The 274947-nt window shown below is 40.2% G+C and overlaps 2 protein-coding genes and 4 long non-coding RNA genes across 9 annotated transcripts in view; 4 read left to right on the top strand and 2 right to left on the bottom strand.

The window, feature by feature from the left end:
* Positions 1-14343: 14343 nt before the first annotated feature.
* Positions 14344-23273, top strand: tlcd5a (TLC domain containing 5a). Its single transcript, XM_034169303.1, has 3 exons — positions 14344-14647; positions 17009-17209; positions 22688-23273. Exons 2-3 carry the CDS (start codon positions 17014-17016, stop codon positions 23224-23226), a joined length of 735 nt encoding a protein of 244 aa, XP_034025194.1. The 5' UTR covers positions 14344-14647; positions 17009-17013; the 3' UTR covers positions 23227-23273.
* Positions 23274-35164: 11891 nt separating this feature from the next.
* LOC117509562 lies at positions 35165-52329 on the bottom strand. The gene is made up of 3 exons (XR_004560435.1): positions 52262-52329; positions 50791-50798; positions 35165-35177 (listed from the first exon to the last, which is right to left on the bottom strand). It is a non-coding gene; the product is annotated as an uncharacterized LOC117509562 (long non-coding RNA).
* Positions 37014-231347, top strand: arhgef12a (Rho guanine nucleotide exchange factor (GEF) 12a). 3 transcript variants are annotated; one of them, XM_034169299.1, is made up of 41 exons: positions 37014-38186; positions 151176-151196; positions 154135-154226; positions 164671-164736; positions 170123-170221; positions 172960-173009; positions 173192-173249; positions 175280-175449; positions 177551-177628; positions 179551-179655; positions 182945-183049; positions 185701-185835; positions 186005-186106; positions 186307-186417; positions 186538-186636; positions 187945-187987; positions 188201-188306; positions 188507-188644; positions 188736-188768; positions 192148-192262; positions 192481-192595; positions 192705-192908; positions 192993-193131; positions 193609-193641; positions 197110-197261; positions 197427-197573; positions 200235-200320; positions 200974-201099; positions 205001-205115; positions 208546-208646; positions 208817-208894; positions 209007-209082; positions 209175-209342; positions 222445-222532; positions 222626-222703; positions 222795-222889; positions 222992-223195; positions 223296-223532; positions 228945-229171; positions 230024-230099; positions 230199-231347. In XM_034169299.1, the coding sequence occupies exons 1-41, from the start codon at positions 38155-38157 to the stop codon at positions 230207-230209; spliced, it is 4314 nt and encodes a 1437-aa protein (XP_034025190.1). In that variant the 5' UTR covers positions 37014-38154; the 3' UTR covers positions 230210-231347. The 3 variants fall into 3 exon arrangements, with proteins under 3 accessions (XP_034025190.1, XP_034025189.1, XP_034025191.1); XM_034169298.1 differs by having other exon boundaries at positions 37015-38186; positions 228942-229171; XM_034169300.1 differs by lacking the exon at positions 164671-164736 and having other exon boundaries at positions 37015-38186; positions 228942-229171.
* LOC117509557 lies at positions 44986-58819 on the top strand. Of its 2 annotated transcripts, none has more exons than XR_004560430.1 (2): positions 44986-44996; positions 58741-58819. It is a non-coding gene; the product is annotated as an uncharacterized LOC117509557 (long non-coding RNA). The 2 variants fall into 2 exon arrangements; XR_004560429.1 differs by lacking the exon at positions 44986-44996 and adding an exon at positions 50838-50849.
* LOC117509561 lies at positions 54518-55869 on the top strand. Its single transcript, XR_004560434.1, has 3 exons — positions 54518-54528; positions 55045-55046; positions 55734-55869. It is a non-coding gene; the product is annotated as an uncharacterized LOC117509561 (long non-coding RNA).
* Positions 231348-264525: 33178 nt separating the features above from the next.
* The window catches only part of LOC117509560, a 16894-nt gene continuing 6472 nt past the window's right edge, over positions 264526-274947 (bottom strand). The window contains exon 3 of the long non-coding RNA XR_004560433.1: positions 264526-264536. This is a non-coding gene — a long non-coding RNA (uncharacterized LOC117509560). The remainder of the gene's footprint in view (positions 264537-274947) is intronic.

Genomic DNA, 274947 nt, shown 5'->3' with positions numbered 1-274947 from the left:
ACATGCCCATATCATGATGCTTGCAACACCATGCTTCACTGTCTTCACTGTGAACTGTGGCTTGAATTCAGAGTTTGGGGGTCATCTCACAAACTGTCTGCGGCCCTTGGACCCAACAAGAACAATTTTACTGTCATCAGTCCACAAAATATTCCTCCATTTCTCTTTAGGCCAGTTGATGTGTTCTTTGGCAAATCGTAACCTCTTCTGCACATGTCTTTTATTTAACAGAGGGACTTTGCGGGGGATTCTTGCAAATAAATTAGCTTCACATAGGCGTCTTCTAACTGTCACAGCACTTACAGGTAACTCCAGACTGTCTTTGATCATCCTGGAGCTGATCAATGGGGGAGCCTTTGCCATTCTGGTTCTGCTATCCATTTTGATGGTTGTTTTCCATTTTTTTCCATGCGTCTCTGGTTTTTTGTCCATTTTAAAGAATTGGAGATCATTGTAGATGAACAGCCTATAATTTTTTGCACCTGCGTATAAGTTTTCCCCTCTCCAATCAACTTTTTAATCAAACTACGCTGTTCTTCTGAACAATGTCTTGAACGTCCCATTTTCCTCAGGCTTTCAAAGAGAAAAGCATGTTCAACAGGTGCTGGCTTCATCCTTAAATAGGGGACACCTGATTCACACCTGTTTGTTCCACAAAATTGACGGACTCACTGACTGAATGCCACACTGCTATTATTGTTAACACCCCCTTTTCTACTTTTTTTTTTTTTACTAATAGCCCAATTTCATAGCCTTAAGAGTGCGCATATCATGAATGTTTGGTCTTGTTGGATTTGTGAGAATCTACTGAATCTGCTGGTACCTTGTTTCCCATGTAACAATAAGAAATATACTCAAAACCTAGATTAATCTTTTTAGTCACATAGCACTACTATTATTCTGAACACTACTGTATGAAGCAAAACCTATCTGATGAGGAAAAATAGTCAGAGCCTCAAGGGAAATTGTCAGTATGAAAAACCCAGAATAGGATGATCCTGTGTACAGTTTGTTTGTTTTATAAACATCTTTTCATTTGTGATTTTTTTTTTTTTTTTTCTGCACACATACTCACTCTGCCATCTGTGGAAACCATGTTAATGTGTCAAGTGATCGCTCACGGTGCACTTTTGTGGATCAACTGAATTAACTTAAAAGAATACGTTTATTTTAAGTTCAATGAATTCGCAATTGTGACGTGATCAGATTCAAAATTTTAAGTTGTTCAAACAAAGCATAGCAGTGTGAGGAAACAATTTAATCTAAATTGATGCAACAAAGATTCTAAATTGACATAATTTTAAATGTTTATGCAGCTGGTTGCCTTAAGTTTTTAAGGTTTCTAAACTTTTTATTTTTTAAAGTGTAGATCTGCATTTATAATAGGAGCAAAATAGGAATGTCTTGTTTCCTTTCTGGATCAGGCCTTAAATTCACGTGCCTAAACCAACCATAGGTCTTCAGTAAGTATTAACAAAAGATTTTTGAAAATGAAAGCTACAGTGTGTGGGACATAGTGTCACCTAGTGGTGAGACTTCAGATTGCATTAGAAAGCTACAGTGTGTGGGACATAGTGTCACCTAGTGGTGAGACTTCAGATTGCATTATGCCATCACCAGTCACGATTTTATTTCCCATCACATTTTCGCTTCTTTGGCTACGGAGAGTCACACAACTTTTGCCTTCTATTTTAATAAGTCATATGTATGATGTCAATGTCACAAAAATTAGTGTTCTCAAACTTGTAGCTTCACTGGCACTGTATAGGGAAGCAATCACTGATTCTTTTTTTTTTTTTTTAAGTCTTTCGGCAGCACTGCAAAATGCGAAAGGTGGAGTAAATATGTCCCTTTTGGGCTACTATATGAACATATCTGTGCAACATTACGGCCTCCATAAGGGACGGCCATTCCCAAGTTGATATGAAGGGCTCATTCTAAGCTTGTGAAAAAACACTGATTTGTTCTTGCAATTAATGAACAAATGGTTATTAACTCTATATTCCATTTATGCTAATAAATGCCTCTAAATCCTACACAGTGTAGCTTTTAAAATAATAGTAATCCAGGCTGCATTTTTTCAGGGATGGAAAATTCAAAGTGTTACTGTCAGTATGATGCATATCATATTCTCATTTCCTGTGTAAAAGTGTCAAGCCAAAGTTATTTGTAAATCCAATGCTGTTAAAGTTAGGATTTTATTTTTCATGCTGACAGTATGGTTTCTACAGCTGTTCAGTGTACTTTTAGTAACATATACTGCCATCTGCTGGTCATAAAAGTGTTTCAGGTTTTCTTCCAACAGCAGTCATTTCTGAAGCACTTCTTGAAAGTTTGGAACATATTTCATATTTCACTCGAATTTCTCTGTTTCTTCAAATTGGTGCACGATTCCCCATGATACAGATATTCTTTTTTTTTAACAAAAGAACCAAATGAGAAACATTTTGAACTGTGGCCTTCACTGCTTATCATGTGCCTTAACATTTCCACTGCTACTGTTTTTGTAGTATTTGTAGAATATCCTTTTACACATATTTTTCTATGGGAAATTTTTATGTTAAAAAAAAGTTGCCATAAAGATAAAATGAGGCATTCAGCTCATGCACGGTTTAAAGAATTTACAGGAATTATATCAATAAAGTATTTCTTTGCACTGAAGGCTCATAATAAGAGTGATATTTCTTCTCACATGGCATTCACATTTAGTCACACGTGCGCCACAACAGAATAATAATCGATTAAACATTAAGCAGAATGTGGCAGACTGTCAGAAATACAGCTAAAAACAATATTGTCCATTGATTTATTCTATTTCATCTATAAAGTGCCATAAAATAACTATTAAAAGGCAACTTCCCACAATTTTGGGTCTTACTTTGTTGAAAAAACCGTTTTACCAAACAAAATGTTAGAAGATGCTTAATAAAAAGGGACACTTTGCAAATATTTCTTTGCAATTAATTGATGTGATACATTGTTCTGTGCTCATATATTATTACAATAGAACTGCTGTACACATTGATCCTCTTTTCTGCATTCAACATAATATAAATACACCACTACTTTTTCATGCACCATTTAAATGTTATATGTATTTGTTGAGGTGCTAAATAAGGGCTAGGTTTGCAGATTTGCAGGTAAAATGGACCTTCTGATGACTTTATATATATACAGTAGTGTTCAGAATAATAGTAGTGCTATGTGACTAAAAAGATTAATCCAGGTTTTGAGTATATTTCTTATTGTTACATGGGAAACAAGACCAAGCATTCATGATATGCACACTCTTAAGGCTATGAAATTGGGCTAATAGTAAAAAAAAAGTAGAAAAGGGGGTATTCACAATAATAGCATCTGCTGTTGACGCTACAAACTCAACTATTATGTTCAAACTGCTTTTTTTTTAGCAATTCTGTGAATCACTAAACTAGTATTTAGTTGTATAACCACAGTTTTTCATGATTTCTTCACATCTGCGAGGCATTAATTTTGTTGGTTTGGAACCAAGATTTTGCTCGTTTACTAGTGTGCTTGGGCCATTGTCTTGTTGAAACACCCATTTCAAGGGCATGTCCCCTTCAGCATAAGGCAACATGACCTCTTCAAGTATTTTGACATATCCAAACATCCATGATACCTGGTATGCGATATATAGGCCCAACACCATAGTAGGAGAAACATGCCCATATCATGATGCTTGCACCACCATGCTTCACTGTGAACTGTGGCTTGAATTCAGCCTTTGGGGATCTCTCACAAACCGTCTGCGGCCCTTGGACCCAAAAAGAACAATTTTACTCTCATCAGTCCACAAAATATTCCTCCATTTCTCTTTAGGCCAGTTGATGTGTTCTTTGGCAAATTGTAACCTCTTCTGCATGTCTTTTATTTAACGGAGGGATTTTGCGGGGGATTCTTGCAAATAAATTAGCTTCACACAGGCGTCCTCTAACTGTCACAGCACTTACAGGTAACTCCAGACTAGGGATGGGTATCGAGAACCGGTTCCTTTCGGGTATCGTTAAATGATTCGATCCACCGACATCAATAAGCTTTGTGCTTAATGATTCTGTTATGGGTCCTTCAGAGTGGCCGTTGTTTTGGGGTGTTTGTCAGGAAAATGATCATTTCTCTACATTGATTACAGACCCTGCAGCACGTCCGTGATCAACTTTTTTGCAGCGCGGCTTTGTTCTGAACCTTGAACCAATCGAAGCAGTGGTTCGCAGATTGAAGCAATGCTTCGATCTGTTGCTTCGTTTATATTTTCTTTCTTTCGCTTAATTTTCCCCCGCTAAAACCCTAAAGAGCATACGTCTGTGAGTATTATTTACCTTTTCTATGTTAAACCGACCTGTTATGGTCTTCTGAAACAGTTGATAGATGTATTTTATAACTTAAAAACGGGAGCGATGCTAACGCGTTAGCATGTCTATGGCATTTTCAATGTTAAAAGTTAGCATTACTCAGCTCCAGCTGTCTTCACGTTTGGGTGCATTTGTTTTCAAATTGTAATATTTCTTAAATTTATTTTTGTTTATATATCTAATGATTATTATATACAATTTTAGAGAAAGAGACAAAAAGAACCCGAATAGAAACACAACAGAAAATATATAATAGCAACTAATGAACATAAATAAATAAATAAATACATAGTAAGTAAGTAAACTTTATTTATAAAGTGCCTTTCACAGACCAGGGTCACAAAGCGCTGCACATGGCATACAAAAATAATCTAAAAATAACATAGGAAAACAATAAAATACAATATTAGGCTAAAAAGCTAACTTAAAGAAATGCGTCTTTAGTTGCCTTCTAAAAGTATCTATACAATCCAGAGAACGAAGGGCACAGGGAAGCTCATTCCAGAGGCTAGGCCACCACTTTAAAAGATCTGTCCCCGCGAGTTTTAAAACGGGTCCGTGGAACCATCAACAGGTTCTGATTGGACGACCTGAGGCTCCTGGAGGAAGCATAAGGCTGGATCAGGTCCCTGATGTACTCCGGTGCCTGTCCATACATACATACATACATACAGAAATAAATAAATAAAATAAATAAATACAGCATTACACCAACATTATGCTGTGACTTTCACAAAAATATTGAACGGAGAAGAGGACACACCAGACTGGCTAACGACAGGGAACACAAGCCTAATTCCAAAGACCAAGGATACACAGCTTCCCAACAAGTACAGACCCATCTGCTGCCTAACAACAACGTACAAATGGCTGACAGGAATCATAACTGATGCCATTTATGAACATCTTGACACTGGTGGCTACCTGGAAAATGAACAGAAAGGATGTTCCAAAAGAAGATTAGGAGCTAAAGACCAGTTACTGACAGACAAAGTTATCCTGGAGGACTGCAAAACAAGGCAGAGGAACCTCAGCATGGCTTGGATTGATTACAAAAAGGCATTTGACAGTGTACCACACTCCTGGATCATGAGGTGCTTAGAACTCTACAACATCAATGAGGAAATAAGATCTTTCCTGAGAGCACAAATGAACAAGTGGAACACCACCATCACCCTCAATCACACAGAGGGACAAATAACAATCCCAGATGTACGAGTTCAGAGAGGGATACTTCAGGGAGACGGCCTTTCACCTCTCTTATTCTGCTTAATCATGGACCCGCTCAGCAAGATCCTGAAGGAGCAAGACATTGGATATGACTTAAGTAAAGACAAAGGAAAGGAAAACCAAAAACTTGTGAACCATCTGTTGTTCATGGACGATTTGAAAATCAATGCCAACACAAAAAACGGACTCACTCAGCTCGTGGAAACTGCCCGTAAGTTCTCAAAAGACATTGGCATGGAATTTGGACTGGATAAATGCTCAAAATGCACAATGACAAAAGGAAAAAAGACAAAAACCGAAAACATACAATTGGATGAAGGGAGCTACATTGAAGATCTGGCTGCAGACTCCACATACAAATAATTGGGAATTGAACAAAGTAATTCAATTGAGCACAAGAAAATAAGAACAAGAACAACAAAAGAATACCTAAACCTCTTAAAAAAGATCTGCAAAACACAGCTGACACCAAAAAATAAGATCACAGCCATAAACCAGTTTGCAATACCAGTGGTGACCTATGGGTTTGGCATAGTGAACTGGCCACAATGTGAGCTTAATAAATTGGACACAAAAACCAGGAAAATGCTCACCCTCCACAAAATCACATACAGAAATCAGTGCATGGACAGAATATATCTCCCTCGCAGAGAAGGTGGTATGGGTCTCACTGAAATCAACCAGGCCTACAGAGCATCGATAATAAGTATTGGACAGTACTTAAAGAGCTCTGAAGAAGAAATCGTAAAAACGGTCACACAACACCACGAGGCCATAACTGAACAGACCTCAGTCACTAAACTGGCAAAAAACTTTGGCGGAGAACTTCTACAAGAGAGAAAAAGCAACAGTCTCATGCCTGCAACAAAACTTGCAAGACAAACCAGAGAACAATACAGCAAAAGAGAAGGAAAACATCGAGTGGAAAGATGGAAACAGCACAAAAGAGCCGGACGTTTCCAAGAAGAACTCGAAAAGGAATACATCGACAAAGTTGGATCAATGCAGTGGCTAAAAAATGGAAAACTTGGTTTTGATGGAGAAAGAATTCTGATTGGAGCACAAGATCAGGGACTTCTAACAAATGGCTTCAAAAAAATGGCAGGGATCTCACAGAATGATAAATGCCGATTCTGTCATACAGCTGTTGAGAGTGTAAACCATCTAACTTCAGCATGCCAGATCCTCATGGCAGATGGGCATTATACATCCAGACACAACAAGATCTGTCAATATCTCCACTGGAAGATCTGCAAGGAACTGGAGATGTAAGTCAAAGAACATGTCTGGGAGCACGAGCCAACACCAGTCTCATCCAACGGAAAAGTAACGGTCTTCTACGACAAAGAGATCCCAGCAGGAAGACACATTGAAGGAGGTGCAATCAAACCTGATATTGTCATCTGGAACAAGCAAGAGAAAACAGCCAAAATCATTGATGTGACAGTCCCCAATGATTACGGCCTGAATCGAGCTGAAAGGGGAAAGATCTCGAAATACCAAGACCTGAAAAATGACCTAAGAACAACATGGTCATTGAAAGACATCGATATCATCCCAGTTGTGGTGGGAGCAACAGGCCTAATCAAGAAGAACCTGAAGAAATACCTTGAGGCAATCCCTGGTCACCCAAGTGCACATGAGGTACAGTTGTCTGCGATTAAGAGAATGATCACCATCTTGAAGAGAGCCCTCGGATACAATGCCAGATCTGGTTAGGATAACTATAGAGCCTAGGGTGCAACTTTAGACCCCAGGTTTGGGGCCCATTGCATTCTACTAAAAACTCATCAAAGATAAATGAAAAACCAAAAAATAAATGCTTCCTGTGAACACCGAGTGACTACACCTCCATTTCATCCCTGTCTTATTTAAGTTTAATGACAGTTTGAAGACGACGAAGAAGAGGAGGAAAACGTTGCCACGAACAGCGGGAGAAGAAGAAAACTAGAAGGGTGGAAATGAGAGTGGGGACTTTGAATGTTGGTAGTATGACTGGTAAAGGGAGAGAGCTGGCTGATATGATGGAGAGGAGAAAGGTAGACATATTGTGTGTGCAAGAGACCAAGTGGAAGGAAAGTAAGAGCAGGAGCATCAGCGGTGGGTACAAGTTGTTGTACCATGGTGAGGACAGGAAGAGAAATGGTGTTGGGGTCATTTTAAAGGAAGAGTATGTTAAAAGTGTGTTGGAGGTTAAGCGAGTGTCTGACAGGGTGATGAGTGTGAAGTTGGAAATTGAAGGGGTGATGATGAATATCATCAGTGCATATGCCCCACAGGTAGGTTGTGAGATGAAGGAGAAAGAAGATTTCTGGAGTGTGTTAGATGAGGTGGTGGAGAGTGTGCCCAAGCATGAAAGAGTGGTGATAGGAGCAGACTTCAATGGGCATGTTGGTGAAGGGAACAGAGGTGATGAGGAAGTAATGCGTAGATATGGTATCAAGGATAGGAATGGGGAAGGACAGATGGTAGTTGATTTTGCAAAAAGGATGGAAATGGCTGTGGTGAATACCTACTTTAAGAAAAGGGAGGAGCACAGGGTGACATATAAGAGTGGAGGAAGGTGCACACAGGTGGACTACATTCTTTATAGGAGATGCAAGCTAAAAGAAATCACAGACTGTAAGGTGGTACCAGGAAAGAGTATCACTAAACAGCATAGGATGGTTGTTTGTAGGATGACTTTAGAGGTAAAGAAGAAGAAGAGAGTGAGAGCTCAAAGAGCTCAACAAAGGATCAGATGGTGGAAGCTGAAGGAGGAAGACTGTTGTGTGAAATTTAGCGAGCAGGTGAGAGAAGCACTAGTTGGAGGGGAAGCAATTTTGGACAACTGGAAAAGTACTGCAGATGTGGTGAGGGAGACAGCTAGGGCAGTACTGGGTATGACATCTGGACAGTGGAAGGAAGACAAGGAGACTTGGTGGTGGAATGAAGAGGTCCAGGAAAGCATAAGGAGAAAGAGGTTGGCGAAAAAGTTTTGGGATAGTCGGAGAGATGAAGAAAGTAGACAGGAGTACAAGGAGATGCGGCATAAGGTGAGAAGTGGCAAAAGCAAAGGAAAAGGCATATTGCGAGCTGTACAAGAAGTTGAATAGTAAGGAAGGAGAAAAGGACTCGTACCGATTGGCCAGACAAAGGGACAGAGCTGGAAAGGATGTGCAGCAGGTTAGGGTGGTAAAAGATGCACATGGTAATGTGCTGACAAGTGAGGAGCGTGTGCTGAGAAGGTGGAGGGAATATTTTGAAGAGTTGATGAATAAAGAAAATGAGCGAGAGAAAAGGCTGGATGATGTGGTGAGAGTAAATCAGGAAGTAAAAGATATTAGCAAGGAAGAAGTGAGGGCTGCTATGAAGAGGATGAAGAGTGGAAAGGCAGTTGGTCCAGATGACATTCCAATGGAGGCATGGAAATGTCTAGGAGAGATGGCAGTAGAGTTTCTAACCAGATTGTTTAATAAAATCTTGGAAAGTGAGAGGATGCCTGAGGAGTGGAGACGAAGTGTGCTGGTTCCTATTTTCAAGAACAAGGGTGATGTGCAGAGCTGCAGTAACTACAGAGGCATAAAGCTGCTCAGCCACAGCATGAAGTTATGGGAAAGAGTAGTAGAAGCTAGGCTTAGAAAACAGGTGAAGATCTGTGAGCAGCAATATAGTTTCATGCTGAGAAAGAGCACTACAGATGCAATGTTTGCTCTGAGAATACTGTTGGAAAAGTACAGAGAAGGACAGAAAGAGTTACATTGTGTGTTTGTGGAGAGTAGAGAGCAAGTTGAGTCTAGTCTGGAGAATATGCTTTGGAGAGAAGGGGAATGAAAGTCAGTAGAAGCAAGACTGAGTACATGTGTGTGAATGAGAGGAAGCCCAGTGGAATAGTGCAGTTACGAGGAGTAGAAGTGGTGAAAGTAGATGAGTTTAAATATTTGGGGTCAACTGTTCAAAGTAATGGAGAGTGTGGTAGAGAGGTGAAGAAGAGAGTGCAGGCAGGGTGGAGTGGGTGGAGAAAGATGGCAGGAGTGATTTGTGACCGAATAATATCAGCAAGAGTGAAGGGGAAAGTTTACAAAACAGTAGTGAGACCAGCTATGTTGTATGGTTTAGAGACAGTGGCACTAACAAAAAGACAGGAGACAGAGCTGAAGGTGGCAGAGCTGAAGATGTTGAGATTCTCTTTGGGAGTGACAAGAATGGACAAGACATATCAGAGGGACAGCTCAGGTGGGACGGTTTGGAGACAAAGTCAGAGAGGCGAGATTGAGATGGTTTGGACATGTGCAGAGGAGGGACCCAGGGTATATAGGGAGAAGGATGCTGAGGATGGAGCCACCAGGCAGGAGGAGAAGAGGGAGACCAAAGAGGAGGTTCATGGATGTGCTGAGAGAGGACATGCAGGTGGTTGGTGTGACAGAGGAAGATACAGAGGACAGGGTGAGATGAAACGATTGATCTGCTGTGGTGACCCCTAACGGGAACACCCGAAAGACAAAGAAGAAGAAGACAGTTTGTTTTGGTCAAACCATATTTTCAATGTGTTAATTTCTTCAGTGATTTCCTCCAGAACTATCTGCCAAACTAGAAAACTGCTACATCCTATAAGAAAGCAGAATACTACTGGAATGAATTTGAATAAGGAAAGTTGTTTTTTTTTTTTTCCATTTTCTTCCATGCATCTCTGGGTTTTTTTTGTCCATTTTAAAGCATTGGAGATCATTGTAGATGAACAGCCTATAATTTTTTGCACCTGCGTATAAGTTTTCCCCTCTCCAATCAACTTTTTAATCAAACTACGCTGTTCTTCTGAACAATGTCTTGAAAGTCCCATTTTTCTCAGGCTTTCAAAGAGAAAAGCATGTTCAACAGGTGCTGGCTTCATCCTTAAATAGGGGACACCTGATTCACACCTGTTTGTTCCACAAAATTGACGAACTCACTGACTGAATGCCACATTGCTATTATTGTGAACACCCCCTTTTCTACTTTTTTTTACTAATAGCCCAATTTCATAGCCTTAAGAGTGTGCATATCATGAATGCTTGGTCTTGTTGGATTTGAGAGAATCTACTGAATCTACTGGTACCTTGTTTCCCATGTAACAATAAGAAATATACTCAAAACCTGGATTCATCTTTTTAGTCACATAGCACTACTATTATTCTGAACACTACTGTGTATATATATATATATATATATATATATATATATATATACGAGGGCTGTCAATAAAGTATAGGTCCATTTTATTTTTTTCAAAAACTATATGGATTTCATTCATATGTTTTTATGTCAGACATGCTTGAACCCTCGTGCGCATGCGTGAGTTTTTCCACGCGTTTCGGTGACGTCATCCGCCTGTGAGCACTCCTTGTGGGAGGAGTCGTCCAGCCCCTCGTCGGAATTCCTTTGTCTGAGAAGTTGCTGAGAGACTGGCGCTTTGTTTGATCAAAATTTTTTCTAAACCTGTGAGGCACATAGAAGTGGACATGGATCGAAAATTAAGCTGGTTTTCAGTGAAAATTTTAACGGCTGATGAGAGATTTTGAGGTGATACTGTCGCTTTAAGGACTTCCCATGCAGTGGGACGTCGCACAGCACTCCCAGGCGCCATTGTCAGCCTGTTTCAAGCTGAAAACCTCTACATTTCAGGCTCTATTGATCCAGGACGTCGTGAGAGAACAGAGAAGTTTCAGAAGAAGTCGGTTTCAGCATTTTATCCGGATATTCCACTGTTAAAGGAGATTTTTTTAATGAAAGACGTGCGGACGGGTCCGTGCGTCGGGACGCAGCCGGCGCGGTGCGGCGGCACAGGAAAAACACCTCCGTGTTGATAACCATTTGTATATTCCAGGCGGCTTTTGATGGCTTTCAGTGGAGTGAGTATCTGAGAAATTGTTTAACAGTTGGGCATGTTCCAACTTGTCCTTAAGGCTTCCAACAGAGGTGTCCAAGGACATTATTAAAAGCCCCAAATTACCGTGACATTCATGCCCAGGATGAGTATATGTAAACTTCTGACCACTAGTGTGTGTGTGTAATACAAATCTACTGCAGTAATTGTTTAAGCCAGTAATAAGCTACCACAACTATGACTACCAATAATAATAATAACAAAAATAATCATAAGAGAATTTTGTGCAGTTGTATTCTGCGAAACTCTGGTAGACTGTGAGCAGTGCAGTGTATGAAGGACAGTGATATTACCAATTAGTTTACTTGTTTGTCTGGAACTTGTCATAAATCGAAAAATGCACTATCAGAAAATTTTAGGTAATAATGACATACATATATATATATATATATATATATATATATATATATATATATATATATATATATGTGTGTGTGTGTGAAGCTGCTATGGCCACGGGCGTAGCACCAAATTCTGGGCCCTAGGTACTAGCCATATTGAAGACTCCCACCCACCCACCACTGTTATGTTCTTTTTTATTAACGCAAACACCAAATTTCTAATGCGTAGTCAAACCAGGTCTAAATCATGTATACCTTAGGCCTGGGAGTCAGAACCCTTTTTTAAAGTTGGGGGAGCAATATTGAGTTGGGGGGCCTGGGGGACCAAATTGCACCATTTTTCTAGAAAATGGTGCAATTTGGTGCATTCCCGTCTGTTAAAATGCACAGGAATGCACCAAATTGCACCATTTTTCTAGAAAAATGGTGCAGTTTGGTCCCCCAGACCCCCCAACTCAATATAGCCAGCTTTCAAGCTCACCTCTCTTTTCAAAGAATTTGGTTAGCAGCTGCTTTCCCTCATTTAGTTTTCTTTCCCTGTCCTTTTTTCTCTTTTTTAATTTAATTTAATTTAATTAGCTTATAATGCGCCAAATCACAGCAAAAGACGTCTCAAGGCACCTCACTTAAAACAAGTCAACATAAAATTGAATAAATAATTAAAAATGAATAAAAAAAATTCTAATACATAAATAAAAACAGAAGTAAAAGAATAAAACAAATAAAAATAAAAACTATCCATAAGAAAGAGAATAAAAATAGGTTTTGAGTCTTGACCTAAAAATATCCACGGACTCAGACTGCCTCACAGTCGCAGGAAGACTGTTCCACAGGGTGGGTGCACGATACGAAAAGGCTCTTTGATCTGCTGACTTCTTCTTCACCCTGGGAACACAGAGAAGTCCCGCATCCTGCGACCGCAAAGCCCGAGCCAGCACGTAGAGTTCCACCAGATCAGCCAAATAAGATGGCGCCAGTCCATGAACAACCTTATAAGTCAATAGCAAAACCTTAAAATCTGCTCTCACAGAGACAGGGAGCCAGTGCAAAGATGCCAAAATGGGTGTGATATGTTCAGACCTTCTGCTACGTGTCAGAAGTCTGGCGGCAGCGTTCTGAACCAGCTGAAGACCCCTAATGCTGGACTGTGATAACCCTGAAAATAGAACATTACAATAATCTAGTCTAGAAGAACCAAAAGCATGAATCAGCCTAAACACTAGGGCTGCACCTCATGATTATTTTACTAATCAGTTCATCGGTCGAGTATTTTTTCGATTAATCGTTTTGGTTTTTTTTTTTTAACTTACATGTGCGTTTTGCCATTATTTCTTTAAGTGAGTTATTATTAAAAGGCCTTTGTCACACAACTTCAACGTTTGACCTTGTAACAAAGTTATGTTATATTCTTGTCAAAAACATACCTGGAGTAGTGTTTTGTTTTATTTTGCACATACATACATCACCGACACACCACAAAGAGATTTCCATCAGGTTTAGATGCCTATTTAGTAAGATAGTTTCATGAAAAAAGACACAAATGTGCAGTTTACTGCATTTTATTTTTTTTTCTTGTGTAAAAACACAGCTTAGATGTGGTTTGACCGAAACAAATTGTCCATCCATCCATCCAGTTTCTTCCGCTTATCCGAGGTCGGGTCACGGGAGCAGCAGCTCAAGCAAAGCTGCCCAGACCTCCCGATCCACACACACCTCCCCCAGCTCCGGGGGAACCCCGAGGCGCTCCCAAGCCAAATTGAACTCAGGTACATCCTGTTTTCACTGATCATCCTTGAGATGATGACTACTCGTAAATTAGTTGAAAACTATTTTAATAATCGATTAAATCGATTAGTTGTTTCAGCACTACTAAACACTTCCTCTTTCTGTGAGATCCCGTTTGGAATGTGTGTGTGTGGGGGGGGGGATTGTCGCCTGTGCGCCTGGACTAAACCATTGTACAACTGTGCAGGGGTGGAAGGGCCCTCAGAGATCTTTCAGTATTATTGTTAGAGCAGAATTATGTTTTGCAACATGTATACATTCATTCTAATTATATTATTTTACAACATGAATTGTATGGACATTAATAACATGCAACACAAAAATGTGTTTAATGCCAGTTTTTTGTGGGCCGCCCAGTACCCTTTACCCCCCCCCCCCCAGTCCGACGCCCCTGGCTATGGCTAAAATAATTTAAACATTCTAAAGCAGGTAGATCAGTGGATAAGGAGCTGGCCTGCCAAAGAACCCCCTCTCATGCTACCTGTCTTGTGTCCTTGGACAAAATGTGAAGCATCATTGTAAAGCGTTTTGTGCATCTGCCAGATGGTAAAGCACTGTACAAATGCATTCTTAAATAGTCTACCTTTTCAGTGGTTTTATTGATAATTGTTTAGTTTTCTTTCAAAGAACGAACAGATTATTTGAGTATTTATTTCCGATACTCCTCTGAGGGATGTGTAATTTGTGCTTTTGAACACAAGGGGTCGCCACTGTGTTAAAAAGACCATCCATCGTCGTGGAAGGTGTCTGGAAGGATGGAAACAGTCACGTTTATTAAATATTAAACATTATCTGATCTATGGAGTACAGCGGTGGTACAAACTAGTACTGAGCGGGTACTGGCGTCACTAAAACTGCTAATTTTCGCGCAATGTGTGAAAGCTGGATTAAGGGATGCTGAGGGAGGCGGAGGCGCTCAGAAAAGAGAGAATAAAGAGACGGTCTTCATTTATAAACCTTCACAGGACACGAAAACAGCCAGGATGTGAGCCAAGCAGCACCACATGAGGACTATCGAGGTAATAACCTCTCACTGTTATCTATGCACATACATATTTAAAACGTTTCTTAGCCTTTAGCTTGGCGCTAATGCTAACAAAGCGTCACGTCGTGATGGATACTGTGACGTCACTTAACTTCCTAGTCTGATTTAAACCATTTATTTCATCCACGTTACGTCACGTAATTAATACGTTATTTATTAAATGGGGATGAATGGAGTTTGTCTGGCTTTCTGTGCATCAAGAAACCATTCTTTAAACACTATTTCAATCATATGAGGGAAATTAAAGGAGTCATGTGGGCAAAATTGTATTTTATACACCACGTTTGGATTTTTGTGTTAAACAGCCCCGATTTTTTTTTCTTGTGTGTAACTGCATGTTTGTGAAATATTGTTCGAAACAGTGAAGTTGTGGGCGGAAAATCAACAGATGAATCATTGATGAAATGATATACGTTGGATTGAGTTGAAAATAAATGTATTGTTCTTGTGCGCCCTTGACAGCCATCTAATCTGCTAAATCAATTTAATCAGGAAAAAAATATCTATCTCGTTTAAAAAAAAAAAAAAAAATGTATTCTTTCATCAAGAGGAAAAATGCCAAAACTGCTTTTTTCAGCTCATTACCATTTCCACCCCATTTAATTGTTTGTTTGTTGGTGAACAGCCTGGAGCCCACACAGTAAAATCACCAGTGTAAAACTAACACTGACAGTGTTAAATTAACACTGCCAGTGTACACATGGTGGCCAGCACCATCAAAACCCTAATGTTTTTTCAGTTGCCTTTGATAGAGTAGGGCCTATATTTGTTTATAACATTGAAATCTGGTTGGGGTCTTGATGGCGCAGAGGGTTATGGGCCTTTAAATACAGCCAATTTTGCAAAATGACCAGAATTTGAGTGCCCCCGATATTCAGCGCCATCAATCCCCCAACCTAATATGTATGTAAGATGAAAGAGTTTGCTTCCATAAGTCATTTGATAGTTAAACTGGCTTGGGGACTTAATGGTGCTGAATGTTACACCACTTGAAAGATGGGAATGAAATATCAATTTTTGCTTATTTTTGCCTTGAACTCTGATGACCCTTGGCAAGGTCACCGTTTGGTTTTCGGTTGAAATTTTTTGGGAAAGTTAGTTTCTTGGTAGGTTCCATCTCTGAGCCAAGTTTCGTTGAAATCCGATTCGGCTTGAATCACAGCCTGCCTGATCCTTAAAAAAAATTGGCTCTTAACACTGGTAATTTTCAGTGCACAATTTTTCATATATCCTTATGACATTTTGACTGAATATTCATATCCTGATAGGCAAGAACTGATTCAATTTTCAAGGTCATAGGTCAAAGGCAGGAAAAATCTTGGAAAATGTGAATAATCCCTATTGAATGAATTTTCAGAAATTCATAACTGTCAAAAAAGATCAAATGTCTTTCATATTTGAGATTGGAATGCAGGATGCCATCCTTTATTGACTGACAAAGTTTGATCCGGATCTGATCCAGAGGAAAGATTTGGTGGCCATTTAAATTTACTATTGTACAGCCCATTTAATGTATATTTTACATTATATCTTAATCAAACATGCCCCAATCACCCTCATACTTGAAAGAGCTGTGCAGACTGGCACTCACTATCACCTGGCAAAGTTTGATCCGGATCTCATCTGAAATGTGTATTTTGTGGACTTTTGAATTTAATATTGAAAAGCCCATTTGGCGAATATTTTACATTATATCTCAATCAAAAGTGCCTCAGTCACTCTCCCAATCTTCTGTGAAAATTAACAGAAAAAAAATTCAGAAACCGAAAAAAAAACCTGACAACACCACGAAAAAGCTTTGATTCAACAGCATGAACTAATAATATACTCCTGACATTTGATCACATCTAATTGAGCAAATGAAAAGCCACTTCTAACAGTACTTTGACCTTGAAAATTTTTTCCAAGGTAAAATTTTGTGGAATTGGAGGTCTGTGAGTTTTCAAAGACGGCATCATTTGCGAGCTGCCTCTGTCTGTACGGAGAGCAGTCGGAAGGTCTGGACCCTGCGACCTCTCATCTCGTTCTGAAAAAACATCCAATGTCCTCTTTGCTGCTGAGGGTGGGCGCGTGCATGTGCACATTCTCAACTGAGTAGAAAAGCCGTCCTCCTCACCCCACCAGACCCTCAGCCAGCCAGCTGTTAGACTGTTACAGTCCACGCAAAGGCTTCTTGTTCACTTACAAAGGATTCCACAGTCCGACTCTTCACCCGCCAATTGTTCTCATTTCTCCTGTAACTGACAGCAGAGGGCGAGACCTGCCTCACTGTGTTCTTCAGAGTTGTTGTGAGAGGTTTAATCAGTTGTTTGTTTGTTTGTTTTCTCTTTACAAGACAAAATGGCATTGCTTGTGGTTTATGCCCTCCTGTGGCTGTCCGGTTGGGTCTCTTTCTACTTTATCCTGTGTAACGTGAACGGGTCACAGGGCTACGAGTGGAACTGTCGACTTGTCACCTTGTTCCATGGCATCCTGGCCATCTGTGTCACAGCATACATAGGTTATGTGGACGGACCCTGGCCATTCACTTATCCAGGTACGTGTGCACTCTTGGGATTCCACTTCCTAATACACCATTTAATGTGCACCACTGAATCAATGTGCTGGAGAACACGCATTCAGAAAGAGGGCATGTCCAGCCAGAAGCACTGGAGTCTTACTTGATGTACGTCATTCAGCATAAATAATCACAAGCTTTTTTAATAACAAATCAGGAGTTAATTTATCACCTTCAACTGCCAAACGTGCACTACTTTCAACTTCCGAAAAACCAGAATTTGCTCAGTTTTGTTGCCAGTTGTATTGTTAGTCTGACAAAATACATATATTGCTTTGGACATTTAGTACTTTTAAAATAGTATTTTTGAATCATTTCAAATACAGCAGCCAATTTCAGTCACTCAGTTTCAACTGCTTAGTCCAATTAAGGGTCGCGGACAGCCAAATTAACAATTAAAAAAAAAAAGATATATTAAAAGATTTGTTACTTTACTGCTGTGTATATTGGGATCTGTTCAACTAATTTAATATTCATTATCCAAAGATTTTAAGCAGTTTTTAAAATTGTTCCACTATAAATACAATTTAAAAATGTCCTGGCTCTGATGTTTTTGTTGTGTGGGCCGTCAGAAGAGGAGGTACTGCTGGCCCACCACCAAAGGGCGCCCTGCCTGAAGTGCGGGCTTCAGGCACGAGAGGGCGCTGCCGCCACGGACACAGCCGGGAATGACAGCTGTCACTCATTAATTCCTGACAGCTGTCACACATTCTACATCATCGCACTCCATAAAACCCAGACGTCATCTCCACCTCATCGCCGAGATATCGTACTTCATTAGAGGTAATATCCTCAGCCTTTTTGTGGTATTTTGTAAATCAGTTTATTGTGAGTGTTTGCAGGAGTACCGGTCCTTTTTGTGGAGGCTGTGCAAGACGGCACTCTTTTTCCTCTGAGGGATCGCTGCAACGTATTGAGTGAGAGGTGGAGGTGGCATTCCCACCGTTATTGTTACTGGGTGTACACACACCCACACTTGACTGTCTTTGTTCTCGCCAGCAGTACCAGATCCGACAGTCGGGGACGGTGATCACCTGGGAATTCGGGACTTGGCGGCTCCAGTATTCATCAGGTTCTGTGGCAGCGGAAATCTTGTGGTTCCGGCTCTTCTTAGGACAGACGTCTTCTATCCTCGAGCCTGCCCACACGTCACCTTTGTGGATTGACTGTAATTATATTCTGAGATTGTCTGTATGTTCGTTGTGCACATTTCACAACATTAAATTGTTACTTTTTGGCTCATCTATTGGCCGTTCATTTGCGCCCCCTGTTGTGGGTCCGTGTCACTACACTTTCACAACAGTTTTATTGTGAGTAATTACAAGATGCAAGCCTTTTTTGTTCAAATAAATAAATAAATTAAGCACACCACTGGAATCTGTGCATCAATACGGTGATTTTAGGCTATAAATAAACTCCAGCACTGACAGAGTGCGCTTGTTCAGTCTTTTAAAGTTATGTACAATCATTTTTCCTAAGAATATTAACATATTTATTGAATGTTATGATTTTTTTATTTGTCATATTCTGCGTCTGACTTAGAACAATTAATACCATGATTCCACATACTCCAATACAGTAGGTGGCAGTATGCACCACTAAATCTGACTTGCGATCCACCAATAAATACAATGAGGAAGAAGTTTTTATATACACACACATACACACACATATATATATATATATATATATATATATATATATATATATATATATATATATATATATGAAGAGTTCAGATGCAAAACCCTGTATCTCCAAAACCATAAATTTTTTAGTTGAGGCCAACATGTACTTGACTGTCAAGGGGACCATCAGTGTGCAAAATATGAAAGAATTTGAACAAACTGTTTTCATTTTATTGATGAAAGTCTGCGCATTTATGCATATGGTTTCCTTTAAATCTCAATTTTTAACTGCATTTTTCTCCATTTGAAAAAAAAAGTACTTACTGGGTTTTGCACCTGAACTCTTTATATATATATATATATATATATATATATATATATATATATATATATATATATATATATATATATATATATATGTGTGTGTGTGTGTATAAGTGTAAAAAAGTTTTTGACCTAGTTGATAGGTCTTCTTTGTGGAAAAAGCTAATTAGTAGAGGTGTGAACGGCAAAGTTATTAATGTTGTTGATAATTTGTAGAACATTGCCAAGCTGTGTGTACTTTCTATGTAACATCGGTGTCAGACAGGGTGAAAATCTTTCACCTCTACTATCTGCCCTTTATTTAAATGATTTTGAATGTAGTCTTTGTAAACATTTGGTGGTTTAGAACAATTGTCAAATGATTTTTAAATTTTTTTAAGTGACATGTGGAAATCTTTTTAAAATTCTATGTGCATAACGCAGTTATCATGGCAGAGACTGTCAAAGAGAGTGTTCATAAATTAACTGTTAACACAGGTAAAACAAAGATTACTATATTTTCAGGGGGTAATGTTAAAAACATTCCATCCTTTTATTTTGGGGCTGAGGAAAGTTTAAGTATATAGTGATAATGTACATCTGGGAACAACCTTCAACTGCAGTGGCAGTTTTTCTAAAGCTATTCATAAACAGGTGAACCAAGTCAGACATGCGTTATTTAGTTTTAAATCTCAGGCACTCAAAAGCAAACTTCTTATTGATGTACAATGTGAGATTTTTGACGCTGACCCATTTTCCTATATGGCTATAATGGCTTATAATGAATTAGATCAAATCAACATGTCCCACAAGAAATGTTTCAAAAGATTATTAAAGCTCAATAAAAGTGCTGTTTGGGGGGAACTGGGTTGACATAGTCATGATGGTCTTGTGGAGAGGAGATTGATCATTTTTTTAGGTCACCTTGTCAGTTGCAAAGAAAATAAACTATCCAATATTGTATTCCATCTACTCACACAAACGTATGATCAGGATGTGTTCAAATGGATGGCTAAGATTAACGTGCAATTGACAGCAGTGGATACTCAAATTTATGGTTTGACTTGAAAAATGTTAATTTTAACTTAGTATTGAACTAAGGATAAATATGTATATTCAGAATTACATTGGTAGTGTTTAGAATAATAGCTTATGTTCAACATACTGCTTATTTAAAAAAGAATATTTTATTGAAAAAAATGTATCAGATCTAAATGATGTGGATACATTACCCCAAGCTAAATTCAGAAGAAGTTATCATAAGCTACCAATTAATGCAAATCGTGTTTCTAGCACTGAAAAAAGTGTTGATCGTGAGCTCTGTAATCTTTGTTAAATTCGTGACGAATTTTATTAACTGTTTGTTTGTCTCTTAACTTAGAATGTGAAAATACATTGAAATTTAGTGAACTGTTTAACACAGAAAGTCTGAAAAAAAACTTGACAGGAAAAGAAAAAGGGGAAAAAAAGGGAGGGGAAGGAAGAGAGAGAGAGAGGAAAAAAAAAACAAATCAAAACCACGTCACTCTTGACAGCACACTCGCCTCTACCCCCCTCACAGAGCCCACTGGCATCTGGTCAATATTAATAACTTTTCTCTCATAACCTCACACCAGCTGTATGTGTGTGTGTGTGTATGTGTGTATGTATATGTATATAATTTTTTTTTTTTTAGGCTATTTATATATTCATTATTGATAATAATATAATAATTATTGATATTATTATAATAATTATTTTTATATGATATATGACATGATATATGTGTGTATGTGTATATGTATATATGTTTGGGTGTATGTGTATATATATATATATATATATATATAAAAATCATTTAAAAAAATTTAGGCTATTTATGTATTCATTATTGATGGTAATATAATAATTATTGATATTATTATAATAATTGTTTTCATATGATATATGACATGATATGTGTGTGTATGTGTATATGTATGTATGAGATTTTACCATTACTTATATGATTAACGGCTGCATGAAATACTAATAGTGACAACAACACAAGGACAGGTTGAATTAATATATATATTTAATATATATACATTAAAGATAATTAAAAATAAAACACTGCACATTCAAGGATCTGGTCCATTCTAACCCTACATTTATGTCTGTGTGTTTTTAATGCACTACATTCCACAGTGTTTTTAATGCACCATACAAGATGAGACCCACACACAGACAACAACAACAAAAAAAGAATGGGTCAGATACAACGCAATAACCAATGTCACACTATTTTGAAAGGTTGTTTAATCATTGTTGTTGCTGTGGTATGGATTGATGTTATGATTATTGCTATTAATATACACAGATGTGTTTTGTAGACGTGTGTGCATGTGGGTATGTATGTATGTATATGTAAATGTATACATGTACATATGTGTATATAAATATATGTGTGTGTGTGTGTGGGTATGTATGTATGCTTATGTATATATACCTCCTTGTGTATCATGTCTATATTGTTTTATGTTATATGGTTATTATCCTCATGCATTTATTTCTTTATATTACCGTTGTTGCCAGTGCTCGTTAATGCCTGTTTTGTTTTATGTTGTGATGTTGTCTTTGTCTTTTCATAAAGAAAATAAAAAAAAAGAAAAAAAAACTTGACAGACTCAGTAAATTTGTAAAAATTATCATTGAAAAAAACTTTCTCCAGTCATATCGTTTTAAACTGAACCTTCTCTTTTAAGATTTTTTTTATTATGTTGGTTTTAATTTTGGTGCAATAATTTATGTAAATTGTCTTAATTGTCTTCTTTTTTGGGCATTTTGGTGTTTGTTTCATTCTGATTTGATGTATATTTTGTAAATAATAGCATTAATATTGTAGTTCCATCTTGTTGTTAGTGCCACCTTCTCTAAGCTGTGCAACATAGCTGGTTTCACTACTGTCTTGTAGACTTTCTCCTTCACTCTTGCAGATATCACTCCTACCACCTTTCTCCACCCACTCCACCCTGCCTGCACTCTCTTCTTCACCTCTCTACCACACCCTCCATTACTTTTGACAGTTGACCCCAAGTCTTTTAACTCATCTACTTTCACCACTTCTAATCATTGTAACTGCACTATTCCACTGGGCTCCCTCTCATTCACACACGTGTACTCAGTGTTGCTCCTACTGACTTTCATTCCCCTGCTCTCCAGAGCATACCTCCACCTTTCCAGCTTAGACTCAACCTGATCTCTCACTACAGATCACAGTCATCTGCAAACATTTGTGTGAACCTTAGAGTTAATAAAGAATAAATAAAGTTTATTTTCAGACTGTGACAGATGACATGACAAAAAACAAGACCATAACCTCTGTGTTAACAATCAATGCAATGATTGAAACAAACAATGCTTTAACAATGATGTCTTACTTTTCCATATTCTGCTTCTTGCAGCAACACAAACATGTTTTGTTTCTTGACACATTGATGTTGCTACTGAAATGCATGTTTTCAAAAGTAGTCAAACTAAAATGAAATATTTGTGTCTGTTGATGCAGGTACGAAGAACACGCCTTTGCAGATAAACGCCTTGGTGCTCAGTTTGGGCTACTTTATTTTTGATATGGGCTGGTGTGTGTATTTCCGCACAGAGGGACCCGTTATGCTAGCCCATCACACCATGAGCATCCTGGGAATTGTCTTGACCCTGTGGTTGGGGGAGTCTGGCATTGAGTCATGCGCGGTGCTTTTCGGCAGTGAAATCACCAACCCCCTTTTGCAGGCACGCTGGTTCCTCAGACAGACGGGACGCTACGAGACGCAGCTGGGTGACATTGTGGACATCCTGTTTGTGCTGCTGTTTGTGTTCATGCGAATCTTTGTGGGAGGCGCAATGTTGTACTGTGAGCTGATCTCCCCAAGGCCGAGATTCTTCATCAAGTGCGGAGGAGTGGCCATGTACGCTCTGTCCTGGGTGTTCATGGTGGACATTGCTCGATTTGCTATTCGAAAGAGCAAGAGTTGGCACAGACAGCACAAAGACGGGCACGCGGATCACACAGTAGCAGCCAATGGCCTTGAGGGAAAAACAGACTGATAGGCAGGATTTGTTTTTCACACTTTCCTGTTTCTCAAAAGGAAACAGTGAACATTTATTTGTTTAGTAACTCCATCACCAAGGAAAACTGGTTTTCTATACTCGCTAAAAATAGAGGGATTTAAAAATCATAATATTTTCATGTCGAGGAGCATTGTTTCATCTGTGAGACTCAGCAACATAGAATTTTGAAAACCCATTTCTAAGAATGTAGCTATAACTGCTGAAAAAGTAATATTTTCTAAAATAGAGCAATTAAAATTTGGATGTTGCTTAATAACAAAGCAGTTTCTGTGATCACACCAACAAGTGACACTTTGCGTTACAATGGACTGTACTTCCGTCCTTTGTAGTCACGTGACTCCAAATAACAGAACAACCTGAAGATAATTTTTTCCTCCTTCTGATTTCAGACTTGTGGTTTATTAAATTGCGAACATGAAAAGAAAATGTGTTTCAGTAGCAATAAAGAATAAAAAAAAATTATCAGTAAAAACAGAGGGCCTTGTCTTCATAATCTGTAATGCACTGTGTAAAACACAAGGGCATTTGGGGTGTGTCTAACTCCACTTTGCACAGAGCGGACGTATTTAGGTTGTAGGTCGTGGGTGTGTTGTGAAAGAAACCAGTCAGACTGTCATCTGTCAATACCTTTAACAGCTGAGTGTGCTTGAAAGTCAATCAATTCAATCAATCAATTTTATTTATATAGCGCCAAAACACAACAAACAGTTGCCCCAAGGCGCTTTATATTGTAAGGCAAGGCTATACAATAATTATGTAAAAACCCCAACGGTCAAAACGACCCCATATGAGCAAGCACTTGGCAACAGTGGGAAGGAAAAACTCCCTTTTAACAGGAAGAAACCTCCAGCAGAACCAGGCTCAGGGAGGGGCAGTCTTCTGCTGGGACTGGTTGGGGCTGAGGGAGAGAACCAGGAAAAAGACATGCTGTGGAGGGGAGCAGAGATCAATCACTAATGATTAAATGCAGAGTGGTGCATAGAGAGCAAAAAGAGAAAGAAACACTCAGTGCATCATGGGAACCCTCCAGCAGTCTAAGTCTATAGCAGCATAACTAAGGGATGGTTCAGGGTCACCTGATCCAGCCCTAACTATAAGCTTTAGCAAAAAGGAAAGTTTTAAGCCTAATCTTAAAAGTAGAGAGGGTGTCTGTCTCCCTGATCTGAATTGGGAGCTGGTTCCACAGGAGAGGAGCCTGAAAGCTGAAGGCTCTGCCTCCCATTCTACTCTTAAAAACCCTAGGAACTACAAGTAAGCCTGCAGTCTGAGAGCGAAGCGCTCTATTGGGGTGATATGGTACTATGAGGTCCCTAAGATAAGATGGGACCTGATTATTCAAAACCTTATAAGTAAGAAGAAGAATTTTAAATTCTATTCTAGAATTAACAGGAAGCCAATGAAGAGAGGCCAATATGGGTGAGATATGCTCTCTCCTTCTAGTCCCCGTTAGTACTCTAGCTGCAGCATTTTGAATTAACTGAATGCTTTTCAGGGAACTTTTAGGACAACCTGATAATAATGAATTACAATAGTCCAGCCTAGAGGAAATAAATGCATGAATTAGTTTTTCAGCATCACTCTGAGACAAGACCTTTCTAATTTTAGAGATATTGCGTAAATGCAAAAAAGCAGTCCTACATATTTGTTTAATATGCGCTTTGAATGACATATCCTGATCAAAAATGACTCCAAGATTTCTCACAGTATTACTAGAGGTCAGGGTAATGCCATCCAGAGTAAGGATCTGGTTAGACACCATGTTTCTAAGATTTGTGGGGCCAAGTACAATAACTTCAGTTTTATCTGAATTTAAAAGCAGGAAATTAGAGGTCATCCATGTCTTTATGTCTGTAAGACAATCCTGCAGTTTAGCTAATTGGTGTGTGTCCTCTGGCTTCATGGATAGATAAAGCTGGGTATCATCTGCGTAACAATGAAAATTTAAGCAATGCCGTCTAATAATACTGCCTAAGGGAAGCATGTATAAAGTGAATAAAATTGGTCCTAGCACAGAACCTTGTGGAACTCCATAATTAACCTTAGTCTGTGAAGAAGATTCCTCATTTACATGAACAAATTGTAATCTATTAGATAAATATGATTCAAACCACCGCAGCGCAGTTCCTTTAATACCTATGGCATGCTCTAATCTCTGTAATAAAATTTTATGGTCAACAGTATCAAAAGCAGCACTGAGGTCTAACAGAACAAGTACAGAGATGAGTCCACTGTCTGAGGCCATAAGAAGATCATTTGTAACCTTCACTAATGCTGTTTCTGTACTATGATAAATTCTAAAACCTGACTGAAACTCTTCAAATAGACCATTCCTCTGCAGATGATCAGTTAGCTGTTTTACAACTACCCTTTCAAGAATTTTTGAGAGAAAAGGAAGGTTGGAGATTGGCCTATAATTAGCTAAGATAGCTGGGTCAAGTGATGGCTTTTTAAGTAATGGTTTAATTACTGCCACCTTAAAAGCCTGTGGTACATAGCCAACTAATAAAGATAGATTGATCATATTTAAGATCGAAGCATTAAATAATGGTAGGGCTTCCTTGAGCAGCCTGGTAGGAATGGGGTCTAATAGACATGTTGATGGTTTGGATGAAGTAACCAATGAAAATAACTCAGACAGAACAATCAGAAAGAGTCTAACCAAATACCGGCATCACTGAAAGCAGCCAAAGATAACGATACGTCTTTGGGATGGTTATGAGTAATTTTTTCTCTAATAGTTAAAATTTTATTAGCAAAGAAAGTCATGAAGTCATTACTAGTTAAAGTTAAAGGAATACTCGGCTCAATAGAGCTCTGACTCTTTGTCAGCCTGGCTACAGTGCTGAAAAGAAACCTGGGGTTGTTCTTATTTTCTTCAGTTAGTGATGAGTAGTAAGCTGTCCTAGCTTTACGGAGGGCTTTTTTATAGAGCAAGAGACTCTTTTTCCAGGCTAAGTGAAGATCTTCTAAATTAGTGAGATGCCATTTCCTCTCCAACTTACGGGTTATCTGCTTTAAGCTGCGAGTTTGTGAGTTATACCACGGAGTCAGGCACTTCTGATTTAAAGCTCTCTTTTCAGAGGAGCTACAGCATCCAAGTTGTCTTCAATGAGGATGTAAAACTATTGACGAGATACTCTATCTCACTTACAGAGTTTAGGTAGCTACTCTGCACTGTGTTGGTATATGGCATTAGAGAACATAAAGAAGGAATCATATCCTTAAACCTAGTTACAGCGCTTTCTGAAAGACTTCTAGTGTAATGAAACTTATTCCCCACTGCTGGGTAGTCCATCAGAGTAAATGTAAATGTTATTAAGAAATGATCAGACAGAAGGGAGTTTTCATGGAATACTGTTAAGTCTTTAATTTCCATACCGTAAGTCAGAACAAGATCTAAGATATGATTAAAGTGGTGGGTAGACTCATTTACATTTTGAGCAAAGCCAATTGAGTCTAATAATAGATTAAATGCAGTGTTGAGGCTGTCATTCTCAGCATCTGTGTGGATGTTAAAATCGCCCACTATAATTATCTTATCTGAGCTAAGCACTAAGTCAGACAAAAGGTCTGAAAATTCACAGAGAAACTCACAGTAACGACCAGGTGGACGATAGATAATAACAAATAAAACTGGTTTTTGGGACTTCCGGTTTGGATGGACAAGGCTAAGAGTCAAGCATTCAAATGAATTAAAGCTCTGTCTGGGTTTTTGATTAATTAATAAGATGGAATGGAAGATTGCTGCTAATCCTCCGCCTCGGCCCGTGCTATGAGCATTCTGGCAGTTAGTGTGACTCGGGGGTGTTGACTCATTTAAACTAACATATTCATCCTGCTGTAACCATGTTTCTGTAAGGCAGAATAAATCAATATGTAGATCAATTATTATATCATTTACTAACAGGGACTTAGAAGAGAGAGATCTAATGTTTAATAGACCACATTTAACTGTTTTAGTCTGTGGTGCAGTTGAAGGTGCTATATTATTTTTTCTTTTTGAATTTTTATGCTTAAATAGATTTTTGCTGGTTATTGGTGGTCTGGGAGCAGGCACCGTCTCTACGGGGATGGGGTAATGAGGGGATGGCAGGGGGAGAGAAGCTGCAGAGAGGTGTGTAAGACTACAACTCTGCTTCCTGGTCCCAACCCGGTTTGGAGGATTTAAGAAAATTGGCCAGATTTCTAGAAATGAGAGCTGCTCCATCCAAAGTGGGATGGATGCCGTCTCTCCTAACAAGACCAGGTTTTCCCCAGAAGCTTTGCCAATTATCTATGAAGCCCACCTCATTTCAAAGTGGGACTTTGCTATTTAACCTCTCAAAGTGAGGTTTTCTGGCGAACAGCTGAGTGTGCTTGAAATTCAATCAATCAATTTTATTTATATATCGCCAAATCACAACAAACAGTCGCCCCAAGGCGCTTTATACTGTAAGGCAAAAGCCATACAATAATTACAGAAAAACCCCAATGGTCAAAACGACCCCCTATGAGCAAGCACTTGGCGACAGTGGGAAGGAAAACTCCCTTTTAACAGGAAGAAACCTCCAGCAGAACCAGACTCAGGGAGGGGCAGTCTTCTGCTGGGACTGGTTGGAGCTGAGGGGAGAGAATCAGGAAAAAGACATGCTGTGGAAGAGAGCAGAGATCAATCACTAATGATTTAAAGCAGAGTGGTGCATACAGAGCAAAAAGAGGTGAATAAAAAGAAACACTGGGTGTATCATGGGAAACCCCCCAGCAGTCTAACTCTATAGCAGCATAACTAAGGGATGGTTCAGGGTCACCTGATCCAGCCCTAACTATAAGCTTTTTCAAAAAGGAAAGTTTTAAGCTTAATCTTAAAAGTAGAGAGGGTGTCTGTCTCCCTAATCCGAATTGGCAGCTGGTTCCACAGGAGAGGAGCCTGAAAGCTGAAGGCTCTGCCTCCCTCCCATTCTACTCTTACAAACCCTAGGAACTACAAGTAAGCCTGTAGTCTGAGAGCGAAGCGCAGTTCCTTTAATACCTATGGCATGCTCTAATCTCTGTAATAAAATTTTATGGTCAACAGTATCAAAGCTGCACTGAGGTCTAACAGGACGAGCACAGAGATGAGTCCACTGAGGCCATAAGAAGATCATTTGTAACCTTCACTAATACTGTTTCTGTACTATGATGAATTCTGAAACCTGACTGACACATAAAAAGCATGGCCAGCTCATTTACAAAAGCAGCAACCATCGCAAACCTCCCTGAGGTGAAACACTTCAGCACATCTTTCCTGTGACCAGCCACGTCTTGTTGCCAAACAAGCTAGTGTAAAGACCATTATAGGTTTTGTATACAGCGGGGTAAAAAAGTATGTAGCCAGCCCCTGATTGTGCAAGTTCTCCTACTTAGAAAGATGAGAGAGGTCTGTAATTTTCGTCATAGGTACACTTCAACTATGAGAGACAAAATGAAATCACATTGTCGGATTTTTAAAGAATTTATTCGTAAATTGTGGTGGAAAATAAGTATTTGGTCAGTAACAAAAGTTCAACTCATTACTTTGTAACATAATCGTTGTTGGAATGACAGAGGTCAAACATTTCCTGTAAGTCTTCACCAGGTTTGCACACACTGGTATTTTAGCCCATTTCTCCATGCAGATCTCCTCTGGAGCAGTGATGTTTTGGGGCTGTCGCTGGGCAACACGGATTTTCAACTCCCTCAACAAATTTGCAATGGGGTTGAGGTCTGGAGACTGGCTCGGCCACTCCAGGACCTCAAAATGCTTTTTACAGAGCCACTCCTTCATTGCCCAAGCGGTGTGTTTGGGATCACTGTCATGCTGGAAGACCCAGCCACGTTGCATCTTCAGTGCTCTCATTGATGGAAGGTTTTGGCTTAAAATCTCATGATACATGGCCACGTTCATTCTTCCCTTAACACGGATCAGTCGTCCTGTCCCCTTTGCAGAAAAACAGCCCCAAAGCATGATGTTTCCACCCCCCGTGCTTCACAGTAGGTATGGTGTTCTTGAATGCAGCTCAGCATTCTTCCTCCAAACACAACGAGTTGAGTTTTTACCAAAAAGTTCCATTTTGGTTTCATCTGACCACATGATATTCTCCCAATCCTTTTCTGGATCATCCATGTGCTCTCTGGCAAACTTCAGACAGGCCTGGACATGTACTGGCTTAAGCAGGGGGACACACCTGGCACTGCAGGATTTGAGTCCCTCTCTGAGTAGTGTGTAGCCTTTGTTACTTTGGTCCCAGCTCTCTGCAGGTCATTCATCAGGTCCCTCTGTGTAGTTCTGGGATGTTTGTTCACTTTTCTCATGAAAATTCAGTAAGGTATATCTTAAATATTATATTCCTGTTGGGAAGGTGTCGTAGCACGGACCCACAACAGGGGGCGCAAATGAACGGACAATGAGTAAGCCAAAAGGTAACAATTTAATGTTGTGATAATACACAACCAAATGTACAGAAATTTGCACAGTCAATAAACACCAGGTGACGTGTGGGCAGGCTCGAAGATAGAAGACCCCTGACGAGAGAGAAGCCGCGTCCCACACGGCCTCCACCACCAACGGTCTGAAGAACACCGGAGCCGCCAAGTCCCGAGTCCCCAGGTGGCCTCTGTCTTCGGCTGTCGACCCTGGTACTGCTGGCAGAAAGCAGAGATATCTTGTATGAGTGTGAGTCCGCACACTCAGTAATTCACAGTCCATACACAGTTAGGAGGGAGCTCCTCCACCTCCAATCACACACTCGTACAGCTCCTGGTTTAACCACTTATCTGGGTTGGGGTGTGAGGCGAAGCCGTCGCTGTCACACCAAACGCCAATCCCTCAGATAAGGAAACACTCCAGGAAAACGGCTGTAACAGAAGTTCAGGTTAAACACACAAAGTGTCTGTCAGCAGAGAACTTACCTTTTTAATGGTAGTCGATTTCTCGGCGAGGAGGTGGAGTTGCAGTCCGGCTTTTATGATGGTGATGATGAACGAGTGACAGCTGGTGCAGGGGATGAATGACAGCTGTCACTTCTTCTGGGTCTGGCGCCCTCTCGTGCTTGGAGCCCGCACTCCAAGCAGTGCGCCCTCTGCTGGTGGTGGGCCAGCAGTATCTCCTCTTCAGCGGCCCACATAATTCCATTTCTAAGGTGGAACGATGCTAGTATATAAAGGTATATCTAAATATCTAAAAAGGAAGAGTAAAATAGGAGAGTAGAAAAGAGTAGCGTAGAGCCAGTTAGGTGACTGGTCTTGAGAACCAGGGATGGTAGGTCATGATCATTTTGACCCCACGGGATGACATCTTGCGTGGAGCCCCAGATCGAGGGAGATTATCAGTGGTCTTGTATGTCTTCCATTTTCTTACAGTTGCTCCCACAGTTGATTTAATTACACCAACCTGCTTGACTATTGTAGATTCACTCTTCCCAGCCTGGTGCACATCTACAATTTTCTTCCTAGTGTCCTTCGACAGCTCTTTGGTCTTGCCCATGGTTGAGTTTGGAGTGTGACTGTTTGAGGCTGTGGACAGGTGTCTTTTATACAGATAACAAGTTCCAACAGATAACAGGTGGAGGACAGAAGAGCTTCTTAAAGAAGAAGTTACAGGTCTGTGAGAGCCAGAAATCTTGCTTGTTTGTAGGTGACCAAATATTTATTTTCCACCATAGTTTACAAATAAATTCTTTAAAAATCCTACAATGTGATTTTCTGGATTTTTTTTTTTTTTTTTCTTTTGCTAATTTTGTCTCTCATAGTTGAAGTGTACTTATGTTGAAAATTACAGACCTCTCTCATCTTTCTAAGTAGGAGAACTTGCACAATCAGGGACTGACTAAATACTTGTTGGCCCCACTGTATTTATGTTAGTTTTAGTTTTCAGTTTAATTTCTTTGAAGTTTGATGCCTTGTGGAGTATTGCTGTTTATACAAGCAGAGGATACACGTCATAAACTTGCTTATGTGAATTGAATCTGAATATTATGCCTGTATAAATTGCAGAAAAACTCCACACTCAACTTTGGACCAGGTTTTTTGGGGGGTTATGTGGCACAGCTGCTTTCTGCTGCTTCACACTAGCAATGCAAGGCCACTGTGCTTGACCACATCTCATTTTAAGACCAGCACACCTTCAGGCACACAGGTGAGTGCAGGTGGTCTCACTACTTGAACAAAGTGGACAATGGCATGGGTTGCAAATGAGCAATGATGATTGCGCTGCGCTGTGCTCTGTTTACACCGGGTTGCAAATGGGGCCTGTGACATTTATGTCATATGCCAAGAAATGTGATTTAGTAAGTGCCAGTTGGATTTCAATGCCTTTGAAACTTTATATCAAAATATTAGGTACTTTTTTTTTATTTAAAGATATACTATACAAAGTCAAAATGTTACTTATACAAAGTCAAAATGTTACCAAGCACCAGATTTTCCTGAGTTTAAGTTGCATCTCTTTTCTGTATTATCAGCTCTTTAATTTGAGAATTTGGTCATAGTCTCAATGTATTTTAATATGATTGACATTTGTTATTTTATTATTACTTTTTTAGTGCTTTGATTACCGAGAAAGCAATGCATTATGATGATGATGATGATTATTATTATTATTATGAACGACATGCTCCTCATATCTTAGTGAAATTTTAGTTGAAAGGTGACTGCCTTATTTTGTGTTATGAGATATTTTGACTTGATATTAGACAAATACACCATATTTTTCAGAAGTCACCGGACCCTCTCACACTAGTTAAAAAAAAAGATTTATGCTCTGGAAAATACAGTGTATTTGTCTAATTTCTTGTCCCATGTCTCTGTATGCCCAGAAACCGAACACTTTCAGTGTTCAAGAAGAATTAGACTCTGCCACTATCGGGGATTGAAACTACAGCCTGGAAAAGCTTTGATTGACAACATTAATCATCAGCTCTGATGATGATTCAAAAGTTTCTAATGTTTGGTTTATTAAATAACAGAAAAAAAAAATCTGCCCTCAGAGGAGTTTGTGGGAAATTTCATTTTGGTTATAACAACCTGTTTAAGAAGTTAAAAAGTAATTGGAGACAATGGAGGCATGTGAATTGTTACGTATAGAATATTTTTCAGCCTGTTGTGCATCCAGAAAGTATTCATAGCACTTCACTTTTTCTACATTTTATGTTACACGCAGCCTTGTTCCAAAATGAATGAAATTCATTTTTTCCCTGAAAATTCTACACACAATACCCCATAATGACAATGTGAAAAAAAAGATTTTTTGAGTTTTTTTTTTTTTTTTTTCAAATTTATTTAAAAAAAAAGTAAGACATCGCCTGTACATGAGTATTCACAGCCTTTGCCATGAAGCTCAAAATTGAGCTCAGGTGCATCCTGTTTATACTGATCATCCTTGAGATGTTTCTACAAGTTAATTGGAGTCCACCTGGGGTAAATTGAGTTGATTGGACATGATTTGGAAAGGCACACACCTGTCTACATATAAGGTCCCATAGTTGACAGTGCATGTCAGCACAAACGAAGCTTGAAGTCAAAGGAATTGTCTGTAGACCTTCAAGACAGGATTGTCTCGAGGCACAAATCTGGGAAAGGGTACAGAAACATTCCTGCTGCTTTGAAGGTCCCAATGAGCACAGTGGCCTACATCATCTGTAAATGGAAGAAGTTTGGATCCACCAGGACTTTTCCCAGAGCTGGCCACCCATCTAAACTGAGCGATCGGGGAGAAGGGCCTTAGTCAGGGAGGTGCCAAGAACCTGATGGTCACTTTGTCAGGGCTCCAGCATTCCTCTGTGGAGAGAGGAGAACCTTCCAGAAGGACAACTATCTCTGCAGCAATCCACCAATCAGGCTTGTATGGTAGAGTGGCCAGACGGAAGCCACTCCTTAGTAAACGGCACATGGCAACCCACCTGGAGTTTGCCAAAAGGCACCTGAAGGACTCGCAAACCATGAGAAACAAAATTCTCTGGTCTGGTGAGACAAAGATTGAACTCTTTGATGTGAATGCCAGGTGTTATGTTTGGAGGAAACCAGGCACCATCCCTACAGTGAAGCATGGTGGTGGCAGCATCATGCTGTGGGGACATTTTTCAGCGACAGGAACTGGGAGACTGGTCAGGATTGAGGGAAAGATTAATGCAGCAAAGTACAGTGACATCCTGGATGAAAACCTGCTCCAGAGTGCTCTTGACCTCAGACGGGTGATGTGCTGTGAATATTTTACGGATGTACTGTAACAGGATAGCCAGTTACTTTCATGTCAAACTGTCTTCTTTATGCTGTGATGTCATGCTGGTTTGGTTTATTGTGACCATCATATTCCTCAGCTTTGTAAAAGTGGAGACGTACTCTGTAATATCCCGTGAGTGAACAGATAGGTAAGAGTCCCTCTGTCCCGCTGTCATCTTGTATATGTTGAAATGAAAAGGGCATATAATAAGGATAAATTACTGTAATTAAAATTTGGTGAACTTTGATGCAACTTTGAATAGCATGTGCAGTGGTACCATGCCTGTCTGCTACCAGATAAAAATGATGAAATAGAAATTAAGAACAGGTGTGGCTGAAGTTATACAATGTTTAAAGTTTGTGATTTTCTTTACTTTTGAGTCCTACATCTGGTGATCACCAAGGTCACCACTGATTGTGTATTTTCTCCACAAAACATGTCATTCCTGTGTTTGCCCGTCTGTTCGATATTTGATGCCACCCTCACAAAAGGTCAATATGTACGGGCCACTCTGATGAATCATGTGACCACATTTCTGGAGAATTTCTGACTTCATTTTCTCAGTGCACTTTGCTGGTTAGTATTTGTTTTCTTAACCTCAGAGTAAGTATAGTAAAAATGAAGACCCGGGTGCACATTTTGGTTTCCTGGCGTAAATAAACACTTTTGTCTGTGTGTAAAATGAAATTAAGATTTAGTGAATTGTTTCTATGCCTCTAAATGCATTAAAATATTTGTAAAATTCCAGCTCAAGATAAGCTGCATTGATATTTAAGGTTGATTTCACTGAGACTGAAGTTACCCAATGTGTCCACAGGATGGTGTCACATCGGTGTGTAGCAATCTGCAGAGAAAACAGCAAACTGATACTACAGATACCAACTTATACCAGCAGCTCATAAGCAATGGGATCAGTGTTCCTCTCAAGTGTGATTTTGATGGTTATTTCCAGTTAGCAATGCAGCAATATTAGGTACACTTTATCCAATCAAACATTGATTCATTTTCCCCAATTAACTGATTAGACTGGTTGATTTTACTAATTGCTGTTGTTACTTTGTGTGAACATGCAAAAGATATTTCAACAAGAAGAGGCGCTCAAGTGAATGGATGGATGGATGGATGTTTGGCACCAATTCATGCATATCGATTCCCTGACTCAGTGATACCATAATTTATGTTCCTGTGTTGTCTTGACATTTGACTAATTCTGTCCAAAATTTAACCTGTTTTTCCTTGATTACCAATCAACCCTTGCACCATGTTAATCCATATGAGCGCCAAACTCTTTGAGTTAAGTTGTTATGACATCAAGTTTCACCTTTCAGGGTTAACCAAAGTCAAAGGTCATTTAACCAATACAAAGGTGACTTCATATTAGTGTTTAATAGTAACTATAAAATCCTGATGAAGCTCCAGCTACAGGAACGAAGCTGCGCGAAGGTTAAACGATGCCAACGAAAGTCCAGATTTCTTGTTTCGTCAGGACTTCGTCACCCTTCGTTAAGTGCCGTGTGACTGGGCCTTAACACCAATTCTAAATATTTCCTATAAGCACTGGGCCTCAATTTTATTTCATTTATTGCGTCCACCAGTGACAAAATAAAATCATCGGCATTTATTTATTTATTTGTCTGTCTGTTCGCAGGATTACACAGATACAGTAGATATTAGACCATGGAAGACTACATTGTGTTTTGAAAGTGATCTGGATCTGGGTTCTGGATCAAGATTTCACTTTATATGGGCTTTGAAGGATTACGTCAAAAGTACTTCACAGATTCTCAGCAAATTTGCTCCACAGATAGATGTTAGGCCATGGAAGACTCCACTAAATTTTGGAGGTGATCTGGGTCCAGATTGGATGTCGGAAATCTCTGATTGCTCTTGTTTATTTATTTATTTGACCTTGGCCTTCTGTGACTTCATAAAGGCAGGCAGTTTGCTGAACAATGTTTATGTTTTTTGCACCACAGATCAGGCCCATTTAATTCAGGCCCATATTTAGCATGTCTGCTTCTGATGAACAACGAGAAAGACACACACACAAAAAAAATAGAGCAATAAAACAAGTAATATATAATAAAACTTTACACTGTAACAATGTTACAAAATGTACAGAATGTATGAGCTAAGATAAATAAATGGTGATGATAAATGATGATAAGTGGTGGTGATAGCAACAGCGTAGAGTTCTGAAGGTTCTTGTTGAGGAGGCTAACGGCAGAGGGGAAAAAACTGTTCTTATGGCGGGAGGTTCTGGTCCGAAGGGACTGTAGCCTCCTGCCTGAGGGGAGGAGGTCAAAAAGGCTATATCCAGGGTGAGAAGAATCGGCTCTGATCCAACCTGAACGCCCCAGTGTCCTGGAGATGTACAGGTCCTGAAGAGATGGAAGGTTGCAGCCAATCACCTCAGCAGAGCGTACAATGCGCTGTAGTCTCTGTATGTCCCTGATGGTGGCTCCAGCGTACCATACGGTGATGGAGGTGGTGAGGATGGACTCAATGATGGCAGTGTAAAACTGCACCATGATCCTTGCTGGCAGGTTGAATTTCTTCAGCTGCCGCAGGAAGTACATCCTCTGCTGGGCCTTCTTGACAACAGAAGTAATGGTGGACTCCCACCTGAGGTCCTGGGTTAGAGTGATTCCCAAGAAACAACGTGTCCACTATGGTGATGGGGGTTTCTGCCAGGGTAATGAAGGGGAGAGGGGCTGTGTTCTTCCTAAAGTCCACAATAATCTCCTCTGTCTTCTCGGTGTTCAGCACCAAGTTGTTATAGCTGCACCAGGACACCAGTCGTTGGACCTCCAGCCTATAGGCGGACTCATCCCCATCAGAGATGAGTCCGATAAGGGTGGTGTCATCTGCAAACGTGATGAGCTTGACAGACTGGTGATCAGAGGTGCAGCAATTCTTCCTCCCTCTGCAGAATGAATACATAATGAACAGAGTTATTCAGACTTTTCAGTTCCTCTGAGTTATGGGCAATATTGTCAAACATCTTGTGCAAATGTCTTAAAAAACATTATTCACTGTTTACTGTAACTATTTCGGTACTCTGGCAAAATAGTTATTCTTATAAGTGCCTCTGCCATGATATTATTATATTATCATTATTTATAATGAAGGGAATATTATAAGATCCACTTCATTAGACAAACAATATTATTATCATAATTAATGATAATAATCTGTGGGGTTTTTTGTGACAGAATCTAAGACCCCCTCAATGGGAGTCAAAATCTTAACCACCATCAAAATTAATTCACTTAGTTTTAAGTTATAAGATACATTTTAACAGCCTTTGTCATCCTCATTATTATTGTTATGATAATTTCTTATACTTGTAGTTCTTAGAATTTTCCCCAATTTTGGGGTTTTTAATAAAGAAATAAAACATACAAAGTCTGTGATAAGATCATGTATCAGACAGAATAATCTATTTGTATTATTATTGTTTTTTGTGTGTGTGTACTGTTGTTTTTGTTGACAAACAGGAGTTTTCCTCGCTCCCTGCGGAAGTGGTTGCAGGAGGCACAGCGGCGCTCTCCGACTCTTCCAGCTAGCTGCTAGGGCGTTGCTAGCGGCAGAAAGTGGGATTTTTGGTGCCTTCCCCCAAGTTATATTCTTGTACACGCAACCTCTTGCGCCGGAATAAACTGCCTTCGACAGTATTTGGAACTTGCGAGCGCAGCAGTGGTTTTTTTTTAAAGAAGTATTTCCTGAAGACGGCTCGTTACTTTCTGTCCCGTTAGCTGGCTACACGGCTAGCCTGCTTTTCCATCCACGGGAATTCTGCCGAGAAATTACTGGATTCTGGAAACATGGAGTCAAGGAGCACTGCGCTGCCGTGCTAACTAACCCTCTTCCACTGGATTTTCTTTCCTCAAGGACACGACACGGTGACGATTGTATGCCAGCTTTTCCACACCGATGCGGTGTTTTGCGGGTTTGTTTTCGCTTGTCGGCCGGAGCTCATTGTTGTGTGCGGGAGTTTGCTTAGTTTGCACACGAAGCAAAGTTTTTTGCTGATCTGTTTAGTTAGCTGGTAGCTGGCGAGAGTCAAAACCAGGCAAGCCTGCCGTGAGAACGGATTTGCTCCAAACCGGTGAGGTATTATTTTTTAAAACCGGTGTCGTAGCTTAATTTGGCTGCTGTAACATTAGCTGCAGTTGTTTTTGCTCATTTCTAACACTGCTGTCGAGGCTCATGGTCACGGGAGATTCGTCCCTGCAGCCACAGAGAGGCTTCAGAGAAAACCGAATGGAACTGGAGGAATTTTCAGCATCTTCAAAGATCGTTTAAGCACCGAGGTCATTCATCCAAGCAGAGGCAGACGGACTGCACCACAGGATCAAGACCCTAATCTGGGATGTAAATGCAAAGGTTCCATACAAGGAGTTTATACATGCAAACTGGAGCCATATATCTATAGAATTTTTACTTGGATACTACAGCTAATAGGACCAACATCTGCACTGTTTTTGCAGAGTATTGACTGACAGATTCTATAGCTAGTATCCCCCCCCCCCCCTATCTTTGGAGGAGCCATTACTTTCCTGCAATTAATTTATTCTCCAGATCCTCCTCAAAATCCTTACACACTTCAGACAGACGCTTCAGGAAATCTCCTCTCTGGAAAATGTTAATCGGATATAATTTTCGGCAAATCTAGAATCGGAAGCCCAATGAGTGACACACAGTCAAGTTTCACTGACAGGTAGGTACAGTATGTCTTTGTATCACCTTAATGAATAAAGAAGCACTTTAGCAAGTTTGATTGTGATTGTATTAGACATACACGAATTGAAAATGTGCTTTAACCCATTTCGGGTTGGGACCTCTGAACACAGCAGTAGGTCCGGACCCGGTTGCATCACATACCGACTATTCTTCCAGCACTGCAAGTTGTACACAATCCTGGGTGACCAGGCCTACCTGTGTAATTTTGGTGAGCCCTGTCTGGTTCATGTGAGCACAGTTTAATGATCCTAACAGCACAGACCTGGTTCACTCATAAGCCCAAGGTAGATCTGGCTCACCTGTCAGTGCACAAGCCTGGTTCACTCACAGACCTGGGGCCTGTACTACGAAGCGGGGTTACCGGCTTATCGGGGTAACTTCGGGAGTAAGTTGATGACGTGTGGAGTAACTTCCTGGTTAACCTGTACTACGAAAGTTGGATAGGTTTTGATCGAGGTATGCTGCCATGGCAAGTTATGCTGTGCGCCAAACCTGCTCCGAGCAGGTTATGTTCTAGGTTAGCTTGAGGTTTTCGCTTAACCACTCCCTTTATAAGTACCGTCCATCCACCTTCAATCACTCTGAAGACAATGCCGGCCTACATGGATGATCCGTTTGATATTTGGGCACGAACTGTGAGGGGCTCTCTTCACAGGGCGAGGGTTTTTAAAGACCGCCAGAATCCGCTGACATACCCGGACGATATTCTCTATGAAAGATATAGATTCTCAGCCGAGGGAATTCGTTTTCGTTGTCAGCTGATCGGGCCAGAAGTCTGTAACATCACCCATCGTACACTGTAAAAAAAGACTGTTGTTTTTACAGGAAAACACTGGCAGCTGTGGTTACCAGGGAATTCCTGTAAAAAATACAGCAGTTAAATGTACAAAAAAAGAGAGCTCTTGTTTGTACAACCCCTGGCAAAAATTATGGAATCACCGGCCTCGGAGGATGTTCATTCAGTTGTTTAATTTTGTAGAAAAAAGCAGATCACAGACATGACACAAAACTAAAGTCATTTCAAATGGCAACTTTCTGGCTTTAAGAAACACTATAAGAAATCAGGAAAAAAAATTGTGGCAGTCAGTAACAGTTACTTTTTTAGACCAAGCAGAGGGAAAATATATGGAATCACTCAATTCTGAGGAAAAAATTATGGAATCATGAAAAACAAAAGAACGCTCCAACACATCACTAGTATTTTGTTGCACCACCTCTGGCTTTTATATCAGCTTGCAGTCTCTGAGGCATGGACTTGATGAGTGACAAACAGTACTCTTCATCAATCTGGCTCCAACTTTCTCTGATTGCTGTTGCCAGATCAGCTTTGCAGGTTGGAGCCTTGTCATGGACCATTTTCTTCAACTTCCACCAAAGATTTTCAATTGGATTAAGATCGGGACTATTTGCAGGCCATGACATTGACCCTATGTGTCTTTTTGCAAGGAATGTTTTCACAGTTTTTGCTCTATGGCAAGATGCATTATCATCTTGAAAAATGATTTCATCATCCCCAAACATCTTTTCAATTGATGGGATAAGAAAAGTGTCCAAAATATCAACGTAAACTTGTGCATTTATTGATGATGTAATGACAGCCATCTCCCCAGTGCCTTTACCTGATATGCAGCCCCATATCATCAATGACTGTGGAAATTTACATGTTCTCTTCAGGCAGTCATCTTTATAAATCTCATTGGAACAGCACCAAACAAAAGTTCCAGCATCATCACCTTGCCCAATGCAGATTCGAGATTCATCACTGAATATGACTTTCATCCAGTCATCCACAGTCCACGATTGCTTTTCCTTAGCCCATTGTAACCTTGTTTTTTCTGTTTAGGTGTTAATGATGGCTTTCGTTTAGCTTTTCTGTATGTAAATCCCATTTCCTTTAGGCGGTTTCTTACAGTTCGGTCACAGACGTTGACTCCAGTTTCCTCCCATTCGTTCCTCATTTGTTTTGTTGTACATTTTTCGATTTTTGAGACATATTGCTTTAGGTTTTCTGTCTTGACGCTTTGATGTCTTCCTTGGTCTACCAGTATGTTTGCCTTTAACAACCTTCCCATGTTGTTTGCATTTGGTCCAGAGTTTAGACACAGCTGACTGTGAACAACCAACATCTTTTGCAACATTGCGTGATGATTTACTCTCTTTTAAGAGTTTGATAATCCTCTCCTTTGTTTCAATTGACATCTCTCGTGTTGGAGCCATGATTCATGTCAGTCCACTTGGTGCAACAGCTCTCCAAGGTGTGATCACTCCTTTTTAGATGCAGACTAACGAGCAGATCTGATATGATGCAGGTGTTAGTTTTGGGGATGAAAATTTACAGGGTGATTCCATAATTTTTTCCTCAGAATTGAGTGATTCCATATTTTTTTCCTCTGCTTGGTCTAAAAAAGTAACCGTTACTGACTGCCACAATCTTTTTTTCTTGATTTCTTATAGTGTTTCTTAAAGCCAGAAAGTTGCCATTTGAAATGACTTTAGTTTTGTGTCATGTCTGTGATCTGCTTTTTTTCTACAAAATTAAACAACTGAATGAACATCCTCCGAGGCCGGTGATTCCATAATTTTTGCCAGGGGTTGTAGATTTAACAGTTCCTTTAATGTGAGTCAGCCGTGGTTCATTCACTGTAAATCCATATACATATTATGTTTGTAATGTTATCTACTGTGCTGCTGTATGTTTTACAGGAATTCCCTGGTAACCACATCTGCCAGCGTTTTCCTGTAAAAACAAGTCATTTTTTACAGTGTAACAATGCCCCGACGATCGAGCAGATAATGTGCCTATTTTGCCAGTGGACAATTTTTGTATTCCATCGGTGATGCTGAACATCTGAGCAAGAATACTGTATGTCGTATGATTCGCAAGGTAGTACTTGCTCTATATAAACATGATGCATTTGTCGTTTTCCCTGGCCATTTATCCGCAATGCAAATCAAAGAAGGGTTTTATGCAATCGCGGGTAATTACTAATATCAAAATAGGTCTAATGCATGTCCATTAATTAGGCGAAGTGGGGCTTATCAAGCTATGAATATAAACCTACCGTTCTGAAGGATGTTTTTATATTTCATCTTCACATGCTGCCAGGTGCGTTTGGCACTGCTGTTGCATCTGAAATATTGACAGGATTAGGAATAGCAATCATACAGTCAAGGTAGCCTATTTAGGAAACATTAAATTAACGTAACATTTATTAGTAGGCCTATGCCCACTTCTGAATCGTGTTGCATCTGGGCATAATTAATGAAAGAAGGTCATTCTTAAACACATATTAGACATTCCACAGGTTAATCATCTGTAACAGATTTGGACAACAATTGTATTTACGCATTTACCCGATCAGCAATACGTTGCCAACAAGCCTGTCTTGCTTTATTGGCAGACGATGTGTTCCATTTTCCCCTTAACGTTAATTTAAATTCCTCGTAGCTCCGCATAATAATCGTGCATTCTTCTTCTGTAAAGTAAGGTGACCGCGCCATCATTGAAAAATGGTGACATGTGCTGCAACCCGCCCCTTTTATGTGAACGCGCACAAACTCCACTTAGGTTAACAGAGGTTCAACAAATCAACATCTTATTCAGCGTCGTAGTACCGATTAACACCACTTGAGAAAACCAGGTTTTATCAACCCCGGTTTAAGAGGTTGACCCTGGGTTACATCTGGGTAAGTTAACCCCGCTTCGTAGTACAGGCCCCTGGTCACCCGGTTCCTGTTGTACACACATAGTGGGACCAACATGGATCTGGACTGCTTCCATACACTGATTGTTCCTCCAGCACTTCCAGTAGCAGTACACATTACACAAAGCTATTCCACGTTGACTGACAGAGCTGCTGACATAATCAGGCCTAACCCTCAGCATCACAGCCTATATCACATCCAGAACTGAGACAAGCAGGCAAACAGCTACCCCCACAGACTGACAGTGTGCATGTCAGCCAGAGTGGTACGGATGGGTATGTATGTTAGTTGGTAGGGGGATTCATAGACTCTGTTGCAGATGCTGCCATCTTTGCTGTGCACGATGCATTCTGGGAAGGCAAGGGGGCAAACAACAGTGTTGTCTCTTGACTCTACACTGTGTTCATGGCAGAATAAATTAAAGATTTCTTAAAGTAGTCCAAAATAATCGCCTTTTCAAGACTTTTATCTCATTTGTCAAAGGCTTCTTCTCCTTTGGTTCGGGATGGGTGGAGATGATCACTTTGCCAGAAATAACTCAGGTTTTTACATCTGTCTTTAAGATCACCGATCACCTGGGTTAATTTACACGTTTGCTTCCCTCGCTAGCTCTGTCTTGAAGTTTGTGTTTTTCAGCATAGACTTTCATAACTGAAAGTTAGATCATTTTTATTTAACACTAATCTATTATGGCGGTATGATGACACAAAGACTGTCTGTGTTCCCTTCGCATCAGTGTAATCAGTGATGTTTTTACAAGCAGTTGTGAAAAATTGGGTTAATTAATTGCCGTCATACATTCGTCTCAAATGAATCAATGAACTGAATTTATTTTGCACAAAACATACACACCCATACACAAAAAAGAAAAAGAATGTCAACAAGAAAAAATATGTCAACAAAGAAACAATGCTTTTTTTGGTTCTTGTTTTGAGAGATTCTTGTTGTTTTGTTGCATGCCCTTCTATTCCTACTGTTCATATGCTGCGATGGACACTGAAATTTCCCCATTGAGGGATGAATAAAGGCTTTTCTATTTTAATGCTCAAAAAGGACGAGGAAAGAAGTAAAACAGACACACTTAAAACGAAGAAGACGCACTTAAAACACTTATACCCTCATCTCACTAGTCATATATTAAAATAAATGATAACAATAAAAATTATCTACGTTCAGTTATGAATGCAGTCTCTGCAGAGGAAGGTAAACTTCACAGCAGAGCTGGTACGGGAAGCTAACTTAGTTAAATTAGTTAATCCAGGTGATCAGTGGTATGTGTTTAAAGACAGACATAAAAACTTGAGTTATTTCTGGCACAGTGATCGCCTCTAAACATGCCGAACAAAAGGAAAAGAAAAGCCTCTGACAAAGGAGATAATCGACTTGAAAAGGTGATAATTTGGACTACGTCAAAAATCTTTCAGTTATTCTACCGTGAACATAGTGAAGAGTCAAGAGACGCCGCTGTTGTTTGCTCTCTTGCCTTCCAGGAATGCATCGTGCACAGGAAAGATGGCAGTATCGGTGACCCAGTCGATGGGTCCAAACTTATACCCACAAGACACATGCAAGACATCTGTGCAGAGTCATGACTTGCAGGGTTTGGAATCCATCTTGGTTGGACTCTCATTTCTGTGTAGTATAGTATGGTCAATGCTAGTTCATAGTCAGTTTTTCACTAGAGATGCGAACTTTGAAACTCTAATCAGGTTTGAAACATCTACAGTATAACAATAAGTTTTGTTTATATGTACTCAATATCGGCTTGTGACATGGGCTAGTGCTGAAACCATGTCTTGCAGGTGTTGGAATGAAAGATTCCGTGACTTGAAACACACAGTTGTAAACTCTTTGTGGAACCCTGAGCTCTTGAATGAATTAAAAACAGGTCTGGCTTTAGTGTTGAAATTGCACGTCGTCAGTTAGCAAGAATTTAACACAGCGTGTGCAAAAATGCTTGCTCAGTTGTCATTTTGCAGGTTATGTAGACATCCTGTCTGTTTGTCAGTCCATGAGCTCCGGTTCCAGTGACATGTTCATTTTGTTGCCCTCCCTTTAGTTTTCCAGGTCTTTCTCCTCTTTGAAAGTTGCAAACACAGTTGTATGTGAGCTTACACAAATACTGAGCTTTCTTTGCTTTTTCTTGCAGAAATATTTTATGGTTTGACATCTTTAGCTGCTTACAGCTCATAGATTTATACAACCTGTGACCATGGGTCACAAGAATATACTGTCATTTAGGGGGTCATAAGAAAAAAAAAAATAAATAAATAAAATTGAAAACCACTCTTTTGACAAGGTCCAGCTGAAGCACTTTTTGTGATGATGTGTCCAGTAATAACTGTTTTTGGATCTAATTACTAAGGGCAGTGCATCACATCTTGATGGAACCTCTGCTGATCTCAGCAGAGGTGATAAAATTCTCTGCAGACAGTAAAGTACTACTTGTTCGGTGGGATGAGAAGGCCTCCTTGTGTTTGCATGCCAGGTAATGCCACACTGTGGTTCCTGGACACATTTGGCTATCACTGACACTCCTAATCTTTTAAAAGTAACCTTCTCCAACACCTATTAAAACAATCTCTGGATTTAGACAAAACATGCTAGGTAATCACCTTATCTAAGGCATTCGTCAACACAACCTCAGTAGGTTGACAGTGTTGCTAAATTATCTGTAATTGGTTGAAGGTTACACTAACTTGAAGCGAGACATGTCTGTTGTTGTCATAATGGTAAAAGAAGACTTTGCCACATTTGTTGTTGTCATTGCTTTAGTACCCAGTGTCTTTTCCAAAGTGAATCCCACATAAGGCCCATCTCTACTACAAAAACTGTATGAGAGGTTCAGCGAGGATTTGAATCTTCAAGGATGCAAGAGAATATCTATGTCAGCGGACCTGGGTACCCGCAGAATTAAACACGCTATGAAATAGTGTTGAGGTTTTTTTTTTTTTTTTTGTATGACTGGAAACCTCCAAACTCTCAGTGGAAAAGTGCTGCGAGAAAAGTTAAAGCCGGACTATAAGATTCTGAATGTCCATAACAATAAAGGTACCTCACACTGCAAAACCAGTGGAATAGTGTGCTGCATACCTCTGTGCACTGGGGACGGGACGGGTGGGAGGGGAACCAAAGTCTCACTGTCCCCCATTGAGGTCGAGTTCCTGCAGTGGAAAAGGGCAGATTCATGTGCTGATCACTTTATTAGGTACGCCTGTTCAATTGCTTGTGCAGCAACTCTGCATTTAGGCATCTTGACATGGTGAAGATGACTTGCTGAAGTTCAAACTGAGTGTCAGAAAGGGGATTTAAGTGTCTTTGAAGGTGGCATGGTTGTTGGTGCCAGACGCGCTGATGTACTGGGATTTTCACGCTCAACCATCTCTCGGGTTTACAGAGATGGTGCGAAAAAGAGAAGATATCCAGTGAGCGGCACTTGTGTGGACAAAAATGCCTTGTTGAGGTCAGACAAGCATGGGCCGACTGATTGAGTGGGCGACTGAGTTTATGCTATCATGTCAGTATGGACCAACATCTATGAGGAATTTTGTTGAATCTATGCCAGGAAGAATTAAGGCAATCCTGAAGGCAAAAGAGGGCCCAACCCAGTATTAGCAAGATGTACCTAATAAAGTGACTGGTGAGTGTACATCTGTAAGAATAGGAAACCAGTACCAAGGATGGTAGATGTAGGAAGTTTTTTTTTTTAAACACAGGTTTGGATATAAAATGTCCTCATGGCTCGGGCATAATCTGTAGGCTAAACCCCAACCTCATTTTACATTATATCCCTCCCCCAGTGCCATGATGGCAGCAGAGCCTGCTAGAAACTATTGCTAGCATGCAATATTATTGTTTTTAATGGTATAACCACAGGGGTGTAATATCTTTGACAGAGTAATTGCTGTATGATCAGTAAAAATGAATAAGGCACAAGTAGCCTTCAGTCAACCTGTCATTTATTATACATGTCTGTCAGTACACAAATATGTTATAAAGTGCAAAGTGATTTGTCACTGTGGGTGTAAGTGAAATTTGTCAACAACTACTGTATTGTCATCTCTGGTTTGCTTCAGGTGTCAACCCGGCAGTACTGCATGAAGTTATCTGTTCTTGTCTTTATCTTACCATCATTACTGTCAGTGATTTGTCAGTGTAATGGAGGCCATTATATAAATGCAAAATCAAAACGAATAAAAAGAAGCAAAACAGTGTGACAGTAGCCTGTAGGTACTGCATGTAGCTTGGTTTCACAAACTACACTCAACAAAAATATAAACGCAGCACTTTTGGTTTTGCTCCCATTTTCTATGAGATGAACTCAAAGATCTAAAACTTTTTCCACATACACAATATCACCATTTCCCTCAAATATTGTTCACAAACCAGTCTAAATCTGTGATAGTGAGCACTTCTCCTTTGCTGAGATAATCCATCCCACCTCACAGGTGTGCCATATCAAGATGCTGATTAGACACCATGATTAGTGCACAGGTGTGCCTTAGACTGCCCACAATAAAAGGCCACTCTGAAAGGTGCAGTTTTTTCACACAGCACAATGCCACAGATGTCGCAAGATTAGAGGGAGTGTGCAATTGGCATACTGACAGCAGGAATGTCAACCACATTCGTGTATTGAATGTTCATTTCTCTACCATAAGCCGTCTCCAAAGGTGTTTCAGAGAATTTGGCAGTACATCCAACCAGCCTTACAACCACAGACCACCTGTAACCACACCAGCCCAGGACCTCCACATCCAGCATGTTCACCTCCAAGATCATCTGAGACCAGCCACTCGGACAGCTGCTGAAACAATCGGTTTGCATAACCAAAGAATTTCTGCACAAACTGTCAGAAACCGTCTCAGGGAAGCTCATCTGCATGCTCATCGTCCTCATCGGGGTCTCGACCTGACTCCAGTTCGTCGTCGCAACTTCGCACAGCCATTGAAGAGGTGTGGAACAACATTCCACAGGCCACAATTGACAACCTGATCAACTCTATGCGAAGGAGATGTGTTGCACTGCTATGAAGCAAATGGTGGTCACACCAGATACTGACTGGTACCCCCCCCCCAATAAAACAAAACTGCACCTTTCAGAGTGGCCTTTTATTGTGGGCAGTCTAAGGCACACCTGTGCACTAATCATGGTGTCTAATCAGCATCTTGATATGGCACACCTGTGAGGTGGGATGGATTATCTCAGCAAAGGAGAAGTGCTCACTATCACAGATTTTAGGCTGGTTTGTGAACAATATTTGAGGGAAATGGTGATATTGTGTATATGGAAAAAGTTTTAGATCTTTGAGTTCATCTCATACAAAATGGGAGCAAAACCAAAAGTGTTGCGTTTATATTTTTGTTGAGTATATTTTAACTAAATGAGTGCTGGATCATACCACTGAATTTTTCTAGTATTATGCAAGGGTGCACCCCATCTCATGCCCTATGACTGCTGGGATAGGGTCCCCATGACCCTTGATTGGAGTAAGCGGGTATAGAAAATGAAAGAAAGAATAATGCAAGGTTATACAGGGGTCTAGTATGCTGATACTGATATGGATACTTGGAAAAAGTTTTCTTTCATTCATATGAATGAAAGGTCTTACAGGTCTATTCCACATAGTACTGTTCCTTCCTCTTTAATCCCGAATAGCAAATCGGAGAAAATTTTGAGGCATCACAGTAACTTCTTGATCCATTTTTGTCCATCTTGAACAAACTTAGTATTAGGGATGTGAATCGTACAACAACTCACGATTCAATTCGATTCCGATTCTGGGGGTGACGATTCGATTCAGAATCGATTTTCGATTCAAACAGCTCTGAGAAATAGTTATATTACTTAAAAAATGTTTATGTTTAAGAAAATGCAGCATTACAAGGTTAATCAAGTGATTCTAGATGTAAATTTACTTATCTGCTTTGCTCGTTCAGAGTTGGCTGGCAGTTTAGCGAAGCGCTGGTCAGTCGTCAGCAGATACCGCTCCTCCGCTCCTTTTAGCTCCGGGTCATAGCGTAGCATGTGGGCTTGCGGAGTTGAAGTGTTTCTGAAGTACTTGTCTTTCATTTTGCAGATTTTGCACACTGCATACGTCATGTCAAGCTCCTTCTTACGCAGCAAATAATAAAACTCAAACTCAAACATTTGCCTTCAGCAAAGACGGTGGTGGCTGAATTAGCTCTTTGTCCGCCATGCTAAGCTACAGCTCACGAATGTTTGAAGCACGCCGGACCCTCCCCTCTCGGGGACGCTGTAGTATGGGAGCCGTTGCCTGACAAACAGTACACGCAGTGAGTAAGTAAGAAAATGTTTTTAAAAATGCTTTTTAAAAATCGATTCTTGGACATTTTGGATCGATTCAGAATCGTAATAAATAAGAATTGCGATTCGGATGTGAATCAATTTTTTCCGGCACCCCTACTTGGTATACATAGTAGTCATGGCCATCATCGACACCAGATTTGAAATCGGGATCCAATGTTTGAACTGTTGATTCTCGAAATCACTGACGGTGTGCGGTAACTTCTGGGTATTCATAGTCTTAACAGCTTCAGTCAAACCTTTTTAAACGGGGTATTCATAATTACCATGACTTTAACTGGTTTGATTGTGCTCCATCGGGGTAAAAAAGTATAAAGCTGAAGCAGTGTTTGTTGCGTATTTTGTTCAGAGTTGAACAGCTTGAGCTCCTTTCTTTCCTCTTCAGGTTGGGTGGCCAGGTTTGCACTTTATAAGCCAGCCTGTTAGGACACAAGTCAGATTAAACTGTTTCATCCCATTTTTTTGCACTTTTTTTGGATTGTGGGCAATCATAGTAGAACGACATCCTGTGGAATAGCCCTGTTAGTGTTTCATGCAGCGGGTAAAATAAATATTGAACATGTCAACATTTTTCTCAGTGAATATATTTCTAAAGATGCTGCTGACATGAAATTTTTACCAGATTTTGGCAACAACCCAAATAATCCATAGATGCAAAGAAACTAAAACTAATAAGTAAATAAATTATGTTATGGGTAACAAAATGGAACAACACAGGGAAAAAATATTGAGCACACTGGCTGAAATATATTTAATACTTCATACAGAAGTCTTTGTTGGTAATGACATCTTCAGGATGCCTCCTGTATGGAGAAACTAGTCCCACGCATTGCTCATGTGTGATTTTGGCCCATTCTTCCACGCAAAGAGTCTTCAAATGTTAAAGGTTCCATGGGCCTCTTCTGTGAAGTCTGATCTTTAGTTCTTTCCATAGATTTTCTGTGCGATTCAAGTCAGGTGATTGGTTGGACCTTTCTAGCAGCTTTATTTTCATTCTCTGAAACCAACTGAGAGTTTCCTTGACTGTGTGTTTGGGATCATTATGTTGCTGAAATGTCCACTCTCATTTTCATCATCCTGGTAGACCTTTATCAAGAATGCCTGTACATTTTTCCACTCATCCTTCCTTCAGTTATAAGAAGTTTGCCCGTGCCAGATGCTGAAAAACAGCCTCACACCATGATTTTCCCACCTTCACTGTTGGTATGGTGTTTTTAGGGTGCTTGCAGTGTCATTTATGGTGACTAATATGACAACCAAAGAGTTTAGTTTTGGTCTCATCTGACCAGACTATATTCTCTCAGTATTTCACAGGCTTGTTCAAATGTTGTGCAGCAAACTTTAAATGACCTTCAATATGCTTTTTCTTCAGCAGTGGAGTCTTGCTTGGTGAGCGTGCATACAGACCGTGGTGGCTGAGTGCATTACTTATTTTCTTTAAAACAATTATACTTGCTAATTCCAACAAAATTGAACTGTGAGTTATCTGAAACTGGGAGTTAATGAGGTTGATCAAAAACATACAGTAGTCTTTATGAAGTAGTCTAAATTATCGGGGTCCACAAATCGAGCATGAGTAAAGCCATAACGAGAGTTAGGCATATGCAAGTTAACGGGATTCACCTGTATTTAGTAACAAAGTAAGTATAATGACATGGCATAATATTGCATTGTGTTAAATAGCCTTTATACTGTGGCTGTGTATCATATTGGTGGAGGTGAGTATCGTAATATAATTTTTTTCCCCCCCACAATAGTTTTTTTTTTCATTCTTCGTATCGATACTTGAAAAGGATTTAAAATGTCCAGAAATTTCCCTCAAATCCCTGTGATCACCACGACCTCCACTGCTATGGATGTTGCTGTAAAGCGAGACTCATTGTCTCCCAGTACCTGTCACCTGTCATTTGGTGTTTCCCATGAAGTACCTGAAATATCATCTGCCATATTCAGATTTGTCCTGCCACAGATTAATTTCAAGATGGAAAATAATTCACAATTCTCATAATACAAAACAGGATGTGAATCTCCCACTGATCTGTGGTTTCCCATTTGTGTCTGTAATGCACAAAGCATCCCATAATACACAGTTCTTGAGTACGGGATATGGCAGCAAGCGAAAGGAAGTTGGGAAACTTTTTAAAGAAATGCGTGTTGGATGAAAGGGGAGATGTGAACTTCAAACTTGGTAAGTTTTTCTCAAATGTTGACACCACAGGGGTTGGGATCTGCAACTTTTGCCGCAGTTATACAGTGAGCTATTCACAAAGAGGAAGTGCTGCCCTGAAAAATCATGTTCTCACAGCAAAACACAGGAAAAAGTGTCCAGGCGGCTCGACACACTGAAAATTCATCAGCACTTCACATCAACAAAGCAGCCAAACAGCCCGTAGCCCTGTGACTGCCTGCTTTGATGTCTGACCAAATATCTACTGCTGAGGTTTGTACTTATTAAAAAAATACAAATGAACTACCATATTTCCTTGATCATTAGGCCCAGGTGTTTATTTTATCAGGCGGTTCAAAGACGGGGGACCGATTACCGGCACGTCTGAGACTGGCTTTCTGAGTCGGACTCTCTACACCCAAACCCATCAAAGGGAATAATGTTATTATTAACCATCAGATGACAAAGTAAAACCTCTTAAATCATTTGAAAGTCAGTTTTAAGCCGAAACAAGGTGATAATCTGTTAATATACAAATAATGAATGTTTATGAGTTCAATGGTACGAATATTTTATGAGGTGAAAGCTGTAACATACCATTCAACAAGCTGAAGCCGAGTTGAATGGTTTCTTTCAGCTTTCACCGGGGTAAATATTCGTTCCATTGAAAGAATGTAAAAACATTCATTATTTGTTTTATATAATGGCTAAAATAGATCCTTGTCATTTGATATTTTATTAATTTATAAATAACAGAAAAGGGACTTACATTTTGGTGTTCTACTGCTGCTAAAGTCCGAATTCTAACGTGTAGTTCAGTGATGCTGTGCACTGACTTTGGATTTCCATAAAAAAAAGACTTTGTGTAGTACCTCAGTCCAGCCAAAAATCACGTCAGTGTTTCATGTGAACAGCTCTTCATGCATCCAGACGACTTACAGCAGAGTGGATTTTGTGTGTGCATGTGTGTATGTTACAAGAATTAGCAGCGTCAGTTAGCTCAATCAAATCATCGTCTCATTGTCCCCGTGCGTGCACAGCACAGTGGATTTGTTTTCTGTGTGTGTGTGTGTGTGTCTTACAAGAATTCGCAGCGTCAGTTAGCTCAATCAAATTATGTCTTGGGAGAGTTGTTGTCCCCCGCGCGTGCACACACGCAACCTGGTCAGCAATTGTGCATGCGTGTACTACCAAAAAAACTACATCCTCAGTGCAACAAAAAAAAAATCACATCAGGAATTAGTCATTCATTCCAACTTCCTGCCAACAGCCTCCAGACAGCACAGTGGACTTATTTTGTGTATGCATGCGTTACCACGTGTGAGCGCACGCACAAGGATTTGTGTGCGTGTGTGTTCAGAGTGCAATGGTACTAAACGTATGGAACCAAGATGCACTCTAAATGCAATGGAATGGGAAGAATTAATCCATGTCATGTGACATACAAAGCACCAATCATATGACAAGGATCCACTCAACTGTTTATAATTGCGTCTAACGCTCTGAAATGACGCATGCGCAGTAAAGGCAGGGGGACTGATCAGACCGCAAGTATTAACGAAATGCTGCCTGCTGTGTAATTTATAAGTTTCACACACATTCCTGGGTGTGGCGAACCAAAGACAACTGCTAGTGTCTAGCTAGACCTTCTCAATGTCTTATAATGGGATGGTAAGTAATCAATGCAGTGCTAAATCAAAATGATACCAGTGCGCTATGTACCATTGTTCCTCTGCAACTGACACTGTGGCATGCTTGCAAACTATGTTCATACTTAAAATTTCATTGTGATTTTTATTTCTTACGTGTACAGCATTTTAGGGTATAGTATGAACAATGCAGATTCAAACTACTGAAGAGTAAAATACCACACAAACTAGCTAGAACTGTCAGTGCATGATTTTTTGTTATTCCTTTCAGTCTTGTAGATAGTGTCACCATATTTTACTTTGGATTGAAAATCAACATACCTGTGTTTTTTTTTTTTTTTTTATGGAAAAAAACAAACAAAAAAGCATAATTTGTTGTGTGATCTTGAATGATTTTTACCAGGATTTACATGTACATTGGATTGACTCGACATATCTTAGCTATTTTGGTTTCATTATTGACAAATATTCATTTGGAATGTCTGTCACAATAAAGTTTAATACAGTTTATTATAAATTGTTATTCATGGCCAAGAATTTAAATCATTAAAGGTATAAATGAGAGCATTATTTATCCACATAAGATCATCTTTTCATCTGTTAAAATTCACCAGAATCGCTCCTTGAAAGTGTGAAAAATTCAGAATTCTCCCCTCACACTGTCCCACCATTCTTTTTCCTTCCTGACTGTTCTCATCTCTGACAAAATATCTGTGTTTCCACTAGGGATGTCCCCATCCGATCGCGTGATCGGAAATCGGGCCCGATCACGTGGTTTTAGACTTGATCGAAATTGGACGTTGCATCCCGATCAGGAATCCGATATAGATTTTATCGTCATTATTTTGATCAGCGCTATTTCAAGCTCATTATTGCAGATTAACGGGCCTTTCACGCGTCGGAAGCATCAGAGGCGTGAGATGCGTTGCTTTTTAGAGGCGTCAGAAGCGTCGCTTTAGCTTGGCTTTTGACGCGACACTTCTGACGGCAGCGCGCCTTGCTGCTTGTCGGCAGGCTGACCCGGTCAAATTTCAACCGTCTTTTTTTTTTTTTATTTAACAAAAGATAAAACATAAGTTCAACCGGACATTCTCGCACACGCTTGCGGCTGAAACTGATTCCAGAGGAGAAAAGGCAACAAGTGTTGCCTAGTGAATTTGTAAAGAGATGGAATTGTAACCCGGACAGAGGTGGGGGGAGTTACGTGCGCAAAGTTTCTTTCGTAGAACTGCTGTTTGTGTGTTTATGCGCTCAGCCTGACACCTCGATGGAACGACAAGAGGATGATGGACACTTTCCCACTGAAACTCTTGCTCAGTCATCCTTCTGTGCGCAGCAGGACCCGGTGCTGACCAAGTCCACAGGATGACGATCTGTCATCTGATTAACAAAAAGAAAAAAAACAAATTGTCCTGTGATCGTTTGTCTGCAAAATGGAGCGGGAGATGGTGTGCGCACGAGCGACGTGCGCACTCATCACATTGAGGAGCGCGTCTTAAAGAGCTTCTGTCTTCATTCACGTTCACTGCGCTGCTCTGAACTTGTTGAACACTGATAAAGCATCAGAGGGACACTGAGGACTGTCAAGACTCAAATGTAAATTGTTTTTTTTTTTCCTTTTACTTTTCAAGTTGACTTTTGAACTTTCGACGCTGTGAGCTGTGACGTAGCTTCGCGCTGTCCAATAGGAACGACGCGTCGGGCCAAAACACGGAAGACTAATGGCAGAAACCACTGATCTGTACAAATGGTAAATGGACTGCATTTATATAGCGCTTTTCCATCTGCATCAGACGCTCAATGCGCTTTACAATTATGCCTCACATTTACCCTGATGTCAGGGTGCTGCCATACAAGGCACTCACTATACACCGGGAGCAATAGGGGATTAAAGACCTTGCCCAGGGGCCCTTAGTGATTTCCAGTCAGGTGGGGATTTGAACCACAAATCAGTGCAGAAACCACGTGCCTGAAGAAAAATCCTTGGAAATGTTTTGTTGTTGTTTGTTGTTGTTTGCTACCTCAAAATTTCTGATTACTGTTTAAAAAAGTTTAGAACACTTGTAATTAAAATTGCTAAATCAATAAATGATTCTTTAGAAACCTTTCATCTATAAATCTGTTATTTCAGATTAGACAATTTCTTGTTTAACATAAGGAACCTTGGACAATTATTTTTAGACAAATAAAATAACATGGAAATTTGTACATTTTTAAAGTCTGGTAGATTATTACTTGATTGTTCAAGCCACCTCAAGGAGAAGTGCACTGTTTAAGTGATAAATAATAAAATAAGGTGATTAAAATTAAATTATTATATATTTAGCATTTGTTCATTGTTCATTCAGTTTTTTAAAGTATCGGATCGGGACTCGGTATCGGCAGATACTCAAAATCAGATGACTCGGAATCGGATCGGGGCCAAAAAAAACCTGATCGGGACATCCCTAGTTTCCACAAAGCATCAGTCAGTCAACCCCCTTGAGTGCTTTCTCTTCTCGGTAACTGGAGATGTTCTTAAAACTTGATGACCACCGCGTGACAATTTAACAAATTGTATCCTACATTCCCTTTAAGTTTGCAGTAAATTATGTATCACAATATGTATCATATCACAATATTTGCCATACTGTAGTGCAGTGGTCTCCAAACTATTCCAGAAAGGGCCGAGAGGGTGCAGGTTTTCTTTGCAGCCACTGACTCCAGCAGGTGATTTCACTGATGAACTCATCCCACCTGCTCCAAGTGATGTTAATCAGTGAAATCATCTGCTGAAGTCAGTGGCTGCAAAGAAAACCTGCACCCTCTCGGCCCTTTCTCGAATAGTTTGGAGACCACTGATGTAGTGTATCACAATACACTCGTGTCATGAAGTCCTTGTCAATACCCAGCCCTAGTTTCTACTACTGAGACTGGTCCCTAACTATCACCTTCTCAGGACTTTCATCTGGCAAATGTAACTAACATATGTAAAATATAACATTTAGGAGTTGGGTTACCTGTTCTATGCAGGGGTAATAAAGAAGTATTTTTAGCCACATCGTTGTATATTTCATGTCACTTTTAGTTAAGGTGGAGTAAGCTGCATTGCCTTGTGTGTGTTGTCATAATTAATTTTCATAGCGCAATTAGTGATATTCATGAGACTCAAGTTAATCATGATAAAAAGGTGATAGCATGTCATGTCACTGCAATGCTCTGGCATGCAGTCCACAGCAGGTCCATTTTAATTGAAAAAAACATGCGCCTTAACTGTGAGCGCGGACTGGGCCACCGGGCCACCCGCCCTCGACTGCCACCCAGTCCTCTCTGCACCCGACCCCCATGGCCCCCTCTGCAGGTGGTTATCCCACAGGAGGGCAGGCCCACGTCACTTTTTGGGCCGGGCCCCGTGGGCTAAGGCCCAACCACCATGCACTCGCGCGCGAGCCCCAACCCCAGGCCTGGCTTCAGGGTGGGGCCCCGGATCCGACGTACCGGGCGACGTCTCAGTCCTTGATATTATACTGGTCATGGGAGCTTCTGAACTGCCCTTAGTCTGACCCATCCCCTAGGACCTGTTTGCCATGGGGGACCCTAGCAGGGGCACAAAGCTCCCAACAGCAAAGCTCCTAGGATCATCCGGGTACGCAAACTCCCCCACCACGATAAGGTGGCAGTTTGAGGGGGAGTCGAGCCTGTTCCCAGTGCACGTTGGCTTCCGCCAGGGCTGCCCTTTGTCACCGGTTCTGTTCATTATTTTTATGGACAGAATTTCTAGGCGCAGCCAGGGTGTAGAGGGGGTCTGGTTTGGGAACTACAGAATCTTGTCTCTGCTGTTTGCGGACGATGTGGTTCTGTTGGCTTCGTCAAATCAGGACCTTCAGCGTGCACTGGAGTGGTTTGCAGCTGAGTGTGAAGCGTCCAGGATGAAAATCAGCACCTCCAAATCCGAGGCCATGGTTCTCAACCGGAAAAAAGGTGCTTTGCCCTCTTCAGGTCGGTGGAGTGTCCTTGCCTCAAGTGGAGGAGTTTAAGTATCTCGGGGTCTTGTTCACGAGTGAGGGACGGATGGAGCGTGAGATCGACAGACGGATCGATGCAAGCGTCTGCAGTGATGCGGTTGCTGTATCGGACATCGTGGTGAACAAAGAGCTGAGCAGGGGGGCAAAGCTCTCGATTTACTGATCGATCTATGTTCCGACCCTCACCTATGGTCATGAGATTTGTCTCATGACCGAAAGAACAAGATAGCAAGTACAAGCAGCCGAGATGAGTTTCCTCCACAAGGTGGATGGGTGCTCTCTTAGAGATAGGGTGAGGAGCTCGGTCACTCGGGAGGAGCTCGGAGTCAGCCGCTGCTCCTCCACAGCGAAAGGAGCCAACTGAGGTGGTTCGGGCATCTTTTTCGGATGCCCCCTGGACGCCTCGCTGGAGAGGTGTACCGGGCACATCCCATTGGGAGGAGGCCCCAGGGAAGACCCAGGACACGCTGGAGGGACTATGTCTTGCAGCTGGCTTGGAATGCCTCGGGGTTCCCCCGGAGGAGCTGGGGGAGGTGTGTGTGGATTGGGACGTCTGGGCGGCTTTGCTTGAACTGCTGCCCCCGCGACCCGATCTCGGATGAAGCGGAAGAAAATGGATGGATGGATGGATGGACTGTGAATAGAATTGTGAAAAATCTAAGAAATACATCTGTGTGATCAGACAGCCTGAAAAAGAGTGGAGAGTTCCACGTGCATGGTGCATGAGTGTGGTGTGGACATGGTGTGTGCTGCTTTGTTACAGAACAGACTCACACACTTCAAGACAGATTCAAAGTAAAATAAAAATAAGCCTACCGGCTCCAGTGAGAAGAACAAAATACAAATATTTTTTAAAAACTGAACAGGGCACTCACCCACTTGTAGAATTATTTCCAAGATTAAATATGTAAAGTCCACTCGACCAAAGAAGATGTCACGCACGGATCACGCGCGATCGCCAGCTGGTGTTTTGGAGCTCTCACAAAGTTCTCTCAGGATTCTGGCGCATGAGCTAGAAAGTCCATTATCTTCTGAAAATAACGTATTCTGACATTTTTTTCAATGTAGGATATACATCTGCATGTTCAGACAGCCTGAAAACAGTGTCGTGGAGACACTCCGCATGCGTGTTCATGCTGGTAGTAAAATAGTGTCCTGCGACACAGACAGCCATTTCAGCACCCGTTAGCATCCAAAATCCGACAGACTCTGAAAAAATGAAGTGTTTTGGGGTGAAGTGTGCCATCTCCTCTCTGTACAGCTTCTTTAAATCCATCACTTTCGAATGAAAGCTCAGAAGCTTCATTATCAGACGTAATAGCGTTCATTTCACTCTGTCAGCTATCTGCATGTTTCTGCTTTTCAAAAAATGCACCTGCTGAGCGAGAGGGATAATTAACAACAAAATACTTAAGCGACCACATGTCTTGTTTTTTGTACTTTTTTGTGGCTCATGTTTTAGAGCAAAGGATCATTTTTGGGGTTATTTTTCCATTCTTCTTCCAAGAAGGAAGATATGAGTACTTTTTAGTCTGTGTAGATTGGTTTCAGAATCGAATTTAGTTATTTCTTACGTTGCAAGTTTGTCATTAGCACTTACATTTTTTTTTTTCAGGGGAGAAAAGGTGGACCTTTTGTTTTTCTATTTTTTTTTTTTTTTTTTTTGAGCCAATATAGAGGGGTGTCAAAATCTGAATCACAAGGACAAGGTGAGAATTTCGCAACGTTAATTTCATGACATTAAGTGAATCAGGCACTTTCGTAGTGCCAAGAATGGACAGGATTAGGAATTCAGAGGGACATCTCGTGGGGCGGTTTGGAGACAAAGTCAGAGATGAGATTGAGATGGTTTGCACTTGTGCAGAGGAGGGACCCAGGTCTGCTGTGGCAACCTCTAACGGGAGCAGCTGAAAGAAGTGAATCAGGCGCTATTTTTAAATATTTCAACAGGTAATACACAGCACATCATAGAGACTCAGTTTCCCTGCTTCATGCTCAGCTGTGAATAAAAATGGACTGTCCTTGGTGAAAAAACCATGGACTTGATTAACATTAAAATGATTACACTCACTCACTCATCTTCAAATGCTTTGTCCAATTAAGGGTCGTGGTGGCTTGGAGCCTGTTCCAGCAGTCACAGAGCGTGAGGCGGGGTACACCCTGGACAGGACGCCAGTCTGATGCAGGTTCACATACAGACAAACAAACACAGTCACACCCGCACGCACGCTTACGCACAATTTAAAGTTTCCAGTCCACCTAACCTGTGTGTCTTTGGATGCGGGAGGAAGCCAGAGCACCCGGAGAGAACCCACGCAAACATGGGGAGTACATGCAAACTCCACACTGAAAGGCCACAGGCGGGAATCAAACCCATGACCTGCTCACTGTGAGGCAACAGCGCTAACCACTAAGCCATCGTGCTGCCTTAAAGTGATTATTTTATTATTATTTTGAAATTACATTATTATTATTTAATTTTTTCAAGTTTTATGATTTAACTATTGCATCAATTTTAAATGACATACAAGTGGCAAAAGACTTTTCTTTAGCAATAGTTATCATGTCTTTAAGTGTATTATTTAGGAAAAGCAGAAAGGGTGCAATTATTGATTTGTTTGTAAGACACACTTAGAATTTGATACATGTAGAATGAAAGCAATGAATGCAGAATCAAAGACAGTTAATGCAGACAGTCAGTCTATTTGTGGAAATGTATTACAGACAATACATACAAGATAGTAAATAAATTGTAATGCAGTCAAGACTTAAGCGATATTTTCTTTGAGTTTAAGAGTCAAATACCACTGTGTTTTAAACCAAGAAAAACTGACCAAAATGCTCTCGGAATGCACCAAATTGCACAATTTTTTCAAAATTTTCCAGGGGCATGCCCCAGGACTCCCCCAAGGGGACCATCCACTCACAGAAAATGTTCAGTCAAACAATTTTCAGTTGCTTGCAACTATGATAGAAGTAAAGGTTTTATAAGGATTTTGAACTTTACTCACGTTTTTAAACACTGCTATTATTTTGAACACAGCTGTATGTATCTTGAACGTTAGACTTGGCTGCATGAAAGTGGTAAAAATTGTTTATTAGTTTTGGGGCAAGGTCTGCTCAATTGGTATACCATGATGTGTGACATAGCCCATCACAGAGGGAACTGTTTTTGCTGTGTTGGATTCATATTTTCCATGCTCATAGTGAAAATTGAAAGCTTTTTTTATGTGACCGTGCAGATGACATAGACAGCAGCACGGCGCTCAGCTTGTCCATGTTAACCCATCACACCTTTGGCCCACGAATAGTGGGAACCTCTCAACCTTGAAACGTATAAATAAAGACTCACTCCATCCTTCATTTTTGGATGAGGTTAACAATCCATTGTGCCTGCTACTAAATGAGAGTGGCACTACATTTCCACCTCAGTTTTAATCAGCATCAGAATTTGAATTATATGTATATTAAATATTGCAATATTGTTTTTTGTTTTTTTTTTGTCATCTTTCCCCACCCCATTATCCTTTTAACCCCTACTAAGCATGTATATCCCATCAATGGGAAATATCACTTTTTATTTGTGAGATACTCACAAGCCAAAATGCGGTGGGTGGTAGGGGGTTAACTGACTGTGAACATGTTCTGAGGATTAATACTTGAATATTTTTCATGCCCAGATGGAGCTTTTGCAGTTTTGATCAGAGCTCTGCCTTGTGGATGCTCATTTTAATGCAGAGTACACGGCAGCTGACACAGCTTCTCCTGTATGAGTGCTGACTAGATGGAGCAGAAGCATACTGCATTATCAGGGAGGGATGCCAAATACAGGCTTGCCTTCCAAGTACAGGGCCGAGCTGTCAGAACTACTCTCAGAAACATTTATCAGAGAAACTAATTCTGCTGCAGTGAGGCAAATATTAACTCCAGTGACATGCTATTATTACTCTGCAGTGAAGGGATTTGTCAGTTACTTTATTATATTATGGACCAAAGTTTAATTATGAACGTTTTAATGAACAGCTTGAGCCACAGAGGGCCATTTGCCCCCACTGAATGCTTTTGTTTACGGTTACCAATGTCATAGGCATCATTTCCCAAGGGGGCCTCGTTGGGGGGGGGATGTGGAGATCAGCAGAACTCTCTGACAGAGCATGAACACCACGACACTGACCCACCGGCTGGCAGCCCAGTCCCATACCTGTTAGACTGACAGGACCAAGGGAAGTCTGGGGTCCCCTGCTGGAGCTGTTGCCCCCACTACCCGAACCCGGAGAAGAGGTTGAAGATGAATGAATGAATGAATGAATGAATTAAAAAAAAATATATATATATATATATATATATATATATATATATATATATATATATATATATATATATACAGTTGCATGCAAAGGTTTGGGCACCCCTGATGATTTCCATGATTTTCCTTTATAAATCATTGGTTGTTTGGATCAGAAATTTCAGTTTAATATATCATATAGCAGACAAACACACTGATATTTGAGAAGTGAAATGAAGTTTATAGGACTTACAGAAAGTGTGTAATAATTCTTTAAACAAAATTAGACAGGTGCATAAATTTGGGCACCCCAACAGAAAAAATACATCAATATTTAGTAGATCCTTCTTTTGCAGAAATCACAGCCTCAAAAGGCTTTCTCGATTGTGGTTGAAGGTATTTTGGACCATTCTTCTTTACAAAACATCTCAGATTTGTTGATTTCCGAGCATGGACAGCCCACTGAAAATCACACCACAGATTATAAATAATATTCAGGTCTGGGATTCAACTGGAACGTTGTACTTGTTCCTCTGCATGAATGCCTTAGTAGATTTTGAGCAGTGTTTAGGGTCGTTGTCTTTGAAGAAGATCCAGCCCCGGCGCAACTTCAATTTTGTCACTGATTCATGAACATTGTTCTCAAGAATCTACTGATATTGACTGGAATCCATGTGACCCTCAACTTTAACAAGATTTGCAGTACCTGCACTGGCCACACAGCCACACAGCATGATGAACCACCTCCAAATTTTACTATAGGTAGCAAGTGTTTTTCTTGGAATGCTGTGTTCTTTTTCAGTTACGCATATTGCTCATTGTTATGTCCAAATAACTCAAATTTAGTTTCATCAGTCCACAGCACCTTATTCCAAAATGAAGCTGGCTTGTCCAGATGTGCTTTAGCATACCTCAAGCAACTCTGTTTGTGGTGTGTACGCAGAAAAGGCTTCCTCTGCATTACAGCATCTCCTTGTGCAAATTGCGCTGTATTGTTCAACGATGCACAGAGACACTATCTGCAGCAAGATCATGTTGTAGGTCTTTGCAGCAGGTCTGTGGGTTGACAATGACTGTTCTCACCATCCTTCACTTCAGCTTATCTGAGATTTTTCTTGGTCTGCCACTTCGGGTCTTAACTAGTACTGTGCCTGCAGTCTTCCATTTCCTCACTATGTTCCTCACAGTGGAAACTGACAACTGAAATCTCTGAGATAGCTTTTTGTATCCTTCCCCCAAAACCATGATGTTGAACAATTTTTGTTTTCAGGTCATTTGAGAGTTGTTTAGAGGCTCCCATGTTGCCACTCATTAGAAGAGAGGCAAAGAGGGGAAACATTTGCAATTGGCCACCTTAAATACCCTTTCTCATGATTGGATTCACCTGTGTAAGGAGGTCAAGGGTCAGTGAGCTTACCAAACCAATTTTGTGTTACATTAATTAGTGCTAAATGTATTCAAATCAGTAAAATGACAAGGGTGTCCAAATTTATGTACATGCCTAATTTTGTTTAAATAATTGTTGCACACTTTCTGTAAATACTAGAAACTTCATTTCACTTCTCAATATCAAATATGTTTTCATCTGCTATATGATATATTAAACTGAAATTTCTGATCCAGACAACCAATGATTTATAAAGGAAAATCATGAAAATTATCAGGGGTGCCAAAACTTTTGCATAAAACTGTATGTCAAAGTAGAGTATGCAATTTGGCAGAATTAGAGACTCTTGAAGTCTCTCCTGGTAGAGTCTCCAATCGGAGAATCTACTGGCACAATCCCAGTAGAGTCTTCGAGCGGACCAGTAGAGTTTCTGTTGATTGCAAGTTCTTACTTTCTTACTGTGATCACTTCAGCATGGTGTGGCTCTAATGTGAAGTTGATATGACAGATATTTTTCAAATTTTTACATGCAGTAAGGTATTGCTGCCATTCTACGAGTATGTCTAGATATCAACTTGTCATGATAATGAATGGCTTGGTAGAATCTGAGTCTTTACTCGTAGAGACTCCGATCAGAGACTCTACTAGTAGTTTCCTCTCCAATTCTACCAAATCACAGACTCTACTTTGACAGACAAACACACACACACACACACACATATATATATATATATATATATATATATATATATATATATATATATATATATATATATATATATACAACCCCTGGCAAAAATTATGGAATCACCGGCCTCAGAGGATGTTCATTCAGTTGTTTAATTTTGTAGAAAAAAAAGCAGATCACAGACATGACACAAAACTAAAGTCATTTCAAATGGCAACTTTCTGGCTTTAAGAAACACTATAAGAAATCAAGAAAAAAAGATTGTGGCAGTCAGTAACGGTTACTTTTTTAGACCAAGCAGAGGAAAAAAATATGGATTCACTCAATTCTGAGGAAAAAATTATGGAATCACCCTGTAAATTTTCATCCCCCAAATTAACACCTGCATCAAATCAGATCTGCTCATTGACATTGACCCTATGCCATGACATTGACCCTATGTGTCTTTTTGCAAGGAATGTTTTTGCAGTTTTTGCTCTATGGCAAGATGCATTATCATCTTGAAAAATGATTTCATCATCCCCAAACATCCTTTCAATTGTCCAAAATATCAACATAAACTTGTGCATTTATTGATGATGTAATGACAGCCATCTCCCCAGTGCCTTTACCTGACATGCAGCCCCATATCATGAATGACTGTGGAAATTTACATGTTCTCTTCAGGCAGTCATCTTTATAAATCTCATTGGAAAGGCACCAAACAAAAGTTCCAGCATCATCACCTTGCCCAATGCAGATTCGAGATTCATCACTGAATATGACTTTCATCCAGTCATCCACAGTCCACAATTGCTTTTCCTTAGCCCATTGTAACCTTGTTTTTTTCTGTTTAGGTGTTAATGATGCCTTTCGTTTAGCTTTTCTGTATGTAAATCCCATTTCCTTTAGGCGGTTTCTTACAGTTCGGTCACAGACGTTGACTCCAGTTTCCTCCCATTCGTTCCTCATTTGTTTTGTTGTACATTTTTCGATTTTTGAGACATATTGCTTTAGGTTTTCTGTCTTGACGCTTTGATGTCTTCCTTGGTCTACCAGTATGTTTGCCTTTAACAACCTTCCCATGTTGTTTGCATTTGGTCCAGAGTTTAGACACAGCTGACTGTGAACAACCAACATCTTTTGCAACATTGCGTGATGATTTACTCTCTTTTAAGAGTTTGATAATCCTCTCCTTTGTTTCAATTGACATCTCTCGTGTTGGAGCCATGATTCATGTCAGTCCACTTGGTGCAACAGCTCTCCAAGGTGTGATCACTCCTTTTTAGATGCAGACTAACGAGCAGATCTGATATGATGCAGGTGTTAGTTTTGGGGATGAAAATTTACAGGGTGATTCCATAATTTTTTCCTCAGAATTGAGTGATTCCATATTTTTTTCCTCTGCTTGGTCTAAAAAAGTAACCGTTACTGACTGCCACAATCTTTTTTTCTTGATTTCTTATAGTGTTTCTTAAAGCCAGAAAGTTGCCATTTGAAATGACTTTAGTTTTGTGTCATGTCTGTGATCTGCTTTTTTTCTACAAAATTAAACAACTGAATGAACATCCTCCGAGGCTGGTGAGTCCATAATGTTTGCCAGGGGTTGTATATATATACACACACAGTGAGGAAATTAAGTATTTGAACACCCTATGATTTTGTAAGTTCTCCCACTTAGAAATCATGGAGGGGTCTGAAATTTTCATCTTAGGTGCATGTCCACTGTGAGAAACATAATCTAAAAAAAAAAAAAAAAAAAAATCCGGAAATGACAATGTATGATTTTTTAATAATTTATTTGTATGTTACTGCTGCAAATAAGTATTTGAACACTTACCAACCAGCAAGAATTCTGGCTCACACAGTTACACACTGTTAATTTTTCTTTAAGAAGCCCTCTTATTCTGCACTCTTTACCTGTATTAATTACACCTGTTTAAACTTGTTACCTGTATAAAAGACACCTGTTCACACACTCAATCAATCACACTCCAACCTGTCCACCATAGCCAAGACCAAAGAGCTGTCTAAGGACACCAGGGACAAAACTGTAGACCTGCACAAGGCTGGGATGGACTACAGGACAACAGGCAAGTAGCTTGGTAGAAGACAACAACTGTTATGATTATTTATTAGAAAGTGGAAGAAACACAAGATGACTGTCAATCTCCCTCGGTCTGGGATTCCATGCAAGATCTCACTTTGTGGGGTAAGGATGATTCTGAGAAAGCTCAGAACTAAACAGGAGGACCTGGTTGATGACCTGAAGAGAGCTGTGACCACAGTCACAAAGATTACATTAGTAACACATGATGCTGTCATGGTTTAAAATCCTGCAGGGCAGCAAGGTCCCCCTGCTGAAGCCAGCACATGTCCAGGTTGATTTGAAGTTCACCAGTGACCTCGTGTATATATATATATATATATATATATATATATATATATATATATATATATATACGAGGTCTATTAGAAAAGTATCCGACCTTATTATTTTTTCAAAAACCATATGGATTTGAATCACGTGTGATTACATCAGACATGCTTGAATCCTCATGAGCATGCGAGAGTTTTTTCACGCCTGTCGGTTACGTCATTCGCCTGTGGGCAGTCTTTGACTGAGGAGTCGCCCACCCTCTCATCGATTTTTTTCGTTGTTTAGGAATGGCTCAGACTGCTGCTTTGTTTGATCAAAATTTTTTCAAAACTGTAAGGCACAACTGAGTGGACACCATTCAATAAATTCAGCTGGTTTTCGGTAAAAATTTTAACGGCTGATGAGAGATTTTGATCTGTAACTGTCACTTTAAGGATGGCCCACGGCGCCTGACGGCGATCTGCGCTTCGAGGCAGCAGCGTCTCGCCGTTTCAAGTTGAAAACTTCCACATTTCAGGCTCTGTTGACCCAGGAAGTCGTCAGAGAACTTTCAGAAGAAGTCGGCATGAGGAGTTTATTCGGACATTCCATTGTTAACGGACATTTTGTAATGAAAGAATGTGCGGGCAGAGTCGCATGTCGGGCCGGACCCGACCGCGGGGGGTCGCGACAGGAAAAACATCTCCGTTGGAAACCTTAACGGGCAAGTTGGAACATGCCCAAGCTGTTAAACAATTTCTCAGTTACTCACTTGTTGAAAGCCATCAAAAGCCGCCTGAATTTTACAAATGGTTTTCAACACGGAGGTGTTTTTACTGTCGCGGCGCACACAGATTCGCCGAGTCGTCACGGAAACGACTGCGAATTTGCGCGCACGTCTTTCATTAAAAAATGTCCTTAAACAGTGGAATGTCCGCATAAAGTCCTCATGCCGGCCTCTTCTGAATCTTCTCTGTTCTCTCATGACGTCCTGGGTGAATTAAGCCTTAAATTAGGATGTTTTCAGGTCGAAACAGGCCGACGACGGCGCCTGGAAGCGCTGCAGGACGTCCCGGTCCGTGGGAAGTCCTTACACCGACAGAAACACCCCATAATCTCTCATCAGCCGTTAAACTTTTCACCGAAAACAAGCTTAATTTCTCGAATAGTATCCACTCGGATATTCCTCACAGATCCAGAAAAAATTTTGATAAAGCAACGCGCGCCGTCTGGAGCAGCGTGTGAAACAAAGGAATTCAGCCGAGAGGGCGGGACCACATCTCAATCAAGGCCTGCCTACAGGGAAATGACGTCACCGACACGCGTGAAAAAACTCACGCATGCGCACGAGGGTTCAAGCATGATTAGTGGAATCGCATGTCATTCAAATCCATATAGTTAAAAAAATAAATAAAAGGGTCGGTTTATTGTCTAATAGACCTCGTATATATATATGTATATATATATATGTATGTATATATATATATATGTATATATATATATATATATATATATATATAGGTGTGTGTGTGTGTGCATTACAAAGAGGACATAGACGATAGAGCTGAAACAACTAATCGAGTTAATCGATTAAAATCGATTATTAAAATAGTTGTCAACTAATTTAGTCATCGATTAGTTGTTAAATAACTTTGGTTTACTGCAAATGTTTCGTTTCTTCCATATAATCAACCGAGCTTTGCTTTGAATCTTGAACCAATGAAGGAGTGCTTTGCGCTTCTGCTTCGTTGGTTTCATTTGTTTTATTTCACTTTATCTTGATTTTTCCCCACTAAAACCCTAAAGAGCATATGTCTTTGAGGAATATTTACCTTTTTTATGTTAAACTAACCTGTTATGGTCTTCTGAAACAGTTGATAGATGTATTTTATGCTAACGCCAATGCTAACACGTTAGCATGTCTATGGCGTTTTCAGTGTTAAAGTTAGCATTAATCAATCAATCAATTTTATTTATATAGCGCCAAATCACAACAAACAGTTGCCCCAAGGCGCCTTATATTGTAATGCAAGGCCATACAATAATTACGTAAAAAAAAAACAACGGTCAAAACGACCCCCTGTGAGCAAGCACTTGGCGACAGTGGGAAGGAAAAACTCCCTTTTAACAGGAAGAAACCTCCAGCAGAACCAGGCTCAGGGAGGGGCAGTCTTCTGCTGGGACTGGTTGGGGCTGAGGGAGAGAACCAGGAAAAAGACATGCTGTGGAGGGGAGCAGAGATCAATCACTAATGATTAAATGCAGAGTGGTGCATACAGAGCAAAAAGAGAAAGAAACAGTGCATCATGGGAACCCCCCAGCAGTCTACGTCTATAGCAGCATAACTAAGGGATGGTTCAGGGTCACCTGATCCAGCCCTAACTATAAGCTTTAGCAAAAAGGAAAGTTTTAAGCCTAATCTTAAAAGTAGAGAGGGTGTCTGTCTCCCTGATCTGAATTGGGAGCTGGTTCCACAGGAGAGGAGCCTGAAAGCTGAAGGCTCTGCCTCCCATTCTACTCTTACAAACCCTAGGAACTACAAGTAAGCCTGCAGTCTGAGAGCGAAGCGCTCTATTGGGGTGATGTGGTACTATGAGGTCCCTAAGATAAGATGGGACCTGATTATTCAAAACCTTATAAGTAAGAAGAAGAATTTTAAGCCAATGAAGAGAGGCCAATATGGGTGAGATATGCTCTCTCCTTCTAGTCCCCGTTAGTACTCTAGCTGCAGCATTTTGAATTAACTGAAAGCTTTTCAGGGAACTTTTAGGACAACCTGATAATAATGAATTACAGTAGTCCAGCCTAGAGGAAATAAATGCCTGAATTAGTTTTTCAGCATCACTCTGAGACAAGACCTTTCTAATTTTAGAGATACTGCGTAAATGCAAAAAAGCAGTCCTACATATTTGTTTAATATGTGCTTTGAATGACATATCCTGATCAAAAATGACTCCAAGATTTCTCACAGTATTACTAGAGGTCAGGGTAATGCCATCCAGAATAAGGATCTGGTTAGACACCATGTTTCTAAGATTTGTGGGGCCAAGTACAATAACTTCAGTTTTATCTGAGTTTAAAAGCAGGAAATTAGAGGTCATCCATGTCTTTATGTCTGTAAGACAATCCTGCAGTTTAGCTAATTGGTGTGTGTCCTCTGGCTTCATGGATAGATAAAGCTGGGTATCATCTGCGTAACAATGAAAATTTAAGCAATGCCGTCTAATAATACTGCATAAGGGAAACATGTATAAAGTGAATAAAATTGGTCCTAGCACAGAACCTTATGGAACTCCATAATTAACCTTAGTCTGTGAAGAAGATTCCCCATTTACATGAACAAATTGTAATCTATTAGATAAATATGATTCAAACCACCACAGCGCAGTGCCTTTAATACCTATGGTATGCTCTAATCTCTGTAATAAAATTGTATGGTCAACAGTATCAAAAGCAGCACTGAGGTCTAACAGAACAAGCACAGAGATGAGTCCACTGTCTGAGGCCATAAGAAGATCATTTGTAACCTTCACTAATGCTGTTTCTGTACTATGATGAATTCTAAAACCTGACTGAAACTCTTCAAATAGACCATTCCTCTGCAGATGATCAGTTAGCTGTTTTACAACTACCCTTTCAAGACTTTTTGAGAGAAAAGGAAGGTTGGAGATTGGTCTATAATTAGCTAAGATAGCTGGGTCAAGTGATGGCTTTTTAAGTAATGGTTTAATTACTGCCACCTTAAAAGCCTGTGGTACATAGCCAACTAATAAAGATAGATTGATCATATTTAAGATCAAAGCATTAAATAATGGTAGGGCTTCCTTGAGCAGCCTGGTAGGAATGGGGTCTAATAGACATGTTGATGGTTTGGATGAAGTAACTAATGAAATTAACTCAGACAGAACAATCTGAGAGAAAGAGTCTAACCAAATACCGGCATCACTGAAAGCAGCCAAAGATAACGATACGTCTTTGGGATGGTTATGAGTAATTTTTTCTCTAATAGTTAAACTTTTATTAGCAAAGAAAGTCATGAAGTCATTACTAGTTAAAGTTAAAGGAATACTCGGCTCAATAGAGCTCTGACTCTTTGTCAGCCTGGCTACAGTGCTGAAAAGAAACCTGGGGTTGTTCTTATTTTCTTCAATTAGTGATGAGTAGAAAGATGTCCTAGCTTTACGGAGGGCTTTTTTATAGAGCAACAGACTCTTTTTCCAGGCTAAGTGAAGATCTTCTAAATTAGTGAGACGCCATTTCCTCTCCAACTTACGGGTTATCTGCTTTAAGCTGCGAGTTTGTGAGTTATACCACGGAGTCAGACACTTCTGATTTAAAGCTCTCTTTTTCAGAGGAGCTACAGCATCCAAAGATGTCTTCAATGAGGATGTAAAACTATTGATGAGATACTCTATCTCACTTACAGAGTTTAGGTAGCTACTCTGCACTGTGTTGGTATATGGCATTAGAGAACATAAAGAAGGAATCATATCCTTAAACCTAGTTACAGCGCTTTCTGAAAGATTTCTAGTGTAATGAAACTTATTCCCCACTGCTGGGTAGTCCATCAGAGTAAATGTAAATGTTATTAAGAAATGATCAGACAGAAGGGAGTTTTCAGGGAATACTGTTAAGTCTTCAATTTCCATACCATAAGTCAGAACAAGATCTAAGATATGATTAAAGTGGTGGGTGGACTCATTTACATTTTGAGCAAAGCCAATTGAGTCTAATAATAGATTAAATGCAGTGTTGAGGCTGTCATTCTCAGCATCTGTGTGGATGTTAAAATCGCCCACTGTAATTATCTTATCTGAGCTAAGCACTAAGTCAGACAAAAGGTCTGAAAATTCACAGAGAAACTCACAGTAACGACCAGGTGGACGATAGATAATAACAAATAAAACTGGTTTTTGGGACTTCCAATTTGGATGGACAAGTCTAAGAGTCAAGCTTTCAAATGAATTAAAGCTCTGTCTGAGTTTTTGATTAATTAATAAGCTGGAATGGAAGATTGCTGCTAATCCTCCGCCTCGGCCCGTGCTACGAGCATTCTGGCAATTAGTGTGACTCGGGGGTGTTGACTCATTTAAACTAACATATTCATCCTGCTGTAACCAGGTTTCTGTAAGGCAGAATAAATCAATATGTTGATCAATTATTATATCATTTACTAACAGGGACTTAGAAGAGAAAGACCTAATGTTTAATAGACCACATTTAACTGTTTTAGTCTGTGGTGCAGTTGAAGGTGCTATATTATTTTTTCTTTTTGAATTTTTATGCTTAAATAGATTTTTGCTGGTTATTGGTGGTCTGGGAGCAGGCACCGTCTCTACGGGGATGGGGTAATGAGGGATGGCAGGGGGAGAGAAGCTGCAGAGAGGTGTGTAAGACTACAGCTCTGCTTCCTGGTCCCAACCCTGGATAGTCACGGTTTGGAGGATTTAAGAAAATTGGCCAGATTTCTAGAAATGAGAGCTGCTCCATCCAAAGTGGGATGGATGCCGTCTCTCCTAACAAGACCAGGTTTTCCCCAGAAGCTTTGCCAATTATCTATGAAGCCCACCTCATTTTTTGGACACCACTCAGACAGCCAGCAATTCAAGGAGAACATGCGGCTAAACATGTCACTCCCGGTCCGATTGGGGAGGGGCCCAGAGAAATCTACAGAGTCCGACATTGTTTTTGCAAAGTTACACACCGATTCAATGTTAATTTTAGTGACCTCCGATTGGCGTAACCGGGTGTCATTACTGCCGACGTGAATTACAATCTTACCAAATTTACGCTTAGCCTTAGCCAGCAGTTTCAAATTTCCTTCAGTGTCGCCTGCTCTGGCCCCCGGAAGACAATTGACTATGGTTGCTGGTGTCGCTAACTTCACATTTCTCAAAACATAGTCGGCAATAACCAGAGTTTGATCCTCTGCGGGTGTGTCGTCGAGTGGGGAAAAACGGTTAGAAATGTAAACGGGTTGGCCGTGTACGCGGGGCTTCTGTTTAGGGCTACGCTTCCTCCTCACAGTCACCCAGTCGGCCTGCTTTCCCGGCTGCTCGGGATCTGCCAGAGGGAAACTAACGGCGGCTAAGCTACCTTGGTCCGCACCGACTACAGGGGCCTGGCTAGCTGTAGAATTTTCCACGGTGCGGAGCCGTGTCTCCAATTCGCCCAGCCTGGCCTCCAAAGCTACGAATAAGCTACACTTATTACAAGTACCATTACTGCTAAAGGAGGCCGACGAATAACTAAACATTTCACACCCAGAGCAGAAAAGTGCGGGAGAGACAGGAGAAGCCGCCATGCTAAACCGGCTAAGAGCTAGTAGCTGCGCTAAGCTAGCGGATTCCTACAAACAAAGTGAATAATGTGTAAATAATTTAGAGGTGATTCAGCAGAGGGAGTGCTTTAGTTAAGGCACGTGAAGATTACACTGTGAAACTAATCGTTATCTAGGTAACTACATCAGTCTAACTGCGCAGATTAAACAGCTAAGAGATACAGCAAAACACCGCTGTGCTCCGGAACAGGAAGTGATACAATACCACAGTGAGAGCCAACCACCAGTAGAGGCAAGCAAGAGACCAGCAGCATTAAGCTGCTGGCACTTCAGCATGTTTGTGCATTTGTTTTCTGTATAATAATTAATGGCTCAGTGTTTGTTGTCATAAAAGAGTCAGCTGTATTACAAATTATAATATTTTTTAATTTATTTTTATTTATATATTAATAATAGCAACAGTAATAATAGTAATAATAACTAATAATGCTACAATACAATTTTAGAGAATGAGACATGAGTCACATGTGTCATTGTGAAATGACCACATAGTTTACAAGTTATACAGAGAATGTTGGACAGGCTACAGTTTTTGATTTAGGTTTTATGGTTAACTGGTTATGCTAATTGCTCATTTGCAGCAACAAAAATACCTCTTTTTTTCACCATATATTTTATAACATTTATATGTTTCAATGTTGTTTTTTGGCAACTCAGCAGTTTGATAAAGCAATGTCATTTGAAATAATTATTTTGTTCTTTATTATAAACTGTTTTATTCTTTACTATTTGATATTTCAACATCCAAGGGACATTTGACGATTTGTTGATTTTCAAGTCTTTTAAGTTTACAAATAATGTTCTGTTGTTAAATATCTGATGGAAGGAGAGAAAAATTGTTTCCCTGGCACATTTTTAAAAAAAATTCCCAGCTAATCCGATTAATCGATTAATCGTGTCGAAATCCCATCAGATTCATCGATGATCCAAATAATCGTTTGTCGCAGCCCTAATGGACGATTCTGAGTCGTTCACAATCAATTATTTGAATGCTAATTGAGGGATGGGAACCGCAGTTAACAGGCACTTTTCATGTTGCTCATGTAAACCTGTGTTTCTTCTTTTTCTGGAGTGTTTTTTCATTTTTTCGATCCACGAATGTCCTTTTAATTTACATTTACCATATGTCTTTGTTACAGCACGCTGTTTGATCCGGGAACACCACGGCAAGCAGCTGCAAGTGTGGAGCTCCGTAAAAAAACAGAAAAAAAAAACCCACTTTTTTTTCCACTATTTGCGACACACTACAGAACAAGAAGCACACACTGACAAGTTCTGGCTCCATTTGAACACGGATTTAACTTCAAAGTCTACAAAGCAAACAGAACAGTTATGTGACAGAGCACGTTTGCACTTCTAACGAAAATCTCAGCTTTTATCTTCACTCTCCGTCAGCACGTTTGAGGCTCAGCTGTCTCCTCCAGTGAAAGCAGGATGATTATTGTTTCATAAAGGATTTAAAACAATCTAAATAGTTTATTTGCTGAGTATCATGGCTGTCATTCATAGCTGATTACCTAAAATCTTCACTGCAACTATTTTCACTATGGCGCACTGTGTTTGAGCGTATGTTTGCGCAATTTCTCTCAATGAAAACATAAAGGAAAATACACTTGCACAAGATGAGAACAGATGACGTGTGCCATGAATTATGCAGTTTAAACTGTCAGAAAGTCAGCAGCGCAACAAAGTTTTGCCATTATCACAATTCCCATTCCTGTTTTATTTATTCTGTCACAAGAAAAAAGTGCATCAGTGCAGCACAACCCGTGTCCAGGAACCCATGCATCGTGATGAGGTACTTGTAAATGTTTTACCTTTGTCAGAGTGGTAACAATGCAAACATGAACCCAGCACTTACACAGTTTAAAGGGCATCATTTTAGAAATTTTTATTTAAAAGGCCCAAATTTCTGTTTTATTTTTTGACGTTCTAAAAAAATTCAACCACTGGAAATCGGGTTTGTTCTGCACTCACCTTTTTTTGATTTTCGCTTTGGGTGATGTTCTACAACAGCTCCATACCCGACCACAGATGATATATTTCTGATCCACGTGTCTCTGACCATTATCACAATTATTAAATGAGGAACTGTAGTGTTTCTAGGGCTGAAACAATTACTCGAGTAAGTCGAATAATTTGATTACAAAAAATGTTCAAGCCAAATTTATTGACTTGACGCTTCAGTTAATTCCTGTGGTACATGTGCCAGGCCTGTGGAACTGTAATGCTGCCACAAAAATCAGAGAAGACAACGTGGATCATGTGCATAAGCGGTGTAAGGAGCTAATCTGTAGCAGCAGAAGCTACAACTTTCCAAAGCTGCTTTGCACCTCGCAGATGGGTGAATAAGTGAATCAAATTTAACAATTCAAACAATGCCTTTTTTGGATTCTATCAGAGTTTTGCTGAAAAACTGCACTTCACAGCCCAGTTGTGGAGGCTGGATGTTCATGTTCATACACAGTCTGTCTGCTGACTGAAAATGTCACCAAATGCCTGTGTTTATGGTTTGGGAAAGCTCCAAAATTCATGTTTCTGTGTAGCCTCTCAGTTGTCCAGGTGGTTTCCATAGTAGAGAAGCTTGAATCTTTGACTGGACTCGGTTGCTTGACGTGAGGACGTTTCGCTTCAAATCACAGAAGCTTCCTCAGCTAAAATTCTTGCTCTGGTAGTCTGACTTCTGTCTTGAATCTTGTAGAGAAGAATAAACCAGAAGCCAACAAAAGCTGGAGTTTTTTAACCTAATCAGACCCAACCTACCGAGAGGCTGACTGCTATAGGCTAGTGACTAAACAATAGTTCTAATTAGCACCTATTGTGCTCTAGTTAGCACTCTCCTAATGACAGGACGGAAGCCTCCCCTGATGGCTCCCTTGACGACTCTCTCCTGATGACGTGAATGACTCATTACCATGAACAAAAGACTGAAACTGCTTTGACCTGAGTACCACATTGTAAACAGGGCACAAAGGTGTCTGAGACCCGCTCCACAGTTAAGGCTGGGTTTCAGCTGTTTTACAAAGAATGCTTCCTTGACACCTCTCTCAAACCATTTCTTCTCTCTGGCTAAGATTTTAACTTCCTTGTCCTCAAACGTGTGGTTAGTGTCTTTCAGGTGGAGATGAACTGCAGACTGAGGTCCACTGGCGACCTCTCTGCGGTGCTGGTATAGCCTCTTGTGTAAAAGTTGCTTCGTCTCACCTATGTAGTGTTCATTACAGTTTTCCTGACATCTGATATGATACACTACATTGCTCTGTTTGTAATTAGCGATCCTGTCCTTAAGGTGAACTAATTTCTGTCTCAAGGTGTTGACTGGTTTAAAGTAAATTGGGATTTTGTGCTGTCTGAAGATCCTCTGTAGTTTTTCCCCTACTCCTGCTAAATAAGGGAGAGACACTCCTCTTCTTCTTGTCTCCGTCTCCTGTCTATCTGGTCTCTTTGTTTTCTGGGACTTCTGCACTTTGTCCAGGGACCAACGTGGGTACCCACATACTGTGAGGGCTAAAGAGCAACAACTTGTACGGAAAGCCCTCACAGTATCTCTCCAAAATTCATAATGACTTGAAAAAAATAAATAATTACCCTGGAAAATAGAGGGAGCGCCTTAAATTTGAAAATCTGCATGATGCCACCGCGCCTTTGTGCCATTGCTTAGGCCCTGGCACTATTAATATTGTTTAAAAACGCAAAAGTACTTTTTATCTGATTACTCAATTAATTTACAAAATAACTGATAGATCAGGGCACTCAATTCCATAAATATTCGATAGCTGCAGCCCTGGTTTGGAATCAGTTCTGATTGTACTTTCATTTCCACGTTGTGTAATATGGTCAGTGCCACTTCGTACTCCATTTCACTCAAGATGGGAACTTTGAAACTCAAACTGAAACAACGATAATAAATTTTATTTATTGGCACTTTGAGGGCCTTTGTTTGCAGAAGAACTTTTTTTGTTGTTCAGTTCTATAAAATACATTTTTATTATGAATGTTATTGATATTATTTTATTAAACAGATGACATGGCGATGTTTCCATCGTGATACCCAAAGAAAGATTTTACATTTTGATTCATCATTGATGCATTTCATGGGCTGAACAAGAACCCTGCAGTCTTACTATTTTGACACATTCGTGTTAGAAATATTAATGAATCTGTGTGCAGAATGTGAGTATATTTATACAGCAGTGGCAGAAAAAGAATGGGTGCTGGCATGCCAGAAAATTGCTGAGTCAATCCATGAGTATTAAATCGGGGGGGCTTTATCTTGAGTGTTCCAGTTACAGTTTTAACACATTCTGTCAGTCTTATCGATTTATCATTTAGTGTACACTCAGGAAAAATTGCCAAGTCATGCTCAGATCGAAGCCACTTTGCTTTCACGTTACAGATGATGTGACTGTATCACAGATCGTCTTTACACAGTGTGGAACAACAATTAGCAACAGTAGCTGTACTGTGAGGTATGTTTCAGTTGTAAAGCTAAAGGCTGCTATTTTAGGCCAATCTGCACACGAAGACTATGGAAAGACTTTGTGTTTCCACATTCACCATTTCATAAAGGAGCTTTGATAGGAAAATCATTCCCATCTATTCAGCCATTTGACCTACAAACCCAAAATATATACACGGTCAAGTGCTTCTGTTCACAGTGCTTCTTACTGTGGGATTCATCTTTGTTGTGTGTATGATTTGAGAACACCAAAAACAATGTTCACTCAGTGTTTCAGTGTAAGAGTCACCCTTTTTATTTTAGAAAATAATTTGAACACTGATCAAATGCTGTAACATTGCAGATTTCAATATTATATAAACACACAAATCAAGGGAATCGGAAATAACATCAAATTTTGTGTCCTTTTAGTTACAGATAATGGGTAATATCAAGTAAATGCCGATGCTTTGATGATACATTAAAAGATGATTAATCTAAACTTAGAGTGTGCCAAAACATCATTGAACAGAGAATTAACCCCCCCCCCCCCCCCCATCTTGTGACCCTGGGTGATTTTAATTTAACCTTCCCCAAATTATTAGTTTTTTTTATCCCAGCTATGGAACATCCACAATGTGTCCAATGACCAATATGAGGGCTGAAAATATTATTCAGATCAGTGCTGCAACAATTAATCAATTATTGACTATTACACAAATTGACAACTATGTTGAAAATCAGATATTCTTTTTAGACTTTTTTTAATGTGCAAATTTTCTGATTTCAGTTGCTTAAATATAATTTTTTTTTGACTCACCTCCAGCAGGAAATTAATTATTTTTAAGCTATGGACAAAAAAGACATTTGAAGACCTCATCTGGGGCTTTGAACAACACTGATACACAGTTTTCACCGTTTTCTGACATTTTATGGACCAGTTAATCAATTAATTGATCAATTTTCTCTATTAATTGAGAATGAAAATGATTAGTTGCTTTTTAATGCAAAGCAAAGTGATACGTCTTACTCTCAGATGATCTTTGGATCATCAGGATTAATGCTTATAGCTTCCTACAAACACTTTAACGCAATTTGTGCATAATTAAAATCACCACCTCCACGTTCAATCTTTCACTGTGTAAAATTGTGATTTTTTTTTTATTATTATTTTTTTTAACTGTGAAACAGTTGATTATTCAACACTAGTCAGGACCTTCAAAATAATGTTTGTGTATTTTACTACAGTAATTTGTTTTCTGTCATACTCGTTAGACATTAAGTATTTACTGCACTTAAATGCACAGCAAGGTTTTATTTTCCTTTTATTCATGAGATGTAAATGAAGCGTTTCAGAACAGTGTGTTCACACCTGGTTGTCACTTTAGCAGGCAAATACAAAGTCTTGCTGAACTCCATGTTCATTCTTACCATGTCACATTTCACTCGTTTTCACGTCCTTCTCATTGCGTCCATCACTTATACTTTCCGCTTACTTAACCACATGAATTCACTCTCTTATAGGAATAACTGCTTCAGCCAAATTATGCAAAGTTGAGTTCATTAGTTTGCAGGTGTGTTCATGTGAACAGAAAAAAAAAGAAATATACTAGGAGACAGAATAAGCCAAAGTAAAGGCAGATAAACAGGCGATGCCCTGGGCATCATGATGTTGGAGAGTGGCTGAGGTTTTCTTTGGTTCTGATGTGCTCAGGGATTTAAAGTCTTCCCTCACTTCTGTGATGCTGATGCTTGTGGGCACCTTCTGCAGTCCTCTTGTGTTTGCCTCTGAGCTTCAGGGCCCAAACATTACTTTCACTTTACAAAAGGCAGGAAGGCCACAGTCCAGGAAATGAGGACAAGGGATGAGAATGGTCTTGCCTGCGGAGCATGTCCTCACCTGTCTATTTAAGGGGGCTTAGTCTGGAATGAAGTTAGGGCCTTCAAGTATTTTGAATGTCAATGTGTTTTACACCATGGCACAACCCATATGTTCTTGCTTATTTACTGTGTCTCACATTAAGTGCATCATATATTTCTTAGATTTGGAACTGCTATTTGTTTATTGAATGTGGATGAGCGGCACAGTTATTATTGAGAAAGAAATGCTGTTTTTTGTTTTGTTTTATTTTAAATCTGCTTGCTTGCATTGGGGTTTGTGGGTCTCGCTAATCTTCTGACTCTCACAGTGAGGATGCTCTTAATTGAATGTTGTCTTGGTATGCTGGGTGGGGCTGCAATGTCGAGAGAGCTGCACTGTGATTAATTGGAACTTCAAGCAGTGACTGCTGTGTGGACTGGAAATAGATCTGTATTCATGCCAAAGCTGCAGAAATTGAAGTATGTAAGCCACAAAACCAACTACGGGAATGTATGACACAATCTGACTATAAATAATTATGTGCAACAGTTTGAATTTTAAAGGGCCAAAAGATGATTCTTTAGTGGTTGCAAGAGACAGTAGCAAAGTGACCAGTTACCATTCCTTTTCAGTCAGTGTGAGAGTTTTACAGAAACCAGTGGTCGCAATACCACCAGCTACAGTGCAACAGTGCTTCACTTTGTCCACATTTTATGTTCCAGCCTTATACCAAAATGGAGTAAATAATTTTTTTTCCCCTCAAAATTCTGCTCACAACACCCCATAATGACAACATGAAATTATTTTTTTTTTTGCAAATTTATTAAAAATAAAAAACTAAGAACCGAGCGAGGAGGAATATGTGACCAGCATGCCCCCGCCCTTTCAAAGTTGATTTCTGCACACGCGCTGCAGATTTCTGCTCTCTCGCTCGAAACTTGGCACTGTGGAGGAGGGAACAAGGGTTGGTACTGGTTCTGCTGTGACTGGTCATTTTTGAAGAGCAAGATTTGATTGACAGCCCTACTCTGACATAGAAGTCTGCTAAAACGAAGAAGACGCCATTGTCTTCTTCAGGGAAGTGGTGGCGTAATGGTTTGCACGTGATTTCCGAGGTTTTACTTGAACATCTGATGGTTAATAATCACATTATTTCCTTTGATCCTTTTGGGAGTAGAGTGTCAGACTCAGACTCACCAGGTTTCAGTAATCTCAGGTGATTTTTAGGACTTTCTGTAATTTATTATTAAATAATGCTGAATTTATGTGGAAATGATTGTTGTACAGAAGCTTCGGAAATCTCTCGCTGAGATAGATGATGACTGGAGTGCACTTTTAATCAGAAACGAAGCGATAATTGGTTAACACATGCGCATGTGCAGTTAACGTCTGTGAAATAATACACCCAAATGCATGTGAGAGTGGTTTTCGCGCTGATCTGACGCCTTTCCCCCCCCCCCCCCCAAAAAAAAAATCCATATTGTTCTGGTTCAAGATTAAATGCAGGTGGCACTTCAAAATTTTGTCTCAATAAACTTTATGATAAACATTATAGCCTAGTCATGGCTTGTTTGGTGAAGCGCTGCATCAAAACTTGTGTTGTTTTCCTGAGAATTACGTGACAAATACATGTTGTATGTTGGTCACAAGATGAGGTGTCTTTACTTACGAGAAGAAAATGCAGCCCCTCAACACGTCATCATTCTATCATAACAAAACATAATTTAAGTGACCATTTCCTGTCCACCTAATTACATGTTGTGTGCACACGCACTCCATCCAGGCTGGAATTTATGCGTGCCAGAATTTTTGCCATGCAGATGTTGCTGTTTTATGGTTAAAGTCATCACCACTGTACTTGATACAACAAAAGAAGTGTCTCATATGCTTCATGATGTTTTATCAGCCCATCAATAAAATGTGACTTTAAATGACCGCAACCTGTATGTTAACGTTGAACCACAGTTTCTGTTATTCTGAACAGCTGATGTTTCAACCATGACAGGGCTGCAGGTCCTGTGGTCTGCATAGGAAGGATAACACCAGTTACTTTTAGGCCGTGTATGTGAATACTGTTTGGTAGACTTGTCTCTTGGAGGATTTGAATGAGCTGTGATTGCTCTTGTTTTATTTAAAGAACATTAACATTTTGTTGAGAATTAAACTTTTGAGCTTTCCCGGGCACTTCCAAACACTCTGTCCCAGTTGTGCAAAAACACTGAGTCACTTGAGTGCATGTGAAGACACAAGCTACCACGTTTTATCTTTGTGGTACTAGTCCCAGTTGCAGGGTTTGTTCCTTTTGGCTGTTTTTCAAAAGGCTGGAAAGACGCTGAAGTTTATACAGATTGGAGCAGTTCTGCAGGAACACACTGGCTGCCCGTGGGAGTCTCAGTTTGTCAAGCATTATTTTTTGTTGCATTATTCTTTTAATCATCATTTGTAAGCTGTTCATTGTCATTTATTTGTCCCATTTTCAGTTACTTTGGTATATGACCTACAGAGTAATAAAATAGTGGTTTGACCTTGTATTGTTGTGTTAGAATTTCTAACACTGCAGTACATTAACAACACAAACAATCAGAGATTTCTGACGTCCACCAATCCAGATCTGGATCGCCTCCAAAATTAAGTAGAGTCTTCCATGTCCTAATATCCATCTGTAGTGCAAATTTGGTGAGAATCCGTGAAGTAGTTTTGACGTAATCCTTCAAAGCCTATATAAATTGAAATCTTGATCCAGAATCCAGATCCGGATCACCTCCAAAATTCAGTGGAGTCTTCCATGCCCTAATATCTATCTGTGGTGTAAATTTAGGTGAGAATCCGTGAAGTAGTTTTGACGTAATCCTGCAAAGACTATATAAAGGGATATCTTGATCCAGAATCCACATCCAGATCCAGATCACCTCCAAAATTTAAAGGATTCTTCCATGGCCTAAAATATATCTGTGTTGAAAATTTTGTCGAAATCCATGCAGTAGTTTTGACGCAATCTTGCTAACAGTAATCCTTCAAAGCCTATATAAAGTGAAACTTAATCCATAATCCGGATCCGGATTGCCTCCAAAATGAGTTCTTCTATGACCTAATATCTATCTGTGGTGAAAATTTCATCAAAATCCGTTCAGTAGTTTCGACATAATCAGGCAGACAGGCAGACAAATGAATAAACGCAGATGATTTTATTACGTCTTTGGTAGGGATGGGTATTGATAAGATTTTATTGATATCAATACCATTATCGATTCCACTTATCGATCCAATTTCTTAGCAATTCCCTTATTGATACCTCTTGTGAGTTTTCTGTGTACAAAAAGTAGGCTTTACAGGTTTTTTATGTCAACAACTTTTTATTGAGTCTTAAAGTCAATAAATGTGAATTGGTCACTGGATCCTTAAACTCTGGACATAAAAAACTCTACATGGTGGATCCTTCATCTCTGGACATAAAAAACTCTACATGGTGGATCCTTCATCTCTGGACATAAAAAACTCTACATGGTGGATCCTTCATCTCTGGACATAAATAAAATCTACATGGTGGATCTTTGATCTCTGGACATAAATAGAAATAAACACAATCTGTAGTTTTTGTCAAAAGTATTTCCTTGCAGACATTATTGGCATGAATGTCTTTCCATACGTCTGAGCCTAGCTCTTGCAGCCAGCTGTGCTGCACGTCAGGATGTAATTCATAAAGAATGCAGGACGTCTCATTTTGGGAGGAAAAAAACATTTTCGTCGATTGTAGTTTATTGTCTATATTACAGAGCATGGAAAGAGGTGTCATTGTATTTAAAACGGCAATTCGTTTTGAAGTTATTAATTCTGACTAGACTCTGTCTCTGCAGAGAGCCACGCAGCGTTTGGACTATTGATATCGGTGGATTGAATCATTTCTTAACGATACCCGAAAAGAACTGGTTCTCGATACCCAACCAAGTCCTTGGCAGATGGAAAAATACTCAACTATTTTCAAAACTACAGTGAAAAATTGAGCCAACATCCATCCATCCATCCATCCATTTTCTTCCACTTTATCCGGAGTCGGGTCGCGGGGGCAGCAGCTCAAGCAAAGCCGCCCAGACCTCCCAATCCACACACACCTCCCCCAGCTTCTCCGGGGGAACCCCAAGGAGCTTTGCCCCCCTACTCAGCTCTCTCTTCACCACGACGGTCCGATACAGCGACCGCATCACTGCAGATGCTGCACCGATCCGTCTATCGATCTCACGCTCCATCCGCCCTCACTCGTGAACAAGACCCCGAGATACTTAAACTCCTCCACTTGAGGCAAGGACACTCCACCGACCTGAAGAGGGCAAAGCACCTTTTTCCGGTCGAGAACCATGGCCTCGGATTTGGAGGTGCAGATTTTCATCCCGAACGCTTCACACTCGGCTGCAAAAGACAAATAAAGGGATGTGACTGTTCTTGGGTAGTCACAGAATATCACAGTGACTGTAAGATTCATTAACAACAATTCAAACATTTTTATATAAATGAAAATATGGTTGAGTGCCTCTGAGATTTTCACACATTCAGAAGGCAAAGAAAAGGAGTGCAAGCTCATGCAATTTCAATTAATAAGAGTAAAAACATTTTAAAATTAAATTAAACAGAAAGCTTTTGTTCTTGTTCAAGTCCAGCTGGTATGGTCGGCTGTGTCTTCTTTCTGCTGCGGTTAAACAAATATTACACTTGTTTAGAAATATTACTTCATCTTCAGATGAGACTTTTAAAAATAGCTCAATTATTATTGAATACAGGAAATATCTAATATGTCTTAATTGAGCCCCTTTCACACAGAAGGCATGTGAAGTGGCATTTTTGAGGCCCTTCAAACACTTGCCACAAAACTCAACACTATCTGCCACCAACATGTCACTGCTCGCCACAAATATGTCACACAACATGACACAGTTGCACTAGCCAGGGTGTGGCAAGTGGTTTTTGGTGAGCAACATTAAACACTACTGAATGCACAGCTGACAACCGTCCCTCACTCGGCAGGATTTACCCCCGTGTCCCACGTCTTGCACAAGTGTGTGTGGGACGCCCATTAGTCCCGCAGTTGTGTTCGGTCTGGGCACACCCCCAGACCCCCTATAGACTGGTGCCAAAATTGAAAATGTTGACGCCTACAGGCAAATGTGAGAAAAAGTTGGCAAATGAACTACTTTGTCAATTTGGGTGTGCTGATTCCAAATCTGCCATTTGCCAAACTGTATCTGCCCTCTGGTAACCTTGAGATGTCATCGAACTTTGTAGGTTGACCCCACTAAAAATCCCACTTTGACCATTTATTATCAATCTGAACTCATTCAAAATCCACAAAATGCCTACAAAATTGTCTATTTTTCGAGATTTGAATATTTCAAATTCTAATTCCCATCTTTCCAAGATGTACTTGACCTATGGTGACCTTTAGAGGTCATTGACCTTTCAGATTGCTGCGTTAAACTTTAATATGTTTTTGCAGCAATAAAATATTTTATTATTCTCAAAATGTTGTTTAAATTTCACACAGTTTTAGTATCATGTACACACAATCTATATATCATTTCGTAATTTTGGAACCCTATTTGACCTGTGGTGACCTTGAGAGATCAACCAACTGAAGCTCATGTAGCAGTTGACTACATTACATTTACTCTGCCTTGTTTCTACATACTGATGCATGGCAACGACATGCGGCGGGGCATTGAAGCTTGTTTTTCTTGCATGTACAATTACCAAATTTGCAGTGAGTTGCACATCGACATGCAGCCAAACTGACAAGCCTTTGTGGTACAGAAGGTATTGAGGTCAGTACTGGCACCAGTGCACCACTCTCAATTTTCCATCCCATGGTCTGTGGCAGCAGCAGCACAGGTTGCTGTTGGTCTGCATGGTTCCACACAGATGCTTGGTAATGTGCTCTCTGTATGTGAAAAGACAGGGCATCATGAGTTGGTGGTCAGGTTTCCAGTAAATGTATTTGAGCAAAGAGTGTTACCTGTGCTCTGTCTGACGAAAATGCAGTCAGTCTGAGTGTCTCTGCACCTGCACAGGTGTGGTTACTGAGATTCCCTTTGTCAAGGTTTGACAGTAGGTTGTAACACTCCTTGAATGTCTTAAAGCAGGATTTCTTGCTGTGACCAGCTAGAAATGATGTGGTGTCACAACCTGTGACAGCATGACATGCTGGAAGTACACTGAGTACATCATCTCCAAGACTTGCTGCTAGTGGGTGAATGGGGATGTACTTCAGTCTCTTCACTGTTTCCGTTTTCATCCAAACCTTCTTGCAGATCTTGTTGAAGTGAGTGAGCAAGTGAGTGAGTGATGCAACAACAATTTGAATATGAGATATACAACGCTATATATTATAACCACCAGCTATTCACTGTATAAAGTACATATAAACAAAACCTAACTACCAATATACGTATTTACATATGTACAGTACTGGACCGAATACTGCACACTACTACAGCAGAATGAAAATCACACATCCATTTTGACTAGGCCATTTCTCATTTCTACTATTGTGAAAGACTTATGTATACAATACATATATCATACACACCAGTGTTTACTGCAAAAACTAATAACAAAGCCTTAATACTAGTATACTTATTTACATATGAAGAGTACTGGAGGGAAATGTCCACAGTACTACAGCAGAATGAAAGTCACAGACCCATAATGACAAGGCCATTTCTCATTACTACTATTGTGAAAGACTTTAGTGTCGCTATGAAGTTATAATCAAAAGCCCTTCTGAACTCGGCTATTTCTTAGCTCCTCAGTGAAAGCAGTTACCACACATGACCATGTACATTTTGAAAAATGTTTGGAGCAGTTGATCCCTGTGGTGTGCCTACAATAACAGCAGAGTGCATGGAGATTTTCCAGATGTGAAATTGGGTCACAAATGGGAAGGTCACGATTGACCTTATAGTACACAGGGAGGTAAATGTCTGTGATTATTTTGCAGCTTACTGCAAAGTCTCTGCATTGACAAACAAATATTATCATTTAGGACAGGAAAAAAAGTTTTAATGTTCTGTTTATCAGTTTGATGTTCTAAAGCATTGCAGTCATGAAAGGTCATTGACCTCTTCCTAAAGATCATTTGCAGAATGACATTTCAGTGATTGGTTTGTGAAATACCTAAATAAAATAAAGTTCTAGAAAAGTCCATTGCACAAGGATTCAGATTTAAACATATTGAAAACACATTGAAAACGTGGTCAAGCCTGGATTAACAGTCATACCTGCAGGACTAATTTCATAATCATTCAAGGTCACAAAAGGTCAGGTAAGGTATTTTTCATAGACATGATACTTAAAACAAGATATTATCTAAATTTGAGACACATTTTAAAAATGATTACTCAATTTAAAGTTCAGCAGAGCAATCTGAAAGGTCATTGACCTCTCAAGGTCACCAGAGATCAAGCACATCCTGGAAAGTTGATTAGAATTCAAAATATTCAAATCTAGAAAATTGGACAATTATGTAAGCATTTTGTGGATTTTGAATGAGCTCAGATCGATAATTCATGCTCAAAGTGGGGTTTTTAGTCAGGTCAACGGGTACAAAGTTCAGTGACCTCTCAAGGTCACCAGAGGACAGATACAGTTTGGTAAATGGCAGATTTGGAATCAGCACACCGAAATTGACAAAGACAATTTCCCAACTTTTTCTCACATTTGCCTGTATTTCTTTAAATAAAGCTGTTTCCTCATTTTGGCACCAGTCTACTAGTTACACTTCACAACGTTGGCGCTCGCGGCCATGCGTGGGTGTGCTGCATTGTGATGTCAAATGGTGGCAGGTATGCTGAATGCCACACCAGCACTGTGGCCACATGGCATGCACGTGCAGTCCTCACACGTGCAACAGTCACGTGTCATGCACACGCTGACAGGCCTCAGTATTGGCGGTGAGTGCCTGCATGTGCCCTGCGAGTGTAGCAGGTCAGTGGTTGTCACATGCCACACAAATGCCTTCTGTGTGATAGTAGCTTTCAGAAATAAATGTCTAGTACTGCATGTGTGTTTTAAAAACAACATTCGTTCATTCATTTTCTAGACCCACTTATGTCAGTTGAGCGTCACGGAGGGTGCTGGAGTCTGTCCCAGCAGTCACAGGGTGTGAGGCAGCTTACGCCCTATGGACACCAGTCTTTCGCAGGGCCACATATAGACAGCAGGGTTCTCAGAAGGATTTTTTTCTCAGCGTAATGGGATGGAAAAATCACCTTAAAAAGCCGTTCTGATTAGGGCTGCAGCTATCGAATATTTTTGGAATCGATTATTTTGTCGATTAATCGAGTAATCGGATAAAAGTACCTTTGTGTTTTTAAACAATATCAGTAGTGGTAGGGCTCTCCCTAAGCACTGGCACAATGTTGCTGTTCCATCATGCAGATTTTTAAGTTTAGGGTGTTCCCCCTCTCTGTTTTGCCAGGTTATTGTTTATTTTTTCATATTAAGAGTTTTAGACCTTTGCCAAACCATACGCCCAGGCAGTCTGTCTGCGGACAGTGCATTCTTTTTTCCTTCTTATTGCATATTTCATTTGCACTTTTTATTACTGTGATTTATTCTGTGTTTAGTGTATATTTATACATTTCAGAAAGCGCTGTAACTAGGTTTAAGGATATGATTCCTTCTTTATGTTCTCTAATGCCATATACCAACACAGTGCAGAGTAGCTACCTAAACTCTGTAAGTAAGATAGAGTATCTTGTCAATAGTTTTACATCCTCATTGAAGACAACTTTGGATGCTGTAGCTCCTCTGAAAAAGAGAGCTTTAAATCAGAAGTGCCTGACTCCGTGGTATAACTCACAAACTCGCAGCTTAAAGCAGATAACCCATAAGTTGGAGAGGAAATGGCGTCTCACTAATTTAGAAGATCTTCACTTAGCCTGTAAAAAGAGCCTGTTGCTCTATAAAGAAGCCCTCCGTAAAGCTAGGACATCTTACTACTCATCACTAATTGAAGAAAATAAGAACAACCCCAGGTTTCTTTTCAGCACTGTAGCCAGGCTGACAAAGAGTCAGAGCTCTATTGAGCCGAGTATTCCTTTAACTTTAACTAGTAATGACTTCATGACTTTCTTTGCTAATAAAATTTTAACTATTAGAGAAAAAATTACTCATAACCATCCCAAAGACGTATCGTTATCTTTGGCTGCTTTCAGTGATGCAAGCAGTCAATCTGTTTCTCTCAGATTGTTCTGTCTGAGTTATTTTCATTAGTTACTTCATCCAAACCATCAACATGTCTGTTAGACCCCATTCCTACCAGGCTGCTCAAAGAAGCCCTACCATTATTTAATGCTGCGATCTTAAATATGATCAATCTATCTTTATTAGTTGGCTATGTACCACAGGCTTTTAAGGTGGCAGTAATTAAACCATTACTTAAAAAGCCATCACTTGACCCAGCTATCTTAGCGAATTATAGGCCAATCTCCAACCTTCCTTTTCTCTCAAAAATTCTTGAAAGGGTAGTTGTAAAAGAGCTAACTGATCATCTGCAGAGGAATGGTCTATTTGAAGAGTTTCAGTCAGGTTTTAGAATTCATCATAGTACAGAAACAGCATTAGTGAAGGTTACAAATGATCTTCTTATGGCCTCAGACAGTGGACTCATCTCTGTGCTTGTTCTGTTAGACCTCAGTGCTGCTTTTGATACTGTTGACCATAAAATTTTATTACAGAGATTAGAGCATGCCATAGGTATTAAAGGCACTGCGCTGCGGTGGTTTGAATCATATTTATCTAATAGATTACAATTTGTTCATGTAAATGGGGAATCTTCTTCACAGACTAAGGTTAATTATGGAGTTCCACAAGGTTCTGTGCTAGGACCAATTTTATTCACTTTATACATGCTTCCCTTAGGCAGTATTATTAGACGGCATTGCTTAAATTTTCATTGTTACGCAGATGATACCCAGCTTTATCTATTCATGAAGCCAGAGGACACACACCAATTAGCTAAACTGCAGGATTATCTTACAGACATAAGGACATGGATGACCTCTAATTTCCTGCTTTTAAACTCAGATAAAACTGAAGTTATTGTACTTGGCCCCACAAATCTTAGAAACATGGTGTCTAACCAGATCCTTTCTCTGGATGGCATTACCCTGACCTCTAGTAATACTGTGAGAAATCTTGGAGTCATTTTTTATCAGGATATGTCCATCAATATGCATATTAAGCAAATATGTAGGACTTCTTTTTTGCATTTGCGCAATATCTCTAAAATTAGAAAGGTCTTGTCTCAGAGTGATGCTGAAAAACTAATTCGTGCATTTATTTCCTCTAGGCTGGACTATTGTAATTCATTATTATCAGGTTGTCCTAAAAGTTCCCTGAAAAGCCTTCAGTTAATTCAAAATGCTGCAGCTAGAGTACTGATGGGGACTAGAAGGAGAGAGCATATCTCACCCATATTGGCCTCTTTTCATTGGCTTCCTGTTAATTCTAGAATAGAATTTAAAATTCTTCTTCTTACTTATAAGGTTTTGAATAATCAGGTCCCATCTTATCTTAGGGACCTCATAGTACCATATCACCCCAATAGAGCGCTTCGCTCTCAGACTGCAGGCTTACTTGTAGTTCCTAGGGTTTGTAAGAGTAGAATGGGAGGCAGAGCCTTCAGCTTTCAGGCTCCTCTCCTGTGGAACCAGCTCCCAATTCGGATCAGGGAGACAGACACCCTCTCTACTTTTCTGATTAGGCTTAAAACTTTCCTTTTTGCTAAAGCTTATAGTTAGGGCTGGATCGGGTGACCCTGAACCATCCCTTAGTTATGCTGCTATAGACTTAGACTGCTGGGGGGTTCCCATGATGCACTGAGTGTTTCTTTCTCTTTTTGCTCTGTATGCACCACTCTGCATTTAATCATTAGTGATTGATCTCTGCTCCCCTCCACAGCATGTCTTTTTCCTGGTTCTCTCCCTCAGCCCCAACCAGTACCAGCAGAGGACTGCCCCTCCCTGGGCCTGGTTCTGCTGGGGGTTTCTTCCTGTTGGGGGTGGGTTTTTCCTTCCACTGTCGCCAAGTGCTTGCTCACAGGGGGTCGTTTTGACCATTGGGGTTTTTACGTAATTATTGTATGGCCTTGCCTTACAATATAAAGCACCTTGGGGCAACTGTTTGTTGTGATTTGGCGCTATATAAATAAAATTGATTGAAAATTGATTGATTGATACATGCTGTACAGAGTGTAGCTCAAACCAAATTCAAATTCTTTGTGTTTTGTGGATACTTGGCGAATAACACAGCCTTTGAAAAACGGCTGTGGATTGAAGCGTTTCCACAAAAGCTGCCTGTTGATTAAAAACTCTTACCAAATCTGAATTAAAGCTTTTTTTTTAAATCATTAAACATGAGTCATTTAAAGTGCGCGTCCTTTCGCTTCTTCTGCAGAGGTGGAGAACGGCTAGTGGAGCAAAACACTGTTTGTTTTTTCATATATACAAACACACTGCTTCACTTTAAATGCGCAATAAGTCCCTTTCAGATGATCCGCGCGGACCCTTTCTCTTAAAGGCTTTATTTTACTCAGCTTGTGGCTTTGTAAACTTGTAGCATCACCTGCTACATTGATTAGCGCTATGGTCTTCTTCTGTGTTTTTTGTAGGAGCATTACAGCGCCACATACAGGCCTGGTGTATGTAATACAGCTTTAAACGAAGCCTCGAGGCAAAGAATTTGCCTCAAACATTTTTTGTAATCGAATTATTTGAATTACTTGATGAATCGTTTCAGGCTAGTTCTGATGTTCCTGGTACATGTCTACACTGTTCTGTGTTTTGTCCTGATGCCTTGTTTCCTTTGGCTTTAAAGTAAGGCTGTAACAAAGATAAAAAAAAAAACCTATGGCTTTACTTCACACAATTTGGCACTGAAAATTCAGGCAACAGTGTTTCAGATTGTTATGATTTTAAAAATCTGGCAGGGGAAGCTGGTCCCACTTTCCCCTATCCTGCAGCTCGTGACACTCGGTTCACTGCAAGGAGCACTTTAATGACTGCAGAGAACTTTCCCCCCAGTGCTCGGTGCGATGCACATTTGGACCCACTGCGGGTCCACAGTCAGTAATGATCATCATTTCTGATCATCAGAAATGATCATTTTCCCGTTACATGCCCTTGGAAACAGTGTAAAGGCCCAACTGCAGCGTAATTTTTTTTTTCATGCAGCAGCGTAATGGGCCGTTATGCTGTTCTAATGCTGGTGAGAACCCTGGACAGACAAACACATTCACACCCGCACGCACACCAATGGTCAATTTTAAAGTTATCAATTTACCTAGCCCGCATGTCTTGGAATGTGGGATGAAGCCGGAGCAAACACGGTGAAAACATACTCCACAATCAATCAATCAATCAGTTTTTTTATATAGCGCCAAATCACAACAAACAGTTGCCCCAAGGCGCTTTATATTGTAAGGCAAGGCCATACAATAATTATGTAAAACCCCATGTTATGTGTCGGACGCAGCTCGGAGAACCGACCAGCGTTTGAAGGACCCAGTATGAAATAAGCAGAGCACGGTACAAAGGCTAACTGAATTTAATACATAACAGTGATAAAATAACAAAAAGGTGCGGTCTGGCGTGGTGCGCTCCCAGCAGCGCTAACGGTCCGGAGCCAGAAGCTGTTTCGGACCCAAGGACCCCGCCGACACCCCCCAGGTGGCCGCAACAACCGAGTCTGTGAAAGAAGGAACCATTATGTGAGTCCACACTCTACACACAGAACACTTAAAGGTGTACAAACAGCAAACACTTCCTGGCTTGATTACTGATCAGCTTCCCAACCTGCAGGCATGGAACATCCAGTTCACAAAACTCCACTGCAGTGGAAGCTGATACATGACTAACAAACAGCTCATACAATAAGGTGTGAGGGACACCACATTTACTGACTGTATAACTGTTAGTCACAAAATCTAACGTACCTCAGGAAGTGTGCTGACGAGCGTGAGACCTCACCCCCTCCTCTTTCACAGACTGTGCATCAAACCTGGACGTTCTCAGCATCCGCTGTTGATGAGATGGCTCCCGAGACGACAATCTCACCCGTCTGGTCACAAGGTCGAGTCTCTGGCAAATACACACTGTGCACTCCAGTCTTAAATGCCAACATGTTCCAATCCATCCAGATGCACCACAGCTGTGAGTCCTGACGAGTCGCAGGTGATCAGGGTGAGGTCCTGACAGCCTCAGCAACACAGCCACTCAGTCCCAAACGCAAGCCACCTGGGAGGAAACCAAAAGACAAACAAACCGGCAGCCAGGCCCCCCCAGCCATATAACACCCCAACGGTCAAAACGACCCCCTGTGAGCAAGCACTTGGCTACAGTGGGAAGGAAAAACTCCCTTTTAACAGGAAGGTCTTCTGCTGGGACTGGTTGGGGCTGAGGGAGAGAACCAGGAAAAAGACATGCTGTGGAGGGGAGCAGAGATTGATCACTAATGATTAAATGCAGAGTGGTGCATACAGAGCAAAAAGAGAAAGAAACAGTGCATCATGGGAACCCCCCAGCAGTCTACGTCTATAGCAGCATAACTAAGGGATGGTTCAGGGTCACCTGATCCAGCCCTAACTATAAGCTTTAGCAAAAAGGAAAGTTTTAAGCCTAATCTTAAAAGTAGAGAGGGTGTCTGTCTCCCTGATCTAAATTGGGAGCTGGTTCCACAGGAGAGGAGCCTGAAAGCTGAAGGCTCTGCCTCCCATTCTACTCTTACAAACCCTAGGAACTACAAGTAAGCCTGCAGTCTGAGAGCGAAGCGCTCTATTGGGGTGATATGGTACTATGAGGTCCCTAAGATAAGATGGGACCTGATTATTCAAAACCTTATAAGTAAGAAGAAGAATTTTAAATTCTATTCTAGAATTAACAGGAAGCCAATGAAGAGAGGCCAATATGGGTGAGATATGCTCTCTCCTTCTAGTCCCTGTCAGTACTCTAGCTGCAGCATTTTGAATTAACTGAAGGCTTTTTAGGGAACTTTTAGGACAACCTGATAATAATGAATTACAATAGTCCAGCCTAGAGGAAATAAATGCATGAATTAGTTTTTCAGCATCACTCTGAGACAAGACCTTTCTGATTTTAGAGATATTGCATAAATGCAAAAAAGCAGTCCTACATATTTGTTTAATATGCGCTTTGAATGACATATCCTGATCAAAAATGACTCCAAGATTTCTCACAGTATTACTAGAGGTCAGGGTAATGCCATCCAGAGTAAGGATCTGGTTAGACACCATGTTTCTAAGATTTGTGGGGCCAAGTACAATAACTTCAGTTTTATCTGAGTTTAAAAGCAGGAAATTAGAGGTCATCCATGTCTTTATGTCTGTAGACAATCCTGCAGTTTAGCTAATTGGTGTGTGTCGTCTGGCTTCATGGATAGATAAAGCTGGGTATCATCTGCGTAACAATGAAAATTTAAGCAATACCGTCTAATAATACTGCCTAAGGGAAGCATGTATAAAGTGAATAAAATTGGTCCTAGCACAGAACCTTGTGGAACTCCATAATTAACTTTAGTCTGTGAAGAAGATTCCCCATTTACATGAACAAATTGTAATCTATTAGACAAATATGATTCAAACCACCGCAGCGCAGTGCCTTTAATACCTATGGCATGCTCTAATCTCTGTAATAAAATTTTATGGTCAACAGTATCAAAAGCAGCACTGAGGTCTAACAGAACAAGCACAGAGATGAGTCCACTGTCCGAGGCCATAAGAAGATCATTTGTAACCTTCACTAATGCTGTTTCTGTACTATGATGAATTCTAAAACCTGACTGAAACTCTTCAAATAGACCATTCCTCTGCAGATGATCAGTTAGCTGTTTTACAACTACCCTTTCAAGAATTTTTGAGAGAAAAGGAAGGTTGGAGATTGGCCTATAATTAGCTAAGATAGCTGGGTCAAGTGATGGCTTTTTAAGTAATGGTTTAATTACTGCCACCTTAAAAGCCTGTGGTACATAGCCAACTAACAAAGATAGATTGATCATATTTAAGATCGAAGCATTAAATAATGGTAGGGCTTCCTTGAGCAGCCTGGTAGGAATGGGGTCTAATAAACATGTTGATGGTTTGGATGAAGTAACTAATGAAAATAACTCAGACAGAACAATCGGAGAGAAAGAGTCTAACCAAATACCGGCATCACTGAAAGCAGCCAAAGATAACGATACGTCTTTGGATGGTTATGAGTAATTTTTTCTCTAATAGTTAAAATTTTGTTAGCAAGAAAGTCATGAAGTCATTACTAGTTAAAGTTAATGGAATACTCAGCTCAATAGAGCTCTGACTCTTTGTCAGCCTGGCTACAGTGCTGAAAAGAAACCTGGGGTTGTTCTTATTTTCTTCAATTAGTGATGAGTAGAAAGATGTCCTAGCTTTACGGAGGGCTTTTTTATAGAGCAACAGACTCTTTTTCCAGGCTAAGTGAAGATCTTCTAAATTAGTGAGACGCCATTTCCTCTCCAACTTACGGGTTATCTGCTTTAAGCTACGAGTTTGTGAGTTATACCACGGAGTCAGACACTTCTGATTTAAACCTCTCTTTTTCAGAGGAGCTACAGCATCCAAAGTTGTCTTCAATGAGGATGTAAAACTATTGACGAGATACTCTATCTCCCTTACAGAGTTTAGGTAGCTACTCTGCACTGTGTTGGTATATGGCATTAGAGAACATAAAGAAGGAATCATATCCTTAAACCTAGTTACAGCGCTTTCTGAAGACTTCTAGTGTAATGAAACTTATTCCCCACTGCTGGGTAGTCCATCAGAGTAAATGTAAATGTTATTAAGAAATGATCAGACAGAAGGGAGTTTTCAGGGAATACTGTTAAGTCTTCTATTTCCATACCATAAGTCAGAACAAGATCTAAGATATGATTAAAGTGGTGGGTGGACTCATTTACTTTTTGAGCAAAGCCAATAGAGTCTAATAATAGATTAAATGCAGTGTTGAGGCTGTCATTCTCAGCATCTGTGTGGATGTTAAAATCGCCCACTATAATTATCTTATCTGAGCTAAGCACTAAGTCAGACAAAAGGTCTGAAAATTCACAGAGAAACTCACAGTAACGACCAGGTGGACGATAGATAATAACAAATAAAACTGGTTTTTGGGACTTCCAATTTGGATGGACAAGACTAAGAGACAAGCGTTCAAATGAATTAAAGCTCTGTCTGGGTTTTTGATTAATTAATAAGCTGGAATGGAAGATTGCTGCTAATCCTCCGCCCCGGCCCGTGCTACGAGCATTCTGACAGTTAGTGTGACTCGGGGGTGTTGACTCATTTAAACTAACATATTCATCCTGCTGTAACCAGGTTTCTGTTAGGCAGAATAAATCAATATGTTGATCAATTTATATCATTTACCAACAGGGACTTAGAAGAGAGAGACCTAATGTTTAATAGACCACATTTAACTGTTTTAGTCTGTGGTGCAGTTGAAGGTGCTATATTATTTTTTCTTTTTGAATTTTTATGCTTAAATAGATTTTTGCTGGTTATTGGTAGTCTGGGAGCAGGCACCGTCTCTACGGGGATGGGGTAATGAGGGATGGCAGGGGGAGAGAAGCTGCAGAGAGGTGTGTAAGACTACAACTCTGCTTCCTGGTCCCAACCCTGGATAGTCACGGTTTGGAGGATTTAAGAAAATTGGCCAGATTTCTAGAAATGAGAGCTGCTCCATCCAAAGTGGGATGGATGCCGTCTCTCCTAAAAAGACCAGGTTTTCCCCAGAAGCTTTGCCAATTATCTATGAAGCCCACCTCATTTTTTGGACACCACTCAGACAGCCAGCAATTCAAGGAGAACATGCGGCTAAACATGTCACTCCCGGTCCGATTGGGGAGGGGCCCAGAGAAAACTACAGAGTCCGACACATATGGGCCCCAGGTGGGTAGCGACCCCATGACTTTCTTGCTGTGAGGCAACAGTACTAACCACTAAGCAACCATGCTGCCTAAAACAACAGCAACTAAGTTAATTTATGAATTCCAAGCTCAGTTTTTTCCTTTCAGATGAAACTGCTGTTTGAGAACTAATAGGTCTGAAGAAGTTTAGCTTTGCTTTGACAATTACAGACGCCCAACAACATGACTACACACTTATCAACAACAGTTTACTGGGCCATTTGATTTCACGTTTCGATGATGGTGAAATGGAAGCTGTCACCAACATCTTAAAATTCTTTGTAGAAGTCATTGGGCCGGCTCTCGGCTCAGTGTTAACACTTAGTAGCTTGCCTGTAGCCTGTGTAAACCTGTTCAATAGTGACGCATTTCCAAACAGCACTCTGAGAAACCTGTTGCAGGGACTCTGCACTTGACATCTTTAATGAACTGATGCCACAAAGATATTCAAGATATGCCGCAGTCTTTCTTCATGTTACGTTTATACTCAACTGGGATCATTGAAATGAGAAGCAATGGTTGATTTTAAGAAGAAGGCGGGGTTATGTGTGCACCTCAGTGGCCTGCTGTGGCAGAGAACAGAGGAAGAAAAGAAGCCAAGTGTGACTGGTGCCTGACAACCTGCCTATTGATACTCAAGAAACATAGTACTGAAAGTTTCAAATATTCAGAACTGACATGTGTCCATTGGTGGTGCAAGTATGTTTCCCACCCAATGAGAAGGCCCCTGATTTGAGACCAACTGTGCCCAGTTTGTCTTGCATCAAGTTTCAGGAAGGCATGAAAATTCTGCCCAAACAACATGCAAATCCATTCTGGTTCTGTCTTGGTGGCATCCAGAGAATGTGGGAGAAGCCAAAAGAAATGAATGGTCAGTCATAAAAAAATGATAGTTATGAATCGAGTGACCAAAATCCCCAATTATTCCACTCAAATAATCTAAATTTTATTAGTGTCGAGTTTATGTTCACTGTTCACACAGTAAACACGAGCACATTTCAATATGAAAGACTGAGCTATATGATTTGGCTATATAAACGCAACTAGAAAATCTCTGCCGGCAAGTTAATGCTTTGTGTCAGTTGTCTGTCCCAACAAGTGCTAAGTTGTCCTTACAGTTGTCCAACTTTATGATTAAATGAGAGCACATGGAGATGGGAGCAACAGAATGTTTTTTTTTTTTTCTTCTTGTCTCTTCATCCCAGAGTACTTCTGAGCCTTGCAGGCATCTGCTTTATTTCAGAAGACGACAAGAGACTCATGAGTAACAGTAAGCACTCAGCAGTGCTGCACTTCACTGTCACCCCCCTGTGCTTTCTTCAGTTTGGTTTGAAAGTGGTTTTCTGTCTGTAATTAGGAACAAGCTCGTGTTTTGTTCATGGGGAAAAAAATGTCCCTGCCTCTGTAAGTAAAACACTGCCCTGCTTTCTTACGTACGTACAAGGTCTGTGACATAGTAGAGAAGCTTGAATGTTCGACTGGACTGGGTTGCTTGACGTGAGAACGTTTCGCTTCAAATCACAGAAGCTTCCTCAGGTAAAATTCTTGCTCTGGTGGTCTGACTTCTGTCTTGACTCTTGTAGAGATGAATAAACCAGAAGCCAACAAAAGCTGGAGTCTTTTAACCTTACCAGACCCCACCTACCGAGAGGCTGACTGCTATAGGCTAGTGACTAAACAATAGCTCCAATTAGCATCTATTGTGCTGTAGTTAGCACTCTCCTAATGACAGGACGGAAGCCTCCCCTGATGGCTCCCTTGACGACTCTCTCCTGATGACGTGAATGACTCATTACCATGAACAAAAGACTGAAACTGCTTTGACCTGAGTACCACATTGTAAACAGGGGATAAAGCATGTCTGAGACCCGCTCCACGGTTAAGGCTGGGTTTCAACTGTTTTACAAAGAATGCTTCCTTGACACATCTCTCAAACCATTTCTTCTCTCTGGCTAAGATTTTAACTTCCTTGTCCTCAAAAGTGTGGTTAGTGTCTTTCAGGTGGAGATGAACTGCAGACTGAGGTCCACTGGCGACCTCTCTGCGGTGCTGGTATAGCCTCTTGTGTAAAAGTTGCTTTGTCTCACCTATGTAGTGTTCATTACAGTTTTCCTGACATCTGATATACACTACATTGCTCTGTTTGTAACTAGGGATCCTGTCTTTAAGGTGAACTAATTTCTGTCTCAAGGTGTTGACTCATTTAAAGTAAACTGGGATTTTGTGCTGTCTGAAGATCCTCTGTAGTTTTTCCCCTACTCCTGCTAAATAAGGGAGAGACACTCTTCTTCTTGTCTCTGTCTCCTGTCTATCTGGTCTCTTTGTTTTCTGGGACTTCTGCACTTTGTCCAGGGACCAACGTGGGTACCCACATACTGTGAGGGCTTTCCGTACAAGTTGTTGCTCTTTAGCCCTTCCCTCTGCAGTTGTGGGCACCTGTAGGGCTCTGTGTTGAAGAGTCCTGATCACCCCGAGCTTGTGTTCAAGGGGGTGGTTTGAGCCAAAGAGCAGATATTGGTCAGTGTGAGTGGGTTTTCTGTAAACCTCTGTCTGGAGCTGCCTGTTCTCTCCAATCGTAACATCACAGTCCAAGAAGGCTAAATGGTTGTTTCTGGCATCCTCACGTGTGAACTTAATATTGGAGTCCACCGAATTGATGAGTTCTGTAAAGTCCTCGACCTCCTGTTGCTTGATTTTAACCCATGTGTCATCGACATCGGTCATCGGTCTGTGACACTGACAAAAGGACAGCTGGTTTCATCAATTGTAACATGCTGTACTAATTTCTGAATATTCATCCCTGTAGTGGAAAAGCACCTACTATAGCCAGGTCCATAAGTATTCAGACCATGACACAGTTTTTGTAAGTTTTTCTCTTGTACCACAGTGGTGAAATAAACAATCAATCAAGATGTACTTATGAAGACTTTAAGCTTAAATTCAAGGAGTTTAACAAAAATATCATAGGACAAACCAAAGGTGCTTTCCCACATATCTTGTTTGGTCCGAGACCTTCTGACTTGTTATTTTGGTCTACTTACCTGGCCGATTTGGTGAAACCCTACGTACCGGCCCGGGCTCTGCGTTCACAGGATGCGGGACTACTTTATGTTCCTAGGGTGAAAAAAAAAGTCAGCGGGTCAAAGAGCCTTCTCTTACCGGGCCCCTGCTCTGTGGAACAGTCTCGTGTCACTGAGGCAGTCTGATTCTGTGGACATTTGTAAGTCTAGGCTCAAAACCTATTTGTTTTCCCATACATATGATTAGCTTTTTATGCCATTACAATTTTTATTGTGCTATTTGCCTTTATTTCTTTTATTTAATCATGTATTTAAATTGTGCTTTTTAATCTTTTTTAATCTGTTTTTAAATTTTTTTATGTGAGGCACCTTGAGACAATGTTGTTTTGAGTTGGCGTGGTATAAATTGAATTGAAATTGAGTCCAACCAAAATAACCGGTTTGAAAGCTGCCTCGTTCCATGGGCCGAACCAAAGGACCTAAATTTGGTCCAACCAAAACAGGGGGTGTCAGTCCAGATCAAACTCAACCACAGTCCGGTGCATTTAGAGTGTGAAAAGAGTTTTTGGATAGTTCGGACTTTAAGACAAATTACAGGAAGAAGACAGGATTTGAGTAAAAGAAACAGTACAAGAAATGAAATGAGCGATAACTTTGTGACTACGCTGCTGTCCATCTTTTCTCTTCGTTAAATAAAAAACTTCTGGTTTGTGGGTTGCTGTGGCAGGCAGTAAAAGTTGAACGTTTCACTTTTGATGGCAAATATCATCATGTGATGCTGGTACAAATACCATGCCATCAATGCAAGTTTTAATCTGAACGTGTGAATTCATACAGACCTGGAAGTTCACAGTAAACGTGCGATGTTGATGTTGACTGACGTACCAACCAGGGGGAATCGTACACTCTCACGCTACAGGATAAACACAGGCAGCGATGGGCCTAAGGGCTTATATAGTACTTAATACGACTTCATTTTCATCATTTGTTAAGACATAGTGGTACTTTATCAGCGTTCAATTATATCGCTTGTCTGCTTGTCCAACAAAACTAGAAAACGTCTGCCGGCAAGTTAATGCTTTGTGTCAGTTGTCCGTCCCAACAAGCGCTAAGTTGTCCTTACAGTTGTCCAACTTTATGATCAAATCTTGGGATTTCCTGTCTGAATCTGGTCTAATCTGTTCAAAATCAGCCAGATAAAAGTGAGATTTGATTGATGCGTGTTGGTTAAATTAAGCTCAATTCACTAAATCAGTGTGTGTTTCCTCTGGCTTTGTCACCATGTCAGTGGAAAATCTCCTTTTTTTCTGAAAGGAAGGCGTTGCAGTTAAAAGTGTGTGTATTTATCTCTGGTCAGGTGTTGCTATTGATCAGAGAAGTTCTCAGGAGTCATGTTTAACTGAGTCTTGTTGAACAACCTGCTTTCCTTTCTCAGCTCCGGCAGACAGCAGAGAGCAGAGAGCATTGCGTGAAGAAATGCCTGTCCCCCGGCACTCATGTCAGAAATCCTAATGAGGTTTATTGGGGCAGAAAGGGTACCATTTTCCCCCCTGAGGCTGGAGCTTCAGCTTGAGAGCGATTGCTTTTGTCTCTTTAACACACACACACACCTCTTTCCCTCTCTCTGTTTCTCTCATACATCCACTTATGCTTCTTCTTTGTCTCTGCCTCTGTCAACGCACATGTTTGGTACAAGGCCACAGGTTGTGTGTGTCATCTGAGTGTTCGACATGGCTAAGTGAGAGCTAGATACACAAGGTAGTGTAAATGAGCACTGTCACTGAGTGAGCCTTGACGTCCCCGTTCTGAGTGGCAGGGAATGGAAAACGGTGACATCATTGTGGCGTGTGCGCACACTTACACTCCGACTCGGGTATATAGATTAGATAACAAGCAGTGTGAGTTCGGTAGGCGTTAGGCACAAACTAGGCTGTTGAAGAGCCACTCAGACAGAATCACAGAGCTTTAAAGAAGTGGCAGGAAAGGCTGACTGAATAGGAAACATTTCCAGTTCCGTACGGTACTTGGCAAAGCCTCTGCTGTGACTCAGCGAGCAGGCCAGCTGAGGCGATTTCCATTCCAGTTATGTGAAGCCTAAAATTTGAAGATGTGTTTGAGGCTGTGTGCTAGGTTGTGTCGTCATTCACCTCCTGGAATAGAACACACCTCAGACTGATCTTGGCAGCCGAAAGGCAACTCCTAAGCCCGTCCAGTCCTCCTAGTTTTAGATCTGCCCCACCTCTTAGAACAAAGCTGAAGGTTACTGCAGCAGACGTGGCTCCATTTAGTGCAAATTACAGCAGCAGTACCTCCTGTGAATTTTCTGTGTACTAAAAGTAGGCTTTACAGGTTTTCTATGTCAACAACATTTTATTGAGTCTTAAAGTAAATAAATATGAAATTGGACACTGGATCCTTGATCTCTGACATAAATAGAAATAAACAATCTGTAGTTTTTGTCAAAAGCATTTCCTTTCAGACAGTATTGGCATGAATATCTATCCATACATCTGAGCTGTACTCAGACGTCTGCTGGAGTCTGCAGGTCTGCAGCTATACGGTCTTGGGCTGCTGCACGTCAGTGCAGGATGTCTCATTTTGGGAGGAAAAAACCATTTTGATCGATTGCAGTTTATTGTTTGTATTACAACATTTGGAAAGAGGTATCTTTTGATTTAAATGGCGATTCGCTTTGAAGTTATTAATTTCGAGCAGTGTAGCGTTTGGAGCAATGGAACGTTTCTTTCTCGCAACAAGACAGGAGGCCCAGTTAGTCACTGTAGTCTGCACAAAAGTGACTCACGATTGACATATTTTAATGGCTTTGAGAGGGGATAAGAAGTGGATTTGCTGCTTCTGAAGAGGACTGAAGCAAATATTTAATGAAGCAGTGGATCGGAGCACTTCTTTATTGGTTCAAGGTTCAAAGCAGAGCCGCACTGCAGAAACGGTTGATTACAGGGTCTGTAATCAACGTAGAGAAATTATCATTTTCCCAACAAACACCCTCAAAAACAACGGCCGCTCTGGAGGACTGATAAGGGCATCGTTAAGCATCGTTAATTAATAAATTACCTTTTGAAAAGTAATTAACCATTTTAAGTCACTCTTTTTGTCCAGATTCTCTCTTAAATGTGAATATTTTCAGTTTAATTGCTCCTCTCTGCATTGCGGACAAAAAAAGAAATTTGAGAATTTCATCTTGGGCTTTGAGAAACCCTGAACACTGCTCAGTATTTTTCACAATTTTCTAACATTTTATCAGCCAAACAAGTAGTGGATTAATTCATAAAATAAACCACTTATTAATTGATCATCAAAATAATTGCTAGATGTAGCCCTGTGAAATGCTAGATAGGGATGCACAATAATATTGGGAAAATATCAGTATCGGCCCATAAAGCGCAAAAGGTTAAGTATTGGTATCCGCACGGACAAAAATGTGTGCTGATGTAATTGTGCACCGATAATCATGTCTGATAAAGATGTCTAAGTGGGTCCGACATCACCTTCTTGTCATCGTTTCAAGACACATGGCTGACAATCTGCGTTGTGATTCTCCACAGAAATGCATTATGGAAATGTTGTTTATATGGAGGAGAGGTTTTTTTTTTTACAGATTTTCTTTTCAAACCATGAATGAGGACCTCAGCAACTAAAAGCAGTGATTCATGATGGATTTAATATTTAATGTGTCTTTAAACAATGGGCTAATGTTCGTTTGAGGTTTGTGCTTGTGTAAGTGTGCCAGTGTGTTTGTGTGTGTGTGCTCACAGTGCTGGCTCTTAAAAAAACAAACAAACAAAAAAAAAAACGGGTTAAATTCGGTGTAGGAAAAACCTACATGTGCTTTAAAAAAAAAAACAGTTCAGATCAGCCTCATTTATCTGAAGTTGAAGACAAAAGATTAAGAGCCAATTGTTTTAAGGATCAGGCAGACTGTGATTCAAGCAGACTCAGATTTCAATGAAATATGGCTCCGAGATGGAACCTACCAAGAAACTAATTTTAAAGGGGTTTTAAATCAATATAAGAGGAGTCCCCAAAATTCTGCCAACTGTTATTTAAAGCAGAGATGTTAGTTTGTCCACTTCTGCAGATTTCGTTAAAAAAGGCTTATGGTGCGGGCCACCAGGTGGTGCTAAATGTCCTCAAAATTGTGCAAGTGGAGTACCTAAAACCCATCTGTTTCTCCAGGCATTCAAACCATAGTGAGAGGGCTGTTTTATGACCAGTTTGTGTCTTAGTGTTATTTTATTGTGATGTAAATTGTATTTTTCACTGAATTTTTATGTGTGTGCCTTTTTGTGAAGCACCTTGTGACTTCCTTTGTCTGTGAAAGGTGCTATATAAATAAGCATTACTTACTTACTTACTTTGGTGCCCCCTGGTGGCCAGCGCCATCAAGACCCCAATGTTTTTTCAGTTGCATTTGATAGAGAAGGGCCTATATTTGTCGATAACATTGAAATCTGGTTGAGGTCTTGATGGCGCAGAGGGTTATGGGCCTTTAAATACAGCCAATTTTGCAAAATGACCAGACTTTGAGCGCCCCCTATATTTATCGCCATCGATCCCCCAACCAAATATGTATATAAGATGAAAGACTTTGCCTCCCTATGTCATTTGATAGTTAAACTGGCTTGTGGACTTGATGGCGCTGAATGTTACATCACTTGAAAGATGGGAATTTAATGAAATATTAGTATATTTTAGCTTTTATCCTTGATGACCCTTGGCAAGGTCACCTTTTGGTTTTTGGTCAAGACATTTTGGGAAAGTTAGTTTCTTGATAGGTTCCATCTCTGAGCCAAGTTTCGTTGAAATCGTCCCCCCCCCCCAAAAGAAAACGAAGAAAAAAGAAAATGGGGCCAGTGTTATTGTCTTCCCCAATAATATGCCAACTGGTGATGTCACCATAAATGACCAGCTACTGCTGCTTTTCTTTGGACATATTCATTACTTTCTGTGTTACTGGATGAGGATGTTGCACCTGGACTAATATGAACATAGTCACAGGAAGTTGTAGTCCTGGCTTGTATATATCCACAGCTTTGGATCAAGTCAGTGGAACAAATCGCTGTGCCCTGCTATTGCTTTGTTGCTACATTTTTTTCTTTTCATTGCAAACTGAAATATAACCACTGCCAACTCATAACTCTGTTAATTATAAAGTTCTAACACTGAAAATGCAGTTATCTGTTATGGTTTTATTTTTAGGTCCAGCACTAGATTCTTTGGTAAAAAATTAATTTAAGGTCTTTCTGTGCCCCGGTTCTGTCATCAAGCAAAATGGATTCAGCTGAAATCTTATGAACCACGCGGATTATAATGTTAAGATGTTATCAGCGGCCGGTCCTTTTGTGTTTTTTAAAGTGTACAAGTTGTTTTGATGTTGAAAACTGAGAAGAGTTAAGAAGACTTTTTATTGTCTTTCATTTGTTGTTACTGTTTCCAGTTTTTTTTTTTTTTTTTTTAATCAAGGATACATCTATGTTGAGTCGTCCGTCTTTAGGAGTTTGTCCTTCCCTCCACTATTTTTCTCTCCGTGGAGTAGTCTGGTCCCACTCTCTGCTGCTACCCCTCTTGCTGCAGTTATCCCAGCTCTGCCACAGTTTTCCATCAAAACACCAAACCTCAATGGAGCATTCAAGTCCAGGCCCGCTCCAGACCGGCCCCTCCCTTCCATCCCACCCTGTTCTGATGCAGCCCTCTCCCCCCCTTTTTTTCTCTCCTCCCTTCACATTTAATGGCTTCATCCAAGAAGAAGTCCCAGCTGAGACTGGGAAGACTTTTTTTAATAGTTTGATTTGTAGCATTAAATGAGCTGATGAAAATAGACTGTTAAATACTGTTTTTAGGTTTTCAGAAAGAGCACTGTGTTTTGTTGACTGTTGTTTTGCGTGTTGTCGAGCACTTTACTTTGCATTTGACTACAGCTACATTAGCATGTCTCTTGTTAAAAAACGCACACATCAGAAATCCATACACGTAGAACAGCTGTGATTGTGTTAATTTAGCATTAAGATTTGCGGGCTCAGTTTATATATTTATTCAATGACTGAATTTTAAAAACTGCTTCAAACATAGATTTTCATCATTGATCTTCTTAATTCATGATTATCTGCTTGGTGTTGTGAAACACACAGTCTCAAAATGACCACAGCTTCTTTGTATTACAGCACAGAAATTAATCCACTTTAATTTTGTCTTTAACTGATGCTTGGATGAATCCACACAGTCCAGATAATCAGTAGAGTAAGTGATTAATACATTGATGACATTGATTGATTATGATAATCGGCAGTTGCAGCCCTAAAATACATTGCCTCTGTAATTTGTGGGCAAGGCTTGGTTTATACTTAAAATGGAATTTTTTGTTTCTTTGATGGGTCTTCTGTGTTCTTGGTATTCCTTAACCCATGTTTTCTTTCATGGCAGCTGTGCAGAAAGACTGCACTTTAATGCCAGATCTGTTGGACCTCTAGAGCGTAGTCTTTCTGAAATTCACACAAGAATGAAACAAAAATAAATGCAGGTACTTTATCTGCTGCTGTTTCAGCCACTTATCAAATTGTTTGTCATGTTTTTGCTTTCTGTCTGTATCTCTGAGACAAAGTCACTCTCAAACTGTGAGCAGGAAAATAATGGTATACTTATTTATTTTACCTTACCTTACCATTCCCCAGAGCAAGCACACAGGCGACAGTGGTAAGGAAAAACTCCCTCTGATGATTTGAGGAAGAAACCTCAAGCAGACCAGACTCAAAGAGGTGACCCTCTGCTTGGGTCATACTACTGACACAAATTACAAAACAAATATCCAAAGGATTCAAAAGAATTTTATCTTTAAAATCTTTTAAGAATTTTGTATTTTATTTTAATTTTAACATCCAGGAAATGTTGCCGGTGCACAAGACAGGAGGGGTGGAGAAACGGACAACACATCCATCTCTGGATGGAGCCGCACCTCAAACAGAGGAAAAAAAAAAAAAAAAAAAAAACAGACTCAGGCATCAGAAAGACAACAAATACATTATAATTTGTCAGCATTAAGCAACAAGAAAAACAGAAGAAATACTAAGGTGAATGCCGGCCACTCGCCCTAAGCTTCACTAAAAGATGCAGAATTTAGATAAAGTTGAGGCTGCGGCACGCTCCGTTTCCTAATAAGATGAATTATTTAAAAGAGGTAAAAGCATAGTAACATACTATGTCAGTATGCTAGCCATATGAAAGGGAAGATAAGTGCATCTTAAGTCTGTGCTTGAAAGTCTCTACAGGATCTGACAGAATGGAAGTGTATTTTTGTGGTACTTGACCAGTGGGGCACCTACAGTGTGGTAATATAGTAGGGATGCACCGATCCACAATTGTTCACTTCCAATCCGATCCTGATACCTGAATTTGGATATCTGCCGATACTGATACTTTTCCAATCCAATACCAGAGGTCTGTTTGCTTTACTATTATTATTATCTTTATTGTTGATTTTATATGGGGATTTTCTTTGAAAGAAGGCTTGAAAGTTCAGCTACTATTTGCTAGAAGGTGTATACGAAAGCCTAGATTTGATGTTTTGGTGAAAGAATTAAGTACTTTTATTTTTTTTTGTAGACTCTCTGTCTGTCTGTCTGTCTCCCTCTCTCTCTGTCTCTCCCTCTCTGTCTTGTCACGCACATGTTTGTGTATATGTGTATATTATACACAGACACACACACACGCACACACACTTGAGTTTGGACAGTGCAATCATTGTCTGTGTGGCTCTAGTAAAGACTTTGGGTTTCGATCCTTCATCACTTGTGATTGCTCCCCAGCTGTTTAAAGCATTGTGCTGCCCCAAGTTCCTGTCCATGATCTGAGATGCTTGTTGTAATGGCGTAGTTTTCAAAATATCATCATATAAATTCAACAACAATGCTAATAATAATAATTTTAATAATAATAATAATAATAATAAAGCAAACAGAGCTGTAGCATTGGAAAAGTATCAGTATCGGCAGATATGCAAATTCAGGTATCGGGATGACATTGGAAGTGAAAAATGTGGATCGGTACATCCTTAGTCGTGACAGGCCATCCCTTCGACTGCATTATGTTTGCCACCGAGTTCAAGTGCTTCTTCATGTCACAGTTGGGTTCACTGAATGCACGGTTCAGACATTGTTTGAAGAAGATAAGTAAGTATTCCTGTAAGGGGATGTGTATTTGCTTTGTTGATAACCTGTGCACGTCTGGAGATATTCCACGTCTCAGGACACTATGGATTTGTCAAATCTGTGTCCTTTAATATTAGTTGTTTTTATGTGGGAAGCACCTTGGGGTGATTTGTGTTGTGATTTGACACTATATAAATAAATGGAATTGAATTTTTATAGAGGAGCGGTGTTAAACTGAACCATGTGATGTTCTGTCTGATCACAAAAAACAAAGAACATGTATTGTTTCATGAAGGAAAACCTACCAAGTGAACTGACAAATTAAGAGCCAATTTTTATGAGTCAGGCAGGCTGTGATAGTGACCAACTCAGATTTTGCTCAGACTTTGGTAACTGGATGCACCCTCCACCAAACGAACATACACCAAACATTTTGGCCAAATTCCCTACGGTGACCTTGCCAGGGGTCATCAAAGTTCACACCCAGTATGTCCTAAAACTGGAATTTGGTGAACAGGGAATTTTTACACAGATCTTACATGAAATGCATTCAATCCCCCAAAGTACTTTTGTGATCTAAGTAGGGATGGGTATTGATAAGATTTTTCGATACCGATGCCATTATCGATTCTGCTTATTGATCCGATTCCTTATCGATTCCCTTATCGATACCCCTTGTGAATTTTCTGTGTACTACAAGTAGGCTTTACAGGTCAGGGGTCGAAAATACATTTTTTAACCTACTTGCACTGGTGCTAGTAATAAAAAAAAAAAGTACTTGCACCAAAAAAAAAGTTACTTGCACAACCAAAAGTCAGTCTTATATCAACCTTAAAACTCTCTCCTCTGCATAATGATCATCAGAAGCACAGCCGAGTGACAGGGATCTCTGTCCATTGCAAAGCAGCTATTTGTAACCAGCCACACTAGTAATGTCCAATCAGCACATGTTTTGGTATTTCATACGTTCCAATTCTTCCAGTATATAGACCAATGGTGACCACTATCTGGGCTATTTTGCTAGGCCTAGTCACAAAAGAAAGATTTTTTTGTTGTTTTAAAGAGGGTAAGTCTTGCCCTTTCTAATACAATAAAAATCTTGTTGGGGGATTAAACGCGTATTGAGTAATAGCCTTCACAAATATGAGCATTTCTGAAAATTCAGCAACTTGACGCACCCCCTATAGTCAAGGTGTTCAATCTCCCAACCCAGACAAGCGCTTATTTTAAAGAACTGTCCTCCTATAATACTTAAATCACAAAAGTACTTTGGGGGATTGAACGCATTTCATGTAAGAGCTGTCCAAATCTTTCCTGTTCACCAAATTTCAGTTTAAGGCCATTCTGGGTGTGAACTTTGATGACCCCTGGTGAGGCCACCGTATGGAATTTGGCCAAAATTTGTGGTGTATGTTTGTTTGGTGGCAGGTGCATCCAGTTACCAAAGTCTGAGCTAAATCTGAGTTGGTCACTATCACAGCCCCATGTAAACTGCCTCATTCTTGTATTGGCTCTTAATTTTCATATAGAAAAACCCTAAGGGCTTTTACCTGCTTTCAGGGGAAAAGTAAGTGTATTTTCAGTGTCTCCTGTTAGTACCCTTGACAACCCAGCTATGTTTACATGATACCCTTTTCGCTAAATCTTTAGCTACCTTTCATGCTTTTGTAATGGTTTATTTAAAGAGTTGGGTCTCCACAGTTGCTGTTATTTGTACAAAAGACGCTAACTCCACTTGAGTTAATTTGAATGCATACATATTTGAACAGATTTGTACATAGGTGACAGAGGGGGCAGAGTACTGAAAATCTATACTCAAGTAACTCAATAATGTCCCTGTTGTCTTTGGTTCTCCTCACTGCTGTCAGCTAGTTACTGTCTGTTCTGCCGTCTCCTGTCTGTGTGTGTGTGTGTGGGGGGGGGGGGGGGGGGGGGGGTAGTTTGTCAACCTGCTGTGTGCAGGGGTGGTGGCCAAGTGGTTAATGCGCTTGGTTTCAGTTCAGAAGGCTCCGGGTTCAAATCCCACCCCCGCCACATTTCTCCATGTAATGTGGAGTTGCGTCAGGAAGGGCATCCGGCGTAAAACCTGTGCCAATTCAACATGCAGATCCACCTTGGATTTGCTGTGGCGACCCCGAGTGCAAACAAGGGAGCAGCCGAAGGGATTTACTGTGTGTTTGAGCATAGAGCTGTAAAGACGACTAGAGTAGACGCCAGCCTGCACCCTCCAAAACGTTTGGAACAATAAATGGAATTGGTTAACCTACACCTACCTTACAAACTAGGAACCTAAAAGCCAACACGCCCTGAACCATGTTTGATTTTAATAACTGCGTGTTTAAGAAGACAACTCCACTTATTACATGTACCGTGACTAGTCTAAAAATAAATAAATAATTAACGTGCTCGAGAGTAAATTCATCTGACGCAAATGACAAAAAATTTTATGAAAAAAAGAGTTTACATTTACACTGTGTCTCATGGTGTTTAAGAGTCTGACGCAGCTCTCAGATTAAAGATACTGTCTGTAGATTTTTGAACACAGCCGCAAAAGCTACATCATTCCACTATTGTGTTTTATAACAGTTTAAATGTTATTTATGACTCATATATAACAAGAAATGACATGAAATAGGCTATAAGAAAACAATGAAATATGAAATGTGCATCATGGTTAAGTTAAATTGGCTCAAGTTGTGGCTCTTACAATAGCTAAAAAATTACAAATCTTCATTTTTTTTTTCTACTTCACTTTCACAGATTCTGAATGTGCAAAAAGAACAATTAGACCCAACACCTGTTTCATTTCACAAGACCTGGCCCTACAGTGTTGGGTATTTACTTTTGTTTTGGTTTCCAACATAATCTTAGACACATGTTGCTTTCATGACATCATTTGCCACCTTTCTTTTCACGCTGCAGTACAGTTAAGTAGCTCCTGAATTTAGCACCTCTATGAATTGAATGTGGCATTTGTGCGAGGCCGCTTTCCTGTCTCAAGGTGCCAGGACTCTGTGCTGGGTGTTGGGATTCACATATTCAAAACCTAGTATGTCCCAGGGCTCAGTGGCCAAAATCCCTAATGCAAACCCTGGTAAAACATTTAAGACATCATCATGATACACGTGTGCATATTGTGCTCATCTCAGAATAATTTAATCACAAATGTTCATTGTGTTATCAGCTGAACTTTGTTGCACTGGGGTTATTCCATGTCAATTCAATGAATATTTGAGGGGCCTCATGCACTTTGTCTCAGATTTTCTTTAAATTTTAATCAAATATTCCCAGACTATTCAGAACAACAAATCTGAAGTTTGAGGTTTAGTTTCTGAGATATGGCCAATTTAGTGTGTACGGGGTCTGCCGTTTTTCAGGCAAAAATTATGACCGTCATTTCTGGAGCCATGTTCAAGGTAGAATATCTCAGTAAATAATGGACTTAGAGGCCTGAAATTTTCTGTAGCAGTTGTCATGGACACCCAGACTTGGACTATAGTCAAACAACAGACATTGACACTAAACTGTGAAGTTTATGTATGCTCAAACTATGGAAAATGTTACATTGACTATTGCGAGCATCCATGTTTAAGACACTGAAGCGTACCATTACACTCAAAGAAGCCTTTCCATTTCTTGGCTCCTTAATGTCAGCTATACTGGCTATGAAATATGTACATTTGGCATATCTGTGGTAAACAGTTATTGTGGGAGAAACCTCTGAAATCTGAAAAAACATTTTGTGTTCAAATTTTATAAGAGACACATGGAAACAGCTCATACACTCATGAGTTTATTGGACAGAGGTGTTTGGAGATGCCATTATCTTTGCAGGAAAACAAAGGTCCAAGCCTTCAGTGTCCTGGTGTTTCCTGTCTTAATGTATGGTTGTGAGAATTGGATGCTAACTCATGACTGAATGCGATGTCTCAAGTCTTTGGAGCAAGGGTCCTTTGGATGATACTTTGGTACCAATAGAATGACTGTGTCAAACAAATGGTTACTAGGGAGACTCAGATGAGTAGTATCACTTGTATTGTGAGAGAATGTCATATTCAGCTACAGCGTTTTGGCCACACGGAGCATTTCCCTGGCCATGATCCAGCAGTGTTGATGGCCCCAGCTTCTGAAGAAAGCTAAGGGGGACGCCCAAGCCCAGATGGCTCTGTGGTATGGTGGATGCAGCAACACGCTGCACCAAGCATACTTCTCAACCTGACCTGTAGCGTCTTCAGGACTACTCTCCAGTTCTTTTTGCAATCATCAAACTAGAGACAGTCACTTTGGCAGTCATTGTTTTTATCCCTGCTTTTGAGATATGCCTCAGTTGTCTCGGCACTCATTGATGTGTTTTTGTGTCAAAGGAAAACCAGCCTCAATATTCGCATTACAGCTAAGTGTAATGATACCGGTTGGAACACTGTGCCTTAATTAATTATTGTACCTGGTGGAATACTTAGGAATGAAAATAACCCGCAGTTGTGACCTGAGGACATTTTTGACTTTGTCGATTTGCAAAGTGCAGGCCAAATGTTGACCACAAAAAAAGGTTACATAAGGCTGTACAGACATTTTGAATCACTCACAAACTATATTAATTTATTCATAATCATAGTTTAAACAAACCCATCATCATTGATTTGACTAATTTGGTGGTAATTTGGTCGCCAAGTGCTGGCTCACAGGGGGTTGTTTTGACCATGAAAAAATTTTGATCAAGCAAAGCGGCAGTCTCTGAGCCATTCCTAAACAATGAAAAAAACGACGAGAGGGGTGGACCACTCCTCACTCAAAGCCTGCTCACAGGCGAAAGACGCAACTGACAGGCGTGAAAAAACTCATGCATGCGCACGAAGGTTCAAGCTTGGCTGACGCAATCACACGTGATTCAAATCCATATGGTTTTTGAAAAAATAATAAGGTCGGATACTTTTCTAATAGACCTCGTATATGTGTATATATATGTATATCTCTGTGTGTGTGTGTGTGTATATATATATATATATATATATATATGTATATCTGTGTGTGTGTGTGTGTGTGTGTGTGTGTGTGTGTGTGTGTGTGTGTGTGTGTGTGTGTGTGTGTGTGTGTGTGTGCGCGCACGTCTTTGTTGTGTGGACGTAGCACTACAGTAAATTATTTTTTTATTATTTTGACTAGCAAGTAATACATTGATTCTTTTTAGGTTATTACTACGGTGTGAGTACTAATTTTTGTAAAGATCTAAATATGAATGTTCCATAAAATGAAAAATGAAAACCTTATTCAGAATCCAGTGCTACAAGAGAGCACAGTGGCTTGGCTTGGATGGGCTATTTCCTGTTTCTTCTGACCCCCAAACAGCCGCAAGTGGGGCACCTCATCCAAACACTTCATAATTGTTTATGTATCAACACTGGTTGCCTGGATGCTTCACCACTCACAGCTGAATCGTAGAGTGGCACAGAGAAAGCAGCTGTTGAAAAGTAGACATAAGACCAAGGCTGAACTTTCCCAGATGCTGTCTAGCAAACTCTCACTTAGATTTTGTGTGTGTGCGTGTGCGTGTTATGCAGTCTGTATTTGCCACTCTGTCGTTAAGCAACAGGCAAAAGTTGAAGATGTGGGTCTCTTGGCTTCCCTTACCAGTCTCCTTCATGCAGTCTGTTCTTCTTATCGATTTTAGATGAACTCTGGTGACTTTCAGATTGCATGCCACCATTTGTACTATACAGTCACCTTTATCATTTGCTTGTGTTGTTTTTGTCTTCAAATTGTAGTCTGTGCTGCAATTCTGACTCATCACTAGTTGGACCAGTTACATCACAGTGAGTGTGATAACCCCTTAACTCAACACAGCTTTTCTTTATTTCATGTGACTGTCTGGTAAAGACAGCTAAATTGTGTTTTATTAATGGGGGTATGTTACATATTTGGGCAGAACGTGGCTTGGTGGTTAGCACTGTTCCTCCCACATCCAAAGACACACAAGTTAGTTGGTTTGGAAACTTTAAATTGTCCATAGGTGTGCGTGCTGGTGTGAATATGCTTGTTTGTCTCGGTGTGGCCCTGTGACAGACTAGTATCCTGTCCAGGGTGAACCCCACCTCATGCCCTATGACTGCTGGGATAAGGTCCAGCCCCCCACGGCCCTTAATTGGACTGAGCTTTTGAAAATGAGTGTGTGTGTTCCATATTAGGGCTGCAGTTATTGATTATTTTAGTAATCGAGTATTCTATCGATTATTCTGGCGATTAATTGAGTAACCGGATAAAAAGTACTTTTGCTTTTTTAAACAACATCAGTAGTCCAGGGCTCTCCATAAGCAATGGCACAATGTCACTGTGCCAGAGTGTTGGCATTTTGCTGAAATGGCAATGGGATGTGGCTTTCTATTTTGTTTTCTCCAATTTGCAAAATTTAACCATTTTTATTTTTTATTTTTTTGTTTATTTTTTTGTTTGTTTTTTTATAAAGGTTGATCGACTGGGCCCCTGTGTGATTTTCTTTTATCCCTCTTTCTCTGTAATTCAGCAGATGCACTTCAGTTGGAGGTTGAACATGCAAGCCTCGCAGTCAGGTTTTTTAATTATGATTTTATTTAAGTTACCGTGTTTGTGAAGTGTTGTGTGTTGCCGAAAAACGCAAAAATTAAAAAGTCAAACACTCAGTGTGATTCTGAGGGAAACACAGAAGAAAGAGTGGACTTCTGCTGTTTGTCATTGTGGCCGGGGACAGAGCTGTGACTCGCCCGGTCTGAGAGCCCCTCACACAGGGCAGAGAGAGACAGCAGCCGGCCGCCGGGTCAATAGTCCCTCCCCACGTAGAGCAGACTGTGTGTTTTTTAAAAATAGACAAACACACTGCTTTGCTTTAAATGCACAGTAAGTCTATTTCAGATGATCAGCGTGGACCATCTTTCTCTTAAAAGGCTTTATTTTACTCTGTGTAACGTTGGAAAGCAGTAGCTATCATTGCTAATTTGATTAGCTGTTATGGTCGTCTTCTTCTGTTTTTTCTTTTCTGCGGATGTTGCAGCGCCACACACAGGCCTGGCTTTCAAGGTCTGCATGGTGTCCACTCACAAACTGCTATGATTGCAATGGTCACTGTGAAGTATGAGGCTGCTCCTGATTTCCGCAGAAGAGTTGTCAAGTTCAGAAGATGCACAAATACTACACAGACAACCCGCCCGATGGGTGCGCACAAACATTGCGGCTACAACAGATTGTCCAATGACACATGACAAGAGTGACATGAGTTTAGGATGTGAGCTCAGGAAAAAAAAGAGCAATATCATTTCAATGTCACAGTCAACACACACGCAATGATCAGGGCTGTGTACCTTGATTTTTATGAATACAGTTCATTTTATAAAGCTTTGTTATAAAGCAAAAAATATGTTCCTTTTCAGCTGATGTCGACTGAGTTCATCAGAAAGTTTTGTGTGCATTCAAAACTATGAGCAGAGATCATGTGTGAGAGATTCATCTTATACTTTTCATGCGGCTGATGGTTCATTCTGGGTTTCTTAAAGCTCCTGTGTCAATTTCCTCAGCTGTCACCGAAAGCGCATGTCATGTCAGACAAATTATCTGCGCTCTGATCATTGTTATGATGACAATCTGTGGTCAGTGGTCAGCACAGTTCCGCTAATCCACCAACCACTAATTAGCGAAGCTAACTTTCTTGTTAGCGGATTAGCCTTTCAGCTAACTTCAGAAACCATCAGCGAACCAATTAGCTTCCACTAAATTTAGTTCTGCTAACTTAGTCCGCTAACGTTTTTTGTTGGCATACTTAGTAATGGTCTGAAACATTCATAAGCCCTAAAATCTTACATGTTAGTTCCTGTCTGCTACGTATTTTGCAGCAGTCAGGCAGCTGTGAGGAGCTGAGCTCAACTCTACACCAGCAGAAGGAGCCTAGCTGCCAGACTGCTCCAAAAAAAACCCCCCAAAAAAACAAAAGTCATTTACATTCAACATACAGGTCCAGACGTGAGGCAGAAGTCATGAGAAGCAAAGCAAGTTTGACTTATGGTTTTGATTTATAAGCCAAATTTATCCAGATAGTTTATCTAGATTAATGCCAACTCTGTCACAAAGTGAAAATATCACACACATCTTTTAATTTTAAAATAATGCACTAATTCTGAAGTTTTCAAATCAAATCAAATCAATTTTATTTATATAGCGCCAAATCACAACAAACAGTTGCCCAAAGGTGCTTTATATTGTAAGGCAAAAGCCATACAATAATTACAGAAAAACCCCAATGGTCAAAACGACCCCCTGTGAGCCAGCACTTGGCGACAGTGGGAAGGAAAAACTCCCTTTTAACAGGAAGAAACCTCCAGCAGAACCAGGCTCAGGGAGGGGCAGTCTTCTTCTGGGACTGGTTGGGGCTGAGTGGAGAGAATCAGGAAAAAGACATGCTGTGGAAGAGAGCAGAGATCAATCACTAATGATTAAATGCAGAGTGGTGCATACAGAGCAAAAAGAGAAAGAAACACTCAGTGCATCATGGGAACCCCCCAGCAGTCTAAGTCTATAGCAGCATAACTAAGGGATGGTTCAGGGTCACCTGATCCAGCCCTAACTATAAGCTTTAGCAAAAAGGAAAGTTTTAAGCCTAATCTTAAAAGTAGAGAGGGTGTCTGTCTCCCTGATCCGAATTGGGAGCTGATTCCACAGGAGAGGAGCCTGAAAGCTGAAGGCTCTGCCTCCCATTCTACTCTTAAAAACCCTAGGAACTACAAGTAAGCCTGCAGTCTGAGAGCGAAGCGCTCTATTAGGGTGAGATGGTACTATGAGGTCCCTAAGATAAGATGGGACCTGATTATTCAAAACCTTATAAGTAAGAAGAAGAATTTTAAATTCTATTCTAAAATTAACAGGAAGCCAATGAAGAGAGGCCAATATGGGTGAAATATCCTCTCTCCTTCTAGTCCCTGTCAGTACTCTAGCTGCAGCATTTTGAATTAAATGAAGGCTTTTCAGGGAACTTTTAGGACAACCTGATAATAATGAATTAATAATGAAATTAATAATGAAACAAGACCTTTCTAATTTTAGAGATATTGCGCAAATGCAAAAAAGCAGTCCTACATATTTGCCTAATATGTGCATTGAAGGACATATCCTGATCAAAAATGACTCCAAGATTTCTCACAGTATTACTAGAGGTCAGGGTAATGCCATCCAGAGTAAGGATCTGGTTAGACACCATGTTTCTAAGATTTGTGGGGCCAAGTACAATAACTTCAGTTTTATCTGAATTTAAAAGCAGGAAATTAGAGGTCATCCATGTCTTTATGTCTGTAAGACATTCCTGCAGTTTAACTAATTGGTGTGTGTCCTCTGGCTTCATGGATAGATAAAGCTGGGTATCATCTGAGTAACAATGAAAATTTAAGCAATGCTTTCTAATAATACTGCCTAAGGGAAGCATGTATAAAGTGAATAAAATTGGTCCTAGCATAGAACCTTGTGGAACTCCATAATTAACCTTAGTCTGTGAAGAAGACTCTCCATTTACATGAACAAATTGTAATCTATTAGATAAATATGATTCAAACCACCGCAGCGCAGTGCCTTTAATACCTATGGCATGCTCTAATCTCTGTAATAAAATTTTGTGGTCAACATTATCAAAAGCAGCACTGAGGTCTAACAGGACAAGCACAGAGATGAGTCCACTGTCTGAGGCCATAAGAAGATCATTTGTAACCTTCACTAATGCTGTTTCTGTACTATGATGAATTCTGAAACCTGACTGAAACTCTTCAAATAGACCATTCCTCTGCAGATGATCAGTTAGCTGTTTTACAACTACCGTTTCAAGAATTTTTGAGAGAAAAGGAAGGTTGGAGATTGGCCTATAATTAGCTAAGATAGCTGGGTCGAGTGATGGCTTTTTAAGTAATGGTTTAATTACTGCCACCTTAAAAGCCTGTGGTACATAGCCAACTAATAAAGATATATTGATCATATTTAAGATTGAAGCACTAATTAATGGTAGGACTTCCTTGAGCAGCCTGGTAGGAATGGGGTCTAATAGACATGTTGATGGTTTGGAGGAAGTAACTAATGAAAATATCTCAGACAGAACAATCGGAGAGAAAGAGTCTAACCAAATACCAGCATTACTGAAAGCAGCTAAAGATAACGATATGTTTTTGGGATGGTTATGAGTAATTTTTTCTCTAATAGTTAAAATTTTATTAGCAAAGAAAGTCATGAAGTCATTTCTAGTTAAAATTAAAGGAATACTCGGCTCAATAGAGCTATGACTCTTTGTCAGCCTGGCTACAGTGCTGAAAAGAAGCCTGGGGTTGTTCTTATTTTCTTCAATTAGTGATGAGTAGTAAGATGTCCTAGCTTTATGGAGGGCTTTTTTATAGAGCAACAGACTCTTTTTCCAGGCTAAGTGAAGATCTTCTAAATTAGTGAGATGCCATTTCCTCTCCAACTTACGGGTTATCTGCTTTAAGCTGCGAGTTTGTGAGTTATACCACGGAGTCAGGCACTTCTGATTTAAAGCTCTCTTTTTCAGAGGAGCTACAGCATCCAAAGTTGTGCTCAATGAGGATGTAAAACTATTGACGAGATAATCTCTCACTCACAGAGTTTAGGTAGCTACTCTGCACTGTGTTGGTATATGGCATTGGAGAACAGAACAAAGAAGGAATCATATCCTTAAACCTAGTTCCAGCACTTTCCGAAAGACTTCTACTGTAATGTTCAAAATGAAAGTTTTGAACATTAAAACACACAGATGCCAAAAGGCATTATGGAAAAATGAGCCTCCACTCATCACTGATTGGTTGATTTATTATATGTAAAATCCAACACACAGTTACTGTAACTTGTGTAGGTTTTTACAAATAAATGTGTATTTGTAAAATATGTCATGTTTTTCATTTGTAAAAAAAGAAGACGCCCTCCCAAATATCACACGATCATTGTGCTGAAGAATCACACTCACCAAACAGAATTTTCAGTGTTTCAAATGTCTTTTTTTTTTTTTACAAATGAAAAAAAATGACATTTGTAAAAACCAACACACGTTACAGTAACTTGTGTGTTGGTTTTACATATAATAAATCAACCAATCACTGATGAGTGGAGGCTAATTTTCATTTTCAATAATGCCAAGAATATATACAATGTGGCATTCGTGACATGTCATTGTGTAAACGCAGCATTATCAATAAACAATAACTCACTTGTTGTGATAAGGATCATGGTTATTTAATGTCCTGGTCTAAAGCTATTAATGATGTAATGTCGTTAATGGTTGTCCATTCGGCTGCTCCCGTTTTGTGTTTGGGGTTGCCACAGCGGATACAACCAGATCCGCAATGACATTTGGCACAGGTTTTACTCCGGATGCCCTTCCTGACGCAACTCCAGTGTTACCTGGAGAAACACACACAGCTGCTGGTGTTCCAAAGAGGTCTCCCATTCAAGAACTAACCAGGTCCCGCACTGCTTAGCTTCTGAGATCTGACGGGATCAAGCTTACACAGAGCAGATCGGCTGCATGTAATGTCGTTAATAATAGTCATAATGATTAAAATATAATTGTAATAGCTTATTGTACATTCAAATATAAAATATTACAGCCTTGATTGGTTTTATTTTGTTAAAATTCATAGTGTGAAATTTTTTCATGTTACATCATCACTTTAAGCACATATGTATTAGTATCCAAAATAATTTCCTCTCCCTGTAGCCTTTTGCGGCGTATTATCTCTTATTATCTCTTTATAGCTGGTCATCTTTTTCTTTTAATCGCTCCACTAAATTAACATAATGATGTGGTGGTAAGTTTAGTAAGGAGCACTTCAGTGTCAGGCGTGTTGTTTCCAGACGTGCCCCTGCTCTGTAATTATTTATTATTTGGGTGTGACACATCATCGTGTCTACCAGCAGTATAATTTCTTGACGAAAGACCATTGCAGACAGTGTGATGCATCCTGCGGTTCCTCAGAACTCGGTTTGCAGTGTTTTCATTTATTCCTGTGTGATCAACCAAGAACAACATGTGTCTGCTCAGTTTTGCCATCCTTAGGCTTATGTGTAACCACGTCCCAGTTCAGTGTGTGCTTATGTGCTGACTTTTCCATCTCCGCATTTCAGACATTTCAAGGGAGTAGGCTACTTAAAGCTAGTATATATATTTTTTTTCTGCTGGAGGCTCTGGAACTTATTACAGGCATTTTCATAAACGGGCCATTCAGCCACCTCAGCGTCCCTGTGAATAGAACACACTGTCGCAAGGAGAAAGCAAGTTAATGTGGGCTAGTTAGTTGTGAACCTCATTACAGAACACTGGTGGTCTGATATGTCTGCTTAATATTACTGCTATGTACATTCGGAGTTACTCACTGTTCCATTGAGAGTTTGTGACTAATTTGAGCAACAAGCAACACAAATTACAAGATTACGAGGTCTGTCCGTAAAGTATCGTACCTTTTTATTTTTTTCAAAAACTATATGGATTTCATTCATATGTTTTTACGTCAGACATGCTTGAACCCTCGTGCGCATGCATGAGTTTTTCCACGCCTGTCGGTGACGTCATTCGCCTGTGAGCACGCCTTGTGGAAGGAGTGGTCCCGCCCCCTCGTCGGATTTTCATTGTCTGGAAATGGCGGAATGAAAAGGACTTTTTTTCCATCAGAATTTTTTCAGAAGCTGTTAGAGACTGGCACCTGGAAACCATTCGAAAAATGTATCTGGCTTTCAGTGAAAATTTTACGGGCTTCACAGAGAATAAGGACTTTAACTACAGGTTTAAGGACCCCTTTAAAGGACGGTCGGTGCGCCGCGCTGCGAGCTGCGGTGATGCGGCACAAACCACTGGATCATTTCTAAGCTGATGGCTCTGTGGATACGAGACCGTCGTGTGCTCTTTCTCTGGTTATCACAAGACCTGGGCATCAGCCATTTTCCGGCAGATTTCACTTTTAACAAGAGATTTTGTCATGGAAAGCCGCACGGAGGCTTCGCTCGTCACGACCGATTCGCTGATGAAGCGAGACAAAGGAACACCTCCGTTTCGGAGTGTTAGAGGACAAGTTTGGACATGTCCAGCTCTCCACAAGTTCTTTTATACTCACTCGACTGGTAAGCACTGAAAGCCGAGATAGACATGTCCCAACTTGTCCTCTAACACTCCGAAACGGAGGTGTTCCTTTGTCTCGCTTCATCAGCGAATCGGTCGTGACGCACGAAGCCTCCGCGCGGCTTTCCATGACAAAATCTCTTGTTAAAAGTGAAATCTGCCGGAAAATGGCTGATGCCCAGGTCTTGTGATAACCAGAGAAAGAGCACACAACGGTCTCGTATCCACAGAGCCATCAGCTTAGAAATGATCCAGTGGTTTGTGCCGCATCGCCGCAGCTCGCAGCGCGGCGCACCGACCGTCCTTTAAAGGGGTCCTTAAACCTGTAGTTAAAGTCCTTATTCTCTGTGAAGCCCGTAAAATTTTCACTGAAAGCCAGATAAATTTTTCGAATGGTTTCCAGGTGCCAGTCTCTAACAGCTTCTGAAAAAATTCTGATGGAAAAAAAAGTCCTTTTCATTCCGCCATTTCCAGACAATGAAAATCCGACGAGGGGGGCGGGACCACTCCTTCCACAAGGCGTGCTCACAGGCGAATGACGTCACCGACAGGCGTGGAAAAACTCACGCATGCGCACGAGGGTTCAAGCATGTCTGACGTAAAAACATATGAATGAAATCCATATAGTTTTGAAAAAAATAAAAAGGTACGATACTTACGGACAGACCTCGTATAGTTTAAGATTTCTTGCAAATTGTAAAATACCATTTATTTGACTTAAAACCATAAACCAGTACCTGTATTAGAATAATTAGCTTTACCCTTCTTAATTATGATATTTTAACCCAAGTTGAGTGTTTTTTATCAACCGCTGGCCGAAGGCTCAAAGGGGATTATGTCATGGTGATTTCCATCCATCTGTCCCAAAAAGGGTATAAACATTCAGACATCAACTCCTCTCACACTTTCAGGAGAAATTTCGTGAAACTTGGTGCAAGTCCTTGTTACAGGTTGGTACAGTAAAACCTGCTGAAACTGTCACTGTATAAACAGGACATTTGCACTCACCGAACAAAAGCAAAAGTCCCAGTGCTTTTGTTTGCTTTTCCATATAGCTAATATACAGATTTGTATAACGGATTTTCGCTCACATCTGACAAAACTTCCTGCCCCATCGCAATGTATTCCATTAAAACCCCTTGCATATAATGGACAGAGCAGTCTCAATGTTCCCAGTAACAAAGGTACAAAATGAAATTCAGCACTGACACTCGCTGAGTCAAGGAAAGTGGGTACAGTATTTCCGTGATTAAAAGACTGACCGTTTATTTTTCTTCAAACCGTGCTCAGACACAGGACCTAAACAAGGCATGGTGTAATTCAAGGCCGGACAGACACCACAAAGGGCTGTGATTTCTCACTCTGGTTTCACTCCTTCCTCTCCCATCATATTTTAAAAGTTTTTACGGTGCACCCAACGATTACGTTTTGATCATGGATCAAATACCTTTGGCAGAAAAGTCCGCAAATATGACCAACCAGTCAGAAAAAGATGCTCAAACGACTCGCAATTCTTGGAGAGAAATTGCACGTACCTTACCGTTGGTTTGGAGGTTGATGATTGTATAAAGAAGTGGAGCTCATTGAGGGACAAATTAATCTAGAAAAAGCCACTGTTCCTACGACAAATTCCATTAAGACGCGACAGAGAACTTTAAAAGGGTCACATACACGTCTGTGTCATTGCATGGCCACAGACTTGCAGAAGCATAAATCAGGCTTTAAGATTTTAAGGTACGACTCCGCAGTGGACTCGACCAAATGTAATCTTTTTAATGCACATAGTGCACTTATTTAAGGCAGGCGTTTATTTATTTTTCTGACGTAGTATTGACCCAGCCATTAAATGAGCCAGGTCCCGATTCAAGGTCAGGCTTTTCATAAAAGAAATACATAAGCCTAATTGGAGCTGGAGATTCCCCGTAGATCATTCGGTGCCTCCTGGCTGTAACTAATCCGTTACATACATATCACGGATTTTGTCCGTTTTATACATATAACAGATTTAGATTATCACGGAAAAAATTCGCTGGTCCACTGAATCCATTATATGCAAGTTTTACTGTAATACGCATATTATCATATTGTTCGAGTTGGGCCCATATTACCAGTGTTATGGCCTTTGATGAACAAATTTAGGCTATCAGTTTCATGATTGGGTGCCTGCATTCTGAAATCAGCTCCTCTCACATTTTTAGTAGGAATTTTGGGGAACTTGGTACAAGTCCTTGTTTAGGGGAGGTGATGATCTAGTAGTGTTAAGCATTGGGTTTGAGACCAGAGAATCCTTGGTTCAAATCCCAGCCTGACTGGAAATCACTAAGGGCCCTTGGGCAAGGTCCTTAATCCCCTAGTTGCTTCCGGTGGTGTAGTGAGTACCTTGTATGGCAGCACCCTCACATCAGGGTGAATGTGAGGCATTGTTTGTGAAAAGCTTTGAGCGTCTGATGCAGATGGAAAAGTGCTATATGCAATTCCAGTTCCAATAAGTTGGGACATTATGTAAAATGTAAATGAAAACAATACAATGATTTGCAAATCAAATCAAATCAATTTTATTTATTAGCGCCAAATCACACAAACAGTTCCCCAAGGCGCTTACCTTCAACCTATATTCAGTTGAATACCCCACAAAGACAAGATATTTAACCTTCAAACTGATAAACTTTATTGTTTTTGTGCAAATATTTGCTCATTTTGAAATGGATGCCTGCAACATGTTTCACAAAAGCTGGGACAGTGGTATGTCTACCACTGTGTTACATCACCTTTCCTTCTAACAACACTCAAAAGTGTTTAGGAACTGAGGACACTAATTATTGAAGCTTTGTAGGTGGAATTCTTTCCCATTCTTGCTTGATGTACAATTTCAGTTGTTCAACAGTCCGGGGTCTCTGTTGTCATATTTTGCGCTTCATAATGCGGCCCACATTTCAATGGGCGAGAGGTCTGGACTGCAGGCAGGCCAGTCTAGTACCCGCACTCTTTACTACGAAGCCACGCTGTTGTAACACGTGCAGAATGTGGCTTGACATTGTCTTGCTGAAATAAGCAGGGACGTCCCTGAAAAGACGTCCCATCCAAAACCTGGATGTACCTTTCAGCATTGATGTTGCCATCACAGATGTGTAAGGTGCCCATGCCATGGGCACTAACACACCCCCATACCATCACAGATGCTGGCTTTTGAACTTTGCACTGGTAGCAATGCGAATGGTCTTTTTCCTCTTTTGTCCAGATGACACAACGTTCATGATTTCCAAAAACAATTTGAAATATGGACTCATCAGACCACACTTTTCCACTTTGCATCTGTCCATTTCAAATGAGCTCCGGCCCAGAGAAGTTGGCAGCATTTCTGGATGATGTTGATGTGTGGCTTTTGCTTTGCATGGTAGAGTTTTAACTTGCACTTGTAGATGTAGCGATGAACTGTGTTAACTGACAATGGTTTTCTGAAGTGTTTCCTGAGCCCACACGGTAAGATCCTTTACACAATGATGTTGGTTTTAATGCAGTGCCACTTGAGGGATCAAAGATCACGGGCATTCAAGTTGGTTTTGGATTTCTCTGAATCTTCTGATTATATTATGGACTGTAGATGATGGAATCCCTAATTCCTTGCAATTGAACTTTGAGGAACATTGTTTTTAAACTGTTGGACTATTTTTTTCATGCAGTTGTTCACAAAGTGGTGCTCCTCACACCCATCTTTGCTTGTTAACAGCTGAGCCTTTTGGGGATGCTCCTTTTATACCCAATCATGACACTCACCTGTTTCCAATTAACCTGTTCACCTGTGGAATGTTCCAAACAGGTCTTCTTTGAGCATTCATCAACTTTCTCAGTCTTTTGTTGCCCTTGTCCCAGCTTTTTTGAAACATTTGCAGTTATCCATTTCAAAATGAGCAAATATCTGTACAAAAACAAAAAAGTATATCAGTTTGAACATTAAATATCTTGTCTTTGTGGTGTATTCAATTGAATATATGTTGAAGAGGATTTGCAAATTGTATTCTGTTTATATTTACATTTCACACAACGTCCCAACTTCATTGGAATTGGGGGTTGCAGTTCATTTATAGGTTGGTAATAACATATTGTAATATTGTACAAGAGTGATACATTTTGGCAGAGTTATGGCCCTTGCTTCACAAACCTAAACCCTGCCAATTTCATGAGTTGGTGTCTACATTCTGAAATTAACTATTGCATACCTTGAAATGTTATCACAATGTAGCCAGCACTTGTACCAAAGCTCCATTTGTTCGTGCAAGATATTGTGCTCTCAGAGCATAATGTTCATAATGGTATATGGAATAATGCTTAAACGTGCCTCTCTGAATGTGAAAATGAACCATGTGATTGTGCAGCTTCTGTTGTTAGTACTTGAGAACTGAGGCTTCACACAGCTGATTAGCACAGATTTCATAAGTGTTGACCTTTAAACAGCTTTGGAGAACATGTTAATTTCTTTCTGCATCTCTCACAGAGTCCAGTGACGAATGAGATGACGTACAGTTGCGAACAGAGGTGTATACACACCTTTCTATCGGTACTAAAAACATAGTCTTTGTATCAGTAAATAAATAAAATAAATATGGTGGCCTTTTTACAGGTTCACTCAGTAGGAGCATTAAAACTCAGTTTATTATCAATAACTTTTGCCCAACTACTTTCGAGTCTTGACCATGTAAATCTTCTGAGTTTTGATAATGATTTGCACTATTACTGGTGCTAACCGATAACTGGTTGCTCCTCTCAGAAAATCAATAGCCATCTCCTCAGAGCAAGAGTATCACATAATCTGATCCACTTTTAAGGAAACCTCTTGACCAATGTGAAGCCATTAATCCAAAACCAAGGTTGGTCCTGCTGACCACCTAAAACTTTTGTCAAGCTATTTTTTCTTTTCTTTATGTAAACAGAATTTATAACAGGAAAACTGAGTTTGAAAGTTCCAGAGACATGTAAGTATATGTCAGCAGCTCTGTCTGTTCATGATGTAGCAGACCATAATTGATGTGTGATCTGTATGGACCCCCTCGCAGTTTGGCACCCATCTGAACCACTGATTAATTGCAAAGTATGCATAATAGTGACACTTCCAGATTGTCATGGTGACTTGTTGTTAAGTAATCCTGCATAAATGCAGAATGAGAATAGAGCCTGTTAAACCAGACAGCCTATGCTGCTTTGTGCTTCACTGCCGGCTATGCACGTTGGGGTCCAAACATGGAAACAATCTCTCTGAATATCAGGAGTACAGAACAGAGGGTCATTCCATTTCAATTCAACGAGGGCCTCACGCACTTTGTCTCAGATTTTCTTCAAATTTTAATTAAATATTCCCAGCACTATTCAGAACAACAAATCTGAATTTTGAGGCATGTAGGCCAAGTAGTTTTTGAGATATGGTCACTGCAGTGCTCATCATGCAGGTGGATATAAGCCTAGTAACCGTGGAAACCTTGGGGAATCCCCCTGCAGATCTATGTGCAAGCATTCTGGGGTATGCCATGAATCATATGAATGCAGTGTGTGCACACAATTAAAATGAAATTGTCATTTCAGCACTAGAAATACATTTGCGAGTGCACAAATTAAGCCATAATTGGATGCTTAAATTAACCAGGAAGAGTTTCATAAAGAAGACCATATTTATAACACATAAAGTAGATATCAATACCTTCAAAATGGAATCAGTTTGAAGAGTTTTATTTACTGCCCACATGAGCTTTGTTCTAATAAATTCGACCACCAAAATGCTTTTTTTCAGATTTCAGAGGTTTCTTCCACGATAACAGAATATGCCAATTCACATATTTCATAGCCATATGCTGACATTAAGGAGCCAAGAAACGGAAAGGCTTCTTTGAGTGTAATGTACGCTTCAGTGTCTCAAACATGGCTGCTCTCAATAGTCAATGTAACATTTTCCATAGAGTGAGCATACATAAACTTCACAGTTTAGTGTCAATGTCTGTTGTCGACTATAGTCCAAGTCTGGGTGTCCATGACAACTGCCACAGAAAATTTCAGGCCTCTAAAGTCCATTATTTACTGAGATATTCTACCTTGAACATGGCTCCAGAAATGATGGCCATAATTTGTACCTAAAAACGGCAGACCCCATGCACACTAAATTGGCCATATCAATCAATCAATCAATTTTTTATATAGCGCCAAATCACAACAAACAGTTGCCCCAGGCGCTTTATATTGTAAGGCAAGGCCATACAATAATTATGTAAAACCCCAACGGTCAAAAATCTCAGAAACTATTGGCCTACAGGCCTCAACTTCAGATTTTTTGTTCTGAATAGTCTGGGAATATTGATTAAAATTTGAAGAAAATCTGAGACAAAGTGCGTGAGGCCCCTCAAATATTCTTTGAATTCACATGGAATGACCCCAGAGTGTCTGTTATAGGGATGTGAATCTTACAACAACTCACGATTCAATTTGATTACGATTCTTGGGGGCGATGATTCGATTCAGAATCAATTTTCTAAAGATGTAGTTTACTTATCTGCTTTGCTCGTTCAGAGTTGGCTGGCAGTTTAGCGAAGCGCTGGTCAGTAGTTGGCAGATACCGTTGCTGTGGCTTCTTTTAGCTCCGGTGATGGCGTAGCAATGTGGGCTTGCGGATTTGAAGTGTTTCCGAAGTACTTGACTTTCATTTTGCAGATTTTGCATACTGCATAAGTCATGTCAAGCTCCTCTTACGCAGCAAATAATAAAATCCAAAATGCGCTCAAAACATTTGCCTTCAGCAAAGACGGTGCTGGCTGAATTAGCTCTTTGTCCGCCATGCTAAGCTGCAGCTCACAAATGTTTGAAGCACGCCGGGACCCTCCCTTCGTGGGGACGCTGTAATATGGAGGCCGTTGCCTGACAAACAGTACACGCAACGAGTTAAGCAAGAAAATGTTTAAAAAAAATGCTTTTTAAAAATTGATTCTTGGACTTTTGGGATCGCGATTCGGACGTGAATCAATTTTTTTTTTTTTTTTTTCCGGCACCCCTAGTCTGTTGTCTCTTTTTGTTGTTTTTTTTCCCCCGACTTGCCAATGGTGTGTCTGCTTGGGAGCGCTCATGTATTTTTGCTGAAAGTGCTGTATAAATAAAGTTATTAGTGTTATTATTATCTATTACTATACTGTGTAGACATTTCATCTTTTTGAAAAGTAATATGTTATCAAAGCACATCCATAACATTTAAGGCATATTCTAAAGGATTTTAAACATCTCTAGATCGGATTTGGTTTGCTTTCCTTTTCTTATTTTATTAGTTCTTATGATTGTATTATAAAATATTTTAAACATGATCTCGCTCATGGGCAAATATTCCTTCTTTCCATTGTTCTTAGGTTTCTTTTTAAAAATTGATAGCAAAATGATATTTGCCGCCCTCCACTTTTTTGTGCTGATCTGAAAAGTCATAATTTTGTCAATAAAAACCATCATCCAATCTGCTCTGGGGGTGTGATTCATCGTATCGATACACAACTCAGGGAGAATTTTAGTAGAATTGGAGATTGAGCTCATTCAGTTCATAGCATAATGAAATGTAAGTCACAGAAATTAATAGGAATTTCCCTGTTTTTGTTTGATGGTAGACAAAAATAAATAAATAATAATACAGACATAATTCCATAAATGTACTTCAAAGACGCCAATGGAGCTGAGGCCAGTTTTACTGAGCCTGGTGTGGTTTGCAACATTTTCTAACATCTGTGTTGAAATGCATACGGTTAAAAGTTTTACACTGGGCATCACCATTTATCCAGTCGAGGTTTCTATTCAGGTACGCAAAGTCAACCACCTGCATTTGGTCTTGTTGATTCTGAGTTGTCTGTGAAACATCAACTCATTGTACAAATGTTTGATTTCTTGAAATTCCTCACATCCTGAAATCACTGCACCTCTGTGTCAGTCTGTAATACTATCAGTCTAAAGTCAGGCAGATTGGTGGGGGGGGGCAAAAGATGCAATTAGGAATGATTATTATGCTGTGAAGTCTACGAGGAACTAAACTGAAGCACACATACACAGAGCTGAAATCTGAGGGGCGGAGGACATTTGACCTGGAAAAATGGCCTTAATCTGCAGCAGAAGAAGACTGATGTTAATCAGGATTATTGTGTTTACTGCTGTATGCCCTCAGGAATGGCTGTTCCAGGCTTTCACCCTCCATATAAAGATGAACTGCCCATCTTGATGATATTTTTACGTAGTTATTCATTATCATATTATTGTTGTTACGCAGTAATGATATTTCTGTTTTATTTTACAGGTTTCCCAGAAAGCAACAGGTATGAATTTTATTTTCTGCTTTCATTGGAAAGAGCCGTGGGCACGTATGGTTAGTTTACTGTGCAGCGTCTGACTCACGACCAAACACCAGTGTGTGACATACGCAGCTCTGCAGAGGAGGGAGCTCAGGCTGGTTTTACGGGCCTGGTGTGCTATATACAGACCGTCTTAAAGAGTTTGGACCAAACACACCCCCGCCTCGCTCTCATGTACACACAGCGAGTGAGGGACAAAGGCATCCCTTTTCTAAGGGTGGCCCATCACTGCCTTTCACTGTGTGAACCAAACAGCCTTTCACAGTCGGGGCCCGTATAGATGGACGCAGCCTTACATAGCCTGTTGAGGCTCAGGCTGGAGTCTGGCCTTGTGGCATCCTCTGAGGAGCGTCCTTTATCAGCAGGGCGACTCACATCCTCTTTGGCTGTCACATTATACAGTAGACACACTCGGCATGATTCAGATACCAGAAGCTCTTTTAGTTACATTATTCTCCAGTCTGAAGTTAACTGTTGTTAGTCCATCCCAGCCAGCTAAAAAACAATAAACCTTATTATCTTGTAACTCACCAAATTAAAAAAGAGCATGTTACGAGATGAACTGGTTTGTTGGGTGTGAACTTTGATGCACCATATCAATTAAAAAAGGAAAGAGAAAAAAAAAAACAAGAAGAACTTTGTTTTGTTTGTGTAATATCCTGTAGACATGTCTGCCACCTTCTGGATGGCAAGTAGAAAATTAGAAATGGCGAAAATTTGAAGGGTGACTCCCTTCACATCATCAGCATCAGATAGCAACTGTGGGAGAAATTTGATACCCACTACATGAACAAATACTGAATAAAAAATATGGAAAACAACAGGAAGGAAAAACTGGAATTAATCAGTTGATAAACATTTGGCAGGAGATTATGATAAAATGTTGTCATTACTTCAGATCACTGATAGCAAACTCAAAACACTGTTGGGAACATTTTTGGAACCTTTGCAACACCCATGTTTGAAATACTATTCTGGACTCTGTAGCAAAACGAGGAATATCTTGTGCTGTGCTAAAGGGGATCTCATTGCATCACCAACTGTTTTGAAATGTTAAAAATCCATTTTCCACGTTTGGTTTTGAAACATTAAAACACAACAATGAACTAGACAATGTTTGATTAACAAACAAGACACGTAACAATGACAATATCAGTGGTTTTGACAGCAAAAATGTAGACAAGCAGGTGGGGAGTGAGTGAGTCCATCCCAGCTAGTTTATTAGTCAAGAACTCAAAAGCAAAAATACGTCATCTTCTAAGTCACCACGTAAAAAGAAAAAAGGCACGAGAGTCAACCGAATAGATAGATTTCAGTTGGATTCTTTATTTGTATTTTTTTAATTCACTGTCACATATTACTGTACGTAAAAATTAAATGACATTTTACATACCCCAGGCAAAATAAAACACTGTGTGCAACATCTGAATGATTAATACACATAATAAATATGGGCCATGAGAAATATGAGTCTTAAAAATACAACTAAAAGGCAGCGTGAAAGAAAATGCTATCATTAAAAACAGGACTAAATGGCATCAAAAATAAAACACGATCATTAAAGCAAATTCACATTCTGAAATAAAAGTCACAGTTCACATGTTCTGATTTTTCAGATCAGGGAGACAGACCCTCTCTACTTTTAAGATTAGGCTTAAAACTTTCCTTTTTGCTAAAGCTTATAGTTAGGGCTGGATCAGGTGACCCTGAACCATCCCTTAGTTATGCTGCTATAGACGTAGACTGCTGGGGGGTTCCATGATGCACTGTTTCTTCTCTTTTTGCTCTGTATGCACCACTCTGCATTTAATCATTAGTGATCGATCTCTGTCCCCTCCACAGCATGTCTTTTTCCTGGTTCTCTCCCTCAGCCCCAACCAGTCCCAGCAGAAGACTGCCCCTCCCTGAGCCTGGTTCTGCTGGAGGTTTTCTTCCTGTTAAAAGGGAGTTTTTCCTTCCCACTGTAGCCAAGTGCTTGTCACAGGGGTCGTTTGACCGTTGGGTTTACATAATTATTGTATGGCCTTGCCTTACAATATATAAAGCGCCTTGGGGCAACTGTTTGTTGTGATTTGGCGCTATATAAAAAAAAAAAAAATGATTGATTGATTGATTTAGCAGTCTGCTGGGGAAGAAGCTTTTTGACAGGCTTTGTGGTCCTTCAGCAATGCTCCTGTACATTCTCCCTGACTGCAGCAGAGAGAAGGGGTTGTGAATAGCAGATTAGGTAAAATATGATGCACAAGATCAATCCCAAAAGTATTTCAGTTTGCCTAAGTGATATTCCTTATCCTTACATGTGTAAGCTCTGCCCCTCAACATTGCTCATGAGCAGAGTTTAGCTGGCAACCGTAGGCAGAAACATAATGTTCCACTACATAGGCAAATACGAGCTGAAAAATGAAACAGAACAGTGACGTAATACTAGATTTAAAGATAGTTGGTGTCACTTTTCGTCAGTACATGCAAATTAGTGATAGTTAACTCGAAAAATTACTTAAAATCCTTTGAAACACTCACATTCCAAAACATTTATTGAGGAAATATGAATGCTGGCACCTGCTGGATAGTTCGAATTGGGCATCCACATTAAATATGAATTTCATATTTAAAAATTTACAGTCAGTACAGGGTCTGTATGTGCACTAACGTGAACGTTGATTGTTTATTATAGTGTACCAAAATGCATTATTCTACTGATCTACGCAGAAAATGAAGAAGAAATTAAAAGTTATGTTCATTAAAAAAAACAAACAATGTACTAGTGTGGCTGTTTGGGTGCTTATTCCAAACTGTTCCAGTTGTTTTTAATTATTTGAGGTTTGCTGTTTTGTAAGTGTCTTTCTTTCTCTCTCTCTAGAACCAGCAGCCTTCTCAGTAAAGACCATCCCCCAGACAAGAAATCCAAAAGTGATAAATCCTCACTTCCTTCCAATGAGTTGACCCGACAGGTAACTTGTCCTTTTTAAGTCTCTTTCACTTTGTTTTTCCATCTCTCCATCAATCTTATGTTCATTCAGTGTCACCATATCCTAAAACTGATCTTTCCATTTTGTCCCCCCACCGTGTTTGCAATACTTTTGTCCTGTGAGTCACCTCTTGCTCTCTTGCAAGCACATGTACATGAACACAGTCTAAAAAATAAATAAATAAATATATAAATAAAACCTGTGATGATTGCAATTTGCATAAAACATTCTGGGATGCTGAAAAGTATATTGTGTTCTGTCCTTTGTGCTGTTGTTAAAAACTAAAAACATTTATGTTTGACTTGTGAGGTCTCAATTATTAGGACTGTTTGGGTCTAATTTATGGAGTGGTACAACTGTTGTTTTTCTGGGAACCCACATGATGACGTCAGGTGTCGGTTACATGGTATGTCATCACTGGCGAGAAGCAAGTGAACAATTCAGTATTCTGTCATAACACAGAATTTTAATGAGGATTTACTGTCCACACAGTTCCATGTTTTGTGCATGTGTGCTCAATCCAGGCTGGATTTATGCCTGCTAGAATTTTTTGACATACATCAAATGTCACTTTTTGTGCTTCAAGTCATCAATGCTTTAGTCAATACTATAAGGAGGCTGTCTCATATGTTTCAAGGCTTCAGCTCATCAAAAACAAAAATAAAACACAAACAAAAAAGTGACTCTTAACGATCACTACCATTGCATTATACAGCACTGCTTCTGTTCATCTGTACATCCGATGCTTCAACCACCAGGGACTAGACTGCAAATATGCTTTGGAAACCACACAGGAGCTCACACTAACACGACAGGGCAGGCAGCCAAGAAGAGATGGGTACACAAAAAAAGCGTATGCTCCCCCCACCCCTTTCCTTGGGGGCATCCAGTAGCCATGGTAACTAGCAGGGGGGAAAAAAAGATGGCAAAATTAAAAAGGTTATTGCATTGGTGACCATTTTAGTTTACATTTAGACCCCTGAAAGAATCAGACTATAAGTCAACTTTTTTTTTTTTTACTTGTTTGGCTGGTCCTGTGACTTATATTTACTGTGTATCTCCAGTCACAAGATGGCCCCATCAGCATGAATGACAAGCTGCTCCTATAGCCTGATGTAAGTGAAGTACTGTCTGATAATCACTCTAGAGTAGAAGATGGTTGTAATGCACATTAAGCTGGATGCCAACTGTCATAAAACAAGAAGATGTTGATTTGAATAACGAGGATGTGCTGGTTCTTTGAGAATGATTGAAATGAATAAATCATGCCTCAAACTGAAAGACCACACTTTTGAAAACGAGAGGGAATAACCTTCATATGCTTTTGAATAAATAGGGAGCAACCTTCACATTACTTGGCACTCGCTTGTTTTCACTTTGTTGGGCAGCTGTTGGACAACAAAGAAGACTGCTAGCTAAGGTAAGGATAACTATAATATTTTTAAAATCAATTAAAAGCTTATTTACATTTATTTTGCTAAATGCACACATTTAGCTCCTTGATGTTTTTGTCTGTTCACTGGTGAAACGAAGCAGCTTGCTCTTGAGTTCTTATAGGTTTATTATCTTGTGAGCTTCACCTCACTAATGTGGTGTTTACGTTATAAATAATCATGTGTTGATTAACTTAATATTGCTTCTTGTGGAAGAAGCAGTTGCACCACATTTAAAAATAACTGACTTATACACCGGCTTATTGACCAATGTGAGTTACGTATATACTTTTTCCCTTTTCGTGACTCATTTTTGGACACCTGCGCCAGACCACCAATAACCAGCAAAAATCTATTTAAGCATAAAATTCAAAAGAAAAATAATATAGCACCTTCAACTGCACCACAGACTAAAACAGTTTAAATGTGGTCTATTAAACATTAGGTCTCTCTCTTCTAAGTCCCTGTTAGTAAATGATTTATCTGCCTTACAGAAACCTGGTTACAGCAGGATATGTTAGTTTAAATGAGTCAACACCCCGGAGTCACCTAACTGTCAAATGCTCGAAGCACGGGTCAGGAGGAGGAGTAGCAGCAGTCTTCCACTCCAGCTTATTAATAATCAAAAACGCAGACAGAGCTTTAATTCATTGAATGCTTGACTCTTAGTCTTGTCCATCCAAATTGGAAGTCTCAAAAACCAGTTTTATTTGTTATTATCTATCGTCCACCTGGTCGTTACTGTGAGTTTCTTTGATTTTTCAGACCTTTTGTCTGACTTAGTGCTTAGCTCAGATAAGGTATATAGTGGGTGATTTTAACATCCACATAGATGCTGAGAATGACAGCCTCAGCACTGCATTTAATCTATTATTAGACTCATTTGGCTTTGCTCAAAATGTAATGAGCCCACCCACCACCTTAGCCACCTTTAGATCTTGTTCTGACATATGGCATAGAAATTGAAGACTTAACAGTATTCCCTGAAAACCCTTTTTGTCTGATCATTTCTTAATAACATTTAATTTACTTTAATGGACTACCCAGCAGTGGGGAATAAGTTTCATTACAGTAAAAGTCTTTCTGAAAGCGCTGTAACTAGGTTTAAGGATATGATTCCTTCTTTGTTATGTTCTTCAATGCCATATACCACACAGTGCAGAGTAGCTACCTAACTCTGTGAGTGAGATAGATTATCTTGTCATAGCTTTACATCCTCATTGTGCATAACTTTGGATGCTGTAGCTCCTCTGAAAAAGAAAGCCTTAAATCAGAAGTGCTGACTCCGTGGTATAACCCACACAACTCGCAGCTTAAAGCAGATAACCCGTAAGCTGGAGAGGAAATGGCGTCTCACTATTTAGAAGATCTTTATTTAGCCTGGAAAAAGAGTCTGTTGCTCTATAAAAAAGCCCTCCGTAAAGCTAGGACATCTTACTATTCATCACTAATTGAAGAAAATAAGAACAACCCCAGGTTTCTTTTCAGCAGTGTAGCCAGGCTGACAAAGAGTCAGAGCTCTGTTGAGCCGAGTATTCCTTTAACTTTAACTAGTAATGACTTCATGACTTTCTTTGCAAATAAAATTTTAACTATTACAGAAAAATGATTCATAACCATCCCAAAGACATATCTTTATGTCGACTGCTTTCAGTAATGCTGGTATTTGGTTAACTCTTTCTGTCCGATTGTTCTGTCTGAGTTACTTTCATTAGTCACTTCCTCCAAACCATCAACATGTCTATTAGACCCCATTCCTACCAGCTGCTCAGGAAGCCCTACCATTAATTAATGCTTCTATCTTAAATATGATCATCTATCTTTATTAGTTGGCTATGTACCACAGGCTTTTAAGGTGGCAGTAATTAAACCATTACTTAAAAAGCCATCACTTGACCCAGCTATCTTAGCTAATTATAGGCCAATCTCCAACCTTCCTTTTCTCTCAGAAATTCTTGAAAGGGTAGTTGTAAAACAGCTAACTGATCATCTGCAGAGGAATGGTCTTTGAAGAGTTTCAGTCAGGTTTCAGAATTCATCATAGTACAGAAACAGCATTAGTGAAGGTTACAATGATCTTCTTATGGCCTCAGACAGTGGACTCATCTCTGTGCTCGTCCTGTTAGACCTCAGTGCAGCTTTTGATACTGTTGACCATAAAATTTTATTACAGAGATTAGAGCATGCCATAGTATTAAAGGCACTGAGCTGCGGTGGTTTGAATCATATTTATCTAATAGATTACAATTTGTTCATGTAAATGGGGAGTCTTCTTCACGGACTAAGTTAATTATGGAGTTCCACAAGGTTCTGTGCTCGGACCGATTTTATTCACTTATACATGCTTCCCTTAGGCAGTATTATTAGAAAGCATTGCTTAAATTTTCATTGTTTGCAGATGATACCCAGCACCAGAGGACACACACCAATTAGTTAAACTGCAGGAATGCCTTTCAGACATAAAGACATGGATGACCTCTAATTTCCTGCTTTTAAATTCAGATAAAACTGAAGTTATTGTACTTGGCCCCACAAATCTTAGAAACATGGTGTCTAACCAATCTTACTCTGAATGCCATTACCCTGACTTCCAGTAATACTGTGAGAAATCTTGGAGTCATTTTTGATCGGATATGTCCATCAATGCGCATATTAAGCAAATATGGGACTTCTTTTTTGCATTTGCGCAATATCTCTAAAATTAGAAAGGTCTTGTTTCAGAGTGATGCTGAAAAGCTAATTCATGCATTTATTTCCTGTAGGCTGGACTATTGTAATTCATTATTATCAGGTTGCCCTAAAAGTTCCCTGAAAAGCCTTCAGTTAATTCAGTTAGACTAGAAGGAGAGCATATCTCACCCATATTGCCCCTCTTCATTGGCTTCCTGTTAATTTTAGAATAGAATTTAAAATTCTTCTTCTTACTTATAAGGTTTTGAATAATCAGGTCCCATCTATCTTAGGGACCTCATATACCAATCACCCCAATAGAGCGCTTCGCTCTCAGACTGCAGGTTACTTGTAGTTCCTAGGGTTTTTAAGAGTAGAATGGGAGGCAGAGCATTCAGCTTTCAGGCTCCTCTCCTGTGGAACCAGCTCCCAATTCAGATTAGGGAGACAGACACCCTCTCTACTTTTAAGATTAAGCTTAAAACTTTCCTTTTTGAAAAAGCTTATAGTAAGACTGACTGCTGGGGGGTTTCCCATGATGCACCCAGTGTTTCTTTTTATTCACCTATTTTTGCTCTGTATGCACCACTCTGCTTTTAATCATTGGTGATTGATCTCTGCTCTCTTCCACAGCATTTCTTTTTCCTGATTCCCTCTCCTCAGCCCCAACCAGTCCCAGCAGAAGACTGCCCCTCCCTGAGCCTGGTTCTGCTGGAGGTTTTCTTCCTGTTAAAAGGGAGTTTTCCTTCCCACTGTCGCCAAGTGCTTGTTCATAGGGGGTCGTTTGACCGTTGGGGTTTTTTCTGTAATTATTGTATGGCTTTTGCCTTACAATATAAAGCGCCTTGGGGCGTGTTGTGATTTGGCGCTATAAATAAATTGATTTGATTTGATTTGACAGCTGTGATGGATTCTCCAGTACAACAAATATGGTATATTAGAATAATGATAATGCTCTTTGTTTGGACAGTCATATGAATATTTTTAGCCCGCATTGGCGGGTTAAGTTGCTCATTGTAGGACTTGAAGATCTGAGTCTAATTAATATTTATTACTTATTTAAAGCCAATTTTCAAAAATTGGAACATTGAGCTTTTTGTTGTTTTTACATTTTGTTTCTTGGGCACTTTGAAACACACTCTCTCATCATACAGGAACATTGAGTCACTGGAGTGCACGTGAAGCCACAAGCTAGGAAACTGTCTTTGTGGTGCTGGTCCCAGTTGCAGGGTTTCTTCCTGTTGGCTTTTTTTCAACAGGCTAGAAAGACATCAAATGTATATAAATTGGAGCAGTCCTGCAGGAGTGGAGCAGACATGTTGTGAGAGTACCATTTTTAACTTTTTTCTTCCTCATTATTCTTTACTTATAAGATGTTCAGTGAAGCTGAATTGACAAAAATTAATTTCAACAATTTTGTGTTCTTTTGGGCTACAGCCTAAATTGTACAACCCCTGGCAAAAATTCTGGAATCACTGGCCTTGGAGGATGTTCATTCAGTTGTTTAATTTTGTAGAAAAAAAGCAGATCACAGACATGACACAAAACTAAGTCATTTCAAATGGCAACTTTCTGGCTTTAAGAAACACTATAAGAAATCGGGAAAAAAATTGTGGCAGTCAGTAACGGTTACTTTTTTAGACCAAGCAAGGGAAAAAATATGGAATCACTCAATTCTGAGGAAGAAATTATGGAATCATGAAAAACAAAAGAACGCTCCACACATCACTAGTATTTGTTGCACCACCTCTGGCTTTTATAACAGCTTGCAGTCTCTGAGGCATGGACTTAATGAGTGACAAACAGTACTCTTCATCAATCTGGCTCCAACTTTCTCTGATTGCTGTTGCCAGATCAGCTTTGCAGGTTGGAGCCTTGTCATGGACCATTTTCTTCAACTTCCACCAAAGATTTTCAATTGGATTAAGATCCAGACTATTTGCAGGCCATGACATTGACCCTATGTGTCTTTTTGCAAGGAATGTTTTCACAGTTTTTGCTCTATGGCCAGATGCATTATCATCTTGAAAAATGATTTCATCATCCCCAAACATCCTTTCAATTGATGGGATAAGAAAAGTGTCCAAAATATCAACGTAAACTTGTGCATTTGTGTGATTTTCTTTTATCCCTCTTTCTCTGTAATTCAGCAGATGCACTTCAGTTGGAGGTTGAACATGCAAGCCTCGCAGTCAGGTTTTTTAATTATGATTTATTTAAGTTACCGTGTTTGTGAAGTGTTGTGTTGCCGAAAAACGCAAAAATTAAAAAGTCAAACACTCAGTGTGATTCTGAGGGAAACACAGAAGAAAGAGTGGACTTCTGCTGTTTGTCATTGTGGCCGGGGACAGAGCTGTGACTCGCCCGGTCTGAGAGCCCCTCACAGGGCAGAGAGAGACAGCAGCCGGCCGCCGGGTCAATAGTCCCTCCCCACGTAGAGCAGACTGTGTGTTTTTTAAAAATAGACAAACACACTGCTTTGCTTTAAATGCACAGTAAGTCTATTTCAGATGATCAGCGTGGACCATCTTTCTCTTAAAAGGCTTTATTTTACTCTGTGTAACGTTGGAAAGCAGTAGCTATCATTGCTAATTTGATTAGCTGTTATGGTCGTCTTCTTCTGTTTTTTCTTTTCTGCGGATGTTGCAGCGCCACACACAGGCCTGGCTTTCAAGGTCTGCATGGTGTCCACTCACAAACTGCTATGATTGCAATGGTCACTGTGAAGTATGAGGCTGCTCCTGATTTCCGCAGAAGAGTTGTCAAGTTCAGAAGATGCACAAATACTACACAGACAACCCGCCCGATGGGTGCGCACAAACATTGCGGCTACAACAGATTGTCCAATGACACATGACAAGAGTGACATGAGTTTAGGATGTGAGCTCAGGAAAAAAAGAGCAATATCATTTCAATGTCACAGTCAACACACGCAATGATCAGGGCTGTGTACCTTGATTTTTATGAATACAGTTCATTTTATAAAGCTTTGTTATAAAGCAAAAATATGTTCCTTTTCAGCTGATGTCGACTGAGTTCATCAGAAAGTTTTGTGTGCATTCAAAACTATGAGCAGAGATCATGTGTGAGAGATTCATCTTATACTTTTCATGCGGCTGATGGTTCATTCTGGGTTTCTTAAAGCTCCTGTGTCAATTTCCTCAGCTGTCACCGAAAGCGCATGTCATGTCAGACAAATTATCTGCGCTCTGATCATTGTTATGATGACAATCTGTGGTCAGTGGTCAGCACAGTTCCGCTAATCCACCAACCACTAATTAGCGAAGCTAACTTTCTTGTTAGCGGATTAGCCTTTCAGCTAACTTCAGAAACCATCAGCGAACCAATTAGCTTCCACTAAATTTAGTTCTGCTAACTTAGTCCGCTAACGTTTTTTGTTGGCATACTTAGTAATGGTCTGAAACATTCATAAGCCCTAAAATCTTACATGTTAGTTCCTGTCTGCTACGTATTTTGCAGCAGTCAGGCAGCTGTGAGGAGCTGAGCTCAACTCTACACCAGCAGAAGGAGCCTAGCTGCCAGACTGCTCCAAAAAAACCCCCCAAAAAAACAAAAGTCATTTACATTCAACATACAGGTCCAGACGTGAGGCAGAAGTCATGAGAAGCAAAGCAAGTTTGACTTATGGTTTTGATTTATAAGCCAAATTTATCCAGATAGTTTATCTAGATTAATGCCAACTCTGTCACAAAGTGAAAATATCACACACATCTTTTAATTTTAAAATAATGCACTAATTCTGAAGTTTTCAAATCAAATCAAATCAATTTTATTTATATAGCGCCAAATCACAACAAACAGTTGCCCAAAGGTGCTTTATATTGTAAGGCAAAAGCCATACAATAATTACAGAAAAACCCCAATGGTCAAAACGACCCCCTGTGAGCCAGCACTTGGCGACAGTGGGAAGGAAAAACTCCCTTTTAACAGGAAGAAACCTCCAGCAGAACCAGGCTCAGGGAGGGGCAGTCTTCTTCTGGGACTGGTTGGGGCTGAGTGGAGAGAATCAGGAAAAGACATGCTGTGGAAGAGAGCAGAGATCAATCACTAATGATTAAATGCAGAGTGGTGCATACAGAGCAAAAGAGAAAGAAACACTCAGTGCATCATGGGAACCCCCCAGCAGTCTAAGTCTATAGCAGCATAACTAAGGGATGGTTCAGGGTCACCTGATCCAGCCCTAACTATAAGCTTTAGCAAAAAGGAAAGTTTTAAGCCTAATCTTAAAGTAGAGAGGGTGTCTGTCTCCCTGATCCGAATTGGGAGCTGATTCCACAGGAGAGGAGCCTGAAAGCTGAAGGCTCTGCCTCCCATTCTACTCTTAAAAACCCTAGGAACTACAAGTAAGCCTGCAGTCTGAGAGCGAAGCGCTCTATTAGGGTGAGATGGTACTATGAGGTCCCTAAGATAAGATGGGACCTGATTATTCAAAACCTTATAAGTAAGAAGAAGAATTTTAAATTCTATTCTAAAATTAACAGGAAGCCAATGAAGAGAGGCCAATATGGGTGAAATCCTCTCTCCTTCTAGTCCCTGTCAGTACTCTAGCTGCAGCATTTTGAATTAAATGAAGGCTTTTCAGGGAACTTTTAGGACAACCTGATAATAATGAATTAATAATGAAATTAATAATGAAACAAGACCTTTCTAATTTTAGAGATATTGCGCAAATGCAAAAAAGCAGTCCTACATATTTGCCTAATATGTGCATTGAAGGACATATCCTGATCAAAAATGACTCCAAGATTTCTCACAGTATTACTAGAGGTCAGGGTAATGCCATCCAGAGTAAGGATCTGGTTAGACACCATGTTTCTAAGATTTGTGGGGCCAAGTACAATAACTTCAGTTTTATCTGAATTTAAAAGCAGGAAATTAGAGGTCATCCATGTCTTTATGTCTGTAAGACATTCCTGCAGTTTAACTAATTGGTGTGGTCCTCTGGCTTCATGGATAGATAAAGCTGGGTATCATCTGAGTAACAATGAAAATTTAAGCAATGCTTTCTAATAATACTGCCTAAGGGAAGCATGTATAAAGTGAATAAAATTGGTCCTAGCATAGAACCTTGTGGAACTCCATAATTAACCTTAGTCTGTGAAGAAGACTCTCCATTTACATGAACAAATTGTAATCTATTAGATAAATATGATTCAAACCACCGCAGCGCAGTGCCTTTAATACCTATGGCATGCTCTAATCTCTGTAATAAAATTTTGTGGTCAACATTATCAAAAGCAGCACTGAGGTCTAACAGGACAAGCACAGAGATGAGTCCACTGTCTGAGGCCATAAGAAGATCATTTGTAACCTTCACTAATGCTGTTTCTGTACTATGATGAATTCTGAAACCTGACTGAAACTCTTCAAATAGACCATTCCTCTGCAGATGATCAGTTAGCTGTTTTACAACTACCGTTTCAAGAATTTTTGAGAGAAAAGGAAGGTTGGAGATTGGCCTATAATTAGCTAAGATAGCTGGGTCGAGTGATGGCTTTTTAAGTAATGGTTTAATTACTGCCACCTTAAAACCTGTGGTACATAGCCAACTAATAAAGATATATTGATCATATTTAAGATTGAAGCACTAATTAATGGTAGGACTTCCTTGAGCAGCCTGGTAGGAATGGGGTCTAATAGACATGTTGATGGTTTGGAGGAAGTAACTAATGAAAATATCTCAGACAGAACAATCGGAGAGAAAGAGTCTAACCAAATACCACCATTACTGAAAGCAGCTAAAGATAACGATATGTTTTTGGGATGGTTATGAGTAATTTTTTCTCTAATAGTTAAAATTTTATTAGCAAAGAAATCATGAAGTCATTTCTAGTTAAAATTAAAGGAATACTCGGCAATAGAGCTATGACTCTTTGTCAGCCTGGCTACAGTGCTGAAAAGAAGCCTGGGGTTGTTCTTATTTTCTTCAATTAGTGATGAGTAGTAAGATGTCCTAGCTTTATGGAGGGCTTTTTTAGAGCAACAGACTCTTTTTCCAGGCTAAGTGAAGATCTTCTAAATTAGTGAGATGCCATTTCCTCTCCAACTTACGGGTTATCTGCTTTAAGCTGCGAGTTTGTGAGTTATACCACGGAGTCAGGCACTTCTGATTTAAGGCTCTCTTTTTCAGAGGAGCTACAGCATCCAAAGTTGTGCTCAATGAGGATGTAAAACTATTGACGAGATAATCTCTCACTCACAGAGTTTAGGTAGCTACTCTGCACTGTGTTGGTATATGGCATTGGAGAACAGAACAAAGAAGGAATCATATCCTTAAACCTAGTTCCAGCACTTTCCGAAAGACTTCTACTGTAATGTTCAAAATGAAAGTTTGAACATTAAAACACACAGATGCCAAAAGGCATATGGAAAAATGACGCTCCACTCATCACTGATTGGTTGATTTATTATATGTAAAATCCAACACACAGTTACTGTAACTTGTGTAGGTTTTTACAAATAAATGTGTATTTGTAAAATATGTCATGGTTTTCATTTGTAAAAAAAGAAGACGCCCTCCCAAATATCACACGATCATTGTGCTGAAGAATCACACTCACCAAACAGAATTTTCAGTGTTTCAAATGTCTTTTTTTTTTTTTACAAATGAAAAAAAAATGACATTTGTAAAAACCACACACGTTACAGTAACTTGTGTGTTGGTTTTACATATAATAATCAACCATCACTGATGAGTGGAGGCTAATTTTCATTTTCAATAATGCCAAGAATATATACAATGTGGCATTCGTGGACATGTCATGTGTAAACGCAGCATTATCAATAAACAATAACTCACTTGTTGTGATAAGGATCATGGTTATTTAATGTCCTGGTCATAAAGCATATTAATGATGTATGTCGTTATGGTTGTCCATTCGGCTGCTCCCGTTTTGTGTTTGGGGTTGCCACAGCGGATCACCAGATCCGCAATGACATTTGGCACAGGTTTTACTCCGGATGGCCCTTCCTGACGCAACTCCAGTGTTACCTGGAGAAACACACACAGCTGCTGGGTGTCCAAAGAGGTCTCCCATTCAAGAACTAACCAGGTCCCCGCACTGCTAGCTTCTGAGATCTGACGGGATCAGCTTACACAGAGCAGATCGGCTGCATGTAATGTCGTTAATAATAGTCATAATGATTAAAATATAATTGTAATAGCTTATTGTACATTCAAATATAAAATATTACAGCCTTGATTGGTTTTATTTTGTTTAAAATTCATAGTGTGAAATTTTTTCATGTTACATCATCACTTTAAGCACATATGTATTAGTATCCAAAATAATTTCCTCTCCCCTGTAGCCTTTTGGCGGCGTATTATCTCTTATTATCTCTTATAGCTGGTCATCTTTTTCTTTTTAATCGCTCCACTAAATTAACATAATGATGTGGTGGTAAGTTAGTAAGGAGCACTTCAGTGTCAGGCGTGTTGTTTCCAGACGTGCCCCCCTGCTCTGTAATTATTTATTATTTGGGTGTGACACATCATCGTGTCTACCAGCAGTATAATTTCTTGACGAAAGACCATTGCAGACAGTGTGATGCATCCTGCGGTTCCTCAGAACTCGTTTGCAGTGTTGTCATTTATTCCTGTGTGATCACCAAGACAACTTTGTCTGCTCAGTTTTGCCATCCTTAGGCTGTATGTGTAACCACGTCCCAGTTCAGTGTGTGCTTATGTGCTGACTTTTCCATCTCCGCATTTCAGACATTTCAAGGGAGTAGGCTACTTAAAGCTAGTATATATATTTTTTTTCTGCTGGAAGGCTCTGGAACTTATTACAGGCATTTTCATAAACGGGCCATTCAGCCACCTCAGCGTCCCTGTGAATAGAACACACTGTCGCAAGGAGAAAGCAATTAATTGGGCTAGTTAGTTGTGAACCTCATTACAGAACAACTGGTGGTCTGATATGTCTGCTTAATATTACTGCTGATGTTACATTCGGAGTTACTCACTGTTCCATTGAGAGTTTTGTGACTAATTTGAGCAACAAGCAACACAAATTGACAAGATTACGAGGTCTGTCCGTAAAGTACGTACCTTTTATTTTTTTCAAAAACTATATGGATTTCATTCATATTTTTTAACGTCAGACATGCTTGAACCCTCGTGAGCATGCATGAGTTTTTCCACGCCTGTCGGTGACGTCATTCAGCCTGTGAGCAGCCTTGTGGAAGGAGTGGTCCCGCCCCCTCGTCGGATTTTCATTGTCTGGAATGGCGGAATGAAAAGGACTTTTTTTCCATCAGAATTTTTTCAGAAGCTGTTAGAGACTGGCACCTGGAAAACCATTCGAAAAATGTATCTGGCTTTCAAGTGAAAATTTTTACGGGCTTCACAGAGAATAAGGACTTAACTACAGGTTTAAGGACCCCTTTAAAGGACGGTCGGTGCGCCGGCGCTGCGAGCTGCGGTGATGCGGCACAAACCACTGGATCATTTCTAAGCTGATGGCTCTGTGGATACGAGACCGTCGTGTGCTCTTTCTCTGGTTATCACAAGACCTGGGCATCAGCCATTTTCCCGGCAGATTTCACTTTTAACAAGAGATTTTGTCATGGAAAGCCGCACGGAGGCTTTCGCTCGTCCGACCGATTCGCTGATGAAGCGAGACAAGGAACACCTCCGTTTCGGAAGTGTTAGAGGACAAGTTTGGACATGTCCAGCTCTCCACAAGTTCTTTTTATACTCACTCGACTGGTAAGCACTGAAAGCCGAGATAGACATGTCCCAACTTGTCCTCTAACACTCCGAAACGGAGGTGTTCCTTTGTCTCGCTTCATCAGCGAATCGGTCGTGACGCACGACGCCTCCGCGCGGCTTTCCATGACAAAATCTCTTGTTAAAAGTGAAATCTGCCGGAAAATGGCTGATGCCCAGGTCTTGTGATAACCAGAGAAAGAGCACACAACGGTCTCGTATCCACAGAGCCATCAGCTTAGAAATGATCCAGTGGTTTGTGCCGCATCGCCGCAGCTCGCAGCGCGGCGCACCGACCGTCCTTTAAAGGGGGTCCTTAAACCTGTAGTTAAGTCCTTATTCTCTGTGAAGCCCGTAAAATTTTCACTGAAAGCCAGATAAATTTTTCGAATGGTTTCCAGGTGCCAGTCTCTAACAGCTTCTGAAAAAATTCTGATGGAAAAAAAAGTCCTTTTCATTCCGCCATTTCCAGACAATGAAAATCCGACGAGGGGGCGGGACCACTCCTTCCACAAGGCGTGCTCACAGGCGAATGACGTCACCGACAGGCGTGGAAAAACTCACGCATGCGCACGAGGGTTCAAGCATGTCTGACGTAAAAACATATGAATGAAATCCATATAGTTTTTGAAAAAAATAAAAAGGTACGATACTTTACGGACAGACCTCGTATAGTTTAAGATTTCTTGCAAATTGTAAAATACCATTTATTTGACTTAAAACCATAAACCAGTACCTGTATTAGAATAATTAGCTTTACCCTTCTTAATTATGATATTTTAACCCAAGTTGAGTGTTTTTTATCAACCGCTGGCCGAAGGCTCAAAGGGGGATTATGTCATGGTGATTTCCATCCATCTGTCCCAAAAAGGGTATAAACATTCAGACATCAACTCCTCTCACACTTTCAGGAGAAATTTCGTGAAACTTGGTGCAAGTCCTTGTTACAGGTTGGTACAGTAAAACCTGCTGAAACTGTCACTGTATAAACAGGACATTTGCACTCACCGAACAAAAGCAAAAGTCCCAGTGCTTTTGTTTGCTTTTCCATATAGCTAATATACAGATTTGTATAACGGATTTTCGCTCACATCTGACAAAACTTCCTGCCCCATCGCAATGTATTCCATTAAAAACCCCTTGCATATAATGGACAGAGCAGTCTCAATGTTCCCAGTAACAAAGGTACAAAAATGAAATTCAGCACTGACAACTCGCTGAGTCAAGGAAAGTGGGTACAGTATTTCCGTGATTAAAAGACTGACCGTTTATTTTTCTTCAAACCGTGCTCAGACACAGGACCTAAACAAGGCATGGTGTAATTCAAGGCCGGACAGGACACCACAAAGGGCTGTGATTTCTCACTCTGGTTTCACTCCTTCCTCTCCCATCATATTTTAAAAGTTTTTACGGTGCACCCAACGATTACGTTTTGATCATGGATCAAATACCTTTGGCAGAAAAGTCCGCAAATATGACCAACCAGTCAGAAAAAGATGCTCAAACGACTCGCAATTCTTGGAGAGAAATTGCACGTACCTTACCGTTGGTTTGGAGGTTGATGATTGTATAAAGAAGTGGAGCTCATTGAGGGACAAATTAATCTAGAAAAAGCCACTGTTCCTACGACAAATTCCATTAAGACGCGACAGAGAACTTTAAAAGGGTCACATACACGTCTGTGTCATTGCATGGCCACAGACTTGCAGAAGCATAAATCAGGCTTTAGATTTTAAGGTACGACTCCGCAGTGGACTCGACCAAATGTAATCTTTTAATGCACATAGTGCACATTATTTAAGGCAGGCGTTTATTTATTTTTCTGACGTAGTATTGACCCAGCCATTAAATGAGCCAGGTCCCGATTCAAGGTCAGGCTTTTCATAAAAGAAATACATAAGCCTAATTGGAGCTGGAGATTCCCCGTAGATCATTCGGTGCCTCCTGGCTGTAACTAATCCGTTACATACATATCACGGATTTTGTCCGTTTTATACATATAACAGATTTAGATTATCACGGAAAAAATTCGCTGGTCCACTGAATCCATTATATGCAAGTTTTACTGTAATACGCATATTATCATATTGTTCGAGTTGGGCCCATATTACCAGTGTTATGGCCTTTGATGAACAAATTTAGGCTATCAGTTTCATGATTGGGTGCCTGCATTCTGAAATCAGCTCCTCTCACATTTTTAGTAGGAATTTTGGGGAACTTGGTACAAGTCCTTGTTTAGGGGAGGTGATGATCTAGTAGTGGTTAAGCATTGGGTTTGAGACCAGAGAATCCTTGGTTCAAATCCCAGCCTGACTGGAAAATCACTAAGGGCCCTTGGGCAAGGTCCTTAATCCCCTAGTTGCTTCCGGTGTGTAGTGAGTACCTTGTATGGCAGCACCCTCACATCAGGGTGAATGTGAGGCATTGTTTGTGAAAAGCTTTGAGCGTCTGATGCAGATGGAAAAGTGCTATATGCAATTCCAGTTCCAATAAAGTTGGGACATTATGTAAAATGTAAATGAAAACAATACAATGATTTGCAAATCAAATCAAATCAATTTTATTTATATAGCGCCAAATCACAACAAACAGTTCCCCCAAGGCGCTTACCTTCAACCTATATTCAGTTGAATACACCACAAAGACAAGATATTTAACCTTCAAACTGATAAACTTTATTGTTTTTGTGCAAATATTTGCTCATTTTGAAATGGATGCCTGCAACATGTTTCACAAAAGCTGGGACAGTGGTATGTCTACCACTGTGTTACATCACCTTTCCTTCTAACAACACTCAAAAGTGTTTAGGAACTGAGGACACTAATTATTGAAGCTTTGTAGGTGGAATTCTTTCCCATTCTTGCTTGATGTACAATTTCAGTTGTTCAACAGTCCGGGGTCTCTGTTGTCATATTTTGCGCTTCATAATGCGGCCCACATTTTCAATGGGCGAGAGGTCTGGACTGCAGGCAGGCCAGTCTAGTACCCGCACTCTTTTACTACGAAGCCACGCTGTTGTAACACGTGCAGAATGTGGCTTGACATTGTCTTGCTGAAATAAGCAGGGACGTCCCTGAAAAAGACGTCCATCCAAAACCTGGATGTACCTTTCAGCATTGATGTTGCCATCACAGATGTGTAAGGTGCCCATGCCATGGGCACTAACACACCCCCATACCATCACAGATGCTGGCTTTTGAACTTTGCACTGGTAGCAATGCGAATGGTCCTTTTTCCTCTTTGTCCAGATGACACACAGTTCATGATTTCCAAAAACAATTTGAAATATGGACTCATCAGACCACACTTTTCCACTTTGCATCTGTCCATTTCAAATGAGCTCCGGCCCAGAGAAGTTGGCAGCATTTCTGGATGATGTTGATGTGTGGCTTTTGCTTTGCATGGTAGAGTTTTAACTTGCACTTGTAGATGTAGCGATGAACTGTGTTAACTGACAATGGTTTTCTGAAGTGTTCCTGAGCCCACACGGTAAGATCCTTTACACAATGATGTTGGTTTTTAATGCAGTGCCACTTGAGGGATCAAAGATCACGGGCATTCAATGTTGGTTTTGGATTCTCTGAATCTTCTGATTATATTATGGACTGTAGATGATGGAATCCCTAAATTCCTTGCAATTGAACTTTGAGGAACATTGTTTTTAAACTGTTGGACTATTTTTTTCATGCAGTTGTTCACAAAGTGGTGCTCCTCACCCCATCTTTGCTTGTTAACAGCTGAGCCTTTTGGGGATGCTCCTTTTATACCCAATCATGACACTCACCTGTTTCCAATTAACCTGTTCACCTGTGGAATGTTCCAAACAGGTCTTCTTTGAGCATTCATCAACTTTCTCAGTCTTTTGTTGCCCTTGTCCCAGCTTTTTTGAAACATTTTGCAGTTATCCATTTCAAAATGAGCAAATATCTGTACAAAAACAAAAAAAGTATATCAGTTTGAACATTAAATATCTTGTCTTTGTGGTGTATTCAATTGAATATATGTTGAAGAGGATTTGCAAATTGTATTCTGTTTATATTTACATTTCACACAACGTCCCAACTTCATTGGAATTGGGGTTGCAGTTCATTTATAGGTTGGTAATACACATATTGTAATATTGTACAAGAGTGATACATTTTGGCAGAGTTATGGCCCTTGCTTCACAAACCTAAACCCTGCCAATTTCATGAGTTGGTGTCTACATTCTGAAATTAACTATTGCATACCTTGAAATGTTATCACAATGTAGCCAGCACTTGTACCAAAGCTCCATTTGTTCGTGCAAGATATTGTGCTCTCAGAGCATAATGTTCATAATGGTATAATGGAATAATGCTTAAACGTGCCTCTCTGAATGTGAAAATGAACCATGTTGATTGTGCAGCTTCTGTTGTTAGTACTTGAGAACTGAGGCTTCACACAGCTGATTAGCACAGATTTCATAAGTGTTGACCTTTAAACAGCTTTGGAGAACATGTTAATTTCTTTCTGCATCTCTCACAGAGTCCAGTGACGAATGAGATGACGTACAGTTGCGAACAGAGGTGTATACACACCTTTCTATCGGTACTAAAAACATAGTCTTTGTATCAGTAAATAAATAAAAATAAATATGGTGGCCTTTTTACAGTTTCACTCAGTAGGAGCATTAAAACTCAGTTTATTATCAATAACTTTTGCCCAACTACTTTCGAGTCTTGACCATGTAAATCTTCTGAGTTTTGATAATGATTTGCACTATTACTGGTGCTAACCGATAACTGGTTGCTCCTCTCAGAAAATCAATAGCCATCTCCTCAGAGCAAGAGTATCACATAATCTGAGTCCACTTTTAAGGAAACCTCTTGACCAATGTGAAGCCATTAATCCAAAACCAAGGTTGGTCCTGCTGACCACCTAAAACTTTTGTCAAGCTATTTTTTCTTTTCTTTATGTAAACAGAATTTATAACAGGAAAACTGAGTTTGAAAGTTCCAGAGACATGTAAGTATATGTCAGCAGCTCTGTCTGTTCATGATGTAGCAGACCATAATTGATGTGTGATCTGTATGGACCCCCTCGCAGTTTGGCACCCATCTGAACCACTGATTAATTGCAAAGTATGCATAATAGTGACACTTCCAGATTGTCATGGTGACTTGTGTTTAAAGTAATCCTGCATAAATGCAGAATGAGAATAGAGCCTGTTAAAACCAGACAGCCTATGCTGCTTTGTGCTTCACTGCCGGCTATGCACGTTGGGGTCCAAACATGGAAACAATCTCTCTGAAATATCAGGAGTACAGAACAGAGGGTCATTCCATTTCAATTCAACGAGGGCCTCACGCACTTTGTCTCAGATTTTCTTCAAATTTTAATTAAATATTCCCAGACTATTCAGAACAACAAATCTGAATTTTGAGGCATGTAGGCCAAGTAGTTTTTGAGATATGGTCACTGCATTGCTCATCATGCAGGTGGATATAAGCCTAGTAACCGTGGAAACCTTGGGGAATCCCCCTGCAGATCTATGTGCAAGCATTCTGGGGTATGCCATGAATCATATGAATGCAGTGTGTGCACACAATTAAAATGAAATTGTCATTTCAGCACTAGAAATACATTTGCGAGTGCACAAATTAGCCATAATTGGATGCTTAAATTAACCAGGAAGGAGTTTCATAAAGAAGACCATATTTATAACACATAAAGTAGATATCAATACCTTCAAAATGGAATCAGTTTGAAGAGTTTTATTTACTGCCCACATGAGCTTTTGTTCTAATAAAATTCGACCACAAAATGCTTTTTTTCAGATTTCAGAGGTTTCTTCCACGATAACAGATATGCCAAATTCACATATTTCATAGCCAGTATAGCTGACATTAAGGAGCCAAGAAATGGAAAGGCTTCTTTGAGTGTAATGTACGCTTCAGTGTCTCAAACATGGATGCTCTCAATAGTCAATGTAACATTTTCCATAGAGTGAGCATACATAAACTTCACAGTTTAGTGTCAATGTCTGTTGTTCGACTATAGTCCAAGTCTGGGTGTCCATGACAACTGCCACAGAAAATTTCAGGCCTCTAAAGTCCATTATTTACTGAGATATTCTACCTTGAACATGGCTCCAGAAATGATGGCCATAATTTTTACCTAAAAACGGCAGACCCCATGCACACTAAATTGGCCATATCAATCAATCAATCAATTTTTTATATAGCGCCAAATCACAACAAACAGTTGCCCCAAGGCGCTTTATATTGTAAGGCAAGGCCATACAATAATTATGTAAAACCCCAACGGTCAAAAATCTCAGAAACTATTTGGCCTACAGGCCTCAAACTTCAGATTTTTTGTTCTGAATAGTCTGGGAATATTTGATTAAAATTTGAAGAAAATCTGAGACAAAGTGCGTGAGGCCCCTCAAATATTCTTTGAATTCACATGGAATGACCCCAGAGTGTCTGTTATAGGGATGTGAATCTTACAACAACTCACGATTCAATTTGATTACGATTCTTGGGGCGATGATTCGATTCAGAATCAATTTTCTAAAGATGTAAGTTTACTTATCTGCTTTGCTCGTTCAGAGTTGGCTGGCAGTTTAGCGAAGCGCTGGTCAGTAGTTGGCAGATACCGTTGCTGTGCTTCTTTTAGCTCCGGGTGATGGCGTAGCATGTGGGCTTGCGGATTTGAAGTGTTTCCGAAGTACTTGACTTTCATTTTGCAGATTTTGCATACTGCATAAGTCATGTCAAGCTCCTTCTTACGCAGCAAATAATAAAATCCAAAATGCGCTCAAACATTTGCCTTCAGCAAAGACGGTGCTGGCTGAATTAGCTCTTTGTCCGCCATGCTAAGCTGCAGCTCACAAATGTTTGAAGCACGCCGGACCCTCCCTTCGTGGGGACGCTGTAATATGGAGGCCGTTGCCTGACAAACAGTACACGCAACGAGTAAGCAAGAAAATGTTTAAAAAAAATGCTTTTTAAAAATTGATTCTTGGACATTTTGGATCGCGATTCGGACGTGAATCAATTTTTTTTTTTTTTTTTTTCCGGCACCCCTAGTCTGTTGTCTCTTTTTGTTGTTTTTTTTCCCCCGACTTGCCAAGTGGTGTGTCTGCTTGGGAGCGCTCATGTATTTTTGCTGAAAGTGCTGTATAAATAAAGTTATTAGTGTTATTATTATCTATTTACTATACTGTGTAGACATTCTCATCTTTTTGAAAAGTAATATGTTATCAAAGCACATCCATAACATTTAAGGCATATTCTAAAGGATTTTAAACATCTCTAGATCGGATTTGGTTTGCTTTCCTTCTTTCTTATTTTATTAGTTCTTATGATTGTATTATAAAATATTTTAAACATGATCTCGCTCATGGGCAAATATTCCTTCTTTCCATTGTTCTTAGGTTTCTTTTTAAAAATTGATAGCAAAATGATATTTGCCGCCCTCCACTTTTTTGTGCTGATCTGAAAAGTCATAATTTTTGTCAATAAAAACCATCATCCAATCTGCTCTGGGGGTGTGATTCATCGTATCGATACACAAACTCCAGGGAGAATTTTAGTAGAATTGGAAGATTGAGCTCATTCAGTTCATAGCATAATGAAATGTAAGTCACAGAAATTAATAGGAATTTCCCTGTTTTTGTTTGATGGTAGACAAAAAATAAATAAATAAATAATACAGACATAATTCCATAAATGTACTTCAAAGACGCCAATGGAGCTGAGGCCAGTTTTACTGAGCCTGGTGTGGTTTGCAACATTTTCTAACATCTGTGTTGAAATGCATACGGTTAAAAGTTTTACACTGGGCATCACCATTTATCCAGTCGAGGTATTTCTATTCAGGTACGCAAAGTCAACCACCTGCATTTGGTCTTGTTGATTCTGAGTTGTCTGTGAAACATCAACTCATTGTACAAATGTTTGATTTCTTGAAATTCCTCACATCCTGAAATCACTGCACCTCTGTGTCAGTCTGTAATACTAATCAGTCTAAAGTCAGGCAGATTTGGTGGGGGGGGGCAAAAGATGCAATTAGGATATGATTATTATGCTGTGAAGTCTACGAGGAACTAAACTGAAGCACACATACACAGAGCTGAAATCTGAGGGGCGGAGGACATTTGACCTGGAAAATGGCCTTAATCTGCAGCAGAAGAAGACTGATGTTTAATCAGGATTATTGTGTTTACTGCTGTATGCCCTCAGGAATGGCTGTTCCAGGCTTTCACCCTCCATATAAAGATGAACTGCCCATCTTGATGATATTTTTACTGTAGTTATTCATTATCATATTATTGTTGTTACGCAGTAATGACTATTTCTGTTTTATTTTACAGGTTTCCCAAGAAAGCAAACAGGTATGAATTTTTATTTTCTGCTTTCATTGGAAAGAGCCGTGTGCACGTATGGTTAGTTTACTGTGCAGCGTCTGACTCACGACCAAACACCAGTGTGTGACATACGCAGCTCTGCAGAGGAGGGAGCTCAGGCTGGTTTTACTGGGCCTGGTGTGCTATAATACAGACCGTCTTAAAGAGTTTGGACCAAACACACCCCCGCCTCGCTCTCATGTACACACAGCGAGTGAGGGACAAAGGCATCCCTTTTCTAAGGGTGGCCCATCACTGCCTTTCACTGTGTGAACCAAACAGCCTTTCACAGTCGGGGCCCGTATAGATGGACGCAGCCTTACATAGCCTGTTGAGGCTCAGGCTGGAGTCTGGCCTTGTGGCACCTCCTCTGAGGAGCGTCCTTTATCAGCAGGGCGACTCCACATCCTCTTTGGCTGTCACATTATACAGTAGACACACTCGGCATGATTCATATACCAGAAGCTCTTTTAGTTACATTATTCTCCAGTCTGAAGTTAACTGTTGTTAGTCCATCCCAGCCAGCTAAAAAACAATAAACCTTATTATCTTGTAACTCACCAAATTAAAAAGAGCATGTTACGAGATGAACTGGTTTGTTGGGTGTGAACTTTGATGCACCATATCAATTAAAAAAAGGAAAGAGAAAAAAAAAAACAAGAAGCAACTTTGTTTTGTTTGTGTAATATCCTGTAGACATGTCTGCCACCTTCTGGATGGCAAGTAGAAAATTAGAAATGGCGAAAATTTGAAGCGGTGACTCCCCTTCACATCATCAGCATCAGATAGCAACTGTGGAGAGAAATTTGATACCCACTACATGAACAAATACTGAATAAAAAATATGGAAAACAACAGGAAGGAAAAACTGGAATTAATCAGTTGATAAAACATTTGGCAGGAGATTATGATAAAATGTTGTCATTACTTCAGATCACTGATAGCAAACTCAAAACACTGTTGGGAACATTTTTGGAACCTTTGCAACACCCATGTTTTGAAATACTATTCTGGACTCTGTAGCAAAACGAGGAATATCTTGTGCTGTGCTAAAGGGGATCTCATTGCATCACCAACTGTTTTGAAATGTTAACAAATCCATTTTCCACGTTTGGTTTTGAAACATATTAAAACACAACAATGAACTAGACAATGTTTTGATTAACAAACAAGACACGTAACAATGACAATATCAGTGGTTTTGACAGCAAAAATGTAGACAAGCAGGTGGGTGAGTGAGTGAGTCCATCCCAGCTAGTTTTATTAGTCAAGAACTCAAAAGCAAAAAATACTGTCATCTTCTAAGTCACCACGTAAAAAAGAAAAAGGCACGAGAGTCAACCGAATAGATTAGATTTCAGTTGGATTTCTTTTATTTGTATTTTTTTTAATTCACTGTCACATATTACTGTACGTAAAAATTAAATGACATTTTACATACCCCAGGCAAAATAAAACACTGTGTGCAACATCTGAATGATTAATACACATAATAAATATGGGCCATGAGAAAATATGAGTCTTAAAAATACAACTAAAAGGCAGCGTGAAAGAAAATGCTATCATTAAAAACAGGACTAAATGGCATCAAAAATAAAACACGATCATTAAAAGCAAATTCACATTCTGAAATAAAAGTCACAGTTCACATGTTCTGATTTTTCAGATCAGGGAGACAGACACCCTCTCTACTTTTAAGATTAGGCTTAAAACTTTCCTTTTTGCTAAAGCTTATAGTTAGGGCTGGATCAGGTGACCCTGAACCATCCCTTAGTTATGCTGCTATAGACGTAGACTGCTGGGGGGTTCCCATGATGCACTGTTTCTTTTCTCTTTTGCTCTGTATGCACCACTCTGCATTTAATCATTAGTGATCGATCTCTGCTCCCCTCCACAGCATGTCTTTTTCCTGGTTCTCTCCCTCAGCCCCAACCAGTCCCAGCAGAAGACTGCCCCTCCCTGAGCCTGGTTCTGCTGGAGGTTTCTTCCTATTAAAAGGGAGTTTTTCCTTCCCACTGTAGCCAAGTGCTTGCTCACAGGGGGTCGTTTTGACCATTGGGGTTTTACATAATTATTGTATGGCCTTGCCTTACAATATAAAGCGCCTTGGGGCAACTGTTTGTTGTGATTTGGCGCTATATAAAAAAAAAAAAATTGATTGATTGATTGATTTAGCAGTCTGCTGTGGGGAAGAAGCTTTTTGACAGGCTTTGTGGTCCTTCAGCAAATGCTCCTGTACATTCTCCCTGACTGCAGCAGAGAGAAGGGGTTGTGAATAGCAGATTAGGTAAAATATGATGCACAAGATCAATCCCAAAAGTATTTCAGTTTTGCCTAAGTGATATTCCTTATCCTTACATGTGTAAGCTCTGCCCCTCAACATCTGCTCATGAGCAGAGTTTAGCTGGCAACCGTAGGCAGAAACATAATGTTCCACTACATAGGCAAATACGAGCTGAAAAATGAAACAGACAGTGACGTAATACTAGATTAAAGAATAGTTGGTGTCACTTTTCGTCAGTACTGCAAATTAGTGATAGTTAACTCGAAAAATTACTTAAAATCCTTTGAAACACTCACATTCCAAACATTTATTGAGGAAAATATGAATGCTGGCACCTGCTGGATAGTTCAGAATTGGGCATCCACATTAAATTATGAATTTCATATTTAAAATTTACAGTCAGTACAGGGTCTGTATGTGCACTAACGTGAACGTTGATTGTTTATTATAGTGTACCAAAATGCATTATTCTACCTGATCTACGCAGAAAATGAAGAAAGAAATTAAAAGTTATTGTTCATTAAAAAAACAAAACAAATGTAACTAGTGTGGCTGTTTGGTGCTTATTCCAAACTGTTCCAGTTGTTTTTAATTATTTGAGGTTTGCTGTTTTTGTAAGTGTCTTTCTTTCTCTCTCTCTAGAACCAGCAGCCTTCTCAGTAAAGACCATCCCCCAGACAAGAAATCCAAAAGTGATAAATCCTCACTTCCTTCCAATGAGTTTGACCCGACAGGTAACTTGTCCTTTTTAAGTCTCTTTCACTTTGTTTTTCCATCTCTCCATCAATCTTATGTTCATTCAGTGTCACCATATTCCTAAAACTGATCTTTCCCATTTTGTCCCCCCACCTGTGTTTGCAATACTTTTGTCCTGTGAGTCACCTCTTGCTCTCTTGCAAGCACATGTACATGAACACAGTCTAAAAAATAAATAAATAAATATATAAATAAAAACCTGTGATGATTGCAATTTGCATAAAACATTCTGGGATGCTGAAAAGTATATTGTGTTCTGTCCTTTGTGCTGTTGTTAAAAACTAAAAACATTTATGTTTGACTTGTGAGGTCTCAATTATTAGGACTGTTTGGGTCTAATTTATGGAGTGGTACAACTGTTGTTTTTCTGGGAACCCACATGAATGACGTCAGGTGTCGGTTACATGGTATGTCATCACTGGCGAGAAGCAAGTGAACAATTCAGTATTCTGTCATAACACAGAATTTTAATGAGTGGATTTACTGTCCACACAGTTCCATGTTTTGTGCATGTGTGCTCAATCCAGGCTGGAATTTATGCCTGCTAGAATTTTTTGACATACATCAAATGTCACTATTTTGTGCTTCAAGTCATCAATGCTTTAGTCAATACTATAAGGAGGCTGTCTCATATGTTTCACAAGGCTTCAGCTCATCAAAAAACAAAAAATAAAACACAAACAAAAAAAGTGACTCTTAACGATCACTACCATTGCATTATACAGCACTGCTTCTGTTCATCTGTACATCCGATGCTTCAACCACCAAGGGACTAGACTGCAAATATGCTTTGGAAACCACACAGGAGCTCACACTAACACGACAGGGCAGGCAAGCACAAGAAGAGATGGGTACACAAAAAAAGCGTATGCTCCCCCCACCCCCTTTCCCTTGGGGGCATCCAGTAGCCAGTGGTAACTAGCAGGGGGGAAAAAAAGATGGCAAAATTAAAAAGGTTATTTGCATTGGTGACCATTTTAGTTTACATTTAGACCCCTGAAAGAATCAGACTATAAGTCAACTTTTTTTTTTTTACTTGTTTGGCTGGTCCTGTGACTTATATTTACTGTGTTATCTCCAGTCACAAGATGGCCCCATCAGCATGAATGACAAGCTGCTCCTATAGCCTGATGTAAGTGAAGTACTGTCTGATAATCACTCTAGAGTAGAAGATGGTTGTAATGCACCATTAAGCTGGATGCCAACTGTCATAAAACAAGAAGATGTTGATTTGAATAACGAGGATGTGCTGGTTCTTTGAGAATGATTGAAATGAATAAATCATGCCCTCAAACTGAAAGACCACACTTTTGAAAACGAGAGGGAATAACCTTCATATGCTTTTGAATAAAGATAGGGAGCAACCTTCACATTACTTGGCACTCGACTTGTTTTCACTTTGTTGGGCAGCTGTTGGACAACAAAGAAGACTGCTAGGCTAAGGTAAGGATAACTATAATATTTTTAAAACATATCAATTAAAAAGCTTATTTACATTTATTTTGCTAAATGCACACATTTAGCTCCTTGATGTTTTTGTCTGTTCACTGGTGAAACGAAGCAGCTTGCTCTTGAGTTCTTATAAGGTTTATTATCTTGTGAGCTTCACCTCACTAATGTGGTGTTTACGTTATAAATAAATCATGTGTTGATTAACTTAATATTGCTTCTTGTTGGAAGAAGCAGTTGCACCACATTTAAAAAATAACTGACTTATACACCGGCTTATTGACCAATGTGAGTTACGTATATACTTTTTCCCTTTTCGTGACTCATTTTTGGACACCTGCTGCCAGACCACCAATAACCAGCAAAAATCTATTTAAGCATAAAAATTCAAAAAGAAAAAATAATATAGCACCTTCAACTGCACCACAGACTAAAACAGTTAAATGTGGTCTATTAAACATTAGGTCTCTCTCTTCTAAGTCCCTGTTAGTAAATGATTTATTCTGCCTTACAGAAACCTGGTTACAGCAGGATATGTTAGTTTAAATGAGTCAACACCCCGGAGTCACACTAACTGTCAAAATGCTCGAAGCACGGGTCAAGGAGGAGGAGTAGCAGCAGTCTTCCACTCCAGCTTATTAATTAATCAAAAACGCAGACAGAGCTTTAATTCATTTGAATGCTTGACTCTTAGTCTTGTCCATCCAAATTGGAAGTCTCAAAAACCAGTTTTATTTGTTATTATCTATCGTCCACCTGGTCGTTACTGTGAGTTTCTTTGTGATTTTTCAGACCTTTTGTCTGACTTAGTGCTTAGCTCAGATAAGGTAATTATAGTGGGTGATTTTAACATCCACATAGATGCTGAGAATGACAGCCTCAGCACTGCATTTAATCTATTATTAGACTCAGTTGGCTTTGCTCAAAATGTAAATGAGCCCACCCACCACCTTAGCCACACTTTAGATCTTGTTCTGACATATGGCATAGAAATTGAAGACTTAACAGTATTCCCTGAAAACCCCTTTTTGTCTGATCATTTCTTAATAACATTTACATTTACTTTAATGGACTACCCAGTAGTGGGGAATAAGTTTCATTACAGTAAAAGTCTTTCTGAAAGCGCTGTAACTAGGTTTAAGGATATGATTCCTTCTTTGTTATGTTCTTCAATGCCATATACCAACACAGTGCAGAGTAGCTACCTAAACTCTGTGAGTGAGATAGATTATCTTGTCAATAGCTTTACATCCTCATTGTGCATAACTTTGGATGCTGTAGCTCCTCTGAAAAAGAAAGCCTTAAATCAGAAGTGCCTGACTCCGTGGTATAACCCACAAACTCGCAGCTTAAAGCAGATAACCCGTAAGCTGGAGAGGAAATGGCGTCTCACTAATTTAGAAGATCTTTATTTAGCCTGGAAAAAGAGTCTGTTGCTCTATAAAAAAGCCCTCCGTAAAGCTAGGACATCTTACTATTCATCACTAATTGAAGAAAATAAGAACAACCCCAGGTTTCTTTTCAGCAGTGTAGCCAGGCTGACAAAGAGTCAGAGCTCTGTTGAGCCGAGTATTCCTTTAACTTTAACTAGTAATGACTTCATGACTTTCTTTGCAAATAAAATTTTAACTATTACAGAAAAAATGATTCATAACCATCCCAAAGACATATCTTTATGTTCGACTGCTTTCAGTAATGCTGGTATTTGGTTAGACTCTTTCTGTCCGATTGTTCTGTCTGAGTTACTTTCATTAGTCACTTCCTCCAAACCATCAACATGTCTATTAGACCCCATTCCTACCAGGCTGCTCAAGGAAGCCCTACCATTAATTAATGCTTCTATCTTAAATATGATCAATCTATCTTTATTAGTTGGCTATGTACCACAGGCTTTTAAGGTGGCAGTAATTAAACCATTACTTAAAAAGCCATCACTTGACCCAGCTATCTTAGCTAATTATAGGCCAATCTCCAACCTTCCTTTTCTCTCAGAAATTCTTGAAAGGGTAGTTGTAAAACAGCTAACTGATCATCTGCAGAGGAATGGTCTATTTGAAGAGTTTCAGTCAGGTTTCAGAATTCATCATAGTACAGAAACAGCATTAGTGAAGGTTACAAATGATCTTCTTATGGCCTCAGACAGTGGACTCATCTCTGTGCTCGTCCTGTTAGACCTCAGTGCAGCTTTTGATACTGTTGACCATAAAATTTTATTACAGAGATTAGAGCATGCCATAGGTATTAAAGGCACTGAGCTGCGGTGGTTTGAATCATATTTATCTAATAGATTACAATTTGTTCATGTAAATGGGGAGTCTTCTTCACGGACTAAGGTTAATTATGGAGTTCCACAAGGTTCTGTGCTCGGACCGATTTTATTCACTTTATACATGCTTCCCTTAGGCAGTATTATTAGAAAGCATTGCTTAAATTTTCATTGTTATGCAGATGATACCCAGCACCAGAGGACACACACCAATTAGTTAAACTGCAGGAATGCCTTTCAGACATAAAGACATGGATGACCTCTAATTTCCTGCTTTTAAATTCAGATAAAACTGAAGTTATTGTACTTGGCCCCACAAATCTTAGAAACATGGTGTCTAACCAGAATCTTACTCTGAATGCCATTACCCTGACTTCCAGTAATACTGTGAGAAATCTTGGAGTCATTTTTGATCAGGATATGTCCATCAATGCGCATATTAAGCAAATATGTAGGACTTCTTTTTTGCATTTGCGCAATATCTCTAAAATTAGAAAGGTCTTGTTTCAGAGTGATGCTGAAAAGCTAATTCATGCATTTATTTCCTGTAGGCTGGACTATTGTAATTCATTATTATCAGGTTGCCCTAAAAGTTCCCTGAAAAGCCTTCAGTTAATTCAGTTAAGACTAGAAGGAGAGAGCATATCTCACCCATATTGGCCCCTCTTCATTGGCTTCCTGTTAATTTTAGAATAGAATTTAAAATTCTTCTTCTTACTTATAAGGTTTTGAATAATCAGGTCCCATCTTATCTTAGGGACCTCATAGTACCATATCACCCCAATAGAGCGCTTCGCTCTCAGACTGCAGGCTTACTTGTAGTTCCTAGGGTTTTTAAGAGTAGAATGGGAGGCAGAGCATTCAGCTTTCAGGCTCCTCTCCTGTGGAACCAGCTCCCAATTCAGATTAGGGAGACAGACACCCTCTCTACTTTTAAGATTAAGCTTAAAACTTTCCTTTTTGAAAAAGCTTATAGTATAGACTGCTGGGGGGTTTCCCATGATGCACCCAGTGTTTCTTTTTATTCACCTATTTTTGCTCTGTATGCACCACTCTGCTTTTAATCATTGGTGATTGATCTCTGCTCTCTTCCACAGCATTTCTTTTTCCTGATTCCCTCTCCTCAGCCCCAACCAGTCCCAGCAGAAGACTGCCCCTCCCTGAGCCTGGTTCTGCTGGAGGTTTCTTCCTGTTAAAAGGGAGTTTTCCTTCCCACTGTCGCCAAGTGCTTGTTCATAGGGGGTCGTTTTGACCGTTGGGGTTTTTCTGTAATTATTGTATGGCTTTTGCCTTACAATATAAAGCGCCTTGGGGCGACTGTTGTGATTTGGCGCTATATAAATAAAATTGATTTGATTTGATTTGACAGCTGTGATGGATTCTCCAGTACAACAAATATGGTATATTAGAATAATGATAATGCTCTTTGTTTTGGACAGTCCATATGAATATTTTTTAGCCCGCATTGGCGGTTTAAGTTGCTCATTGTAGGACTTGAATAAGATCTGAGTCTAATTAATATTTATTACTTATTTAAAGCCAATTTTCAAAAATTGGAACATTTGAGCTTTTTGTTGTTTTTACATTTTGTTTCTTGGGCACTTTGAAACACACTCTCTCACTCATACAGGAACATTGAGTCACTGGAGTGCACGTGAAGCCACAAGCTAGGAAACTGTCTTTGTGGTGCTGGTCCCAGTTGCAGGGTTTCTTCCTGTTGGCTTTTTTCAACAGGCTAGAAAGACATCAAAATGTATATAAATTGGAGCAGTCCTGCAGGAGTGGAGCAGACATGTTGTGAGAGTACCAATTTTTTAACTTTTTTCTTCCTCATTATTCTTTACTTATAAGATGTTCAGTGAAGCTGAATTGACAAAATTAATTTCAACAATTTTTGTGTTCTTTGGGCTACAGCCTAAATTGTACAACCCCTGGCAAAAATTCTGGAATCACTGGCCTTGGAGGATGTTCATTCAGTTGTTTAATTTTGTAGAAAAAAAGCAGATCACAGACATGACACAAAACTAAAGTCATTTCAAATGGCAACTTTCTGGCTTTAAGAAACACTATAAGAAATCGGGAAAAAAAATTGTGGCAGTCAGTAACGGTTACTTTTTTAGACCAAGCAGAGGGAAAAAAAATATGGAATCACTCAATTCTGAGGAAGAAATTATGGAATCATGAAAAACAAAAGAACGCTCCAACACATCACTAGTATTTTGTTGCACCACCTCTGGCTTTTATAACAGCTTGCAGTCTCTGAGGCATGGACTTAATGAGTGACAAACAGTACTCTTCATCAATCTGGCTCCAACTTCTCTGATTGCTGTTGCCAGATCAGCTTTGCAGGTTGGAGCCTTGTCATGGACCATTTTCTTCAACTTCCACCAAAGATTTTCAATTGGATTAAGATCCAGACTATTTGCAGGCCATGACATTGACCCTATGTGTCTTTTTGCAAGGAATGTTTTCACAGTTTTTGCTCTATGGCCAGATGCATTATCATCTTGAAAAATGATTTCATCATCCCCAAACATCCTTTCAATTGATGGGATAAGAAAAGTGTCCAAAATATCAACGTAAACTTGTGCATTTATTGATGATGTAATGACAGCCATCTCCCCAGTGCCTTTACCTGACATGCAGCCCCATATCATCAATGACTGGAAATTTACATGTTCTCTTCAGGCAGTCATCTTTATAAATCTCATTGGAACAGCACCAAACAAAAGTTCCAGCATCATCACCTTGCCCAATGCAGAGTCAAGATTCATCACTGAATATGACTTTCATCCAGTCATCCACAGCCCATGATTGCTTTTCCTTAGCCCATTGTAACCTTGTTTTTTTCTGTTTAGGTGTTAATGATGGCTTTCGTTTAGCTTTTCTGTATGTTAATCCCATTTCCTTTAGGTGGTTTCTTACAGTTCAGTCACAGACGTTGACTCCAGTTTCCTCCCATTCATTCCTCATTTGTTTTGTTGTGCATTTTCGATTTTTGAGACATATTGCTTTACGTTTTCTGTCTTGACGCTTGATGTCTTCCTTGGTCTACCAGTATGTTTGCCTTTAACAACCTTCCCATGTTGTTTGTATTTGGTCCAGAGTTTAGACACAGCTGACTGTGAACAACCAACATCTTTTGCAACATTGCGTGATGATTTACCCTCATTTAAGAGTTTGATAATCCTCTCCTTTGTTTCAATTGACATCTCTCGTGTTGGAGCCATGATTCATGTCAGTCCACTTGGTGCAACAGCTCTCCAAGGTGTGATCACTCCTTTTTAGATGCAGACTAACGAGCAGATCTGATTTGATGCAGGTGTTAGTTTTGGGGATGAAAATTTACAGGGTGATTCCATAATTTATTCCTCAGAATTGACTGAGTCCATATTTTTTTCCCTCTGCTTGGTCTAAAAAAGTAACCGTTACTGACTGCCACAATTTTTTTTCCTGATTTCTTATAGTGTTTCTTAAAGCCAGAAAGTTGCCATGTGAAATGACTTTAGTTTTGTGTCATGTCTGTGACCTGCTTTTTTCTACAAAATTAAACAACTGATTGAACAACCTCCGAGGCCGGTGATTCCATAATTTTTGCCAGGGGTTGTATACAATTGTGGTTTGATCAATGGTGGTGCAAGCCGTTTCTTCCCATTAAGAATGTCATACATTCCAGGCCTCCAGTGCACCATTCTTCTTGTACATCTGTAGATGCATTAGGAAGGACATTCGGCATAAAATTTGTGCCCATTTAACTGGATCAACTGTGGTGACCGCCAAAGCAAAAACAGTTGAAGCCAAAAGGAATGGGCTAGACAACAAAAATTGGAAAATATAATGTGCAGGGATGTACATGCCAAATATACTGTCTCTGTGTGGTCCAGTTGTTATATTTTATGATGAGATGGATTTTCCATTCTGAAGTTTAATCTGTTTCTTATCTGTTTTTTCACTTATTTTCTCACTGAAAAAAGTGAAGTGACAGTTTCTATGTCCATTGTTGTGTGTGTCTGATTCCTAACTGCAGTGAGCAGATTCACTCCATCTGAGACGGTTCACAAATACACACAACTAAAAATATAACCTCCCAGCTAATGGAAAGAAAAAAAAAAGTCATCCTTTCTATTTCTTCATTACTGGAAATCCCACTCAGTATGTAAATCATCTAACTGACATTATTTGTTCATGAGACTCCAAATATTTGCAATGCTGTAACTTAGGAGTTAAGCTTTTTTGGGGCGTGCGGGGGGCGGGGGGTGGGGTGGTTGTGTGTGTGTTTGTGTGTCATACTATAATAATAATCAGAAATAATTTATATTCCAGTACATTGTTGCAAAGTGCATTCAATCAATACAACAAACAAAAATTACAAAACACTCAAAAACAATGGACAAGAAAGGACAGAATGGCCCACTTTAGCCAATAAATTTATACATATCCATCAGATGCAAGTGAAAATATGAACCCCTTGTCCAAGATTAGAATATCAGATTAGGAAGTAGATGTTGGTACTAGAGGTGGTTATTTGTAGAAAGGTTACACTGCTTTACAATTAATATAAGCTACTGAACTCACAATGTTTCCCTCAGAGGACCAGTGAAACACTGATTTTCATGTTTCATTCTTCATATAATTTTACATAAAGAAGTGTCATTTATATGCTCATTGTGGTTATGTGGCTTGAAAGACACAGAAAGCCTCCACACATTTTATAGCATGCAACTAAAGTTTGAAGCTTACTGCTGGGGAGAAATTAATACTAAGTTCCAGACGGGTTTGACATGACGACACTCCTTGTGGTATTTACCAGCAATGGGGGCCTGTGCGATCTTAGATACGACTGAAGCTTCTGTCTTCAAAACAAAATACATAATCCTCTGTGGGCTTATCTCTGTGTGATGCAACTCAACACGGACAAGATGTGTTCACTGGGTGGTTGCACAAGACGTGCTTTCTGTTGTGTGCATGAAGCAGCACCATGCTAAAAAGTCTGTTTTATGTCCTTTCCTCTCAAGACTAAACATATGTTTGGATTAATGATTAAAGTGCATAGTAGCAACACAGACGGAATGGGCTGTTAACGTTAATTGAAAGCATGGGATTCAGATTCCACATTTTATTTGTCCCTGTGATTCAGATCTCAATTTCTGTCGCACACCAGCAGTTCGTTACCGTTTGTCGTTTTTTTTTTTTTTTTTTTGGTTATCTGCAACCTGCAGGGAGCCTTTAAAATCTTTATTATCTTTCCTGATATAGCATCTCTGATTTTGTGCTCCAGACACGTAGTATTCACATCCTCTGGAAATTTATTGTTTGTTTGGTATACACTCTAAAATGAGATCTTTATGTGCAATATTTAAAGTAAGTGCTTCCCAGTTAAAAAAAAAAAGTGGAAAAATATTGGTTATCCAAAATAAATAACAAATATGGCCATATTTTAAGCTTTGTCATCCTCCTGTGTCATTATTGGCAATATTTTGTGCAGCCAAAGCTCATTTGTTTACTTTAGCTTAATTTCTGGTGTCAGTGCCTTCAGCACAACCAAGAAACTCCTCCGACCAGTTGGTTCAACAGTGCAAGTAAATATTGAAGTTTTCATCTCAGTATTATTGCACTTTCAGTTGTAGTCTTTATGATTCTTTTAAAAAATTAAACTGAAAATGTGTTTCACATTCTACATGGCATTAAATAAGTCAATATACAGCACAGTTGCAAACTTAATACAATGCACTGCATTTTATAGAGTTAATAATTCTTGAGGTCCTGAGAAAAGTTTTTTTTTGTTCAAGTAACAGTGTTTTCTATAGACAAATCACCCACTTTAGAGCCCAATTTAGTAAAATATGGCTAAACTCAGTTTTCAGAAGTGGTGTCATATTTGCTTTTTGCTGCTGCATAGTTGGAAACTCGCATATGACAATTTGACGGCATTTTAGGGTGTTTCCACACCTGCATATTTTCGTCTGGTTAAACTGGACTCTGACTTTTTTTCTTTTTTTTTACGGGGGTCAGTAGAGTCTACAACTCCAGCAAATTAACCCCACCCCACCCCACCCCCCCCCAAAAGAAAATCCCATCTGCATCATCTCAACATCAGCTAGCTGCATCAAAAATGTCTTGCAAAATTAGAAACTCTTGCAAACACAGAGAATACAAACAAATATAAACTGCAGCTCATGCAACAGTTTAATCTTATAACATGTCTGCTGCAAATTCACACAACACACCAAAACACAAGTACTCATAACAGAAGTACTCGCAACACAAAAAGAGGTTTCTGCCCAGAGGATAGAAAAATACTAAGTCGTGCTGCATTGATAGACTGACACCTACTGAAGTGGAGGTCTTTTAAAATAGTGAAGTTTGCTCTCATGAAAAAAAAGAAGTTGTGATGTGATCCTGAAACTACAACACAACTTGCACGTTTTGTGTCCTGCACTTTCGGATGTGTTTGCATCATGCCTGCTTTCAATCCAAGCTTGTTCATTTTCAGTCTTCACTCCTGCCTGTATGGAACATTGTTTATTAATCAACCAACCTATTTGTTCATTCAGTTTTTCTTCTTCCATGATTTTCCCTCATGATTTTTCTCTTTCCTCTTTTGTGTTTTCTTTCCTTGTGTTGGTTCTTGTTTTTGTGTATGTGTGCATATTTCTGTGTGTTTGTGCACTGCTGTGGTGTAACTGTGTGGTGGGGGCTGTGAGAAGACGTTCTGGTGGTGGAGAAGAGTAGCAGCAGCACTGTGCTACCAGAGGGGAGGCCTGAGTCCTGTGGTAAGATGCTCCTGCTGGAATGGCCGGTGTGACAGCTGCACTTTTTCTGGTTTTACCTTCTGGTGTGAAGTTGCCACAGTGTTAAAGAAAGCTGGTTTGAGTTGTGATGGCTGAAAGACATCATTGAAGGAAAAAAGAAAGAAAACAAAAGATTTATTGGCATTAGGACTCTATGATTCATTGTAATGCAGTTGTAATGTCAATGTCAGCACTTGTCATTTTATAATTGTAAAAGGGCACAATTTAAATATCCATCTTCACATACTGCATTTTGTCACACTGTGGTCCGCATGCATCCCACCGTTAAAATGCATTAAACTTTATATTTTAGTAGACTTGACATGTTTGCTGAAAAGTTATCAATGTCTGCCTGAAGTTTACAGTAGAGCCCTGCGCGAGACTAATTTGTCTGTCCTGCTGAATTTCGGACCGTTACCGCCCACAGCTGCAGCATGTGTGTTACATTCCCGTCAATTTCCGCAATGTGCCTGTCCAGTTCTGTCCACTCCCACGAAACACTGAGAATTTATGCACATACAATAATAGAGATGCATTCATTTTGTGTCTCCTCCCGTCTCACGGGAGAAAACACGTCATTTAGGCTTTATTAAAGAGATTCATGTGGTTGTTTGTTTCAGTTCCCTAGCATGTATTTATTATGACGCACTGGTCACGAATAGTGCTACTAGCTGCATGTAGTAACTCGCTGTGCTGTGTCTGTGTCTCTCTGTTTGCTCGTGTTATGTCTGCTGTTCCTGTCAAATTATTTAAGATAAAAGTAGCATGTGGACATGTACACGTTACACTATTCTCCTTTGTTGACTGTATCATCCTGTTGCTTCTGTTTCCGCAGTTTGTTTGTTTTTTTTTGCTGCCCGTTACCGCCTGCAGCAAAGTTCTGACCGTTCGTTACCGCCAGATTTGCGTTGGGTCCCGCGGGACTAAATCCCATTGCAGCTCTCTAGTTTACAGTCTTTAACTTGTGAAGGATCACAGGTCTGCTTTTTTTTGTTGTTGTTGTTCCTTTGCCAGTGTGCATGCATCAAACACCTGCTGATCACTTCTGTCATTTATGTACATCAAGTATATTACATGGTACAAGGTCACTGTAAAATAGGTCATATCATGCAAAATCAGTTGTTTATTTCCATTTTACATCTTCATGTGTGTTCAAAGTCCGACGATTTTGTGAGTGCGCTCACAGAAAGGCTCCTGCTGTAAACGTAATTTAGGCCTGACAGGGAACACACACATAATGCTTTCATTTTAGCTCATATTATTAAAAGACATCCTCCCCCTCAATGGACCAGGATTGTCACTTTATTCCAAGCATCTTGGAAAAAAGACAAAAACCTTGTCATGCAAAGTGAAAATTGCTGTTTTATATTTTAACTGAGTTGCAAAATAAATGTTAAAATGCACTTCACAGTGCTTTTGATCATTAAACTTTGATAAGAAAATCATATTGCAAGACTCAAAATATTTCCAATAATAATTGCAGTATGACTTTTTTATCAAATTATGCAATCCTAATCTGCATTTAATTTATTGCAAAAAAGAAGCTATTTTCACTTTGAATGAATAACTGACAATCAAATAAACGTTTTCTCAGTGTTTATTGTTTAAGAAAATCCATACGTTAGACACCCACAAATTAGAAACAAATCGGAGGGTTAAACGTGTTGGTCTGAAAGCAAAATTGTAGGTATGTCATGTAAATTGGATTGAATTAGAGTGGCAGATTGTACAGCATCAACAGCCGTCTGTTTCTTCTGATGACATTGTGGTGTAGAGCCTGACTGATATGTCGGTTGGCCGATATGATCCTTTCATAAACATATTGGTATCAGCGTTATGTGTGCAGACATGAAAACTTTTATTTTACTGAATAAATGGTGCACAAAACACTTTGGCTGTTTGAAATGGGGTCATTAGATAGTTCATCCAGCATTGTTTGCAATGCTGTCAAGCATGGTTGGGAACCCCATCGCTATTTGGTCACATTAGCTACGAGACACAGAGCCAAAGCACCCAGCTGGCATACATTTTCAGTCACAGTGGGCATTTTACAGCAACAAGAGACAAGTGGTTACTGTGACACCAGCTAGAAAAGGCCAGAAAAGAGGAGAAGCGTTTTTTGTTTTTTAGTTTTTTTTGTTTGTTTGTTTTGCTAATGCTGAGCAATGTGATATGTCAACTGCCAATTTGAATGAAGGCAGCATGATGGCAGTGTGACACACAAGTCCAAATTTTGGACAGGTAGTGTACACTGGCTGGTTGTTGGTTATATTTATAGTTATTTTTAATAAAGTTCATGTTTAAAGTGTAAAACGTAGCTTACACTTACATTTCTGTTATTAGGGTTTGATGATGAAGTGTTAAGAATGAAATATATATATATATATATATATATATATATATATATATATATATATATATATATATCTCCACAGTACTCTACAGATATAACAGTATTGTGAATTTTTGTACTCCCTTATATCAGTACCAGTATCGACCCCCAGAAAATCCATAGCGGTCCGGCTGTACTCTAGTGTCCAGTTGAGGATTTTATATTTTATGTGGAATATCTTCTGCTGTCACCCTTTTATTTTAGAACCTAAGAACTTCACAGTTTAAAAGTATCTTTTTGGATGTGCCATTTGACATTTAACAGAACTATGAAAAACTTAGCTAAACATGACATGCATAAAATTATTTTCAAAAAGAACCAAAGCTGTACAGAGACAACACTTTTGTGAATATCAGGCCAAATCAACAAGTCTGTACTGTGTGACAGATTTATAGATTATGTTATGGAGTAATGTAAAAGGTTTTTCTTAAAATTTTCAGTTTATATGGCACATTGTTGTTTTTTGTGTCATGATATGTTGAGCATTTATGTTGATACGCCCTGAATCCTCTGCGGCACATTTCCTTGTGTTTCAGCAAAGGATGCTGATTACAGATGAGTTAAAGCACTGAATAATACATGAGGGTAAATGGATTAACGTGATCAGTGATCATGTCAGCACTGTTACTCTTAAGGTTTAAAGTATTGACCGGAATATCTACATCAACATCTCGAGGCAACTTCACTCCTGTTTCTGTATTAAAATTACTTTATCTGTTTTCTTGACTCTCCTTCCATTTATTCATCCACTTTCTCTCCTCCCTCACTCCCTTAGCTTTACCTCCCTGTATAGCACTCCTCCTCAACCTTGAGCTTTGGAGCTCCTCTAACTTCGCTCCATATTTTTTCGCACGTTCACACTGTCTACCGCTCCACCCTTCCAGTATCAATGGTTTCATCTCTCTGATATAGACTGTGCTGTTCGGGAAATCTCAGACGCAGCAAGAAACCAGTTCAGAGGTCATCTCATGACTCACACTCAGATAGCTCTGTGCCGAAAGGACATTTTAAGATACTTTATGAACACATGAAGATTCAACCTAGCAGTTAACGCTACAGTGAGTCAGATTTAGTGCCATCCAGTGGTTACATTAAAGACTGCATTATAGTTTTGTTTCCCTTCATTTTGATGAGCAAAACACATGATCTAACTTTTTACAAATATTAGGCTTCTCATTCCACTGCTGCTTTTATTCAGTATTCCAGCTGTGCTGGAAAACAAATGAAAAGTCGAGTAAGTAAGGTAATTATGTCCCTTTTGGGCTACTATACTGACGTGGTGAAAGATGGTGTCCTCCATGAGGGGCCCACTCCCATGTAGATATGAAGGGATCAGTTTAAGCTTATGAAAGCACATCTACTCATTCAGGGCTGTCCCTAAACAATTGGACAGTGGTGCTGCACCATGATGCAGATTTTCAAATTTAGGGGGTTCCCTCTCTGTTTCCAGGGTAGTCGTTTATTTTTTCCACATCATTACAAGCTTCTGAGCTTTCCCAGTCTATAAGCACTGGCGATGTGTGAAATCTTCAGTCAGTGAAGTGGCTGTGCATGCACATGAACACAGCCTGTAAAAACTGGCCTGTGGAGTCCAGGTTTTCCTCTAAAGCTACATTTATAAATCCACTGTGCACCCTGTTGACGAAGAGATAAGAACTCTGATCAAATCCGATAATCAGTCTGATAAAAGCATTTTTTTTTTTTTTAATTGAATAGTTAAACTTGATTAACTTAACTTCGTGTCCTTTTGCTTTTCTGTGAGATGGAAAGCAGCCAGGGGATAAAAACACAGCACTGTGTTTTACAAAAACACACAAACACACTGCTTTGCTTTTAATACCCAATAAGTCTATTTCAGTCTATTTCTAACTCACTTTTTCTTAAAAGGCTTTATTTTACTCAGTGTGCCACTTTGTTATGTTCTAGCTGCTGCTGCTACATTAATTCAGTCATTCCATCGGTAATGTGCATGCACCACGTCATCTAATCCCTTTTTTGTGCGAGTGTTACAGCGCCACATACAGGCCTGGAGTACTGTATAATACTACAGCTTTTTCATCAGTGCTGTGTTTATGGACCACTTTTTGAAAACAACAACAAAAAAGATTATATCTTTGTCTGTGTGGACAAGGCCTTGGTTTGTAATTTTAGATAAAATGTAAAGCTGAAGTTACAGGAAATGTCTTTCATATTTATTTGGAAAAGGCAAAATGCTAGAGCTTCTCACCAAGAAAGGAGTGGAGTTACTCCCCTTAAGACTCCACCCCGCGTGTGCCTGACTATTAGCGCCATCATGGTCTAGATTTCTGGGGAGAACCCTGTCATTACTGTCTGTAATTAATTATATGTTAATGAACAGATGGTTATGAATTGTATGTGACGCTAGAGTGTACATCTACACACTCTAGCGTTTAAAGTTTTTGTTTGAGCATTTTAAGTTAATTTTGTGTTTTCTTTCTGAACTGGTGTCAGTCTCTCGTCATTGTTGCCAGACGTGACATAAGCACTAATCTCTTCTTGTCATACTAATTGCACATCACATGACCCAAAAAACAGCGTTCCTCCTTCTGGCCTGTGAAGCAGCGACTCATTTGTCTCGGATTTTAGTTCTGTTTTAAATGCCACTTCAGATGATGGTGAACAAAAGAACACATCGTTAAGCATCTTTACCTCGGCTTGTGAAAATATTATGACAGAATGACATTGTCTCCCGCAAAATTGTTGGTTCTTTGAAATCATTTTGGGACTGACTATTTGTGGGGTGGTTTTATGATGGCGGACTGCTGCCATGTTTAACGTGAACCAATATATACCACACATAGTGGAAATTAAATTTTGCACATGGAGATTTTGTTAAAACGTTCAAGAAATTTCAGTCACACTTTTTTCAGCTAAACAGAGAAAAATTCCACTGAGGAATCCAGGTCTTATTGAAGACACTGTTATGTCTGTGTGTCCTGTCTGTCTCGCTCGTAGGTCTAGTCCAGCGATGTGTAATCATCCAGAAAGATGAAAATGGCTTTGGACTCACTGTCAGCGGTGACAACCCAGTGTTTGTGCAGCTTGTCAAAGAAGGTAACGTGGAGTTTAAGGCTCAAAAGGAATAAGTCTTTACAATCACTGCTTTTGGACTAAAACATCACATTGTGACAGACTTTTTAATTTTCTTTTCAGTGGGTTGACATTTGGCTGTCGCAGTTAGTGTGCTTTATCGTCACTGATATGGTGTTTATTGGGGCCGCAGCAGCTTAAGAGTTGACGTTGTGGCCCGTGATGTTTCCTCTGCATTCGCTGTGACTTTGGTTTTATCTCTTCTCATTTTGAAGAGGGGACTTTGACAAGATACTCATGCAGTCCGCAGCAGGCTTCCTCTGCCTGTAGAGGATGATGGGGGGGTATTATCAGATGAGGGGGAAAGAAAACCCACTCCATCTGAGCTGTAGTCACTGAGAGACAGAAAAGCATTAAAAAGGATGGAGGACTTTGCTTATACTGTCATCTCCTGGTAATGGTATTACGTTACTGTCTGTTTGTATTTTATTACTCAGCAGTTCCTAATTTTAGGTTATAATTGGAAGCAAAACATGTTTTGCACGTTGTATCATTGCTGCCTCACTCATTCATTCTCTCGTATGTTTTATCATGCATCAAAATTACATGTTATATGCTGTAAAAACACAACATCTTATCAAGTATATTTTTCTACTTTCCAGCCACAATATCAAATCACTGAATCAGTAAAATTTCAGTTAGATAGAAGGACTTGTTTTTAGATAATAGATCTTAAAAATCTTAACTGGTCTTGGATGCATCTTGTTTTCAGTGATATCTGATAGAAAATGAAGTTTTTTGTTTTTTGTTTTTTTTTTGGACTCGCCATAAGATTTTCTTTTAATCTGTTGTGTTATTTAAAGATGTAACACTTCCTAATAGAACTTCCACATACAATTTCTTGAAATAAGGTCTTGAAATGAGCTAAGAAAACTTTTAAATTCTAGGTTATTAATATTACAAAGTGTTACATCTTTACAAACAGTACAAGTGCTTAAAAATCTGACAGTGAGTTAAAAATTGTGACGATATTTTGTCCATATGTCTTACCCGTGTTACCTGTGTGCTTGCTCGGGGGGGTTGGTAAGGTTAGACCAGTGATTTTCAACCTTTTTTGAGCCGCGGCACCCTTTTTATATTTACAAAATCCTGCGGCACACCACCAACCAAAATAATATTATAATGCTATTACCTCTGGTTTTGCGCAAAACCCAAATATCATTATTATTATTATTATTAATAGAAAATCGATACAGAGAACACCGCATTTCGAAAATCCTCAAGCATTTTGCGCTCTGATCTCAAGTAGGGCTGTCACGATTAGGAATTTCTGGAGACGATTAATTGTCAGACAAATAATTGCGATTGACGAATATATTGTCTATTTTTTTTTCTTTTTTTCGCTTCTTTATATTCTACTATTGTAGTATAATTACACAACTCTGGAAGAACGTTTGGCTTCTGTGAGTGGAGAAACTGGGAATGGTGCAACATTTTTATTTTTATCTTCATTTTACATACAGTCCCAACTTTTTCTGATTTGTGGTTGTTTCTGTTGCATTTCTGAAATTGTTTCTCCTCATCAGTCACATTTTGTGCTTAAACACTGCATTAAGCTCAAGATTGAACAAATAAATACCTTTGGAAAATAACAGCTGTTAAAGTTCAGAGTTCTCACCTGCTTTTTGTGATCTCTGCGTCTGAACATTGGTTTTTTTTTTGTGGCTCAGTTCATTCATATATTCTCATTTTTTAAATATGTTTTTAAAGATATTTGACCATTTATTTCATCTCATGATCTCATAAATTCAGCATACGACGCGCACGTGGTGTGAACAGGACGGTAACGGCAGAATCACACCTTTAGAGAAAGTTCAGAGAGAAGTAAAGGCAGCTTCATGTTTCCGTTTTGTTAACGTTCACTTGGGTTAAAATCCTCTCTCTGCTCCGCGCTCGCTGCGCACTGAACGTGTCGCGCCTGCATTCAGGAATCTCCCTCACCCATCCCCTCCCTCGCAGTCTGCAGCCTGTTAACTCCGCGCGCGCGCGCACACACAGGCACTGACACACACACCAACAGCTCCGCATTTTAGACGGCTTTTGAAGGAGACGGCACTGTTTTAATCGGCCGTCAGCCTCCTTGTTATTGTCCCGCCTTAAGACGAGAGCGAGGCTGCAGCACGTTTGACATCAGATTCTGAGTCGTTTTATGCTTTATGGATAAAATAAATAATTCACGGTAATCGCGAATATGAAAAATACCCACGGCACCCCTGACCCTAGGGTGCTGCGGCACCCCGGTTGAGAATCACTGGGTTAGACTATACCCTTGTGTAGCGCCTTGGGGTGACGTATGTTGTGATTTGGTACCATATCAATAAATTGAATTGAAAATAGACAAATATACTTGGTAAAATTTTGTGCTTTTTTTAGTGTATGTTCCTGCTGATATAGTTCCTTCACTGTCTCGGATCTCATAATAACCTGTTCCATGCTTAAATCCCTTTGTTTGTGGTGGAGCAGGAAAACTGGTCCTTACTGCTACATAACCACTGTTATGGACTTTTAAAGTGGCACCTACACAGTTACTCTGAAACATCTGGCCTGTCCAGGCTCTGTTCTATATTTACTGTGAAGAAATATCAAAAATCAAGTCTTATACTATTTGTGTTTTTAATTTTTTTTCTGCTTCCTCCATCATCCCTTTTTTCCTTTGGTCTCTAATGATACATAATGTTTTATTTGTCCTCCATGTTTGCCAGATGGAGCTGCTATGCGGGCAGGTGTGCAGACAGGAGACAGGATCATCAAGGTATTGTGTTGGAACACTTCATTGCTAAATACAACTGCAGCCCAAAGCTCCAGACTGCCACCTTGTGGGTAGTCAGCATTTTATCTGTTTCTACAAGATGCTGAGCCTGGAAGATGCTGTCATAAACAGAGTGCAAAGTTCTTTGTGTGATTTTTAGTTTAATAACAGTACCATTGTTTCAGGTTAATGGGACCCTCGTAACACATTCTAATCACATTGAAGTGGTGAAGCTCATCAAATGTAAGTTTCTTTTTTTATGTTTGGTACTGTGCAGTCAGGTCCATAGGTATTTGGGCAGTGGCACGGTATTTATTTATTTGCTTATTTACTGAATAATATTGCTTCAGTACATCACCACAGTGGAGATGAAGTTAAGCAAGCCAGGGGATGAATACATGAACATTTCCAAATTTGTTAAGAATGAAAAACTAAGAAAACATGGACATAAGTATTCATAGCCTTTGCCATGAAGCTCAAAATTGAGCTCAGGTGCATCCTGTTTCCACTGATAATCCTTGGGATGTTTCTCCAGCTAAAGTGGAGTCAACCGGTGGTAAATTCAGTTGAGTGGACATCATGATTTGGAAAGGCACACACCTGTTTACATATAAGGTCCCACGGTTGACATGTCAGAGCACAAACCAAGCATGGTCAAAGAAATTGTCTGTAGACCTCCGAGACAGTATTATGTCGAGGCACAAAACTGGGGAAGGGTACAGAAACATTTCTGCTGCTTTGAAGGTCCCAGTGAGCACAGTGGCCTCCATCATCTTTAAATGGAAGAAGTTTGGATCCACCAGGACTCTTTTTAGAGCTGGCTGGCCATCTAAACTGAGCGATTGGGGGAGAAGGGCCTTAGTCAGGGAGGCGACCAAGAACCCGATGGTCACTCTGTCAGAGCTCCTACATTCCACTGTGGAGAGACAAGAACCTTCCAGATGGACAACCATCTCTGCAGCAATCTACCAGTCAGGCCTGTAGGGTAGAGCGGCCAGACAGAAGTCACTCCTTAGTAAAATGCACATGGCAGCCCACCTGGAGTTTGCCAAAAAGCACCTGAAGGACTCTCAGACCATGAGAAACAAAATTCTCTGGTCTGATGAGACAAAGATTGAACTCTTTGGCGTGAATGCTAGGCATCATGTTTGGAGGAAACCAAGTACCATCCCTACAGTGAAGCATGGTGGTGGCAGCATCATGCTGTGGGGATGTTTTTCAGCAGCAGGAACTGGGAGACTAGTCAGGATTGAGGGAAAGATTAATGCAGCAATGTACAGAGACATCCTGGATGAAAACCTGCTCCAGAGCGCTTTTGACCTCAGACTGGGGGGACGGTTCATCTTTCAGCAGGACAATGACCCTAAGCACACAGCCAAGATATCAAAGGAGTGACTTCAGAACCACTCTGTGAATGTCCTTGAGTGGCCCAGACAGAGACCAAACCTGAATCTGATTGAACATCTCTGGAGACATCTGAAAATGTCTGTGCACCGATGCTCCCCATCCCATCTGATGGAGCTTGAGATGTGCTGCAAAGAGGAATGGACAAAACTGCCCAAAGATAATTGTGCCAACTGTGTGGCATCATATTCAAGAAGACTTGAGGCTGTAATTGCTGCCAAAGGTGCATCAACAAAGTATTCAGCAAAGGGTGTGAATACTGACGTACATGTGATTTCTTAGTTGTTGTTTTTTTAAATATAAATTTGCAAAAATGTCTTTAAAAAACTTTTTTCATGTTGTCATTATGAGATGTTGTAAGCAGAATTTTGTGGGGAAAAATGAATTTTTGCTATTTTTGAATAAGGCTGTAATATAACAAAATGTGGAAAAAGTGAAGCACTGTGAATACTTTCTGGATGCACTGTATGCTGGCTTCATGCTGGAATGGAACACAGAAGGATTTTCATACAAGAAAAGAGATCAGATCTCCACTTGAGTTTCCTTTGTACCATCTAGCAAACTGTAGCTGAAATCATACACATCATTGCTTTAAGAAAATTCCGCCTCTGTGCCACTCCGCTATCAATCTATACAACTGGTGATGCAACAGAGAAGAGTTGCTCTGTGTACAGTTTCTCCAGTTACAGCCACAGAAGCCTTTACCTGAATGAAAGCTTAAATTCTACACAAAGCAATCCTGATTATTTCATTTAAGCTTCATTATAAATCCCCAAAATTGTCACTGTCCAAATACTGGTGGACCTGATTAAAAAATCAAAATGCCAAACAAAATAAACCACATGTATTAATTTATTTTTCTCTTCTAGCGGGCTCTTATGTAGCCCTCACAGTGTTGGGGCGTCCTCCAGGACTTGCCCAGATCCCGCTGTCTGAAGCAGAGTCTGAAATGTTGGGCGTTAGCATTTCCTCTCCAAATTCGCCAGCAGGAGAACACCCCTACAGTTCTCAGGATCGCCTCTCCGCTCAGCCGGCATGGGTACTGAAGATATTGCTTACTTTTTCATTCTTGAGTCTGCTAACCCATCATGGTTCATGCATCATCTTCTTCCTTTTAAATATTCTCTTGTTGTTCATATGGCTTTTTGACCCAGCACAGTCCTACTAGTCCAGTCATTTTATGGTTTGACCCAGAACAAATTGCAACAGAAATGATTTTGGTGGCATTTGAACCCTGAAACTGTTTTATAAAACATACTAAAAGTCTAGAAAGATAAAAAATCGGGAACACTCCCAAAATCCAAGATGGCCACCCGAAAACATGCAAAAATTTGTTTTTTCCCAAATAACTCAAATAATATCAATATTTAAGCACATAAATGTATTGATGTTAACTATAAACTTGGGTATTGTGGACATTTTGACACCAAAATTGTCTATCTGTAGCGATTCTTGAGATACAGTCTATTTGTAATTTTACATACACTCGAGGACAGCAATTTGGTTTGTGTCCTATTACGTTAAAAATATAGCAGTTAAGGCCCAGAAATGTATTGAAGTTGAATATAAACTTGTGTATTGTGGACATTTTAGCACCAAAAGAATACCTGTAGCTCTTACAGTTTTTGAGATACAGCACATAAGCCATCTACACTTGGCTAAAAATTGTGAAATTATGTTGAAACCAAGTAACTGTTCTGAAATGTTCATTTAAAGAATGTAATAATAATATTCTTAGTGCTTGTCAGCTGCACTAACTTTTGTAGTGACACAGATGTAATCACACACTAATTTTACAGTAAAACCAATGAAGCATGATAATAATAAAAGTTCAGTATTGTGTACATCATGACACTTGAAATTTTACTTGTTCAAATTTCAGTCTCATCATCCTGGTTATCAATGAGTTGGCCTGTATTTGTACACCCTGTACCTCTGCAGTTGCCACACGCTGCTGAGCAATCTTAAGTTAAGTTTGCGACGTGTACATCGCAATGTAATACAGTCAGTACTGCAGTTACATCTCACAGCATGCAGAAGAGAATCTGGTGCTGCTTGCAAGTCAGTCATGATTGGGACAACCTGACTATCAGAAACTTTCCATCCCCATTCTTGCAATGGCATGTTGTCACCTTCATCTTCACCTTTCCATTCCTGAACTTGCAAGTAAACTGTCAGACTATGAAACTTGGCAGCTGCCAAAGTGGGTGGCAAACACTGTGGCTGCACATGAGTTGTCTTTGTTGCAACCTTATCACAAAAGCGCCTGTATCTGAGAGAACTGAGGCTTTCTCCAGGTTATCCACACAGCAGTGGTGTTACCAGTGTGCCCTGGTTGTGCATTGACATCCACTCTATTATACATAATATGTGAGTAACTTCTCTATTCATATTCCAGTGAAATATTGACTCAAAAAGATTATTATTACCTTCTTTAGATGAACATTTCAGAAATGGTACTTAGTTTTCAACATAACTGTGCTCAGTTTCATCAATTTTTGTTGAGTGTAGATGTATTTTTATACCATATCTCAAAAACTGTAATAGCTACAGCTATTTTTTGGTGCTAAAATGTCCACAATGCACAAGTTTATATTCAACTTCAATATATTTATGGGCCTTAACTGCAATATTTTTAATGTAATAGGACACAAACCAAATTGCCATCCTTGAGTGTATGTAAACTACATAGAGGCTGTATCTCAAGAACTGTTACAGATAGAGACCTAATTTTGGTGTCAAAATGTCCACAATACCCAAGTTTATATTTAACATCAATACATTTATGTGCTTAAATATTGATATTTTTTGAGTTATTTTGGAAAAACTAAATTTTTGCATGTTTTCGGACAGCCATCTTGGATTTTGGGAGTGTTCCTGATTTTTTTTTTTATCTTTCTAGACTTTTACTATGTTTTATAAAACAGTTTCAGGGTTCAAATGCCACCAAAATCATTTCTGATGCAATTTGTTTCGGGTTGACCCCTTTTTTTCATAAAATGACTGGACTATACCTGCGTCTCATTATTTCTTTCTGTTTGTATGTTTAATGCATATGATCTTTGTCTGAGTGCTTCTTGTTATATCATTCATGTTTTTCTCATATGATTTCACACTCCCTTTTTAATTTCCTCCCACAGGATGAGAACAACAGTGTTTGCAACCAGAAGGTTGATGTTTTCCAGAAGATACTCTCAAAAGAGCAGCACGATTTACAGGTTAGCATAACAATCCATGTCAGTCACTGTTGGAATAATGCTTCCATTGGCAATTGCTGCCTATAGTGAGATGATTTCCAACCTTTGTTCCACACAGTTGTGTGTATCTAAATCCTCTTGGTGAATGTTTTCATCAGCTCTGCACTCATCTTTTTTTTACATAGAACATTGCTGGAGGTAGGAAACAGGTTGTATGTCTCCACTTGATAAGACTGCAGTGCCTTTGTGACAGTATTCCCTTAAACATCCGACTCTTCACAGCACATCAAACTAGAGCCTGACCCATATGGGTTTTTTGTGGGGTCGATGCGGATATTAGGGAGCAAAAAAAATGAATAAATGTAAAACTAAGAGTTGCGCTTTGGCGCTATATAAATGAAAATAAATTGAAAATTGAAATTGAAACTAAATAAAAATTACAATTCAGTAGCTGCCGATCTATACATAAAAATGGCAATATTTCTTACATCTCATTATCAAACCCTTATGACAATGAAATGTCATTGAGACTTGATGTTTTACAGTTTAAACATGAACCAACGTACAGTACCAGTCAAAAGTTTGGACACCGTTTCCCGATAGCTTCACTTGGATTAGCAGTGGCCGTGTCACATCACTCAGCATTTGCATAAAATAGACTTATCATCGTGGTAGTTTTTAGACCTAGCAGTCTCTGTGAGTCGTCTTCTGTTGATTTGGGATATTTTAAACTTTTAATTGTTAATCTTTGTTTTGATGTGAATGGTGATCTAAAAAATGGATAGTGAAATTGCAGCAGTTGTAAAATCTAGATTTTATCATTTGAGACATCTGGCAACAGTGAAGTTTTTTTCAGGCAACATTTTGAGATGGTTATTCATGCTTTTGTTTCATCTTGTCTGGACTACTACAGTTCGCTTTATGTCGGAGTAAATCAGTCGCTTCTCTCCCATTTGCAGTTGGTTCAGAATACTGTGGCGTGGCTTCTCACAGGAGCTTGGGGGAGGGAGCACATGTCTCCCATCCTGGCCGCACTTCACTGGTTGCCGGTATATTTTAGGGTTCATTTTAAAGTTCTTATGTTTGTTTTTACCTCTGTCGTACATCTCTGGGCGCTCAGGGGAGATGGGGCGTTTTCTGTCATTACTCCTAAACTATGGAATAGCTTGTGTGTTAGGGAGGCGCCTTCATTTGTTATTTTTAAAGTTCATTTAAAACTCATCTTTTTTCTCTGGCTTTCATTACCAACAAGACTTAATTTGATAATTTGATTTTATTCTTATTTTATGTTTTTGTATCTTAATCTGTATTATGTTTGTAGTGTACAGCACTGTGTGTCAGTGGTGGCTGTTTTAAGGTGCTTTATAAATAAAGTTAGTATGGTATAGTCTTATTTTGGCCACACCCTGCTGGCGGCATAATGACCACTTGCCTCTTGTCACTGTAAAATGGCCACTGTGAGTGAAAATGAATGGCAACTGGTCACTTTGCTAATGTGATTTAGGGATGAGGGGAGTCCCGGCCATGGTAGAACAGTCAGTAATTCCTTTAGAGTACCCTCCAGCTGGATAAATTATGCAATGACACCATCCAACAACGAAAGTGTTTCATTTTCATTTATTTATATAGCACCAAATCACAACAAGCTGCCTCATGTTTTTTTTTTTGTTTTTTTTTGCGTTATTTATTTGATAAAACAAAACTTCATATCGGTAAAAATAATACAGCTGCCAATATGTTTGTCATCAGCTTGTATCGCCTGATATTATTGTTGCAAACCGATATACCGTTTGAGCTCTACATAAAACATGATACTATTGCCAGTCATTTTGTGTTGCAATTACACATCTGTATTCTAAACATTGTCATTATTGTATTGTCATTATTGATCGTCAGCCTTATTTCTACCATGCATTCTAATTGCCACACCTCTTGTTGTCCAGGCAACGAAGAACTCCTCCCTGAAACTACTGAAAGACATTCATGAAGCTAAAAAACACATTCCTCCACAGCAGGGTCAACGTTTCAAGGCCACTGTGCCAACACAGGTAAAGCACATCAACACTTCCTGTCAGTGCATCTATATCCATGGAATTTGAGCCTGAAGACATAGCACCTACTGACAGCGACCTTCCACAACTTGAATGCATCGTGTGTGACACTGTATTACATTTAGAGATCATTTCACACAAACATTAATCCTAATCTCATCAAAGGATGACAAACACTCTGGAAAACCAAACCTTTGTGTCTGTGTGACACATTATTTTATATCAGCCACTAATTGTGTCCTTTTATGTCTGTTAACATGTTGATCTGCTCTGTGCTTTTCAAGAAATTAGATGTTTTAATGTAGTCACAGTGCTGATACATTCTGTTTATTAGGCATTTCACAGAGCCTGTTAGTTTACGCTTCATTTTTGTTCAAGAGATCATTTTATCCACTTCTTCAGGATGGTGATTTATGTCACTATATCTTAAGGATTGAAATACAGATGTTGCAATTTGTTGCCAGATATACCCTATAAACATTGATGTTGAGTCAAGTCTGGGAATATGCACCATTGTCATGTGTCACTGCATTCACGGCACCATGGAACCGCCTTGGGTCCTACATGACAGACACCTGGTCGGTCTCCTTCTCTCTACAGTAACTGCTGCAGCCAGGTGAAGTGTGGGCATCTCCTTAACCTTCTCCGGCCACTGAGGACCTGAACACAAAAGCATTTATATGGTGGATCATGAACAGAGGAATGTGCCACATGGCCAAAATGTTGAAACTGAAACTGCTCCCTCACAATGCAAGTGATACTCTGCATCTGAGTCTTCCTAAGTTGCCACTCGTTTAACAAAAAGTCATTGAAGCGGTGCCCAAGGATTCTTCAAAGAGTCCTGGTAATAATGATACCAATACAGTTGTTTTCTCATGTCACTTGTTAGTTTCACAAGCATACAGTAAGACAGGACGCACCAAGACTTGGACCTTCGTTCTCCCACAAAGATACCTGTATCACTAACCACCTCTGTCCAGTGATTTCATGGCTCCATCTGTCTGTCTCAAAGACCAAGAACCCAGAGACTTGAATGTCACTGCCAAGATAAGTGAGTGGCTCTACAACTTCAAGACTTTGGCTGTGTACAGACAAATGGTAAATGGACTGAATTTATATAGCGCTTTTCCATCTGCATCAGACACTCAAAGCACTTTACAGATGTGAGGGTGCTGCCATACAAGGTACTCGCTACACACTGGGAGCAACTGGAGGATGAAGGATCTTGCCAAAGGGCCCATAGTGATTTTCCGGTCAGGCTGGGATTTGAACCAAGGATCCTCTGGTCTCAAGTCCAACGCTTGAACCACAAGACCATTACTTCCCCTAGACACATTTCTGATGGCATTAATGGAAGTCATTAAAATTCATTGCCCTGGATGTTAGTCTCAATCCAAGGCAAACACCAACCCAGACACTCCGATTCCTCACTCAGCTTCTCAGGTACTGCAATCGGTGTATATTCGTTGATTCTGCAAAGATCACAGTATCATCCAAAAAGTTAAGGTCAAGAAAGCTTTACTAACTAAGAAAAGTACTTTAGTGGGCAGATATGTGAAAAAGATGTTCACTTCCAACAGAAAGTGTGAGATTTTGCATACAGGGGTATTTTCTAATGCGGAATTAAAATATTGCCGGATCCAAGAGGTTTAACCATTGGGTTTGCTGCCATCTTGAATTCCAATATGGTTGCTATGTTGAAACATTGATAGTTACTAACTTGGGACACAAGTTACTGAATTTTGGTAGACAAAGGTATTTTGATATGCTGAATTAATAATACAGTTATTAATGTATAACAATTTATGCATTAATTGTTAATACATTAGTATTATTTTTAATTCATAATATATATATAATATATATATAATTTATAATATAGTTAATTTAATTCTACTATACATGTCACCCGCAACCAGATACCATCACCATAAGTCCTGAATAATAAATAAATAAAGAACACAAGTTAAGAAATTATTGGAAAGAAGAGTGTCAGGCCTATTGTTATCCAAAGTTCTATTGCCTGCAAAAATATTATTGCATTATCAAGAACCTGAAATAGAATTTTAACAAGTCTTTCACATAGGAACACCCACCTGAAAATGGGAAAAAAAAATGACAGGTTAAGGTATGTCAGCCAGTCTTAAGTGTAAAATATCTGCCAAATTTACCTGTAAATGTACTCAATGATATTCTACGCCATCAGAATACTGCTGCATATGATTTGGATTTCATCAAAACCAACAGATTTATACCTGTTTCACATTGTTAGCATGTTTACCCAGGACTTTTGCTTCAGTTCATTTGAACTGGTCTCCCAGGAGAGCCTGCTTTTTTCCTGGATTAGTGGACCAACATTCTAACCACTGAGCTGTCCTGACTCTGACAAACTGTCCGACTGACATTCGAAGGTGATGAGGTTTCAAAGACTGGAGTATGCAATCTAATGAACCAATAATGCTGGCGGCCATCTGTAATTCTCATTTTTCTTCTGGATCCCTTGGCAAAAGTGCTTGGATCTGGCAAAATCTGAAATCAGCATACTTCAACGATTCTGTATGCAAATTTACATACTTTCTGCCAAATGTGAACGTCTCTGGCAATTTTTGTTACATATCTGCTGCACTACTTAACTTGCTGGTTTCTCCAACTTTACCCAGCACCTAGTCTATACAAATTTGAGCAACGTGGGAGCCAGAACATCCCTGATGAACACGTATTCACTGGGAACAACTCAGCTTCTCTGCCATCGCTCTTCACAGCTCTCACTGTATCTGTGTTCAGGCTTGCTATGATGCCCAGCAGCTTCTTGGGGATCCTGCGAATTCTTAGAATGTCCCACAGAGCAGCCTCATCAGATGAATCAAACACTTTGTGAAAATCAACACGGGCTTCAAAAAAGCACTGTTGATCAGTTCCATTTATTTATATAGCACCAAATCACAACATATAAGTCACCCTAAGGTGCTTTGCAAGGGTATGGTCTAACCTTAGCAACCCCTCGAGCAAGCATTTAGTCAACACTGGTCACTGAGACATTGACATTGAGATGTTACATGCTCATCACAAAGTACTTTCTATGGGCACAAATGTGCAATTGTTGGACGTTGAGCATATTTAGCTTGAAACCACAACTACATAACAGGTAAACATAGATTATTTCCTGTTTTGCACATTTACTATTAGTTTTCATGAAAAACTTTAATTAGAGATCAGAGGGAACACCCTTATTGTAATGACCATGCTTGCAAGTTGTGACAGTTATTATCTTTGTATGACTCTTTAGGAAGCCGTTCCAGTTGAAGATGTTGATGGTAACATGTTTGAGACAGAGCACACGCCTGCCTCAAAAGGAGACAACAGTACAGACTTGTCTTGGATCAGCTCTCCTGTAAGTCCTCACCTGTCAACTTTCCAAATCTTGATTATGATGATATATCTAAGTGATAGCGTCAGGGTAATTCCATATGATAATGAGCAAATACTGTACATAGGAGTCGTCCAGTGAGTGTTCCTAATTATTTGTGGGAGGTCGGGGTGGAATTGAGGGCAAGACAATGATGTAAAAGTAAGTCTGTTAGGCTGCTCCTTTGTTTTCACTCCTGGTTGTCACAGCAGATCCCAGGTGGATCTGCACATTGAAGCAGTGAAATTTTGGCAAAATGGACAAACCTGCCACATCACTTTTTTTACTTAGATTTTTGAGGTGTCTTTGAATTCAGCCCTCTGTAGATTGCCATTTTTCATTACCATCAAGCGATGTGCCATACTTTCATTCCTAACACATTACCCAGTCTATACCAGGAAAGATAACCAGCATGATTTTTTCCCATTGAAGTCTGATATGTTTTCAATGGGTTCCAATAACCCCCACATGATCTATAATGTTGCTAGAAATGTAGGTCATGGCATCTGATCACTTGAATTTCTCTCCTTAAGAGGTAGAAATTCTAAATTGTTTCCAGAAAGTGCAGTTTTTTTATCATATTGGTAATATCATATCATGACTCCCTTATTTAAATGCTAAGGAAGAAAATTATAGTGGTGCCAAAGAAAATGATACTACAACCCTAATTCCAATGAAGTTGGGATGTTGTGTAAAATGTAAATAAAAACAGAATACAATGATTTGCAAATCCTCTTCAACCTATATTCAACTGAATACACCACAAAGACAAGATATTTAATGTTCAAACTGATAATGTTTGTTGTTTTTGCAAATATTTGCTCATTTTGAAATGGATGCCTGCAACACGTTGCAAAGAAGCTGGGACAGTGGTATGTTTACCACTGTGTTACATCACCTTTCCTTCTTACAACACTCAGTAAGCGTTTGGGAACTGAGGACACTAATTGTTGAAGCTGTGTAGGTGCAGTTCTTTCCCATGCTTGCTTGATGTACGACTTCAGTTGTTCAACAGTCCGGGGTCTCCGTTCTCATATTTTGCACTTCATAATGTGCAGGACTGCAGGCAGGCCAGTCTAGTACCCGCAGTCTTTTACTACAAAGCCACACTGTTGTAACACGTGCAGAATGTGGCTTGGCATTGTCTTGCTGAAATAAGCAGGGACGTCCCTGAAAAAGACGTTGCTTGGAAGGCAGCATGTGTTGCTCCAAAACCTGGATGGACCTTTCAGCATTGATGGTGCCATCACAGATGTGTAAGTTGCCCATGCCATGGGCACTAACACACCCCCATACCATTACAGATGCTGGCTTTGAACTTTGCGCTGGTAACAATCTGGATGGTCTTTTTCCTCTTTTGTCTGTAGGACACAACGTCCATGATTTCCAAAAACATTCTGTGTACTCATCAGAGCACAGCACACTTTTCCACTTTGCGTCTGTTCATTTCAATAGAGCTCCGGCCCAGAGAAGCCAGTGGCATTTCTGGATGATGTTGATGTATGGCTTTCGCTTTGCATGGTAGAGTTTTAACTTGCACTTGTAGATGTAGCGACAAACTGTGTTAACTGACAATGGTTTTCTGAAGTGTTCCTGAGCCCACACAGTAAGATCTTTTACACAATGATGTTGGTTTTTAATGCAGTGCCGCCTGAGGGATTAAAAGTCATGGGCATTATGTCTAGAAAGTTCTCCAGATTCTCTGAATCTTCTGATTATATTTTGGACTGTAGATGATGGAATCCCTAAATTCCTTGCAATTGAACATTGAGAAACATTGTTATTAAACTGTTGGACTATTTTTTCACGCAGTTGTTCACAAAGTGGCGATCCTCACCCCATCTTTGCTTGTAAACAGCTGAGCCTTTGGATGGTCTTTTTATACCCAATCATGACACTCACCTGTTTCCAATTAACCTGTTCACCTGTGGAATGTTCCAAAAAGGTGTTCTTTGAGCATTCATCAACTTTCCCAGTCTTTTGTGGCCCCTGTCCCAGCTTTTTTGAAACGTGTTGCAGGCATCCATTTCAAAATGAGCAAATATTTGCACAAACACAAAAATGTCTATCAGTTTGAACATTAAATATCTTGTCTTTGTGGTGTATTCAATTGAATATTAGTTAAAGAGGATTTGCAAATCATTATATTCTGTTTTATTTACATTTCACACAACATCCCAGCGTCATTGGAATTGGGGTTGTATTATTATTTATTTATTTTAAATATTATTTAAACATATCCTTGTTTTCATTCAGGACCATGGGCAAAAGTTCCTTCTTTTCATTGCTCTTTAAGTTATTTTTAAAAATGGAAAGCAAAATTATGTTTGTTTCACATAACATAACAGTTCCAACATCAGTTTTGCTGTTCCAAAAAAATGTTTCGATTTGTGATGGGGGAAAAAAAAAACGTGATCCAGTCTGAACAATGGGTTTTGTGATTTGTTACACCCCCATTAGGAATGATGTCAAGTTTGTTTATAGAACTTACTGTCAAACAGGAAAAAACATTTTCAAACTGATGATATGCAAGAAATCTGATAATTGGGCCGTATCAGTTCCTGAATTTGTTGGTGTTTGTTTTTTTGTTTGTTTTTCCCAATGCACATGATCAAATAATTGTTGCATTCTTTCAGATTTCTCGTGGATTTGGGCCTGGATCTCCAGACAGTTTATGCTCAAAAGAGTCCTCCTGTCCCAGCCCAAAGAGCACTCCCAGGAACAGCTACAACTCCTGCCACTCCCCAGAGGCAGAGGATACTACTGACCTGGTACTTGCACAAATGCGCCTCACAAAACATCTCCCACACTTTACTGTGTTACATGCTGGAATAGTGCATCCTTTTCGACATGTTTCTAAACCTTATATTGTATCATGTCAGCCCAGTGTGAGTTTATGAGAAAGACCTCTGCTTTAAAATACCTCTGTCATGTCCGCAGGACTCTCTGTCCCCTGTCGCAGTCAGCAGCCCTTCCTCATCCCGCATGGTTTCTCATATCATTGGAGCTGAAGATGACTATTTCGATTCAGACCAGGAGCAGGTACTTTGTCACAGAATGCTGTTAACGCCTGCAGTATTTTACTCATAACACCACTTGACACTCTGGTCAGATGTCTTTAGGAGACCTTGTTCTGTTTATTAATGGCACACCTCAGGCCAAAACCAAGATAAGAAATATGATTGAAATTACCTTGTCACATTTGAGGTCATCGCTGATGTCAAGAACACAATCTGTTTCAGACAAATGGCCAGTGTAACAGCTTTAACAGCATCGAGCTGCTCAAATCTCGGCCCGCACACCTCGCAGCCTTTCTGCATTATGTCATCTCTCAGTTCGACCCCGCTCCCGTGGTAAGACACTTTTCTGCCACACCTTGTTATAAATATTTTATGTTTTAATTTCCCATGTGTGCAGCCTGCCACAGTGTGCAGCCTGCAGTTTTATAATTATTCCTGAATGTGTGTGCTCAGCTGTGCTACCTCTATGCTGACCTGTACAAGCAAACCAATTCCAAAGAGACCAGAAGAGTATTCATGGATCTTCATACTTTCTTCATTGACCGTGGAGCAGTAAGTAGAGTTTATGCTCCTCACAGTCAAATTGAGACAAATTTGGATATTTTAGATGTGATTATTGTCATCTTTAAAAAAAAAAAAAATTCTTATCTTAGTCATTTTGTGTAATCGAGCTTTGTAAACCTTTTGTTACACATTTAAAGTGACAAGACTACAGCAGGTGTTTTTTTTCTGTACTCTTATAGTCTTTAGGAGTGGAACAGATACGCACACACACACACACACACACAGTTCATGTTCAGCCTGCTTTCAGTGCGGTGGAAACAACACAAAATTACACTGCTTTGTGGGTGTGTTTTTTTTTTGTATGTTTGTTTTTATTATCACCCTGGGATCACTATAACCCTCTGTATCAAATATAGGGGGTTATAGTGATCAGCATGTCCATCTGTCCATCCATCCGTTTTCGCTTGTGAGCATGATATCTCAAAAACCAGTTGACCAATTTTGTTCATATTTCCATAAGGGCGACCTTAGGTAATCCCATGACACCCGTCGATTACAGTGATTTTGGGGCCAATTTCAAAGTCACAGCGAGATATTCAAGATTATGTCATTGCCACAATTGTTAGCGCAATATCTCAAGATCCAGTTGATTAATTTCATTCATATTTAGCATAAGGGTGTACTTGGGTGATGCTCTGACACTTTGTGTTACTGATTTGTGGGGACCGGGCGGGGGGTTGGGGTATGTCATCTCCTGATGACTCTTGTTAATTAAATGAGAAGGGGGAGAAGTTTGTGTTGGGGCTCTACTTTCAGCATGTGTTTAAAACCCGTGTTCTGAACAACAGATTATATAGGGTTCCAGTGGATACTTAAAAAGTCTTTGAAGTCGTTGAGATTCTGGAGTTGAACCCCAATCTTGCACCAGTGCCATTATTGAGTTGCTCCTATATGTTTGTCATATAAATGGTAAGTGGACTGCATTTATATAGCACTTTTCCATTTGCATCAGTCGCTCAAAGCGCTTTACAATTATCCCTCACATTCACCCCGATGTCAGGTTGCTGCCATACAAGGCGCTTACTACACACCGGGAGCAATAGAGATCACTAAGAGCAAGGGCCCTTAGTGATTTTCCAGTCAGGCGGGGATTTGAACCCAGGAGCTTCTGGTCTCAAGCCCAACACCTTAACCACTACACCATCACCTCCCCCGCCATATGTACTTATTTATAAGAAAAATGTATTCATAAAAATGCAGTAATTGGTAAGTAATTGGTTATTGTCGTATTTTTGTTAACATTCCCTAACCATAACTTTGATATGAAATTATAGATTATTTTTCTTCTAATTTCAGAATTTGAAAGTTGCTGTTCCCGAGTCAATATCTGCTGATCTTGGTGGGTTTTTCAGGCTGTCTGTGTTTAATTTTGTTGTGTGCTTTGTGTAATTTATTATTCACGGTCATGCTGTTGTTGGTCCAATTCCACCATTTGCACAGTCTCATTATGCAGTTCCTGTGAAATTCAACACTTTCTTTTTATTTAGCAAATATTTACTGTATAAATGACACAGTTCTTTGAGAAATGGTGTGTGTCTTGTTGCATTTACAGAGCGGCGGCGGACAGAGCTGATCCCAGAAGAAATAAACAGACAATATGTTCAGACACTGCAGGCCTCATTACTTCCTGACATTCAGAAGAACCTCGAGGATTTCAGGTAAACTGCTAGTCTTAAAGTGATTAAACATTTTTATTTATCTGTAACTAACACGAACTTCAAGCTAATTAACCAACATAAATCAACAAAAGTACACATTCTTATTGCTGAGATTAGACTGGTTTCAGCTGGTTTTTTAGTGCACCGCTTTCTGTTTCTTTATCAACCTCTCTTACAACCTGATTTGTTGGTACATGTAGGCAAAAGCGCAGTATGGGCTTGACCATGGCTGACGTAGAGCTGGCCAGACTGGACCAAGAACGCATCAGAGATCGTGTCACTCTGGAACGCGAGCGGTCATATGCCGAGAACATCATCACCAAGATAGAAGATGTCCTGTCAGTACACGCGTGGACACCAGATACTTAGTCTCTCAGTAGACGATGTCAAACGTCACTAAATTTTTTTCTCCTCTTGTACTGTTTATAGATTAACAACTCAGACCACAGAGGAAGAGAAATGGTAAGCTTACCAATTCTGCTGTGCGTGTGAGTGACAAGTGAACGTATGCCTGTTTTCATTTTCACAGGGTTGCAGTGATGCCGATAGTGGATGCTGAAACATTCATTCATGCTTTGTGTCCTTCAGAATTGACTATTGCAGTGTACTATTTTCTGATTGATGACAAAATCACTGCAAGCCAGTGATGTAAGGTGATGACTTGATGTCTTTGATACTAGGCCTCTTCAGAGAATTCTTGGCTACTGTGGATATACAGTATATCCGCAAAGTATTGACAGTGCTTCTCTTTTTCTACATTTTGTTATGTCACAGCCTTGCTTCAGAATGGATGAAATTTATCTTTTTCCTCAAAATTATCTTAAAAAATTTTTTGTTCAGATTTTTGCAAATTTATTAAAAATGAAAAACCTAAGAAATCACATTCAATTCAATTTAATTCAATTTATATCGTGCCAAATCACAACAAAGCTGCCTCAAGGTGATTCGCACAAGTAAGGTCTAACCTTACCAACTCCAGGAGCAAGCACACAGGTGACAGTGGTAAGGAAAAACTCCCTCTGATGATTTGAGGAAGAAACCTCAAGCAGACCAAACTCAAAGGGGTGACCCTCTGAATGTGCCATGCTACCGACACAGTTGACAATACAAATATACATGAAATTTGTGGGAGTCCATGCTGGTGTACAGGACAGGAGGCTTCTAGAAGAAGGTGCCCACTCCCAATTCTGGATGAAGCCGCATCTAAAACAGAGAGGAAAAAAAAAAACAATCAGGTGGCAGAAAGACAATACATACAGTATAATTTGTCAGCATTAAGCAACAAGAAAAAAAGAAGAAATACTAAGGAGATCGCCTGCCACAAGCCCTAAGCTTCACTAAAAGACCCAGACTTTAGATAAAGTTGAGGCCGCAGCCCGCTCTCTTTACTAATAAAATAAAATGACGTTGAATGTACACAAGTTTTCACAGCCTTTGCCATGAAGCTCAGAATTGAGCTCAGGTGCACCCTGTTTCCACTGATCATCCTTGTGATGTTTCTGCAATTTAGCTGGAGCCCACCTGGGGTAAATTCAGTTGATATGCCAAGATATGAAAGAGGGGCTTCAGGACAACTCTGTGCATGGCCTTGGAAAGAGGTGTCATTTGATTTAAAATGGTGATTTGCTTTGAAGTTATTGATTGCGGAATGAATAAAAACTGTCCGTGTGAAGTTGTGAACAATTCTTGCAGAAAAAGAGTCCCGTATAGAGACTTTAATCAGCAGAAAAGGTGAGTCACGACTGGCATCTTTAATTGTGGACGCGGTGCTTCTAATCAGAACCCGTGAGTCCATAATATCAGTGGGCACAGTGAGAGGATACGTAATGTAGCCTCCAGTACAGTAGAAGAACTGCTGGCACAAACACATGACAGCTGGACTGGATGTTGCATTTCTTCTTGTGTAGTAGATGAAAACGAGGAGGGAGTTATTGTTTATTTCTTGCAAAACATTTTCATCTCGTTTTTATTCACCAACAATAATGCACATTTACACACTTTTAGTTAGTGTTTTTTAAGAACATTGGTGCTGTCTCGTCTTGGTCATGGAAAAAGGGTTGTTGACGAACATATTTCGTCTTGTTTTGTCTGACGAAATTAACACTAATAGGGTAGAAAATGAAGTACCTTAAAATAAGTCATTTATATACCATTTTAAAGGGTATTGTCTGGAGTATTAACCTGTGAAGTTTCAGAGCTTAATATCTGCTCAGTGTGGATACACAGCTGAATCAACATTTAGCGTGCCTCGCTGCAGGCAAAACAACAAAAGAGTATTTTTGAAGATTCTTGGACCATATTTTGACTAGTCTCCTTCCTTAAAACTCACACTCTTCCAACGGCATGCCCGTATTTCTGGTCCAATATGAGATACACACAGATATGATGTAAACAAAAATGTGATGTACAGCAACTGAGAGAGATTTGTTGGAACTGTTAGCTACTGCTTGAAGTGTTCCAACAAAGATGCATTGTGAGTATCAAACAACAGTGCACTCTAACTCATGGCATAGTTCCAAGCTGGTTCTGTAACAATTAGAATGCTAGAGCGTGATGTACACAAATCATGACGTAACATGTCTGTGCATCATTCATGGACTTGGTATAGAATAGATTCAAATAAATAGCTGACTAAATAGTAACTAAATCTTAATTATACCTTAACTAGTGCCATTCCATAAAAGGCTGCCCTGCATCATTGGTATGTCATCTCTGGGGTGCAAGTTTTGTGACGTACAAAAATGTGACATACTCTGTAACAGGTTTCTATGCAACAAGCCTATGTCAAACAAAAGGCTACTTTGAGAGGCTAAGATGCGACATATCATTTACGTTGTGAGGGAACACCAGTTATGCCTTTTTTCTCATGTCATTCTTTTCTCTGTGCATGATTCAGCACACAGGTGCATCAGTAATGAGGACCCCAGTGACTGGAAAGCACCAATGGGGTGTGCATAGTTCATCTGGCTGAGGCAGACAGATGGCTACTTTTGAGTGGGCATTGACCGGTTGTCTGTCTGTTCTGTAGTGTGGTGGATGCGGTGAGGCACTGCATTAACACTTGCTCCCAGGCTAGATCTACCGCTGAAACATGCAGTCCGTCTGCAGATGATCCAAAATATGGCTGCTGAATTTCTGCTGCGTGCCTGACAGTGTGTTCAACTGATGTTTTTAAAGCTCGGCTCAAGCATTTTCTTTTCTCCGCCATCTACAGTTTTTGGTGCTGCGTGATTTTCTTCTTGATGATATTTTATTGTAATTTTTATCCTTGTTTGTCATTTTTAAATGTTTTAAATGTCACTTTTTAAATGTTGTTTTTAATTGTATTTTTCCTGTGTTTTATTAAGTGGAGTACTTTGTATATATGTTTGAACATGCTATAAAATGAAAAACATTTATTTTTATTATTATTATTATTATTAATATTATTATTATTATTGCTCAAAGGAAATCAGGGGCTCCCATCAGTGAATTTCATGCTTTTTTCCCCAAAAGCATTTGACAGTTTTTCATAGATGTGCTAGTTATTTTTAAAGGGCTAATTAAAAAAATAATTTATTTTTCTGAGCAAGGTCAGCTCATTGATGTGGAGACCAAGTTTAAATAACTGAAGCATTTGACCACTCTCAGAAGCAAAAATGTAATTAATGCAGTAAATAATACAAAAGTGTGAGTGACTGAAACAGTCATAGCATGCCAGATGGCCTCAGCATCATCCAGATGGTCATGTATAAACTTCCCAAAAATGACTGGTGTGACATATGGCGAAACCATGTTATGTACATTTGTTATTATTTTAAAGGAGCAGCCACATTAAATTTTGTCATTTTGTTTTCATTAGCACGACTATGCAGTACGTCATCTACACGTACATGAAGCACCTTGGTGTGAGGGTAAAGGAGCCTCGAAATCTAGAGTCCAAAAAGGTCCGGATCAATTTCCTTCCAAAGATCAAGGTAACGCACCAACTGAATGAATGTAATGTTCTGTTCTGAAAGGAAATAAAATGTATTTATGCTTAAGGCTGTAAAATTCAGGCAAATGAGTAATCGGAAAGCAAAAAGATTCACACATGAAAAATACGATGAAATAAGCTGTCTGAGAAACTGAGTTTCAACCATTTCTACCTTTTGGGCTTCACGTGTTCATCACCTGTGCCTCTTTTGATGACAAGGGGATACAGAAAAGTATCAAGACCGAGAAGGAAGGAGAAGAGAAGGTGAAAAAGCATAGATTCCCCAGCATCCTTGGACCTCAGCGTCGGCCCAGTCGAGTTGAAGCAGCGTCAGGTGAGTCCTCCGTTCTAATCAGGTGACATTGTAATACAGCTGCGATTGTTTTCGTTAGAAATCTCTGCACTTGCTGATACTGTTTTAACACACCTGTCTCTGGGTTCAGTGGGGAAAGCCCTGGATAGTCGGCCTCGGCCCCAGAAACAGCTGTCCCAGCCGACACTGGGTTCAAATGAACACATGGATCCTGGTCGTATGAGAAGCAGCCAATCAAGTGAAGGCTCCGAACTCACACACTCCATATCTATGACTTCGTCATCCCCAAACAGCGCCACCTGTAGCTCAGACACCAGCCGAGACAATGATATGGGTGAGCTGCTGACTCAGTGAATATGTCAGTGTCTTAGCTAAAGAAATAGCCGTTTCTAACTGGTGTTATTTGTCCCGTGATCAGTTGGGACTCCAGTGTCGGCGCCCTCAAGGTTGAGTGACGGGCTTCAGGCTGACCCTTTGGATGGCTTACCTTATCCTGTGTCACAGTTTGACCTTTATGGACTGGACCAGCTGCAGGAAGACGACCGAGAAACTGACAGGTGCGTTTGCAGCCACAACAAGTACACATATTAGAGCACATAGTTCTGCCAAAAGTCAAATAAATGATCCTACAGTTACATTTTTGCAACTTCCAGACCCAAGTGTTTTACTTTTAATAGTCTGATTATTTTTGGGGAGTGTGATTTATTTTTGTTGATGCTGTCTGAGGCTTCCGCAAAATTTCAAGGCAATGTTTCCAAGCTACCTTCAGTTTATACCCCAAATTTTATGAAAATCAGTTGTTTCTGGAACTGTGTTTGTTTGTACGTGTGCGCTTCTTTGAGTTAATGAATGATTTGTCTTCCGTGCCATATAACGACCACTCACAGAAACCACAACAACAAAAAACATGAGTCGTATTTGAATCATTTTTGCAAACAGACACACGAGATATCAACTCCTTATTTTCGGGTAATAATACTTTTACCTCTTTGCTGAAAACATATTTATTGATTTTGCACTTAATGTTTTTATAGAGTCCATGAGGGAACACCAAAGGCCATAAGAAGGTGAGGACACCTGATCAATTAGACTTTTGTAAATTATTCCTTGTGGTTAGCAGGACAAGCATTGGATTACTGGGGTCTGTCAGTGAGTCAATGGGTCTTTCATTCCCATCAGTAACAGAAATTTTTAATTCTGATAGATACAGGTGAGGACCGGTGTCAGTTGGAAAAGTGAGCCAACCCGCTAAGTAAAAAAAAAAAGAAAAAACAGCATGAAAATTGTATTTAAATATATATACAGATTATGAACTATGAATTAATACAATAGATACAGTATAATATATTATTTGCACACATATTTTTCACATTTCATCATCATCATCATCAATTTTATTTATATAGCACCAAATCACAACAAACAGTTGCCCCAAGGCGCTTTATATTGTAAGGCAAGGCCATACAATAATTACGTAAAAACCCCAACGGTCAAAACGACCCCCTGTGAGCAAGCACTTGGCGACAGTGGGAAGGAAAAACTCCCTTTTAACAGGAAGAAACCTCCAGCAGAACCAGGCTCAGGGAGGGGCAGTCTTCTGCTGGGACTGGTTGGGGCTGAGGGAGAGAACCAGGAAAAAGACATGCTGTGGAGGGGAGCAGAGATCAGTCACTAATGATTAAATGCAGAGTGGTGCATACAGAGCAAAAAGAGAAAGAAACACTCAGTGCATCATGGGAACCCCCCAGCAGTCTAAGTCTATAGCAGCATAACTAAGGGATGGTTCAGGGTCACCTGATCCAGCCCTAACTATAAGCTTTAGCAAAAAGGAAAGTTTTAAGCCTAATCTTAAAATTTAAGATTAGGCTTAAAACTAAATTTTTTCAATTTAATTTCAATTTAATTTAATTTAATTTATATAGCACCAAATCACAACAGAGTTGCCTCAAGGCGCTTCACACAAGTAAGGTCTAACCTTACTAACCCCCCAGAGTAACAGTGGTAAGGAAAAACTCCCTCTGAGGAAGAAACTTCAAGCAGACCAGACTCAAAAGGGTGACTCTTTGCTTGGGCCATGCTACAGACATAAATTACAGAACAATTCACAAAACGAATATACAGGAAATGCTGTTGAGCACAGGACAGGAGGGTCTCCAGCACAAATACAACGCCCAACTCTGGATGGAGCTGCACCTTAAACAGAGAGAAAAAAACAGAATCAGGCATCAGAAAGACAAGAAATACAGTATACTTTGCCAGCATTAAACAGCAAGAAAACAGAAATAAATACTAAGGTGATCGCCGGCCACTAGCCCTAAGCTTCACTAAAAGACCCAGAATTTAGGTAAAGTTGAGGCCGCGCTCACTCTGTTTACTAATAAAATGAATTAAAAGAGTAAAAAGCATAAAACAAAACTATACCAGTATGCTACCCATACGAAAGGGAAAATAAGTGAGTCTTAAGTCTGGACTTGAAAGTCTCAACAGAATCTGACTGTTTAATTGACGCAGGGAGATCATTCCACAGAACAGGGCCATGATAAGAGAAAGCTCTATGACATGCAGACTTCTTATTCACCCTCTGGACACAAAGTAGTCCTGCACCCTGAGAATGTAAAGCCCGGGCCGGTACATAAGGTTTAATTAGGTCAGCTAGGTAGGGAGGTGCCAGTCTGTGAACAATTTTATAGACTAGTAGCTGAACCTTAAAATCTGATGTCACTGTCACAGGAAGCCAGTGAAGGAACGCCAAAATGGGTGTAATGTGGTTGAACTTTCTGCTTCGTGTCAAAAGTCTGGCTGCAGCATTTTGAAGCAATTGGAGAGCCCTAATGCTGGACTACGGTAAACCCAAAAATAGAACATTGCAGTAGTCCAATCTAGAAGAGATAAAATCATGGATCAGGGTCTCAGCATCAGCCATAGACAGGATGGGATGAATCTTCGCTATATTTCGCAGGTGGAAGAAAGCAGTCCTTGTAATATTTCTAATGTGGAGGTCAAAGGACAATGTAGGATCAAAAATTACCCCAAGGTTCCTCACTTTGTCAGTGTGATGTATGACATACTATCCCAGGCTAAGCATTAACTGGTCAAATCGATGGCGATATCTCACTGGACCAAGAACCAGCATTTCAGTATTATCAGAGTTTAAAAGTAGGAAGTTTGTAGACATCCAACTTCTCACTGATGCAAGGCAGTCTTCTAAGGATTTTATATGAACGAAATTACCAGCAGTTATCGGCATGTATAACTGAGTATCATCAGCATAGCAGTGAAAGGTAATCCCAGAACGCTGCAATATGTGCCCAACGGGTGCTATATAATTGGAGAAAAGCAGGGGGCCTAAGACGGACCCCTGTGGAACCCCAAATGTCATGTCACTAAGGTTAGAGGTAGTGTTACTGTACAAAACACAGTAAGAACGACTGGTCAAGTACGACGTCAGCCATGCAAGGGCACTCTCAGTAATCCCAAAATGATTTTCCAACCTTTCAAGTAGAATATGATGATCCACGGTATCAAATGCAGCACTGAGATCTAATAGCAGCAGAATCGTAGTGGTGTCTGAATCCATTGTAAGCAGAAGATCATTCACCACTTTAATGAGAGCCGTCTCTGTGGAGTGATATTTTCTAAAAGCAGACTGCAGTGGCTCAAAGAGATTATTCTCACTAAGACAGTCCACGAGCTGCCGTGACACCACTTTTCCCAGAATTTTAGAGCACAGTGATAGATTTGATATTGGCCGTTAGTTTTTCAATACACTAGGGTCAAGATTAGGTTTCTTAAGTAATGGTTGAATCACTGCAGATTTGAAGCATTTAGGAACAGATTCAGAAGTTAAAGAAAGATGAATAATTTCCAGCACAGTCGGCCACAGGTCCTTAAACAGTTTTGTTGGTATAGGATCAAATACTCAGGTGTTGCTTTTTGTTGATGTTACGAGTTTCACAATATTTACATTGAAATGCTTGGTTGTACATCTTGATGATGATACAAACATATGAAGAAAAACAGCAAATATATGACTTTGTATTGGCTTCTTTGCGCATTCAATATGAAGAAAAATATCAAATATACATAAGCCATAGCTTTAAAAGTGTCATTTCTATTAAATAACTAGTCGATCATGTTTATTGACAATAAGTAAAAATTCATATAAGGGGTCAAAATTTGATGAGGCGGGTCAGTTTTCCATATACAAAAGTGACCCGGTGTTCAGAATTTGATATGACACTAGCGAGCCTTCTATTTTCCAGCCAATTTGACATCTTTTAACTTTTTTTTTTTTTTTTTTTTTAAAGTTTGTAGTTATTTATTTTTTGTACTTGTTTAAATAGGAATTCTGCCATGGTAGGGCATGTCTGGGTGTGTTCAAGCACACACATGTAAAGTAAGCCTGTTGTTTGCGAGCAATTTCTGAAGACTTGTTGCTAGTCACAGGGTTCTGATGGTCACTAAGGCCAATGTTGATTGTACTTACAGTGGCAGATTTATATATTAGTTGAATTGAAGCTTTTTGTTTTGTCTAGGTTTGAGGGACTCTATCCTACTGAAGTTCAGAGTGAGGATGACCAGGGAACAGACTCAGAGTATGACCCCCCCAACTGGCAGCAACTTGTGGGAAGAGAAGTCCTTGCAGGTCTCAGGCCTCATGAAATCAAGAGGCAAGAGGTCATTAACGGTGAGGATATAACCTTCCAGTTCACAGCACGTGACACAGAACAAAGTATTAAACCAAGTCTAAATGAATTGGTGTATTTGCAGACAGAATGTCAATACCTGTTGGACCTCTTGAGCTGCACAACTTCTCTAGATGTTCAGTGTTTGAGTTTGTGTGTTTCTGCAGAGCTCTTTTACACAGAGCGCGCACATGTGCGGACGCTTAGAGTGCTGGACCTCATATTCTACCAGAAGCTCAACAAAGAGGCCATCCTGCCTCCTGCTGATGCTAAGAACATCTTTACCAACCTAGAGGAGATTCTGCAGCTGCATGGTGTGCACACACACACACACACACACACACACAAAGGTGCATGACTGCTCAAAGGACCATCAAAACACAATAATCAAGACAAAAGTGAAAATTACATGATTGATCAAATGTAGAACTTTAATCATATTTACAGTTGTGGTCATAGGTTCACTCATCATGAACATGAATATCATGTCAATATTGGACTTTCTACGTTTTCTTTGAACTGCTGTTTTTTGGGGGACAGAATGACTGTACAGCCTACATCTTTAACAGGGGAAAACATTCATTTTGGTGCATGAGTTATTAGTTAGAGTTATCTGCAATAAACACAGAGTTAAAATTATACATACAGGGTCAGAAATATGCGCACAGCATATTTGCTTGAATATGCCCCAGTAAGTGTCACCTTGACTCCATGTTTGTGGTAGACAACAAACATCCAGCAGATTTCTGGTTTGTTATTTGACCACATATCTTGGCAGAATTGGTAGAAGCCACCTAAAGTTGTTGATTTTCTGGTACAGTCTAGCAATATTGAGCACAGTCCAGATATTTTTGATATTGTTGAGGTCAGGACTGAAGGAATGCCAAGCCAAAAAGGTTAATGGCGGTCTCCTTTATCCATTTGACAACCAGCGCTGATGTGTGTTTGGGATCATTGTTGTATTTGGACACTACGTTGTGTCCACCTTCGACCATTGTGGTTTTGTTGAAGAATTCTAAAATCCAAAATTAGTATAAAAAAGCTCAGCAAATATTTACAGTTGATCAACAGTACAAAGGCCTTATATAATGTCAGTTTTGGATTTATGGCTTTCTTCTTGCTCAGCAGCCTTTGGGGTCTGGTGATGTCACATTTTTCTCTGATGCCTCAAACTCTATCAGATTTCCTCAGCTGTAATCCTTGAGGACTGTTGGACCTTTGGGAAAAAGTTCATTAATTACTAAAGGTTAATTTGGTTCTTCTTCCTCAGTGATTTAAAGGACATGTCACACGGTTTTTAATGTCCCATTTAGCAAGACAACATAAAAGTACTCATGATTGTAAGATTCTCAGCACACATGTGCTAATAATTAGTGATCGCTGATGTATTTTATTCCTCTCACTCTGTGCATTAGAAGGTGCATTTCCAGAAAATGTCTCACTCTGCAATTCTCGGCATTTTTCAGCGTGTGACGCACATTTTAGAATGAGCAGAAACATCCCGATGACTGACAAACAGAGGGAAACGAATGTGCTCCATCCGAAAACGAAGCTTCTGAGCTGCCGTTTGAAAGTGATGGCTCGGATTTACAGAGGATTTACAGATGGGAGATGACACACTTCACTCCGAAACTCTTAACTTTTTCAGAGTGTCGGATTTTGGATCCTGATGTGGTGACGCACTGTTTGTGTGGATGCTGGTTTCCTGAAGCTGTGTACATGGACGTGGGAATATCTGACACTGTTTTTAACAGACTGCCTGGACTGGATTTGTTACATTGGACAAAATCAGAATACATTATTTACAGGAGATAATGGGCGTTATTTTACGTGTCACAATCGACAGAGACCTAAAGGGAGCTGCAGACGACAATGTTGCGTGCGCGCGTGCTTCTTTGATCGTGTAGAGTTTACACTTGGAATTAAATCTATAACACGGTTTATTTCAGAGTGTCGGATTTTGGAACCTGATGTGGTGACGCACTGTTTGTGTGGATGCTGGTTTCCTGAAGCTGTGTACATGGACGTGGGAATATCTGACACTGTTTTTAACAGACTGCCTGGACTGGATTTGTTACATTGGACAAAGTCAGAATACATTATTTGCAGGAGATAATGGACGTTATTTTTTACGTGTCACAATCGACAGAGACCTAAAGGGAGCTGCAGACGACAATGTTGCGTGCGCGCATGCTTCTTTGATCGTGCGGAGTTTACATTTGGAATTAAATCTATAACACGGTGAGTCTGGCATGTTCAGGATTTTACTCCTTTTGTGTTTTGTGGCAATTTTTAGATATATATATTTTTTATTTTTTACTGTAAGAGAGTGTGAATTTGGAGCTGGAATGTGTATGTGTGCTGCGAAGCTCGCTGTGTGTGTGTGTGTGTGTGTGTGTGTGTGTGTGTGTGTGTGTGCGCGCGCGCGCTGTGCAGCTGGTGAGATGTTTTTTTTTCCCCAGCAGCAGATGTTTTTTTTTTTTTTTGATTTTATTGATAACACTCATAATTAATCGTGCGCAAATCTAAACCTGGAGCAGAGATGGTTACTGACAGGCTGCATTTATGACTCATGGCTGCAGGTGCACATAAACCTTCTCTGAACTGCAGCTTTTACCATGACTGCATCAAAATTAACAGCTTCACTTAAAAATGAGTCGTCATAACACGACATCACACTTATGTAAACTTTGGAATTAATCTGTGCCTCAGTTCTTAATGTTAGCAGCTACGTTCCATTGAAGCGCACGCTGTGACGCTTCAGTGGAATGTAGCTGCCGTATTCTTTGAATCTGGCCACGGAAGTGCACAAAGTTATCCCGGTGGATCATCGGATGGTCACTAACAGACTAAATCTAAATTGTTATGATTTCGGTACGACATGTCCTTGAAAGACTGTGTGGCCCAAAACGTATTGGTCGTTATTGGTCGTTTTTATCTTAATGGTCCACTGTTTCTTTTACTTTGTATTTCAGTTTCAATACTGGAGCAAATGGCAGCTGTCCGAAAGAGAAACGAGTCTTCAGTAATTGATCAGATCGGAGATGACTTGCTCTCCTGGGTGAGTCCTATTTTCAGGCTGAAATTGTGTTTCTTCTTTCAAACATTTCCTTATATTGAATACGCTTCAAAATGACTAATGCAGCAAGAAAAAAAATGCATTGTGTGCATAGAAATTGAACTGTTGCCTGAAATTGTTTTCTTGTGAATAAAAAATGTTTATTGCCTCAAGATTGCTTTCCTCAGCCTTTACATCTGTTTATTTCAAGATGTCATCTGTTCAAGAAATCGGTTCTTTGTAGCATATTTTTCCAAGAAGAGTTTATCTTTCATACTTAAACATTAGGGCTTTTAAATTCTGCACATAAATCTAAAAGGAGAAAAGATAAATGATACACAAAAGAACAACTGCAGCGAACACTGGAAGCCTTTTTATCAGACAATGCCCTAGATTTTGCTGACATTTCCATTTCTCGACATGGTGTGATACATTTGATGTAAGACAAGTACTCTGGTCTCAAAACAGCGGCAAAGTAGGCTAAATTATCCTTATTGATCAAGTCTGCACTTGAAATTAAGGCATGGATTTGAGCACACCCCCTTTTAAGATTTACTGCAGATTGTGGTGGGTAATTACCAGACATTGCCATGGCAACTGTCCTTGTCCCAAATTATCTGAGTAATCTGTTCATTTCTTTGGTTGGGTGGTTACAGTTCAGCAGTGGTGAGGAGGAGAAGATCAAGCAGGCGACGGGGACGTTCTGCAGTAACCAGCCTTTTGCTCTAGAAATCATCAAGACCAAGCAGAAGAAAGATTCACGGTTTGCTTCATTCATTCAGGTAAGTTCAGCAGACATTATTCATTCACCACCTCGTCGCAACAGTGGATGATGTTTGGTCAATGGATGGGTGATGCTCTCAATTGCAAATTATCACAGTATTTCATAAAACAAATAAAATAACATTTCACACACACACACACACATATACTAGGTCTGTCCAAAAAGTATCAGACCTTTTTATTTTTTTCAAAAACCTTATGGATTTGAATCACGTGTGCTTGCATGAGCCAACCTTGAACCTTCGTGTGCATGCGTGAGTTTTTTCACGCCTGTCGGTTGCGTCATTCGCCTGTGAGTAGGCTTTGAGTGAGCACTGGTCTTCCCCCCTCGTTGGATTTTCATTTCGAGGAAAATGTCTGAACGATTGGAGCAGCGCTGAATCAAATTTTTCCAAAAACTGTGAGAGACAGCCAGGTGGAAACCATTCGGAAGATTCAAACGGCTTTCGGTGGCTTTTCAGTCGAGTGAGTATCCGAGGAATTGTGTAAGAGCTGGACATGTCACATGTCCTGTGAGACTTCCAACTTCCGCACGTCTTTCATTACAAAATCTCCTGTAACAGTGGAATGTGCCGAAAAAGTCCTGATGTCCACCTCTTCTGCAATTTCTCTGGTAGTCAGACGACGTCCTGGATCAACACAGCGTTCACTTTGGAAATGATCTGGTCGTTTCAGCCTGCCGATGGCCACTCGGAGTGCGGCGCACCCTCCGCCATTGTGCGCCGTCTTTAAACCGGTTGTAACACTCCTTAATCTGTGTGATGCCCATAGGATCGTCACCGAAAGCCGTCTGAATCTTCCGAATGGTTTCCACCTGGCTGTCTCTCACAGTTTCTGGAAAAAATTGATGCAGCAGAGCTCCAAATCGTTCCACCTCGCAATGAAAATCCAATGAGAGGGGAGGACCAGTGCTCACACAAAGCCTGCTCACAGGCGAATGATGCAACCGACGGGCGTGAAAAAAATCACGCATGCGCATGAAGGTTCAAGGTTGGCTCATGCAAGCACACATGATTCAAATCCATATGGTTTTTGAAAAAAATAAAAAGGTCTGATACTTTTTGGACAGACCTCGTATATATATATATATATATATATATATATATATATAAACAATAATAAATTTAATTTGTATTAGATTACTGTGTATATAGAATAAAATAAAGAAATATTACAAAACATAAATAATAATTCTAATGATGATTACAATATAAATATTACAAAGTATATCTCAGTATATGAAAATTACTTCTTGTTGAAGTACAGCAGCAACAAATTGAATTCCTTATGTTAATTGACAAGTTCACTTAAAAAACAGCCATGTTAATCCTTATTGATAGCAAATAAGTCTTTTGAGTGCTTTACTTTTGTCACATGTCACAAAATAATGCTGCAAAAGATACACAGGTACAAGGACACAGCCAGTAGAGCTCGAAATTCAAATCATGTTTTCATGAACCTTAACATTACAGAGAGTAGTTATTAATGACTTCTTCAATTTTTGGATTGCTTTGGGCCCCTTCACACATAACACGAAAGACGCAGAAACTGGAACAAAATCCACAAACCAAACGCAAAATGGGGAAGCACGACGTGTTGCACCGCATCGCACTGCTGATGTGGAGAAAAATAAAATAAAAACAAGCTGCATAATTAGTGAATCTCACTGGGGTGATATAAATAATAAATAAAAGGGAACACAATACAGAACCCCACAGTTAAATAACCCTGGTTAAATTAAAAAGAAATGACGCTCATGGGATTCAAACCTGCAATTTGCAAAAGCTCCGATTACCATACGGAAACTTTACCACTGCCCTACAATCACTGTCTTACAACAGGAGCGTAAAATGGCTAAAATCAACAAGAAGATAAACGTGTGTTTAGAAAAAGAGAAAAAAGTGCAGTGATAACTGACCAAACGGCGTTTGTTACGGCTTATTTCTGCTGATACGTGACTGAAAGTGGCGTATTTGTCGCACTGCTGCCTTGTCATTTAGTCCTGTGGCGCGCCACGTGTCATGTCAGACAGACGCGGCATTCAGATCGCCTGCTGCGTGTCCACATGAAACGACGGTCCGTTTTGAGCTGGGACAGCCTGTCAATGTGCGTGCTGTGCGCGCTGTCCAGCCCATCGCAAAAGCGATATATGTTTTTATGTATTTCCACATGAGGACAGCAAGCACACAGATGCGTGTCACAGTGGAGAGTTAGGTCCTGTCCGTCATTACATGGTACGTGTTCTGCAGCTGTGACGTCCCGGACCAGTGATGTCAACAGCTGCTGCTGTTGGTAGCCAGCCACGCCCCCTGTCCGTTCAGCACACAGACCAAGGTGTCACTCTGTGATCAAATGAGAATTTGGGGGGGGATGAATTTCATCCATTTTGGAATAAGGCTGTAACATAATAAAATGTGGAAAAGGTGAAGCACTGTGAATACTTTCCGGACGCGCTGTACCTTAATTGGGTAATGGTCCTTTAGTCATTGGAATACAGGAGAGGATCAACAAGTCCTTTTTTCTCATCTGTTGGGATGATACGTCTTCCAAGAGAGGCATCACTTGCACCACCAACAGGAGACTGTCTCAGTCTGTATGAAATAGCTAGGCACCGATACCACAGGATCCTGCAGACATGCCCTCAGCTGTTCACCACCTTTGCAATCTTACTGAGATTCTGTGGATCTCACTTGAATGACGTCAGCCACAACAACCCTGGCATGGGTGATCTCCCACATCTTGGAAGGAGGTTCAGTCTTGTGGAACTTCTCAAAGAAGTCAGTGTAACAGATGGTTTCTTGTTCATGCCGTCAAGTCATGACTGCTTTGCCTTCTACTCACAAAACTACTGGAACAGCTTACTGCTAGCATACAAATGGTGACTTTTACTGAATAGCTTTGATTGTAGATTTGTCAGTTTAATCTGTGAACTTCTGCACCATTATATCAGGTGCCATCTCCTGTATTTGCCAAAAGACGTGCAGCGCTTTTATTCAATGCTTTGATGTTTTGCTTTTTGCTTTTTTGCACACCCTACTGGCTTGGAGTGGAATAAAAAAAATGATTATTCAAGACTACACTATATGTAGTTGGACCTTTTCATATGTGTTCTGTGATATCTTTTCATCTGTCTTTTGTTTTTTCCAAGAGGCTTTATCAGTTGCACTGTATATGGGTGATTATTTGTCATGTAGGCAAATTTTGGGAAATTCCCCAAATTTTCTGTATATTTGTATTGTCAATTGTGTCTGGAGCTTGGCCCAAGCAGTCACCCCTTTGAGTCTCGTCTGCTTGAGGTTTCTTCCTTATTTGTGTGACGCGCCTAGATGCAGCCTTGTTGTGATTTGGCGCAATGTAAATGAAATAAATGGAATGATGTATGAGAAGAAAGTATTTACATTTCATGCTTGAAGCAACAAAGGAAATTGTTTAAAAATTATGAAAAATGTAATTATTTTAGCATTTACAGTAAATAGTTTTCAAATGCATTTTCATTGTGTATTTATGACTTCTGTTAGTGACAGAAATTCTGTAACAGTGAAAACATGCTTCTGGAATAAGCAATCAGTCATTTGGGCTCATATCAACACTACTTTCTGGTTATGGTGTTTAAATATGATTTCATTATGCTTGTCATATGTATTTATTTATTTAATGAACATGGTGGGTTAAGGTAAACAGACTTGTTCTCTGCTGCTCAATGTGGAGCTGCTTATATCTGCATCCAAAGTATGTCATTTTTTATCTCCTCTGGTTTCAGCTCAGATATCACTTCTCTCCATCAAAATCTCACACACAGTTAATGGACCTCAATTAGCATTTAAAAAAAAAAAAAAGACTGGTGTTGGTTGATTGGTATTCATGTCAGTGTACCAAATGTGCCTTTTAATTTCTTTACAGGAAGCAGAGAGTAATAGACTTTGTCGGCGTCTGCAGCTGAAGGACATCATTCCTGTTGAGATGCAGAGACTCATCAAGTACCCTCTGTTACTAGACAACATTGCCAAGTACACAGGTACTTCAGTATTGTTTCTACCAATAGCTGCATCTTCACAGTCCATAAAACATATGGATGTCCATCTTTTAGTGCTTTTTGTTAGGGCAGAGTAAATCTGAGAACAGAGTCTATGTTCAGAGCAAGAAGAAAAACAGTCTGGCTGCTCGAGGCAAAGGCACAGGGCACCATGAAATCTAAGGTATAAAATCCCTTTTTCGGACTTGTTTCTGCTCAGACAGGAGCAGAGGACATAAAGTGAAGTATTTGGAGTCAGTGAGATTTTTTTTTGTAATTTTATCTATGTATCACCATATTGGATCTGAAATGACACAAACAGCATGTGATTGTAGTTTTCAAAAGAAGAACTGGATGTTACTGCACCAGAACCCAAGTGTTTCTGCATCATAGTCATCTTCTGAAGGGATTGCTTGGAGATGGCACCACAAGGACATATTGTCATGCATGTACCTCTCAGGGATGTGAAATTTCTGCAGCATCGCAGATTACTGCAGCGTAGTGTTGTAACAGATCACAGTTGAGCTATGATCAATTCAGTTCAATTTATTAATTTATATAGTGCCAACTCACGGCAAAGTTGCCCCAAGGCGCCTCACACAATTCAAAACAACAGAAAGTAATTTAAAATTAAAATCAAGAAAAGTACAATAAAAAGATAAAACACAGTAGAATAAAAAGAAATTACAAAGCAAACATAAAAACAAATTAGATTAATGATAAGGTAGTCTGAAAAAGTGGGTCTTCAGTCTTGATTTAAAAGTCTCCACCGTGTCAGACTGCCTAATAACTGCAGGTAGAACGTTCCAAAGACTCGGACCACGGTAGGAGAAGGCTCTATACCCCTCAGACCAGTCCGCCAGGTAGGAAGGTGCCAGTCTGTGAACAATTTTATAAACCAACAACAAGACTTTAACATCCGATTTGGCAGAAACCGGTAGCCAATGAAGGGATGATCTGTATGGACTGCCCCCTCAAGGTTCCACATGCATGTGAACCACAGATTAATTGCAAAGTTTACATAAGTGTGATTTTGTGTCATTGGTGACTTGATTTTAAAGTGATGACTGCGTTAATTTTGATGCAGTTGCGGTAAAAATCGCCTTCTGTTGGAAAGAAATAGAACAGTGCTGCACACTCACAGACAAAGAAGCTTAGCACTTCAGATCCACCACAATAAAAATTAATATTTGTTAACATTAAGGACATGGTGTCCGTGATCTCTTCCCTGTGCAGCTGTGAGCCCAGTGAAATGACCGTCACACTCAATGTTTTGGAATGTGTGCTGATCAAGACCACTGACCTAAAAGAACTCTGGTAGTGTAGGAAGAATGTATTCATCCAGAAAGGGTTACAGTATAAATAAAATTATTCTCGTCACCTTCTCACCATTCATTGTGGGTGTTCTCTTCTCCTGTCAAAAAAGAAAAGTTAGTTATAAACTCAGATCAGTTTTGCTCCTTTTCTCTCGTGTATTTTTCATGGTTTTGACAAAGGCATTTTTTATTATTATTTACTGATACTGTTAATGTTGCATTTTAATCCAACAACTAAAAAGTAAGTTGCTTCAGCTGCTCCCTTGTTTTCACTCGGGGTCACCACAGCAGATGGGAGGTGAGTCTGTAAAACAGTGAACGCCTTGTTTTCATTCAGGACCACAGGCAAAAGTTCCTTATTTTCATTACTCATTAAGTTATTGTGAATGGGCATCGGTACAACAGTATCTCAGAATAACTAACTTGTGCTAATGTGACTTCATAGCCTCTAATTTTAAAATGAATATCGGCTATAGGGCTTATGTTCGGTCTCAGGGTTTATTTTTCCTCAGATTTCTCTTACTGAATCACATCCAGAATCTCCGCATCACTGGGTGTTTCCTTCTGTTTCCAAGTTACCTTGACTTTTTCTTTCCAGCCTTTTATTACGAGACATCCACAACTGAGTCAGGCCCACCACAGGCTGATCAGATATGGATGTCTGTCTCAGTGTTTGCCAGACCTTTGATTGCTTTTCTGTGGAAGTTGCTACAAAGCCCCTCCTTCCCACCTCAGCTGGACACACGTTCATATTCCATCCATGATCCTCTGCTTCAGCTGCTAAGTTTGAGTCATGCCATTTCTTGTGTTCATAAGCTTCTTCGATCGCATCTTCCCACAGGACTCTTTGGTCAGCGATGGAGGCACGTTTGCTGGAGGTGGACCAGAGGACCAAGTCTGGTTGCAGGGCACTTGTTGCTATCACAGATGTGAAAATGAGTCTCTGGTCCAAGGTGTACTTTCATTTCCCAGTCCCTGGCTGTATTTAGTAGTACTGACTTAGGAGGAGAGGGGTTAGCCTTAAAGTTGTTCCCCTTCCCGGTTAAAGGCTGGTGGTTGTTGGGGTGCTTCCTCATGTTTGAGAGGTTTAGTGTTGATGGATACTCTCTTGCACTCCAGTTCAGCTGCCAACTATTTTAAGGCTTGATTATGTCACCAGGTGGATCTGCCTTGTGTTCGGCTGATCTTGCAGATGACCCAGATGTGCTTGAGGGTTGCTTGGTGTTGTACACAGGGAACACGCCGGATTCTCTCCCAGCCAGCGGTTTGAGCTTGTAGGAGGGGTCAGGGCCTTTGATGATGAACCCCAGCCTGGTGTAGACTTTTAGCTTTAATTCAGAGGCTTCAATAAAAAATACAGCATTAGCTATAAACAGTTCCAAAAGTGTGAGCCGCTCCCCTGGTGGTCTGTGAAGGTACTGCAGCTGTGTTGTGAGAGGTCATTAAAAAGAAATGACTGATAATGTCTTTGATTTTCAGTTTCATAATAAAGCTTAAAATGGCACAAAAACAATAATGATGGAAGATTGGAGGATCAGCTGCACGGCGAAGCGAAGGTGAAATAATAGACACTGACTACTGCGTTGACACTGATGTGTTACTTGAAACTGCAAGTTTCTGCAGCGTGTCAGCACGTGACCTCCAGCTGGACTTGCTGTTATGTTCAGCTTTACTCTGCCGTCAAATCAGTTAGATTCTACATGGTGTTTCATTCATATAGAAAATAATTGAGTACATATTTCAGTAACCATGAAAACACGATAAATTAGCTGCATTTTTGTAATTCATCAATAAATGAAAATGAATGCAAGTCAAAATGGATACAAATGAGACAAATTCTGTGCTACGTGTGACAAAACTGTAAACATGAGTGGTCATTTTAATAGTTTTATGCAGCTTTACTGCACATTTTGGGAAATACCTCCACCATTCTTTGGGCTGTCATTTCGCCTTTGGTGGGGTTCTGCTCTCACACTGTGAAGATGCACAAACAGCTGTGCTGTCATCATGAAGCGGCCCCTGTCTTATCGTCATTTGTGAGGGCGATGGTGTGCTAATGGATGGTGGAAATATCGATTTACTAGATGGCGCCATGCTGATGTTGTAATATGTTTCAGATGACACAGTGGAGAAGGACAAGGTGAAGCAGGCAGCAGATTGCTGCCGAAAGATCCTCAATCATGTCAACCAGGCTGTGAAGGAGTCTGAAGACAAGCAGGTACAAAGCCTTTGAAAAGCTTTTTTCTATTTTGTGCCGTCCCCGACTGTTTGTCTCTGTCACTATTATCTTAAATCTTTTTTTTTTTTTTTTTTCCCACCACTTTGCCGCTCAGGCAGTTGCTTTTCATTAGAGAACTTCCTTAACCCCTTTCTTCTGCTCTTCCCCAGAGATTGGAGGACTATCAGAGAAGATTGGACCTCTCCTCTTTGAAGCAGACAGACAACCCCATGATCCTGGAGCTAAAGGTGACACTTATCTACAAACACACAGTTCTGACTGAGTAGGTAGAAAAAATAGAACTATAACTGCATTTTGAAGCTCTTTTATTCCAGTTATTCTTTGTGTTGTTTTTATCAGAACCTGAATCTAACCAAGAAAACGATGGTTCACGAGGGACCACTGTCATGGAAAGTGAACAAGGACAAGATTATCGGTTTGTAACCTGCAGATTTCCCAGCGGCGTGCATGACAAGTATTTTGTGTTTAATTAAAAAAACAAACAAACAAAAAACATATGTTTTTTAGAACTGTACACACTTCTCCTGGAGGACATCCTGGTTCTGCTGCAGAAACAAGACGAGCGTCTGATCCTGAAGTGTCACAGCAAGAACCTGGCAGGAACGGCAGACACCAAACACATCTTTAGTCCCATCATTAAACTCAACACTGTCCTCGTGCGCTCTGTGGCCACAGGTCGGTGACACACACACACACACGCGCGCCTGTGTTTGTTTTCTCTCCTTCCAGCATTCTTTAAAACGATCAGTTTTGGTGGTTAATTAGCACTGTTTTTCCCTCTTCAATGGGAGGCAGAAAGAGGCCAAAATTAAAGTACCATTGAACACAACAGATTTTTAAAAAAAAATTTTGACAAATTTGCACATTCTCACAAACGTTTTGAAACACTGCAAAATAATGAATCTGGAATATGAGAGTAAACTCCTGAAGTTTGACACCAGGATCAAATCAAATCAGTCATATTCTTTCAATAGCTCTGTGACCATTCTCAGAAATGTTCATCATCCTTGGTAAATTACAAAATTAATCCTTCTTTTTTTTTTTTTTTTTTGCTTTATTATAAAAGGCAACAGATTCTTGGTTGATCAGAAACAAATTTCAGTCATTTACTTGAGATCAAAAAGACTCAATCTAGTACTTTGGATTTAACAACAATGAATTTCAAGGCAGCTTTCACGTTTCGTACTGAAAATAATAATAATTATAATAATTATTGTGAACTCTGAAAGCCATAATGATGTCACAGATCTCATGTACCTGATGACAAATTTCACATCCACAAGAAATCTCTCACACACAGTAATAGAGCTCACATGCACAAAGACAGATTGCACAGGTATGATGACAAATTGCACATGCACCATGACAGATCTCACACGCATGACTAGAAATCTCACGTGCACAACAACAAATCTCTCATGCACTATGACAAATCTCACATGCACAACAAATCTCACATGCACTACGACAAATCTCACATGCACAATGATAAATCTCACATGCTCAACTACAAATCTCACACGCGCTACGACAAATCTCACATGCACTACGAGAAATCTTACACACACAACAGGCTCGGACTGATAATCTGTGATTTTGGGCATTTGCCCGGTGGGCCGCTGCACGTTTAGACGTGCGTGGGCCGGCCGTCCCATATTTATAGAGATTATGGAAATATACAGTGTTCTCGAACCGCGCGCTGCTGTCAACACGAGGAAAGTCAGTGATCGGTGAAGCGACAGCATTTAATCGGCGCAGCTGCAGAGCCACTTCCTGAATTTGTGTTAAAATAAAAGTTCTGTAGTGTTTCATACACGGCGCAGTCTTATTCTAGGTTTCAGTTTTGTTTCCGTTTGATCACGCAACGGAGACTTACATCGAGCACAATGATTGACATGGCCAACAGCCAATGACAATGGAGAAGCATACAGGGTGGCCAATCAGATTGCAGGAAGAGCAGGCGGCCGCTCCCGCCCCTGTGAATGGATTGAGTCCTCGGCGCCTGGACTTCTCTCCGCTCTTCTACTGATACAAGGTTGGAGTCGTTTCTTTTATCTTAATTAACTGTGCTTTACTTTTATTAATCTTTAAATGCAACAGCTACGGACTTCAGCTTCTTAATTTGCTGCTATGTGAATCCTAGCAGTGGTTACACATTACCCCCCTCTCTCTCTCTCTCTCTCTCTCTCTCTCTCTCTCTCTCTCTCTCTCTCTCACACACACACACTTTGGAGACACAAAAACTTTTTCCGCTTGTGTGCATTTGCTTCCGTTTTGTCAGACCCGGCGCCAGAAAAAAAAAAAAAAAATTAAGGGGGCGATGAGTTTATCACAGGGGGCAGGGTCGCCCCCCCCCCTCCCAAAAAAATAGTGCGCACCGGAGGAGACGTGCGCTCCTGGAAAGCTCGTGTATTTACGCTGCACTGTTGTAAGAGACTGACCAAGATTGAAGAGTGATGACAGTATTTTTTTTAATTATTATTTGAACGTATAGACGCTCGGTCAAGTGATCTCCTGCATTCCACACAGAGCCGGTGTTCAGTCGAGATGAGATGCGCCAACTTTCGACACACTCTGAGCTGTGATGTACCTTCGCATTGTCCAATAGGAACGACGCGTCGGGCCAAAACATGGAAGACTCGTGGCAGAAACCACTGATCTCTACAAAATGGATTGGACCAATCCGATTGGTGCAGAAAGCACTGATCTGTACAAAACATTAACGTGTGACAGGACTGCTCATTTATAGAGCAGTTTTCTGAAGAAAAATTATTGGAAATGTTTTTTTGTTGTTGTTACCTCAAAATTTCTGATTACTGTTAAAAAAGTTTAGAACACTTGTAATTAAAATAGGTAAGTAAATCAATAAATGGTTCTTTAGAAACCTTTCATCTGTATTAAAACCACCTGTTAAATCAGATTAGATAATTTCTTGTTTAACATAAGGAACCTCAGACATTTATTTTTAGACAAATAAAATAACATGGAAACTTGTATATTTTTTTTTAAGTCTGGTAGATTATTTATATGTAATTTCAACCAGAAAAACAAACACTAAATAAATACAAGTGTTTATTATAAATGCAAAAGCAAATAATTTAACAATGACTGCAGTGTGATTGTAAAGTAGGATTTCTGTGTCATAAACCTCATGATGTTTTATATATATATATATATATATATATATATATATATATATATATTCATTTAAACTTGTAATTTCGTCAAAATATGTAATTGCCTTTAATGTTATCAGGACACCCCCTCGTGGCGCCGGGTCCGCGTTTTGTACTATGATCAAGGTGAAATGACAGTGAAAGTGTGTGTTTAGGTGTGTGTTCATGGTGTTTAGGTGTATAGTATTTGTTCATTGGGGGTTTGGTATGGATGGGTGGGTGTGCGTGTTTGGGGGTGGATTCGTCGGGCCAATAGTGGGCTGGTCCAGAGGAAAAATGCCAGGGCCGAAATGTGTTCCCAGTCCGACCCTGACACACAACAACAGTCTCACACGCACAATGACAAATTTCACTTGCACAACGACAAGCACTAACTTGTATTTACAGAGCTCCCGGGTCGAATATAAACATTTTTGTGTGGAAATTGACTGAAATGTACAGCTCAGTTAAAAACAACAAGCTTTTATTTGTTTGTGGAGACATTAACATAGATTTTCTAAATCCTCATGGCCACATGCATATTGTTGTGTGGGCTGCCAGAAGAGGAGGTACTGCTGGCCCACCACCAGAAGGCGCCCTGCCTGAAGTACGGGCTTCAGGCACGAGAGGGCGCTGCCGCCTCAGGAACAAGCCGTGGTGACAGCTGTCACCCATCATCCGTGACAGCTGTCACTAATCAACACATCTGGTATAAAAGCAGAAAGACACCTCCACCAAACTGCCGAGATATCATCTTCATCTGGAGGTAATACTCTCAGCCCCTTTTGTGAGATTGATAAATCTATTATTGTGAGTGTTTGCAGGAGAACCGGTCGTTTTTGAGGAGGCTGTGCAAGACGGCACTCCTTTTCAGCTGAGACCGCTGCAACGCGCTGAGTGAGAGGTGGAGGTGGCATTCCCACCATTGTTACTGGGTGTTCACACACCCACCCTTTGACTGTCTTTGCTTTCTGCCAGCAGTACCAGATCCGACACTCCGGGAAAGTGGCCACCTGGGGACTCCGGAACTTGGCGGCTCCAGTATTCCTTGGGTTCAGGTGGCGATGGAAATCATGTGGTTCCGGTTCGTTTCCAGACGGGCGTCTCCTATCGTCGAGCCTGCCCACACGACACCTTTATTAATTGACTGTTGCACATTCTGATTCTGCTGTGTTTGGTTGTGACATTCACACCAGTAAAGTGTTATAATTTGACTCCTTCCATTGTCCGTTCATTTACGCCCCCTGTTGTGGGTCCGTGTCACTACACTTTCCCAACACATATAGTGGAATTCCTAGATTCTGCGTTCTGTATGGGACTGTATCCAGCAATAACACATCCAACCAGTATTACTACGAATGCATCGATACTTATTGACAATATATTGACAAACGTTATTGTTGGGAACTTAATGGGTGGATTGGTGGTTGGCTCTCACTGCGGTATTGTATCACTTCCTGTTCCGGAGCACAGCGGTGTTTTTCTGTATCTGTTAGCTGTTTAATCTGCACAGTTAGATTGATCTAGTTATCTAGATTACGATTTGTTTCCCAGTGTAATCTTTACGTGCCTTAACTAAAGCACTCCTTCTGCTGAATCACCTCTAAATTATTTACACATTATTCACTTTGCGTGTTTTTAGGAATCCGCTAGCTTAGTGTAGCTACTAGCTCTTAGCCGATTTAGCATGGCGGCTTCTCCTGTCTCTCCCGCACTTTTCTGCTCTGGGTGTGAAATGTTTAGTTATTCCTCGGCCTCCTTTAGCAGTAACGGTACTTGTAATAAGTGTAGCTTTTTCGTAGCTTTGGAGGCCAGGCTGGGCGAATTGGAGACTCGGCTCCGCACCGTGGAAAATTCTACAGCTAGCCAGGCCCCTGTAGTCGGTGTGGACCAAGGTAGCTTAGCCGCCGTTAGTTTCCCCCTGGCAGATCCCGAGCAGCCGGGAAAGCAGGCCGACTGGGTGACTGTGAGGAGGAAGCGTAGCCCTAAACAGAAGCCCCGTGTACACCGCCAACCCGTTGACATCTCTAACCATTTTTCCCCACTCGACGACACACCCGCCGAGGAACAGACTCTGGTTATTGGCGACTCTGTTTTGAGAAATGTGAAGTTAGCGACACCAGCAACCATAGTCAATTGTCTTCCGGGGGCCAGAGCAGGCGACATTGAAGGAAATTTGAAACTGCTGGCTAAGGCTAAGCGTAAATTTGGTAAGATTGTAATTCACGTTGTAAATTACGCCAATCGGAGGTCACTAAAATTAACATTAAATCGGTGTGTAACTTTGCAAAAACAATGTCGGACTCTGTAGTTTTCTCTGGGCCCCTCCCCAATCAGACCGGGAGTGACATGTTTAGCCGCATGTTCTCCCTGAATTGCTGGCTGTCTGAGTGGTGTCCAAAAAATGAGGTGGGCTTCATAGATAATTGGCAAAGCTTCTGGGGAAAACCTGGTCTTGTTAGGAGAGACGGCATCCATCCCACTTTGGATGGAGCAGCTCTCATTTCTAGAAATCTGGCCAATTTTCTTAAATCCTCCAAACCGTGACTATCCAGGGTTGGGACCAGGAAGCAGAGTTGTAGTCTTACACACCTCTCTGCAGCTTCTCTCCCCCTGCCATCCCCTCATTACCTCATCCCCGTAGAGACGGTGCCTGCTCCCAGACTACCAATAACCAGCAAAAATCTATTTAAGCGTAAAAATTCAAAAAGAAAAAATAATATAGCACCTTCAACTGCACCACAGACTAAAACAGTTAAATGTGGTCTATTAAACATTAGGTCTCTCTCTTCTAAGTCCCTGTTAGTAAATGATATAATAATTGATCAACATATTGATTTATTCTGCCTTACAGAAACCTGGTTACAGCAGGATGAATATGTTAGTTTAAATGAGTCAACACCCCCGAGTCACACTAACTGTCAGAATGCTCGTAGCACGGGCCGGGGCGGAGGATTAGCAGCAATCTTCCATTCCAGCTTATTAATTAATCAAAAACCCAGACAGAGCTTTAATTCATTTGAAAGCTTGACTCTTAGTCTTGTCCATCCAAATTGGAAGTCCCAAAAACCAGTTTTATTTGTTATTATCTATCGTCCACCTGGTCGTTACTGTGAGTTTCTCTGTGAATTTTCAGACCTTTTGTCTGACTTAGTGCTTAGCTCAGATAAGATAATTATAGTGGGCGATTTTAACATCCACACAGATGCTGAGAATGACAGCCTCAACACTGCATTTAATCTATTATTAGACTCTATTGGCTTTGCTCAAAAAGTAAATGAGTCCACCCACCACTTTAATCATATCTTAGATCTTGTTCTGACTTATGGTATGGAAATAGAAGACTTAACAGTATTCCCTGAAAACTCCCTTCTGTCTGATCATTTCTTAATAACATTTACATTTACTCTGATGGACTACCCAGCAGTGGGGAATAAGTTTCATTACACTAGAAGTCTTTCAGAAAGCGCTGTAACTAGGTTTAAGGATATGATTCCTTCATGTTCTCTAATGCCATATACCAACACAGTGCAGAGTAGCTACCTAAACTCTGTAAGTGAGATAGAGTATCTCATCAGTAGTTTTACATCCTCATTGAAGACAACTTTGGATGCTGTAGCTCCTCTAAAAAAGAGAGCTTTAAATCAGAAGTGCCTGACTCCGTGGTATAACTCACAAACTCGTAGCTTAAAGCAGATAACCCGTAAGTTGGAGAGGAAATGGCGTCTCACTAATTTAGAAGATCTTCACTTAGCCTGGAAAAAGAGTCTGTTGCTCTATAAAAAAGCCCTCCGTAAAGCTAGGACATCTTTCTACTCATCACTAATTGAAGAAAATAAGAACAACCCCAGGTTTCTTTTCAGCACTGTAGCCAGGCTGACAAAGAGTCAGAGCTCTATTGAGCTGAGTATTCCATTAACTTTAACTAGTAATGACTTCATGACTTTCTTTGCTAACAAAATTTTAACTATTAGAGAAAAAATTACTCATAACCATCCCAAAGACGTATCGTTATCTTTGGCTGCTTTCAGTAATGCCGGTATTTGGTTAGACTCTTTCTCTCCGATTGTTCTGTCTGAGTTATTTTCATTAGTTACTTCATCCAAACCATCAACATGTTTATTAGACCCCATTCCTACCAGGCTGCTCAAGGAAGCCCTACCATTATTTAATGCTTCGATCTTAAATATGATCAATCTATCTTTGTTAGTTGGCTATGTACCACAGGCTTTTAAGGTGGCAGTAATTAAACCATTACTTAAAAAGCCATCACTTGACCCAGCTATCTTAGCTAATTATAGGCCAATCTCCAACCTTCCTTTTCTCTCAAAAATTCTTGAAAGGGTAGTTGTAAAACAGCTAACTGATCATCTGCAGAGGAATGGTCTATTTGAAGAGTTTCAGTCAGGTTTTAGAATTCATCATAGTACAGAAACAGCATTAGTGAAGGTTACAAATGATCTTCTTATGGCCTCGGACAGTGGACTCATCTCTGTGCTTGTTCTGTTAGACCTCAGTGCTGCTTTTGATACTGTTGACCATAAAATTTTATTACAGAGATTAGAGCATGCCATAGGTATTAAAGGCACTGCGCTGCGGTGGTTTGAATCATATTTGTCTAATAGATTACAATTTGTTCATGGAAATGGGGAATCTTCTTCACAGACTAAAGTTAATTATGGAGTTCCACAAGGTTCTGTGCTAGGACCAATTTTATTCACTTTATACATGCTTCCCTTAGGCAGTATTATTAGACGGTATTGCTTAAATTTTCATTGTTACGCAGATGATACCCAGCTTTATCTATCCATGAAGCCAGAGGACACACACCAATTAGCTAAACTGCAGGATTGTCTTACAGACATAAAGACATGGATGACCTCTAATTTCCTGCTTTTAAACTCAGATAAAACTGAAGTTATTGTACTTGGCCCCACAAATCTTAGAAACATGGTGTCTAACCAGATCCTTACTGTGGATGGCATTACCCTGACCTCTAGTAATACTGTGAGAAATCTTGGAGTCATTTTTGATCAGTATATGTCATTCAAAGCGCATATTAAACAAATATGTAGGACTGCTTTTTTGCATTTACGCAATATCTCTAAAATCAGAAAGGTCTTGTCTCAGAGTGATGCTGAAAAACTAATTCATGCATTTATTTCCTCTAGGCTGGACTATTGTAATTCATTATTATCAGGTTGTCCTAAAAGTTCCCTAAAAAGCCTTCAGTTAATTCAAAATGCTGCAGCTAGAGTACTGACGGGGACTAGAAGGAGAGAGCATATCTCACCCATATTGGCCTCTCTTCATTGGCTTCCTGTTAATTCTAGAATAGAATTTAAAATTCTTCTTCTTACTTATAAGGTTTTGAATAATCAGGTCCCATCTTATCTTAGGGACCTCGTAGTACCATATCACCCCAATAGAGCGCTTTACTCTCAGACTGCAGGCTTACTTGTAGTTCCTAGGGTTTGTAAGAGTAGAATGGGAGGCAGAGCCTTCAGCTTTCAGGCTCCTCTCCTGTGGAACCAGCTCCCAATTCAGATCAGGAAGACAGACACCCTCTCTACTTTTAAGATTAGGCTTAAAACTTTCCTTTTTGCTAAAGCTTATAGTTAGGGCTGGATCAGGTGACCCTGAACCATCCCTTAGTTATGCTGCTATAGACGTAGACTGCTGGGGGGTTCCCATGATGCACTGTTTCTTTCTCTTTTTGCTCTGTATGCACCACTCTGCATTTAATCATTAGTGATCGATCCCTGCTCCCCTCCACAGCATGTCTTTTTCCTGGTTCTCTCCCTCAGCCCCAACCAGTCCCAGCAGAAGACTGCCCCTCCCTGAGCCTGGTTCTGCTGGAGGTTTCTTCCTGTTAAAAGGGAGTTTTTCCTTCCCACTGTAGCCAAGTGCTTGCTCACAGGGAGTCGTTTTGACCGTTGGGGTTTTACATAATTATTGTATGGCCTTGCCTTACAATATAAAGCGCCTTGGGGCAACTGTTTGTTGTGATTTGGCGCTATATAAAAAAATTGATTGATTGATTGATTAATTATTAGTGACATCAGTGATCACCTGTCGGTTTTTGTTGTTTACAATTCTTTAGTTGACAAAGTTGATCCTATTGACACTCCAAATTTCAAAAGAAAAATTACAAAGGAATCTATGGCCAATCTTAGAATGGATTTATCGCACCAAGATTGGCGTGGCATCTATACGGAAGACATTGACCAATCATATGAATCATTTATCTCCATTATCTCCAAGTCTTATGATAAACATTGTCCACTGATATCAAATATTGCACACAAGCGATATGCTGACAAACCCTGGATCACTAAGGGACTGCTGAACGCATGCAAAAATAATTTTTTGTACAAGCAATTTCTAAAGAACAGTCGAAGCTGAGGGTAAATACAAGACATGTAAAAACAAGTTGACCAATATCATGCGATCTTGCAAAAGGCAGTGTTATAGTGAGTTGTTGGAAAAAATAAATCAAACATCAAAGGCAGATGGAAACTCTTAAATGAAATAATCAAAAATAAAAAAGTTGTCCAAGACTAGCCAACATATTTTTACTCAAATACAGATACAATGGTTAAAGAAAAGATAGTGATAGTAGATCATTTTAATGATTATTTTGCCAATGTGGGGAAAAATTTAGCAAATGCAATTGTACCTTCAAATATGAGGTCTTGGGATAACACGACAATGAGGACCATCCTTTCAGATTCAATATTTATCAGAGAAACTGATGAATATGAAATAATCAACATTGTACATGTACTAAAAGGGAAAAAAAATCAACTGATCACAATAATTTTTCTATGTCTTTGATAAAATATAATCGATTGTGTCATTAAGCCTTTAACTTATATCTGTAACTGGTCACTATTGACGGGCAGATTTCCTTCCAAAATGAAAATAGCTAAAGTGGTACCGCTGTTCAAATCCAGCGACAAACAGGTTTTTTCAAACTACAGGCCAATCTCCTGTCACCTCAATTTTCAAAAATTCTGGAAAAAGTATTCATTATGAGGTTGGATAAGTTTATGTCCAAACATCACATACTAAATGAGCAACAATATGTATTTAGGAAAAATCATACCACTTCACTGGAGATAATTGATTTTGTGGAACATATCACAAATGCAATTGAGAACAAACAATACACTGTAAAGGTTTTTTTTTTTTTTTTTCGACTTACAGAAAGCATTTGATACTATTGATCATCCCATATTTTAGATAAATTATGGAAGTATGGCATCAGAGGATTAGCACATGATTGGATAGCCAACTAATTGTACAATAGGTATCAAGTATGTTCACTTGGGTGGGATAAATCCAGGATTTTTGAGGTGCACTTGTGGGGTGTCCCAGAGCTCAGTCTTTAGGGCTTTGCTGTTTCTTTTATGTGTTAATGACATATGTTTGGTTTCCAAGTCGGTGAGTTGTATTTTATTTGCTGATGATACGACTGTGTTTTGTAGTGGGTATCATTTGGGACAGGTTCTGGACACGATGGAGAGGGAACTACAAGAAGTTTAAGGAATGGTTTGATTATAACAAATTGTCGCTTCACTTTGGTAAAACAGTGTACATCATATTTGGTAATAAGCCCAGGAACACGTAGAAATTTACAAATACACAATGTTGAAATTGAACTCGTTAATGAAACTAAATTTCTTGGGGTCTTTATTGACGATAATTTAAATTGGAAAACACATATAAATCATGTTAAATCTAAAATGTCAAAGATCATCGCCATTTTGTATAACGCAAAAGACTTCCTCCCCCAACACTCATTAGTTACTTTATATCACTCATTACTTGTTCCACACATGAACTACTGTATTGAAGTTTGGGGAACCACCTATAAATCTAACACAGATCCCATATTTTTACTAAAAAATAAAGCTATAAGAGTTATTAGTAAGAAACGTTATCGTGAGCCAACTAACCCCTTGTTTGTCCATTTGCATATTTTGAAATTTTGGGACTTCATTGATTTACATTATAATACAAATTATGTTCAAATTAAAAAATAGACTTCTGCCACAACACGCCCAGGACCTGTTTAAAATGAGGGATTCTAGTTCCAATTTACGAGGAACATTATTATTTCAGAAATCGAAGATTCGAAGTACTGTAAAAAGTCATTGTATTTCTGTCAAAGGTGTAAATATTAGGAGTAATTGCCTGGATAATATAAAATCACTCGGTAGTTTGGGTGGTTTTAAAAGCTCTATAAAAATTATGATTACTTGCTGTGGCATGTTAAATTAGGTTTATTGATTCTGTTGTGTTGTGATTGATAGCGTTCTGATTCTGTCGTGCACTGCATTTTTTGTGTTTTTTTTTTTAATTCAAATTTAGGGATCAATGTATACTTTGTAGCAGTTGTGATGGGTATATACGAGGTCTCTTAGATAATAAACCGACCCTTTTATTTTTTTTTTAACTATATGGATTTGAATGACATGCGATTACACCAATCATGCTTGAACCCTCGTGCGCATGCGTGAGTTTTTTCACGCGTGTCGGTGACGTCATTTCCCTGTGGGCAGGCCTTGAGTGAGATGTGGTCCCGCCCTCTCGGCTGAATTCCTTTGTTTCACACGCTGCTCGAGACGGCGCGCGTTGCTTTATCAAAATTTTTTCTGGACCTGTGAGGAATATCCGAGTGGACACTATTCGAGAAATTAAGCTGGTTTTTTGTGAAAAGTTTAACGGCTGATGAGAGATTATGGGGTGTTTCTGTCGGTGTAAGGACTTCCCACGGAGCGGGACGTCCTGCAGCGCTTCCAGGCGCTGTCGTCGGCCTGTTTCGAGCTGAAAACATCCTAATTTAAGGCTTAATTCACCCAGGACATCGTGAGAGAACAGAGAAGATTCAGAAGAGGCCGGCATGAGGAATTTATGCGGACATTCCACTGTTTAAGGACATTTTTTTAATGAAAGACGTACGCGCAAATTCGCCGAGTCGTTTCCGTGACGACTCGGCAAATCTGTGTGCGCCGCGACAGGAAAAACACCTCCGTGTTGAAAACCATTTGTAGAATTCAGGCGGCTTTTAATGGCTTTCAACAAGTGAGTAACTGAGAAATTGTTTAACAGCTTGGGCATGTTCCAACTTGCCCATTAAGATTTCCAACGGAGGTGTTTTTCCTGCCGCGACCCCCCGCGGTCGGGTCCAGCCCGACATGCGACTCTGCCCGCACGTTCTTTCATTACAAAATGACCGTTAACAATGGAATGTCCGAATAAACTCCTCATGCCGACTTCTTCTGAAAGTTCTCTGTTCTCTGACGACTTACTGTGTCAACAGAGCCTGAAATGTGGAAGTTTTCAACTTGAAACGGCGAGACGCTGCCGCGTCGAAGCGCAGATCGACGTCAGGCGCCGTGGACCGTCCTTAAAGCGACACTACCAGACCAAAATCTCTCATCAGCCGTTAAAATTTTTACCGAAAACCAGCTGAATTTATTGAATGGTGTCCACTCAGTTGTGCCTTACAGTTTTGAAAAAATTTTTATCAAACAAAGCAACAGTCTCTGAGCCATTCCTAAACAATGAAAAAAATCGACGAGCGGGTGGACGACTCCTCACTCAAAGACTGCCCACAGGCGAATGACGTAACCGACAGGCGTGAAAAAACTCTCGCATGCCCACGAGGGTTCAAGCATGTCTGATGTAATCACACGTGATTCAAATCCATATGGTTTTTGAAAAAAATAATAAGGTCGGATACTTTTCTAATAGACCTCGTATATAATTTTATATACATATGTATAATTTTTAATTTTGGTTAAAGGGGTGGGCGTTTACAAGCGTTTGCTTCTGCCTACACTCTTTCGGGGACATGGGTGCATTGTTGGACTATTTTATTTCTCTCTTTCGTGGTATGTTTTTGTTGTTTTTGACCTGTGTGTGCTAAATAGATTCATTCATTCACAATTCGCACATCCACAAAGGCATATCTCACATCCACAATGACTAATCTCACATGCACAATGGCAAATCTCACGTGCACTACGACAAATCTCATGCACAACTACAAATCTCACACAAACAACAAATCTCACATGCACAATGACCAATATCACATTCACAATGACAACGCTCACATTCACAATGACATATCGCACCTGCGCAATGATAAATCTCACACACATAATGACAAATCTCACACGAAGAACGACAAATCTCCCACACACAACGAAAAATCTCACACACACGACAAATCTCAAATGCACGACAAATCTTACATGCACGACATCTCACGTGCACATGACAAATTTTACATGCGCAACAAACCTGACATTCCTAATGGCATATTCCATCTGGACAATGACAAATCTCACACACGGCGCCACATGTCACACTTGACATGAGCTCTCACATGTGAGCTTGTGTAACATTGTTGGCATTAATGCAGACCATTTTGAAATTTTATGTGTATTGTGAGACTTTATATTAAAAAGTGATGTATAAAGAATGCTTTTTTAAGACAGTCTGTAAAATTACAAAACCAGATTATTCAAAAAATATATGAATAAGTGTGACATCTGGATAAATGCTATTTGCCCTAATTTAAATTTGTCTGTCATCTCTCCTCCCAGATAACAGGTCATTCTTTGTCCTTTCAATGTCCGAAAGTGGAGCCCAGATCTATGAGTTGATGGCGCCCACTGTGTCAGATCAGACAACGTGAGCCCTGATGTCTTTTGATCACTTGTTTATTTCACTGATGTTCCAGTTGTTGGATCGGCTAACTGTCTGTCTGTCTGTCTGTCACATAAGGTGGCAGCGTCTGATCAGTCAGAAAGCTGATGCCATGAAAGTCAAACCTCATAGCGTCATACCGTTACCTCAAACTGAGTATGCCACTTTCTTGATTTTGGCATTTGTTTACTGTAACCTGATGATGCTTTTTGAATGTGTTGCTAACACAAGTTGTCACGTTTGTCAGAGGAGACAGAGATGGTGTGGAGATCATCACAGCAGGAGTTTCCAGGCTGAGTAGAGATCCGGACCAGACGTCCACAGGCAGCACCCAGTCTACAGGTTATTAAAATCAGCAGTTAATCAGCATCTTGTACAGTCCTCATATTCGATACCTTACTCACAAGATCTTTGACAAGATCTTTGTGTTTTTTTGTCCCTCAGATAAAGAGAACAGTCCAGCATCTAGAGATGAGACACAGAGCACTCTAGCAAGTAATAATCCATTTGAGGGAGTAAAGCCAGAGGAAGAGGAGGAGGAGGAAGGTTTTGTGGACCCAGACCTTCCTTACCAAGTGGTGGAGAATTGTAGAGAAGGCGACTCCTTCAGCATGTTTCCCTCCAGGGCAGACGAAGCACTGAAAACATGTAAGCACGCTGAAAAAAGAAACATTAGATTGTGATGCATGAAGTCACTTCATTGGTTTATGTGCATTACTGATAATTCCTACCCTCACTCTTTCCTTAGTGGCAGCATTAAAACAGGTTCTGGTGACCCAGCTAATGTCCCAGGAGGCTGGCGAGCGCAACAAACGCTCCACAGGGAGCCGTCTCCTCCGGACCACCTCTCTACGGACACCTGTAGACAGCCGCTCACGGGTGATCGTCCATAATGGCTCGGAGAGGAACAGCTCCCAGACAGAGGACCCATCTCAGGACCTGGGGTCTGGAGACACAGGCTTCTTTGATTCTCCAGAGGATTATGGTGAGCACAGACAGAATGGAGCAGAGAGGGAAGAAAGTTGACATTAGCCCTGTTCAAGTGTGAGCTGTAGCTTTGTGTTAAACTGAATCAGGGTTGGATATTTAGGGAACAACCCTGTTGTGTGTGATGATTTGTGGATGTTCGTGCTGGTTATACGTAGGGTTGGGTATCAAGAACTGGTTCTTTTCGGGTATCATTAAAGCCCTTTTCACACCGGGGCTGCTTTGAGTTGCTTCGTGTGGTGTCATGACGACGCAGGAATGTCTGCGTCAGGTGCACGCAGCAGGGGGCAGAGAGGAGGTGAGGACGCAGCCTGTAGGTTCTCTGCACAGAGAAGTCAGAGTGCACAGTTTGGCTGCAGACAGTGCAGTCTGATTTCTCTTCTACTTTATATGTGTTCTTGTGCTGAGCTGCAGGTCTGCGCTCTGAGTTCTGTTATAGTTTATCTTTCCTCCTTTGACTGTGAGATGCACACATGCATGCGCGTGAACGAACCGTCCGTGAGTAAATGTGGAGATGTCTGGAGTTGTACTGCATGTGGACATGTCCTGGCAGTCAGTCTCTGAGCAGGACTTTTATGGACTTTATTTAAACACATTTGTGAGAGAAGAGCGAGGAGCTGCAGCAGCAGCTTTTTTTTCTGTGCTCTTTTTGAGCGTGTAGTTTTACTGCATTGTGTACGTGGTATTAAAAAAATCCTGCATGATTTATACTTCAGGAACAATGGAACACAGTAGGAATCATAAATTGGCATCGGGTAACGTTGTATTGTGAGGGTGTGGCTTCCAGTCACGTCGAGTAATGTTGCCTTGCCCTGACTTGCGTTGAAACCACTTAATTTCTGCGTCGAGAACAGGATGCAAAAATAATTAAACATGTTTCATTTTTGGCGTCCGATTTGCTTCGTCCTTTGTGCCCCTCACGCTGTTGTGACGTTGAGCTACATCGTCTCGGCACTGGGTTGCTTTCATGTGGCGTTGTCATGACACCACACGATGCAAATCAAAGTGGGCCCGGTGTGAAAGGGGCTCATTAAATGATTCGATTCACGGAGATCAATAGCCTTTTTACTTAATAATTCCCTTATCGGTTCTTCAGAGCGGCCATTGCTTTGGGGGGTGTTTGTCGGGAAAATGATCATGTCTCTACATTGATTACAGAACCCCTGCAGGGTCTGTAATCAACGTTTCAAACGGCTCTTCTTTGAAGCTTGACGCAGTGAAGCATTTATCTGACCCGCTGCTTCGTTGGTTCTTTGTTTTATTTCACTTTATCTTAATTTTTCCCCACTAAAACCCAAAAGAGCGTATGTCTGTGAGTAATATTTACCTTTTTTATGTTAAACCGACCTGCTATGGTCTTCTGAAACAGTTGATAGATGTATTTTATAACTTAAAAACACGTTAGCATGTCTATGGCATTTTCGTTGTTAAAATTAGCAATAAGCTGTTCGCATCTCAGCACGTTTGTGTGCATTTGTTTTCTGTATAATAATTAATGGCTCAGCATTTGTTGTTGTAAAAGAGTCAAATGTATTACAAATTGTCATATTTTTTTAATTTATTTTTGTTTATATATTATTAATAATAATAATTCACTGTCTTCACTGTGAACTGTGGCTTTTATTCAGAGTTTGGGGATCATCTCACAAACTGTCTGCAGTCCTTGGACCCAAAAAGAACAATTTTACTCTCATCAGTCCACAAAATATTCCTCCATTTCTCTTTAGGCCAGTTGATGTGTTCTTTGGCAAATTGTAACCTCTTCTGCACGTCTTTTATTTAACAGAGGGACTTTGCGGGGATTCTTGCAAATAAATTAGCTTCACACAGGTGTCTTCTAACTGTCACAGCACTTACAGGTAACTTCAGACTGTCTTTGATCATCCTGGAGCTGATCAATGGGTGAGCCTTTGCCATTCTGATTATTCTTCTATCCATTTTGATGGTTGTTTTCCATTTTCTTCCACGTGGCTCTGGTTTTTTTTTGTTCATTTTAAAGCATTGGAGATCATTGTAGATGAACAGCCTATAATTTTTTGCACCTGCGTATACGTTTTCCCCTCTTCAATCAACTTTTTAATCAAACTACACTGTTCTACTGAACAATGTCTTGAACATCCCATTTTCCTCAGGCTTTCAAAGAGAAAAGCATGTTCAACAGGTGCTGGCTTCATCCTTAAATAGGGGACACCTGATTCACACCTGTTTGTTCCACAAAATTGACAAACTCACTGACTGAATGCCACACTACTATTATTGTGAACACCCCCTTTTCTACTTTTTTTTACTAATAGCCCAATTTCATAGCCTTAAGAGTGTGCATATCATGAATGTTTGGTCTTGTTGGATTTGTGAGAATCTACTGAATCTACTGGTACCTTGTTTCCCATGTAACAATAAGAAATATACGCAAAACCTGGATTAATCTTTTTAGTCACATAGCACTACTATTATTCTGAACACTACTGTATTTCAGAGCTTCTAGAATTCAAACATTTTCATGTGGGTGGTGTTGGGGGGGGGGAATTTTTGGGTTCCAGTTTTTTGTTTTTCACCACTTTCATCCCTGAATATGTCACTTGGGAGTCACTTTTGTGCGGATTAAAGTCACGAACTGGGACTGCTGTCTTGTTGCGAGAAAGAAACGAGAATCGTCCTCCGTTCTGTTCACACAGCTCAAAACGCTGCGCGGCTCTCTGCCAAGTCAAGTTAGAACGATAGAGTCCAGTCTGAATTAATAACTTCAAAGCGAAACGCAGTTTAAATCAATTGACACCTCTTTCCAAACGTTGTAATACAAACAAACTGCAATAGATCAAGACGTTTTTTTTTTTCCTCCCAAAATGAGACGTCCTGTGCTGACGTGCAGCAGCCATCTGAGCTCAGCTCAGATGTACGGAGAGACAGTCATACCAAAATGTCTGAAAGGAAATGCTTTTGACAAAACTACAAATTTTATTTATGTCCAGACATCAAGGATCCAGTGACCACTTTAAAATGTTGTTGACATAGAAAACCTGTAAAACCTACTTTTAGTACACAGAAAATTCACAAGAGGTATCAATAAGGGAATTGATAAGTAATCGGATTGATAAGCGGAATCGATAATGGCATCAATATCAATAAAATCTTATCATTACCCATCCCTTGTTATACAGTTGCAAATTGAGCTTTACTTTGAGTTTTAATTCAGTCCGTGAGGGTTACCGTCGAACCGAGGCATCGCTCCAACAGTGGTCACGGCGCAGCGTAATCCACCAAACGTGAAAATCCATCAAATGTGAAACGTAATTCTGTATCAGAATCCACATCAATACTTTCTTATGGTAGCTTAAATTCACCCATTTTGGCGGTGGTGCGCAACTTTCTCTTGCTCTCAGCTAACAGCTGTAACAGCTAGCAGTGCGCAGCCGGTGTTCTTTCGAATTGTGCATCTCATCGCATAAATTAGCAGTTCCACGTCCCAACAATATAGCGCATGCGCAGTTGCGCGAAGAACAAGAATGACATTTGACATCTTGTCAGAACACCGGTCAGGGCGCCATGTCATACATCCACATGTGAAACGGTCGAATATTTTGCCACTGTTACCCCGATATTATACAGTCTGAAATCTCACACGATTAACCAATCAGATTTGGAGAAAAAATGTAATTGGAATAGAATTAGAATTACAACAGAATTAGAACTTATCAGAAAAATCAAAAACTCGGGTCTGGGAGGAGTTCGGGGAGGCTATGGAGGAGGACTATCGGTCGGCCTCGAAGAGATTCTGACAAACCGTCCGACGCCTCAGGAGGCGGAAGCAGCTCTCCACCGGCACTGTTTCATCCCCTGACTGGGGATGTTGTCGGGTGGTGGAAGGAGTACTTTGAGGATCTCCTCAATCCCATCGCCACGTCTTCCGAAGAGGAAGCAGAGACTGGGGACTCAGAGGCGGACTCATCCATTACCCAGGCTGAAGTCACCAAGGTGGTTAGAAAGCTCCTCGGTGGCAAGGCTCCTGGGGTGGATGAAATCCGTCTTGAGTACCTTAAGTCTCTGGATGTTGTGGGACTGTCTTGGTTGACACGCCTCTGCAGCATCGTGTGGCAATCCGGGACAGTGCCTCTGGATTGGCAGACCGGGGTGGTGGTCCCTCTGTTTAAGAAGGGGGACTGGAGGGTGTGTTCCAACTATAGGGGGATCACACTCCTCAGCCTCCCCGGTAAGGTCTATTCCAGAGTACTGGAGAGGAGAATTCGACCGATGGTCGAACCTCGGATTCAGGAGGAGCAGTGTGGTTTTCGTCCTTGTCGCAGCACACTGGACCAACTCTACACGCTCCATCGGGTGCTCGAGGGTTCATGGGAGTTCGCCCAACCAGTCCACATGTGTTTTGTGGATCTGGAGAAGGCGTTCGACCGTGTCCCTCGACCGGAAAAAGGTGCTTTGCCCTCTTCAGGTCGGTGGAGTGTCCTTGCCTCAAGTGGAGGAGTTTAAGTATCTGGGGGTCTTGTTCACGAGTGAGGGACGGATGGAACGTGAGATCGATAGACGGATCGGTGCAGCGTCTGCAGTGATGCGGTCGCTGTATCGGACCGTCGTGGTGAAGAGAGAGCTGAGTAGGGGGGTAAAGCTCTCAATTTACCGATCGATCGACATTCCGATCCTCACCTATGGTCATGAGATTTGGCTCATGACCGAAAGAACGAGATCGCGGGTACAAGCGACCAAGATGAGTTTCCTCTGCAGGGTGGCTGGGCGCTCCCTTAGAGATAGGGTGAGGAGCTCGGTCACTCAGGAGGAGCTCGGAGTCGAGCCGCTGCACCTCCACATCGAAAGGAGTCAGTTGAGGTGGCTCGGGCATCTTTTCCGGATGCCCCCTGGACGCCTCGCTGGAGAGGTGTTCCGGGCGCGTCCCATTGGGAGGAGGGCCCGGGGAAGACCCAGGACACGCTGGAGGGATTATATCTCTCGGCTGGCTTGGGAACGCCTTGGGGTTCCCCCGGAGGAGCTGGGGGAGGTGTGTGTGGATCGGGAGTTCTGGGCGGCTTTGCTTGAGCTGCTGCCCCCGCGACCCAACTCCGGATAAAGCGGAAGAAAATGGATGGATGGATGGATAGAACTTATCAGGTTGTGATGTGGACAGATTCTTTGTTTTCTGAACATGGTGTTCTCAGCAGTTATCTCAGTGGTGATGTTTATGCCTCTGGGCCCTTGGTGTCTGAGATCGGGGGACTCCTGGGAAAAGCTTATGTAATTGCGAAGTCCTTGGACAGAGGTGTTTGTTTGATGAAGCTGATACCTATTAATTAAAACATGTTTGTTTGGACTGATGGAACTCAAACACTTTTGAGTGGCGTACATCCTGGAAAAGAAGCATAATCGCCAGCAGTTACACATTGAGCTTGTTTGACTCTCTCAGCAGGTTACCTTGTCCTGGAAGGTTTTGGTGGTCCAGGGGAGAGCAACACTGATGATGACATCTTGGCATCAACCACAGGGAAACAGCTGAGCACCTCACACGGCTGTGCTGCAGATTCTGGCATCAATTTGAGGTTTTCGTCAACATCGCAGGCCGGTAGCCTCTCGTCTTTCAGCAGACAGGTCCTGTGTCACCTTAGAAACCTTCAGACCAACCTCAACTATCTGAAGGTATCTTTTGTGGATTCGCACAGCACCCTTGCTACCTCCCACCATTCATGGAAGAATTAAAAACACTGTGTTTATGTGGGGCAGCCAAAAAAAAAAAAACGTCATGAATCCACTCGTGTTATTCACTCATCACTCATCTTCAACTGCTTACTCCAATGAAGGGTCATGGGGGGCTGGAGCCGATCCCAGTTGTCATAGCGCATGAGGCGGGGTTCACCCTGGACAGGACGCCAGTCTGTCACAGGCCCACATATAGACAAACATATTCACACCTGCATGCACACCTACGGACAGTTTAAAGTTCCCAATCACCTAACCTGCATGTCTTTGGATATGGAAGGAAGCCGGAGCACCCGGAGGGAACCCACGCAGACACGGGGAGAACATGCAAACGCCACACAGAAAGGCCACGGGTGGGAATTGAACCCATGACCTCCTTGCTGTGAGGCAACAGTGCTAACTACTAAGCCATCATGCTGCCCACCTCCTGTTTTAGGTTTCCTTTGTTGTTTTGCTGTTTTTTTGTTGTTGTTGTTTGTTTGTTTGTTTGTTTGTTTTGTTTTGTTTTACTGTTTCCCCAAAGAAAAACACAGTTTCAAAGACTCCAAATATGGTCACACTCACTTGAAAACAAACAAACCCACAGAGGATACAATGTACAGAATGGAACAAAAGTTAGCAGTCTGTTTCACAACATGACCTTTGATCCACATCCTGTTCATTACCCACAAATATGTCTATATCAACCCCTAAAGTCTAATTTTGCTTATTTTTCACCCCAGCTCTTGTACAGTAATGTTCATTCATATATCTACAGATCTGAGTAAAATTATTTATTTATTTGTTTTGTAGGAGGTCGAAGTCAAGTACAATAATCTAATACGCCAAAGGCCAGAGAGGTCAGCAGCAGACACGGATGTAAACAAAGGTACAGTAACTCTGTTCCTGTGAAAGATCAATATGCCAATTGCATTCTGTGTCTGTCGTTTTAAAATTTTACACTATTTCTTTTTTCCTTTGTTCCCAGATAAGAGATAGTGGATGTCCGTGACTGGGATTTTGCCTCTCGTCTCAAAGAAGAAGTAACGACTGGTTGTCCAATCTTACTTCTTGTGTCTTGGACTTTCTGGACTTCTATAAGCTTGTCCTCTCACTGCTGAGTCCCTTCCTCCGTTGCTGCCTACCACAGTTGCCGCAGAGAATGAGAGACTGACACGTAAACAGAAACATTTTAGTGGGAGAAGTCATCTTTCCGATGCCCCGCCCACATCAGCACATGGCAATCAGGGAAGTGGGATTGGCCCAAACCTCACCCTTCTATCATTCTAACACCCTGCAAGAAAGAGAACTTATACCAAAATGTACAAAGATGTGTGTTTAGGATATATATATATACATATATATATATATGAAACACAGAACAAGAAAAGGAAAAATTTAAGATAATGTAATAAGATTTTTTTTTTTTATCCCGAGATGTATTTATTTTCATTTTCTTTTCTTTTTTTTTTAAAAGTGTCTCCCACATTGCTTTGCATGCTTTTTGCCATGGCGTTATGTTTTTAGGCTGCTTTTTCTGCTTTGACTACACGGGGTCATGTAAGTGTTGTGCGTGCACACTAGCCTAGCTTCCTTGAATGATAAAGCAGGAATATATTCAGACTGATAGAGGCCAGAGTTGCACTGGTGATGTTAAAAACTCTAAAACTGTATTATAAAATCTCAGATTCCGTCTGAGTTCTCAGTGTGGCGTTAACTAGAATGAAGAGTCTGAAGGCTCTGATCTGGTCCTGTTACATTTCTGTCTCCTCATTTTTGTGTTTGTGTATGTTTGTTTGGTTTTTTTTATACCCTCATCTTCCCTCTTTCCGTGAACTGTTCTGGGTGTCTTCCTCTTTGGCTTTCTTGCTTATTTATCTCCCACACTATTGCATCAATCTCCCTCATCTGCCTTTGGGTGTCTTTGCCGGTTCCCCCGTTTCCTCACGGCGCACTCGCACTCCTCTTGTATCAGCTCGTGACAAACATGTTGCTTCATTCTGCTGCTGTTCGCGATGCTGATCTGACTGACTGGTATTCTAATAACGTCATGAAGTTTAACACATACTGTAAGATGAGCTACTTGGAAGGTTATGCATAACTTTAATAAAGAAATGGTGCCATGACAAGATTGAAACAGCAAAACATGAACTGTTTTTTTTTTTTTTCTTATTCCTCTTCTTTGAAGTCCACTGCAAAGTTCTACTGAAAATCTTCAAGGGAGTGCTTCAGAGTAGATTGTTTGCAGAGTTCCACCAAAAGCACCAAAAGGATTTTATCAAATTCTTTGAAGGTTGTCGACGGTCTGAAATAGAGACCATTTTATGCGAGCCAGGAAATATTCTTTTAAATAATTCAAGATATTTTTGGAACATGTTCTAACAAGTACTCATTTTGTTTTCTCTTAGATCATGAAGACTTGCCTTTGCTCATAATGTTTGGAATCAAAATAAGCAAATTTTTGTAAGCACAGACAAATCACCCGGTTTAATTTTTTTTTTTTTATTATTTTTTTTTTTTTAAGGGTGGGTTACAAAATCTAGAAAACATGGTTACATCTAGAACATGGCTGCAGGTACGGGATGTTTTTGACAGAATCTAGCATGATTTTAATAATATAAACAACAAATTGCAGTACTACTACTAACTCAGTAGCGTTCTGTGGTGATTATGCATATTGTATCCATCCATCCATCTGCTACCGCTTAGTCCAATTAAGGGTTGCGGGGGACTGGAGCCTATCCCAGCAGTCATAGGGCGTGAAGCGGGATACACCCAGGACAGGACGCCAGTCTGTCGCAGGGCCACAAATAGACAAACAAACACAGACACACCCACACGCACACCTAAGGACAATTTTAAAGATTCCAAGCATATTGTATCCATGTTTATATTTTATGTGGCTACAACAGATGACATCTTGTAGAATTTCTGCCTAAATTCAAACTGGTAGCACAAATTCCATAAAAAGATCAAGAAGTTAACATTATTAGGGTTTATTTTATTTGTTATTTATTTATTTGCAAAACCTTTCATGAAGCAGGAGCAGAGCAATACATTAATCATTATTAGTCATTGTTGCAACTCCTCAGTGTCAGTGTCTCAACTTTTTTTTTTTTGACTATACGTATATCACGTTGTGCAAAATTTGGTGCTTTTTCTATGAAATGTGTTTCAAACATGAAAGAGATGAAGGCGCTGAAAACTACCCAGTCTGGTTTCGAGGATTTCCTGTGTGACCGCTTCATTACCCTGCAAGAGGCCAAGGACAGGATTGACGGATCCAAACCGCAGGGGGCCGGACTGATCGTGAGATGCAGGGCCTGAGGTGAGTGTTGAGTGCTGCGGTCTGCGTTTGAAGGTGGCCCTGTCTCGGGAACAGCCCTGATGACCCCTGCCTCTGGTGCTAAACCCTGCGTGGACTTCTCATCTTCTTTATATTATGTTGTTTGATTTCCTGTTTTCTGTTTCTTCAGCTTTGTAAAACTTTGCAAAACCTTGTAATTGTTCGAACAACCTAAGCAGAGGGTCACCCCTTTGAGTCCGATCTGCTTGAGGTTTCTTCCTCAGTATCATCAGAGGGAGTTTTTCCTTACCACTGTTACCTGTGTGCTTGCTCTAGGCGTTGGTAAGGTTAGACCTTACTTGTGTGAAGCGCCTTGAGGCAGTTTTGTTGTGATTTGCTGCTATATAAATGAAACACACAATCCTGGTGATGTTTTATGCGTATCTGCCCCACTGATATGTCACGCGCACACACATAGATTCCAGGCGGATGGCATATTAGGAAAAACAAAGTAGATATTTGGGTTGATCTCATGTATCAAAGTTCACCAAATTTTCATGAGTTTGTCCTCATTGTGTCCCCTTTTAATGTGGTGATTTATAAATGCAGCTTTTGAGTTACTGTGAATTTATCATTCGTTTGGTGGGGCGGAAATGAGAGTCTATAGGAAAAGGGGGTCGACCAGGCCAAATTAAACACGAGCTTCCGGGCTGACAGGAGGGTGATGTGAATCATCTCTGTGATGTCATACAGCAGTGTTCAAAGGAACCTTTTATCTTGCAGTATTAAAGAAAAAAAGAAGAAAGCTGTACAAGAGATTAAAGAAAAAATTCAGACTGAGCCACAAAGTTGAATCAAGTCTTTGCTGGGTCTAAGGACATCCCCACAAAATATTGAAATCTGTCATTTATTAATTGAAACAAAACCTCACATAACCTCAGCCCTCATCTGTTGGATGGTGGAGGTTATAACGTAATCATTTCCTGGCTCTGCTCTTTTTTCTATTTTTTTGCTCCAGACTCATTTTGATCACTTCATGGTTTTTCAGTTAGCTTATTAACAGTTATGAACTCAGATAAAAGCATTTGCAATTTTTGTGATCTTTAAATGTGAATGTCCCCCCAACTGCCTGTGCGCGCACACACACATACGTGCGCGGCAAAAGAAGAAAGTGATTCAATCCCATTTTTGTTAACTTTAACACATATGTAACTTCAATTGTACTTTTTTTTGCCTTTTCCTCTTCACTGAATTATTCATTAATTTCATTATTGCTTTATGTAAATTGCACTTCTAATTTTGACAGCCTCAAGTAGAGGAAAAGAAAACCTCATGACCCCTGTGATTTTTCTTTTTTTTTTTTGGGTTACCCTTTGTGGGGGGATCTGGAACCTCAGGTTGGGAACCAAGGTTTTAAATTGCGTGACATCTGGCAGTGTTTCATTCTTAAATGTGTCATGTGAACGACAAACATGTTTGTTTTTTGTTTTGTTTTCTTGCCATTTGAAGCACACTTGGAATTTGATGGGAAAAGCTTGTTAAAACATTTGACATCGATCGCTTTCATCATCTGACAAGTTGTTTGTGCAGAAAATTTCAAAGGAGAGAGTTTTTTTTGTTACTTATTTTAAAGGAGATGCTCAGTGATCGTGATTACCAGCAGGTGGCAAACTTGCACCATCAAACATTCCGTCAGCAGACCTGCCCTGAAACCTGCAGTGACATCAGCACTTTAAATAAGCCCAAGGTATCATTGATTTCCATATACTGTGTATTTGTGTCAAATGTGTCATGTTTTACTGCTGCGATGAGACGAAGCTTTGGTCAGGGTTTCTCTGAGAGGAGCGAGCGGCTTCTCATCATCTGGTTTTTCTGCCACCTGTGGTGGTGGAGCCACATCAGACGTTCTGCCTGTTGTGTTTGAACGAAGCTTCACATGACGTCTTTGCTTCCTCTCCCAAGTCTCAGCACCACAACGAGGGAAAGAGAGAGAGAGAGACGCAGCGTTCTGTGAAGCCAGTTCAGGGTAAAAAGAGATGGCAGAGGATGGAGATCTGTTGAGACTCAGGCGGGGGGAGGATGGATCGTGTCGTTTCTCTACGTGCAACCTGTCAGAGAGATAATTGGAGAAAAAACAAAGAGGAGAAAACGTGTCAGTCACTTTTCCTGCTCTCCTCCTGACACATGAAGCACTGCTGAGTCACACACCAAAAAGCTTCATCTGAAGAATCCACAGTTGGTCCCATTTTCAGCCAAACACTGAGACCTTTGTTGTTTTTTGTTTTTCATTCCCACCTACCAGGCTTTTCAACCTGTGTCGTCCTCTCCTACGTATTTTCAGTTATTATTCGATCCTCAAACTGAGAATCGGGCGTCTTTCCTTGCTCCGGTCGATCTGGACCATGCTGTCCTGGTTGTTGCTCTGTGGTTCAGTTTTAAGGGATCTGTCCTCTTCAGCTCGTTTTCATTTGAAAATGGATATCTCTCTTTCATCTGGCCTTCCATCAAAAACAGGTCAGGTCTGAAAGCATGAGCTGGTGCCCACATGTGGCCTCACTCATCACCACACAGATCCATCTTGGGTCCTGGATGGCAACCACTCAAATGCAGCATTTCGAAAGTGGACGATGAAATCTGCAAGGCCGAAAACCTCAACTTTATGTTGCAGTACAAGTCATTGAAAAAAGGTTTTCTGCCCACATGGGGTCAGAATCCACCAATGTTATCTTTATTCTGGGTTAGTCTGTTCGACGTAAATGGCTACTACGATCTGCCAGGTTTACTGAGGTACAGAGTACTGCAATTTTAGTGCAGCAGATAAGCGAATGTTTATCTGCTGCAACCCTGCAAATGGTGATACAAGCATCAAATTCTGCACAAATACTCATTGGACATACCTCTTCATAAACCGAATGGCCACTTGAATTTTCAATCAGCGGTCAGGTCGGAGTTGCATGTACTTGCAACAAGATTGCAAGTACAAGCGGCCGAGATGAGTTTCCTCCGCAGGGTGGCTGGGCACTCCCTTAGAGATAGGGTGAGGAGCTCTGTCACTCATAAGAGTGTTGGTGCTAATTTTTCATCTTTAAATGCCATTTTGGGTGCCATAAAGTGTTTGAAAATCACCTACTGCTGGAGGGATTCTCGGACGTTAAAAGCAGCTCAAAAACGTGGCATAGCTGTGCCCAAAATTATTTCCACCGTGCCCGAAATTATTTCTACCGCCGCGCCCAAAATTATGCTCACTGGCGTTTAGTCTTGGTAATTTTCTGTGTAGGGTGGGGATGATAAACAACACCTGCAAATTCGAGACAGAATAAAAACGAAAATACAGAAGTCCACGTTGGCACGTGTGTTTATCCTGTTTTTATCTCTGTCAGTGTCATGTCTGCAAAACCTTTGATCAGTCCACCCCTGAAAACATTGAAGGGTAAAATATGCCAATTGTCAATAATGAAAATCACTCCTCCACCATCCGCGAACCCAGCCTCCAGCTGAAAGTAGCGATCCAGACACCTGCAAATAGTTCAACACACACGAAAACACGTAACGTGCGACAACACAACAACGGCTGAGAATTTACCGTGAAGGTAGATGATATCTCGGCGACGAGGTGGAGATGTCGTCCGGCTTTTGTGTGTGTGGGTGATGACCAGGTGATTGGTGACAGCTGTCATTGTTGATGAGTGACAGCTGTCACCCCGGCTGTTCCTGTGAGGCGGCAGCGCTCTCTCATGCCTGAAGCCCGCACTCCAGGCAGGGTGCCCTCTGGTGGTGGTGGACCAGCAGTACCTCCTCTTCAGCAGCCCACACAACAATTTTGCCAGTGCCACGTACAGCGAAATATCATCCAGTTCAACTTTGCCGAGGGCGCTGCCATGTTGAAATAAACTCTACGATGATGTAATTTGAACTAGCCAATCAGCAAGGAGATCCGGTCAAATATCGCTAGGTGCATGTTTGCCGTATCCGGCAAATATAACCTGCCTTTAAAGATTCCAATCCACCTAACCCGCATGTCTTTGGACGTGGGAGGAAACCCACGCAAACACGGGGAGAGCATGCAAACTCCACACAGAAAGGCCACATGTGGGAATTGAACCCATGACCTTCTCTCTGTGAGGCAACAGTGCTAACCACTAATCCACTGTGCTGCCCCTCACTGTGAAACTACAATATCTAAATAAAAATAAATGGAAAAAAAATATGAGAATTTGTAATGCATTTGACTCTTTTGCGTCATTAAATGCTGAGTCATTAATTATTATACTGAACACAAATACAAACAGCTGACAGGCGACAGTTTAATGCTAACTTTAACACTGAAAATGCCATAGACATGCTAACGTGTTAGCATTTCTCCTGTTTTTAAATTATAAAATACATAGCTGTTTCAGAAGACCATAACAGGTCAGTTTAACATAAAAAAGTTAAGTATTATGTACAGACATATGCTCTTTAGGGTTTTAACGGGGAAAAATTAAGATGAAGCAAAATAAAAAAACAGCTTTGCTTCAAGAACTCCTTGCTACCCAACAAGGTGCCTGATGGGAAAAAGCAGAAAAAAATCATCCCTGAAAAATCCAAATTACTAAATAATTTACCAAGATATTGCATGTGAAAAGACATTGAACATTTCCTGTAATATGTTTGATAAAATCATGCAAAAATCGCACCCACCCTTTTTGTAGGTCACACACAACAACACAATATTTCCACACGGCCAACAGCTTATTAAATTCTTTCTAACATTTAAATTCTTTCTAAACATTTTAGTTGTTGAAATTACTATTATCATTATTAGTAGTAGTAGTAGTAGTATAAGTAGCATTAGTAATAGTATGAAAAAATATCTTCTAAAGTGGACCTTTAATCTAGTGCTGTTGTAAGGAGCCACAAAATATAAAAATTTCCTAAATAAGCAAATAATCGATCAACCCGGTATGAAAGGATCACGACAGACCTGATCATACTTCTATTTCTTGTTATCATCTCTTGCAGTAAATCTGTATGATACTGAGACACTTTATGGTCTTGGTGATAAATCACTGTAGGTAAGCGATAGAATAACTTTTTGGGTCAATTTCTATCACCCCTATTAATAGAGTTCACAACAGCACCACAATGGACCACAAAATAGCTCACTGAGTGACAAAAACACTCAATGATCAGTCAGAACACAACATGGTTTACTCAAGTTTGGTAATCCATCATGGTGACAGGGTGAGGGTGACCCCTCCAGCTGTGACGTCATTAGAAGACACTATAGATCCATTTCTGTATTTCAGGCCTGCAACACACTCCACAAAAACAAATTGGGACAGGGTAATTTAGGGCGACACCAAAGACAAGAAGAACCGTCCAGAATGTTGACAGTAACATGTCCAAGAACCAGGATCTGCCATTGTATGGGGTTCATGTCCACACCGTCCCAACCTTTGTGTGTGTGTACAGTACTGCAAAAACATGAGACACTAACATGTATTGTTTGATTTTATTCCTCAGTGGGTTGTCACCAAATGTAATTTAAAAAGTAAAAAACATTCAAAGTTCAGAACAACAAATGACATCAAATGTAATTTTTCTTTTACTTTTTATTGATAAAACTATTAAATGATGACGTTTCAAAGCCATTAAGAAAATCAGTTTCAGTTACTGCTGATCACATGACAACACAAACAGCTACAGATAATCTGTCAGTAATATAATGATCATAAAACATGATCAAGAACCAGCTTATTGACATAGAGATTAAAGGATAACTCCTAAAATATATAAGCATTCTTAGCACTTTGGTGATTCATGTTGTACATATTTATATTTATTTACAGATGTTCAAGCTGAAGTCATGTCTTGTTCTTTGTCCAGTATTCCGTCACTCTGTCACTCAAATCTGGTTCTTACTTTACCAGAAACTTTGCTGACAAGACCCGACCAGAATACAAGCACCACCAGCAACATAAACCCAAGATTTCTCAACCTTGGTTCCCATTTCTTTCTGAAAGCTGGCTTCCTGCTCTATCAGCGCCTGTTGGAATTTGGCCTCTTGGTCTTTCAGCTGTTGTCTGATGTTGTTCTTCTGCTTTTCCAGCATATGTTGGAATCTGGCTTGTTTTTCTTCAAGCTGTTGTCCAGCGTCAGCCTTCTGGACCTCCAGCTGCTGTTGGTACTTTGCTTCTGTGGCTGCGAGGTCTTTCTCATATTCCTCCCTCATACGCACACTCTTTTTTAAAATAGTCTTTAGCAGCTTCCAGCTCGTCCATCACTCGAGCTCGTTCTTCTCTCATCCTCAGCAGCTCGTCCAGAGGAGCTTCAGGCAGGTCTTCAGTTGACGTCATCACGTCACTGACCTCAATGACCTCAGCAGTGCATTCAAGCCTTGATGTCATTCTCTTTCTCGTTCATTTTACTTTCCTGTGTCAAAGAGAAAAAAAAGTTTAATTTTCATCTGAAACAAAAACAAACATCTGTTTACAATCTTGATCGAATTTGCATGACACGTTTAGATTTCAGAGCCAATAAGCTCAGTTGATGTCATGACGTTACTGACCTCAGTGACCTCAGCAGCGCGTTCAGGTTGACTTTGATGAGCCTCATCTTTCTTTTCTTCTTTTGCTTCCTTCATGTTGTTCTCTTTCTTGTTTATTTTACTTTCCTGTGTCAAAGAAAGAACAAAAGTTTAATTTTCATCTGACACAAAAACGAATAATCAGGTTGATCTGTTTACAGTCTTGATCGAATTTGCATAACACATTTAGATTTCGGAGCCAATAATCACAAACCAAGCTAATCTGAGTCAAGCTTAACCACCTGATCACTAACCAGCAACCATGTGACGGTTATCAAACTCCAGCTAATATATTCAAGAGTTTAACAGGGACGACTGTAAACATCTGGGTCGGGACATAGTTGTTCTTGGAGGCCTTCTTTCAGACGTTCAGATATGCAGCATGACTTACCATCTCTAGATGCTGGTCCACCATGGCACCATGATGACTTGAGGCAGGAAGATGTTTTGTCCGAACATCTCCGACAATGAAGTCAAGGAGAGTCAGAAGTCGCCGCCGTATCACCAGGGCCTTTTGTGCACGAGTCTTTGGCGTGCGAGTAACTTCCTCCAGCCGCAGCATGAAGGCCGGTGTTCTGTCCAGATGAGTCTGTCGAGATGAGGTTACTCGCGTAACTGCACATGTGTGCACTGAAAAAATTACTTGACGAAGTTCGCTTATTTTGATGGGCAAGTAAATGTATAAATTGTTCATCCGAACATAGTAATGTATAAAATCTACTCACTATAAAATAAGTATTTTTAACCTGGAGTTAGCTTATTTCAACAGGCAAAATATACATATACATACATTTACTCTCCTAATGTAAAATACAGAAAATGTTTTACATACTAGGCTATAAATACACTGAATACAATTAACAATAAAAAAACTGATGGAAAAAAACAACAACAAAAAAACAAAAACAAAATGCGCATGCGCAGATGCACGTCGAGCGAGTTACTTCATCTCCACATGTGCAGTTGCGCGAGGCACCTCTTCACGACGGGTGACGTCTTCAAGTCCGGGGTAGAGCGACGCATGCGCAGTAGCACAACACACCTCATCTCAACGGGACACCGGCTCGTCCTCTCCTGGGCAAGGCGCCCACGTCTCCTGAAGTGAGGCGGGTTGGTGTTTTCTCTTCATCTAACACGGCATACTGGTTTGACGTCTGGAACAGGGAAGAAGGCGGGAATCACCTCTAACACTTGTTCTTGCCCTCTGAACTCGGGACCGGCTTCTCCTTTTCATTCCTCTGTGGGGAAAAGAAAGAAGGGGTGGGGGTGAAGGTGGAGTGATACAAACATGAAGCGTTTTATTTTCATTTGACCTGTCAGTGGCAAGAAAACAAAGAATCAGGCTGATGTGTTTATAATCTTGGTAAAATATTCATGTAACATTGACTTTCCGGTGCCAGTGGTCACAGGCTGGTACCTTGGTTAAAGACAGGAATGTGGACACTCATCCACCAGAGTCTGAGGTGGCACCATTGGCACCAAGTAACCCCATAGTCACCCACTTTTGGGTTTGATTAAAAGGGTAGCTGGGACTCTTAAGTTTTTCATCATCTCATTTTGGAAAAGGCCGCTCCAAAGAAACATCTCCAGCTCTGGCTCAAATATTTCCTCCGCCTTGTGGTAAACCATTGAATCTGTTCAAGGTTAAGGGACAGAATCCTTGAGGTAGAAACTCTGGATTGTCACCCCAGAGGTTGAGTAGTGACGTATTCTGTTCATTTTCTGTCTGCTTATGTCGTCAACCTGCTACCAGACAGACTGAATTCACCATTTCTCTGGATTATGCTACTTAGACAAATGGGGAGTTCTGAAAAAATGAGCAACTCAGTTTTCTTGTTGTATAAATTAACTTTGAACTTATTTGAAGGGAAACTCCAGCTAAATATGGACACGGAACAAAATACAGGTCACAAAAGACACTCATGCTCATGGCTTTATTATTAATTAACAGCCACGGTCATTGTTTTTGCATTGCTCGTGTTGTTTTACTTAATTTCAGAACTGTTATTAGTCATAAAATAAAATACGAATGTATGTCACAGCAGTATGTCGTATGTCACAGCAGCAGTGATAACAGAATTGCGCAACTCACGGTAAGAGTTTGAGTTCAGGCCTAATTGATGTGCAGATGGTGGGAGAAACTTTAAGAATACTCTGAGTATATTTTCAGTATATAAATAGCTACAAGTAATATGCCAAGCAAAATTAAAGTATAAAAGTAAAATAGTGAAATAACGAATGTGTATAACAGTATACTTTAAGTATATGATAATAAACTAAAAATAGGGACGCAAAGTATACAACTAGTACAATGGCAGTATATCGATAAGTGTACGTGTGGTATACTTTAAGCATACAAGAGGGATATACCAAGTACATTGATAGTATATAGATGAGTGTACTTGTATACTTTAAAGTGTACTTTTGCAAGCTTAAAACAAACTTTAAAATATACTTTTATAAACTTGAAATTTCCCACTTTAGTCCGAAAAAGTATTAAATTTGTGTACTTTCTAGTATACTAACAGTACACAGTCTGTAGTATACAAGCTATACTTATACTGACGCATACTTAATAAAATGAATTTTCATCACTGTCCACTTGACCTGTTGGATGTGCAGTGCTCAAGTTCAATCGGAAAGAAAACAGTACTCAGATCTCTGTTTCGGAAGAGACATTTTAAAGATCCCATGACCTGCAGAGCGTCCCCTCTGGGACAGCCGGCAATAGCCCAGTCGACTTGTCGCTGGCCTCAGCACACTGAGTAGACTTACTCAGAAGGAGAGCAGCAACAAGGTTTCTCTTTTACTTTTGACCTGTGAGAATGCTGTTTTGCAGGGGCTTGAGTACTAATCCCAAATCTCAAAAGGTGTTTTCTACAGGCTGGAGATACAGATGTCATCCTGGAAGCCCAAAATGAAATGGGATCCTGTTTGACCTTTTAATTGTAATTGGTGAAATACGGACACTTGAACAAAATTACAGGTCACAAAAGATGTTACAGGAAATTCAATGTTGAAATTGGGGGAACTTACCTCTTTTTGTGTTCTGCTCAACATTTTGTCTCAATGATCAGTTTCTATTAGAGTTAGTCTTCTTAAGGGCCCCTTCACACATAGTGCCAAGTTTGGTCGATGTCTGGTTGATTACGGCGAAACAGTTTGAAATTAGTGCACCACAAAACATTGCGCCGACGGGCAGGCGTTGCACGAACCCGGTGCGGGAGTTTGTGCATGTGCCAGTGTCTTTTGAGCAGGAACAGTGCGAGGTGCAGCACATGGCGACGCTTATATGGAAGAAATAAAAAATAAAACCAGCTGGTACCTGTGGAACCACATCGCGCCGCTTATGTGGAATAAATAAAAAAATAAATACAAGCTGGTGCCTGTGGAACCATATCGTGCCGCTTTTTGTTTTTAAATAGAAAAACACACCATCCACTGGACGCAAACTCATGCCGTCCAAAAGCTCTGATTGCCAGTCAGCGACTTTTCGACTGGATCAAGGTTTTACCTTGTCATCTGATGGTTAATAATTACATTAATCCATTTGATCGCTTTGGGTGAAGAGAGTCCGTCTCAGACGAGCTGCTGAGCTCAGAAATGATGCATGCACAGTGTTGGCAAGCAAACCAATTTTTGGGGGAGGGGGGGACCGTTCGGTCTGCGACACCGGTAGGGCTTCATTGAGGCCATCGAAGCTTACAGCTTGGGATAAACATCAGCCAGTGGCATCAATAAATTTCAATAAGACTTGCTTCTGACCATGGGCAGCATTAGCAGTTAACCTTAGCATAGCATTATTATTCATTAGCTGGCATATGCAGCCATGTGGCCAAGCTTTTTTTTAGCAGTTAGCATTAGTATAATGCAGTGATACATCTGTTGGCACTAAGAAGAATTGGGGGTATTGACAATTTTCTCCACATCAATGCCATCATCAATTCTGGTTATCAGTTCAATTCTTTGGATTCCTGATCATTTTTCTGAGTAACAAAATGTAGGTTTCCTTATTGCTAAAGAGATTGTTTGACATTACCAGATGTGAACCTGTTAGATAAGTATGTCAATATTGATAAGATGAATCTGTAACACCTGACGATACAACTTCAGCGGACTGACAATTTTGGGTTTCTCATATGTTAATGCTAACCAACAACAATGTGGGGTCAAGATGATCATGAAAACGGTGAACAAAAATCCCAGAACTACACGGAGGGACCTGATGAATGATCTGCAGAGAGCTGGGACCAAAGTAACAAAGGCTACACACTACACAGAGAGGGACTCAAATCCTGCAGTGCCAGGCGTGTCCCCCTGCTTAAGCCAGTACATGTCCAGGCCCATCTAAAGTTTACCAGAGAGCATATGGATGATCCAGAAGAGGATTGGGAGAATATCATATGGTCAGATGAAACCAAAATAGAACATTTTGGTAAAAACTCAACTCGTCATGGTTGGAGGAAGAGGAATGCTGAGTTGCATTCCAAGAATACCATACCTACTGTGAAGCATGGGGGTGGAAACATCATGCTTTGGGGCTGTTTTTCTGCAAAGGGGACAGGACAACTGATCCGTGTTGAGGGAAGAATGAACAGGGCCATGTATTCATGAGATTTTAAGCCAAAACCTCCTTCCATCAGTGATAGCATTCAAGATGCAACGTGGCTGGGTCTTCCATGACAATGATCCAAAATACACCGCTCAAGCAACGAAGGAATGGCTCTGTTAAAAGCATTTCCAGGTCCTGGAGTGGTCAAGCCAGTCTCCAGACCTCAACCCCATAAAAAATTTGTGGAGGGAGTTGAAAGCCCATGTTGCTCAGTGACAGCCCCAAAACGTCACTGCTCTAGAGGAGATCTGCATGGAGGAATGGGCCAAAATACCAGCTACAGTGTGTGCAAACCTGGTGAAGACTTACAGGAAACGTATGGCCTCTGTCATTGCCAACAAAAATTATGTTATAAAAAATTGAGTTGAACTTTTGTTATTGACCAAATACTTATTTTCCACCATAATTTACAAATAAATTCTTTAAAAATCCTCCAATGTGATTTCCTGGATTTTTTTTTCTCATTTTGTCTCTCATAGTTGAAGTGTACCTAGGATGAAAATTACAGACCTCTCTCATCTATCTAAGTAGGAGAACGCACATTCAGGGACTGACAAAATACTTTTTTACACCACTGTGCATAGGTCAATAGTGGGAATGATGAACTTGTGCCCTCCAACAGTATTGGAACACTTGGTATTTCACACATTTGAACTTGTTTATGCCATTACAAATTAAAAACAGTACAATAATAATAATTTTAAAAAATCTAAAATTACCTTCCTTAAACTCAAACCTCTACCACTTGATACAAATTAATTAAAAACAGAAAAGCCAAGATGATGGGTTGCATAGCTAATGGAACACTTTGGTATAATACCTGTAAATAATAATTTTTATTGCCAGTTTTCTTCTGATAAGTCATGGGATGGATACATGAACATTTCCAAGTCACTGAATATGTCTTGGACTTCAGTATTTACACCAATTATGAAGAAAAACAAACAGTATGGCACTCTATGGTAAATCTGTATGGAGTACACAGTTCTCAAAAACTGAGTGACTGTGCAAGAAGGTGAAGAGTGAGGAAAGACACCCAGACAACCCAGAACAAGTAATAGACTTAAGGCCTTTAATCCCCTGTTGCTCCCGGTGTGTAGTGAGCACCTTGTATGGCAGCAGTCTGACAACGGGGTGAATGTGAGGCATAAATGTAAAGCACTTTGAGTGTCTGATGCAGATGGAAAAGCGCTATATAAATGCAGTCCATTTACCATTTAGGCTTCTCTGGTTGAAATCGGAGCAATTGTGCATAGTGCATGCTTTGCATTTTGTATCCGCATTTTGTTTTGATGAAGTCGTATAGAGGAGGATTTTCTTAAAAAGAACATCTGAAAGTTCAGCTACAAGTTGCCAGAAGGTACATCTGAAATGCAAGGCTAAATTTGATGTTTTGGTGAAAGAAAATCACAATACATATATGTGATTTCTTAGTTGTTGGTTTTTTTTTTATTTATTTTTTTGGGGGGGGGGGGTCTTTTTTAATAAATTTGCAAACATTTCAAAAAAGCTTTTTTCATGTTGTCATTATGGGGTATTGTGAGTAGAATTCTGATGGAAAAATGAATTTACTCCATTTTGGAATAAGACTGTAACATCACAAAATGTGGAAAAAGTGAAGTGCTGTGAATACTTTCTGGATGCACGGCAGGTAGATTTAATATTCATTGTCTCTCCCAATCATAACTTCTGTGACTGAGTGAGCAGCAAACCAGCCCACTACTTTGATAAACTGGGATTTATTGGAGACATTAATAAGGTAAAATGTCAACCAGCCAATCCTGGTTAAAGTTTGTAGGGATTTATTGTGTTCACCATCACCGTGAACTGATTTAAGAACAAAATAAGTCATTGTACGATGTTTGTGCTGCTGCACATTTTAGTGGTATCATTGTTGTGTTATTTTATAGATTAAACAGTATAAAAAGCTGTTCATTGCAGTCATAGTTGTTGCTCAGTGAATCACCCGCAGGTTGACCCTCATCCTCTGTGTGACTTCACAGATTACGTGGAGTTCATGCTTCATGAATATTCACACGTTTACGCGCCATAGGCAGCAAACGCGCGGTGCCCTGAGCTGCCCTTTCCTCTCAGGAATCGCACAATTAACCAGCATTGTCAGCAGCATTTTGTGAGGTCAAACATAAAATAAAATAAACAAAATTATTTCTGTTTGTCTACGAAGCTTTTTATGTGGTGTTGCAGTCAAGTTGGAGGATGCAGGCAGAGGCAGTGATGAACGCACATGCACATGCTGGTGTAAGAGGTATCAGTATACTTCCTATACTGCCAAAAAAAAAGTGCAACTAGAAAATTTGAAAACCGACTCGGGAACAGTGATGAGTTATCTAGGCCTTCTGTACTGGCCTTGATATTGTCAAAATGAGGAAATAATATTCTAAATTTAACCATTTTCATTCATGTGACATGAATTTTACAAAAAATCATTCCATTCATTTATTTGCTATTTATTGATATTTATTTATGGTAATTCAATCATTTCACTGCCGATCTCCCCAAGCTACACTGCTTCTGGAGCAGAAAAATAATTTTATCCAATCAGATTTCTCCCTGCTGTCTCCAGGTGAAAAAAAAAAAAATCTCTGATACCCTCAGAATTTCAACACAATCCCTCTGGTGGGTTAAAACAAATAGAGATGATGATGTAGACTGTCATACTCTTTAACTAATAAGATTGTGAGTTCTCTATTTTTTGCCATATTCTTTCACACTCCTTAGCCTGTTAGCTACATCAGGAGTGCAGGCTAATCAGACAGCCAGTTAGCTAACTGAAGCTAGGCTAACACATAAGGTAGCGTTTATGTTTAAGTACTAATTCTTGGTGTTTCAGAATGTTTTTTGTGTCAACGTTTTGCTTGGCTTTATTTTTTTAAACACACAATAATGGCTGAATGATGAGAACAAAACTATTAGGTGGTGGATTTGTCATGTTCTGCCCCATGCCTGGTTTATGTCATGGTTTTATCCCTTTTTTTGCTTCCACATTGTTGCTTTATCCACTGTCTTTGATCATCTGTTTGTTTTACTTTTGTCACATGTTGAATTATCTGTTTATGATGCATTTGCCACATGTGACTTTCATTGTAGTTTAGTCTTAGCCAGGGTTGGGAGGGTTACTTTAAAAATGTATTCTGATACAGTTACTAGTTACCTGTTGAAAATGTAGTCAGTAACGTAATCCAAGTACCATAATATTAAAGTAATGTAATTTGATTACTTTCAATTACTTCTGGATTACTCCAATATCAAATATGCTAATACAGACAAAAGAAACTAAATAGAAATAGTCTTGACCACATAGTACAGTTTATTAAGCAAAAATAAAACTGTTTCTTTTACATGGTATGCTCTGTTTTACTTCACATTATGAATTAAGAGCACCAACAATATTGTTTTAAACACACCCAGTGTTCACCTGCTAAACTTTCAACAAAAAATGCCAAACAAATGAAGGATAATGAAAACTCAGGCGTGTGCGGATGAATTTGTAATTAAAAGTGGCTTGCAGAACAATGTACAAAACAAAACAAAAAAGCCTGCTACTTGTTCAGTAAACATAAAATTATCTTACTTTAGTCTTTCACATGGCATTCGCACCATGTTTAACATATCAGTCCACTTATTGAACTTTCAAAATAAGAACAACAGCATAATAAAAACCATTAAGTAAATACTGTCAGTAAGGAGGCGTGGTCACCATTTTAATTCCGGGCAATTTAGTGATTTGCGTGCATAAAAGTTCAAGAAACAGGTGGAATATGCCAGGAAGCTGCGCATGTTGGCAAAGCCACAAACGGGGGAACAAGGGAGACAATATTTCCTTCCATAAATAAGTAGTTTTGGTTCTTCTTGTCACTTTGTGATATTTGGATGATAAACAGCTGATGTTTCCTGCCGTACCTGTGTCGCCCGATGACACGGACCATTAACTCTTCACTTATGTCTGGTTGATATTTTCCACTACTAGACCAATGTCTAGTTAAAATACAACCCCTGGCAAAAATTATGGAATCACCGGCCTCGGAAGATGTTCATTCAGTTGTTTAATTTTGTAGAAAAAAAGCAGATCACAGACATGACACAAAACTAAAGTCATTTGAAATGGCAACTTTCTGGCTTTAAGAAACACTATAAGAAATCAGGAAAAAAATTGTGGCAGTCAGTAACGGTTACTTTTTTAGACCAAGCAGAGGGAAAAAATATGGAATCACTCAATTCTGAGGAAAAAATTATGGAATCATGAAAAACAAAAGAACGCTCCAACACATCACTAGTATTTTGTTGCACCACCTCTGGCTTTTATAACAGCTTGCAGTCTCTGAGGCATGGACTTAATGAGTGACATACAGTACTCTTCATCAATCTGGCTCCAACTTTCTCTGACTGCTGTTGCCAGATCAGCTTTGCAGGTTGGAGCCTTGTCATGGACCATTTTCTTCAACTTCCACCAAAGATTTTCAAGTGGATTAAGATCTGGACTATTTGCAGGCCATGACATTGACCCTATGTGTCTTTTTGCAAGGAATGTTTTCACAGTTTTTGCTCTATGGCAAGATGCATTATCATCTTGAAAAATGATTTCATCATCCCCAAACATCCTTTCAATTGATGGGATAAGAAAAGTGTCCAAAATATCAACGTAAACTTGTGCATTTATTGATGATGTAATGACAGCCATCTCCCCAGTGCCTTTACCTGACATGCAGCCCCATATCATCAATGACTGTGGAAATTAACATGTTCTCTTCAGGCAGTCATCTTTATAAATCTCATTGGAAAGGCACCAAACAAAAGTTCCAGCATCATCACCTTGCCCAATGCAGATTCGAGATTCATCACTGAATATGACTTTCATCCAGTCATCCACAGTCCACGATTGCTTTTCCTTAGCCCATTGTAACCTTGTTTTTTTCTGTTTAGGTGTTAATGATGGCTTTCCTTTAGCTTTTCTGTATGTAAATCCCATTTCCTTTAGGCGGTTTCTTACATTTCGGTCACAGACGTTCACTCCAGTTTCCTCCCATTCGTTCCTCATTTGTTTTGTTGTGCATTTTCAATTTTTGAGACATACTGCTTTAGGTTTTCTGTCTTGACGCTTTGATGTCTTCCTTGGTCTACCAATATGTTTGCCTTCAACAACCTTCCCATGTTGTTTGTATTTGGTCCAGAGTTTAGACACAGCTGACTGTGAACAACAACATCTTTTGCAACATTGCGTGATGATTTACCCTCTTTTAAGAGTTTGATAATCCTCTCCTTTGTTTCAATTGACATCTCTCATGTTGGAGCCATGATTCATATCAGTCCACTTGGTGCAACAGCTCTCCAAGGTGTGATCACTCCTTTTTAGATGCAGACTAAGGAGCAGATCTGATTTGATGCAGGTGTTAGTTTTGGGGATGAAAATTTACAGGGTGATTCCATAATTTATTCCTCAGAATTGAGTGAGTCCATATTTTTTTCCCTCTGCTTGGTCTAAAAAAGTAACCGTTACTGACTGCTACAATTATTTTTCCTGATTTCTTATAGTGTTTCTTAAAGCCAGAAAGTTGCCATTTGAAATGACTAGTTTTGTGTCATGTCTGTGATCTGCTTTTTTTCTACCAAAAAAAAGGAAAAAAGCCCAAATCATTCCGCCATTTCCTTGGAATGAAACAACGACGAGAGGGGTGGACCAGTGCTCACTCAAAGCCTGCCCACAGGCGAATGACGCAATCGACAGGCGTGGAAAAACTCACGCATGCGCATGAAGGTTCAAGCTTGGCTGATGTAATCACACATGATTCAAATCCATATAGTTTTTGAAAAAAATAAAAAAGGTACGATACTTTTTGGACAGACCTCGTATATACAGATAATATCATAAAATGCATTAAAATTGTAATCCTGCAAACTAATCCCCATTTTTACTAAATATACCTGTAATCTGAATATGTCTTTTTTTCTGTAACTGTAGAGGAATACAGTTACCTTTTTTTTGTATCCTAATTACTTAACGCCATTACATGTATTCCGTTACTCCCCAAGCCTGGTCTTAGCCTTTATTTTTGTAGATCTCTTCAGTTCTTACATTTGTGTCCTGATTTAAATCTTGTTCCTTCATGTTGGGTCTTCTTTATTTTATTTCTTATTTTTTAGGCCTATTATTTATTTTATTTTGTTTACTGTGGTTTTAGGTTCATCTTCTTGTCAGGTCCTGTTCACTTTGCATTTGTCAAACTGCGCTATCTTGCACCAGCTTCTCCCATCTTCATTCTAATTCCGTCTGCTTTATCTCACTGCACTATCTTGCACCAACGTCCCTCATCTTTATTGTAATTCTGTCTGCTCTGTTTTACTGCACTCTCTTGCCTCCTGTCTTCCCTCATCTTTGATTCATCCGGCCACGCCCCCCTTCCAAAATGTTCTCCACATGTCTAATTTTCCCTATTTACCACGAGTGTATTTAAACCCTGCTTGTCCTTTATTCTCTGCCAGTTTGTTTGACCTTTTTGTCTGCGTTCCAGCCTTGTATCATAGCCTAGTCTTGTGTTTATTACCTGCCAGTGTTTGACCCTGTCTTGTTTTTTGACCTTGTTTTTGTCACTTCCCATGAACTCTGCCGATCTGTGATTTTGAACGTTGATTGCTGTGTGGCCTTGTCTCTGCCTACTGAACCTCTGTACCTCAGTCCAACACCAGCTTTCATGAGTGGGTATTTGTGACCACCTCCTGTTTGTGCCATGTTGCCCTTACTGCCTGACAGGATTTAGTGGGAACTGAAGCACACTGATGACAGTGTCATTGAACTCTTAAGAATAAAAGGAGGCTGGACTTTCTCTTCAAGTGATGAGCAGCTTTGGTAAGTTTAATTGATTTTTATGCGTTTTTACTGATGTGGTGTGAATGACATTTGTGTCCTGGCTCTGTCTGTGTGCATGCAGCAGTTGCACATATGTTCGGCTGCTTGGCTGGCATCTGCAGAATTCTGATTGTATCATTTGTGTTTATGGTGTTTCTGCTTGGTTCTTGGTTGTATGAGTAAATATGGTTGAGCATTGTGAGATTTTTCTTGTTTCTTTGATCATGACTGATTTGGGATATATGTGATGGTTCATCATGTGATGCTGCGTGATCTAAAGGCCTGGTTGTAGAATGTACAGCATTCCACTGCTCAGGAAAAACAGCCACAACGATCCAGAACTGGTGCATTCTTTGGCACTTTGTAGATGTTATTCAGATGACGTCCTTCAACATTTACACTTTCAAAATGTTCAGTATTTTCATTTATATAAGGCCCAATATATAATTACTGTGACCAACTGATTGAAGTTATGTTTTCATTTGTCTTTATGTCTGCCTTTGGCAAATGTAACTCAGAAGGATTTCCAATTTTGTAAAAGCCTGGGCTTTGATGCAAGGAAGAACTGAGTCAGTTTTGGCAATGATCTGCATCCAGATCTGATCTTGAGTCAGTTTGAAGCTTTTTGTAACATTAAAGTAAAATATTCCTAGCAGATATAAAATACAGAAGATGGATGGGACCATCTCCTAAAATTTGGCAACATGGTAACTAAAAGACAATTATTTTTTTTTTTTTTATTAGCATTCAAATTAAACAGGTAGATAATGATAGACCCCACCCCCCAAAAAGGTTCATGTAATTGCGCCAGATACTGATCTCCATTTTGGAGTGGGAGTTCCCACGCCTAAATGACCAATAGGAGAGCAGCACTCATGCCACATCAAAGTGAGGCTGACGTCAGCGTCTCGGCCTCCAACCATTCACAGGCTAGGAGAGTGAGGCCCGGATCTGGCCCAATTCAGGGCCAGTTGTTGGGCTAGTAATATACTGTGCTTGTGTCTGCCACCTACTGGACATCGCTGGACTTGTTGATGGGAAAAATCTGATCATAGCATGCATGGTGGAAATTAGGAGTAGGTGGCATGTATCTTGGAAACAAGCTTGTGAGTTTTTGTTTTTGTAAAGCCTAGGTCTGCTGCTGGTCAGTCAACAGGGGAATGGAAATATTCCCAAATATGAGATTTTCCCACCTCTGTAAACGTGATTATTGGCAACAGATTTGACAAAAAAAACCCTGTTTATAATCAGATTATACTGTCAAGTGCATGTCGCACTCAATCAAGGACATTTGATCATTACTTGTGATGTGTTTGTCTTAATTATAACCCTTTTCTCAAGCAGGAACTCCTAACCTTCTGGGATTAATCTCACTGCAGCAGTAGTACTTCTCCATCGTGCAAAAGCCGATATCAGATGGATTGGACTGAAGATCAATGTGTCCGCCGTAGACTGATTAATCCATAACCTCTGGGGAGTAATCTGTGTCCCTGTATGACGGAGTGAGGCGACGCGTGCACGGTGCTGTTGTGAAACTGGGAGATGAATGAAGATGGGTGCAGCATGCTTGGAATATATATTCAAAATAACATAAAGGATACTTCAGTGTCTGTCAGACTGGAATCTAATTTTGATGACCTTTTATAATCAACCCATCCAATAATAAACAGGCGCCTGTGGTCTGGCTCGGCATTAACCCTGTCTAATTACCCCAGTGCGCTTTGATGGAGTATCTGGGTAAAAAAGCTTCAGGCGGGCCAGCTGGCGTTGGGCTCCCTGCTTCAGTGTGCTGTGAAAGAGAAACCAGTGGGAGCGCGGTGACCTGGGACCAGGGAGCTCAGGTCGACTCTGACTCACGGCGCCAATCGATGGGAGGCTGCCGATGTTGGTGACCGATGGCAACAAGGTGCACATGGAACGCTTCTGTTCACGCTGGCAGGGAGTCGGAAGAGAGAATGTGTGTGTGTTCATCTCTGCACACACACAGAGAGGAATCAGACACGGTGATGGAGTGAGATTTTTAAGGCTTAAGTGGATTGATGGACCGGAGTCAGCTGACGACGACTCCGCGGCAGCATGCGACAGCGATGAATGGAGACAGCTGCGCGCCTCCTGCTGCTGCTTTTGATCAATAGCAGATACCGATTGGTTATTTATCATCCTTAATATTGTGGCTGCTGCGTCAAGGCGTGTGTGACAGAGCAACTCAAAACAGCACGACATAGCCTAGAAAACATTCCCGCTTTCGAGTCTTTCAACAAACACATTTTAAAGTAGACCTGCATTGAAATAAATGCAGTTAGATCTTTGGACCAAAAATTGACTTACATTTACACATAAGATCCTTCTGAATGTAGTAAAGTAAATCTGGATGCCCAGATCTGTCTTTCAACGGAGAAATCTTCATTTAAAAATGACAAATTTACAGCTAACATTTAGCCCTCCGCAAAACTGTCCCTCATCATGGACGCTGCCGAGACGTCACGGAGAAGACCCTCTCTCCCAGCATGCATTGCACGGCAACTGTAATTTGTGGATTTACGTCAGTTTGCATCTGCACCTTGTCTTATACGGAAGGATCTACTTTTTTTAAAACTTCATATTGTCTTGCGGCACGTTTGGTGAGTACACATTTCTTTTATTTGTGCTTGAAAATTATTTTGGGGGACTTTTTCATACGCCTGTTTGATTGAGTGGTGTCGCAATGAAAATCTGTCTTTCGCCTCCGGTACCATCGCGGGATATGGAGGCGAGACCCGCAAAGAATCCCAGTCATTAAAAATATATAAACCTCTCTCAGCGTCCATGGAGCTCTGGGGCTCCGATTGCCGAGACATGCGGTGCTGTGGATTTTGCCGCAAGACGTCTGTCCTTGCAGCAACAGGTGTACCGGCCGCTTCGCATTAAAACAGCGAGCGTAATCTCAGGACTTGTGCCAAGTGTGCTGCAGCTCCATTCAATAGACAGAGAGGTGATGCTGGTGTTGTGTGCTGAATCTGACACAACACCAGCTGCAAAGCAGACACGGGCGGTGTGAGTGGCCCGCGTCGGCGGTTAACGAGCTCTTTAACGAGCCCGCAGACTTAATAAGCGCAGCGGAGGCAGAGAGCGGGAGAGGAAGAACGGCGCCCGCTGTCGATGTCTTGCTGATCTGAGCACACAGAACTGTATCTCACATTCATTGCAGCTTACTTTTGGATGTTGAAACCAGGACTTGTATAAGTAACATTACTAACAGATAAAATCAATTTCAATGCGGGATCGGACTGAAGGCGGGAGCGCGTCGTCTTGTCCCTGATGTCATGGAAATGATACGGCTGTACAAACTGTTTTCACAGAGGGCTAAATTTTAGCTGCAAATTTGTCATTTTTAAATGAAGATTTCTCCGCTGAATTACAAATTTGGGCTTACAGATTTACTTTACTGCATTCACAAGGGTCTTATAAATACAACCCCTGGCAAAAATTATGGAATCACCGGCCTCAGAGGATGTTCATTCAGTTGTTTAATTTTGTAGAAAAAAAGCAGATCACAGACATGACACAAAACTAAAGTCATTTCAAATGGCAACTTTCTGGCTTTAAGAAACACTATAAGAAATCAAGAAAAAAAGATTGTGGCAGTCAGTAACGGTTACTTTTTTAGACCAAGCAGAGGAAAAAAATATGGAATCACTCAATTCTGAGGAAAAAATTATGGAATCACCCTGTAAATTTCCATCCCCCAAATTAACACCTGCATCAAATCAGATCTGCTCATTGACATTGACCTTATGTGTCTTTTTGCAAGGAATGTTTTTGCAGTTTTGGCTCTATGGCAAGATGCATTATCATCTTGAAAAATGATTTCATCATCCCCAAACATTCTTTCAATTGTCCAAAATATCAACATAAACTTGTGCATTTATTGATGATGTAATGACAGCCATCTCCCCAGTGCCTTTACCTGACATGCAGCCCCATATCATCAATGACTGTGGAAATTTACATGTTCTCTTCAGGCAGTCATCTTTATAAATCTCATTGTAAAGGCACCAAACAAAAGTTCCAGCATCATCACCTTGCCCAGTGCAGATTCGAGATTCATCACTGAATATGACTTTCATCCAGTCATCCACAGTCCACAATTGCTTTTCCTTAGCCCATTGTAACCTTGTTTTTTTCTGTTTAGGTGTTAATGATGCCTTTCGTTTAGCTTTTCTGTATGTAAATCCCATTTCCTTTAGGCGGTTTCTTACAGTTCGGTCACAGACGTTGACTCCAGTTTCCTCCCATTCGTTCCTCATTTGTTTTGTTGTACATTTTTCGATTTTTGAGACATATTGCTTTAAGTTTTCTGTCTTGACGCTTTGATGTCTTCCTTGGTCTACCAATATGTTTGCCTTTAACAACCTTCCCATGTTATTTGTATTTGGTCCAGAGTTTAGACACAGCTGACTGTGAACAACAACATCTTTTGCAACATTGCGTGATGATTTACTCTCTTTTAAGAGTTTGATAATCCTCTCCTTTGTTTCAATTGACATCTCTCGTGTTGGAGCCATGATTCATGTCAGTCCACTTGGTGCAACAGCTCTCCAAGGTGTGTTCACTCCTTTTTAGATGCAGACTAACGAGCAGATCTGATATGATGCAGGTGTTAGTTTTGGGGATGAAAATTTACAGGGTGATTCCATAATTGTTTCCTCAGAATTGAGTGATTCCATATTTTTTTCCTCTGCTTGGTCTAAAAAGGTAACCGTTACTGACTGCCACAATCTTTTTTTCTTGATTTCTTATAGTGTTTCTTAAAGCCAGAAAGTTGCCATTTGAAATGACTTCAGTTTTGTGTCATGTCTGTGATCTGCTTTTTTTTCTACAAAATTAAACAACTGAATGAACATCCTCCGAGGCCGGTGATTCCATAATTTTTGCCAGGGGTTGTACATATCAGCTATTTCTTTCTGAAATCTGACCACATTTATTTCAATGCAGGTCAACTTTAAAATGTGTTTGTTGAAAGACTAAGTAAATAAATAAATACATTGTTTACTATAATCTCAAAAATATCTTTATTCATTAAATATTTTTTAAATTATCTGGGAGGGACTCTTGAGTAGATCCTCTGCTTCTTCGCATTGAAGAGTGTTGAGGTGGTTCAGGCATCTGGTGAGGATGCCACCTGTTTGTCTTCCAGGCACGTCCAACTGGGAGGAAGCCCCGGGGATTATATTTCCCAGATGGTTTAATAATGCCTTGGGCTCCCCCAGGAAGAGTTACGGGACTTGTCCTAAGGATAGGGAAGCATGGGATGAGCTGCTTTGTCAGTACTTCTGCAATCCAGAGTCAAATAGGCTGCCAACAAATGAATGAATGAATAAAAAAAGACTTGTCAAAAGCTACAGTGTGTAGGATGTAGAGGCATTTATTAATATAAATGGAATATAGCATTGATAACTGTTCATTAGTGTGCAATTAGCTTCAACAATGAATTAGTGTGTGTTCATAATCTTATTACGAGCATTTTATAATGTCTACAAGGGAGCGGGCCCCCCACCATGTTGCACCACCACCTTGATACAGTAGCCCAGAAGGGACATACAGTACTTCACTATCTTTAATTTTTGCAGTGAAGACTGAATAAAAAAAAATAAAAAAAAAAGCAATCTGTGGTTTTTCCCTTCGACACTGTCTGCTGTTTGCTAGTGCAGACAAACAAGTGCAAAAATCCTCATGTTTGTCCACTTGAGGATCAAACGTATTGCTTATCTCAAGGGAGTATAAATCACCATGGCATAATGCAGTTTGCAACCTCACAACTAGATGGACCTAAATCCTGCAAGCTGTAGCTTTAAGTGCACGCTGATGCATCCGATGTTACACAGTTAGGCCCCTAAATGATCATAAATAATTGGGAAAACTAAATAAGATTATTTTAATACAAATCACCACTTTTACAGCTAGTTTTCTTAATGTGACCATAGGACCTTTGTGGCCGGGACAGCGGTGGGATCGAACCCGGACGGCTCGCACTAAAGACCATTCCTCTACCAGGTCAGCCAAGGGGAATTCCCCGTTAGTGAAGCTAGCGGGAGCGTCTTTTCAATCAGGACCCGGGACCTTCATCCCGCTACATATCTCCCCACCATTTTTGACTTCGTCCCAAAGTCACAGGTGCATTTAAGCATGATTTGTGACTACCCACATCCTGTTCGTGATGCCAGATTGTGACCATAGGACCTTTGTGGCCAGGACGGCAGTGGGATCGAACTCGGATGGCTCGCACTAAAGACCATTCCGCTACCAGGTCAGCCAAAGGGGAATTCCCCGTCAGCCAAGCGGGAATGCCTTTTCAATCAGGACCTGGGACCTTCATCCTGCTACATATCCCCCCATTTTCGATCCCACCGCTGTTCCGGCCACAAAGGTCCTACGGTCACATTAAAACAAGTCAGGGAATGGCTGCATGAACATTTGCAAGTCACTGCACACGTCTTGGACTTTATTTGAATCAATAGTCAAGAAGTACAAACAGTGTGTTATTGCGATCGCATTATAGGTTTCTTTGACTGTTGACAGCGACTAAATTTTGTCTGTTGCAGGCATGAGAATTTTCACAATCTTTCCTGAATTCTGAACAATCTGGATGAAGTATTCCTGATTTTTTTTTTTTCTCTCTCCAAGTGTTTGCTTGGCTGCCAAAATAATGTTTAAAATGGGTCTAATTTTGCCTAAGGAACTCCTCCACCAGGCCCCAGACCCCCGCTTGACTTGGCGGATGTCTCATTTATACAGGAAAACAGCTCAGATGGAGTCTCGCGTCTCTCATGTGCCTTCTGGCAAACTGCAGCTAAAATTTCACATCTTCTTTTTAAGGAAAGCCTCCACCATAAAGCTCTGACTGATGGTGCACAGTGTCTCCAGTCACAGCTACAGAGGCCTAAAACTCTTAAGTTATATGGACCAAGTCTCTGAGGAACGTTTCCTACACTTTGTTGAATCGATGTCACAAAGAATTACGACAGTTCTAAAGGTACACAAGGATCCAACACAGGGTTAGTGAGCCGTGCCTAATAAAGTGGCCGGCGAGCGTGCAGACGTATACGACGTAAATGGCGCCCTCTCACATCTGATGATCAAGGCTGCTTTTAATTTGCTTCTTGCAATCCTGCCGAAGTACAACAAATGTGTTGAGCTCAAAGCTCATGTTAAATTCATGCTCATGCTTAAAACATAACACGAGCCTGCAGTGTGGCATCAGTGACTCATAAGAGGACAGCGAGGTGTAACTATAGATACAGGTTTCAAAGAAGACCAGAAAGCTGTGCTGCTGTTGCTCAGCATGCCCAACACAAAAAGAGACACAACTGGTACGTTTGCTCTTTAAGGAAAAACGGTCGCATTTCTGCGTCCCGTTGAATCAGTATTCTGTCCACAACTTAATCCCGTTTCTACCTCATTTCCACATGTCAAAGTGTGTAAATAAATAAAGGTGGCCAACAGAAGTTTGATGCGACTTTGAGATTCTTCATCCAGTTCGAGTTGCCCCGTATGTTCAGGTTGTCGTTTTTTTTTTCTGCACGTCGTTCAGCTTTCAAATGTGTCGCTGCGTCCCAACATTCGATAATGCGTGCCTGTCTGCGAGTTTGGCATGGATGCTGAGACCAGGCTGGGGTCAGGTGATTTAATCTATCTGACAAGATTGTGCCGAGCGGTGATCAATAAGGCTCCGGTGCTAATGTCAAAATCAGTAAAGAATAAATCCACTTAAAAAAGATAAGCCAAAGCAAAGACGGGAACGGAGGGAAAACAACAACAACGTGTGAGAGGAATTTTAAAAGTCACTCCTTTTGTTTAGTCATCTGTTGCTCTTCTTTCCACAGGCTGGAGGTCTAAAATGAATTGTACAGAACATACAGTGGGGTCTCCTGCCACCGTTTTAGCTCCTGTCACGGCATCCCACCGCCTTTTGAAAAGGGCACGGATGCTAATGAAACAGATAAGCGCCTGAAGGCGAGACGTCTCTTCAGAAACACTCGAGTGGTACTTCGACCTGGGGGTTCCGGAGAGAAGGAGTCGAGTCAAGGGCTCGGGTAATCGCACTAAACTGGTTCACGGGCCGCTGGATGGGCGATGGAGGGATGACTTGAGGAACGGTGTTTGACGAGAAAGATGATCCGGCTCACCACATGAACATCTTCACCTTGAAACTTGAATAAAAGGTGCTTGTAGCTCTCCAAACAGCTTTTAGCACATATGGGCTTTTGTCGAGTGGTAATGCAGGTTTGACCTGTTGGAATAATATCCTTCACTGCTTCCTGTGCTGGAAAACCTGTTCCGGAGAGGCATCGTGCTGGGAGCAGCTGATCCAGAATGACCTCTTCATTTCCCTCTTTTTGTGCACTGCGAGCTCGCGCAGCACCGGTTGAGTGTTACAAAGTATAATCAGTCTTCCACAGAGGAAAAATGGAGTTTGTTAAATATTTAGATGAATATCAGAAAACATGATTGATGTCTGGACAAGATTAGTGTGAATAAGGGCACTGGAGAGTCTTTGTGGGATCAAAGTGATGTGAATGATGCTTTTTCTTTTTCCAACCCTGTATGTTGCTGACGCAGGGTCATGTTTTCACTGGGGAGATGAAGGTCTCGTGTTAAGCATTGGGCTTGAGACCAGAGGATCCTCGGTTCCAGAAAATCACTAAGTCCCATTGGACAACGTCCTTAATCCCCTAGTTGCTCCCGATGTGTAGTGGACGCCTTGTATGGCAGCAACCTGACATCGGGGTGAATGTGAGGCATTATTGTAAAGCGCTTTGAGTGTCTGATACAGATGGAAAAGCGCTATATAAATGCAGTCCATTTTACTGATACGGGTGTGGACACAAGAACTCAAAAATGGTTGGACGGATTTCCTTCAAACTTGATTGGAATATTACTTGGGTAGATATCCAGAGGTGATTAGATTTTGGAGGAGATTGATCAAGGTCAAGGAAAACATGGTCCATAAAACACTGAGTGTATATGTGTTTGTGTGTATATATACACACTGGAAGGTTCTCTTCTCTCCACAGAGGAATGCTGGAACTCTGACAGAGTGACCATCGGGTTCTTGGTCACCTCCCTGACTAAGGCCCTTCTCCCCCGATCAGAGGTTAGACGGGCGGCTAGCTGTAGGAAGAATCCTAGTGAATCTGAACTTCCATTTACAGATGATGTAGGCCACTGTGCTCATTGGGACCTTCAGAGCAGCAGAAATGTTTACGTACCTTTCCCCACATTTGTGCCTTGACAGTTCTGCCTCAGAAGTCTACAGACAATTCCTTTGACTTCATGCTTGGTTTTCACTCTGACATGCACTGTCAACTGTGGGACCTTATATGTAGATGGGTGTGTGCCTTTCCAAATCGTGTCCAATCAACTGAATTTACCCCAGGTGGACTCCAGTTAAGCTGCAGAAACATCTCAAGGATGATCAACGGAAAAAGGATGCACCTAAGCTTAATTTTGAGATTCATGGCAAAGGCTGTGAATACTTTGGAATAAATTTACAAAAATGTAAACAACAAAAACAAAACTTTTCACATTATCATTATAGGGTATTGTGTGGAGAAATTTGAGGGGGAAAAGTCATCCATTTTGGAATAAGGCTGTAACATAAAATGTGGAAAAAGTGAAGTGCTGTGAATATTTTCCAGATGCAGTGTTTGCGTGTATACATTATACAAATAATGAATGTTTATGAATTCAATGGTACAAATATTTCATGAGGTGAAAGCTGGAACAAACCATTAAACTCAGCTTAGCCTCGATTGGTTTGTTCCAGCTCACCTCAACATTCATTATTTGTTGTTTAGCGGAGTGGATTTTGTGTGTCTGTGTGTACACACGCAACTGTGTGTACTACCAAAAAAGATTGTGTACATCCTCAGTGCAGTGTAAAAAAAATCATGTCAGAAATAAGTCCAGCTTTTCATTCTTTCTTCCTGCTAACAGCCTCCAGACAGCACAGTGCATTTGTGTGTGTGTGTGTACGTGCGCACGCGTCCATGAGGATGTGTGTGCACGCACATGCGTGTATGTGTGCAGAGTGCAATGGTACCAAACATATGGAACCAAATTTGCACTGTAAATGGAACCAAGCTGCACTCTAAATGCAATGCAACACACATGGGATGAATTAATCCATGTCATGTGATATACAAAGCACCAATCAAATGACAAGGATCCACTCAGCTGTTTATATATATATAGATTATCAACATATTTGTGATTGATTGGTAAGAATGACTTCATAATGAAGTCATATGATGAAGTCACATATAAATAAAAACACCGTGACAGATGTATGTGTATTTACTTGCATATCACATTGTGATGATGGAGTGCGCAGGGTAAGACACAGCCCTCTGATGCTGGGTTTTGTTTTTTGGATCCTGTGAGGGCAGATGCAAAAAGCTGCATGCTGGTTTTGTTGTGATAGGTGAGGAAAAATGCTTCACTATTTTTCCCTGAGATCGGTATCTGATCTTGCAGGGACACTTCGCAGAGTTTTTGAGTTATTGTTCAAAGCTCCCGAGCAGTGATCTGAGTCTTTGCTCAAACTATTACCATCATTTAAATGCTCCCTCCTGTCCTTATTTTTCATTTCTGTTGTCGTTAAGTGAGCAAGTAAAACCGCTCAGCTGTCCTCTTCACTCAGCGTCACACTTCTGTGCGTGTCTGCGTGATGTTTTGCTTCATGGTGATGAAATTGTCCAAACAATTGTGTAACTCAGAGTTTTACCACCAAGGCCTCCTCACCACATTTTCTACAATGATTATAGATTGAAATCCTCCATGCTGTATTATTTGCATATTTTCTAATTGTTTGTTAGGCCACTGTGAAACCTAAATGGATGATCGAAAAATTGATCATCAAAATATTTGTGATTGATTGGTGTCGCTGTGAAAATGTCTCATTTTCTAATTATACTTTTCTGTGTGATCATATCCTCACAGAAAATCTGTCATGTAACAAAAAAACAAAACAAAACATTGGAGCGCTGTGTGGAAAACTCAAGTACGCATTGTGTTCAATTAAATTCATTGTACCAGTGTTGTGTACCGTGGCTCATCTCATTCCATTCATTGCAGCTTCCTGCTCCTTGTACCCATTCATCATTTCCTCATCCACTTAGTTCATTCTGCTAATGGCAACTTCCCGCTCCTTAAATCAGTTCAGTCCATTCATAGCAACTTCCTGCTTCTTAGTCACTTCATTCTGTTTATTGCAACTTTTTGTTCCTTCACATTATTCCCTGAATGGCCCATTGCTGGTTCTGTTCAGTTCATTGCATCTTCCTGCTTGTCAAATCAATTCATTCTCGGGATTGCAACTTCTTGCGCCTCTGCTCACTTCATTGTGTTCATTGCAACTTCCTGCACCTTGGATCATGTCAGTGTATTTGTCATGGATTCATGCTCCTCAGATCACTTCATTGAATCCACCGTGTCTTCCTGCCCTGTAAATCAGCTCATTCCATGCATTTCCACTTCCCCTTCAGTCTATTCATTGCAAGTTCCTGCACCATAGTTCAGTCAATTCTGTTTATGGCAACTTCATTTCTTCTGTTTATTGCAATTTCCTGCTCCATAGATCAGTTTGTTCTCCCCATCATTACTTCGTGCTCCTCAAAACAGTTAATTCCCTGCTTTGCAACTTCCTGCTGCGCAACTCAGTTTACTGCAGCTTCCTACAACTTGGATACGCTTATTCCATTCAGTATGGTCTCTGCTCCTCAAGTCAGCTTTCTCTGTTCAGTGACAATTCTACTACTTGGAAGAGTTCATTGCATTAATCACAACTTTCTGCTTCTCAAATCACTTCCTGCTCTTCTGAGTAGTTTTTTCCTTCTACCTTTCATCAGAACATCTCACTGTTGATTCAGTTAATCATTTTCTCCTATTTCCATAAACTATGACTCGCCACAGCAGAGTGAACAGACAAAATAGTTTGCTTGATTTATCTCTGGTCAAATAAATGTACAAACTGACAGAGCAAATGCTGTTATTTTTAATTGAGTTTTTAAAAATTGTACCTCTTGATGGTAAGTACTGGTGTGTATCGGTGATGCAAAGTTACAAAACCCGTTACTTTCTCCCTCCTCCTGGTCTGTTGTCAGAACAGAGGTTCGTGTTCCATCATTATGTGGAAGGAGTTTAGTTTGCCGCTCCACATTCATGTCTCTTTGTGTTTCTTTACTCATCCTCTCTCTTGCTCGTCCCTCCTGTTATGTTCTCCCTTCTCCCGCTGGAAGAATGCCAAAGCCATTAGCCTTCTGTCGCTCTGGCAGAGGATGGGGATCTATCCTGTTAGCTGAAGCAAAATGAGCAGCGCCACGCGGTCACAAGGCAGTGCCGGACCTTTAGGGTAGAAGGTGACTGAGACAGAGGCAGAGAGCGCAGCGGTGCACTGATTCAGAGCTGATGAATATTTACCAGCCAGTCACACAGTTTATGGAATCGCAACAATTCATGAGGGAAACTCGGGTACTGAACTGCAAGTGGGTGAAAGCTGTAAATCACTGTGTAACACAGGCAGCTGTCACTGTTGAGGCTTTACTTTCATGTACCTGTGCCCATCTCTCTACGGGCGCCGAGAGCAGCAGGCAGCTGGGTTTTATGCCGGTGTCTACGTTTACTGCAGGTGGCGTCAGACACCTTTTGTCTTCTGGTTGGATTCAGAGCTGACATCCCTTAAAAACGTGAATCAGGTGCACAACATGGTTTGTTGCAACCTGCCCTCATGAGGAGCAGGTTTTTGGACTTGATTTTGGTGTCAAAACAAGTCATGCGCTGGTGCCATACATCGCCGTGTCTATGACACTACAGAGCTGCCTTGAGTCCTGGATGGCAATCACCCGAGACAGACAACCGGCCCATCTCCACCTCTCAAAAGTACCCTTCTCTCTGCTGCAGCAAGGTGAAATGTGGGTGTTCCCTTGGTATTTTCCAGTTGTTTGGAGCTTCAAAACATAGGCACCTGCATGCTGGGTCATGTCTAGAGAAGCACATCACATGGCCAGAATGTAAGTGGTGATGTTCCCATTAGCTACAACCTCAGTTCCAATGAAGTTGGGATGTTATGTAAAAGGTAAATTAAAAACAGAATACAATGATTTTCAAATCCTCAACCTATATTAAATTGAATACACCACAAAGACAAGATATTTAATGTTCAAACTGATAGACTTTTTTGTTTGTGCAAATATTTGCTAATTTTGAAAAAAAAAACTGGGACAGTGGTATGTTTACCACTGTGTTACATCACCATTCCTTCTAACAACACTCAATAAACATTTGGCAACTGAGGTTTGGCATTGTCTTGCTGACATAAGCAGGGACGTCCCTGAAAAAGACTTTGCTTGGATGGCAGCATGTGTTGCTCCAAAACCTGGATGTACCTTTCAGCAATGATGGTGCCATCACAGATATGCAAGTTGCCCATGCCATGGGGCACTAACACACCCCCATACCATCACAGATGCTGGCTTTTGTACTTTGCACTGGTAACAATCTGGATGTTCTTTTTCCTCTTTTGTCTGGAGGACACGACATACATGATTTCCAAAAACAATTTGAAATGTGGACTCATCAGGCCACAGCACACATTTCTGCTTTGCATCTGTCCATTCCAAAGAATGACGTGCTGTTTTTGATATATGGCTTTCACTTTGCATGGTAGTTTTAACTTGCACTTGTAAATGTAGCGACGAACTGTGTTAACTGACAATGGTTTTCTGAAGTGTTCCTGAGCCCACGTGGGAAGATCCTTTACACAATGATGTCAGTTTTTAATGCAGTGCCACCTGAGGGATCAAAGGTCATGGGCATTCAATGTTGGTTTTCAGCCTTGCCACTTACATGAAGAAAGTTCTCCAGATTCTCTGAATCTTCCGATATTATGGACTGTAGATTATGGAATCCCTAAATTCCTTGCAATTGAACGCTGAGAAACATTGTTCTTAAACTGTTGGACTATTTTTTTTTTTCATGCAGTTGTTCACAAAGTGGTGATCCTCACCCCATCTTTGTTTGTGAACGGCTGAGCCTTTTGGGGATGCTCCTTTTATACCCAATCATGACACTCATCTGTTTCCAATTAGGTGTTCCCTTGAACATTCATCTTCTTTCCCATTCTTTTGTTGCCCCATCCCAACTTCTTTGAAAAGTGTTGCAGGCATCCATTTCCAATTTAGCAAATATTTGCACAAAAACAATAAAATTTATCAGTTTGAACATTAAGTATCTTGTCTTTGTGGTGTATTCAATTGAATATAGGTAGAAGAGGATTTCGAAATCATTGTCTTCTGTTTTTATTTACATTTTACACAATGTCCCAACTTCATTGAAATTGGGGTTGTATTTTCTCTCCTCCCAGTGGCCATATGGCCATGTCACACAGGGAGTGGGCGTGTCTCAGAGCAACCATTGATTCAGATTTGGACTTGCCTGATATACGTCACAAACGTGTGAAACACGACGTTTGAGACAAATGTTCTGCTGAACACAGGATAGTTTCTGCGCACTCAGGCATAGAACTGTGGGACTTTGAGGTTATTTAACAAGAAAACCCAAATATTTTTATCTAAGTTGCCAATAAAACACAATTTTGCAGAGCATGTTCTCTTTAATAGTTGATTTAAGTGAACTAAGAGGTGTGACACTCAAATCAGTTTGGAAATAATAAAAACAAGCTCATATTCAGCTGTAAGATGCTAAAAAAAAAACAAATTTAGTAAGAGTCCAAACGGACACAGGAATCGATGTCTCTCCTGTGGGAATGTAATGGTTTTAGAGTACCTGTGATGTTTGTCATTGTTATATTGCAATGAGGCAACTTTATAAATGTAGCTGGAAAATAAAGCAGTAAAACCTCTTACAATAAGTCATACAGAAGAAGTCAATATTATCATGTTGTTGTTATGTTTTTTTTTGTTTTTTTTTACTTTTTAAAGTTCTTTGTCCTCCACGAGTGGGAGCTCGAGCGGCTGCTGCAATTTTCAGGCAAAAAAAAATGGATCGAAGCACAACATGAACAGTCGCTTCAAATTCACACACTGCTGCGTGCGATTCGAACAGCAAATAGTCATGCGTGTTTTTAAGACAAACTGCAGCCACTTGTACAAAGTAAAATCTTTCTATCAGCCAAATGATGAAAGAACAAAAATGTAAGATGCAGATCATGACTTTAAAAACTAGTTTAAATGACCGTATCATAGAGCTTGATGTTTGAGCCTTTGCGTGCATGTTACATTGACAGACAATTTTTAAACACGTAACTAGCATAGTGAAATCATATATATGCACAACATTTCTTTATCTTTGCTACCTTAACTTCATCCTACAACATCTTCAGGGCCCTATCTTCCACCAAACATGTCATTGTTAGCTTCCGACTGATGCCGTAAATTATGCTCAGCCCAGAATCACATTTCTTTTTTTATACCGTCACACGGCCATGTTCAGTTAACAATTTATAACCATAATTTTGTTATATCACCAAATACGTTTGTGATACAGTCGCTAAAATGTTACACATTTTGTGACTGTATCAAGAACTAATCGCATAAATCACTTGTGATGCCACCATGAACTGCCGTGAGATCGGGTTGATTATGCGGAGCCATAACACTACGGTTGTGTGTCTTATGCTAATGGCACCAAATTGTGCACACTCATTGTTTGATTAGAATAAAATTGAAAGCATGTGATGCTCAAGATAATAATAGTAAAATCCAAGATGGCTGCCATGCCATTCAAGACTATGTTCACAATGCCTCGTCTTTGTTATTATATGTTGTAGTTTGGTTCCATCAGGCACTTGGGAGGTGTGGCGGGTGTACAGCCACACTGTGTACTATGCTAGATCAGTGTGACAATACCACAGTGTGGGTTACTGGCTTAATTAAAGCCCAATGCAAAATGGCCATTTTCAGCATAAAAATAATCCCCATTTCCAAACGAACAACGCAAATAATTTTGGAAAGGGAACAATGTCAATGACCAATATTGTTGTTTTTAAATAAAAAAAAAAGTTATAGGACAATGTTTGAGAAAATTGGGTCCAAATACCAAAATTGGCTGTTTTTGGCATGAAACTTGCTGCCATCTCCAAGCAAACGAATCTATGATTTTTAGATGGAAACAATGTGAATGACTCATATTACGGCATTGCCAAATTAGAAAAAAGTTATCACAGTTTTTGAGACGACAACAACTATGACAGCTGCCGCGCCACAACAAAAAACATTCAGTTCCACAGCATACCAAAGCTGTGGGCTAGTGATGACAATATCTGCCCACTTTTGGCAAGCGATTATAGAGTATCAGCAGAGTAAAGCTAACCTCCAGTGAAGGCTCTAATAGGTGATGATAATTCCTGTTAGTGGACTGGACCAGCGCTTTTACGTCAGTACTGTCACTGTAGGACTCGAGCGTTAGCGTCTCACACCTTTTCTGATGCACCGCACATTTGTGTTCACATCATGATGAGAAGACTGTACCCATGTGCAGCTGCTTCCACACCAACCAGCCTTAATGACATCAGCCCCGCCCACAAGGCGCCTGAGTTCATTGGGGATTTAGGACGTTGTCAATACGCCTACATTGCAGCGTCAGTAATCCTAAAGTGGCTCTCGCTCAAATATGGCTTGTTTCATGTCACATTTGGTCATGTGAATATAAATCAAGATGCTGAGGGTTCAGACAGATGGCGGAGTGGCACACACCCCTTCAGTGCAACACACATTGATTTTTATGTCGCAGGTTCTCCATTTTGCTTCTCTAGCTGTATTCACTGTAGCTCAGCAAACGCCACGCAGCTGTCCGCGTGCCAGTTCCACCACTCAGATTTTCAGCTACAGCTCTGACTTTTTCTTTTTTTGGCCACGCTCCATTAACAACCTATTTCACATCAGGAGGCGCTCGTTTTCATGACTGGGGCCTGAAATGGGACATCAGATACGTCTCTTCATATTCAAACCCTCTCATGTACTTAAGCTCCAGAGGAAATCAGACAGACTCTGGCAACTTACACGGACGTCTGCAAAGCGTGGCAATTCTGCAACAGCTCCGAGATGGTTGAAGACAGTTTACAGTGCCCTTTTTAAAGGGGGGGTTATATTGTGCAAACCCCGTTTTGTTGTCCACTTACAGTACAGCATTGCTGAAGGTTGATGTTAAACATGCTCACAGTTGTACAGTTCCATGTCTGTGCATGCAGCGTCTCCTGCTAAAAGCTAAATTTAGTTGTGAAACAGCTTGTCTGAAATTTCGGTGACATATGTCACAGAAGTATTTATTTGGACTCCTTCCTGCTCTTCAAGACACATGCACTAAGATGAATATATGGCCAGATTTTGCTGTCATTGTAATTCCGTTACCACATAATTGCCATGAAATGAGCTTGTTAGTTTTTACCATTATGAAGGCTTTTCATCTGTCTCTGCTCAGTGTAAGTCCAGTTCTATCACTGCCAGAATGTTGAAATTCACAGGGAACATTCTTGGGAAACAGACCTTGGACAAGTTCAAAGATGGCCAACCTTAATGTATTTTACGATGTTAAAATGTTGCATTCTGTTTAAATCTGATCCGTTTTGTTTGACTGACACGGGTGACAGCCAATTAGAGTAGAGCTGCCCCTTGACGTTAGTCGCTGGTCTTGTCAAAACCGCTTTGTGTGTTTATATACATGTTTCTCATATATTTTGTAAAAGCTAGTGAGAAATAAGCACTTAAACTGAAAACACAGTTTTTGGACCTACTAACACCTCTGAACTAAGACATTTTATGGAGGTTTGCATGGTTATGTCACTTCCTGGTTTAGCTACTTGCTAACCGCTTTGTTTCTGGTATGGTAACTATAGTATTATAGTAAAAGCTAGTGAGAAATAAACACTTCTAAAACTGAAACGCTTTTCTTGTAGCCTGATAACACCTCTTGTGTAATTTATAAGACATTATGTGGACATTAGCTTGCACACTAACTTTCGCTAACTCAAAGCTGACTTCCTATAGAATTAAATTTGTTAGAGGGTGATCGACAAATATTCCTTTGTTTGCACAACATGAACAAGTGATTTTGATTTGAACATGTACAAACTGTACGTAAGACAATAGGATCTTAATAATTAAACGACTGCAAATTACAAAGAACAATGCTCATGCGGCCAAGGGTATTTTAGCATAGCGTTATATTTTCATTTCCAAAGCCTAGGTCTAGTTGCCACCCAGGCTGCTGCTTCTTGTTAAAAAAAAATCATGAATACAGTATTTCTTGGAAAAGCCTAGGCATGCATCCTCTAAAATGCAATGAGTGAATAAATTCATGATCAACTCCCTCCCCTCAAGTTTGACACAATAACTCAAAAACAGTATAATAATACAATGATGCCATCTTCAAACTCGCAACATTAAAAGGGTATATAACGAGGGAAAACCTGTGTACATCTGGTCAACTTTAATGTCACAAATCAATTTAAAAAAGCAACTTTCTTCATCCTATGTCATATCCTGTGGACATGTCTGCCACCTGCTGGATAGTTACAGGATGCTGGGATGATTAGGAGCAGGTGTGGTGGTAAGGAAAATTGACATTTTCTACACAGAAATGTACACAATCAGATGTTATGTTAATTTCTGGTTCCATTCTAAAACTCAAATAACTGCACATAAGGTACCTGAAACGATTTGGTATGAATCTGGCTGCAAATGAACAAGAGTGAGGGGGCTTTCACACCAGAAGCGTTAAAGGCGTTGGAAGCTTCACGGAGCAGTCTAAAAAGCATTATTTTTCAATGAACGCAGTTTTGACGCAGCAGAAGTGTCGCTTTAGCTCTTTTTTTTTTTTTTGATGCCACAATTCCGCCAGCAGCACGCATTGCCACTTGTTGTCAGGCTGCCGTGGTCAAACTTCAACCCAATCCAACTTTTGCTGCTGTGCGCTGTGACGTAGCTTTGTGCTGTCTAATAGAAACGAGGCATCAGGCAAAAACACAGAAGACTGCAGTGCAGAAACCACTGATCTGTGTAAAACACTGTTATATACAGATCAGTGGCAGAAATGTGTCACAGAACTGCTCATTTATACACAGCAGTTTTCTGAAAACGCTAGTTCCTCTCGCGTAGCAACGCAGTCAGGGCATGGAGCTAATACATCAAATGTGGAACGGTATAATATTTTGCCACTGTCAACACAATATTTTATGGTCTGAAATTTGTGGAACAAATGTAATTGGATTTGAATTAAGTTTTTACATTTTAAATCTACATAATTAAAATGTGTTAGTAGTTTTCATGATAAATCGTACACAGAGGTCTTTTCATGTTTCTCTGATTGTTCATATAATATTTCACCTGCTTTTTGTAACACTTTAAAATCAGCAAAACGTAACCCTTCGTAGCATAGTAGTAACATATCTTAAACACTAGAGCCAGTCAATCATTTCAAACATAATTTTAATTCTCAGTGGCCCAAAATTAGTAAACTTTGACTACATTAATTTCAGAAGCATTTTGACTGTAGACCAGTGAAATGTTTCATCTGTACGTTAAACCTGTAACTTACCTGTTGTTTCAGATGAGATGATTTCTTGATCAAAATTATAAGGAACCTTGAGCATTTATTTTTAGACAAATAATAGCATGGAAATTAATCTGTACATTTTTAAGTCTGGTCGACTGGTCATATCTGCATTTCAACCAGACACCATAAATAAATACACATATTTATTATAAATGCAACAGGAGATGATGTTACAATAACTGCAGTGTGATTTTAAATTAGGATTCTTTGTGACATAAACCTCATGATGAAATCATTTTTTAATTGAGTCATTTCAACCTGTAATTATGTCCTCAGAGTATGTGATTGGCTTTAATGTTGTGATCAGTACAGAGTAATTTCTAAAATATGAGTTTGACTAGCGATTGTGAAGGTTGGAAAATTATGCACATTCAGGACAGGGCTTCTTTAACCTGTGCAAATGTCTTTTGACTGAACTTTGATTTATTGGACATGTTTAATGATCCATTCATTTAATGTTAAAATATAAAATGAAACAGCTTTTTAAAAATGTTTTTTTTTTTTAAGAAGCATAGAAACAGGTGTTGGTTTGTGGGACTCTCTGGACATTTAACCAGATGAAAGTCTCCTCTGCAGCTTTGAACTCTGGAGTTTTTTTTCCTCCTATTTTGAAGAGCAGAGATGTTTTCTTCCAACTGGACTTCAGGTTTTGGTGTTCAGCTCATCACTTGAAGTTTTTGAAGTGCATCCACACAGTAAATATTCCTGATTGTGGGACAATTTAAAAAAAAAATAATCTTAAAATATAAAACACTAAACAGTTAAAAATAATAATAATAAAAAAACTGAAAAAATCCATACCCCAAAAAGTTATTTATAGTTGAGTTTTTTTTATAGTCTCAGAATTAACAAGAGATGCAGCTTTATTTGGTTAAAAAAAAAACCTTCACTTAGCTCGACTGTGATTCAGCCAAAAGGCTAAGCTAACGTTAGCCGAACATTAAACCTTCAGAAGTGCACGTCACAATTTATTTTTAAATTATTCTCACCTCAGACAAATTTGCAGAACTAAGCTTCGTTGCTTAAACTGGGTGTTTTTTTTTTGTTTTTTTTTAAATATATATAAATCTCCAAAAGTGAAGAATGGACAATTTCCAAGTTCCGCCGCCATCTTGAAACAGAGACTTCCGGTTAGTGAGCCTCTCGCTCCTGTGTTTGGCTTCATTAGAAATACCTGCTCAGGTGTCAGATTTCCAGGGAGTGAAATGGCCACTGGAGGCGAATTCCACGTCATATTGGAAAGCCATTTTGTTGTTGTTAACCCACAAGGAATGAGAAGGAGAGCTGCAATGGTGTGAATATCGATCTAAGGCCCTGGTCACATGGCACGAACGAAGAACACTGAAATTCCTACCGCCACACACGAGAACGTTTCTTGACGGTTCTTGTTATTGAAAGAAACCGCGTCTCTCTAACTGGATGGAGTTGTGACATCATCACGTATGCGCTGTCTAGCGGGATCTTGAAAATTGTCCATTTCGGACTGAGTGGGTCTGCCACATCACCCCGGCTGTGTGTCTCTTTGTGACCTGGAATGAGGCCTGAACTTGGCTCCATTGTATGGCTCCGCCCACTCTCGCGGTTTTATTCATACTACCAACTCATCAGTCCTCCCTCAGCTCGGTGTCACTCTGAAAAATCACTGGGGGGGGGGAGCCTCTCCCAGCAGGGTGATGGGAGACTTGTTTTATTGCTGTTTTTGTAGGTCTACAGATGCAAATCCAAGATGCCAATCGCTCAGCTTTCTTTCAATTTCGAAAAAAATCTGAGACCCCCTTGCCGCGTCAGACATGACGTTACCGACACGTTGAGAGGCGTTACCTGCTGCATCCGCTGCTTCCGGTATGAAAGGCCCATGAGGGAGAATGTTGTGTTAAATACACAATAAGTGGGATCAGTGACACAGAAAGTTTCTGCACATAAATGTACAAAATCAGACACAGAAACTATTATTTTGTGATTCTTTCATGGTGTTTACATTTCTAAAACTTGAATAACTGTCACAAGTCCAAACAGCCATGTAGAAAGGATTTTGTCAGAATGTAAGTGAAGCAAATGTTTCTTTCTGTCTCCCTCAATGTGTAGTTCTGAAGCTGCATCTAGCTTGAACAGAAGACAGAGGTTGGGAATGGGATGAACAGTTGTAGCCAGTTTGGTATTTATATTTACATGTGGTATTTGTGCTGGAGACCCTCCTGTCCTGTGCACCAACAGCGTTTCCTGTATATTCGTTCTGTGAATTGTTCTGTAATTTATGTCTGTAGCATAGCCCAAGCAGAGGGTCACCCTTTTGAGTCTGGTCTGCTTGAGGTTTCTTCCTCAGACATAGTTTTTCCTTACCACTGTTGCTCTGGGGGTTAGTAAGGTTAGACCTTACTTGTGTGAAGCGCCTTGAGGCAACTCTGTTGTGATTTGGCGCTATATAAATTGAAAATTGAAACTGAAAATTTGCTAACTGTTTTTCTTTTTTACAATCACTTCTAATACTGTGCTTCTTACCCTGTGTGCTGTTATACAGTGCTGCTGGAATTTCAATTTCCCTGAGGGAGTCTTCCCAAGGGATTAATAAAGTTCTATATAATCTAATTTAAAAGAACTTGCTTGTCATTTTTATCCAAAATATGGCCATTGGGTATTGAATGAATGAATGAATAGCCTTCATCATCATTATACACACACACACACACACACATATATATATATATATATAATATGTACACACACACTCAAACTGAAATTTGTCCTCTGCATTTAACCCATCCTAGTATCAGTTAGACGCAATCTAGCCGCTAGAAGCAGTGACCAGCCACAGTCTAGCACCCAAAGACCAATCTATCCATCTGTCTGTGCTCAGCATAACTCCAGTCCTATTACTGCCACTGGGACAGACCTTGGACAAGTTCAAAGATTACTAATCTTGACCTATTTTAAGAGGTCAAAAGGTCACATTGTTTCCTACAATGCTCATATGGCCAATAGCATAAGTCCAGTCCAATTACTACCAGGGTCTTCAAATTCACAGGGAACATTTTTGGGACACAGGCATTGCACAAGTTCAGAGATGGTAACCTTGACCTATTCTAAGGGGTCAAAAGGTCATATTCTTTCTGCACACTCACTCATTGATGACATGCTCATACCACTGAGGATATTCTAGCATTGCGTTACATTCTTTTATTTTCAAAGCCGAGGATTGTGCCCACCAAAGGCCCCGCCGCTTCTTTGCACAATATCATGTTTGTAAAGGCTTATCTTGTTAAAAGACTGATTTTCCCCCATAAGTTTGGAGAGTGATAAATGCTGCTTTGGCATAGCTGTGTGTATGTTTTGTTTTGTTTTTTTCCCCTGGGGGTCAATGAATAATTGAAATCAACCCTTTCACCCTCGACATTACCAGACACAAACATCCCATTAGATTTCCATTCTGGCTGCACAGTTGGAATGATGGGTGCTACGTCATGTAGCTCCACTTCAGGCTTGCTGATTTTGTTTTTATCACTAATGTGTGTAGATCCCGCTTCATTCTGAGGAGTAAAATCCCCTCTGCTTTAAGAGAAATGTAACCAAAAGTTGCATCATCACGGGAGCAGCTCTCACCTGTTTCCTCCGTCCGCCTGCGCTCTGACATGCCAGATCAGTGGGCGTACCGGGGCAATAGGGTGAAAATATAACATAATTATCATATGTTCCTTCACGGCTACACAGCACGGTTACACCCACCGTCGCCTCGCTGCAGCGTTTAGTGTGAAACCGCTCATGCTGCTGCTGATAATGTGAGCGAGCATCCTTCTGAACGCCACCTCACGTGAACCGGAGGCCCGTCCTGATGAGTGCGCAATGTGTGCGCAAACCAGTCAAAGGTCAATAACGGGCTGCAGCGTGACCTTACTGTTCACCCATTAAATTGCTGCTGATCTTTGACAGGTGTTAAAGTGCACGTCAAGATCACAGGATTTTTGTTGGTTTGCAAGAAGGTCCATAGGAGCTCCTCTGGAGGTTATGTTGCACTTTGCACCTGCTCAAGAATCAACTGCTGTTGGGTATTTAAATGCTACCAGTAAATTATCACATAGGGTGTGTGTGTGTGTGTGTGTGTGTTTATATATAAAAGGGGGATGTGATTATTATGCTGTTTTAATTCTGACCATTAGGTGTCAGTAGTGATAGTCAATTGTGTGATAAGACAGAACACAATGTAGTCATACACACTCCTGTCCAGTTGGTGGCTGTAATGCAATGCAGAACTGGTTGACAAAAGGCAAACTCTACAAAAAGAGAAAAAGAAGGCAGCAGAAAATGGTTACTGGAAAAGCTAACAGAATTTACACATGAACAGCAAGGAATGACCCAGCAATCTTTAAAAAAAAAAAAAAAAAAAGTATTTACATATTTGAAGTGAAACAGAGTCCTAATATGTCCTTGAAAGGTGCCACCACACTACTGGTGAACACTGAGTGAAGTTGTAGCTGTCAGCTGTGACAGAGTGATCCCCAAATGGACCACAGACCCGTTGGTGGTTAATGTAGACTTTTCTGATCATTAGAAATAGTCTTTGATCTGAGTAGACATTGGGTTTGGTTCAGAACATCCCTGTTTCGAGGGGAACTGTTTACTGTGCATAACATCTGTGGTTGATGCACCAATCAGAACTAATCTGATCTTCATGTAGGGTTGAGGGGGTCCACACAGCATACGAAGGTGGAAAATTCCAGAACTGAACCCAGACCACAGTAGAATTCTGCAACTGTGCAGCACATCTGGAAGTGTGCAAAGCCCTTTTTTGGAAGCATAATTATTATTG

Source organism: Thalassophryne amazonica, chromosome 4 (assembly GCF_902500255.1).
Source record: "Thalassophryne amazonica chromosome 4, fThaAma1.1, whole genome shotgun sequence".
NCBI lineage: Eukaryota > Metazoa > Chordata > Actinopteri > Batrachoidiformes > Batrachoididae > Thalassophryne > Thalassophryne amazonica.
The sequence above is the reverse complement of the archived record's forward strand: the minus strand, read 5'-3'. Positions and strand labels throughout refer to the sequence as shown.

What these genes read in the sequence shown, in the direction of transcription:
- tlcd5a (XM_034169303.1), top strand. Translation starts at nt 17,014, where the DNA reads ATGGCATTGCTTGTGGTTTATGCCCTCCTGTGGCTGTCCGGTTGGGTC. An exon ending in CTGGCCATTCACTTATCCAG is followed by an intron (nt 17,210 to 22,687) that starts GTACGTGTGCAC and finishes CTGTTGATGCAG; the next exon opens with GTACGAAGAACACGCCTTTG.
- arhgef12a (XM_034169298.1), top strand. Translation starts at nt 38,155, where the DNA reads ATGAGTGACACACAGTCAAGTTTCACTGACAG. An exon ending in TGTGCAGCTTGTCAAAGAAG is followed by an intron (nt 170,222 to 172,959) that starts GTAACGTGGAGT and finishes CATGTTTGCCAG; the next exon opens with ATGGAGCTGCTATGCGGGCA. An exon ending in ATTTCCTTCCAAAGATCAAG is followed by an intron (nt 192,263 to 192,480) that starts GTAACGCACCAA and finishes TTTGATGACAAG; the next exon opens with GGGATACAGAAAAGTATCAA.